Source organism: Musa acuminata, chromosome BXJ3-9, assembly GCF_036884655.1.
Source record: "Musa acuminata AAA Group cultivar baxijiao chromosome BXJ3-9, Cavendish_Baxijiao_AAA, whole genome shotgun sequence".
NCBI lineage: Eukaryota > Viridiplantae > Streptophyta > Magnoliopsida > Zingiberales > Musaceae > Musa > Musa acuminata.
The window spans coordinates 7,068,591-7,343,241 of record NC_088357.1 but is presented as its reverse complement, the minus strand read 5'-3'; the positions used below and the strand labels follow the sequence as shown (position 1 = coordinate 7,343,241).

At 39.3% G+C, this 274,651-nt stretch overlaps 39 protein-coding genes, 1 long non-coding RNA gene and 1 other non-coding gene across 56 annotated transcripts; 18 read left to right on the top strand and 23 right to left on the bottom strand.

Annotated features, from left to right (window-relative positions):
* Positions 1-943: 943 nt before the first annotated feature.
* Positions 944-1,748, bottom strand: LOC135648333 (dirigent protein 11-like). Its single transcript, XM_065165935.1, has one exon. It carries the CDS (start codon positions 1,695-1,697, stop codon positions 1,146-1,148), a length of 552 nt encoding a protein of 183 aa, XP_065022007.1. The 5' UTR covers positions 1,698-1,748; the 3' UTR covers positions 944-1,145.
* Positions 1,749-3,808: 2,060 nt separating this feature from the next.
* On the bottom strand, positions 3,809-4,525 carry LOC135649174 (pterocarpan synthase 1-like). Its single transcript, XM_065167326.1, has one exon. The coding sequence runs from the start codon at positions 4,475-4,477 to the stop codon at positions 3,941-3,943; it is 537 nt and encodes a 178-aa protein (XP_065023398.1). The 5' UTR covers positions 4,478-4,525; the 3' UTR covers positions 3,809-3,940.
* An 844-nt stretch (positions 4,526-5,369) lies between these two features.
* LOC135649286 (pterocarpan synthase 1-like) lies at positions 5,370-6,091 on the top strand. Its single transcript, XM_065167498.1, has one exon. It carries the CDS (start codon positions 5,427-5,429, stop codon positions 5,949-5,951), a length of 525 nt encoding a protein of 174 aa, XP_065023570.1. The 5' UTR covers positions 5,370-5,426; the 3' UTR covers positions 5,952-6,091.
* A 982-nt stretch (positions 6,092-7,073) lies between these two features.
* LOC103997617 (protein CHROMATIN REMODELING 4) lies at positions 7,074-20,955 on the top strand. Of its 3 annotated transcripts, none has more exons than XM_009418897.3 (10): positions 7,074-7,716; positions 8,578-8,824; positions 9,490-9,591; positions 9,686-10,396; positions 11,696-14,497; positions 15,556-15,713; positions 16,216-16,330; positions 17,785-17,852; positions 17,928-18,612; positions 18,733-20,955. In XM_009418897.3, exons 2-10 carry the CDS (start codon positions 8,624-8,626, stop codon positions 20,710-20,712), a joined length of 6,822 nt encoding a protein of 2,273 aa, XP_009417172.2. In that variant the 5' UTR covers positions 7,074-7,716; positions 8,578-8,623; the 3' UTR covers positions 20,713-20,955. The 3 variants fall into 3 exon arrangements, with proteins under 3 accessions (XP_009417172.2, XP_009417173.2, XP_065022566.1); XM_009418898.3 differs by having other exon boundaries at positions 8,541-8,824; XM_065166494.1 differs by lacking the exon at positions 7,074-7,716 and having other exon boundaries at positions 8,710-8,824; positions 9,475-9,591.
* A 1,574-nt stretch (positions 20,956-22,529) lies between these two features.
* Positions 22,530-26,617, top strand: LOC135585910 (pentatricopeptide repeat-containing protein At2g13600-like; the record flags this gene model as incomplete). The annotated part of the gene is made up of 3 exons (XM_065169082.1): positions 22,530-24,492; positions 25,040-25,173; positions 25,906-26,617. A coding segment is annotated over one exon (1,815 nt), but the record flags the coding sequence as incomplete, so codon positions are not given.
* A 140-nt stretch (positions 26,618-26,757) lies between these two features.
* Positions 26,758-26,829, bottom strand: TRNAD-GUC (transfer RNA aspartic acid (anticodon GUC)). Its single transcript has one exon. It is a non-coding gene; the product is annotated as a tRNA-Asp (tRNA).
* A 995-nt stretch (positions 26,830-27,824) lies between these two features.
* Positions 27,825-29,335, top strand: LOC135648784 (transcription factor MYB3-like). Its single transcript, XM_065166732.1, has 3 exons — positions 27,825-28,151; positions 28,223-28,352; positions 28,439-29,335. Exons 1-3 carry the CDS (start codon positions 28,022-28,024, stop codon positions 29,160-29,162), a joined length of 984 nt encoding a protein of 327 aa, XP_065022804.1. The 5' UTR covers positions 27,825-28,021; the 3' UTR covers positions 29,163-29,335.
* A 1,633-nt stretch (positions 29,336-30,968) lies between these two features.
* LOC135648894 (probable xyloglucan endotransglucosylase/hydrolase protein 23) lies at positions 30,969-32,153 on the bottom strand. 2 transcript variants are annotated; one of them, XM_065166901.1, is made up of 3 exons: positions 31,854-32,153; positions 31,639-31,772; positions 30,969-31,473 (listed from the first exon to the last, which is right to left on the bottom strand). In XM_065166901.1, the coding sequence occupies exons 1-3, from the start codon at positions 32,115-32,117 to the stop codon at positions 31,086-31,088; spliced, it is 786 nt and encodes a 261-aa protein (XP_065022973.1). In that variant the 5' UTR covers positions 32,118-32,153; the 3' UTR covers positions 30,969-31,085. The 2 variants fall into 2 exon arrangements, with proteins under 2 accessions (XP_065022973.1, XP_065022971.1); XM_065166899.1 differs by having other exon boundaries at positions 31,579-31,772; positions 31,854-32,152.
* A 656-nt stretch (positions 32,154-32,809) lies between these two features.
* On the top strand, positions 32,810-36,505 carry LOC135649793 (AP-1 complex subunit sigma-2-like). Its single transcript, XM_065168607.1, has 7 exons — positions 32,810-32,964; positions 33,994-34,080; positions 34,775-34,866; positions 34,974-35,082; positions 35,169-35,204; positions 35,297-35,383; positions 36,237-36,505. Exons 1-7 carry the CDS (start codon positions 32,962-32,964, stop codon positions 36,303-36,305), a joined length of 483 nt encoding a protein of 160 aa, XP_065024679.1. The 5' UTR covers positions 32,810-32,961; the 3' UTR covers positions 36,306-36,505.
* An 803-nt stretch (positions 36,506-37,308) lies between these two features.
* On the top strand, positions 37,309-39,513 carry LOC103997612 (uncharacterized). Of its 2 annotated transcripts, XM_009418892.3 has the most exons (3): positions 37,309-38,039; positions 39,126-39,197; positions 39,299-39,513. In XM_009418892.3, the coding sequence occupies exons 1-3, from the start codon at positions 37,377-37,379 to the stop codon at positions 39,299-39,301; spliced, it is 738 nt and encodes a 245-aa protein (XP_009417167.2). In that variant the 5' UTR covers positions 37,309-37,376; the 3' UTR covers positions 39,302-39,513. The 2 variants fall into 2 exon arrangements, with proteins under 2 accessions (XP_009417167.2, XP_009417166.2); XM_009418891.3 differs by having other exon boundaries at positions 39,126-39,513.
* A 143-nt stretch (positions 39,514-39,656) lies between these two features.
* On the top strand, positions 39,657-43,239 carry LOC103997611 (sugar transport protein 8-like). Its single transcript, XM_009418890.3, has 4 exons — positions 39,657-41,335; positions 41,491-41,810; positions 41,890-42,516; positions 42,607-43,239. The coding sequence occupies exons 1-4, from the start codon at positions 41,200-41,202 to the stop codon at positions 43,051-43,053; spliced, it is 1,530 nt and encodes a 509-aa protein (XP_009417165.2). The 5' UTR covers positions 39,657-41,199; the 3' UTR covers positions 43,054-43,239.
* Positions 43,240-45,392: 2,153 nt separating this feature from the next.
* LOC135648652 (mavicyanin-like) lies at positions 45,393-47,095 on the bottom strand. The gene is made up of 2 exons (XM_065166529.1): positions 46,810-47,095; positions 45,393-46,037 (listed from the first exon to the last, which is right to left on the bottom strand). Exons 1-2 carry the CDS (start codon positions 46,985-46,987, stop codon positions 45,625-45,627), a joined length of 591 nt encoding a protein of 196 aa, XP_065022601.1. The 5' UTR covers positions 46,988-47,095; the 3' UTR covers positions 45,393-45,624.
* A 4,339-nt stretch (positions 47,096-51,434) lies between these two features.
* Positions 51,435-54,180, bottom strand: LOC135648774 (amine oxidase [copper-containing] alpha 2, peroxisomal-like). The gene is made up of 5 exons (XM_065166710.1): positions 53,421-54,180; positions 52,782-53,166; positions 52,588-52,701; positions 51,867-52,408; positions 51,435-51,772 (listed from the first exon to the last, which is right to left on the bottom strand). The coding sequence occupies exons 1-5, from the start codon at positions 53,834-53,836 to the stop codon at positions 51,568-51,570; spliced, it is 1,662 nt and encodes a 553-aa protein (XP_065022782.1). The 5' UTR covers positions 53,837-54,180; the 3' UTR covers positions 51,435-51,567.
* A 291-nt stretch (positions 54,181-54,471) lies between these two features.
* LOC135649981 (vacuolar protein sorting-associated protein 35B-like) lies at positions 54,472-70,664 on the bottom strand. The gene is made up of 22 exons (XM_065168998.1): positions 70,341-70,664; positions 70,136-70,232; positions 69,916-70,042; positions 67,568-67,753; positions 66,338-66,425; positions 66,079-66,135; positions 65,898-65,987; positions 65,698-65,820; positions 63,856-63,930; positions 63,713-63,772; positions 61,668-61,784; positions 61,152-61,391; positions 61,010-61,075; positions 60,771-60,860; positions 60,058-60,147; positions 56,956-57,045; positions 56,647-56,715; positions 56,485-56,565; positions 56,236-56,343; positions 56,029-56,132; positions 55,083-55,196; positions 54,472-55,008 (listed from the first exon to the last, which is right to left on the bottom strand). The coding sequence occupies exons 1-22, from the start codon at positions 70,428-70,430 to the stop codon at positions 54,801-54,803; spliced, it is 2,370 nt and encodes a 789-aa protein (XP_065025070.1). The 5' UTR covers positions 70,431-70,664; the 3' UTR covers positions 54,472-54,800.
* A 9,047-nt stretch (positions 70,665-79,711) lies between these two features.
* LOC103997607 (probable serine/threonine-protein kinase WNK9) lies at positions 79,712-83,305 on the top strand. Its single transcript, XM_009418886.3, has 7 exons — positions 79,712-80,161; positions 80,283-80,320; positions 80,436-80,663; positions 80,789-81,009; positions 81,101-81,258; positions 81,363-81,798; positions 81,889-83,305. Exons 1-7 carry the CDS (start codon positions 80,087-80,089, stop codon positions 83,022-83,024), a joined length of 2,292 nt encoding a protein of 763 aa, XP_009417161.2. The 5' UTR covers positions 79,712-80,086; the 3' UTR covers positions 83,025-83,305.
* A 4,632-nt stretch (positions 83,306-87,937) lies between these two features.
* LOC135648420 (protein neprosin-like) lies at positions 87,938-91,206 on the top strand. The gene is made up of 7 exons (XM_065166108.1): positions 87,938-88,964; positions 89,362-89,448; positions 89,518-89,772; positions 89,889-90,053; positions 90,160-90,213; positions 90,328-90,474; positions 90,592-91,206. The coding sequence occupies exons 1-7, from the start codon at positions 88,797-88,799 to the stop codon at positions 90,967-90,969; spliced, it is 1,254 nt and encodes a 417-aa protein (XP_065022180.1). The 5' UTR covers positions 87,938-88,796; the 3' UTR covers positions 90,970-91,206.
* Positions 91,207-97,415: 6,209 nt separating this feature from the next.
* Positions 97,416-97,889, top strand: LOC135649545 (arabinogalactan protein 13-like). Its single transcript, XM_065168022.1, has one exon. The coding sequence runs from the start codon at positions 97,493-97,495 to the stop codon at positions 97,685-97,687; it is 195 nt and encodes a 64-aa protein (XP_065024094.1). The 5' UTR covers positions 97,416-97,492; the 3' UTR covers positions 97,688-97,889.
* Positions 97,890-99,007: 1,118 nt separating this feature from the next.
* LOC135582967 (5'-adenylylsulfate reductase-like 5) lies at positions 99,008-102,056 on the bottom strand. The gene is made up of 4 exons (XM_065168021.1): positions 101,743-102,056; positions 100,177-100,355; positions 99,945-100,069; positions 99,008-99,619 (listed from the first exon to the last, which is right to left on the bottom strand). Exons 1-4 carry the CDS (start codon positions 101,920-101,922, stop codon positions 99,201-99,203), a joined length of 903 nt encoding a protein of 300 aa, XP_065024093.1. The 5' UTR covers positions 101,923-102,056; the 3' UTR covers positions 99,008-99,200.
* Positions 102,057-113,004: 10,948 nt separating this feature from the next.
* On the top strand, positions 113,005-135,152 carry LOC103997605 (uncharacterized). 2 transcript variants are annotated; one of them, XM_065168016.1, is made up of 15 exons: positions 113,008-113,302; positions 115,643-115,777; positions 115,926-116,005; positions 116,155-116,238; positions 117,956-118,043; positions 118,173-118,330; positions 118,473-120,480; positions 121,752-122,062; positions 123,601-123,919; positions 124,061-124,216; positions 124,325-124,466; positions 126,825-126,901; positions 129,427-129,566; positions 131,454-131,562; positions 134,533-135,152. In XM_065168016.1, the coding sequence occupies exons 1-15, from the start codon at positions 113,135-113,137 to the stop codon at positions 134,722-134,724; spliced, it is 4,167 nt and encodes a 1,388-aa protein (XP_065024088.1). In that variant the 5' UTR covers positions 113,008-113,134; the 3' UTR covers positions 134,725-135,152. The 2 variants fall into 2 exon arrangements, with proteins under 2 accessions (XP_065024089.1, XP_065024088.1); XM_065168017.1 differs by lacking the exons at positions 124,325-124,466; positions 126,825-126,901; positions 129,427-129,566; positions 131,454-131,562; positions 134,533-135,152 and having other exon boundaries at positions 113,005-113,302; positions 123,601-123,911; positions 124,061-124,199.
* Positions 135,153-136,401: 1,249 nt separating this feature from the next.
* Positions 136,402-143,663, top strand: LOC135649544 (serine/threonine-protein phosphatase PP2A-2 catalytic subunit-like). 2 transcript variants are annotated; one of them, XM_065168018.1, is made up of 11 exons: positions 136,402-136,737; positions 137,747-137,803; positions 139,340-139,423; positions 139,571-139,642; positions 140,247-140,318; positions 140,582-140,622; positions 141,506-141,572; positions 142,309-142,500; positions 142,578-142,667; positions 142,773-142,880; positions 143,029-143,663. In XM_065168018.1, exons 1-11 carry the CDS (start codon positions 136,642-136,644, stop codon positions 143,092-143,094), a joined length of 945 nt encoding a protein of 314 aa, XP_065024090.1. In that variant the 5' UTR covers positions 136,402-136,641; the 3' UTR covers positions 143,095-143,663. The 2 variants fall into 2 exon arrangements, with proteins under 2 accessions (XP_065024090.1, XP_065024091.1); XM_065168019.1 differs by lacking the exon at positions 136,402-136,737 and adding an exon at positions 136,836-136,950.
* Positions 143,664-144,127: 464 nt separating this feature from the next.
* LOC108951257 (uncharacterized) lies at positions 144,128-148,390 on the bottom strand. Its single transcript, XR_010501303.1, has 3 exons — positions 148,243-148,390; positions 147,605-147,700; positions 144,128-144,450 (listed from the first exon to the last, which is right to left on the bottom strand). It is a non-coding gene; the product is annotated as an uncharacterized LOC108951257 (long non-coding RNA).
* A 460-nt stretch (positions 148,391-148,850) lies between these two features.
* Positions 148,851-150,974, bottom strand: LOC135648964 (uncharacterized). Of its 2 annotated transcripts, none has more exons than XM_065167006.1 (2): positions 150,473-150,974; positions 148,851-149,149 (listed from the first exon to the last, which is right to left on the bottom strand). In XM_065167006.1, exons 1-2 carry the CDS (start codon positions 150,947-150,949, stop codon positions 149,129-149,131), a joined length of 498 nt encoding a protein of 165 aa, XP_065023078.1. In that variant the 5' UTR covers positions 150,950-150,974; the 3' UTR covers positions 148,851-149,128. The 2 variants fall into 2 exon arrangements, with proteins under 2 accessions (XP_065023078.1, XP_065023079.1); XM_065167007.1 differs by lacking the exon at positions 148,851-149,149 and adding an exon at positions 149,199-149,353.
* A 1,189-nt stretch (positions 150,975-152,163) lies between these two features.
* On the bottom strand, positions 152,164-158,860 carry LOC103997600 (carbon catabolite repressor protein 4 homolog 1). Its single transcript, XM_065168364.1, has 13 exons — positions 158,740-158,860; positions 157,633-158,634; positions 155,966-156,653; positions 155,356-155,442; positions 155,187-155,270; positions 155,035-155,106; positions 154,869-154,955; positions 153,876-153,929; positions 153,686-153,777; positions 153,492-153,606; positions 153,227-153,377; positions 152,963-153,116; positions 152,164-152,351 (listed from the first exon to the last, which is right to left on the bottom strand). The coding sequence occupies exons 2-12, from the start codon at positions 157,788-157,790 to the stop codon at positions 152,971-152,973; spliced, it is 1,734 nt and encodes a 577-aa protein (XP_065024436.1). The 5' UTR covers positions 157,791-158,634; positions 158,740-158,860; the 3' UTR covers positions 152,164-152,351; positions 152,963-152,970.
* Positions 158,861-158,987: 127 nt separating this feature from the next.
* On the bottom strand, positions 158,988-162,194 carry LOC135649697 (vesicle-associated membrane protein 721-like). Its single transcript, XM_065168370.1, has 5 exons — positions 161,884-162,194; positions 159,916-160,057; positions 159,710-159,830; positions 159,536-159,598; positions 158,988-159,401 (listed from the first exon to the last, which is right to left on the bottom strand). The coding sequence occupies exons 1-5, from the start codon at positions 162,071-162,073 to the stop codon at positions 159,258-159,260; spliced, it is 660 nt and encodes a 219-aa protein (XP_065024442.1). The 5' UTR covers positions 162,074-162,194; the 3' UTR covers positions 158,988-159,257.
* A 702-nt stretch (positions 162,195-162,896) lies between these two features.
* Positions 162,897-167,253, top strand: LOC135582947 (transcription factor BHLH089-like). Of its 3 annotated transcripts, XM_065168365.1 has the most exons (7): positions 162,897-163,256; positions 164,488-164,688; positions 164,997-165,062; positions 165,196-165,264; positions 165,346-165,417; positions 166,046-166,147; positions 167,104-167,253. In XM_065168365.1, exons 1-7 carry the CDS (start codon positions 163,020-163,022, stop codon positions 167,251-167,253), a joined length of 897 nt encoding a protein of 298 aa, XP_065024437.1. In that variant the 5' UTR covers positions 162,897-163,019. The 3 variants fall into 3 exon arrangements, with proteins under 3 accessions (XP_065024437.1, XP_065024438.1, XP_065024439.1); XM_065168366.1 differs by lacking the exon at positions 164,997-165,062; XM_065168367.1 differs by lacking the exon at positions 167,104-167,253 and having other exon boundaries at positions 166,046-166,521.
* A 352-nt stretch (positions 167,254-167,605) lies between these two features.
* On the top strand, positions 167,606-169,393 carry LOC135649698 (1,4-dihydroxy-2-naphthoyl-CoA thioesterase 1-like). Its single transcript, XM_065168371.1, has 3 exons — positions 167,606-167,742; positions 167,817-168,008; positions 169,043-169,393. Exons 1-3 carry the CDS (start codon positions 167,614-167,616, stop codon positions 169,193-169,195), a joined length of 474 nt encoding a protein of 157 aa, XP_065024443.1. The 5' UTR covers positions 167,606-167,613; the 3' UTR covers positions 169,196-169,393.
* Positions 169,394-169,531: 138 nt separating this feature from the next.
* Positions 169,532-174,470, top strand: LOC103997596 (uncharacterized). Its single transcript, XM_009418870.3, has 3 exons — positions 169,532-170,678; positions 171,533-171,821; positions 174,125-174,470. The coding sequence occupies exons 1-3, from the start codon at positions 170,136-170,138 to the stop codon at positions 174,145-174,147; spliced, it is 855 nt and encodes a 284-aa protein (XP_009417145.2). The 5' UTR covers positions 169,532-170,135; the 3' UTR covers positions 174,148-174,470.
* Positions 174,471-175,473: 1,003 nt separating this feature from the next.
* On the bottom strand, positions 175,474-181,438 carry LOC103997594 (uncharacterized). The gene is made up of 10 exons (XM_009418869.3): positions 181,243-181,438; positions 180,703-180,832; positions 179,523-179,661; positions 179,228-179,440; positions 178,999-179,143; positions 176,596-176,746; positions 176,421-176,530; positions 176,239-176,336; positions 176,043-176,112; positions 175,474-175,845 (listed from the first exon to the last, which is right to left on the bottom strand). Exons 1-10 carry the CDS (start codon positions 181,333-181,335, stop codon positions 175,759-175,761), a joined length of 1,236 nt encoding a protein of 411 aa, XP_009417144.1. The 5' UTR covers positions 181,336-181,438; the 3' UTR covers positions 175,474-175,758.
* Positions 181,439-182,278: 840 nt separating this feature from the next.
* Positions 182,279-188,621, bottom strand: LOC135649490 (plasma membrane ATPase 1-like). Its single transcript, XM_065167886.1, has 21 exons — positions 188,289-188,621; positions 188,095-188,214; positions 187,879-187,977; positions 187,655-187,792; positions 187,394-187,528; positions 187,123-187,302; positions 186,803-187,009; positions 186,368-186,487; positions 186,132-186,251; positions 185,905-186,027; positions 185,705-185,809; positions 185,445-185,589; positions 184,933-185,097; positions 184,611-184,849; positions 184,468-184,500; positions 184,008-184,089; positions 183,683-183,843; positions 183,343-183,528; positions 183,068-183,250; positions 182,801-182,976; positions 182,279-182,593 (listed from the first exon to the last, which is right to left on the bottom strand). Exons 1-21 carry the CDS (start codon positions 188,340-188,342, stop codon positions 182,497-182,499), a joined length of 2,868 nt encoding a protein of 955 aa, XP_065023958.1. The 5' UTR covers positions 188,343-188,621; the 3' UTR covers positions 182,279-182,496.
* A 4,128-nt stretch (positions 188,622-192,749) lies between these two features.
* LOC103997591 (thioredoxin H2-1) lies at positions 192,750-194,222 on the top strand. The gene is made up of 3 exons (XM_009418861.3): positions 192,750-193,612; positions 193,695-193,817; positions 193,902-194,222. The coding sequence occupies exons 1-3, from the start codon at positions 193,508-193,510 to the stop codon at positions 194,046-194,048; spliced, it is 375 nt and encodes a 124-aa protein (XP_009417136.1). The 5' UTR covers positions 192,750-193,507; the 3' UTR covers positions 194,049-194,222.
* Positions 194,223-195,649: 1,427 nt separating this feature from the next.
* Positions 195,650-203,594, bottom strand: LOC135586712 (protein FLOURY ENDOSPERM 6, chloroplastic-like). Of its 4 annotated transcripts, none has more exons than XR_010501453.1 (9): positions 202,919-203,594; positions 202,660-202,811; positions 199,952-200,023; positions 199,619-199,851; positions 198,261-198,406; positions 198,026-198,173; positions 196,710-196,778; positions 196,071-196,210; positions 195,650-195,789 (listed from the first exon to the last, which is right to left on the bottom strand). XR_010501453.1 is itself a non-coding variant. In XM_065169167.1 (8 exons), exons 1-8 carry the CDS (start codon positions 203,455-203,457, stop codon positions 196,532-196,534), a joined length of 1,455 nt encoding a protein of 484 aa, XP_065025239.1. In that variant the 5' UTR covers positions 203,458-203,594; the 3' UTR covers positions 196,288-196,531. The 4 variants fall into 4 exon arrangements, 2 of the variants coding, with proteins under 2 accessions (XP_065025239.1, XP_065025240.1); XR_010501454.1 differs by having other exon boundaries at positions 196,071-196,198; XM_065169167.1 differs by lacking the exons at positions 195,650-195,789; positions 196,071-196,210 and adding an exon at positions 196,288-196,627.
* Positions 203,595-204,240: 646 nt separating this feature from the next.
* On the bottom strand, positions 204,241-220,472 carry LOC135650064 (calcineurin-binding protein 1-like). Of its 2 annotated transcripts, XM_065169165.1 has the most exons (20): positions 220,310-220,472; positions 220,143-220,217; positions 217,645-217,764; positions 217,526-217,566; positions 215,858-216,069; positions 213,620-215,706; positions 210,864-211,079; positions 210,613-210,760; positions 210,114-210,514; positions 209,773-210,005; positions 209,421-209,631; positions 209,139-209,294; positions 208,876-209,033; positions 208,602-208,794; positions 206,422-206,816; positions 206,120-206,300; positions 205,743-205,975; positions 205,013-205,661; positions 204,861-204,933; positions 204,241-204,766 (listed from the first exon to the last, which is right to left on the bottom strand). In XM_065169165.1, exons 1-20 carry the CDS (start codon positions 220,310-220,312, stop codon positions 204,546-204,548), a joined length of 6,006 nt encoding a protein of 2,001 aa, XP_065025237.1. In that variant the 5' UTR covers positions 220,313-220,472; the 3' UTR covers positions 204,241-204,545. The 2 variants fall into 2 exon arrangements, with proteins under 2 accessions (XP_065025237.1, XP_065025238.1); XM_065169166.1 differs by lacking the exons at positions 204,241-204,766; positions 204,861-204,933; positions 205,013-205,661 and having other exon boundaries at positions 205,844-205,975; positions 206,068-206,300; positions 220,310-220,456.
* A 2,075-nt stretch (positions 220,473-222,547) lies between these two features.
* Positions 222,548-225,146, top strand: LOC135649325 (uncharacterized). Of its 2 annotated transcripts, none has more exons than XM_065167577.1 (4): positions 222,548-222,820; positions 222,885-223,270; positions 223,354-223,767; positions 224,802-225,146. In XM_065167577.1, the coding sequence occupies exons 1-3, from the start codon at positions 222,659-222,661 to the stop codon at positions 223,763-223,765; spliced, it is 960 nt and encodes a 319-aa protein (XP_065023649.1). In that variant the 5' UTR covers positions 222,548-222,658; the 3' UTR covers positions 223,766-223,767; positions 224,802-225,146. The 2 variants fall into 2 exon arrangements, with proteins under 2 accessions (XP_065023649.1, XP_065023650.1); XM_065167578.1 differs by lacking the exon at positions 224,802-225,146 and having other exon boundaries at positions 222,885-223,025; positions 223,119-223,270; positions 223,354-223,818.
* A 506-nt stretch (positions 225,147-225,652) lies between these two features.
* On the top strand, positions 225,653-228,411 carry LOC135648534 (uncharacterized). Its single transcript, XM_065166293.1, has 5 exons — positions 225,653-225,794; positions 227,359-227,418; positions 227,753-227,830; positions 227,904-228,070; positions 228,159-228,411. Exons 1-5 carry the CDS (start codon positions 225,773-225,775, stop codon positions 228,249-228,251), a joined length of 420 nt encoding a protein of 139 aa, XP_065022365.1. The 5' UTR covers positions 225,653-225,772; the 3' UTR covers positions 228,252-228,411.
* A 188-nt stretch (positions 228,412-228,599) lies between these two features.
* LOC135649516 (glucosamine inositolphosphorylceramide transferase 1-like) lies at positions 228,600-233,053 on the bottom strand. The gene is made up of 4 exons (XM_065167980.1): positions 232,705-233,053; positions 232,493-232,615; positions 230,599-230,766; positions 228,600-230,467 (listed from the first exon to the last, which is right to left on the bottom strand). Exons 1-4 carry the CDS (start codon positions 232,945-232,947, stop codon positions 228,782-228,784), a joined length of 2,220 nt encoding a protein of 739 aa, XP_065024052.1. The 5' UTR covers positions 232,948-233,053; the 3' UTR covers positions 228,600-228,781.
* Positions 233,054-233,941: 888 nt separating this feature from the next.
* LOC103997586 (uncharacterized) lies at positions 233,942-237,163 on the bottom strand. 2 transcript variants are annotated; one of them, XM_009418856.3, is made up of 4 exons: positions 236,996-237,163; positions 236,814-236,926; positions 236,660-236,724; positions 233,942-234,325 (listed from the first exon to the last, which is right to left on the bottom strand). In XM_009418856.3, exons 1-4 carry the CDS (start codon positions 237,073-237,075, stop codon positions 234,221-234,223), a joined length of 363 nt encoding a protein of 120 aa, XP_009417131.1. In that variant the 5' UTR covers positions 237,076-237,163; the 3' UTR covers positions 233,942-234,220. The 2 variants fall into 2 exon arrangements, with proteins under 2 accessions (XP_009417131.1, XP_009417130.1); XM_009418855.3 differs by having other exon boundaries at positions 236,814-236,922; positions 236,996-237,160.
* A 276-nt stretch (positions 237,164-237,439) lies between these two features.
* Positions 237,440-240,358, bottom strand: LOC135648865 (probable glycosyltransferase At5g03795). Its single transcript, XM_065166845.1, has 4 exons — positions 240,031-240,358; positions 239,060-239,280; positions 238,631-238,979; positions 237,440-238,297 (listed from the first exon to the last, which is right to left on the bottom strand). The coding sequence occupies exons 1-4, from the start codon at positions 240,349-240,351 to the stop codon at positions 237,629-237,631; spliced, it is 1,560 nt and encodes a 519-aa protein (XP_065022917.1). The 5' UTR covers positions 240,352-240,358; the 3' UTR covers positions 237,440-237,628.
* A 1,347-nt stretch (positions 240,359-241,705) lies between these two features.
* LOC135648930 (uncharacterized) lies at positions 241,706-248,025 on the bottom strand. Its single transcript, XM_065166955.1, has 10 exons — positions 247,632-248,025; positions 246,744-246,862; positions 246,435-246,628; positions 245,222-245,481; positions 245,034-245,140; positions 244,757-244,946; positions 244,392-244,675; positions 244,140-244,289; positions 242,086-242,271; positions 241,706-241,986 (listed from the first exon to the last, which is right to left on the bottom strand). Exons 1-10 carry the CDS (start codon positions 247,861-247,863, stop codon positions 241,789-241,791), a joined length of 1,920 nt encoding a protein of 639 aa, XP_065023027.1. The 5' UTR covers positions 247,864-248,025; the 3' UTR covers positions 241,706-241,788.
* A 1,181-nt stretch (positions 248,026-249,206) lies between these two features.
* On the bottom strand, positions 249,207-251,385 carry LOC135648678 (uncharacterized). The gene has a single exon (XM_065166567.1). The coding sequence runs from the start codon at positions 251,260-251,262 to the stop codon at positions 249,325-249,327; it is 1,938 nt and encodes a 645-aa protein (XP_065022639.1). The 5' UTR covers positions 251,263-251,385; the 3' UTR covers positions 249,207-249,324.
* A 3,308-nt stretch (positions 251,386-254,693) lies between these two features.
* On the bottom strand, positions 254,694-255,564 carry LOC108951237 (protein GOS9). Its single transcript, XM_018818162.2, has 3 exons — positions 255,423-255,564; positions 255,145-255,333; positions 254,694-255,077 (listed from the first exon to the last, which is right to left on the bottom strand). The coding sequence occupies exons 1-3, from the start codon at positions 255,423-255,425 to the stop codon at positions 254,844-254,846; spliced, it is 426 nt and encodes a 141-aa protein (XP_018673707.2). The 5' UTR covers positions 255,426-255,564; the 3' UTR covers positions 254,694-254,843.
* An 8,108-nt stretch (positions 255,565-263,672) lies between these two features.
* Positions 263,673-272,146, bottom strand: LOC135650021 (jacalin-related lectin 3-like). The gene is made up of 7 exons (XM_065169074.1): positions 272,032-272,146; positions 271,752-271,940; positions 271,454-271,684; positions 266,464-266,659; positions 264,396-264,430; positions 264,116-264,304; positions 263,673-264,048 (listed from the first exon to the last, which is right to left on the bottom strand). The coding sequence occupies exons 1-7, from the start codon at positions 272,032-272,034 to the stop codon at positions 263,815-263,817; spliced, it is 1,077 nt and encodes a 358-aa protein (XP_065025146.1). The 5' UTR covers positions 272,035-272,146; the 3' UTR covers positions 263,673-263,814.
* Between the last annotated feature and the right edge of the window lie 2,505 nt (positions 272,147-274,651).

Below are 274,651 nucleotides of genomic sequence, written 5' to 3'. Positions count from 1 at the left end.
TATACTAATTGAATGAACATAATTGCCAAGCTTGAGATCTGATACAAAGGCGGATCTGACGTTAATCTGCACTACTGCCCGCCTTGGGTTTCTATCTTCTGGATTGCATGGACAGGGTTTGGAGAATCAAAGGGTTAAAGATGATGTTGACGTGATGCTTGAAGAACACCTCATAAAGAAACGCCTACTCTTCACGTCGACATATACTCTTACCTTCATGTTGACTTATATATTAGGATAATAAGATCTGTATTTGAGTAGGTGAAGTTTGAACAAAGATAAGGTATATTAAGACTTGGGATTAGTTGAATAGTTTCCGAGCATACCTTAGTGGTCTTAGCTTCTTCATTTAATATTTTTACTTGCCATAGTTATTTATAGAATTAAAACCCTTTGTGTCGATCGAGGAAAATAATTTCATAATATCTTTAGTGGGAGTCACTAAGTAGCATGGAATGATATCAATATCTTGTGATGAAAGGTAAAAAAATACCTTAGAATTTTTTTTATATGCAACTTTTGTTTTCGTTTTCCAACAAAATTAGGTAACAATATTTTGAAAAAGTATGATTTTACATTATATTCTAAACTGTGATACTTATTTAAATGAAAAGGAATCTTTTCATTAATCCCAAAGTCACCTTTTCTTTTTTTCCAAACTAACTTTTATTGGCCTCAGCCGAAATTCCATGCAAAAGTCACATGAAATATTCTTTCTTTTGTTAAAGGCTACCAAAGTCATTGATTTGCTAAAGTTAAGTAACCCGATAATTTTGATGAAAGAGACCATTTCCAAAGACTAGAATGAACTCAAGTTCTTATCTCTCGATGAGTAAAAGAGATATATCATGATTCTATCGGTATTTTGTAGTAAACGAGATATCTAGGTGGTGTGTCGGGTGAATTATCGTAAGGTCTTGAACTCGAATCTTGCCTTCACCACTTATTACGATCAAAGACTTATTTCGTTATAATTGGAATAAATCCATGGAATATAGGAAGTCATACATCAACATACCATGGAATAAATCCAAAGCCAACATCCGATATGGCTAGTCACACATCACAAGACTTTATTTCCAATAGCAAGAAAGTAAGCAAGCAAGCAAAAGCTACGTTCATGCGACGGAAGCGATGCACGCAGCTCAGTAATGGATGATATAAGCATCGAGCTCCAAGATGAAGTAGCCTCCGCTGAAGCTGTAGGTGTTGCCCACCGTGTACCCCCGCGCCATCCGGAACTTGCCCGACCCTCCGACGATGGCCCGCTCGGTCGGCGATACGGTGGGGACAATCCGGCCCAGGATCGCCACCGTGCTCCCGTTGTACTCCCCCTCCGTGAACACGAAGTTGACGGCCGTCAGTATCTGCGTGCCCTCCAGGGAGGCCTGCGCCGCCAACCCCTGCGCCCTCCCGATGAGCTTGGAGCTCTCCTCGGGGCCGTCCCTCAGCACGTCGTCGATGACGATGAGCGCCCCGAAGGTGTCGAAGGTGGCGTTGGTGCCGGGAGGGACCGCGACGAGGACCGCGGTCGCCTCCGGGCTGGTGTATTTCTCGTGGAAGTAGAAGTGGAGGTGCGTCATCTTCTCTGGGGGTGGAGTGTATTCATGGCTCTCTGCGGTGGCAACAAAGGCAGAGAGGGAGAAGGGAAGAAGAAGGAGAAGAACAAGCACGCAGGGAGAGGAGGAGTAGGCCATGGAGAAGCTTGTGGTGCACTTAGCCAAGAAGCGGATGGAGGAATGGGGTGGAGAAGAGGCTGTGGCTTTATAGCGGAGTTTGAGAGGGATTTATTACGTTTCCTTAATTATCCACAACTTTAGAAAACCAAAAAGGGTGGGAATCACATTTTTTGGATTGGCAAAATTACAAATATATCCCTCCACAATTAATATGATTAAAAGTGTCCTCATTTTCGAAATTCCCTACTAATTTTTTTAATCTAATACACAATAAATTTATCCAATTATAATATTTTTACACGATGATAATCGGATAATAATGTAGCGTAAAATTTTTACGCTATTATGGAAAAATACTATGTTTACAATATTTTTACACTAAGTTGTAGTGTTTTCAAGAATATCAGAAAAATACTATAACATATGTTATGGTTTTTTTTCCTAGTATTATTAAAAATATTATAGCCCATTGTGAAAATATTATAATATTTTTACACGATGATAATCGGATAATACTAGTGCTTTCAACAATATAATGTAGCGTAAAATTATTACGCTATTATGTAAAAATACTATGTTTACGATTTTTTTTACACTAAGTTGCAGTGTTTTCAAGAATATCAGAAAAATACTATAACATATGTTATGGTTTTTTTTTCCTAGTATTATTAAAAATATTATAGCCCATTGTGAAAATATTATAAGAAAAGAAAGGAAAAAGGATAGGTGGGTGGAGGTTATTGTAGGCATTAGGTAAAGAAGGAGAAGCTTCAATAGTGTCTCTTAGAAAACAGTGTTACATATATAATTGAACTATTTCAAATGGATGCTTGTTGACGCCAACAACCGAATGTACTATGGTGGACAAGTCAAGAAAAGATTGACAGGTAAGAAAAGTACACTTAAATTGATATAACACCTTTTAAGATGTTGATTGATCAGACGGTGAGATTCATGTGGATGCTGCTGACAAGTCCAAATGGACGGTAAAGACTCTTCGACATCAACAAGTTACTTATTTTCCTCGATTTTTCTACAGTAAATGGCTCGCTCATTCAAATCCATGCAAGTAGTCAAACGATGATGCATTAGGAGGCGTGTACAGTGCATTCAACGATACAATGTGCTGCCGTCTTCAAAATCAATGGAAAATGATCTGTTGATTTGCATTCCTACCGGAACGCATGGAGGAGGATGAGACCAGACCGTGTGCGACGAAGACCTTTCGATGGTGATAACTGAGCTGAAGGTGGATGCCGCTGCGTGATGTCTTGAGTTGTATTCTCACTCAGTTGTCGTCGCATATGCGGCGTTCCTCCATTTCCATTAGAAGTATTGCTCGCGGGTGACCTTTTGCACTCGAAGGAAGTTAAAGAACAGCCGGTCGTGACTTTTTGCACCAATCTTCTGTTGGTGCATAAAAGAACACCTCGTTATGACAAAGACCGAAACAAATTAGATTCAGAAGCGTCGGATAGATGGTCTATGCAGTAGGATGGTGGACGATCGGGAACTCATCGAATCCTACGCCTTCCATTTCAATCCCAGCGAAGCGCCGACTCATTTCTCAACGAGATTCGAAACTCAACTCTCCGCTGTCGGCGATCGCTGATCGGCAACGCCTCCCCTCCGGCGGTACCTCTCTCTCTCTCTTCCCTCTCTCTGCCTCAAGCAGCCCTCGCCCCTCTTGGCTGCCTTTCCCGGCCACCGCCGCTACCCGCTCTCCGCCTCGGGCAGCCCGCGTCCCCGCCCATCTCCCTTCCCCAGCCGCCGCTTTGTGATAACGATTTTTATTTCTCGATCAGTTTGTCAATATATTTTGATCATAATTGACTTTCATATATATATATATATATATTATGATACCATTTTAATATTTTATACCTTTGATTTCTAGAACTCAGAGTCAAGACAAAGTGGCAGACACTGCCGGTTCAAAGTAAACGTATTGACCGCGAAAGAAAGCTTCAAGCAGCGTGGTGTTCACGGCAACATCTTCTTATTTTGCCGGTTGTGTTGATGTTGAAGACAGGTAAAAGGAATTGTAGTTGTGGAGTTACTATGTTACTGCTGGAAAGTACCGGCTGCTGAAGAAAACATGTTTTGGAAACAAGATTGCAGACTCTAAATTGTTTGAAGCAAACCCGAAGGTTTTCTTATTGCTTGCTCTATATATCCAAGGAGGGAAAACATGCATCATCCTCCGAACACATCCAAATAGCCAAAAGCGCTTATTTCCGCAAACATGAACGTGAAACAATTCAGTAATGAGTGACATAGGCATCGAACTCCATGAGGAAGTAGCCGTCCTTCGAACTGATGACTCGAGCCTCGGTGTACCCCCTGGCCATCCGGAACTTGCCCGACCCTCCGACGATGCTGCGCTCGACCGGCGGCTCACTCAGCTTGGCCCTGCCCAGGATCGCCAGCGTGCTCCCGTTGAACTCCCCCTCCGTGAACACGAAGTTGAAAGCCGTGAGCAGCGCCGAGCCCTCCTGGGAGGCCTGCGCCACCAGCCCCTGCGCCCTCCCGATGAGCTTCGAGCTCGGCTCCGGGCCTTCCCTCAGCATGTCGTCGATGACGACGAGCGCGCCGAAGGTGGTGAACGAGGAGTTGGTGCCCGGCGGGACTGCGACGACCATCGTGGTCACGTTTGCGCCGGCGTATATCTCGTGAAAGTAGAAATGCAGGTGGGTCATCTTCTCTTCCGGTGCAGTGTATTCATCGCTGGTTGCCGTGGCTATGATGCCAAGGAAGACGAGGGGGAGAAGAAGAAACAAGGAAAAGGAGTTGGCCATGGCGAGACTTCTGGCAGGCAATCAACAAGTGGATGGAGAATCGAGTTGATAGGGAGTGGCTTTATAAGCATATTCGAGAGGTGGCAAACAAGATGACGCAACTACGCAGCCTCCTTTGAAGACGAGTTTGACTGGGAAAGCCACCCCCAAATCGAGGGGGCAAATATGTGATTATGGAACCATCGTATGGATAGATATGTAAACCCACAACTTGGATTAGGATCCCATTTCAAATGGATCCTTATACACGCCATCTACCAACCAAAAAAAAAGACACCGGGAGTTGGTGGACAAAGAAAACAAATGTTGACTGGTCAACAAAATTGTTCTTAATTCTGACATCAGCAATATAAACTACATTTCAAGATGTTGATCGATCAACGAATGTGTATATATATATATAATTAGAACATGACAAGGTAACAAACAATGAAATAGATAGGAAGTTTGGTGGTGATGATCATTTTTCCACATTAACACATTTTCTATTCCTCGATTTTTCTTCGCTAGATAGATCGATCAGTCAACTCCATGTGATGAATACACGTATTCCTCAAGAACATATCATGTTAATCAACATCTTCCGCTTTCGTGATGTCTCCCATTTGCATGGAATAGTATTCCTGACGCGTAATACATGCATTGCTTAGATCATCGATCTAAACGTTGAACGTCAATTGATGTCCCATACGCCACCCTTATATTATTATTGCTTCATGTGTTCTGTAGCCTTCCGAAAGAAGAGTCTTAGTCTTCTCTTCTACTTGAAGCCACACGATCTTGGGGTAGGTGGCTAAGGAAGCACACCAGCTCTGGTTTTCCAAGTCAAAGGATCGAGGAGACGTAGTTGCTTCCTCTTCCTTGGCACCTCTCTTGGAACTCGCTTATAAGTCCACCACCTCTGGACTCGATCCTCCATCCACCTCTCGGTTGCCTTCCACGAGCTTCGATGGCCATGGCGTTCTCCTCTCTATCCGCTCTTCTTCTTCTTTTTCCTCTGGTTCTTTTTGCCTCTTTTGGCGCTGCAGACGAGGAGAAGATGACTCACCTGCACTTCTACCTGCACGAGATAAACTCCGGCGCAAACGCCACCGGGATGACGGTTGCAGTCCCCCCGGGCAAGGAGTTCTACTACGAGACCTTCGGCGCAATCAGCGTCATCGATGACATCCTGAGGGAAGGCCCCGAGCGGGACTCGAAGCTCATCGGGCGGGCGCAGGGGCTACTCGCGCAGGCCTCCCTGGAGAAACCGGCGCTGCTTTCGGCCGTCAACTTCGTGTTCACCGCGGGGAAGTACAACGGCAGCACCTTCTCCATCCTGGGCCGGGCGGTGCTCACCGAGCTGTTCGAGCGGGCCATCGTCGGGGGCGCGGGGATGTTCCGGATGGCGCGAGGGTACACCTTGGGCAAGGTCATCAGCGCCGAGGAGGGGTACCTGATCATGGAGTTGGACGCTTACGTCGTTCACCACTGAGCTACATTTATGCGTCTTCGTCGATGAATCCTTCTTGTAGTTCTCTTTCCTTTTATTTGTGCAAATAAGCCTTCGCTCATTGGCGACGGTGTGTGACTTCTCACACCAGACAATAATAATAGCTTTGGGTTTTGCTGCAAGTCAAGCAACTGTTCCTTCTTCGAAGTGCAAGACGTCATTTAAGTCAGCATCTCACAGACATCAGTGTGGTGCTTTTAGATGGACTGACAAGAACTCAATCATTTCACGTGATATAGGAATGAAACGTCTCAACTCAACCAAGTCAAATAATTTGTCGCATGTTGTAACAAAGATCGAGTTGTAACAAATAATTACTCTGCTGCTTCCTTGAGAGAGACGTGACGCTTCTGTGTCGACGCCGCAGATGGAGGCGGCGGCGGCGCGGCGTCTGGCGGCACAGCAGACTTGTGGTCTCGTCGGAGGCGTTGGGTTCCGCCAACCCGCCCATGGCTCCATGGATCCTACCAGCTGCCAATAAAAGCCTATAACGGTCAAATCTATTGGGCCATAGCCCATTACTTAATAAGCAATTTTCCGTATATATATATATATATATTTTTTATTATAAAATTAAGTTATATATATATATATATATATGTTAATGTACAGATTTTTTTTTTCAAATTAAATTAAGAAAATTCGAATAAATAAAAAATAAATCAAGTTGAATAAATAGAGATAAACTTAATCGCATATTGAAAACCGAAGAAAGAAACGAACATTGCAAATATTCACAGTCTCAAAACTTCAAAGCCAATAAAAGAAAGCCGGCATAGGATCCCAAACTTAAGTATTTTGACTACGTCGGCTATTAAATATTCTATTTTTGGGGCGTTTTGAGTTTGCTCGGATTTTATATACATATATAAAGTTGACAATACTCTAATTAGTTAAAGGTGTATTAAAAAGAGTATAATTTTGTCTTTACTTAAAGCCAATCGACACAATAGTATAATAGAAAACGACTATTTTAATATTTCGACTATGTAAAGAGACTAATAGTATAATAGAAAAGAATATAATATTACAACACAACATACGATATTTATATGCATTTAATGTTATACGATACAATATAATGCGTAATTGGGGGATAAAAAGTGAAAAATCGAAAGGAGGATGCACGCGAAGCCACCAACGGTCTCCGTCTCAGTCCGCCGAGACGGTGACTACCGCTGCGCTCCGCCGAGCGGCGTCCCGCCGGCCAACCCGCCGGAACCGATGGTGACGCGCCGCGATCGACGACGCCCTCCTCGCCCACCGCCCCCGCCTCTCGCGGAGGGGAACGGGGACCCCACGTGTCCGTGCACAGTTGGCCCTCGCTGGGCTGGTGGGCTCCCACACGGTCGCGGCACAAGCGTAGCCCACAGTGATAGAGAGAGGAGAGAGAGGGAGAGAGAGAGAGAGAGAGAGAGAGCGGAGAGGGCGCAAAATGATATTCCCCAATGTCCTCGATAGTTGGTGTGACCCTCTTTTTCCTCTTCCAGATTCCCGTACAACATATGGCGGAGCCTTTAGGTTTTCTCTATCTTCCTCTTTCGCCCTTTCCTTGGTAGCCACCACCGCCACCGTCGAAGAGGAGGAGGAGCGGGAGGGATAAGGCAATAGATCCGAATTGGTAGGGGAGCGCCTTTCGGCTAGCCTGGCAGCTGCAAATCGGTTTCGCTTGAGATACCTCCTTACTGCGGCAAATTTGTGGTGTGTGGTTAGGAAGTCGATCACATGCTTCTTTCTCTGACCACAGGTAGCTTTTCTGCTCTCATAATCTTTCATTTTGTGGGAGTATCTGTTCTTGATCATTTTTATCTGCCCTCAGTTGCGTAGTTTGTTCTTATGTATGTACGATTTTTGCGCTTTCAGGAAAGTTTCCCTTTTTTCCTTCTTTGTTCTTCCTTCTTTAGATCTCTTTCAGTTATAATTATTCTTCTTGTTTTGATTGGATTTCGTGGAACGCGTATCATCTTCTGCATTTCTTGATTTTTCTTTTCCCCAAGAGTTAGGATTTTTTCTCCTAAGATATATGTTTCCTGCATTGGGCATTGGTTGGAAGGAATATGAAGGCAAGAGATTGACGTGAACGAATGGTCATCCGAGAGAACCAAGAAAGACAAGGATTTTCTTGACCTAATTACTGTAGATTCATTCGGTTAACTTCCTATTTGATCTGAAGAAAGTCTTTGCATTGAAATAGTGATACTTTTGAATGTCTTGCAACTAGCAGTTCTAGGGCTCAAACATTCAGCTACTTCCATATGCTTATGTTTTATAGTTGGAAGATTGTGGAACTTATAATTGTTGATACAGAGTTTGTACCTTCTTCAAACCTTTTACTGATAAATTCTCTAGGGATAGCTCTTTGATGCTCCAGTGTGTCTGTTTCATGTTTAAATACATTAATCCTACGTTATGGCTCCTGTTGGTCAAGAAGAATGTAGATGTTATATTACTGCATATCTGGATACAAACTTGACTATGATTTCTTCTAGAGTTAATGTTGCTTCTTTTCTGTGTTCAATGCTTTCTTACCTTTATATGTTGCGCCATAACTTGGTCTTGATGCTGAGACAGTTGCCAAGCTAGTGCCCAATTAATTACCTGTTGTCAGGTGTCTTTGCATCGACTTTGATGCGTGCGGGAGATAGGCGCCAATAATGAGGGAAGAAAGCTCTTTGTGTGATGACATGATAGACAGGAATTGGGTATTGAAGCGCAAGAGAAAACGGATAACATCTGGAGTGAATCTTTTAAATGGGAAGGAGGGTACCTCCCTATCTTCAGAGTCCCTGCTGAAGAGTACTTCTGTTAAGAGGAAGCTGAAAGGTGACATTGACAAAATCAAAGGGCACGATGGCGTAAGATATTTCTTTTTGCTAAATATGTACTCTGGTCATCAGTTATTTATTCCTAATAGTCCTTTATTATTTGGATACCTTTAGCTTCTTCCTGAAACACTAGATCTCATCAGTCTGTTCTTAATAATTTATCAGGACATGTAAAGTAGGTGACACTTAATTGTCACAAAGAATGTTTACCCCGTGCATGCCATTCTAGGCTATTTGGAGAAGGTTTGTACAATGCAAGTTAGAGAATGATTCTCATGTATCAATGCAATATTTACAACTCGACTTAGAATATATTAGCCAGATGGATGCCATGAGTTTTTTGACAACTATCTTAGAATCAGATGATACTGCCATCTTACTGAAAGGAAGCTTATTTAATTGGGTATCACAAGCTTTTGACTACCATCTTGTAACCAGATGACACTTCCATCTTACTGAAAAGGAAACCTCATTTGAATGGTGTGTTACAAGCTTTTGAGTGCCATCTTATATTCCAAATGACTGCCATCTTACTGAATCATTGCCGAACAAGCAACACGCTAGAGAACTATTTTCAAAAATATCAGACTGCTGTTTCAGTAGGCACAAGTTCACATTATCATTTTCGATATGTTTTAAACTTTTCTAACGTGTTCATCTCTGGTACACTAATTCTTTAGCCTTTTTCCTTGTAGCATTACTTTGAGTGTGCTGTATGTGATCTTGGTGGCAATTTACTTTGTTGTGATAGTTGTCCTCAAACCTATCACCTTGAATGCCTCACTCCACCACTTAAGGTAATTCAGATTCTTCCTTGTGATGAAATTGTTTGATTATAGTTTGTTTGAAATACTCATATGCCATTCTTTTCTATTTTTTTCCTTCTTGTAGTGTACCCCACCTGGAAAGTGGCATTGCCCAAGCTGTTCTGATCACAAAGATAATGTGAAAACACCAAGTAATGCAGAGGCTTATTTAAGACGAGCAAGAACGAAGACCATGTTTGAGAAGTCTACAATCGTGCATAAACAAACTATCAATGACAAGGCATCACTTTCTGAGAGAAACTTTATTCCAGAAAATAATAAAGGAAAAACTACTTTCTCCCGTACAGCTCCAGTTCAGAAGAAGTCCGATTCCTCTACACATGATAAATTGGTATCCCTTGGTGGAATCTTGGCACCAGCTGAGAGTAAAATTAAGAAGAAGTCAGAATTTTCTTTTCATTGGAAAACAAGCTCCCGTAAGGAAGCACACTCTCTTGTTAAATCCTTGAAATCAGATCATAGCAAAAATTTTCCCGAAGAAAGTTCTGATAAGTACAAGAGGGATGTGCAAAGAAAGAAACTTATTGTTCCATTTGCTCTGCCCACTCAGAAAGCCAGGAAAAAGAAGCAAAAACTTAGCAGGAGAGATAAGAAGAAGAGATCTAGAACTGAAAAAGGAAAAGATGTTGCAACAGCTGTTAGTAATGAATTATCGACAGAAAATTGTTTTGAAACTAGTGGGTCACCTAAAAAATGTGAGTCATTTGATCAGTGGATTTCTGCATCTAAGAAAGAAGACAAAACACTGAAATACGACAGTGAAGAACAGTATGAGGTATGTTCCAAAGCATTCTTGAGAAGCTCGCTATCCAATTCTTCTTTTGGAAATGTTATTTACTTCACATGCAGGACTATATACTTTGCATTTGAAATTGATTAGCATCCCCTATATATCAGTTTACTGGGCATATATTGTGCTGCTGAGAATAACGATATGTTGATATATTCTGTAGGATATTCGTGATGATTCTAAAATTTTCTATCGCAACATGTTTCTGAAGGGGTCATGTCCTGATAGAACTTTCTAGTCAATCTCATACTGAGATACACACATTGTACTGTACTAGTAAACTATTCCTGTTGTAGTTCTTTATTTGTAACCACCTTTCCATTATTGTTAATGGTTGTGTGGGTTATGAAATGATACTTAAACTGAATCTCTGGTAACTTATCTGGCAATTTTCCCCCTACACTGATATTGCTGTTGGTATTAGGATATATTGCTCCGCATTTGAAGCGATCATGGGAAACTAGAAACAATAATCTTGGTCATCCAGCTACAGTCTCTCCTATCTCTCATTCATGTAGCACCACACACCTCCAGACACCCTTAAAAGATCTGGTATCCCACCTTTTGCTTTTATATAACTTATGTACTTAAGTTAATGTGATCAAATTATTAAACTAACATAACTGCCACTATCCTTAACTTCAAATATTTCTTAAGATTCTCCCAAAATTTAATGGAATTTGACTTAACTCAAAGATTTTGTATTAGTAGAAGCTGTAATTTTTAATATAAGGTAAGTTGATAATCAACACTTGAAGCCTCTTTAACCTTCCTATTCTCCTGTTATTACTTTGTCTCTCACCTCATCTGGCAACTAATAGGCAGTCCATGTATTAGGAGTATCATTACATTAGGTACTTAGTCCATGTAATTTCCTTTTTTCTACTTTATTCATTTCTAGTATGGTGTTTGTGCTAGGCAGTCCAGTATCATATCACACAATCAATGTTTTATTTAATATGCAGATGTCAACTGAGCAAGTGAGTCCCTTATCCAAAGAATTAGATGAACAAACCATGCAAGTACATAAGATAGCAAAATATAATGTGAATCCCTGGGAGGGAGTTCAACATTATTAAGCATCATTTTAGTTGTGATTATGCTCAGCAAGTAATGATTGCTAAAGTATGTCCTATATTCTTGTTGTACAATATCTTTTTGAAATGACTGACCATAATCTTGAAGTGAACTTCTTTTAATTTCTTATCAAGAAAACCCATTTTGTATTTTTTTTTAGAAAACCCATTTTGTATTGTTTTAATCCTGTACTCTTCTGTTTGATAGGTTGATCGCATTCTGGGATGTCGTGTCCAACCTAACACCACAATGTCTAGCCAAACAATTAGATCTGCTACTCATCAAGAATATGCTAACTCAGAGATTAATTCAGGGTGCTTGGCCATCGGACAGGCATCATATGGTATAATTGATCCTCAAAACAGTAGCAAGTTACTGGTACAGTGTCAAAATGGAAGCAAAGTTGAAACAAAGGATACAGAAAGTGCTCTTAAGGATGGATTTGATGGTGAAGCCAATTTGGTTTCTGAGGAAAAGAATGTATGTCATAAGGCTGCAGTATGTGAAGCTCATAATGGCCAATGTGAAACTAAAGGGTTTTCTGAAAATGCTGTTTCAGCAACAGAATGTTCGCAGGATGGATTCATCACAAAGAAAAGTTGTGCAGCTCTGGAGGATTCTCCAATGAATAAATCAGATACTGCCCAAAAAGTTAATATGGAAGATTTGGCAGATTTAGATCTAGCTAGTGCACAAATGCAGAGTGATTCACATATGCAGACAGGATCTTCTCAGTTAATTGTTTCCTGTGATTTAGATGGCAAAGAGGGGGTAATTCTTGAGAGACATCCAGAAAATAATGTTGAAAGTAGAACAACAGAGGAGATGATACAGGATTCAGAAACTAAGAACAATAATGTTGTCTATGAATTTCTTGTTAAATGGGTGGGGCGATCGAACATTCATAACAGTTGGGTTCCTGAATCACAATTGAAAATTTTGGCGAAAAGAAAGCTGGAGAATTATAAAGCTAAATATGGGACCACTGTCATCAATATTTGTGAGGAACAATGGAAGAAACCACTGCGTGTCATTGCTCTTCGGGCTTGTAAAGATGGCCTCAAAGAAGCTTTGGTTAAATGGTGTGGCCTTCCATACGACGAATGCACTTGGGAACGATTAGATGAATCTATTATCAATGAGTCAGCTCATCTGGTAGATGAACTGAAACGGATAGAATCCCAGACTTTTAATAAGGATGTTAAAGACGATATCCAGTGGATGAAAGGTGAATGCCAAGATGTTGTTCCTCTTCTGGACCAACCACAAGAGCTAAAGGGCGGGTTGCTTTTTCCACATCAGCTAGAAGCTTTAAACTGGCTACGCAAGTGCTGGCGTAAGTCTAAAAATGTGATCCTTGCTGATGAGATGGGGCTTGGAAAAACCATATCAGCATGTGCTTTCATCTCATCATTGTACAGTGAATTCAAGGCTAAGCTGCCTTGTTTGGTTTTGGTACCTCTTTCCACTATGCCTAACTGGATGGCTGAGTTTGCATTATGGACCCCACATTTGAATGTCGTGGAGTACCATGGTTGTGCAAAGGCAAGATCCATAATACGTCAGTATGAATGGCATGCTAGTGATCCTAGCAAATCAGATAAATCAACCAAGTTGTACAAGTTTAATGTTTTGTTGACTACTTATGAAATGGTGCTTGCTGATACCTCTCATCTACGTGGTGTTCCTTGGGAAGTTCTCATAGTTGATGAGGGACATCGTTTGAAGAACTCTAGTAGTAAACTTTTTGGTTTGCTTAATACATTTTCTTTCCAACACCGTGTTTTATTGACTGGAACCCCTTTGCAGAATAACATAGGCGAGATGTATAACTTACTCAACTTTTTGCAACCTGTTTCATTCCCCTCTTTATCGGCATTTGAAGAGAAATTTGATGATCTTACAACAGCAGAAAAAGTGGAAGAGTTGAAAAAGCTTGTTGCACCGCATATGCTTCGAAGGCTTAAAAAAGATGCTATGCAAAATATCCCTCCTAAGACTGAGCGGATGGTTCCTGTTGAATTGACATCCATACAGGCTGAATATTATCGTGCTATGCTGACAAAGAATTTTCAGATTTTGCGCAACATAGGAAAAGGTGGCACTCAGCAATCACTGCTAAATATAGTGATGCAACTCCGCAAGGTCTGCAATCATCCATATCTTATTCCAGGAACAGAACCTGATTCTGGTTCAGTGGAATTCCTGCATGAAATGCGCATAAAGGCATCTGCAAAGCTGACTTTGTTGCATTCTATGCTCAAAATTTTATACAAGGAAGGGCATCGAGTTCTTATATTTTCTCAGATGACTAAGCTGCTTGATATTCTCGAGGATTACCTAGCTATAGAGTTTGGGCCTAAAACATTCGAAAGGGTGGATGGGTCAGTATCAGTGGCAAACCGTCAAGCAGCTATTGCTCGTTTTAATCAAGACAAATCTCGATTTGTTTTCTTGTTGTCCACACGTTCTTGTGGCCTCGGGATCAATTTGGCCACTGCTGACACTGTAATTATATATGATTCAGATTTCAATCCGCATGCTGATATACAAGCTATGAATAGAGCACACAGAATAGGGCAATCAAAGAGACTTCTAGTTTACAGGCTAGTAGTACGTGCTAGTGTTGAAGAGCGCATTTTGCAACTTGCTAAAAAAAAGTTGATGCTAGATCAACTATTTGTGAACAAGTCAGGATCCCAGAAGGAAGTGGAGGACATTCTTCGATGGGGAACTGAAGAGCTTTTCAATGATTCTGAAGGTGTAAATGGACAAGATTTGAAAGAAGCTTCTACAAGCAAACTTGATGCTGTTCTTGATAGTGAGCATAAACATAGGAGGAGGGCTGGTGGTTTGGGGGATGTATACAAAGATAAATGTACTGAGGGTTGCACAAAGATCTTGTGGGATGAAAATGCAATTCAAAAACTTCTTGATCGATCTGATCTTCAATCAGTTCCCGAAAACACTGATGTGGATCTGGAAAATGATATGCTTGGTACAGTGAAGGTAACTTCTAAACTTTCTGTTACACTTCTATCTTCAAAATGATTTGTGCTGTACTTGTTTCTATTCATGACACTGTTTATGATTTACTTTGTCACTCCATTATTTCTTTATATTATATGTGCTGTTTGTTACTTGAATGACTGCCATTTCAAGTGCTAGTACAATATTTATCTTGAATGAAGGGGTATGTATCAGTTGGCACAAACATCAGCTAAAAAGTAGGAACCAATCAATTCTCCAATGGTTGTTGGGCATGGTATGGTACCACATAACGGAACCCAAGCGAACTGTACAGTACGATTGATATTGGAGGTGTGCCCAGATATAGAAATCAGTCTCATACTTTTTAGAGTTTCTCCTTAGGATCCATTTTGAAGTCAGTGTCACATCACTTCTTTTGGGTTAATAAAATTCTTATTATCAGACTTTGAAACTTTTGACGTGTGCTTGGTTTTGTGTATGTGTATTTTGCAAGATACCGATAGGTGCAGGTTATTGCTTAAATCTAAACATAGATAAATATCAACATTATATTCAAATGTATAGGTAATCTTGCAATACATACAAGGTCAAAATGACATTTTTGGCAATATCTACCAAATACATGGAACAACATGGCTGTGCATGATTATACTTGTATAGGTGATCTTGATCTAGGGAATATTTTCTGTTCTATAAATGTTATGCCTGAAGAATATCTATGGAGAATTATTACCACTGATTTAGGGATAGTATAGTTCTCTTTGCTTCTGTTTGATGTCAAACATCTGGGCTTTTGAGGAATTATTGTTGACATTGCAGTAACGTTGGAGATCGTTTTCAGATTAATGACCTTCTTGGTTTGGTACATGCCATTTATGATTTCACAGATACCTTGTCTTATATATAATCTGAAGACAAATCTCTTGTGGTATCCTAATCAGTAAAGCTATTTCCTGTTTTTTTATGCTTTTTGTGGTATGATAGAACTTTTCTTGAGAAACTGCTGTGTCCGTTCACTGCTGTTGTATTTTACTTCTTTTCCACTGATACAAGGCTTCCTATCACTTCTTTATCAGTCAGTGGATTGGAATGATGATACAAATGAAGAACCAGATGGGACAGATTTGCTCTCTGGTATAGCTGGTGATGGTTCCGAGCAAAAATCTGAAGCAAAAGAAGATAATGCAGCTGGTGGCACTGAGGAAAATGAATGGGATAGGCTTTTACGTGTAAGGTAGGTATGCTGAGATATATTGATCTGATGATTATTTTGAGAAAATTTTTAGCCTCCGTAGTGGCAGTTATCTTTTCTGCTCACATTTGCAGTTGTGAAATTGAATTTAGATATTCTTACTATTAATAGATAAATCATGTTTTGTATTTGGTACTAATTTACTCCTGTCATTTTTTAAGAGATGGACTTAAAAGCTAATATTTTGATTGTGGTGTTCTTTAAGGGCCATACTCTAGATCTTGTTTGGTGTTTTTTTTTTACTTTGACCATGTATTTCTTGGTCTTCCCTTCACTTTCCTAAGACCTCTTTGTTGACTTGCATTTTTTTTTTAATGGAAGGCCTTCAAAGACATGCTTAGTTATCCTTATCTGTAATATTTGTACTCAAATTTGTCATAAATGCTATTTATAAGTATTTTGTTAATTTTTAAACCTTATTCCATATGTTTGATGTGGTACTTAAATATGATAACTAAAGCTTGTATAATTTGGTGGTTTGCAGGTGGGAGAAATATCAGCTTGAGGAGGAAGCAGCTCTGGGTCGAGGAAAGCGTTTGAGAAAAGCAGTGTCTTACAAGGAAACATTTGCGTCAATACCAAGTGAAACTTTTAGTGAGGTAATTTGTTTCATTCAAAACAGTATAGATACATTTTGATAATTTGTGGTTGATGCTTGCATTTTATCTTTGTGATTTGAGCCACTTTGAAAAATAGTATTGGATCCAGTTGGATAACTTATTGTTGACTCTTTTTTTTTGTGTGTGATTAGATATCTTTTGTTATGGTAAGTCATATGTTTGTTCTTGTCAATCACAACCAATTTTGTTAATTTCCTGCGTTCAGACCTAGGCATAACAGAATTTGATTTACAAAATTTTGATTGTAGTTTTTTCTATTTGCTTATGTGCATTTTTATATAATATTCTTTGTTTTATCTTTTCTATTTATAGTTTTGGAAACAAGGTTTAAACTCCAGAGCAAATAAGATAAAATAAACAACATTTTCTTCTTTATCAGAGGGGCCAGTATCTTAATGAGGCTTTCTCAATATATTTCTGCTGTTCCTTTTTTTTAGTAAAATAGTTAGAGATGACTTTGTTGAGATCTTCCCGATATTCGGCATCAAGTCCCTAGTTTAGTCACTTATAACAGGATGATCAAACAAAGGAAAAATTTTCTAAATTTGTTGGTTACGTTTATGTTAACCTACAAGTGGCTTTATTATGGAGAGGTTTACACAGTATTACTTGATGAGGTCCATTACTAGTAATTACCAGTGCGGGCACTCAAGCTTGCAAGGCAGTGTCTGTTTGATACTGAGAGGAGTGGCCTTTGGTTCTTTGTGAGGCGTTGGCTCTCCAACTTTCAAACTGATATCAGGCTAGATGTGACCACACATCAGAGCTTGCCAGTTGGGGAGCCATGACCTCTTCAGTTCTCATGGTGGGCACCATCTAGTGAGATTCCTCACTAGTCATTGTTGGTGTGAGCGTTTGCGCACTCAAAATTTCTGCTCTAGGGTTGGTCCTGGACAGTTTACCCTTTTGGGTTGGACACCAGAATACACCTCTCGGAAAGGATTGGCCTTTGGCTTGTTATAAGGTGATGGCTCTTTGATTTTCCACAGTGTGGACTAACTGTGGTTTCATCATACTCAATTGATTTCATGCTATTGATTTTTATCTATTTGTTAATTTCAAGTGTCACTGTTGTGAAGCCTAAGATGTGGCACCCAAAACTTTACCATGAACAGTTTACCAATGAGTTAAAATATTTTTTCATGTAAGTATGATATTATTGTGATTGAAATGCCTAAAAGATGGAGTAGGTTCTGTGTATATTTGATACAGTTTACTCAATTGATCTCAAATGATAGAGCAGTGCTTTCTGCTCCATTTATGATTATTTTCAGTTACGTGCTTCCAGGTGCAAATTGTTTTCCTTCATAAGTTTTTGGTGCATCTTTGTTAATTTTTTTAATTGGCTAAGAGCATCATTTAACCACTCTCTTATGCTTTCTCTAAATGCTTATTAAAAAACTATCTTTCTTGCTCTTAATATCGGTTATCAGAGTGGTAATGAAGAGGAGGAGCCAGAGCATGAATATACGCCAGCAGGCCGTGCTTTAAAGGAAAAATTGTAAGTTTAAAGTTTAGTGTTTTTCTGTTTCTTGCCAGTTTAGTATGAAAATTTGCCTAACAATTTCTTAACCAGTGCTAGGCTCCGTGCTCGGCAAAAGGAACGTATTGCCCAGAGGCAGACTGCTGAACTTTCCAATATGATAGACAAAACCGAATTACCTAATGAGTCATTGGTTCAATCTGTCAATGAAATGGAAGGCTTAGCTAAAAAAAATCATGACAACAAAAATGACCAGGTTGTTGCCATCAACCTGGAGGATAATAGACCATCTCAACAATTAGATGGCAACAGAAGCGAGTCTTTTGCAAGGTTTGGGAAGTTCTCGAAGCATGGATATAAAAGATTCCACAGTGATCATCTGGATCTTTCTGTCAGACCTCCGGAAAATCTTTCTCCAGACATCTTTTTGCCTAGCCATCAGTTGCAAAGCGCAAACATTGCAAGTTCAATGCCTTCTAGCAGCCTTCTACCTGTTTTAGGACTATATGCTCCTAATGCTAATCAGGTAGGTTTGTCATCCAGAAACTTCCGTGCACCATTGAGACAACCAATATCAAGCAGTGAACAAAGACAAATAAATAGGGGAAATGTAGAATACCTGTTTCCGTCAGCTTCCAGTTCTCGACCTTCAAGTGACCAAAGTGTTGAAGTCAGAGAAAAATCTGCCAGCACATCTACATTACCTGAAGCATCAGGATACTCCTTGAATCACAAGCTGAAGAATATGATACCTGACAGCTACTTTCCATTTTGTACTGTATGTTTCTTTGTAATCTTTACAAGTTTGGTGTTTCTGTGGAATATAACTAATTTTCTTTTATTTTAGGATAGAAAACATAGAGTTGTGAGTATAACAAGATGGTTCTTTTATATGCAGCCTGCACCTACATCTGGAAGACCTCCCCTTGATGCACTTGAAAACTCAGGTTCATCCTTCGCCTCATTTCAAGAAAAACTGGGCCTTCCAAACTTAATTCTTGATGATAAGCTGGTGCCAAAGTTTCCATTACCATCAAAGAGTTTGATGAAGCAACATGTAGATCTCTTACCTAGCTTGTCATTGGGCATGGAATTCGTAAATGACACCTTTCAGGAATTCCCAGATATGCCTGTATTACCCAATTTCAAGCAACAGCCAAGCGATTCCCTGAAGCAAAAACAGCAGATGACAGAGCTACCCTCAATGCATGGTCTAGGTCATGTTCAAGGCACATATTCATCATTACCTGAAAACCATCAGATGGTTCTTGACAACATAATGATGCGAAGTCAGTCTGCAACAAATAAGTTGTTTAAGAAGAGATTAAAAGTAGATGCATGGTCCGAAGATGAACTTGATTCTCTTTGGATTGGTGTCCGTAGGCATGGAAGGGGTAATTGGGATGCGATGCTCAGGGATCCCATATTGAAATTCTCAAAGTACAGAACTGCTGAAGATTTGTCCTTAAGATGGAAAGAGGAGCAGCAAAAGATAATGGATGTGCCAGCTTTTTCAGCACCAAAATCTTCGAAGTCTCTATCATTTCCTGGAATATCAGATGGTATGATGACTCGGGCTCTGCTTGGTAGCAAATTTTCTGGCCTTGGTAGTGAACGGCCGAAATCCCTTTCTCATCTGACAGACATTCATTTGGGCTGTGGTGATTTTAAGTCTAGCTTTCCATGCATTGATCCATTTGGTCAAGTTAGTAGAATTGATGAGAATTTTCCACAAGTTGTAGCATGGCAGCATGAGAGACTTAGACCAAATTATACTGGAGACTTATCTGCTGGAGCATTTAATAGACTGGATAACGTCAGTTTGCCCTTCGATCATCCTTGTCAGGGTAACTTAGCTACGAGTCTAAGTGTGAATTTACAGAAGAATGAAGATGAATATCATGCTAAGAAGAATCATCCCGTGCCAGTTGTTCCTGACAAACAGCTGAATCTATTGCATAATTCCAGCTGTAATGTAAATCCCAAAGAATCCAACATGGGCATTCCCCTCATCCCCCAAAAGAAGCAGGTTTTTCCAAACTTTTCTTCCAATAATGATATTGCTCTTGGTAGCTCAAACACAGACAAGCTTCCTCATTGGCTTCGAGAAGCTGTCAATATCCCTTCATCCAGGCCATCAGAACGTGAGGTGCCCTTGATGTTGCCGCCAGCTGTTTCAGCAATTGCTCAATCTGTTCGTTTACTTTATGGAGAAGAGAAAACATTCCCACCATTTGCAATTCCAGGCCCTTTGCCTATCCAACCAAAAGATCCAAGGAAAAGTTTGAAGAGGAAAAAGAAGTTGAATAAGCTTCGGCAGCTGACCCCTGATATTGGGTGTGCTACAAAGAATTTTGATCATGGTGCTTCAAGCTCAATTCCCCCAGCTCCAGAAATAATGGAATTTGTACCTGATCCTGGAAAGTCTGACCTCAGTGAAAACCTCACTCAGAACCTAAACTTAAATTCACCATCCTCATCATTATTTGTTACACAAGGAAAAAGTTCAGTCTCAGCACTAGCACCATCTCCTGAAGTGCTGCCTTTGGTAACATCTTGTATGCCTTCTGGACCTTCTGAATTGTTGATAACAGATATGCCTGGCCCTAGCTGTCAAGTAGCAGAAATATCAGAGTCAAACGATCTTGTATTCAAACAAGATAAGGAGGTACTAAATGGAGATAAAAAAGACATTCATGGGAAACAGAAGATACATGAGAATTCACTCTTGGGTTGTTGGGATACAATGCTAAGTTCCGAGAAGATTGATCAAGTGGATGATGGAGACTTGAGTAAAACTCATTCTGATACTAGTAAATCTAACCAGGTCAAAGTTGAGGAAATGTCATCTGAAGAAACTATGTCGGATGATCATTAAAGTGGACATGAACAGTAAACATTCTGGTTTTCTTCTTGGCATCCCCTTTTTCCCTCATGCTTGTGGAACCAGACACAGTAACTTGCCATCCTTGTATATGTCTCAGCAAGATTGTTGTCCAATATAAAGCAATGAGACATCTTTCAAGTCGTTATACAAGTATTGCCAATCTCATTGTTTTTGCATATCTTTGGTTATGCTACAATTTACTCAAATATATGCTATAAAAGGGCTTGTTAACAATGTATTCTGTTCCTTTGTTGCATAGTGATTATATCTTTTTTTTCTCTGCTTCAAGTATATTCTATCGTGTTCTACAATTTTATCAACAATTTCTTCTATATGGCATATCATTGAGATTCAAGCAACTGAATTTTGAGATTAGAGGTGAAAATTTGTTATAACCTTCGACCAATTTGTCCTTCCACTTCTTTATAATCTTTGTTGTTGATATTTTTTCTTTCATGGTGCAGTGTTGCTCTTAATGGTGTTTCATGAGATTGGCTATTAAGTATTAACTACATCAGAAATCAGGATGATGTATGTTTAATAATTTTTTCCTGTATATATTTATGAGCTCCTTATTTTTGGTTATGTAAAATCTGTCAAATTATCAGGGTAGTTATGTTTTTAATTCTTTTGTTGACTTATTGTTTCATTATATGCTATTGTGCCCAATGCAGAGAGCAATCTACCGATGAAAGGTCTGGCCATACTTCCTCTTCAACTGTAGTTTGTTTATACTTTATACTTGGCCAACATTGGAAAGAATGCTTTCTTAATCTATGACTTTATTTCAGGTTGGATGGTAATTTGCTGGAAAAGGAATGATTTCGCAAACAAAGCATTGTGCTTCTCAACTTGTGTTGGATATATGGTGGGGGATTGCAGCACCTGAGTTCTGTGGAATTGCTGCTTAGGCATCTCAAATGATTCTGTGGCTTCTACCCATGTGGAATTGCAGCACCAGAATTCCAAGAAACCATGAAATACCTCTAGTTATCCAAACTTGTACCCACAAATGTGGCTTGTGTTATGTCATCTGGTAGTTGTTTGGCTCAGAGCAGTGGTCAGAGGCTCAACTGTTCCATAGGGTTTTCACCACTGATGATCCAACCAGGGATTTATACAGTAAATTGGTAAATCTGTTGCATAATATATAGTTTTCTAACCTTTCTAATTGCCTTTTTAGGTGTTGTGCAGGGGGACTCTGCTAGTTCTGATTGCACCACACAACATGGAGGAAACCTTCTAGATGAATGTTGAGTGCAGTCTTATTAACTAGAAGTGTTCAACTCTTACTGTTTTTTTATTGCAAAAAGTTGGTCATTGATGTAGATGATCCAATTGTTTAATGATTTTTTTTGATTGATTGCAAGAATCAGTGATCTAGATCCTACAAAAGCAGCTCAAAAAAGGCACCTGCATGATGCTACCATGCAATTCTTCTTGATCACCCAAGTTTATTATTTTCTTGAATTTTTATGTTATTACTATTCAAGCCTAAGTGTGAATTTGGGCATCATGTATGAATATTGTACACCACAACTCAAAAAGTCTTGAGTCAATTGTTTAGTCATGTGAGACTAATCCATCACATGTATATTTTTTGTGAATCTCTCTCCTTGATTCATGTATGATTTCAATTGCAAGTTTTTGTCGCACAAATGTGTTGACTAAGGAAAATTTTATTATATGTCATTTTCCCATTTTTTAATTTCATTTGATACGTTAATAATGTTCTTTAAAAAGTTTGATATATATATATATTAATAATATTCAATTGATATTTTAATTTCGTCACTTCTCCTCTTTGTTCGCCCCCACGGCGCAAATCGCCCGCCCCTCAGACTCTCCTCAACTCTTACCCCGACATCCGCGTGGGTCCATCGGTCTATGCCAGCGACGCCGTCCGCGGCCTCGCCTCCCGCCCATCCTTCGTTGCCGCGCTAGCGGCCATGTACTCGAGGCACGGCGCTGTCCGATGCGCCCATCGGCTGCTCGACCAAATGCCCGACCGAGACCCCGTCTCCTGGAACATGGCTATATCCGCCTGGTTCCGCGCCGGCAACTGCCGCGCGGCTCAGCAGCTCTTCGACCGTATGCCGTGGCCTAACGACGTCACCTGGTCCGCCATGATCGCCGGGTACTCCCAGAGCGGCCGCGCTCGCGATTCCTTGCTAATGTTCAGGAAAATGAGGAGAGAGGCGGCGTGCACTTTGACTAGTTGTAATGTTGTTGCCGGCGTTCTCTCTGCCTGCACGCAGTCTGGTGAACTTAGCTTCGGAGCGCAGGTCCATGGTTTTGCGGTGAAGATCAGCAGGTACACTGAAGCCGATGCCTTCGTCGGTGGAGCTTTGGTCGACATGTATGGCAGGTGCGGCTGCATTGGACTTGCTAGGCTTGCATTTGACTGCATGGCTGAGAGAACCGTGGTGGCTTGGTCTTCGCTTATCGCAAACTATGTGCGTAAAGGTGATGTTTTGGTGGCTATAGACGTCTTGAGGGAAATGATTCAGGGTGGCACGGAGCCGAACAATGTAACGTTAACCACCTTGATCTCTGCATGCTCCCACATACCGTTTCTCTCCTACGGACGGGAATTGCATGCTGCTGTTGTCAGAAGGAGCTCAAGGAAGCCAGACGTGTTTGTGTCAACTGCATTGATCGGCATGTATTCCAAGTGGGGATCCCTGTCCTGTGCTCAGAATGTGTTTCATATGGTTGGAAGTTATTTGGGTTTTTGGCCGACGGCAATATGGAACGCGTTGATCACAGGATATGTGGCAAATGGTAGTCTGGATGGTGCCTTGAAGACATTCCAGTACATGTGCCGGTCATCTAATGCAGGATCACAGTTGAACTCTGTGACCATGGCTATTGTTCTTCCTATCTGCAGTAGATTGGTGTTGATACTTCATGGGGAAGAACTCCATTGTTATGCCATAAAACATGGATTGGAAAAAGAGATTGTTGTAGGAAATGGGCTTTTGCACTTTTATAGCAAGTGCGGAAACATTGCTCTCGCAAGGAAACAGTTTGACATGATGACAGAGAAGAACACGATCTCCTGGACTACGCTGATCGATGGCTATGGAATGCAAGGTGATGGACGCAGTGCAATCAAAGTTTTTGAAAATATGGTGAGAGATGCAAATGTGAAGCCAGACAATATCACTTTTGTAGCACTTGTCTCTGCATGTAGTCATTCTGGTCTGGTGGAGGAAGGCCTTAGATACTTTGAAGTGATGACTCGAGAGTATGGAATCATACCTACAGAAGAAAATTATGGGTGCCTGGTAGATCTTGTAGCTCGATCTGGAAACATAGATGAAGCTAACAAATTTATCAAGAAACTTCCAGTAGAGCCTACTGAAAATATTTGGGGTGCCCTACTTGGTGCTTGCAGAATTCACCAGAATCTTGATGTGGCAGAACTTGCAATGCAGCATCTACGCCATCTTGAGCAACGGGGAAGTGGTTTTCAAGCACTGTTATCTAACCTATATGCTGAGATGGATAGAAGAGATGGTTCTGTCAAGCTGCAGCAGGAGATGGTAGAAATTGGCGTGCCAAAGAGGAAAGGTTATAGTTGGTTGGAGAGTAAGAAGGACTCAGCCGCAATATGTTGAATCAATCCAGTATCAATGGCATGGGGAAGGGAGAATGTTTTTGCAGTATGAGATACCAAATGATCCTATTGGCACTGGGACATAAAAACATAATCTTGAAAATGTTTGGTTCGGAACATGTTCCTCTGTGTTACTTCTTGCGCTATAGGTATCTAATCACACTCCTCTTTTTATTTGGTAGGTATCTGATTACACCCCTTTCATATCTTTTGGTGTTCTATTCATTTTACTTTATGAATCATTTCAACTGGATATCAATAAAAAATCCATTAAAACATAAAATGCATGGAACTTTTTCAGTTTATGTGGTTCAATATGTCATATCTCAAGTTATTATACTTTATTATATAAAACAGTAACCATCGCATTTGTCATACTCTTTCAATCTTTTGCCTTAGTACAAAATTGGGAACTCTGGATGGGCAACTAGATCCGGTTCACATGTCTGGATGGCACCAACATTTGCTTGCAATCTTGTATTCAGTTTTTGCTCAATATTTCATGAAACTGCTTGTTGAACTCCAACAGATTATGCTTTGCTGCATTGTTCACCGTCGAGAGTGGTACTATGAGGTCGTAAACTTTGCATACCAAAATCTTTATGTTAATTGCATGACTGAACAAAGTATATAGCGGACCACTAATGTACCTTCTATTACTTGATTGATATATCGTCTGATATCATCTTTGTGCAGGTCGGTTGCAGAAACACAATGCAACTGGGGAGCTGCAATCAAGGCTATCAGTGAAAGAGGAAAGGAAAAACTGACAGGCAAATGGGGCTGTTTATTTTGAAGAATTGACGAAGGCATTTAATTTAGAAACTGGAGTACGTCACTCTATTTCCTTTTCCCCTAGATCTAACTATCAGTTAGAACTTATGATACAATCTCCATTGTGTCATGACTTCCATAGTGTGCAGCACTCTGGAGAAGCATTAACATACATAAAACAGCATGACACCTCGCGAACAGAAACAACCTTCTTTTACATTTTGTAAATGTCATACATGGATAAATACAAACCAAGTTTATAGGTTCTTCACCTTGAAGAATTTCATTAGAGCTGCTCAGGTTTCAATGTGGCCTACACCCTCAAAAAGTGAACAAATGATAATATGAACTAAAACTTCACTTATTAGACATGACAATTAATGCAAACACATGAAACAGAGTTTTCAGTCATATACCATAGTCTAATGTGTGAAGCTAACTATATGCTTCTTATCTTTTGCAGACACCCGATTTCATCTCACCGGATCCAGTGTTGATCCATGCACTTCCTATTATATCCATAGAGATTTACTTTTTTTTTGGGTTTCAAGGGTGCATGTGAAATCCGTATCATATCCTATTCATAATTTGCTGTGTTCTATGACTGATTCGTTTAACATGTGTCCGATCTCTATCATTGGATTCAAATCTTAAGTAAATAGTATATATCTCAAGCATGGTGGATAAAAGTATGAAATCAACGTCCATCTTAAAATAGGGAACTAGAGAACAAACATTAACCAAGCTTCTTTTCATTTTTTGATAACATGCATGTTTCTCTAATCCAGCGCAGGAACATTCATGCATTTGAGATGATGGAGCCGATGTCGATCCCGACGTGAGCCACGGGCAGAGTTCATGCATTCCAATGGGTGCTGTGCCATCAGTGGTTGAATTAGGAGCAGGGTGTGGCTGAGATACTGTGGCAGCAGCCTGATGAATTGTGATAGATACCTTAAGGAAACATCGACAGGAATAAGGAAAGGCCATGACTTTGTGGCAACAAGAAATAAGCATTCATGGTGAAGAAGTCAGTGGCAGGCCATAATCCCACAATTCATCCCCTTAGGGTTCTATTTCTGGCTGACTGGAAAAGCAGATAGATGGAAGGACAGAGACTTTGCTAAGGGGCAGAGAGAGAGATTTTCTGTGTACAATCAAGACAGAGACATTGCTAAGAACTTCTATTACAGAATCCTCTGATTGATCAAAAGAGAAGCTACACACAAACACTGTTCTATTGAACAGTTTCTTAGAACTGGGGCAATTCAGACAAGAAGACATGGCTGAATTAGTTGTGCAATCATCAACTGGCCAAGGCTGTCCGATAAATATGCATTGGATTTACACCTCTTTCTTTAGATGTAGCTGTGCTGATCTATAAGCCTATTAAAAGGGATGGACAACAACAATGAGACTTCGGTACTGTGTCTGAGAGGATTTATTGTAGTCTTAGGTAAAAGACCAAAGGTTATACATTACAGTTGCTTTCCTTGTGCCTCTGATCTTCCATTCTATGGAATGAGATCTAATATAAACCTGACGTTGCATTTATGAGCAGGAACAACAAGGGACGCCGACAAGGTGTTCGACCTGTGGCTCAACTCAATTGCTGAAGAAGCAAAACACAAAAACCATCACGCCGTTGCCGGGGATCGAACCCGGGTCACCCGCGTGACAGGCGGGAATACTCACCACTATACTACAACGACTTGGTTGGGTCGTCTTGCACAACATCTCTATTTAACTAGAGTGAAGCGAGCTGAGAAGATATGAAGCGAGCAGACAACTGATGCAAGCAAGAAACGCCACCGTGTTTGGCTTGGAGGATATCGCCTGCTAGTTGTGTGGTACAAAGAACACAGCTATCTCATCAAGAAACGAAAGAGAAGTTCTTTAGATCCCCACTCAGCTGACTTCCCATGCGAGTCAATTTCTTGTGTCCTATCCCAGTTGAACAGTGAAGCAGTACTGAGCAGATAGAGAGAGAGATGAAATCCGACATACACTACAACGTTGACACCAAGAAACAGAGGAGCACAAGCAACGTTTGAGTGTAGAAAAGAGGGAAGATCAAACAGAGAAAAAAAAAACTTAAGAAAGGAAGAACAGATGGAGGAGATCCCACTCAAACGAACAACCATTGGCCACTGGCTTTTGGGAGGTCGACCTCGGTGCAAGAATTGCTGCAGGTGATGCATGTCACCTCGCTCGCCCACCTAATCATTGAATTGTTCCATAAGAAAGCACCAAATCTTCTTTCTCTAATTTCCTTTAAAGATTGCTTATTACTTTCCCTCATATCAGTATGCCTACGCATGCATGTGTGACGAGGGTATGTACTGTTTCTGCAAACAATACTCGAGTACTAAGGATTCTATTTTACTGATGAAAGCAATGCCATTTAGCAGTCATCGCCTATTCATAGCAAGACTATTCTTCGATTTCTATGGCGTGCTAACAATTTCTATCTACCTTGACTGATTCTTATTTGATCAGCGACGTAACTCCTGCTCTTCCTTCTCTCTGACCATGCCGACAGGTGCTTCCGGATTAGATTTATTGAGCCCTCGTTACTATGACTGGAGATTTCTTCTGCTTCTCGAACAATTTTCTCTGTATCCTCGTTGAATCGATATTATAATGTCATGTGTCAGGTCCGAGGGCAATGACAAAGAGAAGGACCTAAATGCGACACAAGAAAGCGTCAAGAGTGCTGGGCCCTCCCATGAGTGTCAGTCAAGCTACTTCTGGTTTTGGAGATGCTCCATGACCTTGTATCATCTGAAGCTTAGCACTGAAACATGGCGTGCAGGTTGTCACCTGAGTGGGTGATGCATGACGGGGATCAGACCTGTATAAATTGGTGAGGGAGTGTTGGACAAGGTTAGCAGAATCCTGGATATGGGTCACCACTGCTGCAGCAAGCAGAAGGTGAAGAGAGGCCTGTGGTCTCCTGAGGAAGATGAGAAGCTGGTCAAGTACATCACCTCCCATGGCCATAGCTGCTGGAGCACTGTCCCCAAAGAAGCAGGTCTCTCTCTCTCTCTCTCTCTCTCTCTTGCTCGGATCTATTTATCTGAAGTTTCTGGTTGGAGTTTTTAGGGTTACAAAGGTGTGGAAAGAGTTGCAGGCTAAGGTGGATCAACTACTTGAGGCCTGACCTAAAAAGGGGAACCTTCTCGGAAGAAGAAGAAAGAATCATCATAGATGTGCACAGGATCCTAGGCAACAGGTGCAGTGAACCCTAATCCCTTTGAACAAACTACACGCCTTAGGAGATCAAGCAGGTTAAAGTGTTCCTTCTCTCCCTCTGTTCAGGTGGGCTCAGATAGCAAAGCATCTCCCTGGGAGGACAGACAACGAGGTCAAGAACATCTGGAACTCATGCATAAAGAAGAAACTGATATCGCAAGGCTTGGATCCGACGACACATAACCTATTCCCCTCTTCTCGTCCTACCAACGGCAGCATCAACCCAGACGAGCTTCATCAGCTCCACTATACTCGATCGCCCACCACGCCCTTCACCATCAGCCCCCCCATTAGAAGCCATGACAGAATGAAGAGCCACATGGAACTGAATCCGCCCCTGGAAACACCACCACATGCTTCTGCCGTTCCCTTGCATGAGACAGCACCTGTGCCCAACTTCCAGTACCAAGACGACCATGTCTTGATGAGCTTCAAGGACCACGGCTCGCATGCTTCGCTCGACTTTATGAACGGCTCTTCTTCCTCCTCTTCCTTAGACCACACCAACATGTCCTCCTCTTCGTTCCATGAACCTGGTTTCATCGATGATTGCATGTGGGATGACAGCACCGTGGAACCACTGGAAGCGCTGCAGCAAGCTGAAGATCTAGTGCAGGCGCAACCCACGATGTGCAGAATGGGCGTCGATGAGGCGAGCGAGAAGGGGATGGTGATGGAGACCTCCTACGGCAGTGCCACGCTCGATCTTGAGATGATGGAGAGCGCATTGTTGCCTTGTGGAGAGTTTTGCAGCGGGAGCTCAATGGAGCACCTGCAATGGGATTGTTAGGTTTGATTCCTTCCTTTATGGTTCCCTTTTCCCTTGTGTTTTAGCTGCAAAGCAGCTTAGCTCAGGCACTGTGCACCGGAAGTACTGAGCAACTGTGAGAGAGATGATCTGAGAAGGTGCAGTGAAAACTTCTCTTGTTTTACCTGACATTGGTGTATATTAATTTGAGTCTGTCTCCTTCTAGTAGTAAATGTGCCAATGCCTCATATTTATGCTAATGATATATCTTAATGATAATAATCAAGAATTTACTCAAAGAAACAAAATAAAGTAAAGAAAGGACAAGAAAGTTAGGGAAATGAACTCAAGAGATTGAGTTATGCCAAGGAAGTATGTTTGAGACATCCAACTGGTTAGTACATTAATTTTATAAATAATAATAATAATAATAATAATAATAATAATAATAATAGGTTAGAGCATAAAACTATATGATAGTCATAGTAAAGTGAGCTACTAATCATACATTTGTATATCATCTAATCATCAAAAGAAAATGTTGACTACGATCCACAGATTAAGACAAGGCAAAAAAATGTTGTCCATTGGCTAGTTAATTCCACGATTTAATTCTTTTTTATATCGTGATTTAACGAAAATTTATTATAATAATAATAATAGTAATAATACTAATAATAATATTCATATTAATATTAATATTACTATCCTTGATAACATATTGGCGAGGGTTGTGCTACATTTAGATAGATTGACCACCGTCGAAATCTGTGGGTCCCGCGGCAGGGAACACGTGGAAGTGCTGATTTGCGAGAATGTTACCTCCGCCGATACGCAGGATCGGCGTACCGTCTTCGCTCCACCGCGTCAGAGACACGTTGGCGTGACCTCAGCTTTCCTTCTCCGATCTTCTCTCTCTCTCTCTAGCACGAATTCTTTTCTTCTCTCGCCTTCTCACGGATATCCATGGCGAAGAAGGCTGCTTCGGTGCAGGCTGCGGTGGAGGAGGTTCAGAAGAAGCGCACAAGGAGAGGATTCCCATAAAGAAGATCGAGGACCGCTACAGCCGCGACGTCACCTACAGCAAGCGTCGAAAGGGCCTCTACGGCAAGTCTGTACCACTCCCGGATCAGAGATCACTGTAATCGCCCCGTCCCCCGTTGGTCGCCCCTTCGCCTTCGGCCACCCCTCCGTCGACGTCGTTCTGTGCCACTTTCTCCCTGGCCAGCTGCAGCGGAAGCCCGATCTGGAGGAGCTGCAGCGCAGGGCGGAGGATTTGGAGAAGCTTCAGAGGCTTCCGGTTGCGAAAATTGACAACGACGCTTCGGAGTCTGGCGGTGGATCGGTGCCGGAGGGGCCGCAAAGCGAGGAGATGGTGGAGCTTCCGAGGCCCTTCAATGCCGAAGAAGTAGAGGACATAAGCGAAGCCTGGATGACAATGTTAAGGATCTCGGCCGCGTCACTGGTTCTCGGGACGACTTCCCTTCTCTGGATAGCATCCCTCCGCTGGATGACCTCTCTTGCGGTGGAGACTTTGAACACTTGGAAATCTTCTGCTGGGAATAGATGAGTCTTGGCAAGCGTCTCTGTAGCTTCCATTTGCTCTTCCGCTTGTCCTACAGCTGCAGATTAGCTGCGTCTCTGTTCCTGTGGATTCCATTAGGTGCTGAGTTCATATCCTCTGTTTTGCTGTAAGAGAATCACAGCATCGGTACTGCAATTTCTTCTTCTCAAACTGCATCTATAAGCTGTTCCTCACATGTCATGTTCATCTTCACCACATCTCCCTACCTTACACAGACAATTCCATGCTGATTACTTGAACCAATGAACCCGAGCAGAGCAACGTAAGCCACTAATCAACATTTTATTCCATCTTTTACATACAAAACGGAACTAAATATCTAATAATCGATGCATTTACATGGGCGGCAGATTGCAAGCTACAAGTTGATCCAGCAGCCATCAGTCGAGGGGCTGCGAGCACTCGGGAGGGAAGCCCCCGGGGAAGCCCTTGGCGTCGCGGCAGTAGTCGTAGACCATGTAGTTGTCCCTCACCCACTTCAGCTTCCGGGCCCCGCCGGAGTCCAGGCCCTGGTCCCACCAGCCAGCCTTGGAAGCCGAGCATGACGGCCGGCCGCTGGCAGCCACGCAGGCGTCGGCGACGAAGCCCCGGTAGGACGCCACGAACGGCGCCTGGCTCCAGTCCGTCTTCACCAGCCCGCCCCTGGTGGCCCAGTCGTCGGCGTCCCATAGGCTGGCGTACACGCGCATGGCCTGGCTCTTCGGGTACGCCACCCCCGCGCCTTCGCTGTTCCTGAACACCCTAACGGGCGTCCCGTCCACGTAGAACCTGTGACAACATGCGGAGAGAAGCGTCAGGCACGCAGCAGCAAGCAACGTCGACGTACGCGTGCATGTACGTATCGAGCTTTGGTGATGGCGCGCGGCACTCAACACTATCCGCCGAGGATTCCACAGGACGGAGTAGGTGTGGAAAGCCAACGTGGGATCGAACCAGAGGTAGAACTGCTGCTCCCTGTCGCCTTTCCCCTGCGCGAACACGTTGGTGTGGAGGACGTACGGCTCGCCGCTGGTGTTCCCCAGGAACTCGAAGTCGATCTCGTCGTGCGCCGGGCCTTGCGACGACAACTGCAGAGAAGACAAGCAACCCAACGCAATCAGTTCCACCAAACAAGCAGCAAAGCCGACCCTGCTCGTGTGCTGCATTACGTAGTAGGTGGTGACGGTGCCGGCGGAGTTCCCAGGCACCAGCTTCATCTTCATGTCGAACCTCCCGAACAAGTAGGCTTGCTTGGACTGGAAGCCGGAGCCGGAGGCGCGGTCGAGGGTGAGCTGGAGGAGCTCGCCGTTGTCCAGCATCTTCCCCCTGCCGTCACCCCAGGTTATGTCGACGTCCGACAGGAAGTTGGCCGAGGCAGAGGCGACCACCATGGCGGCCATGAACGAGGCACGAATCAGGGACAGCTTCGCCATGTCTTGGAGAGCTAATTGGTTTGGAGCAAAGCAAAGGGAAGAAGGCTGTTATATATATATATGTGTGTGGAGCGTATGGGAAAGGGTGAGGCATGCAGCTGGATTCCAAGAAGATATGCACGGGCTGAGAGAAAGTAATTGCGTGGTTGACCTGCTTCTATCTTTTGGTGGCCGAGCTTCCATTATTGGTGATGTAGTTTGGATGATTGAGCTTGGAACACTTTGCACGCATATACGTGATAAGCACGAATGGTTCATAGGTTTAGGTAGGAGTCTGCAAAAACAACAGCGATAGGACTGTTCACATTTTGGAATCGGAGTGCGCATCGCAGATGCTGAATGATGAATGAACTGTTTCTTCTTCTTCTTCTTCTTCTTCTTTACTGTGGGGGATAATGTGATGTGCAGAGCCAGAGACCAAAGTCTAAACCAACGATTAAGATGCATGCGATGGAGGCCTTATCCGAGGTGGCAGGTACGACGTCAGGTGTCAAGATTGGACGCATGCGTGCATGAGAAGCTGACAGCTACTGCTGGGCTGTCAATCTTTTGTCCGTAATCCAAATCACTGTCACGTAACGACGCAGATATGTATGTTTAATATATATATATATATATATATACATGTAATTATGTCTGTATAAAATTTGATGTAACGGGAAGTCATGGTGGTGCATAAAGGACACAAAACGTTTCGGCCGCTACGAAGTCGTGTAATAGCAGCCGTTAAAAGCTCGACCCAACAAAAAAATTTCTTGCTGGAATCGAGATCTCATTCGAGGGTTCCGATCTCCTCGCAGGAAGAGCGCAAGGAAAGAGAGGGGAGCGCAATTCCAGATCAAAAATGGTTCGTTGCTTCTCGAATCCCTCCCAGCTCGTCAATTTTGCATTCATTTTCGGTTTCTCGTTATCCGATTTCTTCTTCTTTTGCTTTTTCCGGATGTCCCGTTCTCTAGCGACGATTTCTACCGGTCCCTTCTTCTCATTGTCGAATGGTTTGATTTCTAGGTCTTTTCCTTTCCCAGATCTCTCTTGGTTCCAATGGGTTTTCTTGAACAGTCTCGGAAACTGCGGATTTGAGATCCTTTTCCCAAACATTGCGTGTTATCTGAGCCTTGGCCCGCAATACACCTTTGTTCTGGTCGTTTGCAAGAATTGTATTTAGACGAAGCAGCATTTAAATTTGTTTTATGTCGAATAAAAGTATTTGTAATCATTGTGTTGTCCGTGATCATAAATTCGTAATTGGTTATAAGAATTAGGGCTTGAATGAATCTGAACCTCGTTTCCCAGTTTGATTCCGTATAGTTGTTGGAATTCTGGTGAAGGCACCGGCATTACAATCCTTGCTCACTGGTACCATAAATTGGAAATTTGGAAGTTCTTCTAGCACAAGACTTATTGAGGACATTCTTGCATATCCTTTTTCAACATGTTACATCGTAGATAATATAAGTATCTTGGTTGGTTTCTTGATTCAATTTGAACATGATTAATCTAATTAAGGTAAGTACTTTATGAATCTCATGCCTGATGTAATAGAGAACTTTAGATCAGTTTGATATTGCACATAATATAATAGATTCACTAGAGGCTTTCATTATAAAATGGTTTGCATGGATCATCTAGCATGGGGCCATAATTTTATTTTGGTGGGTAATATGCCCACCTAGATAACAAAAAGTAACCGAGTTCTCTGCATTTTGGATTCTTGGGTTTATGTAATATTTTATTTTTTTTCTAGTCAAGCATATTAGACTTAATCTGTTCCTTTGTTTATCTGATTCTTCCATGTGATATACGTCTTTTATCACATAATACTTTCTCAGAGACTTTTGTATCAGACAAGCACTTACAATTTATTTTATCTTTTCAGATCCATTTTGTAATTCTTATTAGTCGACAAGGGAAAGTTAGATTGACAAAATGGTATTCTCCATATCAGCAGAAGGAAAGATCCACGGTAATGTTATCTATGGAAAGCTTACTGTTTTCTTTCTTATGAAATATTGTTATTTATTGACCAGCACATCTTTGCTTTTACCTCTTTCGATATCTCGTTTCTTGTCTGCTTATGTGTTCAATATAGAAATGGATGACTTGAAGTGTCATATTTCTTGGGATTTAAATTTATTAGCTATATAAGATCATCTTGCACAAGGAAGATGTGAGATCACATGTCGAGACTTGTTATTCTTTTAAATATTTTCCGAAGTTGGTGAGCACTTAATTTTTGCTAGTTTGAACAGAGTATGCAAAAGTAATTCTATGATAAATCAGAGTTACTTCTCATGTTCTAGAGCCAGTGCAAAACCAATTTGGTAAAACTAACTAAGATAGCTCAACCTTCATATTTCTTACAGAATCAGCATATAACCATCCTTTTATCTTAAAATACATTGATCTTCATAGCTTATAGTGTTTAGTCATTAGTGTTGCTTTTTGCTGCTTATCACCTGCAATGTGGCCAATGATATTACCATGCAGTGATTTTTCACACTCTGAAAATCATAAATCTTGATGTTTGTGGATATTTTGGGACATACATCGTATTTGTTGCCAAATTTAATAGAAAAAGCTAAAAAGATGCCAGTGCTGGTTTATGCTATTTTTTGTATCATTGTGCATACTTAATACAGTTTTTTATTTCCTAAAAGGTCATCCGGGAGCTTAGTGGTCTCATTCTTTCACGAGGCCCAAAACTTTGCAATTTTGTTGAGTGGAAGGGTTACAAAGTTGTGTACAGAAGGTAGTCAGCTGGAATTATTTCTGACATGTCACCTTCAATGATGTTGGTTTTCTTTGACAATAGATAGATTTCTTATTCCTACGAGTCTTCCATATCTTTTTATGCAGATATGCCAGCCTATACTTCTGCATGTGCATTGATCCTGATGACAATGAATTGGAAATTCTTGAGATTATTCATCATTTTGTTGAGATATTAGACCGTTACTTTGGCAGTGTGAGTCACTATCATTTTGTTCTTTACTATTCTGTTATAATATTAGCACTTTTACATAGCTGTGGCTCATCCATTTCTCCCTCCAGGTTTGTGAGCTTGATTTGATCTTCAATTTCCACAAGGTAATGTTTTGTGTCTTTACAGACTCTGAACTCTATACTCACGTTTACTGAAAGATTTTCGCTGTCTTTAATCTGACCAAAGAAATTTGCAGGCATACTATATTCTGGATGAGATCTTGATAGCTGGTGAACTTCAGGAATCGAGCAAAAAAGCTGTTGCACGGCTTATAGCTGCACAGGTAACTGTATTTTAAATTCGGTTATTTTTGTCTTACCTATTTGTATTGGCTTCTGAGCAAATAACCTTACCCGCCATACATCTGCATTTTATTGTATCAGATATAAATCAACCAACATTTCACATGGTTGTGCAAGTATCAAAAGAAAAGCAAATAAAACAAACATAAAGCATATGGAGCATTAATCAATATGAAATTATCAATGCTTTATCTTGCAACTGCTATCTTCAATTGTCCTTGTTGCTTTGACTCTTTTGTGCACACTAAGAGGATAACCTTACAGTTAATGTTCTTAATTGTGCTGAACAAACAAAATACTTGGACCACATCATGAGCTACATGTGAGATCTCCAATTGCTGGCATGATGTTTTTCGCAGTTGAGATTACAGCAGAGATGTCATCTGTGGATCTGTTTTTATGTTCTTGGGTCTTTTTTGTTTGTTTGTTTTGTGAATACTCCTGATAGCGTCTGATGAAATGATATGTTCTGAATTTTGCTTCGTATGACATCAATTTCACGGAACAAGCTTTTCACTTGTGTTGTTCTATTGCATTTTGATATATTACTCCCAATAAGTTCTTGAATGTGAACATTGAATCCTTGTACAACATTTTTGGTACTTGGGTCAAGGTCACACTACCTGTCAGCATGGACACCAGAAGATCTATAGTCCTGAAATTTCTTTTGTCACTATCTCGAACAAGATGGTGGTGCTCGAAAGCCCTGATGAAGCCATTTGCAGAAAACTAGCACCAATTTGGCCAAAGTCACTAATACATAGATATTTTTTTCACTCCAACTGGCATCACTGAAATGATATTGTTCCTGAGCAATTCAAGTTATGTTTGCAGGACTCGCTGGTGGAAACTGCCAAGGAAGAAGCTGGTTCAATAAGCAATATGATTTCGCAAGCCATATGATTGCAGCTGCCATGTCAGAAATGTTGGGGGTGTGTCTACTGTTTTGATGCGTTTGTTTTAAGAACATGGAAGATATCAACATCCCTCAATTTATTTGAATATTCTATGTTGCTATATTGATAATTATTGCTGTCTTAGCTCAGTTGTAATGACACCATTTTTTGCAATTATATGTTATTCCCTTTCCAGTCTTTTTATAATATCCGGTAAGATGGGAATTATCTGAGATTAATGAACATTTCATTTAGAGAGGCGCATTTAGATAGAAAAACACATTTAAATATTGGGTGTTAATAGTCTGGGCTACAAACTGCACTACCATAGAAGGCATTTAAACATACTGTTCTATTTTATTTCGTTTATGTTTACTTATTTGTTTATTTTGTGATTTTCTTATGTTAAATATATAGATTTGATTGACTATAATACGCAAAAAGAATAATTCTATGATTTATGAAGCCACGTAAATGTTGAGCTCAATGCTTTCCCTTTTACGTTACGACGTAGAATTTTCGATGCTAATTAAAAGCATTGATGGTAATCGTACCCATTCAACCTATCGGTTCGAAGAGAGTTCTTCGAAGGTCCGATTGGGTCATTTCAATCCGACCCGTTAAAAAAGCTCAAGTTGAAGCGTCCATTTAGCTTCATTCTGGTGGGACCGTCTCAACCTCTATCAAGCAAACTTTCCAAGCATAAATATCCACTTGGCGCCGTGTCAACCTGTCCTGGCGTTTAACCTTTGAGAGCTCGACGCAGATAACGGACGAGAGAAAGAGGTGACGGGGGTCGGGACATGATGAAGCCTGAGGGTTGAGGCTGTGGACAAAGGCACAATGGCAATGACACTTGACGGGGCAAAGATTTCAAGAAATAAACTGAAGTAATAAATCAAAAGCGCCGCTTTCAGGCAAAAAAAAAAGAAATCGAAAATTTTGTTTTTTTTTGTTTGTTTGTTTGTTTGAGAATTTGTCCTATAAGAATACAACGGTTTCCGTAAAGAAAAATATAACAGAATACGAACAAATTTTAATTGGTTGGAGGAGGCGAGATCGAAGAAACTCCCACGAGATGGGCGTGGAAGAAACCGGAGGACCGGCGGCGCCGCTTCTCCCCCAGCCGACTCCTCCGCAGTCAGCGCCGCCATGCTACGGCGTACCGGTCGCCGCCGCGGCCTTCCAAGATCCCTACTTCCCTGATCCTCCAGCGTACGTCCTCCTCCCCGTTTACCCCCGCCGCCGGCGCCAGCGCTGCGGATGCTTCTCCTGCTGCGGTTCCCTCATCTCTTCTTCCTCCACCCTCCTCTCGGCTGCCTTCTTCCTCGTCCTCCTCTCCTCCGCCTTCTTTCTCTGGCCCTCCGACCCCGTGGTCACCGTCACCCGCTTCCACCTCGAAGACATCCGCGTCACCCCGCCGCCTCTCGCAGCCATCGGCATCTCCCTGAGGGTCGATCTCAGGGTCCGCAACCCGGACTTCTTCTCCCTCGACCACCGCTCCATCGTGGTCTCGATCGGGTACCGCGGGAGGCCACTTGGCTCCGTCACGGCCAACGGTGGCCACATTAAGGCGCGGGGGGTCTCGCACGTTCACGCCAAGCTCAAGATCGACGGGATCCGGGTGTGGAGTGATGCCATCTATCTGATCGAGGATCTTGCAAGGAGATCGTTGCCTTTGGACACGGTCACTGAGGTCGACGGCAGGATGCGTCTCTTCTTCGTGGACCTCCCCGTTCAGGTAAAATCTTCAGAGGCTTCTTCTTCATTCCCATCAACTACTTGTGATTGATGAATTTACTATGCCAATAAGATCCAATTAATCCGATTCTTGTTGTTGAATTAAAGGGAAAAAAGATTAACCCAATTAGAACTTTACTTATTGGTTGCTTGATCTAGTGATCTTGGTAAATAAAGAGTTGTCCTTGTTCTAATTACTTGGTTTAAGACAAACACACACAGGACAACAGAAGCAAAAATTTTGGAATACGGGTGTGTAGAGCATCTGCTTAGTATTTTTTATTCCAAAGGCTAGATTTTCTTGAAGAAAACTAATAAAGATGTGTTTCGATAGATCAAATTCTTACTAGTTTGAAAACCATTCTTCATGTTCTTTGATTTTTTGAGACTTATTAGACGGGAGAACATCTCATTGCCATGTCCCACTTAATAACATGAGTATGCTTTATCGACTCAACAAAATATGTACCATTTAATTTCTAATGTTTGGCATATCGACCTTATTGATTAGTGATAACTTTACTACTAGTTATCGGTATAACAACATCTTGATCAGTACGATTTTTCTCTCTTCCGATAAAGCAAACAACAACAACATACACTATTTGTATTTTTATTTTATTACCTTTGATTTATTGAAGGAGTGTACATAACATCTGTACTTATTGAAGCTATATTGTTGTACAAATGTGAAGAAAGTGAAGAAGAGAGTTAAAAAAGAGAAAGGCATGAGCGAATCCAAGTTCCTCCATATCTTTTGATTTAATTCACTACAGAGCATGTGCAAGTATGTACTTGACTACTTGTTCATGATGGGAGAAAAAAAATATTCATGCCAGAAGTTATCGATCTTTAGATGGAGAACTGTGGACATAAACTTTTCTCTTAAATGTGTTCTCAGTTAGTCTAATCATGTATGTGTACATGAAAAACAACCCCTGTTAATGCCCTGTAGCTGTGAATTACAATCTGTGAGAAATTTTTTCTCTTCTGTAGGAAGCAACAAAGATAACCTCTGTGTCTTCAGTATGTTCCTTTTCTCTCTAATCTATACATCAATTACCTGCTATTCTGTGCAAATCTGCAGGGAAAAATTTCTTGTTCGGTCTCTGTTAATCCAGAAACCCGGGAAGTCATTAATCAAGACTGCTACCCTGAGGTAAGTTATTTGACAAGTATCACCAAGTAACCTTATTGCTTTTAGGACTTCACCTACCATAGACTTCTGATGCCAAATGCCTCCATGCGATCCTTGTTCAGTGACTACTGGTATTTGCAGCAGAGGATTCAGGTGGATGGTTCACAAAGTATTTGTTTCCTATTTCTGCATGTGTTTTACATAGTATGCGAAGTCAAAACAAAACTTGTTTATAAGATATGAATTGTAGTCTAGAAAATTGTAATCCGTGAACTCGAAATCTGAACAATGTGTTTTAAGTGATGGCTTAGTTAACCTGCCTTGGTGCTGACTGTGATATTGCCGTGCTACTTTGAACAATATATATCTTGATTCCAGATAAACTGAGATAAAACCGATCCTAGCTCAGCCAAATAAGACCTGAGAGAACTGATCCTATATCTGCTCTTCTTTTCTGGTTGTGAATGAATCTTTACTATATCTGAAGCAATTTGCTGGAACTTACAGAAATATTATTTAAAGTTTCAGGACTTTTAGGATGAATTATAAGTAATGTTTTTTTCTTTAATCTTTTGCCTGTCGTCACTTAGAGTGCTCATGCCAATTGTGTAGTTTGTGTAGTTTTCCTCGTTGAGCCGAACATGAAATTGTGAAATAATGGTATTTATGTTTGTGCATTATTTCGTTGGCATTTACTTGCTTTGATGTTGCATTGATTGATTCTGTACTTCAGAGGATACCAGGCTATAAATCATCTAGTAGTCTGCTTCACTTTCATAATGAGGATGGCAGCAGCGCAGGCAGATCAAATTTAGGATGGGTTTGGATGGAAAAATAAAAAATTAAATTGGTTGGGATTAGCTAGTTTGGATGGAAACATTTAAAATTATAGCACAATAGAAATCGTAGATTTAAGCCTTTAGATGGAATGACATTGACAAAAAAAATTCTATCTTTAAGTTGATAAGAAAGATTTCTCATATCCGAGTTTTCTTCAAAAGGAAAAAAAAAAAATTGGCAAGAAGAAACTGTATAAATAGGTTATTTGATTGAAAGTTTGGAGATTGAAGCATTGAATCAATATCACGTGGTTGGGAAATTTAAATCAAATTAGCATTTAAAGTACCTGATGATTTTAATCTTCCTAAAATTAATGCAAGACAAAGATAAAAGATCGTATCAGAAGTAAAAGCAGCAAGTCTGATTCTTAATACTAGAAAGGAAGTAAAAAATAAGTGCAGGATAAAGCATGGTGGGGGTAGGAAAGATTATCTAATTATGGAAGCAAGAAAGTATAAAGGGAGACAATTAATGAACCTATTAGTAATCCACAAAAAATGTTTTTCGAACTTTTAATTAAAATATTACACAAATATTGTTTCTACTTATCTGTAATGCTTCTTTTTAACTTTCGAGGAAACTCTTTACATGTAATAATCTATCATAACAAATGTAAGACTTCGGTTGGGACATTAGAAGTTATTTTTAATCATATATATATATATATATATATATATATAAAATATGATTAAAATTATATGGCATGAAATCTCTCTTGCCACTATGAGAATTTTGAGGGGATATGAAGTGATCCATCATCATCATCATGTGCCTTTGTATTGGGATTTTTGCACGTATGTGAAGAATATATTGCCTTCGAAACCTCGATTCATCTTGATAGCTTATATCCTTAACACAAAAATAACGTCAAATGGGAAGCAAATATGGTGGGTGAGAATTCATAGACAGCAATATATCAACGGAAGTCAATGGAATTTAGATCGTTATACAATAAATCTTTCGTTGAAGAGCAATTAATGCCGTCCTTTACTTCTTACCAATTGCAGCTGCATTCATGCATGCAGTCTCATCCTTTCTCGACCATATCAAATCTGCATCCACATTTGTGCTTCCATATATTACCCGCCGGCTTATACACTATTATCCGTCCTCTCCCCTTTTCATCTCTTCGTCTTCTGTTGATCTTTCTTGGATAGACCGGTGACAAATCTGCAGTAGAGTAATGCCGTCTGTAGTTTTGGCGAGTTCGGATGGCGGCCCGAAGCAGTTCGAGGGGAAGATCACGTCCTACGTGGTCATCTGTGGGATTATTGCTGCCACCGGAGGATTGATGTTTGGATACGACATCGGCATCTCCGGTAATAGATCGTCGTCTTTGGTCTGTAAGATTAGGTGACAGCATATGAAGTCAGATGAGATTTGTTTGGTATTAGGATTTTGGGGTGTTCGTTCTCCTGAATTCCAGGAATTCAATTCGTTAATGGTCCGTGGGATTTGAATGTGTTGTTCTCAGGAGGAGTTACATCAATGGATGACTTCCTGGAGAAGTTCTTCCCTGATGTGTACGTGAAGAAACACCGGGCCAAGGAGAACAACTACTGCAAGTACGACAACCAAGGCCTGCAGCTCTTCACCTCGTCGCTCTACCTCGCCGCGCTGGTGTCGAGCTTCTTCGCCTCCAAGTCGTGCACCAAGTTCGGCCGGAGGCTCACGATGCAGGCGGCGTCCGTCTTCTTCTTGATCGGCGTCGTGCTCGATGCCGCCGCCCGAGACCTCGCCATGCTCATCATAGGGAGGATTCTCCTCGGCATGGGCGTCGGATTCGCCAACCAGGTAGCTCTGTTTCCACGTCCCGGGAATCCACTCATTGTCTCCGTCAGAATCTTAAGGAGATCCAACTGGTGTAATGCAGGCGGTTCCGTTGTTTCTGTCGGAGATCGCGCCGGTGCGAATCCGAGGCGCCCTCAACATCCTCTTCCAGCTCGATGTAACCATCGGAATCCTCGTCGCGAACATCGTCAACTACTTCGCCTCGAACCTCCACCCGTGGGGGTGGCGGCTGTCCCTTGGCCTCGCCGGCGTGCCGGCCACGATCCTGTGCTTGGGCTCCTTCCTCATCACCGAGACGCCGACGAGCCTCATCGAGCGCGAGAAGACGGATGCAGGCTTGGCCATGCTCAAGAAGATCCGAGGAACAGAGAACGTGGAGCTGGAGTACCAGGAGATCGCGCGGGCCTGTGAGACAGCGCGGCAGGTGAAGCGCCCGTTCCGGACGCTGATGAAGCGGCACAGCCGCCCGCAGCTGGTCATCGCCGTGCTGATGCAGGTGTTCCAGCAGTTCACGGGCATCAACGCCATCATGTTCTACTCGCCCGTCCTCTTCCAGACCATCGGGTTTAAGAACGACGCCTCGTTGCTGTCTGCCGTCATCACCGGCACCGTCAACACCCTCTCCACCGTCGTCTCCATCGTCCTGGTGGACCGAGTCGGCCGGAGGATGTTACTGCTCGAGGCCTGTGTTCAGATGCTTCTCTCACAGGTTCGGATCTCTCTCGCATCCCCTCTCTCTCTCCTCTTCATTCGAGTTCCTCTGTAGGCCGGCACTGCTTTGAACCTCTGAGAACTGCAGGCTCTCATCGGAATCCTCCTGCAAGTGAATCTGAAATCAAACAACACGCTCCATCAAGGAGTGGCAGTGCTGGTGGTGGTGCTGGTGTGCCTCTACGTGTCGAGCTTCGCATGGTCATGGGGGCCTCTCGGGTGGCTGATACCCAGCGAGATCTTCCCCTTGGAGACGAGGACGGCCGGCTTCGCCTTCGCCGTGAGCTCCAACATGCTCTTCACCTTCCTCATCGCGCAGGCCTTCCTCTCCATGCTGTGCCACATGCGGGCGGGCATCTTCTTCTTCTTCGCGGCATGGATCGTGGTCATGGGACTGTTCACCATCTTCCTGCTGCCCGAGACGAAGAACGTCCCCATCGACGAGATGGTCGAGATGGTGTGGAAGCAGCACTGGTACTGGAAAGGCTACATGGACAAGGAGGAAGCCAAGGAAGACAAGGTTGACATCATTTAGGGTTGCTTCCTCGTTGCAAACTTCACCTTCTTCCTCACGCACGCACGTAGGCGACATTTTCCATCGATGATCTCAGTGTGCCAACACACTCAAGATTGTTTCTTGATTTCTTCTTTCCAAAACAATGGTAGCTTTACAAGACAACATTGATTCTGTAGAATCGCAAGAACGATAAATTCAAGATGATGTCTTACGACCCAATCCAGTGATGCCTCAGAGCTCAAAACCTCATCTATCTAACTAAGATTCGATATTAGAACCACTATGGTAAGATCCAATCCAGTAATAACTTCACGTTTTTCTACTTTGTCTCTTGTCATCCTCAATATAAATTATGAATAATAGACATAAACAAAAAAAAAAAAAAAGGAAGAGGCGATGAATCTCTCGGTCACAACTTATTTCGATTTTCTTTCTCACATTACATTCTTGTTTTCTTGTATTTAATCCAAAATTTCTTTCAAAATCTTTTATCGTGTTGACTTAATTATAGAAAAGAATACTCAAATCTTGTGGATAGGTTAATTCTACATACAAGGAAAAATATTATCTGTCGTGATGTATTCCAAATTCAGAGATACTTTTCATCAGATTTCATCTAATAGGCAGAGGGTTCAATCGATGAAACCTTCGATCTCCATGATTGAAATCGTCAACATAGAATTGGAACTCTTGAACCAAAATCTACTGTAATTTATCACTTTTGGATAATTGTAATCATCTCTTAGATCTCAAGTTATGCCTGTTGGTAAACAGTTCATTTTGTCTTTAGAAAGAATGGATTAGGCCAAAATATCATAACAGGTGCAATTTTTTCTTTTTCTTTTTCTTTTCCTAATTTATAAGGTCTAACACATGAATATGACTCGGATACGAATCGTAATCGTGTCTTGACTCCGATTTAGAATCAACTATTTCAATCCTAAGATAATTTTGGTTTTGTCGAATTTGGAACCAAAATCGAACCGATGGTTTCGATTTTGTTTCCTAATCAATTCTATTTTCAAATCAAATTATATATTATATATTTTAATTTTTCTAAAATATTTCTCTAATTAATTATTTACTAAACTATTGAAAGAGACATAGTTTTTTTTAATAATTTTTTTTTAAATTTATTTGGAGCTAAACTAAATCGTCGGTTTGGTTTCGATTTTAGATTACATGAATCATAATCAAAATTTTATTTTAGTTCCGAATCATTGTTGACTTGGTTCAGACTTTAGTTTTAATATTAATAAAATATTAATCAAATAAAGAAACAGAATATTAGACTTCTAATTAAAAATAATAATTTATTATTTCAGGTCACCACCCTATTCAAGACTAGTTTAATTCCCTATTTTCTGCTACGACATACCTCCTCTTACACATTATGATTTGGCCTCTGATGAGCCATTCATTATCTTTCTATCACCTCCTTGATGTGTGTGATGCACATGGCTAGCTTTTAATTCCCACATCTTCCTTCTCATTCTTTCAAAGGTTCTTCTGCTCTCTTCACATTGGTAATGTGTCCCAAAGGTCAAACATGACTCCTCCAAGACAAAGTTGGTGGTAGACTTGGCTGTTCTAAATCCACCAAGTCAGTCCTCCTTTCATACCCACACCTTCCATCTCTCCATTCAAGGTTTGATGACAACTCTTTCGTCTTATAAATGCATGGGAATTGCACTTCATCATCATCATCTTCTTCTACTTCCCTTCAAACTTGGCACACTCACAGGACTGGGGATGACGTCTGCTGCATGCAACCGTGACGCTATCAGCTTAAACCAGGTGGAAGACGCGGCAGTGCTCTGTGCTCACGCGCGAGAATCCTCCCCCTTTTGACGCAGAAAAGAACACCACATGCCGTCCACCCACTTTCTGGAACCCAGTGGAGCTGGTCCTGACGCAATCGTACAGTGGCCATGGCGAAGACATTAAAGACGAAGAAGGGTGGTTGGGGTCAAAAGCATCTACTTCCTTGTCAAAGATCCATCACGAGTGATGCTCGGGAAGCAGCAGGACTGCCAAGTGTGCTCACTCGCTTTCATGTCAATGTCCTATGATGATTCCGGCATATCTCGGCAGTGGCATGTATTCCACCGGTGCTGTTGCTGGAGTTAATTAAGTAGGAGGTGGGCACTCGGTCACGAAGGTTAGATCGGGATGCCATCATACGCCACTTTCATGTCATGTCTCTCTGCGCCACCAGTGAAGGTTGGAGGAAGGACAATAATGGGTTGGCCTTTGTACTACATATATTATTGTGTTCTATGCAGAATGGAAAAGAAGACGAGCTCTGTTGGGATTCCACAAATGTCACTGAAACATCGAATGATTTGTAGAGCCAGTGATCACAACACACTGAATCTTTATAATGGCTCAACCAAAAGTTTAGACTCTAACATTACCATGTCACTGGCGACATGAGGAAACATGCAAACAACAAACAATCAAATGTGAAGTAAACATGGCAACGTTTCTCACATCGTTTGATACTAATCACCACAGCGCCAAAAATGAGCACATCAGTCCGACGACGACGAGCCAAGCTTATTACTTACCACTCACGACAAGCAACCACTACTGCCTAACAAGGCCACCGGCCACGGCAACGAAGGAGAAGACAGCAAGAACAAGGGCAAACGCCTGTGGCACGGGCTTCGTGCCAGCGCTGGGCCGCGGGGCAGCTGCCGGTGTAGGGATGCCTCCGGTACCGCTGCTGCTGCTGCTGCTGCCGCTGCTTGGGGAAGGGGCAGCAGCCGGGGAGGTGGAAGGGGCAGCAGAGGAGGACTTGGGGATGTAGATGTCCACCTTTTGGCCGATGGTGCAGTGGCCGGGGAAGCCGCAGAGGAAGTAGTGGTGGCCTTTGGTCTTGATGGTGATGGAGTCATTACCGGTGGCGTATGTGGCGATCGGAGATGAGGCGTTGCATGCATTGTACTCGGCCTTGGTCACCTCAAGCACGTTGTGGAAGCTATTGTTGTAGTCGAACACTGCTCGCACGCATGGGAAGGTTGCATCAGTGGCTAATGACTTACATGAAGAATGATCTCATGCGAAGGCCACCCGAGAAAGAACATTGAAACCGAATCAAAGGAAGCAATCGAAACAGCATGATGAAGAAGATGATGCAAAAGCAGTAGCTTCTCATTTAACATGCCATTTTATCAAGAGATAGGCAACAAATATATGCATTCTCTTGCAGTCCGATCTTAAACCTTGAATCTGCTGCATCCAATCATCTATAATCTGTAAACATTCCTAAATTGCATTTCGAACAAGACAAAGTTCCATATTCCTTCCTAAATCAGTAGCTCCGTTCTGTATTATTCATTACAATTACATAATAAATCAGACAAGGTTTCACTGAAACATCTCCAAAAGGCACCATATGTTGTTCAAGCTTCATCAAAGATAAAGAATTAGGGGGGGGCGGGGAAAAAATGACATCTTGAGAGAGAAAAATAAGAGACAAAGAAAAGGAGAACATAGTTGCAGATTCATACAGTTCTGGTTACACAGAGAAAGAAAGGAGAAAAAAAGTAAATCCAAAGCAGAGATCAATAAATCCACACAAAAGAAGAAGAAAATAAGAGACCGAGAACTCTGCAGGGCTACCGGACAATCAAGGCTAAACATAAACCACAGAAAAAAGGAACTAAAAAGCTTCCCCAAAAAATAAAGGTAAAAGGAAAACTCAAGAACAGAGGAAGAAGAACAATAACAGAAGACTGACTACATGGGAAGAAGAAGAAGAAGAGGTACCGATGGTGTCTCCCACATGGAAGGTCTTGGACGAGGCCCAGGCAGTGTAGTTGGGGCTCCCCATGATGGTCCACCCCGCGGAATCCCCCACCTTGTAAACTGCACCCTCCGCCGGCCCGGCACCGGCGACGAGAAGCAACGCCACCAACCCCGTTGCCATCGCCAACACCTTCTCCATGGCTGCACCAGACAGAGGAGTCGAGAGCAGGGCGCCGAAGGAGCAAACAGGGCACAGAGGACACTCCACCCTTTCGGCTGTTGGTCTACGTCGGTGGAACAGCAGCGGTGCGTTTTATGAAGCCTCCCACCCTCATGGCTTTATTATTATTATTATTATTATTATTATTCTAAAGCAAATCTATAAAAAAAGTATAATTACCATAAATTTACTTTAACAAGGTCATGAGAATCCAGAACCTTCCTCCGTTTTTTCCTTTTTCTATTTTTCATTTCAAAACATCGATTCTCGTGTGAAACTGAAATCACGCCTTCAATTATGGAATTTGATATGGAAAATCGAGTCAATACAAGTCAAACAAGTATATATATATATATATATATATATATATATATATATATATATATATATATATATATATATATATGGCTGTACAGCTTCGCGATGATTCCACACGTCGTTTCCCCAGACAGAGTTGGATGCGAAACGACAAGACGTATGTCGAATGGACAAGTTCATGTGGAGATAGAGAAACGATTAATCTTATATTACTGAGGATTTATGAGTTGGAAGACATATAATGATAGTTTAAATTAATCATTTATGAATTATTTGAAAGAGCAGCAAAATGATGCAATTAGAGGGCATTCGAGTGCGCTTCCCTTTTGGATTGCTAAGCACATTGCAAGATTCACGCTTGCCTGTGCTCGACGATCTTAATAATAGCAACAGCAGGTGATGAAAGCAATGACATCCTCCTCATCCGTGAAGCGTTGCATGAATATTGGCTTTATGGCTCCACGAAGTTGGCCGCTTAGCATGTCACCTAAATCCGATGTACGATTTCACACCCCCGTTGATGATTTGATGGTACATATAATCATTCTTTCTTAATACTAATTATTGGTATAAACAACTTTACGCTATGGTCTCGGAGCCAACGCGATTGGTTCAGGTCTGAATGAGCGAGGGTCTTGTACAGCGTCCCTCTGGGTTGCCGAGGCGGTCGGTCGTGCTGATCGGGTCGCGTCGAAGGTCGTCGGGCTTCTCCGAGGGATGGAGGTTCCTCGCTTGGGTGTTCGGGGGAAGGAGCTTCATCTTCGTCCCTGCACACAGGTCGGGTCCGGAGAGCTCGACCCGATCCCTCCGACGATCAAGTTAGTGAATAGTCGCAGGGGTTTTTTTTCTGTTGTCTCCCTCTTTCCCCCCTTCCCGTTTAGAACACGAGGGTATTTATAGGGGAGCTTACTGTTTCCTGATATACCCGCTTGTAGGGAGCAGGATCGTACTCCTGGTAACGTCTGACAGTGGTGTTGGCGTGGCGTGAGGGATCGAGCTTGAGCAGGATGTTAATGTGCCTCGGTCGGTGTTCCGATCCGTGTTGACCAGGTGTTGTCAGGCCAACAGAGGTGCGAGGTGTCATCTGGGGCAATTGACGTCGCCCGGGTCTTATCGCCATTATTACCCTCATCATATTCCCCCCCCGAAGGAAGCTATGCGTCGGTTGTTGTAAAAGGGGAGTCTGAGGCATGGCTTCAGCTTTAGAGACCATCATTGTTGGGCGGTTGCCGGTACGTTACCAGGGGTGTGGGAATCGAGGAGTTTAGTAACTAAGGAGGGTTGGGTGTGCAGCGGTGGCCCTGGGTAGTGTGCGGCCGAGGAGCACGACTCGGGTGGGCAGGCCACACAGAGGTAGTGGTCTCGGGCAACATGCGACAGAGGAGCACGGGGCAGGCCGCACAGAGATAGTGGTCTCGGGCAACATGCAGCCGAGGAGCACGACTCAGGCAGGCAGGCCACGTAGAGGTAATGGTCTCGGGTAACATTCGGTCGAGGAGCACGGCGTAGGAAGGCTGCGACCGAGGGGTATGGCTCAGAAGGGCAAGCCGCGCAGGCATGGTCTCGGGCAACATACGGCCGAGGAGCACGACTCAAGCGGGCAGGCCGCGCAGAGGTAGTGGTCTCGGGCAACATGTAGCCGAGGAGCACGACTCAGGTGGGCAGGCAGCGCAGAGATTGTGGTCTCAGGCAACATGCAACCGAGGAGCACGACTCAGGCGAGCAGGCTGCGTAGAGGTTGTGGTCTCAGGCGGCACGTAGCCGAGGAGCATGACTCAATCGGGCAGGCCAAGTAGAGGTTGTGGTCTCTGGCAGCACGCAGCCGAGGAGCATGACTCAATCGGGCAGGCCGAGAAGAGGTGGTCTCGGGCAACACGCGGCCGAGGAGCACGACTCATGCGGGTAGGCCGCGTAGAGGCGGACTCGGGCAGATTGTGGCCGAGGGACACGACTCGGGTGGGCAGGCCGCAGAGAGGCGGACTCGGGCAGACTGCGACCGAGGGACACTGCTTGAGCGGGCAGGCTGCGCTAAGGTGGACTCGGGCAGTTTGCAGCCGAGGGACACGGCTCGGGCGGGCAGGCCGCGCTGAGGTGGACTCGGGCAGTCTACAGCCGAGCAGTGTAGATACAAAAGGGGGTTAGGCCGGAGCTAACCACGAGCCGGGAGGCGGTCAGGTAGATACCGAGCCTTCGCTCATAAGAGACTGAGGCAAGGCCTAGATTCCTTTTATGAGGACTACATCGGATAGCCACCGCGGGTGCTTGACTTTTTCTATGGAGCCTGCTGCCAAAAGTCGCTCCTCCTCCTCACGGCCACGCAGGCCTTCGCCGCGATGTACCGATTAGCCCGCTGGAGCATATCTGGTACTATGGTGGGGGGTCGCTCCATGAGGGACCAGAAGAATCTGGAAGGTCGCAGGCCTGTCATAAATGCCTGCACTAACAAAGAGGGATGAGCATCTGGCAACTCTCGGATTTGTGTTGTAAAGCGATTTACAAAATCGGAGAGGGGCTCGTCCTCCCTTTGGTTGAGTCCGAGGAGTAGTGCAACGGTCAGCTTTGGCCGGGCGTAGGCTAGGAAGTTAAGCTCGAAGTCTTTGACGAGCTGATCAAAGGAGGCGATCGTCTTGGTCTTCATACCGCTGTACCATGTGCGGGCTGGCCCCCTCAGAGTCGTGGGAAACGCCCTGCACATCAAAGCGTCAGAGGTTTCGTACAGTGCCATTTGGGCACGGAAAACGGCTACGTGGTCCGTTGGGTCGATGGAGCCGTCATATGCGTCCAAAGAGGGGAACCGGAAGTTCGGGGGAACCGTCTGATCTTGTATCTTGGGCACGAACGGAGACCCTTGGTGTGCGTCCTCCCCGAGCTCTCCCTTTGACCTAAGAACCTCCTTCTCCACTTCATCGAGCCGCTGACTAACAAAGTGTAGCTAGGCTCGCAGGGAGTCTGTTGAATCCGAAGATAATGCCTCGGGTTCCAAGCGACCGCTTGGGTTTGCCATCACCCGATCCTTGAGTGGGGCCGATCGGACCCGAGGTGAAGTGGGAAGCTCCGGAAGTGGCGTGTGGGCCCGAACGGGCGGCTCCTATTGCCGCAGTGGTTGGATCGCAGGTGGATGCGCCGAATGAGAAACGAGTGGGATAATGGATTGCACCATACTTGTTAGAGTTCGAACTTGATGAACAAGGTCCTGAAAGGCCTTGGACGACACGAGCGACGAGTCAGCTAGGGCACCATCGGGTGGCGACAAGCCCGGGTCGTTGAATATTCACCAATAGCGCTCTAAGGTCGCGGCAGGGTGCTCTTCTCGAGGTTGGTCTTTCGGGGGGTGATCCCTTGTGGCCCCGATCAGGTGTGACCCTCCAATGACAGGTTCGTATGAGTCGATTTGCCGATCCCTCGACATTCGGCCTTCATTCTAGCGCCTAAATGTTGGTGTAAACAACTTTACGTCGTGGCCTCGGGGCCGACGCAGCTGGTTCGGGTCCGAATGAGCGAGGGTCTTGTGCGGCGTCCCTCTAGGTTGCCAAGGCGGTCGGTCGTGCTGATCGGGTCGCGTCGGAGCTCGCCAGGCTTCTCCAGGGGATGGAGGTTCCTCGCTTGGGTGTTCAGGGGAAGGAGCTCCGTCTTCGTCCCTGCACACAAGTCGGGTCGGGAGAGCTCGACTCGACCCCTCCGACGATCAAGTTATTGAATAGTCACAGAGGGTTTTTTCTGTTGTCTCCCTCTTTCCCCCCTTCCCATTTAGAACACGAGGGTATTTATAGGGGAGCTTACTGTTTCCTGATGTGCCCGCTTGCAGGGAATAGGATCGTACTCCTAGTAACGTCTGACAGCGATGTTGGCGTGGTGTGAGGGATCGAGCCTGAGTAGGATGTTAATGTACCTCGGTCGACGTTCCGATCCATGTTGTCCAGGTGCTGTCAGACCAACAGAGGTGCGAGGCGTCATCTGGGGTAGCTGACTTCGACCAGGTCTTATCGCTATTATTACCCTCATCACTAATAATCATTTGGACATCATCATGATACAGTTTCCAGATCCTAATTTGGTGGATCCGAAACTATGGCTACATCGGAATGTAGAACAAGTGAGAAGAAGTGACTGTTAAAACAAGCGTACAATTTGAGATCCACATGCCGGACTTCCATCTCAACGGAGAAGAAGAACTCCGGTTCAATTATATCAGATAAAATCTTAATTTTTGAGACAGCTCGTACGTGACACTCTTCATCCTTCTAGGGATTCCTGGAACAATTGGGCAGAAGCACCGGCCCATTAGGCCGAGTCTTGATCAATGGATTCCTCTCGAAGAAGTTGGCAGGACGAAGCTCGAAGCCACCGCTCAACAGTGGCATCAACGGGAAGTCTTCTTGACAGGGCACGTGATGGAAGCCCGCAGTGTACCACAGCACGATGTCTGTGTCTTCGATCCCTGCATTCCTGCATGCAGCACGCCATCGTATCAGCCATGGCTCCATCACGAGAACAAACGCAACTCGTATGTTCATGGCTTTCTGGCAACAGGGTCACGTACCTCCGACTCCATGCAGCCAAGTTGTCGTCTCCCCTGCTCTCGTCCGTGTAAAGCCCCGCCGCCCACTTCTCCGACTTGTTGTAAGCCGTCACCCACACCTGATTCTTGCTGTAGCTCGCCCGGATCTGAGGGTAGTCATCGTCGGAGAGCAGCGAGGCCGCCGTCGCGCCGTGGCTGATCACCCGGTACCCGACGAGGTTCCCCATCCTCGTCCTCTTGCTAGGGTTCACCACCAGCAGCTCGCCCGGCTCGTCGCCGAGCTCCACTCGGGCGTCGGCCTCTGTCTTGGCCGTCTCCTTCGCCACCGTCCAGTAGCTCCTCCTCCGCGAGCTGCCATCGGTCACCCTCACGGTCTTAAGCTTGGACCTGACGAAGGAGTTGGCGGGTCCATCGACGTCGAGGTCCAGGTGGAACGTGACGAAATGATCGTGGTAGACGCCGATGGTGTTTCTAGCCAGCAGCGTGCCGTGCTCGTCGCCGGCGATTTGGTCTGCGTGGGTGTAGCGCGTGCCTTTGACTTCCAGGATTCCTGTCAGTGACACCTGCATGCATCAACGTGAAGTCGAGACCAAGTCAGAGGTAGAAGAATCTATGATGTCGAAAAGTAGTCAACGCCACTAAGGCAGGCGTCCGGTGGCACAGTGGCATCCGGTCAACACACATTCACTGGCACATCTGATTAGCGTTGTATGATTCTATTCTCATCTCTTCTTTCTCATACCCCTATTTTGATGGAGCCGCTGGTCTTGAATTCCCAGTCTATCACGTAGTCGTAGTTGCCGACCGCGGACACCATTCGCACCACCAAGCTCACGTCCGGCCTCACCTCCGTTATCTGCCGCAACGCACACAGTAATACTCCATTCGTATGCAAGCATCGATCCTGAGATGGTTCTCGGACGTAGATGAGCTCACCACTTGGCCGGGAAACCCGAACTCGGTGTGCCGCCACGAAGCGTCGCCCGCGTAGCGCTCGAAGACGCAGAGGGCGTTCGGGATCCGGACCGGCGCCCCGTCTCGGCCGGCGAAGTGGGCGTCCATGAACGCGGCGTTGGCCGGGCAGTCGGCGTTGGGCTCCAGAGGGGCCGCCGAGAGCCCGAAGCCGTTCTCGCCAGCGTCGAAGAAGGTCTTGTAGTACCACTCCTCCGACGGATCCATGTACGGTATGAAGAGCTCGGACACGAAGCCCCTGTGGAGCACTCGCCGCGGCGTTCCCACCTCGGAGTCCTTCAAGGAAGCCACGGAGATGACTGTCCCGGCTCGGACGTCGAAGCCCAAGTGGAATTCCCAGTTTGCCCACCTGCAGATTCGTACCAACTTGGTAAGTCGCGCCATGATCTGCTCTTGATGTTGTCAGTGTGCATTAACGTACAGAAGTTATTGCGGAAGGTGTTCTTATGGCGATCTGCATCTTAACCTATTGGCGTATTGTTGATGCCGACATTGTTGATCGAGTCAATGCAAGTTTAATTACATGCAAAGCAGAGAGAGCAAACATGGAGGACAGAGAAGACAAAAAGGAAGGGAGAGCGGGTGAGCTCAGTGGATTCGGACCTGATCATGTGGCCATCTACTTCGAACCCCTTCCCTTCCGGCTGGACGAAGGTGCCGGGCTTCGTCTGCGGCCCGAACGGCGGCCTCTGCTTTACGGCTCGGTAGTCCGTCCCTGCCGACTCCGGCACCGGCACCACCACCCGGTCCTCGTACTCCACGATCGTCAGGGCGTCCAAGTCCACCACCACCGTCACCCCCTCCAATGGCCGCGCGTAGAAGTTGACCGTGTCCCCCGTGAGGTAGCACGCTATCTTCACCCGCCGCCTCCCCTGCTTCGCTTCCCCGAACCACCCCACCGACAAGGGCGTGCACAGCACGTCCTCCAGCGCCAGTCCCCTTTTCGCGACCGACGCCACGAACGGCGGGTAGCTGAAGGGCAGGGCGGAGGCCGCCTCTTCCTCCTCGAAGGTGAGCATGGGGTACCCGAATCCCTCGTAGACCTCGTCGGAGACGACGGAGCGACTGGCAATGTCCACGTATATCTCGTGGGTCTTCCCCTCGGACCGGGCGATCACGAACGCTCGCCGTGGCGGCAGTGCCTTCTCCTTGCTTCGGCGGTGGCCCAACGACCACTCAAGCAGGTCGGGCTTGTCGGGCTCGTCCAGGCCGACATAGTGGAAGGAAAGCGATTTGGACGAGCCAAAATGGGAGGTCTTGATAACGCTGCTGACAATGGAGATCTCGGAAGGGGTGAGGGGGTCGAGGGGATGGCGGTAGCTGCAGGCCAGCTCGAACGAGAGGAGGAGGAAGAAGAAGAAGGGAGACATGTGGTTGATACAGGGGAAGTGAGTGACGGTACAATGAAGGTGGGAATAAATGTGGACATAAAGGAAGGTGGGTTGTTTTGACTCGGGAGTTTGGGTGCTTGCAAAGACGACAACAAATCACAGCATTTGGGGATTCGAGAAATGACATCGAACATTTCGTGGAGCAAATATAGCTAATTCCATACGTGCAATCACAGCAAGAAAAAGGTCGGAAGAAATTCCATGAGCAAGTACATCTCTCGTCTCCCATCGAATCATTTCGGTAATCAAATTGGACAGTGGCATGCAAAAAATAATGAACACAGACGCCTTCTTCGATCATCCATTGTCTAAGGTATAGACATTACATTATTACATACGCCAATGTTGTCTAACCACAATTCCATCCAAAACTTCTAAGTGGACATTTAGGAAACTTCGTCGATCATCCAACACTGACAAATAATAGAAAATGAAAAGCATACACGAGTGAGGCCACCAAAGAATGCATGAGATTAAAACCTTACAAACTACGGCGCATATACAATGCTCTATTTACCACCTTGACAATTAAAATGAAAATTTGGGGTTACATAGCACTCCTGACTAGGCTGTCACAGAGAATGCACTGCCATCAAATTTTGATGGGATCATATTTTTCGCCCATAGCGCCACCTTTCTGCTTCTGGAACTGGATATAACGCAGAGTGCTGGCGAAGAACGCATCAGCTGATGGATCTGATGAGCCATCAGTTTGCATCTCAGTTTTGATGAGTTCAATCAAACCTTGAAGCACAGAACTTGTAACCTGGGGGTTCCCTTTCTCAAAGAAGTACAAGTACCTGCAAAGAAAATAATAAAATAAGCAAAGCAATCATTTAATTCTTAGATTAGATATTTGCTTTGACAATGCTACTTGTTCAGTATTTCGATGAACAGTACGACTGGTCCACTGCTGCCCCTTGTCACATTGGCCATTTGTTGGGCAGCATTCGCAATTCTCAAGGCTCGCTTTAAGCAAAGGAGGACCCTGGAACAAATCAGTGCAAGAGGATTAAAATATTATTTTTGTCCCTGGTTCCTAGTAATATTATTTTTGTAAGATGTATAGGCTCGTCAGTTTTGGAACTATTTTTCCTCATAAAGATAAGACCGATTAGTTAAGAATGAATAGGACATGCACAGACACATGAATATGAACTCATGCACACACAATATACTTGCGAAAACACTTGGATGCTTATGTAGGCCCTGTGGCCCATAGAGATAGATGAGTCATAATTGATTTCTCTATAATATTAGAAATATGGCTACAAGCGCAGAGAACAAAACAAAGGTGGTAACCATGGAAGAAAGAGGTTGGTTAGAAATAGGAGGAAATACGTGATAGAGGAAGAAGAAGATGACCATGACCAACTTGTTCTAAGTTCACTAAGAGAATAATAATTGCAAATCAACCCAAATATACTCAATTAAACATATCAAAAATATGGATGAAACTTGTTTGCAAATACCTAAAATTATTATTAAAAAAAAGGCAGATAGACTGATTTGATCCAAAATTATTCAATTGAAGTTCCTGAAAATCTCAAAGGCCCAGAAAACATTAAGGCTCAACCTACACCAACTAGAATCAATCTACTTGACCAAACTCATGGCTAAAACGTTCAAGACCAACACCGGTGGGAAATGCACAGCTATAGCTTTGGTAAAGGCATAATGCATTTAAGGTACTGGAACAAGTAGGAGGACCTACAGTTTGGCAACAGAGTAGACTGACTACCACATTGTGGAGTCCAATACCCCACAACAAACTGCTAGGAGTCAACAGAAATATATGGGTCAAAAGAAATAATATGTACCGTTCTCCATCTTTAATGCCATCTTGCTCATCAACCCAGAATAGATGTGAACATGCATAAACAGCTCTGCACTGATCAGGCTTCTTCAAAAGTTTGGCAGAATACTGCACAAGAGGGAAAACATTTGCCAGGTTAACAACTTCACTCCATAACAAGTCACACAAAGGTATGTAGCAGACAGACACTCGTGACGATGAGAAAGCTTACCCCTGTGGCCTTATGTGTTAGTGTGTCTCTGTTCTCAACCCCAAAGACATTCATCCGCTGAAGAGTTCCTATAATTAAGTGAATTGCAGTCACTTGTGCTTTGGAGTCCTGCTCAAACAAACATTATAATCAACGTAAGATTAACAAAAGATAAAGACCAATTACTTCGAAATATGCTCTCCCAAATATAACATAGTCCATTCAATTAAAAGACCTGCAAACACAAGGTCTTCTATATAGATAACTTACCGCAACCTCCTCTTCATATAAAATAAATGCTTGGGTGAAGAATTCATAAGCAACAGGTTCAAGATCACAATCATTGGCAGCCTGAGGTAAGAAAACCAGTTACCAAGGAAAACCTAATTTTTAATGGGGCAAAAACTTTCAGGACTGTAGAAGTTTACAAACCTCCGCGCACTGTAAGTATAATCTTAGAGCAAGCTCTGGTGAAGGGACAGATAACAATGCCTCAATAGTCTGAAACAGATTAAAGCAATGAGACTAAGGGAAACACAAAGGACACTTGGAAAACTGAAATAATCAACAAGGGACAAGATAACTTATGAAGCCGCAACTGATGCTTTTCCAGAAATCATAATCTCTCATGTGTAAATTTTTATACCAAATCAGAATATGCTTATTCTAGCTGGGCTAATAAAATAGTAGATAACTAGTTTTCAATTTATTCATAACGTGCAAACTCAGAGAAATAGTAACCTGATGTAAAATTTGAAAGATTTTCTTTGGTGTTGCAGAGATTTCTTCACCAATCACATCTCCATCTTGCCCTTGTAAATGTCTAACCAACTGCAGAACAACATGAATTCATTAAAGATTAACTGGTGTAGAGAAAATCATTTAAATGACAAATTTTACTTGGTAGAAAAAATCATTATAGTCATTGGGAGCTGGTTCTTCAAATAGGCAGTGGTGATAATGACAAGTGAAAGAATTTCGTCTGGGTGAGTTGCCTTTTAACTTAGAAGTACATTCACCAAGTTTTTTGTAAAAGGAAATTTCTTTTTTGCAACTTCAGGCCAGTTTAACTTAGCAAATACATAGTGGATGCAAACTCAAGAAAGAAACTAAGTGCACTTTATTCTACTGATACAAACAAACAACTTAGGGAATTTGAGATTATACATAGCACCTTTTGGGTAATCATGTAAACTTGGCATGATAATGCTCTGGCTAAAAACCCAAGCTACACAATACTAAGAAATGCAGAAACTGGTTATTTTAGTCCACAAATTAATTACTAGAAATCTACCAATCAACTATAGATTGGATAATCTGACCTATATAGTGACTTATGTAAGGAATCATCATGATTTTTTAAGACACAAGTCTTCCCTCAGAATGTTATATGCCTGTCAATCATCTGGAAGACACCAAAAAGCAGAGGTATGTATAAGGAGACAGTAGGGAGTGACTTTTATGGTTATACATTTACATTTATTATATGATTGCTCATGGCAAACCACACTGTAGATGCATATCACCGAGCCCTTATTAAGGATGCTTTTCCTGCCACTTTGATGCCAAAAGAAGGGTAAAAAATTTAGCCTAGATGAGCCTCCAGATTAAGTCCAATGCATCTATATGTCTGGTTATATTGGATTATTTTAATTCTTGACTCAAGTCTTGAGTTCAGACATAAAGAGCCAACTTGTTCGACTTGTCCAGACTGCATATTGGTTTTAAATTTAACTTATATAAAACTTTCACTTAGGTTGTTGACAGCCTGGATCCAAAGAAATTAACAGCCATAATCCTGAATCCAATTATCCTATAGGGCCTGAATAACTATTTATAAAAAGTGTGTTGTGATTAAAAATTTTTGTAGAGACCTGAATATTCACTTGAAATCTATGGTCAGATGGTTCCCCTCTAGTTCTTGTTTCCGACAAAAGCATGACTTGTTTAGCTAAATTTGTGAAAGATCTCTTGACATAGAGAAGAAGTCCTTCCTTTTCCTTCTTTCTTCTTTTCTCACTCTTGTACTTGTCAAATATTGCCATGAGGATTATGCCAATTCAAAATGTATCAAGATGTACCATGCCAAGACATGCTCCAGGTCCCAGAATATGGCTAGGCCAATTTTTGAACTGTGCCTTCCACTTCATAGAGATATCAGCATGCCCTATACAACTCAACGAGGATTTTTATCCTTTCTCCCAAGGTACATTATGAGAATTCAATCAACCTTATTTATAGGCTACTGTTAAATGTTAATTGTAAAAAGACTACATTATCTTCCCCAGTTCAAACTCAACTAGAACTTCCTAAAGATTTTATTTATCATCAAAAGACAAAGCCTATGACAATATAAAACTTATACTTCAAAGTCCCTATAAATCAAATATAAACTCAAACCAAGAACTTTCTCAATTGGGATGCATAAATTTGCTTCTGCAGAGCAAATTAAGTCCTGAAGGTCAAGGTGGAGTAACATTATCTAAAAGTTTTTTATCCTCTTGGATTGACTTTTTGGTGTGTTGATTTCTCTCTTTGTTGCAATCACTTGAATACATAAAATATTAGGATTGGAAGAATAAGACTGGAAGTAGGATGTGAAAATAGAATATTTCCCAAGGATTTTCAAAGTGCAGGAATACCAAATGATGCTATATAAAGGCATTGTAGGGCTAATCCTCACTCTAATTTGATATAGCATCCATAACCTGTATAAGATAACATACTAATGCAAAAGATGACTAAATCAATGAAATAAGACTCGAAAGTGAGGGGTACAAGACTGTGGATTGGAAAAAGACTATAAGTTGGAGCAAAGTATACAATACTGTACCGTATCAGTGTTTTAAGGTTGACTCGGTATGGTACGGTACCGGCGTACCGAGAAGTACACCAGAACTTACCGAACGATTTTAAATATTTCTTCCTCTTACTGTAGCACTGTAGTGCTGCTACAGTATAGCACTGTAGCACGGTCCGTCCGGTAGCGGGCGGTCCGCGTACCGGTATGCCATCAGACCGGTACGTACCACCCGTACTGGGCGGTACCATTCGAAATTGCATACCATGAGTTGGAGGAAACATCCATCATAGAAAGTAAATATTAAGGCCATAAACATAATAGAATTCATCGATGGTTCTTTGTGCCTATGAAGGTTTTATTTATATAGTAAAAACTAAACTACTATAAATATTAAATAAGACAATGGCTCTATCTTATCTTCTCCAAATTCAAACTAACTGAGACTGTCTAAGATAAACCTTTATCTTATCATCAAAAGATAAAGCCTATAATAAGATAAAACTTCTCCTAACAAACCCAACATTAAAAAGTACAAATACTTCAAAGTCCCAAAAACATCTTTACGAACTAGAATAAGCTAAAAATTTGAGATTTTGAAGCATCAATTGCGTACGCATTATGATTACGTCACAGTTCATTCTTCATAAACTAGTAACTTAAAAAAAAAAAGAGAAATGTGTTCATGCTTATCAATTTAAGATGTTTTTTCTTGTTGAACAATCTTAGGACATGAAATATGTCCATGTTAAAATGTTAATAATATGAAGAATTTACAGGTAAGTAAGCACTGTTTACCATTATCTTGGTTATCATTGTCTACTCTAACGATCATGCAAAGATTCTATCATGACAATACAACCATTAGTGCAGTACAGTGATGACCAGTTAGATTAAAGCAACAAATGCCCAATAACATCAAGCATACTCTATGAGAATATATACAAAGAAAAGAGTCAAATGATAAATGATGTTTTAAAATTATAAAAAAAAGATCTCTGCAACTTTAAAATTTACAGTGATAAAAGATTTTAAACACAAACCTTAAGGGCGGAAAAGACAAGGGGAGGTACAGTAAAAGGTAGTCGTTTGGGACCTCCAAGAATAATATGCTTCCTTACGGTACATATGATCTGAAAATCATTGTAGTTGTAATTAAACTAGCTGGTATAACTTGTATATGCAATCGACACGAAGGTGTGAACAATTCAACAAAATAAAGTTAAATGTCACATCTCTATTCATAAGATGCTTTGGCTAAGTCTCTAACTTCATAATAGAATAGCCTATTTTAAATTGCCATGAATCGTTTAATTGGTCACATTTTATAGATAAGATAATGAACCAGAGAATGATTGAGAAAGTACTATGAAGATAATGGATATACAACACAAGAGTAGGCAGTATCTTGATGCAATAGTTTTTTTCTTCCCTTCGAAAAATCTTTCAAAGGGTTTATATGAGAATCCACATTTGTAAGATATTGTTTTTTAGCTAAGATGAATATCTCTATCATCTAAATGAAAAGAAGTACCATATCATAATGACTCTGAAGAAATTTCATGCTTATAAGTGAAAATATGCACACTATATTTATCATATTTGAAACATTTTAAGTTCAAGATACTGATAAGGTATATAATATATTAGGATTTAGTTATCCCTTACTGACAAAGACAACCCTTTCTCAAAAACGACCAAACAGAAAGTTCTAATATATGTAACTCATAAAATGTGGAAGAAACACATTATCTACCTTCAACATCTCCTCAGGGTCATCGTTATGCAACATATGAATGAGACGAGCAACAGAATTTTGTTCCTCCTTGAAATCCTCTTCATCAATCTATATACAGAGAAAAGTGTACAAAATAGAAAATCAGTCTATTTTACAGGTTGCTCTGATGACATAGCTAGATACATTTAAAGTAAGGATAGTAAGTTTTTGACTGCATAAGAGATAGCTAACTGGAAAAGGGTGAAACCGATGCTTACCTCATCATCTTGAGTTTCATCCATATCTCTTATAAGCCCTTTTATCAATTCAAATAAAGCCTCAACCTAGAAGTATCAAAAAATCTTACAATTTGTCCAAAGACCATTTATAACTAGAACACAAATAAAAGGGAAGGCCTACTTTGTCAGCAGTTGATATGCAGGTGGTATTCTTCATGATGCTTTGGATAATAACTACAGCCATGACTTTATTAGTCCCATTATCCAGGTGGTCCATGACCCGGGGATAGTTAGGAAGCTTTAAGGCTGTACCAATATCATTATACTTTTCCAGAGGAGCACTTAAAAGTGCAACAATTTGCTTAGTTGCCCTGCTATCCTCGAGTTTAGCTCTTCCTGAAAGTTTCTTGACGCATGCTCCCTGTTGACAAATGCAAGTAAGAAATATGCTGCTATATTGTTCACAAACATTTCGATCCAAATAGCTTTCTAATTGGCCAAGTGTCAAATGAAATTTAATTCTAGCCGACTTCATACATGCAACATTTGATAGAGACTGATGTTCATTTTATTTCATAAATGCAAAAGGAACTCCCCAAAGTCATTATACATCAGACAAGAAAGGCATGGCTTGTGTCCTATTTATTATGATAAAACATGAACATCAGAAATTACAGCCAAAATGATTAGCTCATACCAGTACTTGATCCACATAGTCAAGCCGGTCAGGATGCACACGGAGAGTAAATGTGAGAAGGGACACATAGAGAGTGATTGCTCCAACAACAGGCATGTCAACCTGTGCTTCTATTACCTATAAATATAGAACAGCTGAGAATCTTGATATACATAATCAGAACACAGACTTGTTGCACATAATCACTAGTCTTATCAAACCAATGTGACACCAAAACCATCATCAATTAACCAGCAACTGTGACATACACTAACAAAAGATTAAAATGGCCTAGAAGTGTGATAATAGTCAACCACAGCAAAAGCAGCATATATTCTTTTTGGTCTGTGTAAAAGAATAAAATCAAGAATTGTCTTATAATAATTTATATTCCCATAAGTTAATTAGCTATGATACCAGTCTATAATCACAAAAATTCCAAGTATTATATTTTCACCCAAAAAAATTGTTTGTATCTGGTAGGAAATCTACATGAATATGAACTAGGCCAGGCATTGCCACTGCAACAAATATCACAGGAAAAAATTTGAGCTGGGATGGCTACAAAAGGCACATTATTGATAACGTAACTCTAGATCTCCAAATCACGATCATGCAATCATATATCACTTTGTAAAAAAAAATTTAAAAAAATCTTGACGATGGAACTAATACTGAACTACTTATTTAAATCAAGTGCCTAACAACTGCTTGTTTTCACACTTACGAATATTAATGTATAATTGAAGCAACTAGACGCATAAAGGATGAAATATGATAGCTGGGCATGAATTATCAGAATGAAATAAGAACAAAGAAGGTTTTCCTTCTGCTGAAAATAACAAGTATTTCATAATTCATAACACCTACACGTCTAATATTCTACTGCAAGCTACCTTCTTCAGTTACATGCCAAGAGCTTATAACAATGTAACAATTGCCGTATAGATCCATTGAAGGAAAAAGGGAACCAAGTAATACCATTTAGTAAGACAGCTTTTAAGTTACAAATGGTCATATTGCAAGTAATCAAGGTTGCACACAATGAAAATGCTATAAATGCCAATATTTGCAAACAAAAAATTTAGTGGTGCTACAATGAAGCCAGGATAGCAACTAAAGAAGCAAGCTATCAGATGCAGCCAAATGCATCCTCAAGTGACATTTCAGTAATCTGATCCATCATTAAGGCCTTAAAAATGTCAAGATAAGCAACAAAGACAATTACTAGATACCAATGTATTAAGAGTTCTTGAGGCAAGAAGCATCATGTAATTCCCTTTTTTCTGTCTTTTAGAGAACAAGAAGAAAGGCATGTGTCAAAAGTGAATTTTAAGGTTTCAAGGCTCAAAATTCAAAATTGACTCCTGGAATAGGCTATGTTATGCCAGCAAGAAAGAGAAAACATTATTTTGTTAACTTTTAATTTGACACCATACTCACTAGGTTCAAATACACAGTATGAGCAGCATTTTATCATCAACATTAATTCCATGTGACTTTCAAAATCCAATATAATAATGTTTTAATTGTTGTAGCTCTTTCAAACTTTGATTCACCTTCAAACTTCAATATCTTCTAAGTTCTAATCACGTTTCAGGATTGAAAGATCTTGATGAACCAAAGAAAACTGCCACCATCCTGTATCAGTGACTGAATGATAATTATTTCAGATGATCCACAACTAGGTAATACTAATTGGAAGCTCCAAATGCTTGATTCCATTGACATGACCCAGTGCCCCAGACTCCAAATATAACTATTGCCACCTGAGCTACTAAAATGTCATATGGCAAGATGCAACCAGGTGAAGTTTTTAGAATGTTGGAACAATAATATAATTCAGTACAACAAAGTCAACCGAGAAGTGAGATACCTGAAACCAAATAGGTTTCACATCTTACAACAATTTTGTAGACTCAGTCCAAATTGATATAGATACATACAGAAAAGCACAAGAACTTAAAAGGTGCCATGAATGATTGAATGCATTACATAACTATACTTAGGCAGCAAGATATTATCAGAATTCAGAAGAGATATACATGAGCTATATAAGAAACTACCTTTCCAATTGCATTGCTGAGTTTGGAAAAAGCTTCTACTTGCAAGAATTCTGGTAATACCTGCAGCACTATCTATGAGTAAGATTCATTGTTTTGTGTGTGCACGTGTGAAATGCAACCATGAACCATGTCACGAAACTCACTTCTATACTGGAAGCAGCATAATTTGATAGTCTGTCCATGAGTTGAGATAGAACTGTTTTAATATCAACAGTTGGCTGAATAAAGAATGAGAAAGAAATTTAATCAGTCTCCATTATCAAATCAAATATTAGTAGGAGCTAATCTGCCAAGAAAAAACAATAATATAATAATATGTCCATAAGAAACAGTACACAGAATTGGAGACAGGATCTAGCGATCTCTTATAATAATACAGAGGAGTTATCACTTTGAGGAAATATAGAAAATGATACCTAGGTCAACTTGCAGCATAAACTATTCTAGACAAAACAAATAAGCTTAAATTATTAATCTATACCGAACCCTAGACTACAATGCATCTCCTGAACTGTTTGCATCTTCTAACCAGTACTTCTCTAATTAGTTCTGTAATTCAAGTAACAGGAGTATCTTCCAAGACCAAAATTTAAGGAAAAAAGATCGTTTAATGCTATAAAATAAACACCAAAGGGAGTGCTCAAGAGGCTTACGGTTCTTACATTCATAGGCTACTAGCTTCATAACCAAATACTATACTCCTAAATCAACTCAATTTAGGCTTAATTCTCAAACGAATAGGATATAGTGTATAACTGAATACTTATAATATACTGTCACAGTATCGGAGTGCTACAGTACCATGGCACGACAGTACTTACTTTTTCCCTGATATCGTAAAGTTATTTGGATTGGACTTTGTTATAGGGGCTGATGTTGTCCGAAATCTATTAGGACCAGATTGGTCTTCCTTCCCTTCTGTCCTAAAATAATTAGGGCTCCAATAACAGGCAGCTGCGGTCCTAACTTGATTAGAACTGGATGAGACTTCCTTCAGTGCCATCCTAACATGATTAGGACCAAATAAGTGCAGATAAGCATGATAATGGTACAGGAGCTGAGTGTAGACAGCTCAGATGAGTCTGCTGGACTGACAGGTCTGATCTTTGTATTTTAATAGGAACATATGCAAATAAAGCATGAGAAAGGATAATGATGTGGTTTAATTTAGGAGGTTGTCCATCATGTTCAGGTGTCATCTACAAGACAAAAAAAAAGGAAGAGTATGTGGAAGGAGATTGAGGTCAACAGAACCAAGCAGGTAACCTTACAAGTAGAATATCAACGAAGACCTTTGCCAAAGCATCCATACTTCTTTATGGCAATTGCGCCTTGACATAATGACTGTCAAAGTTCCTCCAAATTAAGAATGAAAATAAAAAAAAGGAGGCAAGCCTAACACAAAGGTTCTTGCTAATAATGGATGGTCTGGGAGGGTCAATATACAGTCTTACCCCTACAAACAAAGAGGAAACCATACTGCAGCATCATGATTCACCTTCAAAGTTCCTCCAGGTCAATCGATACAAAAAGAGAAGGGGAAAGAAAGCTACAAAGAAGATCTTTCTGTTGCCAACTCACATACAGTACACAGGAAAGAAATATGACTGACCTAAAAAAGATGGCAGTTCATGAGGCTCTTCCAATGCAAAATCTGAGGAGAGTCAATGTATATAGTCTTACCAGTGCAAACAGAGTTTAATTCAGTGAAATATGAACTTAACCACTGGATTGTCTTAAAAGATTTTTCCTTGGTATTTTTCAACCAAAAACAGATTAACATTTATAACAAGTCAAGATTAAGAGTAGAGAAAATCCTACAGCTAAGAGAAAATTTGCTCACTTAGATGCACATACTAGCTTATACCAAATCAAAAAGTTATGTTAGGTATAAAGAGTAATCAATATCAATAATATAAGAAATAAAACTAAAAAAATACCTCAAATTGAAAATAACTAAGACTTGCAACCATTACTTTACCTACCTGAAGCTGGGGAAATGCACCTAACAATGTTTCAAGAGTTTGCAAGTGATATTCATCTGGAAACACTTGGATAATACAATCCATCAAATAGTGTTGTGCTAGCTCATCTTTACAATTGACAACCTGTTAGCCAATTCATTTTAAGAAAATTTAAAATGTGCAAGCTAAAGTATTATTTAAAACTTATTAACAAGATTGACCTGTTCCAGCACTCTGGGAAGAACAGTTTCTTTGTATATATCAAGATCAACACCCTCAATCTGGCTGAGAACATGAAGGTTTTTGCCAACCTATGAGAAAGAAAAAGAGTAAATGCAAAGGAAAAGATGGATTTTCTACTATCTTGCTAGAACAAAAATCAACTTAAGGTACTGATCTTACAAGATCACGAAGTTGGCTCCTTTCCTTTTCTCGTTTATCCTTTTCCCTGGTTGGCCCCTGCAGACCAGAAAGTCAAATTCTTGCTCTTAACTCAGGATCGCCTAAGAGTAAAAATTAACAATCACTAAAACACTTGCTTGACATAATTGCTATCATGGTACAGCGAAATGCCAAGTTTGTGACATGCATATGTTCATGCATCATACATGCACAAATAGACAACAGCAACTGATATATATGACAATCACTTAAAACCAACCTGATGATGCATTCGAACCCAGAGTTTATTCATCTCTGTAAAGTTTTGAATAACAAATTCAATAGCATGATTAACTGTGTCAGCATCCCTGAGAAAAGGCAATATAAATCAAAACAAATATGAGTAATAACATGACCAGTAGCAAACCACCAAATTATAACTTTCATTTTCGAAGTGTGGCTCTAAATCATATGAAAGAGCTAGAGGAACAAGACAGGCAGAAGAGATAATTTAGATGAAATTCAGTTCATGCAAGAAAGTTTGTTACCGAAAATAATTCTATGGTTCAAGAAATTTCATCATAAAAGTATCCTACAATGAAATTCATATTGGAAATAAAGCCAAGAGGAATTGAAGATCAGAACTCTACCACCAAGGATTTAAGTGCCAGTCCGATACAAGTTTTCGTAATATATCAGACCACTACAATATCAGTATACTTGACAGCATACCAACCTATACTACCTGGGGTATTTTAAAAAACAATAAAAAATAGAAACAAACTATATATATTGGTACTGGTTTATACTTTTTGATACTAATACCTAGTCGGGCCAACAAATACCCATCAGTATGTACTACTGCAATCGGTATTCAGAACCTTGAGTACCACTCTAAAGTCTAAACGAAGAGACCTCTATGGTGGAATCTAAGAAGCAAAAGTGAACAGATGCAAATCAACTCAAAGGATTTGAATGTCAAAATCATATCAGTTATATATTATCTTAGTCTTATTTTTGGTATTTTTATTTCTATATTAAAGAGAGTGAATTACATTAGGAAAATGTTTTTAAGTCATAGATGCATATATCATATCTAGGGAAGTGGTAATCTACTATGAATAAGAAGTTTGATTAAGGAACCTATTGATGTTCCTCTCTTCTAGGAGGCTCTTTATCTGAAATGAGATATAGTCAGCCTATATCTTGTTCAGAAATTATAAATAAGATAGGGTGAATTTTTGTGGAAAAAAAAAACAATTTTCTTCATGGACTTATTCATTTCTTACACCCTTTGCTATGTTTCATCTCGCTTCTAATCTACCCCTTCCTTTCCATGGTGTCTACTCATTGCTAGGTACTGCCCACAGCTCACTTACAGAGATAATTATCAGATATCATTTAACCAAGCAAAACAAATTTCAAAATAATTTTGACACAGAAGAGACAAATAAAGAATCAAGTAAAACAAATGATAGGTTGCTTAGGTCATTCACTGAAATATTCTTACCCTTCATACTCAGACCCAATATCAGGCAACTTATCCCTGCTAATTTGACAAAGATAACTTCTCAAGAAAAGCCCACGTACAGGATGCTGAATACCACGGCACATTTCTACAAGGTCCTTAAGAACATCCTTTGCAGGAGCCTCCTTTGACTTGATGTAAACAGATCCTACTGTGCATAGGAGATACCTGGTCAATTGACAACCTGAACTTCAATCATGTGGACGAGACAAATATACAGAATACATCACATCAATAATAACCAGCCAAACCATTGCAGATAAACAGAAAAATTGAACTTCAGCAATAACATAGTGAAAGAAAGAAATGAATCAGGGTAAGCAAATGAAGAAGAGCATAGAGAAGATATATATGAGAAAACAGTAATAGATCTTGAAATGGATCTCTATGAACAAAAGACCACTGTAGCCAGAGATCTGCTTGTGATTTGATCACCTTTAACTTCTTAAAAAATAAGAAAGCTTCATTACAAAAACATCAGAAATGAATCAGGGTCAGCAAATGAAGAAGAGCATATTGAAGAAATATATGAGAAAACAGTAATAGATCTTGAAATGGATCTCTATGAACAAAAGACCACTGTAGCCAGAGAACTAATTGTGATTTGATCACTTTAACTTCTTAAAGATTAAGAATGATTCATTACAAAAGAAATTCCACTTGTGTGTTAACCATAATGTTAACAAGAACAGGAAAAGAAAGAGATAAATGAGCTTACAAGTGATCCAACAATCATTCATCTAGTATTTTTTGGTATGGTTTCTGAAAAGTGTTGAAACTGAATATAACCCTGCAAAAATCATTGTTTGGTGAAAAAAATTTCCAAAGAAAATAACTTAAAAGGCAGCCAATGCTAGTTAACTCTGAGTTTAGAGGTAGATCAGTAGAACTTATTAGTTCTCACGTGGTTCATTTATATAGAAGAGACCCTCTAAAGCCTTATCTGCTGCTTCCATAACAAATTATCTTTTTTTTCCGGCTTTTCATATTTTAAACCTGTTGATCCATTTTGGGAACCAAAAAATCAATCACCATCTTATCTAGATCTCGGTTCAAGTACTGGTAAATCCTAGGAAACCAAACACTGATGTCCATTTGCTAAAGAGATAACAACTACCAGGAGTTTAATCTATCATCCTATTAGTCACCTTGCTTTTACTCATTAAAATTGGCAAATTTGATCCAAGAAGAGTTCAGCATTCTTGTTCTCCATCAGAATAATCATCAAAAGACATGATAACCCCTAAATGTGATCCTACATCCCTAGGTAGTCCTGGTTTATACTCATGAACCCCCCTTCATAGCCTACCGATTTGATTTGTTCTTATGGAGTTGTGCTTCAGAAACATCATAGTTTTTTTGGTCCATACCATATTCTTGTAATGATTGCTTAATTCAAGTTTCATATCTGACTCTTCTTTAATTCATTAACAAACCATTTCTTTTATGTCAAGAAGTATCCAAGTTGAAGATCTAATCGAGTTTTCCCTCTATTTAGAACAGAGGCATATGAATAGTTGACAAGATTGGGGTTCTACTACTTACATGCAGCAACATCTTAGCTTTAGGTACTCCATCTACAAGTCCTGGATATAAGAAGCTGATGAAACATGAAGATCAAAGTGTGTTTATCTAGCCACTTAAGAGCTTTGTTCGGTCAAATAATGTATGACAATGCAACAGTTGAATTGTGAGCATGAGCAGAATGGCAAAAATTTCGATTATGACCTGCAGCAGGGAAGTGAAAAGTAGCAAAATCTCAGAATACGTTGGTGATATGAAAGAGCAGTGTATCCTCTCAATGACATATATAATCATGCAACTTGGGTATCCTATGGAAAGAAGTAAAAAATCATGCACCTGTCAGATGCGAGACTTTTTAAATCTATGATGGCTTACCAGATGTGAGACAATCTATGCTTTCAATGAGCACCGAAAGGTGATATAATTGTTAATAATCTCCGATTCCCTTGAGGCATGATGATTTAGGAGTCATTTGAAACCAATGAATTGGTTTACTTTTATTAGTCAAAAAATCAAGATCTTATGCTTGCTCATGAATACTACTTAATCAATCCAGTAAACAATAAATCAGTTTCAATTATCCAACCAAATACTCGCATTTTCTCATTGCATGATTTACCTGGTGCATTATAGCTCAAGTTCTTTGCAAATAATGAGCAATTAAGAAAGAAGTATTCCAACTCCAACTCAGCACAACTATTGTGAAGTAAAGGTAGCCAATAATTTTCGACAATTATGTCATTCAATTGATCAGCAAAACATAGACAACAAAAGCAATGAAACGGAGCAGGGTTCATAGACATTACAGCCTGGGCAAGATGTTGCCTGCGTGCTGAACGAGTTCATACAGCTCGATAACGGAGATGGTGCCGCGTGCCGTCTCCTCCCGGAAGAACATCTCCATCTTCCTCAGCTCATCAAAGGCCCTCATATCTTCCCAGTCCCCGGAAAAGAAACACATTAAGATCCAGCTTCTACACAAGCAGCATTCACTACAAGCAAGATCAAATAGATATCCCAACTCACAGAGCTCGTAGTATTTGTGCGGGGAGAGCAGAGAGGTCCGCAGCTCCGATAGCATCTGCACCGAGTACCTGAGCGCATCCTTCAAGTCATTGGAATCCTAACACAGGATAGAAGATCGGGGTCAGACGAGAAGCAGAATAACGTTGGGCGAATGGTGAAGGTTAGGTTTAGCAATTAAGGCATCGTAACGGGATTGGGTTCCAACCAAGGCGCGGTGCATGTAGAAGGCGTTGTGCTGGATGCCGGCGATGCCCTCCGCCAGCCACTTCTCCTCATCGTCGCCGTGCGGCAGCATCTCCACGCCCTACGATCGATCGATGGGGCTCCTTCCGGCGCCGCCGAGGCGATCTCTCCTCGATGTCGGTCTTCTTTCTCTACCTTGGATTTGATCCCCTTCTTCTTCTTGCAACTAATATTCTCCGCCGCTGCGATTTGGGTCGGGAATTTGACGACGGGACTCTGCTTGCATCGGTGTTCCCTGCGTTTGCAGGCTGGAAGACCGAGCTTTCCGCTTCCGCCCGGGTTCGGCTCGGTTCGGTTTTACATGAACCACTTAGTGAGAAATTTAAACCATTCTGAGGGTATGAGAGTCAAATTATATAGTTACGGTTTTAAATGAAAATTTGAAAAGCCAAAACGAGGATCTAATTGGTCGAGAAACCAACGAATAGGGGGTTTTTCGAAAAGTTGCATGTCTCAGTTGTCGCTTCAAGCACTTTCTGACCGAACCGGCTTAGGCCGTACTGGGGGTATGATGGTCATATAGTAGATATTTTGGGCTGTAATTGAAAATGTATAAAATATAAAGCCCTAATCGATGAAAATACCAACATGTTACGGGGCTTTTTGGAAAACGGCTACCTCTATTTACGATTTTGTTCGCCTTCCTTCGGCGGGCTCACACCATTCGCTGCTCCACCTCTCGGCGAGATGCGAGGAGAGCCCCGCCGTTGCTGCAGTTCTCCGTCAGTGGCGTCACGAACCTTCTGAGGCTCCTCTTTCCCAAGAAACAGACGTCAGCCACCGCCACCCGCTTCATCCCTTCTTCATCTTTGCTCTCGGTGGCGAGCTTCTGGCAGAGATGAACTAGCGCCTTCTTTGGCTCAGTAGCGTGGATGATGTCCTTCGAGTTCACAAGGCGGACTATGGTCGTGCTTGCTTCCTTACAGGTAATGAGAGTTAGGTTATTTCCCCTTTTAATGTTCTTGAAAATTCGGTTCTTATCATCGTAGTTCCCTTTTGCGTAAAATTGTTGTATAAGAACTGAGATGTATCGGTGGACATTCCATGTTCTTGACGAATATAGAGAGCATTGATGTTGCATGAACATGTGTGGAAGAATAGGGCAGCTATTTCAGATTTGCCAAAAAGTACTATTTTGTTTATCTCCATGGTTGCTATGCGTGGTGAATTGGGGATAGAAATCTTGACCTCTGATTGTGAACACTGTACATACAGGGATGCTGGAAATGTAAATCTAGCATGTCTTAAAATACAAATAATAGGAACCTTCCACCTTTTGCCTTTTGTCATTAGCATATTCTCAAATCTATCATGACCTGTCTCTAGCTATAATAGCATCTGCATTTTCTAATCATGCCTTCTGTCCTTTAATGCTCGAAATTTTTAGTCAAATTCTTATCTTCTCACATGACATGCCTAAATGTAAGAGTTCAACAATTAGTTCCAGCCTATGGAAGCCCCCTAGTTCCTGTTATATCTTGCTAAGCAAGCCACCTGTGTGGTGTTGTATTATATGGACTTTTCTTTACTTGGATATCCCTTTCAGGAACTCATCTGTGAATTGCTTCGACAAATATGTTGTATCTTTTTTGTGCATAGATTGGTAAAACCTATATTCTATTGCATGTAGCACGAGCACTACAGTCTGGCTTGTTGAGCTCATGAACACAAATAATGTCGTATTTAGATGGTAGAGAATTGACCTCAGACATGTATGTTGATGATTGATTATTTGAAGACCCTATAATCAAGCTTCGTGGCACATAATTTGTTTAGCAGTTTTTATCAATATGTATTTTCTGTTTTCATTTTAATTCTGCAATACATAACACTTTCATACAATGTCAGGTTATTAGTCCTATGCATAATAAATTTATTATTTCATGTAAAAAATTGCAACCGTAGGTTTAGAATGAAAATTTTATTGGATGATTGTTGTAGACATGACTTTGACTGAAATGCTAATCTCCAACATTTAAGAACTTTGTGATCTCTTCCTACAGAAAAGAATAAACATGTACTAAATATGTCATGTTCAAAAAATTATATCATAAAAATGTTTAGGAAAGTTTGGATCTACCAAAGAACTAGTTTCATAAAAAGAAATTCACTCTGTAGTTATACAGAAGAGCTCTAAATCCAAGCTTCTTTATAGACAATTGAAGAAAACGGGGATAATTTTGAAGAAAAAAAAGAGAAAAATCAAGAGAAGAAGGAAGAGTGCTACTGGTGGAAGAATGGAGGCTAAAGAGGGGATGAAAGAAGACAAACAAGTGGGACAATGGTACAGGGGTGTAGGATAATGCCTACCACACCTTGTGATACCAATCAAAAACAGGCTGTATCCATTGTGTGAACCGATACTGGGTTATATGCCTGGTATCTGTTCTGGTTCCAATTGGATCACTGTATGCCAGTTGATATCGACTAGTATGGCTGGGTTTCAAATCCTTACTTCAACTAATAGACTACTGATCAATTTGCATAATATTAGCCTTCTTCACCTGCTACATTCATTGGATCAAATTGAGTTTGACTTCAAGTTTTAGCTACTGTGTCAGGTCATCAAATTGACTTGCTAGCTTGCTTGTTTAGGATTGTCTTAAACTGAAAAAAGATCATGGATTCTACACCCTTCACCATGAACTTATCCTTCATTCGCTGTGGTCATCTCTATATTGAGACTGTACATTTTGTTATCACCATTATATTAGATAAAGAAAGCCAGAATTACATATTGCTTTGAAGCTACAGTCATAAGGTTAATTTGAGCCGGATCTCTCATTAGACTGTGGAGAATATACATTATTTGATGTGATAAGCCAAAAGCTTTTTTGTGAATCCAGAACTGATCCAATAGGGAGTTGGTTGATCTCAACTTCTGCAAGTGACACTAGATTATGTTTCATATTGGGACAAAGGAAAGATCTCTAATAACTTTATACTCAAAGGCTCCCAAGTGTGGTGCATATACCTGAATGCTTGCCAAAAAGTATTTTATAACCATTTTCCCTTGTAGAGACAAAAGCCCATGGATTTTTGTTATTGCAAAAGCTGTCATTTACATACAGAAAAATATGTTATATTGATTTTCAAAGGGGAATCAACTCTTCATGGTTGTCGTAGAATTGTTGGCAATTTTGTTTCTAGAGTAACATTTTAAGTATTATTATTTTGTGTAATCATTGATGATTTTTTTCTCCTTAACATAAATTAAATTATCATAAATAATGTGTTGCTTTATTTAAATTATTAACTTCCTTGTTCATGTAGTATATAATGAAATGATTAAATTGATTTCCTTAACCACGTGGACAAGTTAGGAATTTTGTTAGTCAATTAAATTATTAGTTAATTTATTTCCTAATGAGTGATGTGATTTTTAGAAAGTAAATAGTTTAAATTCTATTTTTTATGAACTATAAGAAATAAATATTATAATTTTATCTTTGTGTGTGAATGTAAAATAAAAATAAATTTAAAATTAAATTAAATTATTATTTATCTTTTGGAGAGAGCTAATATTCTCCAGGGGGCTCCCCCTCTCTCATTCCTCATTGAGCCCGGCAATGATAGAATTCTCGAAGAAGAGGATCCCTTAGGAGAGATAGGTTCCTCTATTTTTTTTCTTATCAGATTTTATTTATATTTTAAAATACTTGATAGTAGAATTGCTATAATTTATGTGATGTATGATAATGTTTTAATTTTAAAATTTTATAATTAATAAATAATGATCATTAAATTATGATGTTAGAATGATTCATTAATTCAATAATAATTCTAATTCATTTAATTAGACTTATTTATGTGAAGGAATTATGTATAAATTTTTATGATTTAATTAGTTTTAAATTTGAAATCATAATCTAAATTAGTTAATTCATGAAAAAGAATGGATTTAAGGTTAATTTTTATTTTATAATATTTTAAAGTCTTTTTAAAAATATTAAAATATAATTTAGTAAGAGGGGTCAAATTAGGGTTTGACCTTAGTTAACCTGGTTGACCAGACCAACCCATGTGGTCAAATACGACCTAGCACATGTGATCAAGTATAATCCAGCCCATATGGTCATACATAACTCATCCCATGTGATCAGGTATAGTCTAACTCGTGTGGTTAGGCATGACCCAACTCATGTAGCCAGGCATAACACAGCCCATATAGCCAGGTACGATGCAACCCATGTGACGAAGCACGACCTAACTCATGTGGCCAAGCACGATTTAGCTCATGTGGCCAGGCGTGGCCTAACCTGCAAACTCAACTCATGTGGCCAAGCACGATTAGGCAACGATCTAACCTGCAAACCAAGCGTGGCCTAATTCGATGGTAAGGCTAAGCCCAACTCGTGAGTGAGACTCAGCTCAACTCGCAAAGCTAGGCTCGCCCAGATATGCAATTGTCATTAGACACATTGCCATCCCTTTATTCAGCCCATTGCACCTCAACCAAACTTGTTAGGTGGAACAGGCATCTGCAACACACGTGCTCCGTCCAAGGCTCAGGTGAGTCGGTTCGATTTGGGTTAGCACTATGCGATATAGTCTAATTTCCTTTCCCTTTATTGGTTTGAGTTTGTTAGTTGACTAAATCAGACATGTTTGATTGGTTTAAGCCGGTTCAGGGCAATTCCAAACAAACTTGACTAATTCAGCCTACTGGACGTAAATCAATCAAATCTAATTAGATCAGTCTAGGATGATTTCACATCATATCTATAATGATTTGATGTTAGTCTCATTAGGTCCTAATTGAATTAAGCTTGGTTTAAGTCAATTGGATTATTCCAATTAGGATTCTGCTTGATTGAGAACTATTGAGATATTGATGCTCATGTCATTATAATTAAATGAACTTAAAAGTTTTATTTGAATATATCTTTTAGAAATGATTATTGGTTTTCTCCTTTTTTTCGATTAAATTGATAATATTGATGCGATTGTTATCATGTTGTATATATGGGTATACTGAGTACTCCATGTTGGAAGTGCAATATGTGAAAGGAGCCGCGGGTCCATCAAAGTGCGGAGCCACCAATAGACATAGTTTAGTAGGCTATACATTAAGTGTCGTCTATTATAATATTTTATCATACTTTTTTTTGGATGCATGCATAAATGAATTTAAATGAATGATCATGGTTAATTGTGTATCATTGCCGAGGGCATGCAGGGTGATTCCCTTCAGGGATTAGCAGGTAATTAGACGTAATGGTTAGGCGGTTCTTCTATTCGCTGTTCGGAGAAACGTGTCCTCACTTGGGCGGGTGAGGGATATCTCTTCATCCACTATTGGGAGTGCGATATGGATTCTCTCCATTCGTTGGGAGGAATTCATCCCGTAAAATATGTCTCTCCATTCGCTCTTAGGATAGTACACCATCAAGTATGATATACGTGTTTGTTATCTAACTGTTATGTATGTCATTGAGATGTGTATTATATGATTGATGCATGACTTTGTTTATAGCATAAGAATCATCATTGTTTTTATGATATACAAGTTTTATAATGGATTGATATATTATCATTTTATATTAAATTATTAATGTTTGTACATATTTCAAGAATATTGAAGATTATTTGTATAATTTTTTTTTTATGTTTCTACCGGTATATTGGTTGCTATTTTGTTTTTATCTTATTTTTATTTTCAAAGTAATTTATTACTTTGTAATATATGTAAGACTTGGGTAGAGGAGACTTTTTAGTAACTTATGACCATAAAAAAGATATAATTTTTTTAATAAAAAATTATTTAGCAGGATAGATTTTGGATTCAAAGATAAGAAAAAAAAGAGTCTTGTATAACAATAGTTTATTTTTTTTATAAATATGGGATGTTACATTTTGTGTGCAAACAAGAACTAGTTTATTATGTTCTTTATTCTTTATTATGATCCTGATGATTAAGAGTGACCATGACAATTCAATGTGAAAGTCCGAATTGCAAGTTGTAAGAGCCCTACTAACACTTGAAGTGATTGATTTGTTTTCTTTTTTTCATCAGGATGATGATCAATGCCTTTTTTGGCATCAGCTACTTCCTAGTTTCAAATGCCGGCTAGCAAGATATTGAGATGCATGTGGCTGATCAAGAATCTCAAAGCCTCCACACCGAGTTGGAAAGGTAGCTTGGTTGCTCACTGAAGTTTTGATAATTCCTGAAGATTTGGTTTTTGATACAGCTACTGTTTTGTAATGTTTTCCATATGTGCTGAATCAGACAGGCAATTATATCTTGTTACCGAACAAACTTCTCAGAAAACAGAAGCTTTTGTATCAGTGTTGATTTCTTGAATTGTTGAGATGCCTATGGCCACAAAGATCCATGAACCCCTTTCGTGCATTGGTTAGGAAGACGACGTTTATTATCAGTACTTGGATTAACTTGTTAGAGTCATTGATTATTTATTATATTTCACCTCACAGATTAATAGTAATTTGTGAGAGGAGATACTAGGAACAAAACGGCAAGAGAACATGGTCTGAGAGAGTAATAGATATAATAATATATATTTTTTTTATCTTTATAATAAAAAAATAAATTAGTCAATATCTGTTTTTGATTTTTCCGGTATCAAATTCAAGTTTTATTATTATGCTTTATTATGATATATATATATATGTATAAATTGGAAATAAATAAATGGAGGAGGGATGAGGTTGAGCCGTACGGGGTGGTCCTTTTAGGGAGCAAGGACAAGTGAGCCAACTGGAACTGTGGTCGGTGGAACATGGCGTGGTCGGACCCATAGATGATGATGTCGCCCATGGGATCGGACCAATCTATCCTTCAAATCCAAATCAGCTCAGGCGTTGCCATGTGGGGAGCGGGCAAGAGAACGTGGGCGCACGGGCGCGGCCGTACTGCATCTCCCACGCCGCGTCCTAAACGACAACCCTCTCTTTGCTCCGCCGCGGCGTGCAGCCAACCACTCCCATGTGCTCTCTCTCTCTCTCTCTCGCTCAATCTCCATGCGTACTTCAAGCAATGGAATCGAAGGAGAAACTAAGCTCGGATCTTGATGTTTTCCTTACTGGCTCCTCTTGCTCTCGCAGCCTCTCTCTCTCTCTCTCTCTCTCTCTTCGATGTGTACTTCTGCAAGCAATAGAACCGAGGAAGAAACTAAGCTCGGATCTTGATGTCTTCCTTGCTGGCTGCTCTCACCCTTGGAAGCTATCGGCATCGTACTTTCTCTCTCTACACGCGCGATGACCGGCTACCAGACTGGATCACCCAGCCAGCCAGCCATCCAGCTATCGTGAACACCGCGGCGGAGATCGACTATAAATAAGATCCTGTCTCACCCATTGATTTAATGAAACAATATTTATCATAAAACTAAAGATGATTATTAAAGATTTTATATTCAAATTTGCTAGCCAACTTTAATCTCGTATCTAAGCTTATCACACGTCCTCGAATTGGACTGAAGCGGTTTGGCAAGCAGCTTTGATTAAGTATATCCGATTTCTTCGATATTTAAATTAATAAATAAATAAAATTAATTTAAAAAAATAAAAAAATTTATTGAGTCTTCAACTAGTCGGAGAAGATACCAATTGGACTCTCAATTTAGGGGATTCATAAAGATAATTTCCTAATTTATTCTTTTTTATTTGAGTTTAACAAATATAATTATATATACATATATATACATATATATATATATATACATATATATATATATACATATATATATATACATATATATATATATATATTACGACCATAGAAACTTTGATCATTGATCATTGAATAACCAAGAAAACTGTTTTCATTAGATTTTGTATCAAACTTTCGTAAGACATCTTTTTCATTCAAGATAAAATATTTACAATCGAAAACTTTAAAGTACGAAACATTTAGTTTTTTTATCATTCCATAATTCATAAAGAGTTTTGGAAAGTAATTGTCTTATTAGAATCCTATTCATGACATAGCATGTTATATTAATGGTTTCGGCTCAAAAATATTTGGGTAGATTATGTTCTTTTAATTAGTAGTTACTTGTTTGTTTTCGTTGTTACTTGCTTGTACGAGGAAAATATATCATCATTTTTTTTTCTGATCATTATTTATTTATTTACTTCAAAGAGAATGAAACATAGGGGAGTATATAGATTTTCTGATAATCAAACATGCTAGTATTCATGTAAATAAAATTAAGTATATCGTAGTAGGTATGACGTCATATGACGTCAAATACATGAGATTTATTGGATCAGTTGGTGGACTAATTGGAACCCTAAATTTGAAGTGGTTCTTTTGGCATTTACCACAATAGTTAGCCACTTTGTATGACTAGAAAACTATGCATCACATGCAGCTGTCTAAGAGATTAATGCAGACAAACAAAAAAAGCTATTTGGTCATTGAATACTTCATGCATGTCATTCTTGTGATTGGAAGAGACTTCACTCTTTCAACTTATCTGTGATATATTTCCAAACTTTGAGATCAATGCATGAATAATATCTTCTGAAGAAAAGCAAACACATCAATTCAATTCTAAGGACAACAACACATTATCACATTTTGGAGGTTGCACATTATTAAAAGAGAAAAACAAATTAACAACATACCAAACAAAAGAAGAAAATGAGTATAATTTTATTCCTCTTTATCCCTTTAGTTGTAAAAAGCATGAGAAATCTAAGTTGGCAAAGATATTATTATTATTATTATTATAACCCACTAATCAACTTATATATATAACATTTATTTGAATATCCAAAACTTAAATTACTATATTGATGCTAAGTTTAATGCTAAGATGACTCATATTCTCATACAAATTATCTTATAATATCTCAGAAACCCTCTATTAAAGTTCACAAATTTGGTGGGTGGGAATTTGAACTGCTAGAAGCTGTTTTGATGCATGAACCAAAATTACTACCTACCCCCTCACCCTTCTAGATTCTCATTATTTCACAATAAATAAATACAAACACCATAAGATTGTTCCAAATATAAAAAACCTATATTTAAGACTCAACAAGAAAGAAAAGATGATTCATTATCCTTTATTTTGAAATATGCTAAAGTTCATCCAAAACAATTTAAGCTCTCAAAGAAATTATTTTATGAAATCTACAAGTCTATAATAAAATTTATAATTAGTTGGAGCTTATTTCTGAAAATGAGACAAAACTTAAGACCTGTGGCTTTCTCCCAAGAAATCTTCTAAAATTGACATGGATAAATAATATATGTAATTTAAAATTTATGTGAATGAAATAACTAATAAGAGAGAATGATGGGATACAATAAAGGACCCTTCATTTGTCCTTCTCTGTCCTTTGGATGGCATCTCTCTCTCTCTCTCTCTCTCTCTCTCTGTATGGAGAAAAAATATGGACTATGTTGTGGTTTGAGTTGCAAAAATCTTCTTCTTGTTTGGTGAATCTCCCTCAGCCAATCTCCCAAACACACCACCCCCTTTCTCCCTACCTCATTTAAGCTTTCTCTATATCTACAAGTTAGATTCCCTGCTCCCATTTCCTCCCCCCACCCATCATCCTTCACCTACTCTGCCTGCAACTCCCACATCTCCTCCTCCATCCTCCACCCAGCTGTCAGAGATCAGAGTTCTGCAACTGGTGCCTGGGTGCAGCTCTCTCTCCTTCTGTTTCCCCTTACATGGTCCTTCCAGGAAGGAATCAGCAAACACAGGCTGTAGGAGGACAAACAGAATGATGGATGGTAAAGTCCAACACCCAGATTACCCTGACTTTGTTGAGGTTGATCCCACCGGAAGATATGGCAGGGTACTTGCACAAGACCAATCCTTCAATTTTTCCTCATCTTCCTCTTTGGTTTTTTGGCTAATGCTTTTGTGGAGTTCCTATGTTGGGCTGTGTGTTCATCTCTTTGTTTGGTTCTCTGCAGTACAATGACATCCTTGGCAAGGGGGCATCGAAGACAGTGTATGGTCACTTTCACCTGTTACTCATCTGCTCACATAATTAGATTTTGAAGCAGCACTCTGCTTCTCCTTGATTCATGGGCCTTTTTTTCTCATCAAAGAATTTTTCTTGCCAGTTATAGGGCTTTCGATGAGTATGAAGGGATTGAGGTTGCCTGGAACCAGGTGAAGCTGTATGATTTCCTGCAGAGCCCTGAGAACCTGGAGAGGCTGTACTGTGAGATCCACCTTCTCAAGACCTTGAAGCACAAGAACATTATGAAGTTCTATACCTCCTGGGTTGACACCTCTGAGGGTAACATCAATTTTGTCACTGAGCTGTTCACCTCTGGCACTCTCAGGCAGTAAGTGGATATGCTTCTTCTTCTTCTTCCTCCCTTTCATTTTATTGAGATGGTGGATCTAATGAATCATGCATTTTTTGTGGACTAGAAATTTTATGCTAAATCATCATATAATGTGTGGATAGGTATAGGCAAAAGCATAGAAGGGTCAATATCAGGGCAGTGAAGCACTGGTGTAGGCAGATTCTTAGCGGCCTTCTCTACCTCCACAGCCATGACCCCCCTATCATCCACAGGGACCTCAAGTGCGACAACATCTTCATTAACGGGAATCAAGGCGAGGTCAAGATCGGTGATCTTGGCCTCGCTGCCATACTCCGGAAATCACATGCTATCCATTGTGTAGGTATGATCACCATAGGCGCCGATGATAAACTATAAGGATTTTCTATGATGTGTATCGATTTCATATGATTTTTATTTTTTATATCTCACAGGCACACCGGAATTTATGGCTCCGGAGGTTTACGAGGAGGAATACAATGAATTAGTAGACATATACTCATTTGGGATGTGTGTCTTGGAGATGGTCACTTTTGAATACCCGTACAGTGAATGCACCCACCCCGTGGCAATATACAAGAAAGTCATCTCTGTAAGGAACCTCAACTTTCGGAACTAGTTCTAGCACTTGTTATGCACTTTAGCTTCTCGTTATGATAATAATCTCAGTGAGGATAGCATTTATGTTGTCACTAGGGGACGAAACCCGAAGCATTGTATAGAGTGAGGGATCCTGAGGTTAGGCAATTTGTTGAAAAATGCCTTGCCACAGCATCCAAGAGGCTTTCTGCAAGGGAGCTGCTTGATGATCCCTTTTTACGAGTTGATGATCTTGGTTCGACTTATGATGATGGACACATTAGCACTATGGGTCATATTCTGAGGCAACCTTCCCTTGAACTTATTCAAAGTAACGGGTCCTTGTTTACCAATGAGTTCTCGAATAGTTTCCATAACGAAACAGAATTGATGAATGGTTGGGACTATGATGCCGCCAATGTGCAAGTGCACAGAAATGAACTATTCAATAGCTACAAAGATGAGCAACCTTCTAATGTGGACATTACTATTAAGGGTAAGAGAAGGGAAGACGGGAACATCTATTTGAGGCTAAGGATTTCAGACAAAGATGGTAATACCGATTTAAGAAATTGCTTTGTCATATTGATTCTTTCATGCGGTAAATAGGAAACTAACAACTTGCTTTCCTTTCATTTTGCAGACTGTGTACGAAATATATATTTTCTCTTTGACGTTGAAGCTGATACTGCATTGAGTGTCGCCACAGAGATGGTAACAGAATTAGATATAATTGATTATGATGTGACAAGAATAGCAGATATGATCGATGAAGAGGTGGCTTCTTTGGTACCAGAGTGGCAGCCAGGTCCAGGAATAGAAGAATTTTCAGGATTTCCTACAACTACCTTCTGCCAGAATTGTGCCCCCAATGTTTCATCATGTGTTTCACTTCTAGACTATCACTCGTTGAAAAATCCATGCCACGCTAACATGAAATCAGTTGACTGCTGCCACTTTGACTGTGCTGAAATGCATGGCCGATTTGAGGAGATAACATACCAAGTTGAGGAAACTGAGCTTTGTGTGACTGAGGGAGCACCTATGCTATCGACAAGCCAATCAGATGGACCTGATGTTGGCTCTCTAGCATCAAGGTCTAATCACTCTGACGAAGAGTGTGAACAATTGGACCCGACAGTGAAGGATGAAAAGGTTATATACATGGATGACTACAAAAGAAGAGACTCGAGTCAATCTTCGGATCAATTATACTCAGGATCTCACCAGCAACAGTGTGCTGATTTACCAGAATTTAGTCACCAGTTTACAAAATCCAGTAAACTCGATCATTGTGAAAATGAGATCAGACAGGACCAGAGATGGCTCAAGGCAAGGTACCAAATGGAGCCACAAGAACAAAGCCATCAACAGTTAGGAGGATCGGAAAGAGAATTGCATCCATCCCTAGAGTCTGGCAATGGGGAAAGAAGCAAACAGAATGGATTTTCAGGTTCCTCACTTCTTAAACCTTTACATTTTCCAGATGAAAATTTGACGATGAAGTCCTTCCATTTGGGGAAACATAATTCATTCCATATCCCTCGAAGTGACACAGACAAGGCCACCATGATTAATATGGTTCCTGCTGATGTAACTTCAGGGTTTCGCTCGAGAAAATGCACCAATTTGGAATCACCAAGGGATAGAAATTGTGAGGTGAACTCCACAGGCTGCACTGAGCTTTTTTTCGCAGCAAAGAACTTTTATGCTGGAGCCGTCATGCCAAGTGCTCTCACCAGAACTAAGTCGCTCCCTGTTGATGCCGTGGATGCTTAGTATGTATCATTATTTTTTACATCCACACTGACAGATTGTATATTACTTAAGCTGAACTTTCAGCTGTTCGCCTGCAACTATTGTGCAGGATTGGTGAGCTGAAGTGAAATGTCCTGTTGTTGTGTATCCTTTCATGAGTCCATGTAACTTTATTTATGCGAGAGGACAATCAAAGATTGTAATCTTTAGGAAGGCATACTGCAATATACTAACTTATGTAACATCATAAGATTTGCCCAGGGGCATGAGAAACATTCAACTGAGTTTATTGATTCTGTTCACTTTCATGGTTCTACCACAGCTATGCGGAGCTCAATGTTGACTCTTTTGCTGTTCTGTTCTACTCCAAATAGCTTAACTGTCCCTAATCTTCAAACATATTATATCTCCGGCTATTGTTTAAGTCCATAATGCTTGCTGAAAGCTGATCACAGAACCATCTGAATCATCAAAGAAATCAGCCAATTACTGAAACTAGGATTTGAATGAATTCCCAGTACTTCCAGTGAAATCCATCCACTATTCTCTGTGGACTGCCAACATTGAATTGAACAATTCATTGACCTTCTACAGGAGATCGAAGCTGGCCTTCATTGACTGGCACAGGTCAGCCAATGAATGGCCGATCAAGAGGTAGAAACTATTCAGATTTGCATCAGCCCCCTGTCATCCTTGCTGTCTCTCTCAGTATGTCCCAGTTATCATCACATGCTATCTCCTTTCCAACTCATGCAAGTTCCAGTTTAGCCAAGCAGCTCCTCATCTACAGCTGTTTAGGAACGAAGCTGTCGAAGGAAGTCTTAAACAATGTGATGCTGCACAGAGATAAGGAAATTGATGGAAAGCGATAGTTAAAAAGGTTCACAGTTGAATGAGATGAAAGTGACAAGAAGTTTCAGAAGTGGGCTTTGTGATATGGTGATAAGCATCAATTGATGCTGGGGTGGATAGCAGAGAAGAAAGGTAGGCTTCATGGAATCTCTGTCATAAATAGAGAGAGGAGGGAACAAAGAGCACTTCCTCTTGCCTGCTTGCATGCAATCATAACATGTGTTCCATGAAGGCTGCTGCATCAAAAGCCAATCCATCTTGTTTGCTGATCACATGTCTTGATGTGCATGCTCATATACTATATTATCATCAAACACTATCTTATAGTCGTTCTGATCTCACCACCTCTTTAGAATCTATCTCATGAAAGTGCCAGCATTAGCTGAGTAAAGTCTTCAGCTTTTGTTAGTAGTACAGAACCGTACAAAGGGCATCTGCTTTCAATTAATGGAGCTCAAATCTTCACAGGCTTGTAGGGCTAATAGGTTTCAATCAAAGATGTTAATGACGATATGCTCGATTATGTACCGCTGGAAACGTATAACTCGATGATATCAATCGAATAGATTACTGAAACTGGTATCGGACTGATGCTTCAACTAAACAAGCTACATTAGATTAATCTTCTTCAGTTGCATCTCCTGCAGCAACAACAGATCTCTCATTAGAAAATTAGGAGTGCAAGCCTCTTGCAATTTACCTGGTGATGATTCAGTGTTGCACTCAAGATATGCTGAGATGTGCATAGCTTATATGCATTGTCCAAGTTCAGACAGGCATGTCAATATCTTTTGTCAGTTTTGATAGAAAAATCAACATGAATTAGGTCATGTAAGTTTATGCACAGAGCTGATGGAAGGTTTAGGTCACATACATCACAGCAACTATGTTTTCTCTGTAGAGGAAGGAAAGATGAGATCATGAGCTTAAGAGTGGAAAGTTCAGCAATGAAAAAGCTACTCTCACTATGTGGTTTGGTTAGGTAGGGTGGTGTTAGCTTGTGCTTTTCTTCCTTCCAATTTATGGCTTGGCCAAGTGTTAGGCAATCTAGAAACGCACTGTTCATGTGTTCCCATCAAACTCTGGAAGAAAGAGACCGAACAGTGAGGTTGTCTGATCTAAGAAGAGAAGGCCTTAACTGTGATAGTGAGTTTGCCTAATTGCTTTGGCATTAACTAACCACAGTAGTTGCACATTGAAGTGCTGTAGGAACTATTCTAACATAGAAACCACAGAGTGTTTGCAGGTTCACAGCTCATAGGAAGAAGATGAAGATTCTGCATCCTTTCTTAGCCTTTAGGTCTAAAATTATAATCAAGATTAGTTAGAGCAAGAAGAATGCAGAAAATTTAGCAAGCTCAATCCTAATTCTGGTCCATATCATTTGTCAAAAGGTGGCTGTTCATTGGATAATGACATCAATAATTTGGTCAAAGTTAAGCAGCAGGATTCAACATCAGTTTGAAGACTCCTCCACACACCAAACTTTACAAGATGAGGAAGGAAACACTTCAATTGGCATCGGTCACGCAAGCTTTCTTCTCCAACTTTATTTTTCTCAAAAGCTTCTTTTAACTCTGGATGCATGGATCATGTGCGCAATTGATGCAGCATAAACTAATCCTTCTGCAGGATTTGGTCACAGAATTTTCTTGATGCTCAGTGTCCAATCATCTACCTGAATTATGCTAACCAAAGATCATATATTACCATGTGATAAGTTTCTGAATGTAATGCCAGAACAGAATCCAAATCAAATATTTTCAAAAAGAAAAAGATAATATGCTTAAGCATTCATATCATCTAGTTGAATGCAGATACCTTTGCAGAGTTTGGATAGTTGACACTTCAAGATACCGGGCAAAATGAATTCACAGTTTGCGACCACTTATTCGTTCGAGTGTCCATGACAGTGACACAGTTTGCAACTCAGCAGATCATTCTTCAGCAGGTGGAGGAAGGGAAAAACCTGATACTTCCAGGCCATATATTCACTTGCACTGATGAATTCAATATTCAACAGAAGGTCTAAGAAAATTGCAACCTAATGAATCACTGTTCCAAATGAGTCAGAAGTTTATGAGCATCATATATATGTGCAGAAGATTTAGTTGTTTGCAAATTCCTTAGAAGTAGACCTGTGATGCTCTAAAAGTGTTTCTGCAGCTCGAGGTTCTATGCTGCAAACAGAGCCTATGTAAGATTGGCTCAAACTTAGCATGTCCAACCCAACTCAATCATTGTGCTGGGTAGGGTTGCATCTTGAGGAACTTGGGCTGTCAATAAGATCTCTTTCTCATTGCCTCAAGGACTAGCAAATCTATTGCATAATATAATATGCCATATCATATAGTTTACCTCTTTTTTGTGTTTATAGTGCATGATGAAGGAAGTATTGTGAAGATAACATTCTTTTATTTCATCAGGATCCAGCTGAGAGTTGGCAAGCATAGTGTTGAGTCAATCATTCAGTGATGAGTAAGTGGATGCAGCTGGCTATTCCATCTAGCTAGTGTTGGTGCACTCCAGCCATTAGAATCTGGAGACACAACACAAGAACCATCAGTCTGATCTGGGAAGCTTGCAAGTTATATTCTTGTTGCAGTCATGCATGTTTTGCTACTTGGTTCATCATGCCACCAACACCTTGTGTGATATACACCTTGATTCATGTAGGTCTAATCCACATATCTAGGATGTGTTTTAGCTGCAGTTACCTCATCACCATCAATTTAATCCTGAAGGTGATGCTGCAAAGAAAGAAGGTATGCCAACAAGTATACATCTCCATATTTACATTCATGATTGCTGCAGCATAGATTTTATCATCTTAGTTCTCTATCTGTATGAGTTCCACATGCATCTTAATTTCCATATTCTGAGTTAAACCCTGCATTGCTAACAACTCACCTTGCTTTAACTGTAGGCAAAACCTAATAGAAGCTCATCCTAATCCACAATTGGTACAAAATCAAATGAATCAATATGAAGTCCATAAAGCTCATAAAACAATGTAAAACAAGCATGAAAACCCTAATATAATAAAAAAATCCAATGAAATTATGTGAATCCCATATATAACATTGAAGTTAAAAAAAAAAACAAGTTTAGAAGTACCATGAATTAGGACAGCATATAATCAAACCACTAATCCAAATCCCTCTATTATGATGAGGATACTATTCAGAGTGCTAAATGTAGCTCTGTTCAGATAATATAATAATGTGGCTAGGGATACTTGGTTCAGCAATATCATGGTTGACACTCACAAGGTTCCCACACTAGTAGTGCTGATGAATTCATCAATGACAAAAGTCTAATATGGTAGATAGAATGCACTATTAGAAGTAAAGGGGAAACAGAAAATGAATGGATGAAATGTGATAAGATCCTCCTACTCATCTCCTTGCAAAAAGGAGCTTTCCTAGCTTTCATACTACCATCCATGACAGAAAAAAGGGATGGAGCAATAAAGTATAGGTGGGGACTTGTGAGTGCCAGGTTTGATATGCTAAAAGAATCACCTTTTCCTTTCAATTATTTGTACCAAGTGAATCATATCTTGAAACAAATTGAAATGAGGAACAAAAGCGTTGGAAGAGATCAAAGATGAGAATCTTTTTAGTGGCTCCATTGAAAGTAATAATGGTGGAGAGTGGCCCAACCTATGTTGCATGAAGCAGACACAACATTACCCTCCACAGTCCAAAGCAGTAGAGGTAACGACGACTACACCAACAATGCCACAATATAACCCACTCAACCTCTAAGCTTTCAACCATTTGCATGTGTTAATATTATCAGAACCAACTCTATCAACAGAGGAGTGAAACCCAAAGTTACCTACAAGCTTGCAGCAATTATTTCCTTGTGCTCTGTTTTAGCCAAGAACAGCAGTCATGAGAAGGTTCCCTGTGTGGGAGATTACATTCCATGACATCACAGCTTTGGCTCAAGTACAACATGTTGTCATTAATCTGCGTTGCAGCTCATGTTTTGAAGGCAATCATGTAGAAGGTAACATGGACATCAATAATGGAGAAGCTCTTCCAGCATCCCATGGTCAAAGCGCACACGGCCATGGAAGTCTGCCGAGGAGCCATGTGTGAGAATTTATAGCGCAGGACACCACCAGCTTTGTCTGGTATCAATCACTGTGTGTGACTTGGCTTGACGATGAACATGTGCTGTTCAACTGCATCGTTCAGAGAACACGTTTGTGACACGGAGAATGAGAGCATGGAGACATGATGTGGAGTAAAAGAATATGATCTGCTGCACGCACAAACATCTCATCGATCGAACGCCTTCTCCGCCTTTCTTCTTCCTTTAATTCTGGTGGCAGCGGGCATCAGAATTCGTGCGCGTCAGATCCCGCACAACCATGCAGTTCGGAAACAAGAGAACCGCCCATCACTGCAGCAGCGTCCACCTTGACCGGACGCGTGTTGCACTGACGGCAGGCATGGGGTCGATGTTGGGATACGAATACGAGGTGGCGTCGCAGTGAGACGGAGGAGAGGGGAAGCAGCCGTCGTTGGGAGAAGTAAAAAAGAGTTTGAAGGAAGGGGAAAAGGCGAGCGCACAGAGAGAGAGAGAGAGAGCGGAACTCCAGTTACATCGCCCCCACCACTGGGAAGAAGAAGAAGAAGACGACAGTGAACAATATATTAGCGCATTCGACACTTGAGAGAGAGAGAGAGAGAGAGAGAGACGCATGCGCCTCTTTTCTGGTCGTCAGCGCTGCTTCACTCGACTCCACTTCACTTACGGAGAGAGAAGGAATACAATTAGACACATAAGTCATCAGGAAGCAGAGGAGAGAGATGGAAGACAGACAATGGTAGAAAAGGAAGGAGTAGAAATGGCGGTGAGACTTTGAAAACAGTCAAATTAAGAGATCAGAGAGAGAGAGAGAGAAAGAGAGAGAGAGAGAGAGAGATGGCGGCGGACGTTAGCTCGAGGCGGTGGGTGGTGTGGCTGCTGCTGACCATGGCGCTCTGCTTATCGTGTGCCGAGGCCGGGAGAGGACAGGTGCCGGTGAAGCGGAGGCTGGAGGTGCAGCGCCACCTCAGGAGGCTCAACAAGCGGGCCGTCAGGAGCATCAAGGTCGCTCCTTTCTCCCTTCTTTCATGCGTTTCCTTCCTTTCCTTCCACATTAAGTTGCTTGAAGAACAATAATGCCCGAGAAGCTCGGTCTTGGCTGCTCATCCAAGGAATTCTTTGTTTTTTTCTTGATTTTAATGGCAAATCCAACACCTTGGGAGAAATGCAGCATCAATTTCACTTCAAGAGTCCAGTTCTGTAACTAAATTTTCTTCAGATGCATTGTAAATCTCAGCTCTTTTAGGTTTTCTTGTCATTCTTGTCTGGTATGGCTTCTTCTTCCTCCTCTTCTTACAATGTCTTCATTCCCTCTTTAGTTGGCCACTGAACACTAGAATGGTTCATATTATGGTTATCACTGTTGTCAGGAAAACTAAAATTGATCGGAAATCATATGCAGAGCCCAGATGGAGATCTCATAGACTGTGTGCACATCTCTCACCAGCCAGCCTTTGATCACCCTTCCCTCAAGAACCACACAATCCAGGTCTCTCTCTCTCTCTCTCTCCCCAATTTAGCCTCTCTCAGCTCATACTTATGAATTCAAGTTCATCAGATGAGGCCAGCTTTTCACCCAGAAGGCCTGCAGTTTGGTGAGAACAAGGTTGCCTCACAGAAGAGAACTCCTCCCCTGTCTCAGCTGTGGCATCAGCATGGGAGATGCCCTAAGAACACCATCCCCATCAGGAGGACAAGGAGGAAGGATGTGCTGAAGGCCAGCTCCATCAGGAAGTATGGGACGAAGAAGCACAAGAGCATCCCAAATCCACTGTCTGTTGACCCTGACCTTCTCAGTGAGAGTGGCCATCAGGTACGGTGGGTGAAGAAGAGGGAGAAACACTGGTTCTGCTACTACTACCACCACTGCTGCTTCCTAGCTTTCACAACCCCTTTCTCATCTGCTCTCTTTTGGGTCTTTGTGAGTAGCATGCAATTGGTTATGTAGAGGGGGATACATACTATGGAGCCAAGGCCACCATTAATGTGTGGGAACCCAAGATTCAGCAGGCAAATGAATTCAGTCTCTCTCAGCTCTGGATCCTGGGGGGATCCTTTGGGGAGGACCTCAACAGCATTGAAGCTGGTTGGCAGGTGTTCTTCTGTCGTACTTCCATTAAACATGCAGTAAATTTTGATTCTGTGCAACTCAAAAAACACATCCTCAGGCACTAATTTCTCTTGGTATGCTAAAAATCAGGTGAGTCCAGATCTGTATGGGGATAATAACACAAGATTGTTCACTTACTGGACTGTAAGTTGCCACTGTTCTTACTACCTCCTCATCCTACCTCGTAAGATTGTGCTTCTTATTACTGCTTTTGCAGTTAGATAGCTGCTAATATATATTTCCTCTGTCAAACTTTAGAGTGATTCTTATCAAGCAACTGGCTGCTACAACTTGCTCTGCTCTGGGTTCATTCAGATCAGCAGTGAGATTGCAATGGGTGCCACAATCTACCCCATTTCTAGATATGGTGGTTCCCAATATGATATCAGTATACTTGTTTGGAAGGTGAAGACAAAACTCATGCAATTGATGCAGAAAGCAGCAGAGAATTGCTGCAGCCTTTTGTGCCTTTAGGTTCACTAGTCCTTTTAGTAATGGCAAGGGTTTTTATGATTTGAGCAGGATCCAAGGGAAGGGCATTGGTGGATGCAGTTTGGGAATGACTATGTGCTAGGTTACTGGCCTTCTTTCCTCTTCTCCTACCTGGCAGACAGTGCCTCCATGATAGAGTGGGGAGGAGAGGTCGTGAACTCGGAACCAGATGGTGAGCACACTTCCACTGCCATGGGCAGTGGCCACTTCCCTGGAGAAGGATTTGGCAAGGCCAGCTACTTCAGGAACATCCAGATAGTAGATGACTCCAACAAGCTGAGGACACCCACAGGGGTTGGCACCTTCACTGAGCAATCCAGCTGCTATGATGTGCAGATTGGCAATGGTGGTCAGTGGGGGCACTACTTCTACTATGGAGGTCCTGGTAGGAACTCCAATTGTCCATAGGAACTCCTCTCTGTTTTCCTCCTTCCTTAACTCATAGAAGGTTGTTGTGCAAATGCTTGATGCTTCTCTTGATCAGTGTTTTAGCTCCCTATGTTTCTTGTCCTTCTTTCCATGGAAGTGTGGAGAGAGAGAGAGAGAGAGAGGTGAGGTTTCTTGAGAGGAACAAGCTTATGGGCTTGTGGTAGTCTTCTTCTTGTCATCTGTTTCTTTTGTTGGATTTGTAATTTTCTCCTCTGAGTCCCTTGTTCAGTTCTAAGATGATAGTGAATGGACCTGTGTGTGCATTGATTGGTTAGAGGAGGACCTCAAGCACATTGGAATTTTGCTATTGGCAGCATGGAGATTGGGACCCCAATGCAAACAATTGTGAGATGGTATGGTGGTGGATAGTTGTAAAGGAAGACACCATCGAATAAAGATATTTGGAGCTTTAGAGAGATGCTGTGCATGTGAAGAAGCTGACACAGCTTCAAACTGCAACACCACCTTTACTGCAGTCAATTGGAGTCACTCTAATGGCTTCCTTCATCTCCTTTGCTCCCCCACCACCAAACTCTTTTATCTTTTTGTTCCATAGCTAGCTTTGATGGAGAAAACTTGATTCAAACTTTGAACTAAAGTGAGAACAAAGAATTAATAACTCTCAAATCCAAAAGATTCTGTGGAAATGGAGAAGATGGTGGATCAGAAATCAATCATGGTGTGACCCAAGTGTGATAGAAAAAGTTGGCAGAGGATTCCTGTGTTCTTCATCAGCCATCAGCACTTGAATGATTGCATTGAAGAAGCTCTCCACAGAAGCTTGTCAGTAAAAGTGGCATGCGAAATGAATCCAATAAGTTCATGTTATTGCATGAATTGACAATATCTACTGACCTCTCATGTTTGCAGAGGTTCCATTGCTGTGAACTGTTGCCTTTTGGATCCTATGTTCTTTGTATACAGGAGAATAAGATGAATCAGAGCCAAGTAATTGATCAGAACAAAGACCTAAAAACATAAACATTGATCTTGATGTGTGAGCTTAAGAAACACAAACAGACAGTATATGCTCAAAGTGCATGCTTAATGATGGTGCCAATCATGCATCTCAAATTAGACAAGAAAAGCCAAGAATTTAGTATACAAGCAGCAACTAATCTACATGTATCCACATTCTTGATCTTTTAGAGAATTTATATTCTTGACCCAATTCAACTTCAAAGAACAAAAAGCTTCTACTAATGCCAAAGTAGTATTGCTACTACAACATGCTTGCAATGGATTCTGGCATAGTAATTGGCCTAAAACAAATCCAGACTACTGTAACTCAGAAACAAAATGAATGTAGAACTCTGTGTCTGAATCTGCAGCTTGGCTTGAGTTCCATGAATCTGCTCCAAACTGCTGAGTATTGGACAAAGGGAAGATGAGACAACTGCACCTGACTGTGTTATGATGCTGAAAAGATGGAGGAAACAACACATGGAAGTATTTATAAAACCTTTTTGAAAGCCTTCCACAAAGCAAAGTAAACTATGCTTTAAGACTCTACTGTTGCCACACAATGCAATGATTAGCCCAAAAAGATAACACAATACAATGATTAGCCTCAAAAGATACTTTAGGAAAAAAAAATAAAAGGTAAAAGAGAAACAACTTCATTAAAACTTAATGCTGATGCCTTTGTCCTGTCTTCACCAATTGTCAAATCTTCAAAAAGACTAATCTAGTTATTATTTGACCGGATGAGATAATTAATCTATTATCTTATTGAAACTGAATTAGTAACCTAAAATATTTGAGTAATACATTTATCAAATTTTAAATTAAGGTACTATAAATCGATAAATTAGTCCTTATTAGCATCCATGCATGTCTCTTTGGCATACTTCTGTGGAATAATTTTATCTGAAAAATCTTGCAAGTAACAGAACACATTGTATAGTTTCTCTCTTTCTTTCTCTCTCTTCAATTTATATGTTTATAAGTAATGACTGTTGCTGATGGTTCTGTGTTGACCTCCATATGTTTTGACCATACATAAGTAAAAATGATGGGGTATTATTTAAGTAACACTCGATATGGGCACTTAAGTATTCTAATAATAACCCACATGAATACTAAGGTCAAAAGTGAGTGCTCGACCAATCCCTCTAACGCCCGATTTAGTCCGGAGGTGAGGTGAGGTGAGATGCAAGTGGTAAAAGAGTGATTGACTTTAATTCTTGTGTAGAGATAGATTTTTATATCGAATAAAAAATGGGCATAATATTCTAAGAAATATTCTCTAAGGGGATAGCCGCTATAGTCCCTTTCGGAGTCTTATCTTTGTAAACAATAAAAAGAGAGGAGACAATACATAATTTTTGACTTACGTCAACGTAAGCAAACCAAAAAGGCAAGTCTTATGTCTTCTATGCCAAATTAATTATCACATGTAGGTCATGTGTCAGATGATAATTGGTTAACAATATTTCCTCTATCATTTGTTTGTTCGATGGTACACTTCAAGAACTCTCCTTGAGAGGTTCAGAAATGCAGCCATGGACCATCTCAACATATGTGTCACGTAAAAACGAAAGGATATTCAATATATGATTGGCTTACATGTCTCAGACTATCTAGGGAGGTCAAATCAAGTTTGACGAATCAAGGTGCTCTTCGAGGATGTCAAGTTAGGCTTGGTCGACCTATACACATCAAGCTCTTCGAGGGGGTCTGGTCACTTGGCCAAACTACGCACCTCGGGTTCTCCGATAAGGTCAGGTCGAGCTTAGCCGACCTACGCACATCAGGCCTCCTTGGGCTTTCTGAGGAGGTTGAGTTGGGCTTGGCTAACCTATGCACCTTAGGCTCACCTTGAGCTCTCTAAGGAGATCGGGTTGGGCATGGCCAACCTATACACCTCGAGACCTTAAGCATTTCGAGGAGGTCGGATCGAGCTTGGTTGACCTACACATGTTGGGCCCACCTCAGGTTCTCCGAGGAGGTCAATTCGAACTTGGCTAACCTACACATTTTAGTCTTACCTAAGGCTCTTTGAGGATGTTGGGTCAAGCTTGGTTGACTTACACATCTCGAACCCACCTCGAGCTCTCCGTGGAGGTCAGGTTGGACTTGGTTAACTTACGCACATCGGGTTCACCTTGGCTCTCTGAGGATGTTAGGTTGGACTTGACCAACCTATGTACCTCGAGTTCTCCGAGAAGGTCAAGTCGGTCTTAATTGACTTACGCACCTCAGGAGTTTGGCAAGGTGGAGATATCTCAAGATATGCCTTGTGCCATTAAGTGACACTCACCCTTGTGGGATGCATTAGTGTTGTTGATATGCTCACCCTTAAGGATTCCTTGTGTATGTGTGTGTTTTTTTTTATGCTCCCCCGGTAGGGTTACATCGGTGTTATTGAGATACTCATCCCCGAGGAAGATGCATCGAGCATATTTGGATGCTCACTCCCATAGGGATGCATTGGTGTTATTGAGATGCTCATTTTTAAGGAGGACACATCGAACATCTTTAGATGTTCACCCCCGTAGGGGCATGTCTGTGCTATTAAGATGCTCACCCCCCAAGAGAGTGCATCTGATATATTTGAACACTCATGCCTATATGGGGAACATTAGTGTCGTTGAGATGCTCACTCCTGAAGCATACTTTATTGAAATCGATATAATCAATACATATCTATTATGTTTTATTAATTTTTTTAACGAATACAATGTTGGTGAACCGCTTCCATTAGATATAATCAATGCACCTAACCATTTATCTACCTCATCGTTGATAGCTTGTTGGTGTTTAGAAGTAAACTTCTAAGGCCTCTACTTTACTTGGCTTTCCTTGGGTGAGATATTTAGGCGATGGCTACTCGTACTTTGGCCTCTGGCATAACTCATCATGCTTACTCAAGACTATCGCCTCAACAATGATGCATTGGTTGGCTCTTTGGAGTGTCTTAGATACTATCATCGATGATCTCTTTATCAGCGACCATAAGAGTTGAGAGAGCCTAAAGGTCTATATGAGAAGCAACGGATAAGTGTCGGCTATGCCTCGGATTTTATTTATGAATTGGACGATGAAATCTGAGAGCGTATGTTTCTTCCCTTACGGAAGTCCCAAGAGTGTTGTTGAATGTCGAGGGCATACATTCTCAATGAAATATTACATGAACTCTTTTGTTAATTAGCCAAATGAGCTAATCGAGAATGGCTTCAAGCGGGCATATAACTCTCGTGCTCGGCCTCACAATGTGATAGGGAAGGTGCGATACATCAAAGCGTCAGTCATGCCACATAAGGACATTTGAGTATAGAAGGTTGTGATGTACTTGGTTAAGTCAGCATAACAATCAAATGCCTCCAAGGTTGGGAGTCGAAAGTTAGCAGGGATATGCTCTTCTTGGATCTTCTGAATGAATGGTAGCTAACCTGAATTGAGGTCTGTTAAGTCTTCTCCCTTGGATAGTTGAAACTCCTGAAGCATATCCTCCAAGCACTAGTCCATCTGTTGCAATTACACATGAAGGGTGCTCTTTGTATAGTCTGCAGACTACACCTAATACTCGAGCAAGGCAAACCAAGAATGGTGAGGTTCACTAAACTCTATAGTCGGAGATTATAGTGCTCCCCTATCTGGGGCTCAACAGGCCTCGAGAATTCTTTGGGGGTTAATGCCATGTTAGGTCAGGAATCTCAATGAGTATCGATATTCTTGCATACTACGATGGGGCTAGAGGCACTACTGATTGGACCAACTAAGGCAAGAGTAAGGCAATGATCTATATCATTCCCATCAATATTTACACTTATTGAGTGAGATTTAGAATGACCTTGATGAGGATGAGCATGTAGTTCGAGGTCATAATTGGAGGAGAGGCTTAGATTGTTGAACAAACACTAGTCGCCATAATAGTCTACACTAAGGTGAAAATATTATGATTCATAAATGTTGGCTATTACCCTCATGAGTAAAGGTATTGTGAGTCAGGATAGAGCCTCTTCATTCGAACACTCGTTGAGTAGGTCGACGGATTAATGTTCTTGTGATATGACCTCCTTCTAGTGTCAAAATATTAGAAAAAATATTATTAATATTTACGTCAGTCTAATATGATTCAACTACACATGCATAGGAACGATGATGTATTACTGATGTGACACTAGAGGTCTTACATAAGCCGGTATAGGTGCACTTAGGTGCTCCGACGATGATATGCATGAAGACCAAAGTTAAAAGGTTTCCTAAGTTGATCCCTTCGACGCCCAAGTTAATCCTAAGGTTTCGTAAGAGATATACTTTTTATACCCAGTAAATATAAAGTAAAATATTTGAAAGAATATTTCTTGATTGGATAGCCCTAATAATCTTTTTAGCACTTTTGTCCAGTAAAAAGGAGAGGAGGCGATGCGAGATCGCTTGCTTTGGACTTATGTCCACTCAAGCACACCAAGGGGTAAGTCTTATCTCTCCTTTGTTAATTTAACTATCGTGATAATTAATCGATAATATTCCTTCCATCATATACAAACAGTAAAAAGTGAAATCCCATGATGATCATCATATAGATGGGAGTAGCATACATCTGTTGGTAATGAGTTCTTTCTTGCACTAATCCACACTATTGAAGTCTCAACCATTATAGATACATAATGGTCTTTTTGCGTGTGTAATCCTCACTGTGGCTGCATCCATGTGGAAATATAAGAACAAACCCCTTCTATCAGCCTTGAAAGTGTTCTTAGGACAAGATTACTAATTGTAATGGCACCAAAGAAGAAAATGATTTGAGGTGACTTTTTTTTTGGTCAATTTTGAAGCAATCAAAAAGAAATATTTCATTTCACTCCACTTCTTTCTTACTATTAGAACCATCTTCTATTTCCAAATAACAGGCTAGAATATTCTAAAGAACCCTCAGGATCCATGGAGAAGATGAAGCAGTTCGCATGGCTGAGATTGTTGTTGCTTTTATAGGGGTATAAATAAAGTGCAGTAGATGACAGGCAAGAGAGAGAGAGAGAGAGAGAGAGAGAGAGAGAGAGAGAATATAAAAGAAAGAAAAATAAATTAGGAAATAGCAATTTGAGCAAAGGTGATTATGATCATGCATCCCAATATAAATGCAGACATGCATCAACTCACATTGACTGTCTTCTTTCAGACTCCGATGGCAATCAGTGAGGAAGAAAGAGAAACAACAATTGGTAGTAAGTTATGACAGAGTGTGGACAGCTACAGCATGGGCCATGCAGATGCCATTCCAGCTAGATTTTGGCACCAACCTGCAGACAACCCATCTTCCTCGATCAAAGGACAAAAGCCCTACCCACTATCCTTGTCGGGAGACTTGAGCTGACCAAACACATGGTAAAGGAAGAAGACACAAGTGAATCCAGCCTGTTTCTGTCCAAGTCCAAGCTTCCCATTCTCCTTACAAAACCCCCCTTCTCCTCCTCCTCCTCCTCCTCTCCCTCTCAGTTGCATCCTCTACGCATCTCCTCCTCCTCTTCCTCCTTTGTTTGTCGTGCTACTAGCAATGGAGGCATCTCTCAGGCTCAAGCTGTTCGCCATGGCCATGATGGCCGTGCTGATGGCCTCTTCCATGGTGCAGCAGTCCGCCGCGGCCGAGGCGCCCGCCCCCAGCCCCACCTCAAGCGCCCCCGCCCCGTCGACCGCCGCCGCGGCCCTAGCCTCGGTGGCTGCCCTCGCCTTTGGCTATCTCTTCTGTTGAGCTACGTGCTCACCTTCTTTGCTGTAATCTATTTGTTGATTCTTCCCTTTCGATTTGATCGTCGTTGTTGTTGTTGTGTGTGCGCGCATTGGTGGAAGGGGGAGAGCGCGGTGTTCGTATGACCGACCGTATGTGAGTGGTGGACGGCGTTGTATCATTTTCATGCTGCTTATCATAACGTGATCCATTCTTTCTATTGCAATTGCAGGAAACATAAAAGAACTCTTCTTTGTATGCTTATCACAAATATGATTTTAACATCTGAAAAGTTGGCACATGAATGACCATTGTTGCCAATCTAAACAAACTTTATAAGCTTCATGGAGATGCAAATAGAAGTTCTATATGAACAGCAGCAGCAGCAGCAGCCCTTGAACACATTGTATCTCTGTGCGCTCGACGGTGCGCATTCACTGCAACGAGAAAAAGTCCAAATTGTGGGAGCTGGAAAGTGTCCGCCTGTCTATGGCTTTGTCACATGGACTCTCAATTATGACATGATCCCACCAATGCTGCAGCTCGTGAGCATCTTTCTTGCTCCAATTATTGCATCCATATTCTAAGACAAATATTGGTGCAGTCGATGACCCCAATGACTCCATAACCAATACTACGAAATGGTGGCATTCATTGGTGCAGTCAAGAAATGGAGTCCAAGATGATTCCTAGACTGAAAAATATGGCCAGCTATGGATTCTGCAGTCTCTTATCTTTTTGGTTGGGGGCAGCTTTATACTGTGCTTCTACGAGAAAAAGATACGTAATTGAGATTAAAAAAATATTGAAGTAAAGGTAAGAAATTACTAGAAAAAATAAAAAAAAATTTATTTTGGTGAAGGCTAAAACGGAAGATGATTGTTTAAGATGATATAAACATATATAAAGAAATAGATTGTAATTAGGCAAGATTAATCAATTGGAATTAGTGGTGCGGAAAAAGATAAAAGAAAAAAAACATTCAACAAAAGTAATAAAAAAAATATGTAGTTTGTTTTTTTTGTACAAAGCTAATTGCAATTGTTGGTTTAGAGTGTGTTCTTGTGCTGTTTCCTGACAATGACTCAGGGTAGGCAGGAAAATGATACTGCTGCCTTCTCTCCAAATAGATTTATTTTCAACAAACCCTAATTTCTCTCCGAAGAGACACTGCTCAAGATATCCCTCGAGTTGAAACTGATTTGCAGCATACTCTTCAAAGATGTCTCAAGAAGTCATGGAAGATGAGAAAGATCAGCTGAACCAAAAGCTAAGTTGACTATGGGAGATCGTATGGTTGAATAGAACTATTCATACATGAAAAAGAGTTTACACATGGAAAGATAAAGATGAACACCCATGGACTTTGCATTATGCTAAAAATGCAGCCACAGTATCCAATATACAAAATGATTTAGTACTCAAAATCTACACGTGATTTGCTTTCCATGTGCCTACAGCAAGAACAAAAAGAGAAATAACTAGTGTTGCTCCATGAAAGGTATGGTGGGTGTACATTGATCGATATAAGAGAAAACTACGAGTCCTTAAGGGCTAATCTTGAGGAAGATGACTCGTTCAGTCTCGTAAGGGAAGATGCCCAAACCCGGGCATTATTTGCCCCTTTTTGAAAGTTCCTTGTCTTGTTGGAGAGTTGAATATTGCTCCACATCCTTTTTATGTCAACTACCTGCAGTACTTTCTCCAATAGCAGGCTTGATTCATGAAGGATCCTTAAGTTCACAGGCCAGACATGTGAGACCCAGAAAGATTTGAAGCGAAGGTAGATCAAAGGAAAGAAGCACATAATTATCTTCAGACAGATGAAAAGTATGGCAAATGTTAAGTAAGATTCCTTGGTTATCAACTCCCATATGGACTCAACCTGAACTATGACGGTCCTCGCATTTCCTGAACTGGACTGATGAATTTCCAGATATGTTATTGGATCCAAACCTGTACAAGAAAAGCTGAAGATAAAGCGTGCTACAGCTACATAATGAAGACACTAGGAAACAGTTACATGTATAATTAACATTTCATATTTCTTTGTCCACCTTTCAGATCCGGCACACGATCTAATATATGGTCTAGGTAAGTACTATGTTGCGGGAGGCAAGACTCAAAACCTAAACCCAATAAAAGGAGAAGTTTAAGTTGTTATCAGAAGGATTGGCTCTCTCATAGGCATCAGAGGTTTCAGCAGAAACAGGATGATGGACATTGATGTCCACTACTCAAACAATGAGAATAGTTCTAGAATGTAGACAAAGCAATGTACCTGTACTTCTCTTGTAGAAATGGACCAGGGAAGTAAAATCCTTTGAGCCACGATACCGAAACCTTGTTGTCCCATTAAACAGCATTATAGCTGGAAAACTGTGAATGCCATTTCTCGAGAGGACACTGTCTCGCAAGTGAAAAAAGTTAATAAAGAAAATAGCAAGGTCTGTAAAGGATGGATAAATATCTTTATGAAACACAAATGAACCTGCATACTTGATACTGCATACCTTGGCATGACTGACGATTCTTCAACTAATAAATGTTTTATTTGAGGAAACATGTAACTAAGAGCATCAAAGATAGGCTGAATGTCGGATGAAAATTGGCACCATGATGCGTAGAAGAGGACAGAGTAATAAGCACTTTGATCATTAGAAAGCTCTCTTTCAAGCATCTCTCCACTCACCTTCAAAATATGAATAGAACAAAATCAGATTTACCGGCACCCCGTAATTTACAACCACATGCAAGTCATTGTTACTGGAGATTAGATGCAGTTATACCTAGGTGAAATTTTCATAAAAAATACATTTATCTGACAAATTAACAATGATAGCCAGCAACAAGACATTAGATCCCATCTAACTATGGCTGACTACATGGATTTGTTCTACGCCATTAAGCCCTAGTAAATATTTTTTTATTGTTTCTAATTAAGTTTTCTTAAGTCTATTTTTACCTCTCCTTGCACCACTAATCCTGATTGACTTTTCTTATTTAACCAATGCATCTATATTCGATAATCTTATTTGAACATGTATGCAGCACCTTACTTGGTTTTTCCTTGTTTACACTCAATTGAATCTATTTTCTAGTAATCCCATGTGTCCATCTAAAGTTCTCAACATCCTCATCTCAATCTCAATGATATTTATCTACCAAAATTCTGATATATGAAGTATACCTGGTCTAACAATTATCTAATATAGCAATTTTCTAAATGGTATACAATGATGAGATGATACTAAAAATATTCTCTCATCTTATTTGAACATGTATTTGTCAAATAGAGATTAAAAAGAAACAAAAATTAATTAAGCATATACATTAAAAAATGGAAAGAACAATAGAGTACAATAGAATATTGTGAGCAACACCTCTTCTTTTGGAAAATGTTTTATTAAATTCTTTCAGCTGCTATTACTGGCCTGCTTATCATATCAAGAAACAAGCCACTTTGTAGCTCAAATTCGCACTTTACAATCCTTGTTATTCCCTTCCTCAGTCTCTACTTCTTGAATGTATTACAATTATGCACCAGTTCTTATTTTCTCAAAATAAGGAGATAAGACTACAGAAACCTTCTCAAACAAACCAAAGAAATGGCCTTCAAGGTTCAGTAACTAAACATAATTTAGAGCATCACATATCATAATTCTTTGGCTATTCTATGGTTCATGTACAGTAAATTTCTTTAAAATGCAAAATAAAAAGATACGACAACGAGAAAATGAACAACCATAAGATTAAAAAGCAAGAGATACCACAAGGACATCCACCAAACTAAAGCAAAAAACAATAACCACCAATCACCGAATTTCCACACCATCACACACGGGAAGCCAAAAAAAGTCAATACTTCAAATCAGATAAACGATTACGAGGGGATCGATTTTCACAGATAATCCAAAACCCAACGAATCTCTTAACCCGACCCAGGCCCCCAAACGAACAGCAACGTACGACAAAAAAGCTCCCACCTTTAGATAATGATGAGGATGAGGATCATGATCATAACAACCAGAGAGAAAAGCGGATGAGGAACTAGGCGATTGTATGGCAAAGAATCGTACCTCCTGAGGCGAAGACAGCTCAATCCAACGAGAGCACTGACATCCGAGGTCGTCGAGGAAGGCGATGCCCGAGCGAGGGCAGAGAGGCGGCACGACGGCCGCCAGGGATCGGGGGAAGGTGAGGGAAGCGACGGCGATGAGGAGGTGGAGCTCGAGGAGGCGTAGAGAGGATCCGGCCATGGAAATCGAGAGCGCGAATGGGCAGCGGAAGACGAAGAAGGGGGGAAATTGCCACCTCTTCGCTGTCGGCTTCCCCTTTTTCCGTCCTTTTATTTATTTGCCCTTCTTTCTATTTGGATTGCATACGGATTTCCGCTCCCCTTTGTTAAATATACATGTTATATCGGATTCGGATCAGATCCAACTGAATCCGATAAGCTTCTTGGTCTAAAAATAAGGATCATTCTACCCTTTTTAGTTAAGCCCTAATCCATAAGATTACATCAAAGCCAAGTCAATTCAACCACCATTTACCTTTGCTTAGAAAGTAAATTAGCAATTGGAACTAATTTTGACAACTTGTCCAACCCAAATGATACCAATATACCAAACAATTAATTGATTTGCAATTCTTGAAGTAATTAAACAACAATGAAAAATAATATCATGCAGTATCCAATTAATTATATGCACCCTTATTGATTTCTACTCAGATTTTTTTGATCCCAAGATCTTACCATATCTTTACCGGCTAAGATTCTTGCTCAGATTAATAAATGTCAGACGATATCTACTGATCTGATTGGTTTTTAACTCTAAAACATTACAAATTCAAGTAAACACAGGAATACAAAATTGATAGTGTTTACTAAAGAAATCTAGTATTTACTTGCAGCTCTGTTTCACCCATGCAGGCAGCTTACTGATCAACTGCAACAGGTACATTGTGCACATATTGGAGGTCAGTTATGTAGAAATGCAATCCATCTCACTTAAGATGGACTACTAATCATCAAATGCAAATAGAAACATCAACTTTTCGATATATTAAACTTTTCCATAATGACACAATGACCAGATTGTGTCATTAGTGTTGCAAGGAGCTTTCATTGATAGTCATATTAAACTTTGCAAGATTGGATTATAAAATTTATCGATAAAGTATATTTTGAGACCGGTATAACGTGCTAAAATGCATTGAAATTTACTTACCAGTACAAGAAAGAAGACAGCATCCATATATTCTCGTTTCAAACAAAGGGCTGCTTTGGAGATGTTGATTGTTCTGTGCTTGTGCTGGCATGAACTTGCAATATGGCCAGAGAATGGGTCATTTGCCATCAGACTTCTGCTGCATTGCTACAGCAGAAAAGTTGAGCCACCTCAACCTACTGATTGCACTTTCAGCTGCTTCATCTTATCCTTCTTTTCCTCTTTGTGATTGACAGACACTGATTTTTTTTCATGGTTTTTTAGAGATTGACATAGCACAAGTGCTTACTTTCACTAAAGTAGCAATTGTTCACTTCCTTTCTTCAAACAATATAGAGTATCATCCTAGCTGGTACCTTTAGCCTCCGAATACAAGACACGGTATAAGCTTCTCGGTCTGCCATTTGCTAAACTTGACCACCATGTTAGAAAATAAATAGATAAACAAGTTGTAGAAGAAGTTGATTGTTATTAACATATCCCCTTACTTTTCCTTTATACAGGTTAGAAGGTTAGAAGGGAGAATTTTCCTCAACAGGTTAGAGGATTTCCCTCAAGCAGAGTAGAGAGATTTCCTCAAACAGTTAGGGAAATCTCATCTACTTATCATGCCCCCGCAAGATGGTGCTCCGATCAAGGAGGCCAATCTTGGACTGATGTAATACAAAAAGTTTACGAGCTAGAGGCTTCGTAAATGAGTCGGCCAATTGATCAACCGTATGAACATGAGAAACACGAAGTTGACGGCGGACAACTTGATCGCGGACAAAGTGGAAGTCGATAGTAATATGTTTCATGCGGGAGTGGAATACTGGATTAGCTCACAGATAGGTAGCTCCAATGTTATCACAATATATTGTAGGGGTGGAATCGATGTTGAGTTCTTGGAGTAGATTTGTGATCCAATTGAGTTCTGCAATGGTAGCGGTAATGACACGGTATTCAGCTTCAGTTGTAGACCGGGCGACTGTCTTTTGCTTCTTAAAACTCCAACTGATTGGATGAGCACCAAGGAAGATAATATATCATGATGTGGATGTTCTATCATCAAGGTTACATGCCCAATCAGCATCGGCAAAGGCATGAAGACGAAGTGGAGAGTGTTTACGAAAAAAGAGTCCATGATTTAGGGTCCCTTTAAGATATCGTAGAAGTCTCTTGATCGCAGACCAGTGTAGAGTAGATGGTTGCTGCATAAACTGTGATAATTTGTTGACAGCAAATGAGATGTCTGGACGCGTGAGAGCTAAATATTATAAAGAGCCAACAACTTGGCGGTATTGAGTGGGTTCCGTAGTAGGACTTCCATATGATAATTTGAGAGAACCACTAGTAGAGATGGGGGTTGTAACTGCATTTGCATCCTGCATGTTTGTCTTTAATAACAAATCTTGAATGTACTTGTGTTGTGATAAAAGGAGACCGGAAGATGTGAAGGTAGCTTCGACGCCCAGAAAGTAGCTCAAGGGTCCGAGATCCTTAAGTGAGAATCGAGCTGCTAGCTGTTTGATGAACGCTTGGATGCTGATGGGATTGTTGCATGTGACAATAATATCATCCACATATACCAGAATATACATTGTGTTTCCATGATGATGTCGCAGAAACAACGAAGTGTCAGATTTGGAGTTAAGAAAGCCGACAGAAGTCAAAAATGAGCTAAGTTCAGTGTACCAAGCTCTCGGAGCCTAACGAAGTCCATAAATGGCTTTCCGAAGTTTGCAAACATGCTGTGGATACTAAGGATGAGTAAAACCGGGGGGTTATTGCATAAAAACATCTTCGGATAGAGATCCCTGTAGAAAGGCATTATTAACATCCAATTGTCGTAATTGCCAGCCTTTAGTGGTAGCCAGACTCAAGATAAGCCGGATTGTAGTGGGTTTAACAACAGGACTAAACGTCTCAGTGAAATCAACCACAGGTCGTTGATGAAACCCTTTGGCTACCAAGCGTGCCTTATATCGGGCAACAGAGTCATTTGGGTTCCGCTTAATTCTAAAGACCCACTTACACCCGATGATGCTTTGTGAAGGATGGAAAGGAATGAGATCCCACGTTGAATTATGGAGGAGGGCATTATATTCCTCACTCATGGCAGTACGCCAATGCGGAGATTTTTGGGCTTGAGTGAAGGTGGTGGGTTCAATGTTGGGGGATGAGGAATTCATGATAGCTTGTAGGTTAAGTATCTGACGAGGTTTAAAAATACCATGCTTAGAGCGAGTGGTCATAGGATGATTAGAGACGACAGGATTGAGAGGTGATGTTGGGTGAGGATCGGTGGCACAAGCCGGGTCAAGTGGAGACACGTCAGGGGCACTTGGGCAAGAAGGAGGTAAAGAGGATGGTTGTGTTTCCGAACATATTGCCCCATCAATTGGGGAAGAGTGGAGTGGAGTAGGAACAGAGGAAACGGGCAAGTGTTGAACTGGAGTGATATAGTGCAGATCAGGAGGGGAGGAAGTAGACGAAGTCATGGGAGGCTCGTCCGATTGATTCGAAGGTATACTCCAGTGAGATAGTGAAGTGGTCTATATGGCAGGATATGGAAGGGTTTGGAAAGGAAAGTTAGACTCAACAAAGACAACGTGACGTGATATGAAGATTTTTTGAGTGTGGAGATTATAGCAGCGGAAAGCATTATGTTCAAGTGAGTAACTAATAAAGACACAAGGAGTAGATCGGGATGTTAACTTATGAGAGGCATAGGGACATAACCAAGGATAACATAAATAACCGAACACTCGGAGTTTACGAATGTTAGAGGGTTTGTGAAATAGTATGTCAAAGGGGGACTGGTATTGTAGAACTAGTGTAGGCATTCGATTAATTAGGTAGACAGCAATTTGAAAGGCTGTTGTCCAAAAAGTTGAAGGCATGGAAGCCTGATGTAGAAGTGTGAGTCTAGTTTCTACTATATACCGATGTTTGCGTTCGGCAGAACCAACTAGTTGAGGAGTATGTGGGGGAGACTTGAGGTGTTGAATGCCACAAGCTGAGAGATGGGATGCCAGGGCTTGATATTCACCACCACCATCAGAGTAGACTGTTTTAATGGTAGACTAAAAATAGTTTTCGACCAACTTCTGGAAAGTGGAAAAAATACGAGAAACGTCAGATTTATGGGAAAGAGGATATATCCATGTGTACTTAGAGAAGTGATGTACAAAAATAACATAAAATCGGAACTTATCAAAAGATAAGATTGGAGCAGGACCCCAAACATCAGTATATATAATTTCAAAAGGTTTAGAGGAGGAAATGGAAGATGAGCCAAAAGGCTGCCGATGACTCTTATTACTAAGACAAGCATCACATTGCATCATAGAATTAGTGGACTTAAAAAGAGGAAGAGAGTGACGAGATAATAATTTCTGCTGAATAAAGGACGAGGGATGACCAAGCCGACGATGCCACACATCAATTGGAGCCGCAACAGAAGAATGAACAGTGGGCTGGGTTATTCGAGAGGCTGACGGTCATTCGTAAATATTGTCTTTATTCGGGCCTTGGACCAATGATGCCCCCGTGCTCAAGTCCTTAACAAGAAATGAATCAGGAAAGAATTCAATGGAAGTATTGTTATGTTTACAAAATTGAGAAACATAAATGAGGTTGCGTTTAATATGAGGGGCGCATAAAACATCATCGAGGGTAAATGTATTAGAGTCAGAATTAAGCGTTATGGAACCAGTATGAGTTATAGGAAGTCCTTTACCATCACCAATGATGATATCTTCATCGCCGCCATAAGGATTGTGAAGATCAGTTGTGATGTGATGAGAGGCACCAAAGTCGACAATCCAGTTGGACTGGCTAGGTGTCGGAGAAGTTAGGAGATTTGCCTGAGGCCAGTGTGACGGAGCAGGGAGGCGGGGATGAGACCGACAAACTTTAGCGGAGTGGCCGACTTTGTCACACAGTTGGCAAACGATCCATCTTTGATGGAGATAAGCCCTGTAGAAGAACAAGAAGTGGGAGTCCCTACAGGAACTGAAACATCAGAAGAAGTGAACGAAGACATTTTTTTTTCCTTCGTTTTTTTTTTTTTTTTAGAAGAGATGCAGCGAACCTTGTGTGATACTCAGGTCACACAAGGTGGAGAATGAGGGAAGGGGCTGCTGCTATAGATTGCTATAGTAGATTGGGCAATCTACAACAGTGCCCAAAGCTGTCGGCAGTTGTTGTGGATTGCTGCTTGTTGCAGCAGATTGTAGAGGCTGCAGCTCATCGGAAAATGGCCGCGAAAACTGCAGCGGTACTCAAGACTGTGGTTCGCTACTATGGATTGTTGCTTGCTGCAGCAGATTGTAGAGGCTGCAGTTCACCGGAAAATGGCTGCGAAAATTGCAGCAGTACTCAAGACTGCGGTTCGCCGGGAAATGGCCACGAAAATCTACAACGTTACTCAAGGAAACTGCAGTGAGAGAAATCTGCAGCAATTAGATGTATAGAGGAAAGCGGTAGCGAAAGCTGCTGCGGTAGAGGAAGGAAGATGTAGCAGTTGCGGCTGCTGCTGGCTGGGAAGCGGCTGCGATAGCGAAGGGGAAAGACGCGGCAACCAGCAGTTGTGACTGCTGCTGGCCGGGAAGCGAGGAAGACACCGCTGTTCGCCGTTCACCGCTATTGAGGAGGCAGTGAGAGAATGTTTTCCTCCTTGCGTGACGGCGACGGAGAGTGTCTACTGAAGGCAGCAAATAGGAGAGGGAGCAAGGCTGGCGAAGAAAAGCAAGACCGACGATGAAGGAAGAGAAGAAGTGGATGAGCAGAGCCAAGACGGTGCTCGTTAGCACTGGCTCTGAATCCGTGTCTTGTGCTTCTTCAATGACTCCGCTTGAGGCAGGTGTTACTGTGGCCGCTTGGCTAACACACAGCGATACTGTTGTCGCCGAGGAGGAACTGCTCTGATACCATGTTAGAAAATAAATAGATAAACAAGTTGTAGAAGTAACATATCGCCCTTCCTTTTATACAGGTTAGAAGGGAGAATTTTCCTAGAGATTTCCTCAAACAGTTAGGGAAATCTCATCTACTTATCAGACATATTCTATGGATGTATTAATGCCCTGCAAAAAAAAAAAGGAGATCAAAGTGAAATGCCAGGTTATCTGTCCAACTTCTGAGTTGATCGTTTATAAACTAAATCATTATGTAAAGACGGCAAGGACAACTATATGAATTAGCCATGTCAAAGAACAAAAAAGATTCAGCAAATGGTAAATGAATGGAAAAGCAGATACAACAGGGAGAGGGGACAGGAAAGATCAACATCCACAGCTCAAAAGATGATTGATGCAGCTGTTAAAAATTGATAATTTTCAGATATCAAAAGTTGGAAGTCAGAGATATATATCTCATAGGTGTAAGAGATAGGTATGAAACTGATTAAAAAATCTGACTTAAGAAATTTGCACAATCAAGCAACTGTAAGAGGATGTCAAAAGATCAAATAAACAAGAACTTCAAATTCATAGATATTTCAATGACACTTTAAAATTCTTTATACTATAAGGCAAATAAATAAAAAATATATCATGATTCAAAAGTCTATAATATAAATGAGAAATAGTTCTGAGAAGGATGCAACATGAGCTGAGCCACTGAAAGAGCAGCACGATTTAAAACAAATGAATGCTGCTCATTGAAATGGAGTGGCGGAAGATCACGGAGTTCCAGGTGATGGTGTCTGTGTGAGGCATTTCTTCGAATAGTCTGCGGGCTTCGCTTACGCGGCCGAGGCAGCACATATCCTGCATGCTGGTCGTGTAGTGAGAAGCACAAGGTGTTCACGGATCGAAGAAGAGAACGGGGCAAGGAAGAAGGATTATGGAATTCACTCCACCACCCGAAGACGACCATCATATAGATAGATATATGGAGCGGCTCCACGGAAGAGAAGCACAAGGTGTTCGACGAGGAAGACGGAGTGGGGCGAAAGGATGGCGGGAAGTTTTGGCAGTGGTCGGTTGGTTTGACCAGGAGAGACAAGTCAAAGAGGATTAAATTAACCGGATTATAAATAATTCAAGTGATTTACTAAGCATAGTAATTTGGCCTTTCTCTAGTCATGGACCCTTTGGCGGGTCCATTTAAAGCAGCCGATCACCAAGCAGGTACGTGAGGAGGGTGAGTGTCTCGAGTGTCCGTTTATTAGGCTAATTCATCCGCTTCCTGCAGACTCGCGTAGGGCTCTACCTCCTGTGCCCTAGATTGCCGCTGCTTCGCCGGGGCGATCGCTGGCGTGACATCGACGGCTCAACCTCCTTTTTCCTCCCCTCATCTTCTTCATCATCCCTCTTCTCGATCCCTAACGTTTTTTTTTACTGATTCATTCAGTCTCTTGTTCTATGAAATCTCGGTGGTTTGCGTGCATCTGATAACCTAATTGCGTATTTAAATCCTTTATTTCTTTGTTTAATATTGGCTCAGCAACTTCGTTTCTGTATAAATTTCGAGTCTTGAGCGATTCAGATGGTTCGTATCGGCTGTATGTCGATATCGGGCGCCTTTTCGCTAAGAAATTTCTCATCTTGAAAATTTTTTTATGTAGGGAGACAACTATGAGGTAACACTGTCAGAATTCCCTTGGGTTGCTTCTTAATTCGTTGACTCCGATATTGGTTGAAAATTTCATCATAATGTGATAGGTTGAGATAATTGCCTATAGTCTGTTCAGCATTGGTCATCATTTAACGACATTATACGTCGAGAGGGTATTGACTACCAGGAACTTGGTATTCATTGTCTTTTAAGCATGGTTCCTCTCCAAAAGTGGTATGTAAGCTTGTGATTCTAAGAGGGGAGATCGAGTCACTCGTGAGCTCTGTTTATATTGATCATGACTCTTTTTATGTGCTCGCTAATTATCCTTATGGTAACTACTAGAGCATCATCATGGTTTGGGTTGAGGCATTCAGACTTTTCTTCTTTGAAAGTTATTTGCTAGTCACTTTTAGTTCGGGGATGCTTGCCAATAATGGCTCGGACATATTCTTTATGACTCGAGGTGCTGTCTCATTTGGAGGTCAGGTTGCTGACAATGACGTTTATTTGCCTTTTGATCGACCCCTAAGGTTGGAGTGACAGTTCTCGACATTTATGAATGATCCACTCGATGTGCCCTTGTCGTATGAGTGTTAGGATCGGAGCGGCACTAAGAGGGGGGGGTGAATTAGTGCAGGGGTGAAGTGCGATAAACTTTTCACGATTTAAACACTTTTCGGAAACTTCGTACGATAAAAGCAACGTTTCCGTTTAAAAACGTTTCGATTGTGTTTTAACTTGAAAAGATAAGTAAGACGGAGACAAAACAGTATAGCATTAAAGTGCAAATGGTTTGCAGTAATATAAATGAAAATAAGTAAATGCAAACCAGAGATTACGCCGATTTTACAGTGGTTCGGTCAAATGACCTACATCCACTTGCGAAGCCCCTCTTCGATGAGGCTCCCACCTTCCACTAGCAAATCTCTTGAAAGGGAAGGGTAAATACCCCTCTTACAACTTTTACAAGCGGTTCACTCTCTTACAGATTTTCAGCAAGAAAGAAGGAGGTGAACACTAGCAAATTAAAAACAAGACTAGCAAAGACTCTTCTAAGACTTTTCTCTCAATCACTTGCTGCTCAAAAAGTTGTATTCTCAACTGAGACTTGAGGGGTATTTATAGGCCTCAAGAGGATTCAAATTTGGGCTCCAAAATTTTGAATTCACTTATGTTCCCGATGCTGGCGGTGCCACCGCCTAAGCCAATTCAGCTTACTGGTTGGGCTCCAAACTTGGCCCAAACCAGTACGAACTCGGGCCCAATTGGCCCATACTTGGGTTATAAGATTAACACCTAATCCTAACCCTAATTAACGTGCTAACTATGAATTTAAAGATATTTTCTAAGCTATTACAAAGTCCGTAAGTCAAGACTTTTTCCGACGAGCTTCCGGCGAACTTCCGACGGTTTTCCAATAAACTCTCGGAAACCATTCTGCGGACTCCCGGCAAGCTCCTAGACTTCACGATTTGATCTTGACGAGTTCCAACGAGCTTCTTCGGTAAGCTCCGATCTTTCTCGGCGAGCTCCGCGAACATCCAATGAACCTTCCGGCGAGCTTCCGAAAAACCCTTCGGCAAGCTCCCTACTCATTCTCGGCTAGTTCCAGCAGCATTCCGGACGAACCTTCGGACTTCCGTCGAACTCTTGAACTCGCAATGAATCCTTCGTGCTTGACTCCGACACTTTGTTTTGCTTTATGTCTTCATCGTTATCGTAGTTAATCCTGCACACACAAGCTAAAACTCTACTCCGATCTAGACAATTATTACAACGCGAATTGACATTCTATTGCCTGGCACGTCATTGGTTGGCGCTTCGTCCGATTCTTCGGTGCATCGTCCTCTCTTGCAGCTTGTTGCCCAATCGGCGGTTGACCTCTGCAACGCCGATATCCTTGGCGCAATTCCGCTCTTGGCCCGATGCCCGACGTCCGAAGCCTTCTGCCATCCAATATCCTAACGTGATCTCCTCCGGTGCAACATCAATTCCTCCTGCGTTAACTGTCTAATCCTGATCGAGTAGACCTGCATCACTCAAAATGCAGTTAAACATAAACATAATTATCAATTAGTTTCATCATCAAAATACGAGATTCAACAATGAGTTCTTTGATTTATTCCTTTAGGTCATGATAATCTTTCGTATTGTGGTTGTAATCACGATGGAAATAGTAATACTTGATTTTGTTCTTTTTTCAAGTGGGGTTCTCATCGATCAAACATTTTTCTATATTAAATTTAATGGTGTTAGTTTTGACATTGGTCAAGACAAATTGAATTGTTTGTCTCTCTTTTATCATGGTGGTATTGGGCCAATAGTGGATTGTAATCGTTCTCATTTTAAATTTTTGTGAGATTCTCCTTGCTTACTCAACAACCATGACCTTAGCATGCAATGATGTACCGATTGACCATTTGAAGTACTTCAAATACCATCAGGAGGGATCTTTCTACTAATGACTAAAGGTTTTGAGTTGTGTTTGATTGCTTGAAAAAAATAACCAAAGACATTATATATATATATATATATATATATATATATATATATATATATATATATATAATTTAATCCTTAATCAATTAGAATTAGAAATTATAATAAATAAATAAATAAATAAAAATAACAATCCTTAATTTGTTATATCAAATGATTCATAATATAATTAGAAAAGGTTTAATTTTTTTTACCATAATTAAAAAATAAATAAAAAAATTTAAAATTTAAAAATTTATAAATTAAGAATACCTAAAATTAAGGAATCCTTTTAGAATTGGAAGGCAGTAGGTGTGCTTGAAACACATTTTCTGCCTTTTTCTTTTGAATGTTAAATTGTATGATATCTTACTGTAGTGTAGGGATAAATTTGAAACAGATGACACCATTGAGAAAGAATAGTATCAAGTTTTACGATATCTGATAACACTAACAAGTTATTAAATTCCAAGACTCACCAAATTTCAAGTCATTTCATAAGAAATATTCTATTTTCACATAATTTTCTCATCCTTTTCTTCCAAGCTACATGTTGATATATTATTTTTGTTAATATAGATAGATAGGCATAACACCTAAATTTGCGAGTTATTATCCTTCCTAAATGCATATCGGTGGGATCCAAAATGGGAGACTGGTTTTATTGGGTTGAACTTTTGGATCCAAATCCGAAAACGTAAGAGTTATGGAATACTTGATTGACATATAAGGAAGGATGCTACCGGATCGGATTTGGATTCGAGATAGGCATCCAAATCCAACATTTTGAGATGAATCCAAAATGAGGATTATAAGGCCCACACTAACATCCCTATTGATGCTTGACTCGATGATGTATTCCACATACGATCAATGCTGACTTTGGTCTTTAGGAAATAATTATATATCATATCATTGGATATAATTATCAAGCTTCGGATTCGGATCTACTAATCTTTCGGGTTTAGAGTTCGGATCGGGTCATTGGGTTATGGTGATCCGCGCGTGTCGTAACTTCAGGCCGACTTACCATACGACTACCGGAGGTGCGACTTAAGGAGCGACCACGTTCACGACTATTTCTTCCCCCTCAGCGACTCAACTCCCCCAATCTTTGTCGACCACCGAACAAGCCCTAGATTCTCCTCGGCCTGATCATTTTCCCGATCAATTCCCGGCCATTAGGACGTGAGAGAGAGAGATCGAGGTGGTCGGCATGGGAGAGGATGAATCGGCCGCGCGCGGGGGCCACTTCGGTTCGGCGGCCAGGGGTAGCCGCGGCGTCCACTACCTCGCTAAGTGCGTCCTTCGCGGAAGCGCCATCCTCCACGCCGTCCAGGGACACATACGCTCGCCGTATTCCTCGGACATCGTGTTCGGGAAGGTACTCGCTTTGTGATTGTTATCGTGTTCACAGATTTGCTGTTCCATGCCTCCTTTGTTTCCTTGGAATTGTTTTATTTTTAATCTTTTATTTGTTTTCAATACTTGGTAAAGATCCTTATGAAAAAAGTAATCTTGTTGGTTCCAAACCAAAAGGTGTGCGTGATTCCTGTTACACTCTAGGCCTGCATGTCTTACCTCCCTACTGTCCAAAGATTTTAGTAGTAAACTTTACAATTACACTGATGGATGAAGTTTTTGTACATTTTTCCAATCTTGTTTGCCACATTCATGCAGACACATCCAAACCAACGTAATTAGTGAATTTAATTTCATTTCAAAGCAATTACTTCTGTTTTTGGCCCGCTATAACTTTACGATTTAATCTGAATTGTGAATATTGCCTTCTTATTCCAATCTCTACTAGTAGCTCCTAGACCACAACCTTCCTTTTGAAAAGCAGCCTCATCACTATTGGTTTTTGGTGTGGTCTAACGTTGGTGGTTGCCTTTGTGCTGATCAGCCTGACTTGGTTCGAGTCCCATCCACGTGAGAAACTTTGATCTCGCCCAATGTCTTGGTCTCCTGAACTGGTGTCAATCGTGAGACGTCCTTCCTGCATGAAGATTGATGTTGGGAATGGGCTTCGCCTTCACCTTTTAATGAATGTCAGAAAGAGAGTCTGACGTCGTTAACCCTGTCTGCTGTCACCTTAGCTGCTTCTTCCTTGGCTTCTTGCGGGTTATGGAAAATATTATGCATGACAGAATATTCATCATCTATTTTCTGTTCTGCTGACATGGTGGGGTAGTCAGTTGAGGTCTTATGTCGTTTTTCTGGACATGTGGCTGTAGCATGTTGAACTTCGGATCAAAACGAATATTCCCCATATCAGTTTTCAACCAGACCTCATTCTGTTTTGACCAATTCGATTTCCCTCCTTGCATCTTCAGAAATTTAAGTTGCATTCTGCCTTTAAATTATTAATCATCATAATCTTCCTTTGGCTGCCAGCCTTTATCATAAAGGGCAAGTTTATAATAAAGGATCCTTGAACCTTGACTTGGAGTCGACTTAACCAACTCAAATAATGACTCAATTATGCACAAGTTCCAAGTTCCAACTAAGTGCACTAATAAAAAGGCCTTAACATGTAATCTGAATAATATTTTCAAGGCAAGTGATGCTTGAGTAGTTCATTATTTAATTTGACTCGGACATGGCATGACCTTATACTCAAATAACCACTGGCTTCTTTTTGGGTCATCTGTTGGTTCTATCTGAAGTAAACTTTGTTCATGTTTTTTAGAGTAACCGGTAGCCTCTAGTAGCAGCAACATGCAAGTAAAGTATTTTTTCTAAAGGAAGTTAGGTATTTAAAAGTAGAAGAGACATTTTTTATTTGTGAAATTGAGATGGATTTGGAACCTGTTAAACTGAACTAGATAAATAATAAGTTTTGAATCTATTTTTTTTCAAAAAGAAATTATAATATATTACTATAAGTTCTGAATCTCGATATGGCCTGCTTATTGTTATTTTTCTTTAATGGCAATAACAGAATTATGTAAGGCATTTAATTTCAGACGACTATGGAGTTGAATGCAATGTATATAAATTATTTATTTAAACTCTTGATGCAATCTGCTTATGACCCAGATCATTCTTTACATAGATTGCATTAGATCTTTGGCAGTTGTAAAAAACTGGATAGAACTTAAATGTTAGATTATGGAGGAAATTCATGCTAAAAAAATATGGTCGTCAGCTTTTGGTCATCTATGAACTCTCAAGAGTTTATATTTTGGCAGCCTGTTAGATATAAATCTAAGCTAAAGTTCTTTTCGAGTATCCAAAATAACTGAAAGTCAATTTCTTGAATCTTATGTCTTATCAATAGTCAATTTCTTGAATCTTATTTGTTCACAATATTTTTTTGTTACTTGTCAATTTTCTGGGTTTGCTACAGTATTTGAGAACTAATGTCAAGGTTCAGTAGCTCATTTTTTAATGATGAAAATTATCATAAAGAATTGCTACCAATGAATGTGGATTTACTGCATCAGCTACAGTATTTGAGGACTAATGTCAAGGTTCATTAGCTTTTTATTTTTCTCTTCCAGTAAGTCAGTCTTTTGACAGTGGAAGTTATCCTAAAGCATTTCTAAGAATACCATGAATGTGAGAGTGTATTGGAATGTCATAACGGACATGAAGATAGTGTATTTAAGTTGCATACTCAAAATGATCACTGGCATTGGTGGGTTTTGATCTGATTAGTGGTTCTGTTTTAAGAACCTCTCATTTTATGGATGTGTTAAATGTCATTCACTGTTCTCAGGAAACATCACTGGAGTTGGCATCTATCAATGAAGATGGCATTGTACAATCAATATTTGAACAAAGCCTTTTTGGTGCAATAAAGGACCTTGCCATCCTACCATGGAACAACAGATTCCAAGAACATGCACATCAGGTTTTTCTTCTTCCCTATTCTCCTTAATTCTTGCATATCATTGATTGCTTCATGACACTGCAGCTTCACTGAACGAATTTATTTTGTTTCGATCAGTCCTAGGAACAAAGATGCATTTGTGTTTTACAGTTATACTTATGCTTTGCAGGCACAGGGAAAAGACTTGTTAGTTGTTCTTTCCGATTCAGGAAAACTTTCATTTCTTACCTTTTGTTCTACCATGCACAGGTTGGTATAGTGCTATGTCCTTTTGAGGTGGTCGCTCATGCAATTTTATTGCTAGATATATCTTTACTCTTATATATGGTCTTCGTAGTTTGTTCCATGACTTTTGTTTATCAATTTTTATTTACTCAATTCACTTTGATTTTATTTAGGTTCTTTGCTGTGACACATATTGAATTATCCAAACCAGGGAATGTGGTACATCAATTAGGAAGAATGTTGGCTGTTGATCCTAGGTAAGTACTTTGTTCTCATTTGACATATTGTTCTTTGACATGCATATTGTCATGGACTTAGCTGGTTTTACTTAAGTTGTGCGGTAATCCTTGTGTGTTTATCCGCATGGGGTTAGTTTTCCCGAAATCTCTTATGGTCCCTTAAGGAGCCACAAAAGAGAAGACGGGCTAGAGGAAACGTTTAACTCGGGATTTCACAAGCAAATATTTCAGCAAACACTTATTAGCAATACAAATTATAAATATAGACTATGTGAGTTTTGAACAGTCGCATGACAAAAGATCCAAAGTGGTTGTCACGATAAAAAATCCTCACAAGTGCTCACATAACACTGTTGTAGAACGATGTGACTGTTTAGAGTTTACGAAGTCTATGCTTGTAATTTGCATTGTCTAATACGTGTTTGTTGAAATGTCTGCTTGTGGGATCCCGAGTTAAATGTTTCCTCTAACCCGTCTTCTCTTTTGCAGGTCTTTAAGGGACCATAAGAGGTTTTAGGGACCTGACCCTTTGCGGACGGACACGCAAGGGTGCTGAATGACTTATGCAAAATTAATTAAATTTGTGACATTACGAACCCTACATTATAGCTTCTTATTGTTGTTGTTCTTGTATTGCCGTGGAAAAAATTCTCGACATAGAGTTGGGCCATGTAATAGCGGTATATAAATGGATTGGGCTTGATTGAACTTAAATATATCTATGGTGTATTACTGTATGCTGTACTAGGTACAATTAATAAGTTACAGCGTCTCACTATACTTGGTCAAGGTTGCTAAGCTGAATATGAATTCATCATTTTTGTGCCAAGAATTTCAATACAAATAAAACATGTATATGACAATATCTGAATATGAATTCATCATTTTTGTGCCAAGAATTTTAATGCAAATAAAACATGTGTACAACAATAACAACAACAAAACCATAAGTCCCAACTATTTGGGGGAATAAGACATGCATATAGTAACAAAATAAATGTAAACCCAACTGCCTGTTTAACCTACTAATGGTAAGCAGTCCTGATGACCTTCCTCGTTTCTTCCTCCATGGAATGTGGATGGTGGACAATAGTCCATCGTGGGTGGAGAAGTTTGTTGAATGATGGTTGCTCATCCATGGGAGTTTTTTTCACGAGAGAAGGCGTTATTGATTATAGTTAACACTATAAAGAGGGGGACTAAAAAATCCCATGATCCAAAGAGACCGGAGCCAGAAATCAAGGCCCTGGATTTCTTTTTGAACTTTTAAATCATGAGCTAGCTTTGTCCACCGTTATCTGAGAAGGAGAGAAAAAAGACTAGTTTAAACCTTTTTTAGGGTTTCAACTGATATATTCATTAACCATGATGGAACTGGGTTAGGGACTGCTGCCTGTCTGGTGGTTTGCCCTGTACATAGTCCACGTTTTAAATGATCAGTTTTACTTCTGTTTATTTCAATGGTGGAATTTGACTTTACCTGTTTTGGTAATCAGCAAAAGATTTAGTTATATGCAACAAAGTTGTTGTACACTACAATAGTACAAGGAATACATTTCTCATGAATTAGCAATATTTTAGTCTCAATGTGGATTTGTTATGTAGCCATCAGCAACTAATAATGAATCTACCAGTGATATGGATGAATTACTAAATCTCCTTTCGTGTAGCTAGATCGATCACCATTATCATTTAACTGAATGACTCAGTTTGTTTTTTTTTTTTTGTTTTACAGAGGCTGTTTTGTTGCTGTTAGTGCATATGAAGATCGATTTGCACTATTTGATGTGTCTATGATTTCTGATAGCAACATTGGTTATGAGGTCAGTTACTGCAAATTGATGAAAAATATTTTGTGAAGTAGACTGTAGACCAGTTTTTGTAGTCTTGTCCATCTAATATGGTATATACTTATTTCAGATTTTGAAGATCTTCCCATGTCATAATTTCAGAAAATTTCCTATCCATCGGAAAACAAAACAGAAGGAAGCAGTGGTCAGGATACATTGGGTACCAGCATCCGTGGTACAATTTGGAGCATGTGCTTCATTTCAGATGGTACTTATCAGATAGAAGGATATCATTCCATTTTGGCAATTGTAATGCACAGGTGTGATTCTGTTCTAATATGAATTCTTAGATGCAGCTTTTGATTAATAATATGTGATAAAACATTTCTTTATTGCCTTTTCATTCTCAGTGCAATGATTTTGCTTACAACTGACTGCAGAAGGTATTAATATTTACTGCAGGAAAGGCTCGTTCATAAATGAGTTGCTGTTATTTGGGTATAATCGCCATGCACATGCTATACAAGTTATATCCTGGTATTCTGAAACAGGGCCTTTAGCAATTAATATATCTGCCATTCCTCATTTTCCTGGCTTTGCAATTCTTTTTAGAATAGGAGAAATGCTTTTAATGGATCTCAGAGACCCACAGAATATCTGTTGTCTTCACAAGATAAATTTGAACATACCAAGTTTGGTTGAAGATCGAAGCTTTGTTGAAGAGTCATGTAGGGCATTAGATGATGACGAAGGCATGTTCAATGTAGCTGCTTGTGCTTTGTTGGAATTACGAGATTCTGGTCCAGATATGTTTAAGGTTGATGATCCTATGAGCATTGATAGTGGAGGCGGGAAAGGATCTTCAAGTTCCAAGCTTGTATGCTCATGGACTTGGAGACCTGGTAATTCCATGGATCCTAAGTTAATATTTTGTTTGGACACTGGGGAACTATACATGGTTGAGATTTATTCTCACACTGAAGGAATAAACATTAATTTGTCGGAGTGTCTCTACAGGGGTTCGCCATGCAAAGCACTCTTATGGGTCAAGTGTGGATTAATTGCAGGCTTAGTGGAGATGGGAGATGGATTTGTCCTTAAGTTGGAACACGCTAAATTATTTTACAAAAGTTCTATTCAAAACATTGCTCCAATTTTGGATGTGTCTATTGCTGATTACCATGATGAGAAACAAGACCAAATGTTTGCTTGCTGTGGAATGAATCCGGAGGGTTCACTACGAATTATTCGAAGTGGTATAAGTGTAGAAAGGCTTTTAAGGACTGCCCCAATTTATCAAGGAGTAACTGGTACATGGACTCTGAGGATGAAACAAAGTGATCCTTATCACTCCTTTCTTGTGTTATCTTTTGTTGAAGAAACTAGGATTTTGTCCGTTGGTTTAAGCTTTAACGATGTAACTGATGCAGTTGGGTTTCAGTCTGATGTCTGCACTTTGGCCTGTGGTTTGTTTGCTGATGGGGTGCTTGTGCAGATTCACAGGAGTGGTATAAGGCTCTGTTTACCTACCACGTCTGCTCATCCAGGGGGTGTCCCTCTTTCTCTACCAATATGTGCTTCTTGGTCTCCTGGTAGTAGGACAATTAGTGTTGGTGCAGTTGGTCAAAATTTGGTAATTATAGCTACTTCTAATCCTTGCTTTTTATCTATTATTGGTGTGAGATCACTCTCAACTTATAATTTTGAAGTATATGAAATTCAACATGTGAGACTGCAGTATGAGGTTTCATGCATTTCTATACCATTGAAAAATACCAATAACAAACATATAGCTTCAGAAGCTAGACTAGCTAATAAGGATCATGAAGTTAGTCACTTTGATAATTTTGATATTAATATGGCTTTTGTCATTGGCACTCATAAACCATCAGTTGAAGTTCTCTCATTTGCAAATGAAGAAGCTTTTAGAGTGCTTGCTACAGGAACTATTGCAGTAAATAATGCTCTTGGTAGCCCTATCAGTGGATGTATTCCCGAAGATGTTAGGCTTGTATCAGTTGATCACCCTTATGTTCTTGCGGGCCTGAGAAATGGAATGCTACTTCGTTTTGAGTGGCCTGCAATACCTGAATTCCTCCAGTCAGATCCGAGCAGGCAAAGTTGTTTCCCTAGGTCTTGTTTTAGTGACTATGAAAGTTCCTCATCAATTGTGGCAAATTTGAATTCTTACAATAGTGTAACAGAACAGGCTAAAAACTGTATTCCCATATTCCTGCAATTGATTGCCATTCGACGCATTGGGATTACTCCTGCTGTTTTGGTACCCTTGAAAGATTCACTTGATGCTGACATAATTGTTCTTAGTGATAGGCCATGGGTATTACATGCAGCAAGACACAGCCTTGCATACACATCCATTTCATTCCAACCTGCGACTCATGTCACTCCCGTCTGTTCTGTCGACTGCCCTAAGGGAGTTCTGTTTGTTGCAGAAAACAGCCTACATCTGGTAAGCGCCCTGTATTCAAGCTTAACTTATACTTTAGGCTTTCCATTTTCATGTTCCTAGAGCAATTACTTATGCTTTCATGCAATTATGCACTAGATCCACTCATTTTGCAAAACAAGCTTTCAAGTTTGTGCCAATAACATGGCATATATATAGTGTGGTTCACATAGATCCTGTTGTTTCCATATGCAATATTTATTAGTGCTATGAAAGTCATTTTTCTTGTGTGAAGTTAACATGTAAAATATAAGCTAGTATCATTAAGTTGCCTTTATTGTTTAAAGTTTATTCATAATCGCTATAGTTAAGCACTAATAAATGTGAACCTTCATGTACCCTTTAGATTAAAAAGAAATTTTCATATGACAATTGTAAGACCAATCATGCTTTATAGTTCGGAATGTTGGATGGTTGGCAACAAAAAGTTAAATTGCTAGATGAGAATGTTGACATCGATGTTTGGGGTCACAAGAAAAGGTAGAAAAATAATTTTTTTGCAATTATGAACAATCAAATTTAACTTTGTTGGAAGATAACGAAATATCATTTAAGACCGAATGGGTTTGTCCAAAGGAAACCTATAGATTCTCGACATCATTGATTGATAGATGATACTGCCTGCTACTGTTTGGGCTTTATTATCAGATTTCTCCAATGCTGGAATCTGGCTTATTTAAAAATATTTAGACATACTGTGTTTTACCTGATTCTGATGCTTAACTGCCTTGTTGCTGCTGTACATTGACACGGATTGGTCATAGCGGACAGTTCTCCTAAGTGGGTTGCTGGATTGCCTAATATTACTTCTTATTCTACCTGGTGAACTGATTATTTGTGCATATTGTATGTTTTGTTTGTATTCATATGTATTATGGAGGAGAATTTGTTTTTGATATAGTTTTGTAACTGCCAAGATTATTGTGACCCAGCTATTGTTTTTTCTTGCCAGGATTTGTGTTTCTTTTTCAGTTAAGTTTTAATTCGTAAAAGACCATCATTGCAACAGAATGATAAAAAAAAAATTAATATAGGAAGTCCTTGGAAGCTAGCAGTTGATTTATGCCTAATTTTTTATGCCTCAGATTTATTTTATTTTTTTATTTATGCGAAAACAGTAAATCTTGTATATTATTTACAAGCTGTTTTTCATTGTGGTATAAATAGGCTTACCTTACAAATGATTTCCTGGTCAGAACCTGCAATTTTTGGTTAATTTTTTTTTCTTGTTGGCGGTGTGATTATGTTTTTGTGCTCATTTCTTTGTTGTGTAGGTTGAGATGGTACATTGCAAGAGACTTAATGTACAGAAGTTCTCTATTGATGGCACTCCGAGGAAAGTTTTATATCATAGTGAAAGTAAAACATTGCTGGTGTTGAGAACTGGATTAGGTGGTGGATCATGTTCATCAGACGTATGCCGAGTAGATCCTTTTAGTGGAACATTGCTTTCAAAGTTTCAATGTGAACCTGGGGAAACAGCAAAATGTATGCAAATAGTGAAGGTAGGAAAGGAGCAAGTCCTGGTTGTTGGAACCAGTCAGTCTGTTGGCAGGATTATAATGCCCAGTGGTGAAGCTGAGAGGTTTGCATATGAAACAATTTCTTTCTGTTTGCGTTATCCTTCTGTGTTCAAAGATGCTTGTCAATCGGTTCCATATCTCCAGAGTATGCATGTTTTTCTACCCTTGAAAGTACTCGGGCAATTCTTTTTGCTGGATTGTTTGCATGCATGCCTGTGCCTTCTATGCTTGCTTTGATCCCATGAGAATTACTAGTTCTTGCTTGGAGATGGATAAATTGATGATAACAATCAAAATGAGATATTGCCTGTTTTCTTCTGTACTCCGGCCCTGCTTGCAGTCTTTCTGCTTCATAGCATCATTGGTCATATGCTTCCGAGAATGTGTCTCTGTATCCAGTTTTTGTCATGGTCATCGTTTCCAATTTAGTGATATGTTCTGAGTCCTGATGTTGCAGATCATTCTAATGGATGTCTGCAATTTATGGTATTTTGCAAGGTGTTTAAAATGCATGACTGTGGTATGCTTGGGTGCTAGGACTGAAGCCAGGCAATGCCAAGCGTCAGCAAACATACCTTGGCATTATGATTTGCTCTTGCTAGTCGTCAACGCCCATGTCATGCATGGCATCCATGCATTCAGTTATAGGAAATGGTATACCCTATTTTTTCTTATATAGGGAGAGACTGCTGAAAGTTGGGTGCCTGGATATGGGTAAAAAACGGACCTGCTGATATGTGCTATCTGATGTTTCCTGCTTCTTTCATTGAGGTGTAAGGTGCAGGAAACTGCTGCAGAATGGCTGGTCAGTCAGACATGATTTCCATCAAGTCTGAACTCAGCAGCAGGTTTTGGGTGCTGCTGAAATGGTAGGAAAATGGATCCTGTTATGTGATGCATTTAGAGAACACACACTGCTACATGCTTTCCAGCAGTTAGGGAGGCAGAAGAGAAAAGGAGAAAGAGAGAAGAGCGAGATTGCCAGAAAACACAGATAGAGAAGGGCCTCTTGAATATTGTAGTTCTTTTATTCCCATATATATATATATATATATATATATATATATATTAAATACATTGACTTCTTGAAACCTCTATTTGTAACATAAGCTTCCTAGTATGTTTCTAATTAGGAACCATAACAAGAGAAAGAGCCACTAGATACTAATTAAATGCCCAAACTTAAAATTATCTAATGGTTCTGGATAATTTTTATTATTACGAAAGACAATTACAAAACATGCCTATAAAGATAGGTAAAGATAGAAAAAGTCGACTTGATTAACATAAAGTGAATCCTAAAGATGGTCTATTCTCAATATGATAAATTCTTTTGCGTGCAAACTCTACTTCATGTTGGATATATTCTCAGAAATTAGGTTTATGATGCTTACTTTATCTGATTTACTATTAATTCTTTTAAAAGAGTACCTTTATCTTTTTTACAATAAATCTTTTATTCATCATTTTAGTATGGCATAATGCTGTACTTCAGCATCACCTTTGAGCATTATATTTTTCACTTATGATTAGCTTTCCTTTTAAACAAATTCAAAAATTTGATCTTATAACATGTTTTTTTTTTCCTTGGAATAAACAGTACAAAGGGACGCTTGATTGTGCTGAGCTTGGACTCCGCACAAAATTATTCAGAGGGAAGTCCATTGATTTACTGCTCTAATATGGATGTATCCTCCCAAGCTGGTTCCCCGTTCGGGGAAATTGTTGGGTATTCTGCTGAACAGTTGTCTAGCAGTAGTCATTGCAGCAGCCAAGGTGATCCTTGCAGTGATGGAATTCATCTTGACGAAATTGGGGCAGGGCAATTGCGATTAGTTTCTCAAGCCACATCATCTGGTGCTGTACTGGCAGTCTGTCCCTATCTAGATCAATATGTCTTGGCTTCTGCTGGTAATACTGTGAGTTATCATTCTTCAAAACTGTCTTTATTGGCTTTAAAACTGTTTTGTCATCTGGCATCTCCACTGATCTCCCACTCTCTCTCCTTTGTTTCTTTTTTTCCCAAAAATGTGGAAAAGCTGATAATCTTTCTTTAACAGCTTAATGTTTTTGGCTTTGCAAACGAGAATCCTCAACGTCTGAGAAAGTTTGCCGTAGGCAGAACACGCTTTACCATTACTTGTTTGAGGACACATCTCACTAGAATAGCTGTTGGTGATTGTCGTGATGGCATCCTTTTTTATTCTTATCATGAGGTATGCCTTGTCATCTGAGCTAAGATATGTTTTATGTGGTCCTTTAGATACACTTACAATGTTCATTCCTTTTAAATCTATCATTGTTATATATTTTTCTACTTTCAGGATGTTAGAAAATTGGAGCTTTTGTATTCTGATCCTGTTCAGAGGTTGGTTGCTGATTGTGCTCTGATGGATTGTGATACCGCTGTTGTGTCAGATCGTAGAGGCAACATTTCTGTACTGTCATGTCCCAGTTCTTTGGAAGGTATGTTATGCTCTTGTGATGATGTTGGCCAAGCACTTGTATAGTGGTTTCTCGTTTAGTATCTATAATTTTGGTTATTATGTTCTCAAAAGCAGTATAACATCTGCAAATGTGTATCAAAGAGTAGCAGTATGCCTTCCTGCTTGTGGTCAGTGCTATAGTGATTTATTTCATGCTTCGTCTGGCAATTACTGTTCTTGAAGTAATGTAGAAATCATGACATAATTGCACAAAATATTTAGATGTCAATTTTATTTCTTAAATTGTTAACATCTATATGTTTGTAACAAGTGCTTATCTGCATAATCACGTGATATTTGAGGCTGTCTTCATGTGTCCATATATCTGATAAAAATGCATTTATCTGTTATATATGTGTGTCTCCAAGACTAATATGAATCAGATTGGCCATATTGATGCACGATTATGTGTTCAAATTTTGTTTATTTCTTTTTGAAACCTGTACCGTGAGATATTACAGTTCTGACCTCCCTCAGGTGTCTTTGGTTGCACAGAAAAGTTCCCATAAAACTATTTTTCCTTCGGAAATGTCTTTTTCGAGTGTTTATATGGTAGAGATTCCAAAAAATGTTGAAACCTGTTTTCCAGTTATCCAGGAAAGTTAACCTTTTCTTTTCAAAGGAAGATCTGCCCACCTGCTCCATATGTCTTTTCAAGATATCTTTCCAGAAAATAGTTTTTTTTTTTCATTTCAAGCACAGAATAAGGACATATAAAGAGGTTTTCATTTCCTTTCCTAAATCCGAACAATTTATCTGTATTTTCCATGGATTTTTTGTTGTAATCAAATAGATTTTTATTGAAAATCAATGTACTGCTTCCTGTGTTTCCAAAATAATTATATTTGAACCCTTGTTTCAAGCATGCAGAGGTTACTTTGGGAAATCAAGGGATGATATTTTATTTTCAAAAATGGAATGTTCCATCTGTAATCAAGATTTTGTTGCTTTTCTTAAACAGCTCCATTTGTATTTCTATTTTAGAAAAACCAGAATTTTAGAGACCATTTATCTATCATGAGCATAGAGAAAAATTTGCCAGTGTTGAAACAAATGCTTCGAGACTGTATATGTTGAAGTGTATAATCTTCTGCATGATAGTAAGTCTACTTCTTTGTTGGTAACACACTAATATTAATTAGTAATAACGTAACTCCAAATTTGAAATATTTGATAAAGTATCTTGTATCATTTGTATGTCAGAAAGTGGATTGGTTGTGTACTATAGTCTTGGGATTTGACTTTTGTTTAGGTAGATGCTGGCTGGCTATTCGACTGGTATTATAGATTGACATAACCAGGATGTCGTCCTATACTGCCTAGTACCAGTGGGAAAGAACAAGAAAAAAGGACACATACCTAGAGGAAAGAAGAAATACTTTAGAGATCTCATTGGACATAGGGGCCAGGGATAAGGCTACACAAAATGTATTCAAACCTTGCTTTTGTCAATCTTGGCACACTGAATGATTATGATCCAATGCATGAGCCTTTGTTTGCAACCTATTACAACTTAAATACTGTCATCAGTTGTTATAATCAATCATGAAAATGCATTTTGCATCTTCTGCATAGGCATGAAGTTCTTGAAGTGCAGTACATAGGCTTTTTTTTCTCTTATTCTTCAGTAGAATTAAGGTTAATCGTAGATTGTGATTTGTAATGATGACTGTTAAAAACTGCATCATTAACATAATTAGTATGACTATCTGTAGACTTATACTTTGATTTTTAACTTGTGATGTGATGAACTGCTGCTACAAGTGTTGTTGATATATAATCTTGTACTCATTAATTTGTATTTTCCCCATAAATTTACATACGTGGGTCTCATCATTTTCATTTGGAATTTTATGGTCAATATGGTGCAACCAATCTATCTTTTTTTCCATTAATTAGCAGACTTATGGTGTATCAAAAATGCTTATGATGGTACACTGTGCATCTTTAGTAGATAGGTGATTAAGATTGCATGGTAGAGAGCCTGTGGCATTTAGGAGATTCTTTACATAGATCTTCTATGTCTGTTCTTCTATTGGGTACTGAACATGCATGCCTATCATTCTAAGCAGCATTATATATTAACTCTTCAGTCGCTCTCAAGATGTTCGACTTTAATCTTGTCAAGTTCTAATGGATATCATGATGTTGTGAAATCTTGATCTTTAGAATAGATTCTTATTGTTGTCGTTTGGAAGCTGCTGTGTGATTTTGATGGCATGTACATTGTTTTAGGTCATCCATGTAGTGTTTGCTACTTGGTTACATACTCAAATCATTTTTGCTTCCTTGCTCCATTGCAATGAATACAAGTTAATGATTGCCATGTATCTTGCAGTCAGTGAATACCCAGAGAAGAACTTGGTGCTAAATTGTTCATTTTACATGGGAGAAACTGTTATGAGCATCCAGAAGGTGATTTCTTGCCTAGCAAATTTTATGATTTGTAAATGAGAATTTGCTCTTAAGCAGATAATATATGAACATTGTCAGTGTTTAAACTTTTACTAAAGGTTTTTAACCAAGGAGTATTAAGAAGTTTGAAAACATTTACCAAGACCATAGATGAGCAATTATGAACTATTACTTTTTTAATTTCAGTGGACAAGCTGAACTAGATGAGTACTGTAGTTGCTTTGGATTTAAAAGAGTGGTCATATAGGTGAAGCATGACATGCTGATTTTTGTTAATACCTTTTGTCCCATAGCAATTCTTGGGTTTTGAAGTAGCGAGCGATCTGCTGGCTACAGCGAGGGAAAAAGAAGCATCGAGGGATACGAGGGAGAATGCGCTCAAAGAAGAGGGAGAATCGGGAGAAACTTGACGCTTCCCGATCCAACGGCGCCCTCCCTCGACGATCCCGATCCAGGAGATAACAGAGAGGCGGCGGCTCGGCTTCTTCTTCGCTGAAGGCCGGAGACGTCTGTGGTCTTTGCTGTGTTCTTCGTCGAAGGCTGGAGATATCTATGGCGTTTGACGTCTTCGCCGAACACCGCAGATGAGGAGAAGACCATATTCTTCTCCTCGTTTAACGTGACGAGGAGAAGAAAAGGAGACATCATCGTCGAGGCAGCGTACGCCTCTTTATATATATATATATATATATATATATATATATGTACATATACACGCATCGAGCGGTACACCTTGGTATACTGCTCGGTATGCTTATATCGTATCATATCAAGCAAAGCTTGATATGTCAGTACGATACGAAATTACGAACTTTGATATATATATATATATAGAGAGAGAGAGAGAGAGAGAGAGAGAGAGAGAGACTTGGACTTGGACTTGGGTCTTGAAATCATTCCCTTGGATTTCAGTTGCTAAACTTAATGTAATGATAAAACCATAGATCTACATTTTGCCTGGACTAATTTGTGCTGGGAGGTATTCACCGGTCCAATAGCTTATGGGCCTAGTACATACTGGTTCAAGAGTTTATTGAGACTCTGACTACCCTATTTCGGACGGTCTGGTTCTTTTATTAAAATGATTGTTTTATTTTTTTCATGTTTTTTAAATCCTAAACGCTCTGTGGTCACCTAGGAATCACGACCCTTGTCTAGGATACACCTATTCTCCTCTCCCTTCTCCTTATTTTTTGCTCCTCGTCCCTTTCCCGTTCCCGCCAAAGAATAGTACCTTGGTATGTTCCGGCGCAGCATGTGTTCATACACCACAACAGGCCTGTATAAGTTTGGCCATGGATTGGCCACTGCAATTGAAAACCTTACATCAAACTAAGTTAAATGTTGGGAGTACCTGAATTCTGTTTAAGTCGGGTACAGATTTGATTCTCATTCCTTTCCCAAGAGGTGTTCATCTTTGTTCAGCTTATTTAATCTTCATGGTCGATTTGCTTTTTCACTTTTATGACCTCTTTTAGTATATTGAAATAGTGCTAGCACTTGTTATTTAATCCTCAAAGATCTTCATACACTCTATCAGTACGCAGCATTGAATAATTTAAATATAACATTAGAAGTTTATTGATATGGGCGGTTCGAAGAGCTTATTGCTTTGGTCAATTATGTAGTGAACAAAAGTTGTCCACTTTGGTTCTGAAATTGTAGGCAAAATTTCTATTCAATCGTAATCAGAAGCTGTCCACTTTACTTATTTTTCTGTTATTGCTAGTCTTTTTCCCATACTGAAGAATAAATTGTTACCATAACAAAAACAAGATCTATGTCCGAAAACTTTGTCTTCTGCTGCACTGATGATTTCCTGCCATTGAGTTCCCTGAGCTAAAAGCCCCTAAATCCCTTGTTACTGTTCTTACTCTTCTTAAGTCTTCCTCTTCTGCTGCTTGTAACATTTATCTGAATTGATTTGTCTTACCTATCCAATGCGAGTAATTTCTAGTATATATTTCAGTAACCAAACTTCTTGATATAGAATGATGTTTATTTTGACTGTGTAGATTAGCTGGTGCCTTTTAGGTTAAAAACATTTTGTCTCCTCTCATTCTTGTGTGCCCTTGTGATATGTGGGTTGTCTCCAATCAGTGTATCTCCATGGTGGCCTGCATCTTTGTTCTTGTGAACTAATTTGCAACAGGCCGAACAGAACATGCTTATTGCCTAATAAGCTTCTGGTTGTGGAGTCTACCAATCAGATTCTTTCTTGTCCCATGATTTTTGTGTCATGGAGGTATATAATGGTGAAGATACTCTGAACCTCTCGAAAACCATACCCATCTTTTTTAGATATTTCTGGCATGTTGTCATCGTATGATGTTGGACGATATAGAAGGCAGAAAGCATCAAACTTTTCATGCTTAGTACTTCTTTTTCTGTCATCTTTCATTTCCATAATTTGATGGGACTGAATAGATACCTTCTCTTGTTTTATTATGTTGTAATTGTTAGTGTGGAAGAATCCCGTATTTTACATTTTTAGTGAATAATTTTAATCAGTTGTGTGCTTACAGGCTTCAATTTCATGTAAACTTCCGGTAGATAATGTTCTCAATGGTTCTGATGGTGTGGAAAGAGTTCTAGAATCTTCCTACAACAGTGTTGTTGCAAGCACATTGCTAGGAAGTGTCTTCGTCCTCATTCCTATTACAAGGTGAGATTATTAGCTGTATGGCTGGGTTGACCTCATTATGCATTTACGGTTGTTGGTCTACTTTAGGAACATTATTGGTAAAAAGCATCTTATGCATATTTGTCTTTGGTTATTGCTTTTAAGACCAAATACATAAATCAAATGATTAAAGAGATGGCTAATGTGTAATTATCAATTAAAACTTGTTTCTTTGCATACACCAACTAGACACAGCTAGCTGTTGCATGTACAGGTTGAAAAATTTGATATTCATATGCTGCAGTTGATTCCCTCACATGTTTGCCATCTGGATGTTACTCAAGAGACACTGTATTTGATGTAATATGATTCTTTTGACTATTATTTTAGGAAATAACACAGTTATAAATTACTGGGATACTGGTCAGCAGACCAATATTCTAACTAGAGAATATTTTGTATTTTTGAAGGAAGGAATTGTTTTTGTGTATTGCAGTGTGATCTTAGATCCATTACTAGATTTTCAATCTTGTATTATGTTGATTTTCGTAAGCACTTGGGATCAAAGTCTTTATTGACTGATTGGTTTGGATGGCAATAAGGATATGAGTGGGCATTTTAATTGGTATTTGGGGTTTTAGAGTTTAGGTTTCTTTTATGCAGTTTGTAATCCTTGAAGTTGCAATGAGGCCAACTTCATCTCCGCGTGGGCTTTCACAAATAGGTCATCTATGAGGAAATAGAGTGTGCTAAAATTTGGATCCCAAGAAGCTATAAACCTTGTCTCATGTTGCCAAGAAATTAGATCTTTGACTGGTTCAGTACCTGTATGGGTCAACATGCCAGTATGGGTTGGTACTTTGCGGTACTAACCTGGACCCCAGAGAGAGAGAGAGAGAGAGAGAGAGAGAGAGAGAGAGGGAGGAGAGGGAGGAGGAGGAGGAGGAGGAGGAGGGGGCAATGTGGACGAGGAGGTGGCAGCTGCAAGGCGGACATGGATGAGGCGGCTACTTGGATGAGGTGGTGGCAGTGTCAACACAGATTAGGAGGTAGCTGTGGAGGGAAAAAGGAGTGGTGGTTGAGGAGAGTAAAGGAGAAAAAGAGGCTGTCAGGAGTTGTCATCAGATAACAAAAACTAAAAAGACCCTGATACCAGGACAACTCAGTATTAGTCAGCTTATTGTTTGGTGAGCCCGGGAAGCTTATGGGATCCTAGAAACAGGACGTTGAATATTATTCCTTGCTGAAGGCTATATTGTCACATGAATGAGCAAGACACAAATGTCTACTTGTTTGGAATGTGATTGTTCAATATTGATTTCGTATATTGTCAATATATATGGAAGGTTTTACATTTTCCCATTGTGTGATGGATTTTTGGAGAAAACTAAATACAACTTTCAGTTCTGGATGGAAAATTCATTATTCACAAACAAAATTCACACCCACATACTTGGGACATAAGCAATTGATATAATTCTTGGAGGTGGTAATTATATATACTTTATGGATGATATATATGCTGTAAGCATTGAAACATGTTCAGAGTACGTTAACATGATATGCCAATGGAACATATTCTTGCATGAACTTCCTTGATATTTAACCAATTGAAATGCAAAGAAAATAATTTATTTTTATTTGACTCTTGACAATTTTGCTGCACTATAACAATTTTTCACATAATCAGCAATTTTTGTCTTGACAGCTATTTTTTTGGAATTATTTTTTCCTTAAAGAGTTTATTGGATTTTTCTGGTAGCTTCTGTTGAAACCCTGGGCAACATCCATATGTCCCTGGCATAAGCTGCCAGCTGTGTTTCATTTCAGGAAATGCCTTGTGTGGATGATAATATGCCGTTGAAGATCTTAGGTTCTACTAAAAAACTGTTGCACTTTTTTTACATGATAGTATTTTATATCCTGCAGCGAAGAACATGCATTGCTAGAATCTGTGCAAGCTAGACTTGCAGTTCATTGGCTGACTTGTCCAGTACTAGGAAATGAGCACAAGGAATATCGTGGGCGTGGACTGCCGGTATGTCAAGTCATTGTTTTCTTGCTTTTTACTAAGAGGTCTGTTTCAAATTTTGTTTGAAGTGTGACATTGTGGAATCTGATTCTTTGTATTTTATATATCCTGTGGATATCACACATCGCATTAGATGAGTTTGTACTTCTTTCTTCCAAGTGCAGAAGAAAACACTTATCTTTATTAACTTGTTACTTCTGTGACCTGGTATTTGAAGTTCTGGACATAGGATAGATATACCTTCCTTTGTTTTTTTTCCACACTATATTAAGGAAGTGTTCTATGATTAATACATTTATAAAATGTGAAAGCTGTAGGGAATAAGGGTTTTTTATTTTTATAATTTGGAGGTGTAGGGAAAATTTCTCTTTCTTCCTCTGTTGTTCTCTCTATGGAATTTTTTAATGATTACATGTCATGGGGGCTACTCTTGACTTTCTAAGAAACTCAAAATTTTATTTTCCTTCTATTTTGTTTATAGATAAGAGATATAGAATTGTCAAATTTATTGTATTTTCCATGACTGGAAAATCAGACATATCTATATGACTTATATAGGAAAATTTAACTTATGGAGCCTTTATTCAAGAACCTTCTATAATTCCCTGAGAACGTACGATGGGAATTTGTGGAACTGCTATGCATTATATCTTTTCTCTGGAAATAAATCTAATCAGTGTGCATTTTTAAGGAATTATAAACTAAATAATGGATTAATCATTGATGTATGAGCATGATTTCTGTATGTCCAGTTTCTTACTGACATCAGGTCATGCCAGTAATATTGATGATTGCATGGTAGGCCAAATTCGCCAAGCACGATCATATCAGTCTAGCACATGTATGGACATGCATTAAGGCGATTTGTATGCATGGTAGAGTCTGCCACCTGATCATGCCCAGTACTGCAGTGCAAGACCATTGCAGGTGTTGAATGTGCTATTCTTCAAATCATGCAAACTACTCACCTTTAGGTTGCTACAACCTCGTGCTAGATTGAGTGGAAAGAAATACGGAGACGGTTATCCTGGCCTCTGTTGGTTTAGCATACTTTGAACATTCAGTTCATTTTTTTGTCTTCTATGATATGATGCTTTCATGTGTAATATGATATAAACTGGAAAATGTTTTAATGCCGAAGCAGGTTAATTATATTATAACAAAAGTAACAAGCATGTTTTCAAGATTTTCACTTTTAAAAAACAGTTTTTTATGGTTTCTATAGTTAAACACACTTTCTGCAAATTTCCATTGAGGAATTAATCAGAAATGGAAATGATAAATGAATTAAAGAAAAATAATTCAACTCAAAGAGTGATCATTTGGATCAAGTTGTTCTTTCGTGGCACTAGATCATACTCGTATTTTGCTGATGTTATACATGCCAATCTGTCGAGGGGTCAACTTTGTCTAGCTAATCTGCATGGCACTTATTTGTGTCACAGTTGCATGCGAAACGTCAGCATGAGTGAACGTGCGCTAGGGCAAAATACCTGTGTTGCTGGCACTTGTGTGCCAATTATTGGACGAAAGTGTGACACAGGTACTGTCTGAGAGGGAAATCCTTCCATGTGTCACTTGGGAGGGGTTTCTAGGTGTTATGATGAGTAATGTTTTGATTTGATGTCATTCATGCTCCACATCAAATTTCAGCCCATGATATGAGACAAATCCCATCATGGTTTGGTAAAACGCCAGTAGCAACACTACATTTGCTACAAATCCCATCAAGTATAAAATATTACATTTGCTAAACCCAAGGGTCCTTGACACTCACCCCCACTTGATTTTGATGTTATTGAAGCCCTCTTGGATGCAATCTTCCTAATGCCGCAATGCACCTTTACGCTCCCAGTTTCCCTCGAATTTTGTGGAAGCCTTTGCCACTTCACCAATTACTTCATTGTTATTGCTCCATTGGAGAGGTTGTGAACTCGATCTACTAAATTGTCTCAACTTGCCACTCAACAAACTCAGCACTTGTAGTTGCACTCTGTAGGAGACATTTCTTGCGCTTTTGATGATGGCAAAGGGATCTTCATATATGTGCTCAAGGCCTCTATGGATTTGACTCCAAAGAAACTTGCAGAAGTCATTAAAATTACTTTGTTGCTCAAACAGCTGCTTAATCACATAAAGTCTATTGCTTTGTTACCAAGTTCTATCATATATTGTGTTTCATGAGGGGTACTGTATTATTCCTTCATAGTGTACATGCTTTGCCATTTCTGATTAGTGGATTGATTATAAGTTTAAAATAAGCAATATTTTGACTATCTTGATGCAATAGACAGTAATTTGTACACTTACTCTTATACAGTTGACTAGTCACCAAAAGCAGAACTGATGCCTCAAATGTGTCGAAAGCATTAGAACATAGCGTGCAACTCTCTTGTGAAGTACCTATGCTTTGTTTCTAGGGCTCTATGAAGTGTTTATACTTTATATAACTTACCTGAATGCATTCTGAAGTGGACTCCCTTTAGGAGCAACTATAAATAAAATAGAAATGATCTTCGCTTGATAGTAGCCACCACAAGTAAGATTATTTAGTAGTGTCTTTATATCCAGTCTCAAAAACACATTAGTGCAGCTATTGAAACACCAAATGGCCGTGGTGACAAAGAGTGACCATATATTGCAGATGCTGCTGCAAAGTTTCCATTTAAGATATTCCTTCAACCTGGATTTCAAAGGTTCAAGTTGGAGACCTCCCCTAAATTCCACATTAGTGGGAGGCTCGTTCATTGGGCCACCCTTGTGTTACAGCTACAGTTGGTTATGAAGCTTCTGTACTTTGGCGACCCATTGTTCTTTTCAGCACTAGCTTGAAAGTTTTGGCTGGATGTTCATTCATTGTTTTTTCTTTTTAAAATTTTCTTGTATGTTTTATTATCATTAATGACCTTAGAATTCCATCTTTTTACTATGATGTGCATAAGTCATGTATAAGAGTTTTTATGTGCTGTATTGCAGGCAGGAGTGCCTACCATACTTGATGGGGACATGCTTATGCAGTTCTTGGAGCTAACAAGTTTGCAGCAAGAATCTGTGCTTGCTTCACCTGGATCAAGTACGCATGCATCAGCTTCAGACTTGCACCAATCACCTCTGTCTGTCAACATGGTTGTTCAGCTTCTTGAACGTATTCATTATGCCCTTAACTAAGTTTATCATCATCTGTCCACGTCCCTCTATGTGCACCGAGGTTGTTTCATAGAGCTAGACAAGAAAGGCTTGTGATGTCCACAAATAAATGAGCCACCTTGTAAAGGTCAGAAAAGTATCGGGGAGCTTGTATTGTTGTTGGCCTCAAGAGCATGCCAAGTTACTCGGCAGAAGTTGCGAAAGGAGTCATAAGAAGCCCTGATCAGTTGAACAGCTCTGTCCCTTTGAACTGGAGGTTCTGTTCTTATAGTGGAAGATAGGAATTTTGGAGTGATGATTCAATTGTTTCTTTTCTTAGGTTAGAATTCTCTGTACAATAAATCTTCTTATTTTTTTCAAAAACACAATTTGACTGTTACCAAGTGCATAGTTTACCAAAGTGCCACAATTATATTTTTCTGATAAACTTATCTGTTTTGGATACTCAATTGTCAGGCTTATGAACAAGATTTATTTTACATTGTTGGATCATATTCCTATCAGATGCATGTTTTGGTAAGCCATATCATTTTCTTACCAACTTGAGCTAGAGTTGGCTATTTGGTACTGATCTTATGTGATTGCAGTGATCGAGGTAGGGTTGTAAAGCTACAATAATGCTAGGATGAAATGAAATCGTACTGTGGTCACATGTCCTTCTATGATAACTTTCTAGGGTATCATAAATTATGGTTATTATATATATAATATATAGGTAGGGGAGAGATAAGAGAGAGAGAAGAGATGCCATGTTCATCATGCACTTCCTCGAATGACTGTCACCCAATGAGCGGTGGATCCCATGCATCGCAGGTTCACCAATCTCAATGTACATAAAAGTAGCAAAAAGATTGGATTTGTTCATGGGCTTATTGTGTAATGCTCCGTTTAGTCCTCCTACATCTGAACTAAGCTACTAATTTGATGGAGTTGTTGTTACCTATTCTAGTAGATTCTCAATATCTTTTGAATCAGACAACAATGCAATGCCCATCACCAAGGCAATATATTATTGCACTAGTCTTTCTCTCACTTTAGATGCAGAGAAATATATTAACAAGTGCAAAAATGAGTTCCTCAGAGATAGAAAACAATAAAGAGGTTCTGATGTACTTTTTGCTCTCAATCCAGTAATTGTTTGCTCTTTAAGTCCAAATCCTTATTTTCTTGGAGTTTGAACTTTTTTATTTTGACTGAATTATGGTATTTCCCTTTTTCATTATTTGTTTCTGATGCAAACCCTAACTTCCAAGGGAAAGTATGTATCTATGTTGGTAATCAATGTAGGCAATAAAGCAAGAAGCCAATTAAATATAGAAAATATTTGAAATTGAGCATTTAAAGGTCTCTCTGCATTATGTTAACCAGTAATTTATTTTAACATTACTTTTATTGTGAAAAATCCAATCAGGAAAATAGTTAAAAGTAGACTGCTAAATGGCAGAAAAATAATAATAATAATAAAAGGATGAAATTGTCATGAGAGATCTATTTATAAAGTTTAGATCTTCTTCCAAGTGATTGGCCGCTATACAGTGGGTCCCAGGTAACTACCAACCAACGGATGCTTGCCACGTCATGATTCAAGCTCAAGGCTGTGTGGAATCGGACAGCTAATCTTACGGTGAAGGGAGTGAGGTCTCTTCCGAATCGTGGCGTCAAATGACGCCAATAAAGAGGCCTAGCAAGGCTTCACCGAGGGTTTCCTTTCCCTTTTTCTCTCTTGGTTCCCTCTCTCCCTCGTCCTCTTTCCCCTCTCTCTCTCACCTCTTCGCCATTTCTCGCCGTCGAACGCGGGGTTTCTTCTTCTTGGGGGAGGGGAGGGACGGGGAGAGGGGCTCGTTTGCTTGGGATCGAGGCGCGGGCGAAATCTTGGATTAAGGTTTCGATCTTGGGTCGTGGCGGCGTTTCCAAGGCTGGGGAGGTGCTGAGGCCAAGATGAGCGTCAATACCGTGCCGGCTTCCGCCTCCCATGGCAACCTGGACGAGCAGATCTCGCAGCTCATGCAGTGCAAGCCGCTCCCCGAGCAAGAGGTCCTCTCTCTCTCTCCGTTTACCCTTTGATTTCTGTCTTTTTCGGTCAGGATCAAGGTTTTTGGAATTTCTTGTCGATTTCTGAGTCTTTGTGGCAGATCGGTGGGGGATTGAGTGTTTCTTGGTCGATAGGCGGGATTTCGTTGAGCGATCTGAGAGTTCCTTCGATGGGTTCTGTAGTTGGACTCGGAATGAAATCTTTGAGGATCTAAGGTATCTTTGATTGAGATTCGTGGGTGTTGGTTGTGGATCTACTCGAAGATTTCTTTTCTTTACTTTTTGCAGTTCATAGAAGTATATGTGTTGCATATGTTACATCTGACTCGCTAGAAGTAATGTGCTGATGGCGGATATGGAGATAATTTGAGGCTCTCTATCACATGGAAGTCTTAATGGTGACCTTTCTAGGTTGGTTGTCTTATATTTGTTCTAATGATTTTTATATGAATGGTGTATGGAGTTACTCGATGAATCAGGTAAGTAGGTAGGTAGGTAGGTAGGTTGGTTGGTTGTCTTACGAATCTAGAGTGAATTCTTGTGTTCACTTAGCCATAGATGAATTGAACTAATCTAATAAGGTAAATGCAACTTCACCGTTGGTTTCTCAGCATACCTATAGAAACCTAAATTATTGGCATGTAGATACTAAATAGTTTAGCTGACATAATATGACATCTGAAGTATGTTTCGAATTGATTTGATGCCCATTTACTCTTTTGTACCTTCTTTTCTGAAGCCTTTTGAATGTATGGATGTACCATATGAGTTTCAATGCTTCACTCGCAACATGTTTTATGAATCGATTTTTTTCATCGAGAATTTACAAAATTATTGAACCTTGTAGAAGCATTGGTATATCTATGAAGTTCTTGCTGGATGCTCTTGGTCATGGCTTGGCATTTCTTGTAGTAATCATCATTTTGATTTTATCAATTGTTTGCTGATCACTATTCAACATTTAATTGTTGGTAATTTATTTTCTTCCTGTTGATTTTATTTAATTGTGCAGGTTAGGATGCTGTGTGAGAAGGCAAAAGAGGTATTGATGGAAGAAAGCAACGTTCAGGTAGGTATTCTTGCTCTTAGGATGTTCTATTAATTAAGTGAAGGCCATGGCAAAGCATAAAGACTGCTTTAAATGAGGCATGATGGAGAAATAATCACATTTCGCACATGGGTAGTAATCTACCCTGACTAGACATCATGGTAGCAAGAGCCGCATACACTGCTTTTGTATTTTTCTCAGAATTTTGGTTATTTTATGCACTACTAGCAATTTTCCCTTTTCTTTGTTATCTTTATGAGATATTAACTTATGAATTTTGTACCAACAAAAAAGCATCAATAAGAACATGAAAATAAGATATTGACACTTTATACTGGCTATAACAATCAGTTAAAGACAAGAAATTCTAGTCATAAGCCAATTTTTAGTTTGCCATCAGTCCAATATTGTTTTGGTATTCAAACACGTGCAAAGGCTTGGTGTTGCTGGGAGAAGGTTGTTGGAATGGATATGTGGGCTCAGATAAAATTAGAAATGTTTCAGTTGACAGAAAAAATGAGTTAAAACCATTTACGGTCTAATGGACGGTGAAAAGAGGCCATATATGCACTAATGACATGATGCATGTGGTGCACAAGCACTAGTGGGCCAAAGAGAATGAATTAGTAAAAGTGACTTGATGACTCTATTGGAGTCACTCTACTCTGATTGGTGATTTAGGGTTTTACGTAGGAAAGAGATATATGTATACAGCTCTAATTAGCATGAATTTTGACCTGAGAATTGAAAAAATGGCTCCAGACTAGGGACCAGCCAGTTTGAATGAAAAAAACTGTGAACTGGGAATCAGAGACCAATCCAATTCTATTAAAAGTAACCTGGACCCACAAAGTCTGCTGGTTCTTTAATGGATGATCAGTTTTTTAATATATTTAAAATTCAGTGATACCCTTATCATTTAAGTGAAGTTAAATCATAGTAAGGGAATTTGAATAATATCAGTATCATTAATAAAAGAAACACTCTTTTTATCTTCCCATTGCTTCTCTCCCACTTGATTAACTCTGCTTCTCTCTCACAGCCACCATCTTTCCTGATGCCTAATAAGGAGTAGATGAGGAATTGGAGAAAATAGGAGAAAAGAAAGAGCAGTTAGATGGGGAGAGAAGTAGAGAAGAAGAGCAGGGAGGTAAAGGAAAAGAAGAGAAGAAGGAGAAGGGGAATGGTAAGAAGTGGAGAGGAGGGGAAAAGAGGAGGAAGAGAAGCAAATAAGGAAAATGAGAAGAAGATATAGGAGCAAAGGAAGGAAGAAGAAAGTAGGAAGGAAAAGAAAAAAATTATTAAAACGTAAAAATATCATTGTTTATTCTAGTAATCTGCGACCCTTCCAATTGACCTGCTGCTCTTACTAGTTAGCCAAAGCCTAGCAAGGTCACTGACCAGTTCATTTCTAATAACTATGCTATATAGTTGAGACCTAAATTGTTGTTGTTTCCATTGATTGTTCTGTTTAAACGAGAATCTTCATCTTCTCTGAGAACTGTTATTAGCAACTTGTTTATCTGTTATAGAATTTAACCTTTCTATGGATCACAGCCTGTGAAGAGCCCTGTGACAATCTGCGGTGACATTCATGGGCAATTTCATGATCTTGCGGAACTATTTCGAATTGGTGGAAAGGTATCCTTCTTCATCTTTCACATGGTTTCTTGTTTTGATGCAAGTTTAGGAAATAGTGACCTAAACTCGATCAAATATTTCTGATGATTATTTATGTCCTAAATCAGTATATCTTATGTATTTGGTGATTATTTTTCTGCTATTCAGTGTCCAGATACAAATTACTTGTTTATGGGTGATTATGTTGACCGTGGGTACTATTCTGTTGAGACTGTTACGGTAAGTGAAGTACCTCATTCTCATTTTATGCTGTTTTGTTTGATATATGCTATTTTATGTTATAAGTTACATAATTTTCATGATATCTATTTTGTCAACCTGCACTAACTGCACAATCCTAGTTTGCTACTTATGATTGAGACAGTAGCCTACAACATGGTAACGCTTTATATGTTACTTCTTTTGTCCAAGTGATATATCTAGTTCTCAGCTGTTCCCTACAGTACAGAAGTTACACATTTTTGTGTTTGCTGCAAGCTTGTTTTATTTGTGTTTGTGTACCTGGAATCCTATTTAACCCATAACGCCTAAATCTTATGGATTAAAACCACATGCTAAAGCCCTGTTCACGGAGACTTTATCATAGATTAAGAGGTCCGATCAGCTCAGCCCTTAACTCGAGTTCTAAAATTAATAACTGAATCCAAAAGGAACCAAGCTACGACTATCATGAATTCTATTTTATTAGGAAATTGCAAGTTGATGGCTGTTGTATATGAGAGTGAGAGCTTCCTGTGCTTGTTGAGTTTCAAGGGGATTTTCTTTGAATCACTTTACTGAGCCTTGACATAGTATTGATCTACTAATTATTTTATATGATCAGCTTTTGGTGGCTCTCAAGGTGCGTTATCCTCAGCGGATCACCATTCTCAGAGGAAACCATGAGAGTCGTCAGGTATATGGTTTAACTTCTGGTTGTTTCTTTTCATTTATAGGTTTTGTTTATTTTGTTGTGATTTATTTTTGCATAAAATGATCTCGTATGACTGACAGTGGATATCATTTGTACATATTTCTTGTCTTTAATAAGTATTACCATAGTAGTACTCTTTTACTCCATGTTCTATTGGTTGTCCTGCTGATGGTTGCATATTTAGTAACCTTGTTTCATTTATTTGCAGAGTATGCAAGTTTATAACTTTATTTCATATGGTGCAGATTACTCAAGTTTATGGATTTTATGATGAATGCCTGAGAAAGTAAGTTTTCTGATGTTATCTTTGGAATTGGAATTACATATCTTTTGAATACACCAACTTGCCGTAGTCTGAAATATCAGGGCTTATTTTGTTTTTTCCTCTTCCTCTTGTACATTCACATTGGCATAGACTGTACTACATGGTGATATTGACATAAATAAAGTTATTGTTACCTATGAAGAGAAAAGTTATTTGTAATAGTTGTCATTTTTCATATGCTGCAAGAATTCTTTTTATGCTTGAGGTTGAATTGGATTGTTGTTAATCATTTTGTCAGCATGCCTTCAGAATAACTATTTATCCATGCATATGAATTTGTGCTTTGAAAATGATTATTGTTTTACTGCATCAAGACTTATGGTTACTGAACAAGCAAGATCAGGTTGGTAGGATGCATATATTTGTCATGTACATGTGTTTTTTTTTTCCTTTTTAATTTTCTAATGGTGCTATTGAGATATATCCAATTCACTATTGAACAGGGATTAGTTGATCTGTGTATGTATTTTTTGAGGTATCGGCAATATTGTCAGATTATGATGTATGGCATCTAAATCCCTATTACTGATATATGTCCCATAACTTTATTTTGAGGATGATTAAGGTTGAAAGTGCACACATACCGGAAAGAGGGAAAATCCTCACATTTTTTTCAGCTAGTGGATATTTTGAGGATAAGATATAAGTAAGCTTGACGTATAAAGAATCAACATGATGAATATTTCATCATATGAGAGTTTAGTAATAGTGTGGTTATATTTGGGTTTGCAGTCATGAATGTGCTTGAAAAGTGAGACATGCCATGTTAACCTTCTTGTTCTACATTTGAAGTCAAGCAATTCTGATCAACACTCATAAAGTTTGTTTATATTATTTTCTACAGATATGGTAATGCAAATGTATGGAAGATCTTCACTGACCTTTTTGATTATTTCCCATTGACGGCATTGGTTTGTATTCTCACTCACATTATAATTCTTTGTTTATGATGTGAATGTTGAAGTTTCTAATTTCAGATAAAGTAGCATTTGTACTCTAGTGCATTTTGTTATTTTGGTAGTTGCATGGCTTCTAATGTATGTTGTTCATCAGTTTGTGACGGATGCCTCTCTCTCTCTCTGTGTGTGGACGAAATGGTTACTTTTATTAGAATGATATGGAGGAAGTTTCTTTTTGTGGGGCGAGGAGATATTTTTGGGGTATAGTTAATTGGTTGGGTTGTCCTTAAGTTTAAGGGATTAGTTATTTGTCTATGTTGATGGTCAGGATCACAGGGGGTGGTTAGCTTCATAAAAGCAGCTTGTTCAAGTTGCTTTAACTTTGAAGATTTTTTTCATCAACATATTGTCCACAATAATTTTACAATGTTGTCAATGTGAGCCTTAACCTTTCTAAGCTGCTATCATATTTCCATGCAAGAAGTCTACACACGAGAACTTGTTCAGAATTCTTTATGCGAAACTTCACTAAATATGAATAGTCGGTACATCAAAATGAGGATTGGTTTGAGTTTTTCCAAAAAAAAATGTTTTTAATGTTTTTTACAATTTTAAAATGTAGAATATTTTTGATATCGTAGTCCTTATGTTTGATGGTTTCTCTTATGGATGGTTGATCTTTGTACGAGTCATTTTGCTCTGGAGACATGGTGGCACTATTGTGGTTCTGAGAATCTTGTCATACCAGGTTGAGTCAGAAATTTTCTGCCTGCACGGTGGATTATCTCCATCTATTGAGACTCTTGATAGCATCAGGAGCTTTGATCGGGTTCAAGAAGTTCCTCATGAGGGTCCTATGTGTGACCTTTTGTGGTCTGATCCTGATGATAGATGTGGTTGGGGCATTTCTCCCCGTGGTGCTGGATATACTTTTGGCCAAGTATGTCACTTCTTTTTTTTCTTATTCGTGTCCTTGTGTTGTATCAGTCTTCACTAAACCATTTTGGATGTTTACAGGATATATCTGAGCAATTCAACCATACCAATAACCTTAGGTTGATAGCCAGAGCTCACCAATTGGTTATGGATGGATATAACTGGGGACATGTATTTTTCTGAACTATGATGAGTATATATATATATATATATATCCATTTGTGCATTTCTGTTTTGGGAATCCAAAATGTTAATGATAATGATTCTGTTTGACAGGAACAAAAGGTGGTAACCATATTTAGTGCACCAAATTATTGTTATCGTTGTGGCAACATGGCTTCCATCATGGAAGTCGATGAATGCAAAGGGCAGACATTTATCCAGGTCGGTGTTTTCATGTATTTTCTCTCTCAACAACAAATTATTAACAGTGATGTTTGTAGTTTGTAGTCGATGAGGGATTGTTTCTGTGAGTCATTTAGAGTTGGTTGGTTGTCCATTTTATTATTTTGATATGGTCTTTTTGTTGCAGTTTGAACCAGCGCCGAGGAGAGGAGAGCCCGATGTGACTCGGAGAACACCTGACTACTTTCTTTAAGCAGATATCGGCGGGATACTGTTGATGTCTGACAGCAAGTGCTGCTTGCTGTGTGAGGTTATGATTGCAAATATATTCTCAAGATCTCATAATTAGCATTCTTATATTCTCAAGATCTAATGGCAAATATGTTGTATAATGTGGCCGTAAGTTTTGCCCTTTATTGACGTGTAACTGAGATCCAACATGGCTGGTGGCAACACGGTTACGATGCAGCTGCGGCAGCCGCATGTATCATGTTGAAGGCATTATGTTCTCCCCAATTTATATATTTTTTTTTTCTATTATTGATTTTTAATTCTACTTGTGCCATTTGGTCTTGCTGGAGAGAGGGGAGAGGGTGGACTTGATTGGGCTGCCTGTGTTCGGCCAAACTAGTAGGCCAAACTAGTAGCTTTCCACCTTGCATTTGTTGTAGGCAAGTGATACTGATATGTTGTAACTTAAAGAGATAGAACCATACATCATCCTTGGTTGGTGTGGGCTATGATTTTGTTGCATGTTGGAAAAGAATTCGTTTCTAGCTATTAAGAAATGCTTGCTTATAATAGTTGACGTGGTTTTCCTTCTTTGATGGTACTTGACAGCTGCGTTTATAAGTTAGGATGTGTTATTGCTATTTGACTTTTGATTACTGCAACCAGGATTCTTTTTGTATGCTCAATTCTTTTGTTACCTACAGAATTCAAAGCACGCAAAGTCGGATGCAAATTTTAGTTGCCAATGCCTAAGACACATGCCATCTTACGGAACAATAATTTACGTGGCTCGTACCTGTCCGTAATTGAATTGGGAAGCCAAAAAAAAAACGAACTTTTGCCCAAGGGGGAAATTTAAAAAAGACCAGACCGCGTTGCGTGTAAACGTTCGCGCACCATCAAAAGGTTGCTGGCTACTCTACACCCTCGGCTGGTTTTAATTTTTTAATCTTGTGTCAGTCACCCAACAGAGTTTGCTGCATGAGAGAACAGCTACTGATTACCAAACTACCATGGAAAATAATCCTATGCCTATAATTTAATTACATTATAAGTGGCAAAAACCTTGCTAGCAAAATTTCCAAAATAGTAATAATTTTAAATTCGATCAACAAGTTTAATTAATTACAAATATAAAAATGAGATAAAAGAAGAAGATAAGCAAATGTGTATAAGATGAATCGATAGGAGCAATTAGATCTGACACCATTGTCATGCCGAGTAATTCCTTCAGAAATGCACACAACAGGATCTTTTAACTCAGCCTCCATAATTGCAGCAGAGTACGGTGGGGGAACATAAATAGCTCACACCAGCTTTGGTCTCAGCCATTAAGCAACAGTATTGAAGACCGGAAGACCAAAGTGTTCAGTTCCACCTAAAACAAAGAGAACCAATTTTCAAAATGATTTAACAAGCCATGATGATACTATCAATTGAGAACCTTAGAGCTTGATTAGCAAGGTTTACAAGATTAATCTCGAGATCAGTCATCGGATTTTTAAGACTGAGATCAGTTAGAATAGGTGAGTATGGGTTGGATTAACCCCAAAAGGCTAAACATTGACTGAGAGGTACATTGGAAATCTGGAGCTCCATCAAACTCCCAACTGGGATCAGCAAGAAACATATTACAAACCACAAATACTATTTATTTAGTCCAACAATTTCTCCAATGGCTTCGCCAAAACATAAAGCTTCCATTTAAGGGTTCACCGAGTTACTACATGTCTACTAAGTTAGAAAAGTGAAACAAGTTACCTATAATAACTAAATAATGTACTGTATGTATAACTGGTGGTCATTTCTTACACCTTTGATGAACGCAAAACAAAATACTCCAAATGACATTTAATCTTATGGCAACTAATATTGCAAACCAAATTCTGTGAAACTTTAGGAATAAAATTTACTGAGAAGCAAGGTAAACCAAAATAATGGACATACAAACATCTATGTTAATCAGATAAAGAAGAACATTAAAGAAAGTCACATTTGAATATAAGTGAACCAATATGAAAGCAACTTTGTCCTCAATTCATGTGACCCCTGTGTAAGACTTTGATCCTCCCAGAACTCTGTGTTTGGATAAGTTCTCTCAAAGAACAATTCTAAAAGTGCACGAGATAGAGTCCTACAATTTCCGAGCCATAAGTTAACTCACAATAATAAAGTTTGTCTACTCTTTTAAGATCAGACATTCTCTTCCTCAAATACATTAATCTTCAGAAACGTTAACAGCTAACCCTCGCTCGCACAAGAGCTTTCAGTTGTATTACCTGTTCATGACTATCACCTAATTTATAGAAAACAAGATGATTTTTCTCATATGATTTTTGATGTAAAATAATGAGATGTGATGAAAATAAACAATAAGCGGTGAATCGGTAACAATCATATTGAACTTGTTTACTTATTACAATATTTGTTAGGCTAACAAGCCATGTTGCCTTGGGCTACTATACCTATCGATGTTGGGATGATTTAGATGAGACATTATTATTATTCTTATTATTATTATTATTATCATTGTAATTCTCATATAATATTTGGTGGTGATGAAGAACACTATGAAAAGGAACAAAAAAGTAAATATTCATACCTGTGGAAAAGGAAATTACAAACTCAATGTAGATTTAAATAAGGAAATCTTTAGAAGAAATAGGACCTCAACATTTCATTTCTTTTAACTTTTTTTAGATCAGGAAAAGGCTTAGATTGCAATGTTTAATAGCAGTAGTAAAAGAAACAATGCTAGTGGTTTGAGCAATGGTCGGAGAAACACATACACGCAAGATAGGGGGTTTTCTTCCTCCTTCAAAGATCGTGGTTCGCTTCAGGGGTTTCAGCCATAATCCCAAAGGCCACCATAAAAACCCGTCTTTCTCACCTAAAATATTGGTCTAATGGTGGTGTACCATCAGATTAGAGTTCAAAATCTCATCCGACTTATTTAAAGGTTCTGGGATCAAAACCCATCTTTCTTACTTAACTTTTGTCAAAAAAAAAAGGTGCCCTAAAATAAGGCACAACTGGTGGTGGAACCATGAATAGACCTAAGCATCAAAGGATTAGAAGAAGGTTTATATGCAACATATAGAAAAGAGTGAATATCTTGCAAGGCAGGGTAGAAAATACAATAGTGCGAATCGCATATTGGGTGAAAGCAACAACATGGCAAATAGATTTCTTATGAAATCTATTTGAGAAACCATAAAAATTTTCTTTCCTATGCTTAAAATTGGAGAAACCATAAAAATGGCTTTCCTGGATGCGTAGAAGGATGGAGGCCAAATGTAATAGTCTTCGGAATTGAACTTTTAGAAGAGCATCCTACTGAGAAAATAAGGCAATGCTCAAACTCACTATACCATAGGATTAGTGAAATAAACATGAAATGAGCACTGGAAAGCTTCCTGAAAGAATTCCATATTGTTATGTGCAGTACTGATTGACCACCTATGATTTCATGAGATCAGATGGCATTAATGCAAAATAACATTATGGAGAAAAAAAATGCATAAATAGGCATCTTGTATGGGCATACATGAAAAGAAAAACCAACGAACTTAATAAATAATTACAATGGGCCAGAAAAACAAGATTAGAGTAAAAAATTACATGCCACAGCATAAGATTTATCATCGTTACATCACTATCATACTACTTATCCACCACCATTTTCAAAGCAGTATAATCAAATTTCGACCTATGAAAGCTGGCGGACTCCAATCACCAGTCCAATAGCACAATCCCGAACGAAAGAGATGATCAAACCTAGAAAATCCTATCCCTTCTAATAGTCTAGCATAGGTTTTCAAGGTACCAAATAAAAGCAAGTGATAGTCAACCGCATGTTGTCATCTAAACAGCACCATAGAGTTACTCCCACTAAACTTGACCGCGGTTTCGGTTCTGCCAAATTTGAAATCAGAATCACCGGTTCCAGCTCCAATTTCATCCACCAGTTTCGATTGACAAAACAATTAAATTTCTGTGCCAAAATTCAAACCCAAGTTATTAGGTTTTAAATTTAAAGCACTAACCAGTACAAAAACAATTTGTGTTCTAACCCTTTTTGCATATTTAGCCAGTTTGGAACCCTTACGGTTCCAATTCCAGTTCAAATTTCTAGAAACCAGAACCAAACCATATGGTACAATCGTCTTGAACTTGTTTACTTATAATATTTGTTAGGCTAACAAGCCATGTTGCCTTTGGCTACTATACCTATCGATGTTGGGATGATTTAGATGAGACATTATTATTATTATTATTATCATTGTAATTCTCGTATGATATTTGGTGGTGCTGAAGAACACTATGAAAAGGAACAAAAAAGTAAATATTCATACCTGTGGAAAAGGAAATTACAAACTCAATGTAGATTTAAATAAGGAAATCTTTAGAAGAAATATGACCTCAACATTTCATTTCTTTTAATTTTTTTTAGATCAGGAAAAGGCTTAGATTGCAATGTTTAATAGCAGTAGTAAAAGAAACAATGCTACAGTGGTCGGAGAAACACATACACGCAAGAGGGGGGGTTTCCTTCCTCCTTCAAAGATCGTGGTTCGCTTCAGGGGTTTCAGCCATAATCCCAAAGGCCACCATAAAAACGCCATGATCTACAGAAAGAATTACAAGCCAATTCAAGAAACCTAGATCCCAGCAGGAAGATCAATTAAAATCCCACAAGAAACGAGAGGAATCGGGAATCAGCAGCAGATCTTGTACGACACAACGACATCCAAACCAAGAAAAGTCGAGAAAGGACATCAAGAACACAACAAAGATCCACAGTGATCATCAAGAACTCGTACACGCAGGATAGGGGGTTTCCTTCCTCCTTCATAGATCCTGGTTCGCTTTCAGGGGTTTCAGCCATAATCCCGAAGGCCACCATAAAAATGCCCTGATCTACAGCAAGAATTACGAGCCATTCAAGAAACCTAGATCCCAGCAGGAAGATCAATTAAAATCCCACAAGAAACGAGAGGAATCGGGAATCAGCAGCAGATCTTGTGCGACACGACGACATCCAAACCAAGAAAAGTCGAGAGAGGACATAAAGAACACAACAAAGATCCACAGTGACCATCAAGAACGCAAGAAAGAACCACACCAAGCCCTTTCGGAAAGGACAGGTGGGTTTGTGCGGCGGGCTCACCATCTCGGCACCGTACTTGACGGCCTGATCGGTGTGGAAGGTGCCGTCCCGGCCGACGATGCTCTGGCAGATGAGGAGAGAGGGGAAGAAGGGGCGGCGAAGAGCTTGGAGCTCCCACGCTTCGGCGGCACATCGCGAGAGAGAGAGAGAGAGAAGAGAGGGAAAGAGAGATTTCAAGATTTTATATTGTTTTCTTTTATTTATTTATTTTCTTGTGTGAGAAAACAAAATTTGAAAAAGAAATTAAACACCAAATAAATAACAATGTCCGAACTGTTTGGGGCCCATTGCTTGAATATTCTTCCCATTAAATTATACACAGATTAAATCATTAAAATTTTCTCCCTAATTTTTCAGTTTTTTTTGGGGGTAAAATTTAACATTTTGAAAAGGAATAGAAAGTAAATATTCACATATATGAAATTGAAATACTACTTTCAATGTAAATTTAAGCAAAGAAAAATACAGCCTCATCATTTCATTTCCATCAATCATTTTTAGACCACAAAAATGCTCAGCATGTAGTTCTTATTGGAATTTTATTTCTGGTATTCAGATCTAAGTCAAACAATCATATATAGATTGAACACCAGCACTATATTTTGAGCTTAGACTCTTAACTTTTCTCAATCATATCTCTGTCTCACCCAAATATTATTATCTCTTCCAACATTTCACAGTCTCATGCATCCAACATGATTCCAGTCCATATTACACATAAAAGGAAACTACAGGAAAAAGAAAAGAGAATCAAAGCATTTGCAGTCTGTCTTGTTGATACCAGCTTGCTTTCAGCATTCCAGATATAATGGAATTGTGGTGTTCTGCCCTTTTTGATGTTTCACATACTGGAGAGTCTGGCCTTCAGATATCTCATAACCTGGCGCTAGTAAATCTGCTTGTGATGCTGAAATCAACATTGTCAAAAGAAAATGTAGATATAGAACAGGTAAATCTAACGGCGAAAAGGCTTATATTTTGCTATTTAGAGCAGTAATTCCAGAAACAGATACAACATAGACCACATTATGATTCAAACTTATTCCTCAAGTACATATTTCGCTTGAGTTCGTCGAAAGGCCGAACACTGAGGAGGATCTCGCACTTACACCTGGAAAACAAAAATATTTGATCGGTACCAGCAGAAGAAGATTAAGTTAGTCTCGGCTATTTGAATAAATAGGCCTTCTGCCAGTATGAACTAGTGGCCCCAAGATATTTGGAACATTGAAAATTGAGATTGCATTAGAGAATAAGATACTGAGATCGATATGTGAAATATGAATCCAAGATCTAAGTTTGGTTTTCTATTTCAAAAGAAGATTTATGTGCTGTCATAGCCATTCAGATTTAGAGTTTCCCCAAAATGAAGATTGCAAGTCATTAATATGCATGTTCACCTCAATATATCAATTCAATGTTTGGTAGAAACTCAAGCTGACAACACAACTTTCACAACAGAAGAGCAAGGTTGAAAAATGTCAATTTTAGGGCCATAAAGATGAGATGGTAAGGGAGGCCAAGGAAGACTAGAATGATGTCCTACAAAACTCAGTGGAACCAAGAAGATGCACAAACATAAAAATGGCTTTCCTGGATGCATAGAAGGATGGAGGCCAAAGGTAATAATAGTCTTGGGAATTGAACTTTTAGAAGAGCATGCTACTGAGAAAATGAGGCAATGCTCAGACTCACTGTACCATAGGATTAGTGAAAGAATTCCATACTGTTATGTGCAGTACTGATTGACCACCTATGATTTCATGAGATCAGTCAGCATTAATGCAAAATAACATTATGGAGAAAAAAATGCATAAATAGGCATCTTGTAGGAGCATACATGAAAAGAAAAACCAATGAACTCAATAAATCATTACAATGGGCCAGAAAAAGAAGATTAGAGTAAATTTGAGAAGTTTTGGTATTATAAGGTCAAATTGTGCAGAAGGGTGTCAATTTAATGACACTTAAGCTGGACTTTAGAGACTCTATTTGCACAAGGAGCACTCTAAGTGAAGAAAACCATGAAATGGGTCTCCTTTTTAAAGGAAATTGCCCTATTCTGAGGGTACATAGGCAAAAGAACAATTGATAAAGGAGAAGGAAAAGAGATCCAACCTCTTGCCTTGCTCAGTGCCGTCAATTTGCTACTAATTTCTAGGTTTTACTCCTAAATTAAAGCAAAAGTGATTCAAAGAAGAGGAGAAATCAACAGGCAAAGGGATCTGACCTCCGAAACCGGGAGCGGGAGCAACTCCTCCGGTGAGAACACGCCACGAGGGGAGGCATTGACCCTGCAATGCGGGACGCTCTCGAACAGCGTCGCAGGACGCAACTCCGAGAGGAAGCCCACAATAAACTCGATGGTGCCATCGGCGGGGCGGGCCACGATATCGGAGATGGAAAGCCAGACGAAGGACTTCTTAATCTGGATCCCGGAAAGGTCGGAGATGATGCCGTAGCGGATCTGACCCCGGATGGTCTTCCCGTAGTGGACGAGGTCGGTGAACTTGACGTAGCACGGCGCCCTGAGCTCCACCACGAACTTGCCATTCTCGGCGAGCGAGAAACTCGACACCGAGTCTGGAAGGAGCCCCTTGGGGAGCCCAAAGGCCTGGAGCGCGTCGTGCGCGTCGTCAGCCGAGGCAGTGAGGACGGCCACGAGGAGTAGCGCAGCGGCGGAGAAAAGACGGAGGCGGCTCGCCATTGTTTGGTGGGTAACGGTTCCATGAGGAGAGCAGCTATATATAGATACATGCTACGTAGCTGTACTCGATAGTTTTCTGGCTGTAACTCGCTCTTCTTACCTGAGTAGATGTTGGACGAATTGACTACCTCGCAGGTGGGTCCCAATTTTCTCCCGTCTTCCTCTCCGCGATTTCTCTCCCATTGGTTTGAGTGGGGCCCAAGTCCCATTCCTTCAATCAGGATAGACGTCGAAGCGGCAACAGACGCAGCAAAGATGAGGACATGCCTACGCGGGATCCCCTATGGCGGTCGGAGCAAGAGGTGGCCATGACAATGCCGTGATCGGCCGACGCGTATGCTGTTGGATTCCGGAAGGCGCTTGGAGCGGATCCGTCCGGAGAGGCTCGTGTTTCACGTGAACTCAGGGATTCCCGGCGTTCCTCGTGTCGCGCATGTTCGTCGTCTCTTCCTCCGAGGCTCGTTGTATATTATATCTCTTTTATAATGGATTAATTAATACCCTAATCCAACTCAAGCAGATCGATATGGGTACCACGTGAACTCAGGGAATCCCGGCGTTCCTCGTGTCGCACATGTTCGTCGTCTCTTCCTCCGAGGCTTGTTGCATATTATTATATCTCTGCGCCAGGAAGCTCATTCTTTTGCACTGGATTAATTAATACCCTAAGCCAACTTAAGCAGATCGATATGGATAAATGTATCCAAAAAGAATCCATTAGTTATCATCCACATGTTGATTAGAAACAATAACAGTAGTTTACATGCGAGCTTTATCGTATCCAAGACTCCCAACTATACCAACATGTATTCTCAAACTTAACCAAGAGATTAACATATTCATATCGATCTGCATTGACAATAAATATAATTACGTGTACTTGTCAGATTGAAGAAGAATTTATCTAGGAATAATTTATATGACAATAGGAAAAAAAAAAAAAGGCAAGAACACAGTAACAACCAGGAAACTCAAATCCAGAAAAAGTATCTGTGAAAAGTTGCCATTTGTTGGGAAGCCCTCTCGATCTAAACCATTAGCAGTAGGCGAGTAGTTTTAACCATAGTAATCAGGATTAAAGACCTGATCGGGTGGGGGTATCAAAATACGAAAAAGGCTATGACTCAAATATCATTCCTATTTCTTACCACAACACACTGCGTTTTTCAAACATAAAAATAGCAATTAAATCTGAATGAAAGAAGAGATGTCCGAGAGGAAAAAAAACTCTCATTTATAGCTCACTTTACATCTTCAATATAGTTTTCTATATCAATGATAAATTAGTAAGAGTCTGGTCGCTATATCTTCAATTCTATCACCAATAATTCCCTCTATATTAATATGTACAATGTTTCAAAACCTGAATTGACTTGACTTTATAGCCTCCTCATCGCTTAACCTTCAAGAAAAATATACCATATTAGTTGCTTGCAATACTAATATGATAAAATTAAAAGGACAAACTCTTTTTGTAGCATTCCCAGTAACCAAATGTGGCCCATAAAGAAATTACTTATGTGGTAGTCATTTGCATAAATGACATTAATCATCATCTCATAGTGTCATACAAGTATGAATTATACAGGTTAAAATCAAGACAATTCATAGATCACTATAGCATTACTTTTTTAAGCAAGCAGCAGCTGTGAAATTAGCATGAATAAGAAAATATGGCACTGGAAAGCATAACAAATGACACAATAAAACATCATATCTAGCATAAGCAAATCTATAAATTTAGCTTTTCATTTACACAAAACAAACTTTGATATTTGTACAAAAATTTCATCAACCCATTGGTTCTCTCTGAACATCCCGAGGATTACCTCATCCCAATATCTAATATCCCATGCCACAACAATATCCAACAGGATATTATATAGTACAAGAAACTTTAATAATATTTGATAGCAGCATAAATGCAGAGGGTAGATAAACTAACTAAATGCCGGTACACAGCATATTTAGAAAAAAAAAATTGACCTCCTAGAAAACGGTATTCACACTTACCACTAGTTTCAACATCTAATTCTAGGCTTGCAGCGAAATTCAGCTAGAAGCGCTATATGATCAGATGACCACTCAGGGGAAGGTATTGCAGTGTGCTTCCGCAAATTTTCCTCATCCAAGAGCTCTAATACAGATTCCACAAATAGAGAATCCGCTGAAAACACAAGCAAGATGGCTTAGGACAATTTGGACATCATACTGTGACAAAGTTTTGAGCACCAACTATGAAAATAAAGCAAAAGATTTACTGGACAAGTTGCAAACCTGTGTAGAATATGTAGTCGACAGTCCCAACAAAATCCCTGGAGCAATTTGTGAACAAAGGTTCGAGTGTCAAGGCATCCATCCTCCTCCTTTGTTGCTCTAAACCAGGAGTGACTCCAGCCATTCTTGCAAATGATGAGTATGCGCTGACCTGTCGCATGTGCATACATGTTAACACCAAAAGAGCTTACAGATTATGTAAAAACATAAATTATAGTTTGTAGAGTAAATTGTTTGTAAAACTATAGATAATTATGATGATTACCAATGGAAGCTGGTGAGTTAAATTGTTTGTAGAGCGCAAAATCCCAAGGGGATCTACAGCCAAATCTGGATGCAACGTTCCAACTTTGCCATTTGCAAGAAGTGCGTGAGGAGCACTACATCCATAATACTTATTCAGATACTTGAATTTTACTTCATGCAAAAAGAGAAACTGATAAAAGAATATCCACAGACCTCCCTGGGACAGAGTTAAAATCTCCACAGACCAACATTGGAATATCTGCACTTACAGCAATTTTCTCCAATCCTTTTAAAAGAGTATGAACCTGAGAGCATCCCATTGACAAAAATCATAATGATAATTTAAAAGGAAAACAAATGCAGCAGTATGTGCTACAAAGGTAAAGCTGGATAGAATGAAAACCTGCCAAAGTTTAACATCCTTATGTTCATGATGAACATTTACATGCGTATTTGCCTGCATGGATGACCAAAAGCAAATGATTATACCTATAGAATTTTGCATGTGTGTCAAGAACATCAATAGTTAACTGGCAGTTCTGAAAGCAACTTGAAAAGAAATATGCAAACAAGTTTAGGCATCAACTTCAATCTATGGCACATAGTTCCTAGCACATTAAAAACATAAGAGTGCAAAAAAAAAAAAAAATACATTTTTTCCCAACGAGAATAAAGTCAACAGGAAGGAAGGCTCTAACCATAGCTACCATTTAAAATGATTCATTTGCTAAATAAAATTGTTATAGCAGGGTTACAGTGGCAAACCAAATGAAAAAAATAATCCAGTAAGAAAAACCCATCAAGTCACCAAAATAAAAATGTTCTTCCAAGCAAATGATTCCATAGAGAAAAATATTAGGACCACCATTGTGAGGATTCACAATTTCCACAAACAATGTCATTCCCTAAGAAAAATGCCATTATTGATGTTTGTTTTGGTAGGGAAAACACATACACATACAAACATGAACATTTGCAACTGCAGTCCAGATTTTTAGGAAAAGATGTCTTTTAGTTTTCTGAAAACAAACATAAGCCCACAAAATCCTTCATTTCATTATCTTTTAGTTTACTTCAACAATGCCAAAAAAGAAAATGGAACCTTTTCCTTTAATCCAACACCTGGTATTTGGCTTTTTGGAAAATCTTTTGCTGTGGAAATAATTTCACCATTTTCTTGCAAAAAAAGCAGACCCTTAAAGGAACTTTGATAAGTAATATGACAAAATGAAGCACAAAACCATGTCTTCCTTACAAGCTTAACAAGCTTATGCTTCATTAATACTGTAAATACATGACATTTTAGGCACACGATACAGCATATCCATATGCAAAATAGATAGCAATTACTTACACAGTATGCAAATTTAAAGGATGACAAGATAAGAAAACTGACCACACAAATTAGCTGTCTTTTTCCAGGATTACCAGAGACACGGCTCGTAAATTTTGCTTCTAAAACCACAATAAGGGCAATATTATCCTACATACATAAATAACCATAAGAATGAGGAAACACTTGCAATTAGAAAGGGTCCTGCAAACAAGAGCCAAATGATGACCTTTATCAGACGACTCAGAGCAACTTTCTTCTGACCAGCTGATGAAGACTGTGCAGCCTTGTTGAACTCAACCTGAGTACAGATATCAAGTTAATCCTACACTTTCAGATGACATCAATCAGCATACCAGTACTCATTGCAAGTGCAGCTACCTCATATTTTTTGACATGTGAAAACCTGTCCCTGCGGAAAAATGTAGCACAACCATCAAGAGTATTTGGATTGCCACTATAAACCTGAACAAACAATTTTGTTAGAATATAGAAGACAAAGCTCTATAACATGAAACAAATATTGAAGAAGTTCAATATGAAATAAGACCTCTGAAGTCTTTTTCTTGTATAGTGCTTGATACCCATGTTTATCAAGTTCTGGAGCAAAGAATTCCTCAAAATGGTCACTTTGAACCTGCATTATATGTAAGTTATTAATCTTTAGATTGTCGAAAAGTAGAATCAGTTGATATTTCAAAATTAAAAAACTAAAAATTTTCCACAGAAAATATATAAAAAAATTGGATTAAGAAGATAATAATGCACTACCAAACATATTCATATATGTTGCTGCAAACATGCAGGCAAGCAACAGCTACTCTCATTCATAGTTCATTAAAAAACACATTACGGGAAGCTCAGTGAAGAAAATGAAAATAACAAACAGAAAGAATTTTTCTTTAGTTAACAAAATTGATACATCATGTATACACTAATAAAAAAATGATTGGATAAAATTGCATACAATCAATTAATGTCTGCATAAAGATAAGTTGTTAGCAAAAGGATATTTTAACATAAAGAACCTAGAATCTCAAGCAAAGAGATAGTATAGAACGTAAAGAACAGAAACACTAAGAAAGGTTGAACCTTTTTTCTGAAGAGAATATTTAATAGGTCTCTTGAACTTAGGAAAAAACAAAATTTTAAAATTGTACCTCCTGAAGACAGACTATGTCAGCTTGGTAGCCAATAATTTCTCGCAACAAGTTTTGCCTGCGGTAAGGCCATGAAAGTGCCCAAGTTGGGCAGTAGCTATACACCTCATTTGTGGCATATGCATCAGAGAGAATGTTGTATGAAAGCACCGAGAAAGTCCCTGAAGCTATTCGACCATCTAGATTCAATTGCCCCGAGAGGGCTACATTCACTGGAATCATGTGACGTGGAGTAGGAGAGGGGGCTGGAATTACACGTGCTGTCAAAATGGCATTTACATTTCCAACATGTTTTCTTGTCTCCACATCTATTGCTACACATTCAAACTTAAGAACATGATTAATATCATCAGATGTTGGTGTATATGTCCTAGAAAACCCAACTTCAGACCAGGCTTCTCCAGTTTTTTCAGCAACAGCTGTAGGATACATAGAAATTGAACCATTATTACTATTAAAGCGTCCAAACAACTCTTCCTCTTCGGCTCCATTTTCTTTTGCCGTTTTCTTTGCTCGGTCATGCAATGAACGATGGTGCTGCCAAGCATCAGACAAACACCTAGGAGTACAATGGTAACTCTTGGTAATAGGTACTTTCTCCTTAAGACAGACCAGGCACTGCAGAGTTGCTTGCTCAGTCGGATGTACACTGCATATAGCAACTTTTTGATCACCTTGATTCCGGTACCTGCACATCAAAGTGTACATACAAGACAAATGGTTCAAATACAACAGCCAAAGGAGAGCATTAAATAATTACATTTTGCAATATAAAATTTCCAAGTTATGCATAACACCAATTGATGATAATGTCAAGAACCATATTTAAATTAAAACTTTGAACAACAAAGTAAGGGTTATTTTAAGTGATACTATTACTAAAGCAACACAATCTTTTAGGGGCCAAAATTGCATGGAACATGAGGGTTTTATGCCCAGCTCCATCCCCATAGGTCCACTGACATTTTAAAGTTATGCCTGGTCAGACTTGTACTTGGATAGCAATGGCAAACCAGCAGGTACCGACCAAAAAAGAATGATGTCCCTCTTCTTCCTAAAATTTTAAAACAAGTATAATAACAGAGTTGAGCCACTCTGATATGAACTGAGTTCAGTCTTTAAAATTTGGTTAGGGCTGGTTCACTGGACACTGCTCAGTGGTGGTTAGTCCATGTGCCGGTTTAAGGTCAAACTGATATATATTATATGCCACCTGTAATGCATATTTTTAAATGTTGCATCCACTCTGATTGTGAGGTCGTTCTCAAGAACAACCCACCTGAAACCTCTGTGAGGTCAATCATGCTTTGATATCAACATGTATTACATATTAGAGTTGCAGGAATGAAGATGTTTAGATAGATCCATAGAGTAACTAGAAAAAATAAAATTTATTTACATTTGTGAACAATTGGGTATGACTTCAATCAAAAATAAAACTTTTAAGTGATAAACAAAACTGCAATTGAGTGGCATTAACAACAGAACAATCCTTTCATACATAAAACCATGTGAAATGCTAAATATAAGAGAACATACAACAATAAAAAGATACGGACACGAAAGCCACTAGACACTTATGAGAAACAGTAATTTCTGAAGCAAATTGAAATGATGAACTGCAATCAGAAGATGAATCACAGGAAGCACACTGAACGAAAACATACCACTTGTACTTCATGCAGTAGCCAATCAGCGGAGCAGGCTCGGGTACCTCGTCGATCGAGACGGAACCATCCGGTCGGCGCAAAAGAACATACGGCGCAATCTCGCAGCCAACGATGGGGACCTCCGACGGGAGATGAACCCGTAACACGGTCAGCATACCTCTCTGACGTCAAATCCCTCCCACCCAAGCTCAAAAAACCCTAACACCACAGCTGACAAGCGGCGGCGATCGGCCATCAACCGACAGTGGGCTCCGCCAGCGTTGACCACAGGAAATCCAAACCTAGAGATGTGAGCACGGTCCCAATGAGCACAATCCAACAGGGAAAAGCCCCCCCGGCGTCCGATGAACCCTAGAAGTAAGAGGTTTCTGGCGGGTCGTTCTCGAAGAAGATTGCGCCTGCCGGTCGTTCCTCCGTAAGAAATCCTTGGAAGAGAAGAGAAATCGGGCGATTGGGGATGAGAATGAAGAAGGAAGGAGCGATCGGACGTTAGGGTTTTATGAAGGCAGAGATGATGAACGAGAGGTGGGGGGTTTTGGGAAGCCGCGACTCCGCGCCGCGATGCGAGGAACGATTGAGGTACTACGATTTGATCTCTCACAGAGGTTGTCATTGTGATATTTAAAGGGGATCGACTGGGCTGTATAATTACGGTGATAACGTGGATTAAAGATTTCTTGAGCATAAAAAAGATTTGAAGTAAACAATTCTTACAAATTAGATATTTAATCTATTGAAATATACCATGCAAAATAATTTTGTGTCTTCTTATCAGTTATATGCATGATTAAATTCGACTAACGAGTATCCTAACAAATGTTGATTGGATAGAATTTCTCAATATCGAAGTTGCCTTATGAGCTACTTTTGATTTATTTTTCATATTTACAATTATCTCAAATTTCGATTAATAGTATAAGCGAATCAAAAAGATGCAGATACCCAAAGGGGCTGATCGGGACGAGCCATCATGTGGGACCCAGATTAACCAACGTTCACCTTCAATCACAAGGCATACATGCATACAGTTAGTGTAGGTAAGCTACATGTTGATCACTAGGGCTGTAGGATACACATCATGTAACGTTCAAGAAGCTTACGTACATAAAAATTTGTAGCTGAAGTAGATGGCAGCATTTATTTGATGTCTACCAAGACAAAAGACTAAGTTGAATCTCTTGAAATCCAAATCGTAGAGGAGAAATCTACGGTGTGTCAAGCTTTGCCCTTATTCACAGTAAACAAAATTTCATGTATTATTTTGATGATATCCATTATGTAAAAGAAATAGCAACAATAAACCTACCACAAGTTAAAATGATGGTTGCACTCGAGTCCAAAACACCAAATCCTACCACAAGAAAATAATACTTGAAGAACAAGATAAGCCACGATGACAAAAAAGCAATTCTGTTCTTAGGCTACACGGCATGGCATACGACACACTGAGCTAATACCGTCTTGGTACCCAGCAGACAAGAAGACAAACAAAATACTCATTCTGCAAATGTAAATGCTGAAGCACAAGTCACCAAGGTTTATGAAACTAATAGGCTACACTAAGACACAGCACCAGTCTTACAGGGGAACGGGTGGTTGTGACGGTCACAGATCCATAGATGCTAGCATTTGAAGCCATGGCATATGGACAAAACTATGATAAGAATTAGCGCAATAATTATGCCCAAGACGATCAGCTTAACCTTCATATTCTGTAGCCACATTTTCCTCCTCATCTTTGTCCCTTGCTGTCTAAAATCCTGTGCCTGTGTTACCAAACAGCAGATATCCATCGTATTTAAGAATCTCATCAGAGAAAGTTGACAGATACTGTGTGCTAAGAAATTGATAGCACGGCTTTGACAAGAAACCAACATCATGATAAGTTTGGTTTGCATACCTGGGAGCGAAGGTTCTCTGTCTTGTCAACAAGCAACTCAATTTTCTCCCCACGGTCAAGAACCTAAAGAATCAAGAAAGACGATCAAAAGAAAAGCATCGATGATGCCACACCACTGTACAAAAGTAGCATGCCAAGCATGAACTTTACAAATAGATGGTAACGATTACACACCTTCTCAATGTTTTCCATCATAACTCCTTTGACTTCAGAAACCTGAGCCTTCACCTTGGCAAGCTTGCTGATCTCTTCGGAGTGATCTACACAGTACTGCATCTGCTCTTTAAGCTTGGACCTGGTATGTTTGTAAGAGATTCGTTATTAAACATGCTTAGACAATGAGAAGGATGAACACTTAAGTGGTCATCAGGAATTAGTACCCAAACTCGCGGCTGAGGCTATTGGCTGAGGCCGTTGCAGCTTTTCCTCCTCCATATCTTTTGTTGAAGTCCTCCTTCACCCTGTCCAGGAAGCCAATGGGAATTTGCCTGCCAACTGACTCAACAGCAACTACACAATATGCTGCAAGATTCACGACTTCACTTAAGATCCAGACTAAAACTTAAGATTCTCACTTAAATTCTAAAATATTACTTGTCGATAAGATAAATGCATATTCATTGCACGAGAATAAATATATAGTGGCTCTTGGACCGTCAAAGTTATTGAATCTCAAGAAGCTAAGGGACCTTCGCTAAGAAGCAAAATGGCATGACAACGAGTCTTCCAATCAAGTTAAAGGTACACATAATGGAAGTCCATGAGGAATTAGACCCAACAGTATCCCCTTGAATCATATTTACCAGGAAAAGAAAAATCAAAGTACATGTCCCAAAGATGAACACTGGGCAAACTATAGGATTTTACCCAGTTTGTGAACCTTCCCACAAAACTGTCCAATGTCCATGCTTCCATGTAGTAATACAAAAGACCATAGATGCACTTGGTGCTGCAAATAAAATTTACTTAGATATGATATTGATTCTCATACAACAAATTGGTCAATGTTTCCAAAACATCTAAAGCACTAGAAATATAGACCACCCACTTCACCATCCCAGTAGAACAAAACATGACATCTAATAAATATTAAACAACTGCTTATATCAGCCAAAATTGTGTTATTCTTGAAAGCCTAACCTAGATTTGACCACTCTATGACAGCGACCAACTTCCCAATGGTTCACTGATTGCACTGGAGATACATGACTAAAAGGTATTCCAGCAATATTTTCAAAATAAAAGACTGACTGAAATCATCAATGGCAACGTTTTAACTACATAAAATGTATGATTACTTACAAATGGTGGCCGGTGGTAGATGACAACATTTGAATCATCTAAGCTCAAGATAGACAAAGAACTCTCAAACAGATGTCAAAACCACAGGTAAGTTCTTAGTTACTGGTGAAGGCACGATGGAAGTCTGAACTGACTTGTAACTAAAGAAAGAAAAAAAGAGCAGGAATCTCCACCTGAAAGGTAGATGGAGACCATTCCTGGTAAATTTCCAATCAATACTCCAAACCTTGGCAAAGATGCAAACATCAATTACACCTTTATAATGGGCTTAAACAAGGTAAAAAAATACAGACAATCTACTAGTCATTATCAATAATACAGATTATCAAACAAAAAAGACATCAAACAACACCTTTTGGAAACAGATTTAACTAAACTTCCATACTTCAACCAATGCCATAGTCTAATAGAAACACATTTCTACATCCAATTAAGCATGTATAACACAAATGAAATGTGATGCCTTTATATTAGAGAGTGCATTCAATCGACCTTCACTAGATCGTCCAATTCACTATTTGGATCTTGCAGTTCTGAATCAATTTACTCTTAAGTGATACTTCTACTGCTATTCATCAATCTCAACAAGCAAAAAGGGACAAAATATTCCTAAAATTTTCCTTGCAGCTGAATATAATTTGCCGATCCAATGGCCACTATAAAAACATCCTAACCAACGCTAACAATAAGATATTTACAAGAAGAATCATCTCCTGCTCCATTCGCTATTCCCACTAGATAGGAATGTACCCAAATCAACCGAAACCGGTACTCACTTAAAGCCCATCCTTCAATAAGACGAACAATCAAAATATCAGAAGCGGCAACGAATCCCCTAATTGCTCCAGAAACATCACGATATTGAAGAAGTGAAATCCTAACCTCATGAAACCCTAGACAACCCCCAAATCAATCAGAACATGCACTCCCCATCCCAAACCCATCAATCGGCAGCCGACATCGTCCGGCACGCCAAAACCACGAGGACGATCGACCGAGTCAAGCAGAAACCCTCGACACTCAGGATCGAGATCCAAGACACTCACTATATCCGTCCTCGACAAGGTAGTTGAAGGTGTGCCCGTCACAGTTGTAGGTGAACTTATTGTTGCTAGCGGGGAGCTTCTGCAGGCACTGAGCGGCGATGCTGTTGAAGTTGCCCGAGAACTCGGTGTACTCCGCCAGGATCACCGTCCCCCGCGCGACGAAGCTGTAGATCAGCGACTGCTGCCCCATCTCCCGATCCCCGATCAAACCCCACCCCTTGATCGACTGAAGCGAGATGGAGACAAAGAGACGCCGATCTCGGCGACCACGGAGAGAGGAAAGAATCCAAAAAGTGCCTCCTATTCCCTCCTCCAGACTGGAAATGATAAGCGAAAGGTTTATTTATATCTAGTGAGTGTGTAGTAATATTATAATCTTTGAGGAGATAAATAAAAAGTTCTTATTTTCTTATTCTTCCTTTGCTTTTATTGTATTACAGTCCTTGTACTTTATTATAATCTAAAACTAGGCCACAGCACAATATTGTTGTACCCGACGTTAATAACAAGAACTAATTTTGAAAATGTTGTGGGGTCATATGGAAAGTTTGTAGAACTGAGAGCGCCATTTTGAGTTTTAGTGAGGGTGTAAATGGAAAGTTGAAAACGAGTTCTTTCACTAAAGTCCTCATTATTTTTTAATTTAATTAAAATATAATTTTTATGATAGTAAAATATCTATATATTACGTTAAAATGTGTGAAGTAGTAATCAGAATTAAGCTAAGCATAAATCATTCAAAAGTCATCACCGATCATTATGTCGATAAATTCCAGTCTAATCGAAATAAACTTAAGTCTCCTATCTCAATTTAGATTTCAGGTCCTTTTGTACAAATACGAGAAATAGAAGGACTGAGATAAAAACTTAACTCTTCTTATCTCTCATTCTTGGCTGAGCGACGCGTACTCCCTCTGTCAGGTACTTATTGTACGAATACACTAAAGAAAAGGACTGAGATGAAAAATTACCAGTATTTTGAGCTCCCCTTTTTACTTCACTGATAGCGAAGTGAAACCCCTCCCTGCCTTTCTTTAGCTCCCTTCCATTGACTGCAAATCCGATCCAACCTTTCCCCCTTCGATCGATCGCACGCTCTCGCGGCGTCGGCTCCAAGTTTAGTCGATATTCCCGCGATGGATCGGGCGTCGTTGTCGTCGCTGGGGCCAGAGATGTGTCCCTTCCCCATGGTCGGAGCGCCGCCGCCCCTGGGGCCCGTGATCCGGCGACTGGGCGGAGGCGCGCCGGCGGAGGAGTCAGCGGTGACGGATCAGAGCGGGAGGAACAGCAAGGGGAGGAGGAGGAAGAGGGATTCGGTTGCGTCGGACGATGAGTCCTCCAAGCTTGCCTCCACTAGCGGTGGCCAGGGCTTGGTACTTTTTCCACCATTTGTGTGATTTCTCGTGTAACTTGTTTGTTGGGGCTCCGATCTATCTCTCATTTGGTTCGATTGATGTTTGAATTGGTTGAAAGTTACGATCTTAGACCAATAGGAATAATGTCCTTCAAAAAATCTAGTTTTTAGTAACCTGCTGTGAATTTGATTGCCTGATCTTGGTTGCATAGTGATAGATGAGAAATACGTCTCTGCATGTATGTATTTACGATCATTCAAATATTGAACTCAAGTTCAAATTAGATTCTTGCTTATCGGTAACTTGCACTTGCTGTCCTTGTACGACAGATTAGCCACTAAGTTGCATGGTTCTTTAATTAGTTATCTCATTATTGTTCACCATTCTACATGTTTGAATTTTTTAATGTGTTATTTATGCACGAATCAGTATGATAAGAACAATATCCACTTGGATAAGCTTTAACTTTTTCCATGTTGTAGCCTCAGCTCTTGTCCTAAGTTTCTCAATTTTAGATGACTCTTTCTGTACATCTAGCTTTGATTGTTTGAGATTAGGTATATGACGTAACCTCGCAGTTGCTAGATTACTCCACAAAGTGTTAAATTTATTCAATTGCAGAAGTGAATTAGATGGAAAAGCTATTAGATTTGTGTTGACAACACGGCAGAAGAAACACAAATAATGGACAATTAGAGGAATCAAATGACTAGAAAAAGAAGTGGGCAAGCAAGGCCGTTCTAGAACAAAACACTCTTTTAACCTCAGTTATCATGGACATTTTAGAACAGAACACTCTTTTAATCTCAGTTGTCATGTAGATAAATCTCAGTAATCCCAGTGATCATCTGGACAGGCGGGCAGGTCCCCGTTTGACAGACTGATAGACACATTAAGATTACCCTAACAGGACTCTGTAGATGAAAGTAAACTGAAGAGATCTACAGAGAGATACAATTAGACTTACCAAATAGATTACTTAAATATTAACTAAACTTCGAATGGGACTCCCGTGGACAACCAGCTGAAATATTTAGACAACAGCTGGTCTATGATTCAACCACTATTATTAATCTTCCATGGAACTAAACCAAACAGTATACTTGACCACTATTTGCTGTAGGCGTCATTTCAAGAGCTTGCAAATAAATCTTTTAAACTGTTACCATCCAGCTCAAGACCTAGGGCATTGTACTTTTTCTTTCTTTTTTGGTTTTTCATTACTGTTTGAATCTTTTGTTCTTTGTAGATGGATAATGAAACTAAGTGTCTCAAGGCCATGCACACTAATGAGATTGGCAGTATTAAAACTGAGGTTGACGCATCTTCGGGCAACGGTAACAAGATAATTGATCAAAATCCTGGAACATCTGAGCCACCAAAGCATGATTACATCCATGTGAGGGCAAGAAGGGGTCAAGCAACAGACAGCCACAGCCTGGCTGAAAGAGTAAGTATGCTTCATGCTATGGCTATCTTATTGTGTTATGTTATAATCTCATCCTTGGAGTTTACATCAACACACCTCGAGGTTAATTTCTTTAAATGTTGACAGCTATGATGAGGACAGCACGGAGTTATTATCATGCTTGTTCTCACTAGAACATACATGACACATGAAATTAGACAAAACCAATTGCCCACATGTACCTGCTAGATTAGCACTGTTTAAATGTCAAGCACAGGATTCCAGGGTGTTATTTTGCCATAAAAATCACCATTCCAGCCATCATATAATTTAATTACATTTGTTGGTAGGCGAGGAGAGAAAAAATAAGTGAGCGAATGAAGATTCTCCAGGATTTGGTGCCAGGATGTAACAAGGTTTGCTGTTAAGATTTCCTTATATATTATTTTGCCAAAAAATATAGACTATGTGCTGCTTGATATCATACACTTGAGAAGAATTGCTTGGTTGGTGTTCTTTATTCTTAATACAGAACTATCACATAAGCAGGTAATTGGCAAAGCATCAATTCTGGATGAGATAATAAATTACATCCAAGCACTGCAGCACCAGGTTGAGGTATGCACATTCCACTGTTTGATACTGTCAATTGTCTAATTTTGTTATGAACCACTTAGGCCTTTAAATCTTATTTTGCAGTTTCTATCAATGAAGCTCGAAGCTGTCACTTCTCATGTTAATTCTGGCTTTGAATTCTTTCCTCATAAAGATGTAAGTTGAATAATGAAAAGGAAACAAAATTTAATAGCTTTTTTTGTAGTTTGTATGCATGATTGGTTTATGTTTTAGTTTGTGTGTATGGTTGATTATTTTTTGAAGTACCAGTAGATTACTGGTCTTCAGTGCTCATGGAAAAAACATTTCGGGACAGAGCTTCTGGTTAATTAACTGCATTTCGGGGCAATTGCTATATGCAATGATTGCATATGCAATTGCTAAACCTGGGTTAATTGTTCTGTGGAGGAATGCAGATTTCGTGGTTGGGTATTCCGTATCGTCAAACCATGTAGCATGGACATTGGTTTAGCTCATCACTGGTCATTTTGTCTCCATTTCCTATGGACCACCATCACAGGGGGCACATAATGTCATCATGTTTGGATCTAAGGATTTTTTGCACATCTGAAAATATATCCGATGACATGAAGCAATGTTTCAGTATGCTCTATGTTTGTCATTTGTGCAGTTTAGTTACCCTTCTTGTCTGAAATGCTGTGCCTGCCTTGCTTGTGGATGTGTCTGCCTTTTGTGTTACTCGGCATGTTAAATTTCACTGTTCTGCTCTAATCTCTTGCTTTGATTCACAAAATATAGCTAATACATGGCTTCTAAATTTCAGTTTGGTGCTCAGGCATACGATACTGCTTCTAGTTTACCATTCAGCTCACAGGCAGCAAGGGAATATGAGCAAGGTTCAGCAACAGAATGGCTTCATATGCAGGTTGGTGGTGCTTTAGAGAGAGTGACATAATTCCGGTACACCTCTTACATGGGCAATCAGTACATACAAGAATGAATCAAATCCATGGGTTTAGGTTATTCATCTCTCCTTCTGTTGATTTAAGCGAATTCCGAAATCCAACTGAAGGCATTATGCCAGTAAGGTGATGCATCAAAACAAAGTTTGAGTAGGTTCCATCGCGTAGAACTGGATGAGGTAATTTTACTTTTTGTTCATTCCCCTTTATGGGATTCTCCAGTGACTGTGTTATCATGTGAAATAGCTAGTGGATTGGTGACATCCCAAAGTAATTTTGTTTCCTGTTGCCAAGATTCTATGACAGTTAATAAGATGCCTGATCAATGCTTTCCATATCTCGTGTAGTCTCCTAGTTTTCTGGTGAAGTATCTTGATCTCTACTTCTTCCATTGTCATCCCATGTGAGCTAAATCAGTGTCGGATGCATGACAATGTTTCTATTTAGGTTATCATTTAAGATGGTTGGACTTAGAATACTTCAATTGCTAGTTGTGTTATGACCAGCAAATACATCTTGCAGCCAAGATTAAGTTTAATCTCTTTCTGAATCCTGACTCCTGTTACATTTATTGATGTTACTAACATAAGCATGGGAGCATTATTTTGATCTCATGAATTGACCAAGAGCCATACTGATGTTGCTCATGTCAGCATGATGCTTAATCAAGTAATAGGCACGGAAACCGAAAGTCAACTTGCTTAGAAATATTCACGTCCATTTGTTGACCGTAGTAGTTGACCTATGAAAACATGAGACCATGTTTTCTCCCACATTTGTACTTAAAGTGATCAAACAAACTACTCACTTGTTCTCGGTTTTAATCCTTTGTTATGCAATCATTCTGATCTTTGTAGATAAAATGATAATAATAACTTGCTCACTACTAATTCATCCTTGCTATGACCTCTCGCTTCAGATGGGCATCGTCGGGTCACCACCTCAGTTCCATCGTGTCCAGCTTCCGCTCCGTCACGTTGCCTCTGTCGCCCCTCTCTCTCGACTCTCCCAGCTTGTCTCCGTCCATACGACAGTGAACATTTTGGTGGGCACGACGGGTTGGAGATAAGGTGGGAGAGTTATGGGAGGGTGATGACAGAGACAGACGGGTTGAATTAAGACAGACGGCGTTCGACAATGCTCGCCCCAGAGAGATGACACACTGGTGAGAAGTACCAAAGAGTCTTCTTGGGTAGCCACCAGCAAATCGCTCAAAGCTAAATTCCGGCACGCAAACACCTATACCTATCTATTATTCTGAGCACTAGATACCAAAGTCAATCGGCGCCACCTACCACCAACTCCAACCACAATAATTGAATTGCTGTGACCACCTTCTTCACTATCCTGCAATACATCGGGAGGACTCGAATCCATTCCCCACCTTCTGCTCCCTTGGTCGGACGAAGAACAAGAAGACGAGGCGATTATGGCGAAGCCACCGACATCCAAGACGGCGGAGCTGGACACGACGCTATACGCCATCGGCTTCGAGATCGACGTCGTCTCCGCAGCTAGGGTCAACGGCCGGCTCACCGTCACCGAGAGCTGCTGCCAGGTGCGCGCGCCGCTGTCTCCGACTGCTGTTGTGCTTGATTTTGGATTTGTGATGGGGTTGGGAAGTGGTGGCAGCCGTTCAAGGTGCTCCACGGCGGCATATCGGCTCTGATAGCAGAGGCGCTGGCGAGCATCGGGGCGCACATCGCGTCCGGGTACCGGCGGGTGGCCGGGATCCAGCTCAGCATCAACCACCACCGCAGCGCCCGCGTCGGCGACCGCGTCTTCGCCGAGGCCACCCCGCTCCACGCCGGCAAAACGATTCAGGTCCTCCGCCTCCTCCCCCTCCCTCCTCCCTCTTCCCTCTTTCCCTCGTTGGAAAGGAAGACCCAACGACACCGTCATGGGACCCACATCAGTGTGCTAGCGGGAGCGTGACCCGCATGTCAATCACCACGCGGGTAGGTGTCGCGTAGACGAGCATACCGGGGACGGGTACGTGGAGGAAGCGAGCACGATTGCCTCTGCACCTGTCCCCAAACAGATGCTGAGAAATCGTGATCGTGGCTTCCACGTGGCGACATCTTAACGGCCGATAAAGGGTCGATTCATTCTTCCCATACCTTTGTGTGGTTAAAATGCCGTTGAGGAGTTGTGGCCTACCAATTTCGGGCGCCTGTTGCGGGGTCCATCTGTTACGCCAATCGCGAGGTCGGTTGGTAAGGCTAACCGTGAATCATAGGGAAAAATAATGATGGGTTCTTGTCGCTCCCGTATCCGTCCCAAACGATTAGCGTCTCCTATTTTTTGACCTTCGAGTATATATATACATATATACATGGATATGGTACACAAATCTTAGGAGCATCTCATATTTGAATAATGAAAATTAAGCATCAAAACCTTATGTGGCTTAAGATGTTGTAGTGTTTTCTTTAGGTATTGACTTGTATTCACATATATAACTGCAAATAATGTCTTATATATACACTAGATACTTAATAAACTATCCTGAAGGAAACACTTGCATATAAAACACACAAGTGCAGAGACAGTCCATTCTTAAATTGGTGCTAACTTAAGCCCTTGGAGATTTGGTATGGTAGCATTCCTGAGGTGAAGTTTCTGATTTTTTTAGGGTTATAGTTTTTCCATTGAAGGCTTCATTTATGTGTACTTCAGTTAGATAACATTAAAGACCTGATCTTGATTGTTGGCTATTATGATTAATCTGAATTTGTAGGATGCCATTTTTCAGTTTCTTTTTGAATATTCTTGAAAGTGTTTTTTATGTTACTGAAGTAAATTTCATGGCAATTTTGAAATGGGTGTGAACATACTTGTTTGATGTTTCGATTCAGGTGTGGGAGGTCCATCTATGGAAGATGGATCAGGCTGGCTCGGAAAAGGGGATCCTAACATCCTCATCAAGGATCACTCTTCTAGCAAACATGCCTGTGCCAGACAATGCAAAAGATGCAGGAGAACCCTTGAAGAAGTATGCCAGGCTATAAGCTCCAGCTGCATGTACAAGTTGTCACCAATGGATGCAAACCCTACTGCAACTGTAGTTTCAGTTTCAGTCTGCTATTCAGGTGTCCTCACTCCAGGCTACTTCATACATGCAACCACAAAAATGACATCTAAGATGTATTATGGACATTAATGATATCCCAATGCTAAATAAATGACCTTATTACTTGTTGTATTTATTGTTAATTGTCATGCAGTCTTTGATCTCACAGATCTGTCAGGTTCTTCCATTCATTCATTCAGATTTGCAGGAAGGCTACAGGCAAAGCAAACTGCCTGTCCGATTGTGTCCAATAATTGCAGAGCTTGCGGCCTCAATCTCGCGGAGTATTGATATGGGTTTTGATCCTATCCAACGCTATGTTTTCTTGGCACAGTCCGTCCTCCTATCCTAACCGTCCATTGGTAAGAGGCCCCTGTTGCGATCATGGTCGTTGAACGACCGTCGGTGGAATGCTTGGAGGTGATCCTAGTCGATCCCGATAAAGCTCCCGCAATTCCCGAAAAGTCAACGGCCAGCGTTCTATCCGAGAGAAGGCGAGTCAACGACCATTTCGCGCCGTCCCTAAAGGAGGTCGATGCGACGGGGTAAATTGGTGAACTCCGGCCCGACTTAGGTAGCTAATCTTACGCGCTTCATCCGTCTGCTGAGGATTTCCTGTTTGTTGTAAGAACACGGTATCGTCTTGTTTGTCCTCGTTCCCGGTGGGCCCGTTCACGTGTTGTGAGAGCAAAAATTCTGGGCTGTGTCCGGTGCGAGACAGCATGATGGCTAACCTTTTCGGCTTTGTACTCGTTCTCGCCAAGCAATAAATGAACGCGAGTTCGCGGCCTCCATCGATCTCCGTCGTCTGGAATTGAAATCGATGAATTGATCGGTTTCGATTTCAGAAGTTGGATACAAGGCATTCGGATTTGTTGATGGAGTTCTTCGCCCGGGCGAAGGCGGTGCGGCTGCGGAGCCACCACGACAAGTACCTGGTGGCGGACGAGGACGAGGAGCACGTGACGCAGGACCGAGACGGCACCTCCCGCGGCGTCCGGTGGACGGTGGAGCGCGTCGACAGCGTCCCCCACGTGCTCCGCCTCCGCAGCTGCTACGGCCGCTACCTCACCGCCTCCAACGAGCCCTTCCTCCTCGGCGTCACCGGCAAGAAGGTCTCACAGACCCTCCCCGCTCGCCTCGACTCCTCCCTCGAGTGGGAGCCCCTCCGTGAGGGATCCCAGGTCAAGCTCAAGACCCGCTACGGCAACTATCTCCGCGGCAACGGCGGCCTCCCCCCGTGGCGCAACTCCGTCACCCACGACGTCCCCCACCGCACCTCCACCCAGGATTGGATCCTATGGGACGTTGACGTCGTCGAGATCCTGCCCCAGCCTGCCCGCATACCCAACCAGCACGTCAGTGCATCTTCTGCCGTCTCCTCCTCGTCGGCCTCTTCCTCCAGATTGTCCAGTCTAGAGGTCGATTTGCTGCTTTGCTATTCTTTTAATTTGATGAATCTATGCAGATATTCGTCCTTTCTTATGGTGATTATGATGTCATCGAATTGTTTGCATTTGTGATCGACAAGATGTTATTAAATTGCTTCCTTCTTTATTTATTGGTCAAAAGTAGAGCATCCTTGCTTATTGTGATTGTGATGTTCTCAAAGTATTTGCATCTGTGATGGAAGTGAGATTTTTCACTTTGCATCTGGATTGAAAAGATTCGCTTTTATCTATTTATTGATTGATGCGGAACATGCTTTTCGTTGTGATTGTGATGTTCTCGTATTGTTCAGACTTCAGAGTAGTGATGAAAATGTGATTTTTAATTTACTTCCAAACTAAAAAAATTGGCCCTTTCTTTTTGTTCATTAATATAGAGCTTTCTTTTTGTTGTGGCCATGATGTTCTTGAATTGTTCAAATTAGTGTTCAAAATGATATCTCTATTTTCCTCCCAAATTTCCTGTGGTTCTCTTTCTCTAGATCTAAATTTACAGAATCCATTGTCAAAAGTCATGATGTCTAGTTCTTGAAAGTGTTACCGAATCTGCATGTCTTGCTATTTCTTAAATGTATTTATTGATCTAATATTTCCTAAATGTTAACTGCTCCAGGAATCATCCATTGTCTTGTTTTAGATCTCAAATTTACTATTTTAATGCAATGCCTGCTATTTAGATGTTAAACTAGCTTGTTTCTTTTTGTTGTTTTGATTATCCTAATTATTTTAGTGCTTCAAGAGTCAAGTGCCTGCACTAATCATACTGATAGATTAGTGCTTGCTTTTGAAACCCCAAGCATAAAACTTGAAATTCCTTCCTTCTGCAGTCATCAGATTCTTTTTCTGGTCCGCTGCACAAGGTGGAAGGTCGCAGTATCTACTTCACTGTCGCAGATGATAATGGAAATGTGGATGACAGTGTTGAGTGGCCTCATGTGACTTTCATTGGGACAAGCGTACCTGAAGTGACACAGAAGTTGAAAGAGGAAACAAAGCTTGATGACATAATTGTGTGCACCCGGAATCCATTGAACCAGCACCTGATTCCTCTTTATCTGCACTTACCACCAAACAACACGACAATGCGGCTTGTTGTGGTCGATGGCAATTCAAAAGGTGAGTTTGTCGAATTTTCGAGTTGTACTGCATTAAGCTGCACTTTTATGTTATGCATATTTTATTTAGTTTTCCTTGCTCAGTTAATCTGTGCTCACAGTGGATTTGCAAGCTTGTTAGATTGTTAATTGCTAATGCATCAGGCACACCTTTTATGCCCCAGGAATTGTTTTATATCCTACAAAAAGATTATTTAGGCTCTTCATGTGTCGCTGCAGTTTCTTTTGATATGATGAAGTTCATTTGATAGGGACCTTTTTCTTGCTTGATATTAATAACTAGAAATATTTTTTCCGATGTTAGAATTTCTGTATTTGTTTTCATGAGGACCAGAGTAAATTTTGTTCATCACCCATAAATGACACAGTTGTCAAATTTGTTGATTAACTTGTGTCTGGTTGTTGAAATATCATATCCGATTGATCAGTAGTTATGGATGGTAGATCATGCTTAGACATTATCCTTGCCTGATCGCACTTTTTGCAGCCTGTGGTGGATATAAGGCAGATATATGGGGAGCGATTGTATAATCTTAAATGTCGTACTTGGATTTGGACTGCTTCAAACCAGCCAGAAAAATAACTATCGTTCAAAGGATGAAAGAAATACACATTTGGTCTATTCCTTTCTTTTTTTGTTATTTGTTAAGGATGGGGTAATTAACTTCTCAATTTATTATTCCGAAGGAAGGTTCATAGGAAAAGAATACAAGGGTGATGAAGTCAAATCCTAACATCCACATGAAGATCTTTGATGAACTCCCACCAAGACTAAAGTGAAAAAGGAAAAACTCCCCAAATGAATGACAATGAGCTACAACTTCATATATGCAGTAATTCCCACTTAGGTTTCTTTAGCAGTTCTTCCTTGGGTTGAGCGGAACAACATGTCAGTTCAATCCTACCCCTTTAGGTATAAATGTTACAGGTTATCAGTGTCATACCCATGAAAAATGTTTTTCGAAACACCATTCTTCATCAACAGATGGTACTTGCTTGTGTTTCTATATTGGTGCTTTTGGATCATTATGTCCAACATTTATGATAGGTATGCTCCTGGCAGTAAATATGGATCTTTCTTTGGAAATCTGATGGTCAAATCATGCATGTTGATGGTCAATTTCCTTTCTGTGATTCAACATTTTTATGTAAGGACGCTCGATTGAATTTGCAAACTTAAGAGGACATTGTAATTCTAGTTTTTGAACAAAATGATGTTGGGGTTTGCAAAATGACAATGTTTTTTTCTTGTTACTTGTAGTATACATATGCAGTCGATCATGCTATTCTATTTCTCTAAGAATAAGACTCTCTTAATAAACAACAAATAGTATAAATTTTTTGTATACCAATTTTTCTATGAATTTGGTTTCTGCGTGCATGTACGTGGCTTTTGCCTCACCCGGCATCTGTGATAATTATCTTTCAGAGTTCAGTGATCCAATGCCCTTTCCAATTTTTCCATTAATCATTGTAATTCTACCTTTTTTAGCTTTTCTAAATATATGTGGTGTAACCATTTACTTGTATTGTTAAGCGAGTACAGATCTACAGTGAAATTTATGTACATAGCTTCACCGATCAGTTCCATACCTGAACATCTGGCAGACGTTGGCACCCTTTACATTAACCAAGATCCAGATTCTATGCCTGGTGGTGTCTATCGAAGTAATATCATTTTTAATTCAGGAGCCTATTATGACCTCTATGCCTCATGCTCTGTTTGAAATAATGTTAATTCTAGAATTACAAGCTCTTTTTGTCCTAAAAATACTGTAGCCATCACATAATGTTTTTTTTTACTGATAAGCACCGCATATCCCACTTGATAATCAAATTGAACCCACAAAGTCTTGAATGGCTTTTTTGCTTTACAAATTACGTATCAAGCAGTTTGGCTACAAGATCAAGTCTAGAGTACACTGAGATGCATACTTGTTGCTCGCTCATTTCTCACTTGAAGACTGTTCTTTTTTATTTCTCTATTAATTATCTCAGATCTTGTGCAAAAAAAGAACATGTTAATAAATCAGCTCAGTTCCTTCGGATACATAGAGTAACTAACATTTTCTGCATTTTCTGTTATTGCTGCACAGTGCATAGCCTTAATAACATACAGTTTTACGATTCTTAATGACTTCCATTGCTTATATACTCACAGTTTGGAATCTTGTAATCGCCTCATTGTTGTCCTCTGTTTGGTTTAGCTAAATACTGCTAAAATGCTATGATATTATCTTTTGTTGGCAATAGACTTACCGTTTATGGTGCCCTCTAATAATGATTTTGCTCTAACCTTTTCAGCTGCGAAAAAGTTCAGCATTTAAAGGATGAACTCGAGACATGTTGGTGATTGTATTCAACTCCAGGCACATAGTAAATACATTTCATTTTAATTTTTATTCTTGTTGAGCTGGTATGAATATTGGTAGCAGTCTTTGTTCCCTTGTGCTTGGAAAGTTGCTAAAGAGGACTTATAGAGGTTTGGCACATCCATTAACAATGCTCTTTTCAATTTAGCTGGAGGCGTAATGAATGTCGTTGCTGTTGATGTAATAATAATTATCTCAGGGCAGAGCGACTCTTTTGAATTGTATTTGATGAAGGTTTGGGAAGAAATCGATGACAACTCTCGAGGTTTGGTGTTTCATGGAAACGAGGAGTTGATCTTTCCTTCTTGTTTGGCACAGAATGCTACCACACTTGTCTTGTTATGAAGCTACCTTATGGTATTTGGACATAGCTACATGAATATTTTCCATTCTTGGAACTTTTCTTGAGGGCAATACTAATTGCCATCCATCATTATCTTTACTCTTACGTCTTTTTCAAAATTTCTAGCTTCTCTACTTTTCTATTTGCCGAAAAGATTCTTTTAAACATCATCATCTCTCTCTCTCTCTCTCTCTCTCTCTCTCTCTCTCTCAATATATATATATATATATATAAGATTTAAGTTTTCATGTTTTTTTTTGTGAACTATCTTTTTTTTTTCTCGTAAAACATATCTTATTTTTAAAAAAATAAGATTATCCTTGATCTCGTCATAATTGCCTTCATCGTATCACGATCGATATCACTTTTATTCCATTTTTGTTAGTGTGATCGTTATCACTTTCATTCCATTCCTTTTTTTTGTTAGGTTTTTCCTCTGATAAGGAACGAGGGATACATAAGAAAGAAAGGTTAAAGGTTTGACGATCGATGTGAAAGAAAAGAATAGACAACCATGATCTGATCAAAAATGACCATAATAAGGTGGAGACTAAGGGTAAAATGATAAAAATAACTCAAAAAGAATATTCAATGAGAATAAATTAAAAAAACTAAAAAAATAAAAAAAATTAAAAAATTAAAGATTACTATATATATTTATTTATATAAACCGCACGCTAGGGACAGGGATTGAGACCGCTCGTCGCCGCAGCCTACTCTAATATAATCCCGCCGTCTCCTTCCTGTTCCTCTTCTTCCTCCAATATGATTACTTTTCTCCTCTTCAACATGACTATATGAACATCATCATCATAGATATAAACATATGATGATCCAACTATGGATTTCCTTGCTTCAAAGTTCAAATGATTTCATCAAACCATATTATTTCTAGTAATATATCCAGTTCTACAAATAAAAAATTTATAGGATCCAGCTAACAACGAAGAGTCAATAAAGATTGATCAACTGGGAAATTTATCCACAACCGTCACAACGAAATGTTAAATGAGGCATGTATACGATTGCAGCAAAATGACAACCAAAATCGCATGTTCAATTTTAAAGATCACAGATTCTCAACAAATACGATTCCCGACGAGTACACAAACTGCTTGAGAAACATTTGGAAGGAATAAACTTTGGAAGAGAGCATGTACTCACTCTACCGAAACTAAATTTTCTCCAGTGCTAGGATACCGTCTATGTAGACTTCACAAAATTCAGCGAATAGCTAATCCTTGCATTCCTTGTAGTCCTTCAGATATCTTGTTAGCTTGAATTGTGCTAATCCCATTGGCAATATTACGCTGCAACAGCAGTGAGTGGCAGTAAGTAAATAAAAAATGTTTCCTAACTCTATTTGAAAGGAGAAAAACACAGCTCAAACAAAATCGCCACTGTAAAAGTGTGAACGGGCACCTAATGCCCTAAAAATAATACACTACTGTTCAATCATTTAAGATTATACTCGTATAAGGGTACAGAGAAAAGCAAAGAAACTCACCCTCCAAGCACCAAGCTTCAAACGGAGATTTTCCCATTGTGACAGCCCAAATACTCTCTCTGTATGTCGGCTGCATATTAGACAAAAGAAAGGAACCTGTTTCAGTGCTTTAAATTTTACAATATCAACAATTGCAACGTGACTTTATTCCACCATTTCCGAGAATGTCTTAAAATAAGTTTCATTAGATGTAAACCTGACAATCACAACTTGGTTCAATTGATCCATCTTGCAGTCTAATTGTTTCGATGTGATTGCTTTGACAACCCAGTATTCTACCTCGTCATCAGTGATCTGCAGTAAGTAATTGCAACCCCTCAGAACAGCAGTTATTAAGCACTGTGCAAGTATAACAGGTGAGACAAAAAGTTTGATTACCCGAAGTGTGTCCCTGATAAGAGAATATGGGATTTCCCCAGACTCATGGGAACTGAGATCCAGCAACGACATTAACCTCATTTTAGTTATGCAGTCTTCATGAACTAGCCCTGCAGAACAGAAACTGTGAGATAAAGACTCCACAATGCACCCTGACTAAACATGTTCAACATACCATAGCTTTTCAACAAAGTTGAATTCGCAGCATGGAAATCAAAGTAGGCATCGAGCCTTTGGGTGACAAAGATCTTCAAGAGCTGGTAGACCAATGCATACTTCCCATCTTTTTCTAGTTGTGCAACAGCAGGCATATCAAACAAATCACACTGCAAGAACATCACATATTGAGAATAAATTGCATCTACTAGCAAAACAAGATATATACATAAAAATTGGTTAACATCCTCTTTCAAAATGAACAAGGGATTAGGTACTTTTGGAATAACAGAAAATTTTCCCTGATATACTTTTCGGAGCAACAGTTGTGCAACATAAAAAAACATGCAAGATCAATTATTGACCTTAAAACTAACAATTTTATGTCACCGCAGCCAATTGATTTTATTGATCTCAATAACCTATTTAAGCTATTGCTGTTTCCAATAATCTTGAAGCAGTTGAAAATTTAATTTTCACTATAATCAGTAGGTAGGCATATAAACCACTTATCCTTAATTTTTTTTTTATTTAGCGGACAAAAAAGGGACAGTAAAACAGAATTTTCAAGATTTGCCAATATCTTGTCTATGCATAACCCATGTCCATTCATAAGTCAAGGTGAATGAATCTAAATGTGATCTAGGATGGCATTACATTAGAACGATAGCAATTCACAGTTTCTTTCCTATCTACATAACTAGGAAGTAACTAAGGTGAAGAACTTAAAATAAAAGCCTATCCAGATGCTTTCCCTTCCCTCAGAGACCTGGCTCTCAATAAGTTTAGGGACCTACTACAACACAGCATAGCATAAAAAAGGTACTATTTGAAAAAAGAATATTAGCAATGAATTGAAAGGTTTAGTATAAGAGACAAAGCAAATGTGAAGGGTCAAAGTCAATCAAATTAGGAGATGCCTTGATACAGGAACTTAAAAAACATTAATAGAAAGGGCAAAAAAGAGAAAACAACAGATATCGATTCTATCATACATTAACATGATGACTAGATGTGGAAGTCAGTTGAGTTTTTGCAAATGTCGTTTATAGCTGATATAGCTTGGATATGACAATACTTTAATGGCATAGGCATAAAAGTATTTGGGTCCCAAGTTGTGACCAAAACCATGTTGCATTTGGTTGCAGCTAACATGATATATATTAGCGTATGAGATCAAAACTGAAGTGTAACAGCAGTTGATATGAAGTGTGCATCAAAAGAAAAAATATATATATCTAGGGAATGGATTATTTGAGCAACTTGAATTGGTTGAAGAATCAATTTATTTTTCACTACACTTTGGGGTCGGGCGTCCAGCGAAAAAAGCCCAACTGATATTTCAACGTTGGCCTATAGTCTCAACCAATAATAGCATACTGATTGCAGACCAGCATGTAACATTCCTGCAGTATATGTCATACAAAGCACTATACTTAGGGTAACGACAATAGATTAGCAAAACCAGAATCAGGTGAGAAGATTATTGGCAGTAGATCAGCATAGAAGATGCCATAAATATCTTGATGGTGCTAAAGCAGACACCACGGGCAAGATAAATGGGTGACAAACCACAAGGTCTAGCTCCCATGCAAAGAAGCTTAGACGGAGAGTCTATTGTAGCTTGAGCATGTGATGTGAAGAATCTATATCAAGGTGGAGGCACAGGACAGAAAAGGCACAAGGAATATGGTTGTACTAACATGCACCTCATGTTATGATACTGGTTATGCACAAACACGTAGCCAACAAATTGCATACCACCTGACAGGAGTGAGAGTTCACAAATATGGCATTTGTGTTCTCAAGCCCACCTATCACAGCCACTCTTCAAAGTCAAAATTGTCCATTTAAAAATCGACTAAGATCAGGCCGATGTGAATCTTTACTGGGTCAGCTTGGTTTGGTTTTGGGTCAATTATGTTCTCCACAAGCAGGATCCCATTCCTATGTACTAACCATTATGACCTAAAGTGTGGAATTAAGTTAAAAAAATAATATATATATATATGTATTTTTTTTTTTTCTGTTAGCATCAGATATCAAAATGAAAAATGGAAATGTTTAAAATCATGGTAGGAACCCTATCGACAAAAGCCGAACTCTTGGTTAGCTGTGTTAAGACACTCATAAAAGAAGAACCCTAATAAGATCAAAATATGGTGATAATCAAAGGTGAATGAGGTCATTCACAGGCAGGTACAAGATTGATGATTAGGATCATGTTGGTGTCTTCTTGGCAGTTTTTGTGGGATTCTAGATCCTTATCCTTTAGCAAAAAATGTGTAAAGGTTGAAGAAATTATCGTTTTAAGGACGAATTCCTTTATTTTACCATTTCGTTGGTTTTAGTATCTCTTAAAAGACTTGAATATTCAAACCTTCATTTTGAATGCACTACTAAGACCACACTTCTGATGTACCTGAAATATATCAGGAGACTTGACAAATTCTATGATGGCTTGAACAGCTTCTTCTTTGGCTTCATTCATTGTGTAAGCATCCTCACCCGCACCAGAAAAAGTGGCTAAATACCTTGTCAAAAAGGCAAAAGAATCTTTTGCCATGCTGCATGTCATGAAAAATGGAGCATTATGAAAACTGAGGATCAAAGATATGGATGAGAAAAACAATTGGCATTTTATTCTGCACCTCTTGTTATCCTTCAAAATGTTTGAGATGCTACGAAAGAGTTCCCTCTGATCTATTTTTCCAATATTCCATTCTTGTAAGAAGCTGTCAATATTCTTAAATGAAGGAATGATGCTTTCAGCAACTTTCCCACTGGCTACCAAATCAAGCGCCTTTTTATAAACAAAGAACCTGCTATATGGGTTCTCTAGAAGGTTGTAGAGGTTGAATAGACTGCTTCAAACAAGTGGACAAGTAAGGGAGAGTGATACAACAACATAAAGCCCTAAATAAAACAAAGTGAAGAAAGCCTCACATCTTAAGTCGCAAAGCAGGTCTATCAGTTGGTTGTTGTACAACTTTTGAGGATATTAATTTCGCCATCTCCAATGCTTCATCAGGAGTATTTGCTCTTGTGACAAGGTTGCAAGTAACAGTAAAGATACACTCAAGATCTGCAACAAGAAAACAAGTGGAATGGTTTTATTCCTCACCATAAAATCAAAGGCAAAACCTGAATAGCTACCAAGATGATTGAAGAACTCTAGCACCAGTGCTTTGCCTATGCTACTGCATAAGCCAAGCATAATCTTTCTTTAAGAATTTGCCAAGGATGGTCTTAACACTAGTATATAGCAAGATACTGAAAAAAGCTTAAAAAATGTCCTGATAAAGCTTTTTACATATCAGAATAAAACAAATACCAGTGAAGAAGATAAGGAAGCAAGATTCTGCATGGAAAATTATGAATTCGTAATCAACACTATGTTATTTTCTTAGATATTTTAATCATTAGAGTTTCATTCTCAAGAATGTATCGAGTGTTTAAACAGTGAGGATGCGACAAGGAAGAAATAACAAATTTCAAAATTCAGAATTTAAAAGTTATTCTTCACAGTGAGTATGATATATGTGTGTGTATATATATACACACACACACACATATTCTCTCTCTCTCTCTCTCTCTCTCTCTATATATATATATATATATATCTCTCTCTCTCTCTATCTCTATATATATATATATATATATATATATATATATAGAGAGAGAGAGAGAGAGAGAGAGAGAAGGTGAAACTGTAAAACAATTAGTAGCAAACTCTAAATTAACAGTAAGTGTGATTTGCTGATAAGTCTAGGTCAGTTAAAATATGAACAATTTTAAAAGATCCATAAAATCTGTTTTCAGATAATTTGATAAAACAGAAGAGGCTTTTAAGTGATGCTTCAAGAGTTCCCTTACCATAATAAAGCAAAACTATCAGGTCCTAAGATGGAGCATTGCACTAACAAAGTAAATAAATAAATAATTACATGGAGAAAGAAAAGACTCAAGGTCAAGAGTCCAACATGTTTGGCAAAGAACTAATTGTTCACCATTTATTTGATTGTAATTTCATACTAAAACGTGATCAAAAGCCAAAGACATTGAACAGATCTGCCAGCCATCAAATCATTCTTACAATCATCAGCAAAGCAAGTTGCAATTGTACCTTTCTCTGACACTCGAGATGTTATCAAGTCGGCCGAAGTTAGGATTAAAGAAACCAAATCCAGCCACCTACTTCTAAACATGAATTCTTCTGCTTCCATACATAATTCACTCACCTGAGTTTCGGCAACCTATCAAGAACAATATGAAACAAACTATCAAATCAAAATTCCTGAACTAGCAAAATGGAACAAGAATCACAGAGCCTGTATACAACACATAAAAATCCACTTGGAACACTTCATAAAAAACGGAAAGTATATGAACTCCAGAAAAAAAAAACTCATTTTCAACAGAATTTGTTCAAGCACAAGGATTAACGTTGTTATCTTTACGTTATTCATCACAAATAAAGTACCTTTCTTTTTCAGAAACCAAAAACGAGATTGGAACGCGAACAATACGTGCAAGAATGATGCCATTCTGATCCATTACTTAAAGCAGAGATCCAACCGGTCACCAAATTAGATCCGGAAAGCATATCATAATTATCGAAAAACGAATGAGCAAAACCCCCCCAGTAGGTGTAAATCTTCTTTACCTCCGGCCCCGCATCGGCCCAGGAGAGCTCGGCAGTAAACCGGATCACGGCGAGCGCTGGATCCTCCTCCGAAGTGGCCACAACAGCCGACATATCGGAAAGCGGGCGACAAGGAGGAGGCGGAGAAGGGGGGCGGGTTCGGGGTCGACACAAGCACTGGGCTCGAAGAGCAAACGGCCGCAAAACCCTAATCAAACGTCCATCGAGCCGATAAAGAGGAGTGGATGAACCGACGGTGGACCGGATGCGGCGAACCAAACGTCACGATTGGGCCGGATTGGGCCGGAGTGGGATCACAAACGCATCGAGTTCCGTCCAATTAACTCCCATGGATGGGTCCCACGTAGCGACGGCTCTGATTCGGCAACCCAGCTTCAGTTTCAAAGATGTATTAATAATGTAATTAAAATTGAAGGTGTCAGCTAAAGACTTAATTTATCGTTATGTTTGGGGATCCAATATTACTTTCATCACTTATCTTTTGATTAAAAATAATTAAAATTAATTGATGTATTGCTTTATGGATACATATAATGAGGATCGTGAGATGATAATTCCGTAGTGATAAATAATTTATCATATCATTATAAGATTATTTTGTAAGGCACGTAAACTAAGGTTATGGATGTCGTCTCGCTTGGAGCCAATATGGAGATACACATTTTTGGACAGTTTTACTCCGCGCAACATTGTCGCTGTAAAATCATAAATGAAAGACATTGTGATACTTCGAATTGATTTATCAAATTAAATATTTTAAATTAATAATTCACACTTATCCAATTAACTTAAGCTAAACATTTTAGTAAGTTATCCGATCATAACACCAACGCTAGTGGGGAAGCTGATGAGAGGGATAAGATGTGGGCAACTGCACAGTGGAAGCCCCAACCACAACCTTCCGATGACGTGAGAGCATCGAGGTGGGTGCCAACGTGAAGCAGAAGAATACAGCATGGGGATCCATCGAAGGGTTTGCGTCGTGCATCGCTCCTCGAACGACACCAACAAGCAATCAGTGGTGAGAAGTAGAAGACACATGCAAAGACGATTCTGAAGACATTAGCTTTTACCTGATTCCTCATCTCCATTTCTTTTCTCATGCAAGAGAGAATGGAAATACGAGCAAACAAAACATGCATATAGATGGTATATATCTATCTATCTAACATAGAACATTATCGAGGTGTACAGTAACTTCGATGCGAGATGATGGACTGCGGCATTCCATGGAACGAGCAGGTTGTTGTTGGCTCAGACAGTGTAGGATTGCTGAATGGTGCCGATGTCCAAGCCCTTCAGCCTCACCACCGACTCCACATGCCCTTTCAGCGTGTTTAGTTCCCTGAGCCTGCGAGTCCAAATTCAAGTCTCAGGGAAAAGCTACAACGATGTCGAGTGGATTTGATTTACAAAATGGATTATTTATCCAAATGGAAGTATCTGCTTCCGATCATCATGCAAGGATCAAGGTTGTATGGGTACAGACTTCGAATGCGAAAGAATATGGGGGAACTATAATCAAGCAGTTTTTTATGATCGGGGTTATCGATTGTACCTTGCAATCTCAGCTCGCCGTTTGGCTTCCTCTGCGATCTGATTCAGTTCGGTTACAGTGGACCTCTCGCTGAACTTGGTATCAGGTGGCTGCAGTCCGTGCAATGTTCTCTGAGCATGAGCCCACCTGAGTTCCCTTTCTTCCTTCCCGAAATCCTTCTTTCTTGTAAAAGCTATCTGCAAGAATAAATGATCCCAACCTTTTCAGAGTCGAGCAGAAAATTTGAACTCAGACGTGTTGTGCCACTGAGTTTCTTGAGTGTGTTACCCTTTGCTCGATGACGAGCTCCCAAGCTTTCCCACTCAGAGCATAGCGTATAAAGAATTTGATGATATCGAGTGGGAAGTAGAATATGAGGTTGTAAAGCCAAATGACCCCAGCCCAGCGCCATCCGATGCCTTTAATGGCAGCAAAGCCCCAATCAGCATATACCGCAATCAGTGTGGCAATCTGCATGAGCACATGGCAGTCGACAGAGGTCATCATAGTAACTGTGAATCATCTCTCTAGCGTATCATGATTGAGGAGAATCAAAACATTACCAGCTGAGCAGCCAAGAAAGCCGTAACAAGCAACAAACCAGGCCGCTCAATGAAGGACCAACTGCGGGATCGTGTCACAAATATGAGTGCCTGACTGATGATGCTGACTTGCAGGTAGATGGCAGAAGCAAGCTTTTGGAAGTCATCCTGTGTTGTCTTCTCAAGGCTTTCGACCTTGAATACCCTCTGCAATTATCAACCAGCAGGAGCATTACACAAAAGATCATTAACACAAAGGAAGGAAAAAGCAGGACTTCTAGGAGATCTGGGAGTCAGGAGCCCAGAGATTATGTATCCTTAGTTCTTTGGAAAGCATGACTGATTAAACACAATAGCTCACCGGGAAGAAATCAGTGTCATATGCAGCCCAGAAGAAAATGACTGTCATCATTGCTAAGTAGCCACCAAGGATGATTCCCGTTGCAAAAATCTCAGCCAGCTTCCAGCTGTCAGGAAGAGGAGATGGTTTGACCCTGTCCTTTGAGATGGTCATTATGGTACCTGAACATGGTGACGAAGTCATAGTGATTTGGAGAACACTACAAGTATTTGAATGGTCAACCATTGCAACCGGTAGAACTATCCCAATTGTCTGAAGTAAATAAAGGAGTGATTTCACACTGCCTCTTAAGCAAAACAAATGAGGCACAAAAAGGGAGCATTACCATCGTTGAGAACCGCAATGATAAGGACCATGAAGGGTGGAAAGTCGAACTTCCATATGAGTGCAAGCAGCATAAATCCCAGCTGTCCAAATAAACATATGTATCATAAGAATGGTAATCCAACTACCTGGTAAATCTCGTACCATACAAAATGTAATTATCTGTATTATTGGAATGAAACAGAGATTTTCAAAGTCAATTCACATGATTGTCCATGAGTCATGTGCTTCAACTTATGCTGCATGGTTCAGTGCAACATGAGGAGCTGAGTAACAGCATAAAATCCATTCAAAGCCAAGAATGTTTTTGAGACGCCAAGAGAAATTGCCAAGTTCTATTTGAGACCATTAAAAAGTAGCAGAAAGACAACCCGGTTGGTAATTTTGATGCTTGAACAGGACACAACCTCATATAAATGCAATTGCAAGTTTTTTTCGTAGGGTCAACCAGGAAAACATACCACAATTCGGATAGTGATGGAGACTGCATATATCTGCAAAAGCATGCAACCACTTTAGTACAGCAGTTTAAGCAAAAACAGGAGATAGATTCAAAGAGTCGTTTAGAAAAATCTACTGGTTGCTTATCATAGGCACAACTTACTGTATAATTTTTCATCCTCTGAAAGATCGCACGACTGGTCAAGACAGCACTGATAATGACACTCAGGCCAGGCTCAGTAAGAACAATATCAGAAGCACTACGAGCTGCATCAGTTGCATCTGCAACTGCTATCCCAATATCAGCCTTCTTTAAAGCAGGAGCATCATTTACTCCATCACCAGTCATACCACAAATATGCTTCCTTGCTTGCAAACGCTTAACAATCTCATACTTGTGCTCTGAAAGACCAGGAAGAAGGTATTGACTTTTAAAAATAAGCTAATACTAAGTGACTCAAGAAAGTGTATACTGATGACAGTACCTGGAAATACACCAGCAAAGCCATCTGCCTTCTCAATTAATTCATCAACTGGCAAAGCAACAATTGACTCATCCTTGTTTTGCCCCAATAAAGCTGATGATGGATACATGTTTGTACCCATTCCCAACCGACGTCCTGTTTCTTTTCCTATTGCCAACTGATCACCTGAGTAAACATTATTGCCAATCCAATAAGTTTTAGGCACGCTGCTTGTAAAAGATCAGGATTCTCTCTATCCATCTAAAATATTTAAGCTAACCTAAGAAAACCATGATCAAAGAACAACGATGATTAGTCCATCGATGATGAACATAATCAACTCAGGAAAGCAAAACAGTGTTTGTTACACTTTAGGAGATTCATTTGTAGTGTTTTCATTATCTCAGAATATTTTATTTCTCAAGTAGATACTTTCTTTACAAATTCCAGTGATGACCTCACAAAGCAATTAATAGATTGCATGGAAGCAAATCAAGAATGATATACAATTATACACTGTCAGGGAAACAGACCTGTGATCATTTTGACATTCACGCCAAGGTTTAGTGCCCTTCGGATTGTCTCTGCACTATCATGCCTAGGGGGGTCAAAAAGCGGCATAAGACCAATGAAGGACCAAGGACCTCCTGGACTCTCTTTCCTTCCATCTGGAACTTCCTGGAAAACAATTGAAATGAATTACCATCAGAAATATGGTCAAAAATATAGAAAAGAAGCATCTCCAGTTTACAACTACGAAAAACAACTATGTATTTGACACTATCTAGTTCACCTGATATGCAACAGCAAGTGATCGAAGCCCACGGTCTGCAAATTTGTCAATCACAGCATGGACTCTACGCTCTATCTCTGACTTATTGTGTGCGAGATTTAGAATCTGTGAGAATTGCATTAAGCAAAATCCCATTATAATACAACCATTGAAGAGTGCAGTGATCACAAATGTCATTGAAAATGTATAGATAATAATACCTGTTCTGGCGCACCTTTGCTGACCCGATACATTTTCCCCTCACTATCAACATAAGTTAACGCAGTCCTCTTGTCAGTAGGATTAAACGGTAGGAAATGTACTTCTTGAATTCCAGCACGGGCCTTTTAACACAAACAAAAATTCAAGAGAAGTGAATTGAATGCCAATAAAAATATAGATCGGATATAAGCCCAAGCAGTTACAGAATGCAGAAGTTTCAACTGACCTCCCTTGGGTCCGCAAGCATTCCAACTATCGCAGTGTCTATGGCATCTTGATTTTCAGTTCTTGAGGCTCTAGCAGCCATTAGAATCACAGTATCCTGGCTAACATCTCTTGAGAAAACCTAGTAAACAGAATAAATCAGGTGCCACAAACGTTTAGGTGAGAATATACCAAAAAAGAGGGATTTAGTCAGTATTGGGTGGTATCACATAAGCTAAAAGTCCGTATTTGTCTGACCTCAATAAGGTTCTTGTCCACGGTCAACTTGTTCAAAGTCAGAGTTCCAGTTTTGTCACTACATAGCACATCCATTCCAGCCATTTCTTCTATTGCAGTCATCCTTTTTGTGATTGCTCCCTGCAAGAATTCCAATGTGTCATAACCAACAGAGTCAACAAGATGTTGATCAGCTTAAAAATAGAACCCGGTAGTTTATCTAGGCAATTCCATCAAGCCAATGAGATGTTTTCAGCACTGATTTCTTTCAAGATAAATTCAATATATACAGATGCCCTTCCATTTGTTTCTTGTTAACCTATGAATGAAAAGATTTGCTTGGAAGATCTTCATTCCAATGACAAATTTGGCTACATGAACAATCACTGTTACCGATCAAAAACATTGGCAGAACAAATTTGTTTGAACTCTCAAATAAGATTTACTCATGCACACCTGCTGAGATAAGCGGTGAGATCCAATTGCCATTGTGACTGACAAAACGGTAGGCATGGCTATTGGAATCCCTCCAATGAGAAGAACCAAAAGATTGTCGATTCCAGGTCGGTAAGCACGATGCTGGATTGGATACATGACAATAATCTCTACGAACATTCCCACCGCAATTGAACATATGCAGAAGTTCCCAATTGCAGTCAACACCTGAATGGCACGCAGATGGCCAGAGCTTGTGAAATGGTTATTTCGACGAAGTCATCAACTGAAATAACAGGAAACTATAACAACATCAAAAGAAGGATAATGAAGCAACTTACCTTCTGGAAGTGGCCAACTTGGTTTGTGGAATCCACAAGGTGGGCAGCCTTGCCAAAGAATGTATGCACGCCCGTGGCAATAACGACAGCCTCAATCTCACCCTGTTTGCATGTTGAACCAGAATATACACCATCCCCTGGGCCTTTTGTGACCGGCAAAGACTCTCCAGTAAGGGCACTCTGCTCATTAAGTTCGAAGAGCATGAATGGAAGAGCATAAAATGCTTTTGAGCTCAAAATTGTGGAGTACAAACGGCATCACGGCAAGAACCTGATCAATTTTCAAGGGGTCTCCACCGAGGAGTCGGGCATCAGCAGGGATGATATCCCCAAGCTTGATGCTGATGATGTCTCCTGGGACGAGGATTGCCGCTTCCTCCTCGCTCCACTTGCCACCTCTAAGCACCTGTGCGTTCAATACTAACAGGTAAAACCTCAAGTGCGAAAAAATGATGGTCTTTTCTATTCGAACTGCCTTATCCTGCAACAGACAAGACTAAAGGGAGAAACAGAACAACGCAAGATTCAAGACCTTGGCTTTAGGGGCGAGGCGAGCCATGAGGGCGGCTGCAGCGTTACCGGCGTTGTTCTCTTCGATGAAGCTGATGGTGGAGTTGATGACGAGCAGAGTGATGATGCCCACAAAGTCCTGCCAATCTGGGGGCTTCCCCTGTTCGACAGAATTCACACGAGCAGCATCAAGTAAAGACAGTAGGAGGAGAAGAAGATGAATTAACAAGACAGACAACAGCAGACCCCTCCGTTGGCGAGGGCGATGGCCATGATGGCGGCGGCCTCCATGACCCAGGAAAGCGGGTTCCACATGAATCCCAAGAACTTGAGGACCTTGCTCTCCTGCGGAAGTAGCACCAAGAAACCGGCTCAAAAACCCACCCCAAAAATCACCAACAACGCATGTTGGAGGCAACAGAGGGGAAAGGAAAGCGAGTGAGAGAGAGAGAGAGAGCCGACCTTCTTCTCCTCGAGCTTGTTGGGGCCGAAGATTTCGAGCCGCTGCTGCGCCTGCTCGGCCGTGAGGCCCTCCCGCCCGCACCGCAGGTTCTCGAACACCTCCTCCAAAGGTATGTTCTCCTGCTCACATCCACCACCATCATCACAAGCTCACAAGAACAATAAAAGCAAGAAGAGAGGGACCAAAGTGTAACCAAATCCACGGCCTCCTTGAGGACAGCCTCCATCTCCACCGACTTATCAGCCATCTCTCTTCCTCCCCCTTCCCCTCCTCTCTCTCTCTCTCTCTCTCTCTCTCTCTCTCTCTCTCTCTCTCTCTCTCTCTCTAGTTCTTCACACAGTTCCTGGGTTCCTGGTAGGTAGGACGGCAATCCGCTGGTGGTGGTCGGGAAGGTCTCAAAGAAGAGGGAGCAGCAGAGGATGATGAAAGGGAGGAACTGAAGGCAGAAATGAAGCGGAGGAGGAGGAGGAGGAGAAGGGGGGTGGTGGTGATAGGAGTGGTGGTGGGTTGCAGGGGAAGAGGAGAACCACCACCACCACCACCTTGGTGGGTTTTATTCCAATGGCATGCCATCCATGTGTATACCGTGACGTCATCACAATTACATGTGGAATTCTATGGATTTCACCTTCTCCTCTTCTTTTTTTTCCACTTTTTCCAATAATATTTTCTTTAATTGAACTAAATATTATATATATATATATATCTAAATTAATTTAATATATCTCAAAACACAAGTTATCATAAAATAATATTAAGTACTTTTTTAATTTTTGGATTTTTATTTACATGTTTCTACACAGTTATATATATATATATATATATATATATATATATATATATATATCACTCTTAAACCAATGCAAAATAGAAAAAAATATGGAATACTCGCGAAAAAAGTTTCAAAAATAAGAAACTCAAAGGTAAAAAATATAAAAATATTTTTTTTATTGTGATAAATGATACCAAAGTAAAAACAAAAATACATGCCATTGGTTTTGCACGATGGATAAGATTGTGGACCGCAGAGGATTCCTCGAGTGGCAAAGAAAGGAAGCCCAAAAGCTGGCAATAATAGAGGAGGGGAATGCATCAATCTGCCTTGCTAACATTTAGTGGCCATCGCTATAGGAACAAAGCAAAGTAGGAGAAACCCACAAATCGATTCCTTCTTCTTATCACAATATTTTCATCATTGAGCAAATTATCTCAACAAATAATATAATTATAAGATATAATGTACGTTGGATTCTTTCATGCATTCATGAGTTAGATTTTGATTATGATGAGCTATGGTTGGTACCTCATATCATCCTATCCTATCCTATGAGTCTTGGATTCAAATTATTATACACTATAAAGATCTTTTCCTATTTGTTGCTATAAGAGACGTTATGTCGAATAAAATTTCAAATCATCATTGAGTTCAATATCTTATGTGCGAATTTATTAGATAAAGCTTTGAACCTTCTTCGTCATTTGGTAAGTAGATTTAGTACATCGTCATAAGATTAATATTTTATATGTAAAAATTTATCGGTGAGATTTTAAACTCTCACAACCTTTAATAGGTAGATTAGTACGTCACCCATATTGAACTAATATTTTAAGTTAGATTTTATCAGATGAGATTTGAAATCATCGATAATTGATAAGTGAATCTAATACATCCCCCCATACTAATATTATATTATTATTATTATTATTATTATTATTATTATTATTATTATAATATATATATATATATATATATATATATATATATATATATATATATATATATATATATATATATATATAATCTCAAAAGTTTTGAATCTTTCACTTTCTTGAGTGAGTCTCACATATCATTATCATCATACTAATATTTATCAATCTTTGATAAGTGAGTCCAATTTGATAGTCTTCGTCTCAAATCTAATCGATTATTAGTTTGATCATTGAGCATATACAATATATAAAATTTTAATTCCTTTAATAGTATATATATATATATATATATATATATATATATATTATTTTTGTGGATGAGGGTGACAAATGAACTAATCGAAAGAAATTTGATGAGGATGAATATATTCATTTTAATTTGATGATGACATGACAGGTGAACTAATAGGATTACAACCCTTTGTCATGGGAGTGATAGGTGCGCCTCCTACTCAAAATAATTCACATCCTCTTAATGTTTCCTATACTTCATCCTTCGTTACCTCTCCTAAAAGTGGCTAAAACTTTCACTTTCAAACAAAAAGAAAATATGCTAAATTAGCGTATTAATTTTTTTTTTATAACAAGTCGATAAAATTTTTTCGTCCTATCGAGGACCGACACACAAATGCTAACCTAACGTAAACGATAAAGTTGATTATCTAAACCTACTACAATGTCAATGTCAATCAATCAAAATAGAAAATATTCTTTGAATTATTATTTAAAAAAATAATTTAAAAATATTTTCTTAATTACATGTTATAAATAGAAAATTATTCTCTGATGATAATTTAAAAATATTTTCCTCCTTCAATTATCACGATAATTTATTTAATTAAATTAAAAATAGGCGTTCACTATTCTTCGAGATTCGTATGGTAGGATGATTATCACGATGCATTGAGGTTCTAGATAAGATTAGATTGGATCGACTATAGATTTGGAGACTAACATTACATATCTTAAGGAAAGCAACTCAGGTCGACTACCTTCTTCCGGTTCAAAAATAGTACACAGCTAACAGAGAGTTACTTGTCCTACTTAGCACCATGAAAGAGAGATGATGCCAACATGTGAAGTTGACACACACACACACAGGAGGAGGAGGAGAAGCGTGTGAGAATTCTCTTTCAACCATTTGATATAAATTTGTGCACATTTTTCCACCATGCAGCTCTATAGGTTTGGACTTCTCTCACACTCTCCAGGTGTTAGAAATTGCAGCCAACTCGATTTGGATCACCCACCCCACCATTTTTATCCTCTGCTTGGTGAGCTGTCTCAGAAGGCAGCAGGAAGAAGACAGAAGAAGGATAGCTACCTTTTACATGGCAGAGGAGTTGGGTTACTTACTTGTCCATTGGAAAAGAAGCTTCTTCGATTGGTTAATTAATTGCTCTGTTTCCTGTCACATGGGAAAACTTTGGTGACAAGTAGAAGCTAGTAATCTTTTGCCTGCCACCTTTTGTTGTTTCAGATGCAAGAGCTTGTGAGATTTTTATTCTTTTGTTACATCTTTCATCCAAGTTGATGGATCAGATAGACAAGGAAGATGCAGGATTAAAAGAAGAATGGTTGAGAATTTTGGATCAGATGGTAGGACTTTTCATCCACTGAAGTTTGTGAGAACAGATCAGTTCAGTAGTTGTGTTGGGTGAGACATCATGTCAAATTGAACAATGGGCTCTTATTTCTCTTCCAAAATGAAGGATTAAGTTTAATTTTCTTATATGAAACTCTGAAGTTTTTGTATTCTTCTGAGTTGAAATATATCAAATCGGATTAGATGTGACTAAAGTATTTACGTTAAAAAAAAGAATAATTCACTGATAATATGTTCGATAGGATCCTCCTCCTTCGATGCTCAATTTCGAAATAGGTCGAAAATGAAGAAATTACTAGATGGAGATATTAAATGTGAAATTAAAGAGAAAAGAGTTTGTCCATAGATTTTTTTTTATTTCAATTATATGATGTTGTAATAATTCTTTCTGAATGCAAGGTTGTGAAATTAATAAGGGCAAGAACATAAATTGTTTTCTTTCTTATTATTTATCAGACAAGAATAGATAGAATTTTATATCTTTTTTTTCTGTTTAGATTATTACTGATGAAACAGTATAAAGGACAGATATCATGACTTTTCTTTGTGATCTCAGACAAAGACAGATGTGGAGAAAGTTCAAATGATTTAATTACTCAGACCATAACTGCATAGTTTAGACACATCAAGAAATGTTTATTGTCTTTTGGTTCAAAGTAGGAGTAAAACACAACATACCTCTGTAGATGTAAGCAGCATCTAACCCAACCATTCATGATTGTCATGGAAAGACTACTTTATTTTTTTTGACAGGCAACAAAATAAACAGAGGCATTCTGGATAATGGAGTGGTTGATTTGACGAGGAATAAAGCATTGAAGCACGTTCGAAGATGAAGTTGATGTTGTGTTCATTCACCAAATGGATGCCTCAGCAGTGCTGCTTTCTTTGCATCACCTTTATAGGTTAAAAGTTGGAGGTACTGTTTGTCTTGTGGAGAAAGTTTGGACTCAGCCAATTGACAACCTAATACCTGATGTTTGGATGAGAAGATTATTCTATTCCATCGGGAAGTCATTCTTATGGTGCATCAACTTTATCAACTTTGTTTTTGATGTGACCATTAAACTTAGTGTCATTTTTCTAAGTTAAGCGCGCTTACACGAGAGCGTGTAAGAGCAATATTAAGTGCGCTTACTCGAGAGCAATATTAGGACGGATCCATGACTTCATTTTTCAAAGGTAAACATGCTTTCTCGAGAGCAATATTAGGATAGAGGACAGTGCTTGAAGCTCCAACTTAAAAAACATGGGGGAGCATGAAATGTTTAGCCCAACACTAATCTGACAATTTGACACCCATCTTGTGAGATCAACATGTTCATGAGATCTGATGTATTTTACCTAACACAGGTGTATCTTTTTCATCCAAACAAACATATAAACAATGAGGTTGCCAATCCAAATTAGTCATCCGTACTACACATTATAACTGGAAGATTAAGCTGCAAACACTCTGAGGGAAGACATTGGTAACCAAGGCCTAGCTTGGTGGTGGTTTAATCCTCCTGGAAGCAATGCACAAGCATTCAAAAGAGGAAGAGGAAGAGAGTAGTTGCATGATGAACTGCCAATTTAATCCTTCATCACAACCAGAGAGTAGAGAGTACAACCACATAGTTTGGTGATCTTTCTCCAGAGGTCATGCTCAAGTCATTCTTCTCCTTTCAATCTGTTTGTGGCTTTTCCTGGTGTTGCCATTATGCCTAAGTGATAAGAATCCCCCATTTGTTTCTCCCTTCACACTCTTTATGTCATGGATTACAAGACCAGTTTGTGTTGCACTCTCATTGCGAGGAACGCAAGGTATTGATTCCTGTGCACAGTTCACACAGAAGAACATCTCCTCCAATATGTATGGAATCACTTCTGTTCATAGTCTACCAGAATCTAATTCTTCTGTTCAGGGTGGAAATTCCATCTGCTTTTTTCCTCGGTTCGTAGAGCTAAGAATCAGATACCAGCACCAAGTTCTGTTGCACTGAAACATATGGATTTCATCAGCTTCTCCACTGTATTTAAAGGACTTCGATCAGACAAAGATAGCTCAATTTGTTTGTTGTGGAAAGAACACTTCTCTGAAGCTAAGAGGAAGAATGGGTAATTTGTTCTCCAGGACAAGCAGCGGTCTGGTCATCACAATCCACAGCAAAGGAAAATGGAACCAGCACTGGCAGTCGCATTTGGCATCCAACAAGCTGGTACATACTAATACCCACCAATCCAAACCCCAACCTTTTGCAGTCTTCATCTTCTTGATGACTCCACTTGTTGCATTGCAAGATGGTGATTGACTTCTCGTCGTCCAATTGCGGGCCATGCCGTTTCATCAAGCCGGAGATCAATGCCATGGCGGCAAGGTACACTGAGATCGAGTTTGTCAAGATTGACGTCGACAAGCTCATGGTGAGTTCCACTCTATCTGCTTCACTACCATCAGTTTATGCCACTTCAAACTGAAGAGCTTACGGTTGGGGTGATCTACCGCAGGAGGTGGCGGAGAAGTGGGACGTGGAGGTGGTGCCGACTTTTGTGCTGGTAAAGAGAGGGAAGGAGGTTGGCAGAGTTGTCGGTGCCGACAAGAAGGAGCTCGAGGAGACGATCCAGCAGCAGCAGCAGCATCAGCAGCGGTACTGAAGAAGGAGAACCGATGCTTCATTTCTCCTGCAGATGAATGATGGGAGCTCTTCATTCCCTTCCTTTCCCTTCTTCCTTCTAGGCAAACTTGTTCTAGGGTTTATGCTCTTGTTCCATTCTCCTAGCTGCTGCTGTGTTGTATGAATCAATCAATGAATGAAGTTTTCATAGTAAGTCATGAATATGCAAGTTAATTGAAGTTATTGCACGGAAGATGAGGAATTCTGAAAGGCAAACATCATGCATGAATTTAATGTAAACAATTGTTTCACGTGAGATGAGGATCGACCATTCTTAAAAGTTCATATTGCACCCACATAGAAAAAGGGAGGAGGAAACATCTAACCTCAGCTCTCTCATCTCTGAGCTCTCCGACACTGATCAGTTCAGGTAAGATCCAACCCGCATCACCATTCTGTAAGTTCCAGCTTTGTTACACATAAGAAACTATGCCATCTTTCTGAACTAATAGCAGTATGTGTATATGTGTTCCAATCGTGCATTCAACCATTGCCAATTCATATCATCAGCTGAACAGTTCATTCTTACTGCAACCAAATTATGGTGTGCATGCTTAGCTTTTCAGAATTTTCCTCCATCAAGATTACCCTTTTCCTTCTCCTCCTGCTACCTATTGTTGTAACTAAATACATCGTTAAACATGATGCATGCATTTAATGTAAACAATTGTTTCACGTGAGATGAGGACCGAACATTCTTAAAAGTTCATATTGCACCCACATAGAAAAAGAGCGGAGGAAACATCTAACCTCAGCTGTCTCATCTCTGAGCTCTTCTACACTGATAAGTTTAGGTAAGATCCAACCTGCACCACCATTCTGTAAGTTCCAGCTTTGTGACACTCATAGGGATCTATGCCATGTTTCTCAACCAATAGCAGTATGTGTATGTGTTCTAATCGTGCATTGCAACCACTGCCAATTCATATGATCAGCTGAACAGTTCGTTATTACTGCAACCAAATTATGGTGTGGATGCATAGCTTTTCAGAATCTTCTTCCATCAAGATCATCCTTTTTCTTTTCCTCCTGCTACCTACTCTTGTAACTTAATCCACCAGGTTGCTCAAGTGTTTTCTCGTCTACAGGCTCGAGCCCACTGATGCTTTACAACTGTTTATGAGAAACTCTCTTCTAATCATTTTGTTTACTTCAACCTCCTGACTTGGTCTTCATGTTTACACAGGTTCAGAACTCTTGACATGGCTGCAACTGCAACTCAAAAAGAACAGAGTGAACCAGATGGATTTGCTGCAAATCCATGGCACCTCCGGGCCCTGCATCAAGCAGGTAAAATGCCCTGTGAGGACCCAGATCTGATCATGGTCCCATGGCTCGAAAGGTCCGTCCATTCCATCATCGTGATGGCAGTCGCTGCCTGGTGTGATCAGAGAGCGGCGGAGGATCTCTGTTTGCAGTTCACCAGCAAAATTACCACCAATGGCAGCATTATCTCACCATTCTCTTCTCCATGGTTGATCCCCACTCATCATTCTTGGTCTCTGGGCTTAGGTTGATCTGCAACTTTGGAGAAGAACAGGATATTTCTACGTGCATCTATCCATCAAGTTTTCCAAAGAAACAGCTGAACACAGATCAGGCGTTGCAATATGGAATGTGTTTGTGACTTCACAGGTCATGGAAATATAAACCAGGGGTAAAGTCTCTAGTGATGTGTTGCACTCCTAAAATCTTCTTCCCATTTAAGCTCTCAAATTTTGCTACATTAAGCATGCAACAGCAGACCAAAAAAAGAATGGCATTACAGCAATGCAACTTATTGATGAAATCTATGCAAAATGCACATAAGACCCTGCACGAGGTAAGGTTATCGCATTTGCCGAGTAAAAGATAAATTTATGAATTTACTCCCAGGAAAATTAGATTCATGGATGTCTACGTTTGATGAATGTACAAATCAACATGTGTATGCATACTTCTCAAAGAATATATTTATAATCCAAAGCTTCAAAAGGGCAAATATTAAGATGCAAATGCTTACAAGGTTTGGGATCTTCCAGTACTGAAGTCCCATCTAATTCAGCATTCAGCCATCAGTTCTGGACAGAAGCTCTAGGTTATTGCACCATCCCAACAAATGCCCAGTTCTTGGATAGTATGTCATCTGGACTGGAAGAGGTGCTTGGAAAGCGGTAAGGATCAGCCTGGTTAGTATCTAAAATTTACCCAACAATTCATACAAAAAGCACAGAGAAAAATGAGGCAAAATTTTGCTGAGAGCTATGCTCATCATTAGTTATCAGTCTTTAGAACAAAGGGCGATGAACTATCATGATCAGATCACCGTTCGTGCAAAAAGCACCACCTACAGAAAGAAGACATCACACAGGTTGTCTGTTTGCTATCGGAATATGAAGAACAAAGCTGAACTGGAACATTAGACTGAATCAGTCGCGTGTGTGGCTGCAACAATATATAGATCCCAACCAGGTATGCATATCATCAATCGACAATAAGGAGGTTATTCTCATGACCATTGTTGTGCACGATAGGGTGCAGTGGATCAGTTTTCCACACACCATCAACAATGAACTTGATCTGTTCCAAAACACAATAGTATTTTGTTGTCCTCTGGAATCATGTGAAAGAATCAGTGGTCAAGAGATGAACTGTCGCTTACCTCATACCGGCCAGGGTACAATTTTAGCTGTAAAGTGAAGATACAGGAACTTGATCTTTCCATCCTTCTCTGAAAATATCATATTGAAACATTATAAATAAGCCAGAATCCACAAATTTATGTGATGAAATGAATATAAGAAAACTAGAACATCTGAAGTTATAAAACATAATATATCACATGACAAAAAGTAGGAATATCAGATGATACTCAATTTGTCGAGCTTCGAGTTAACAGCCCCACGTGTCCATGGGGACCATCATGGACAAGTGGTGAACTCACAGTTGAAACAGTCAAATCAAATTATGTGGATGATTTTAAGCAGCTGGCCAGCAAGTGGCTAGTTCAAGAGTCAAGTATGCTGCAAGTGGTCAGCTTAAAAGCCAGGCAAGATGTTGCATGATTCAGTTGTGGGATTGATATAAGATTGGTAACACTTTCGGAGTTGCATGAGAGCTGATGGCTGCATGTAGATGACATGGCCAAAGTTGAGTCAGTACGTATGTGGTTCAGATAGTCTATGCTACAGAGCTATGATGTGATTGAGACAGCCTGTGGCAGGGTGGAGTGATGATCAAGATCTCACAAATTACTTGTGGTTTGATGCTCAAGTGAATAGTCTTTTCCTCGGATGATGTCTCACATGTGTCTTTGGCCCCTTTGCCAATGAGCAGGTTCCAGGTCTCCCTCCAATCAAAATTCAAGGACATCATCTGCTCTCACCAATTCTTTCATGCCAAGCAGGCAGCCTTGGAAGACAGAACTGGTCCTCTAAATTCTTATGCCAAGTAGCAACTGAGATATCAAGAGAAGCATGAGCATTCGTCTACCATCTCTCCTTAGTTTCTTAAAAAAATTACTTACAGCATTCTCATATTCTGAAAAATTACATGGCGGCATGAAAGATGCAACCATTATACTTTCAAGTGTTTCCCATTGTAGGATTCCTTTGATCATAATTATAAAGTTTATGCTAATCAAGCAGGCATATATCAAATTAGCAGACGGAACTGACCAATCAAAAACTACTATCGAGTGAGAGGTACCCAACTAATCAATGATAGCGAGCTTTCCAACTTTTTTTAGAGATTCTGGGACAAAATAAAATTTTATCTCCCGGACAGGTTACACTCAACAGCCAAAACTAAAAAAAAGCTCAAAAAGAACAAAATTAAAGCCCACATTCATTGATCATAGTTCTTATAATTATTTACATTCATAAACATATGAATTAAAACTAAATCCACATTTTACCATGTAACAATATACATCATCTATCACACAAACTGACTCTGAAAACCATAGAATAAACAAACCTGACCAGTCCACCCATCAAAAGACCCTGCAAGTAAAACCTCTGAAGCAGAATTAGGCCAGACTATATAGGCCATACGAAGAAGATGTAAAGCATTTTGAGCAGCATCAATTCTTTTCTGTCTCTCTTCCATTACTTTTCGTGCTTCCCTATGAGATAAACACCAAGATCACTAACAAATATAGTGAGGACAGAATTCAGGAAAGATTCAAGACAAAGCTATGAAAATTGCCTACATGATCTTAAAAGACAAGTTTCCTTCTAAAATTGCCAATTTTGCTCGAACTGACTGCAACTTATCTCGGGCATTCACTATCTCAGTCTCTTGGAATTCCCAAGCATCAGAAGGTCTATGTAGCTCATCTATCGAGTTTCCTTGGTGCTGAATAACCACAAATAATTGAGAATACTAGTTGAATTTTTAAATTTTCACTGTTATATAAGACTAAATGACAACTGAGTAAATAAACCAAATTAAATCCAATATGTGATACAGATATTTGCACATCATATGAGCAAATTGTTTTCTTCATGTTTTCAGAATCCAATGACATTCCACATAATATATACCGAGGACTACATAAATATCTACTACCTCGGTTGCAAATTAAGTCATGCAAACAAGATTCAATATAAAATTATCCTAGACATGAAATGAGGTCTTTAAGAAAGGACAAAGAAAAGACAAGCATACTATACGTTCATCACAAAAAAAGTTGAAGCACCAATAGTACACAAACCTCAATTGTATTCTTTCTTCAAAGGTTATTAATATATTGGTCCCTATATTTGGATTAATTACTGAACAATTCTCACTTTTTTATTTTATATAATCCAACACCACTACTTTTAAGTTTACACGAAACTAATCTCTCATTTTTCATCTAAAGATTAGCATATTATAGTATTTTTAATCATTTTTAACTCATTACAACGTATTCATGAAACTAATATCTCATTTTTCATCTAAGAAACAACAGTAAACAAATTGATAAGATTTTATACAAGAAAGGAATAATAAATTAACAAAAAAATGAAAAGAAGTGTATTCAATTATCATATGTTTCTTTAAACAAAGGGGTAATAATGTCATTTTGCATGTCTGGTTAGGGTGAGAAACTGAATTAAGTTATATTTTATCAAATAGCTGGCAAAGGTAAATGATGGAAATTGAAATGTGATATAAAAAAAGGCACTGTTAAATGTTAATAACTTTCATCCAAAGGTTAGAAAAAGAAACGTCACAAAAGATCAGTACAATAATAACCACATCAATACAAAAAATTAGATGCAGCAATTACGTTGACTACATAAACTTGGAATCACCATCTGATTACTGAGACAGCAGATTTTAACATCTTCAGAAAGATAACTAACCATAAGTCCAAGGGTTAAAGATTCAAGAAGCTAATATACTTAAGCAATTATGTTTTCTAGGAGTTTTCCACAATCTTTAAGATGAATGTAAAGATATTGCATCCCATATTGATAGGTAAAGAAACACTAAACAATGAGATATGAAGGAAAATGCACAGATTGTAAAGTCCACAAACAAATTATACATATTAACAAAAAGAAGAAAGACATGTCATACCTTATGTGAAACAACACCATTAGCTCTAGATCTAACTAACCAAAGTGCAGAGCTAAGATCTGCCTCCAAGTGCTGAAGATGTAAATGTCTCTGACTTTTGTCAGCAAATGACTCCTTCATCCCATTATGAGACATAAATGAGTTCTGAGTTTGTATATGCATAGTGCTCCATTCAACTTTTAAAGAGTCATCCTCTAACATCTTTCTGTCATCAGTGGGAACAGTTTCAGCAACTGCAAAGCACAAAGTTTGTGACATGAATTGACATAGAAATTTAAATTGCAAAGCACAATTTGTGAAAGTACTGTCGAACTCCGCTATAGAAAAACCTGCCCTTTGAATGCTCCAACTCCTCCACGTCTGGCACTGAACTTTTTGTGCCATTAACATCTTCCAATTTCCCACCTTGAGTATGTACACCATCAGAATCATGTAAAAAGAAATATTCAGATTCTGCTGAATCATATTGATGTTTCTCTCATTGCCAGAAACAGCCAACTTATGGGCAATTAATACTACATATGAATTAATGAAAGATCTAAATTTGTAAAGACTTGCATAAACATAATTTTCAAAAAGGGACAATTCATTAATAAAAGATGTGATCATCAGTTTGTGGACCAGCATCAGAAAAGGTATAATCCAAAGCTTCCATCAAACTCAGGCACAGCCAACCCAGCATATAAACAAGGCTAAAACCTTTGCTTGGTGTTGGGACCAATCTTGTTTCATTTTACACAATCTATCAATGTTGTCACAAGTCCAGGCAGTCTGCCTAGGTGCTTGAGATAAGTGCCGTATATGGATCATCCATGGACTGGGGGACAATCTATATCCTATTCAATATATCAACAGATTAGGTAATAACTGGATCATCTAAGAATAAGCATGAGCCACATCTGATTCTAATCAGATTGGTTCGCAGACTGGGTTGGAGTGAGGGATGGATAGCCAAGGCAGATCATGATCCAAATTAGTATGGATTATCTGGTTAGGATTTGAGGTTCTAAATCCAAAAAGATGTAATCTAACAAAAACTAGAAAAAAACCTAGTATCTAGTTTACAGTGTATTTTATGCATATGATTATCATATGTGGTGATGACTCATATCTCCAGTGGTGGCTGAAATGACTCGGAGGCTAAGGAAGGCTGATCATGAGTTGCCTGTGAGGGACTCTCCAATACTAAATTAGCACAAGGATAAAGAGGAGACAAGAAAAGAAAGGACAACAATCAGAGACATAATGTCGTGTTTGGTTCTGTGCCACTGCACAATATGACATACATTAAACTCATCAAAGATCCCCTATAATAAAAGTCAAAAATCAAAATTAAGAGGACAAAAAATGATATTTTGTATCACCATTGTCAAAACCCTAAATTATAGTCTAGGCACCTATTAATGATACAAGCCTCCATGGAAATGCTGAGTGCCCTGCAGATTACAAGAGGGTTGGCACTGCGGTCACCATCTGCTGGAGCAAAAGGTAATAGATTTCCCTGAGCTTTCATATCATTTTCTCTGATTCTTTATCCCTCTTCCAAAATCCAATACTAAGTTAATATGGACAATGGAAGAAAAACATACAAGCAAAATCCACTGAACACCATGTGATTAACTGAACTGATTAAAATCGATCCAGATTACCAGAATGGGGATGACTAAAGAAGATGATGTAAGGCTGCAAGTTTGGTTATAAATTTCAACAAGGTACAAGTTTCTAGAACCTTATATTTATCACTAATAACTTTGTGGGATATTGCTAATGAACTCTCAAATTAGTTAGATCTTCTTGCTCAAATAGAAAAATTATCATTGACTACTTTCTCAATTGCTCCTTTCCAAAATGAAATCACATGCTTAATATTTCACTAGCAACATAAATTGCCACATTAAAATTAAAGGGGGTTTGGCGGCAAAGCATAGCTATCATTGGAAAAGAGGAAAAAAAAAACATAGCAATTTATTTTCTTACATATATCTGATACCTATAATTCCTTTCATCAAAACTCATGCTTCTTCATCATAACTGTGGAGTGCAGCAAAGCAACAGAATGTTTTACACATATTATCTCTGTCTACTAGGTGGGCCTTCAGACTTCAACAGCTTCAAATTTGTTGAACTCAGAGTTCAAAGTTTTAGAGATAAAAAAAAAAAACTGAAAACCAACAAACACAATGTCATGCATCATCAATTTTTTCCCAAATAATTACGTGTGCAACTCCATTGTCTATGCTAATGTTGAAAAAGAGAATCATTCAAGAAAGTGTTCTCCTTAGATATCACCTAAAAACACCATAGATTTCCCTCGTGTGAGACTGGTGTCACTCATCTCTTTGTAACAAAATGTACTATCAGCCTATTCTCCATGCGATATCTCACATCCATTTAAATAATTATTCTCATCTCATGCATCATTGTTGACTTCTGATCTACTTCTAAGCAGATACCTTCTAGTTAAACTATCATGAATCTGTTAGTACTAAACTATCTCATCTATGCTAATATAACAGAAGCTACTTTGTTACAGACAATATGGATCCAACAGATGAATGTACCAAACCCCTACGCATCAGGCATGATTTTTATGAAGCACTAAGCATGGAGGGAAGTTCGTAAGGGACATAGGCTGTCAAGCATCTTACATTGAGGTTTAACATATCAGAAATGTTGCATACGGCAAAAACTTTGTCTTACTCCAAAAATCTTTCCTTAAGGTCGTGTTGTTAGAGATACAAAAGGTGCACCAAAGACAAGCTGAAACTTCCTGATGTGCATTAGATTAACAAAGTTGGTACATCCAAAACCATAACCGGCAATAGGTGATCCTAACCCAATCAAAGGCAAACTCACATGTTGCATATATTGTACTGCAGCTTTGGCCGTTAGGCAACAACTCATAAGACAATATAGATGATAAGAATTTATCAAGGAACAATCTAAATATCTTAGATGCCAGAAGAGAAGCAATAGCAGCTTCACTATGATAAGCAAGCTAATTGGTCTCTATCTTAAACCCCGACAAAAAGAAAACCAACCTGTATCTCCTGGATCATGCACAGCATTCCTCCATGAGTCTCGACCATTCACCACTTTCCCTCTTGAAGCCAGCGCAAGAGAGAAGCTCCTCTCTTTCTCCAGCCTGCTCAATATCCCCTCGACCCCACCATCCTCGAGATTCTCCATCTCCCTTAAAAGTATTCAAACAAACAATCAAAGAAACAAGTTAACCAGAGCAGCAATGAATAACGAGTTAATAAATCAACGAATCATTCAAGAAACGTAAGCTTCACTCACAATGATCTCCCGGAAAAAGATGGGGCAGCGGAACGATCCTCACAACCCAGAGCAGTTGCAGGATTAGTCCCCAAAGAACCGTTAAGAACCCTTTCTTGATAGACTTCACCATCTTCTTGAGCGACGTCACTCATTGATTGCGACCCATCGATTACTTCCTCGCCGCCATCATCAAGATCCCACCCAAAGGTGAGCCAGCCGCCCTGCGCAGCCACGGTCTCCGCCAAGTCGGCCCTCCCGGCGGCGACGAGCTCGTCCCTGGTCGGGAAGTCCATCGGCTTCGCGGACCTCCGCATGAACTCGTAAAGCTCGGCCTCCACGTCCATACTCCTTGGCGCCATCGCAAACGCATCCTCCTCCTCCCTCGCTTTCACGACGATCTCCTTCCTCCTCCCACTCCTCCATCCGCAGATTCTAGTCCTCGACGGGTGGAGCACCCCTAAAGAACCGATCTTGGCATGGAATGGAGCTACGAATCTCGGCGTGGGGAGGGAGGGGAGGAAAGAGGAAGGAGTTGCGACGGAAGGAGGAGAATACATATCCCCACATCACCCCAAGCCGCAAGCTTTGCGGTCAGCGGAGGAGGGATCTGTAGTGCCGCAAAAAGGTGCGCCTTTCTTGCTTGCCTCCTCAACAAGCGAAGCAAAACGGAATCAATTAAAGAGGCACAAGGAATGGTAGAAAGCAAAAAAAGGAGGGAAGGGGAAAGAAAGAATTAACGGAAGGAGAGGAAATGTTGAGAGCTGGAGAACAAGAATTCTCTCACGGACAAGATCTCGGCTTGGTTCTTCTCTCTGAAAGAAACGGGAGAAGAATGGAGAAGAAGAATGCTCCCATGGAAGGAGTGGGAAGGAAGAAGAAGAAGAAGAAGAAGAAGAATTCCAACTCCAACGGGGAGGGTATTTTATCATTTATCTCCCCCACAAGATTTATATTCAACAATATGCTCCTTATATTGAGTTCTTAATGGGTTTTACAAAGTTTAGTTACCACCTGACATCTATGCTCGTATTTATTTTCTACTTTCATCTTAAATTCGATTGATAGGTGTTTGCTACTTATCCCAAAACTTGATTTAAGTATCTATTGTTCGACTTTGATTCATATTGAATTCGATTAATAGGCATATGAGAGTTTCAGCATGACGGATCCGGATCAGGCCAACATAGGATCCGAATCCAAGATCGGTATCGCGGGCTCCTCCGTCATGGCCTACTTTTTCAAGGAAGCGAGTCCTACACTGATCACCAAAAGAAACAGATAAATAAACATATAGTTCCAAGAAATCATGTTATCATTTAATTTTAGCTAATAAGGTCGAATAGAGGATAATAACAAGTCCAAAGATACTGACTAATCATGAAGGAAATTTACAACCTCAGCCATTCAAGATTGTGGAAAGAGAGGGCATCATTTCTATAACTTGTACACTACAACTCCAAGGCTCTCTCCCGCTCTATGTAAAGGAAAGCTCCATCCTGGTTTAGATACAAGAAAGGGATGGTACACTTACATCGAACTCTGCCCTTCTTTCCTCGACTGATCTCTGTTTCCTGACAATAGGTCAATCCACTTGAGTCACGATATCGTTTGTATCACAATGCTGCTTTACAAGTTTGCCCGCTTTTCATCCCTCGGTGTTCTCAGTTGATTTGGACATGTTGCATCGTTGAAGCTGCGAAGATGGAGCCGCAGCAGCAGATTTCTGAACCTCGGTAGAAGAAACAGGGGTGGCGCTGCGCGTGGTCTCTTCTGCAGGCAGAGCAACAGAACCAGAAGAAACAGATGGATTATCCTCTCCTTCAGCATGCTCATGGCCTTCCATCTTTTCTCTACCAGCACTCGAGGCTGACAACCAATATTGTGTAGTTATATACAAAAAGGAAACCAACTAAGACATATCACGCATAAGACGAACAAGTGCGAGAATGATGTAACTAACCTGCATGAGTTACACTAGCAGGCATATTTACTTGCGACACCGTGGATGTCATGATTCCCTTCTTCATCCTTGACTGCATAAGATGGCATTTTAGAAAGTCAGGCACAGTCTATTCGATTCCTCACATCAATTATGCAACTTCAAGTATTTACCTTTGCCTCTTCACAGTACTTCACAACAGCTGAGATATTTGAGTAGCGGCCATGCACCAAGGTGTACGCCCATAAAAGCAGCTTTCTTGGGATACTCAAGTCAAGGATATCACTTATCTCCTTTCCTTGCTGTTGTAGCCCTTCTACAGCTGTTTGCGACAAACTTACTGTGTACAGGTTGATGCCCGATGGAAATGTTCCACAAGAACTCTCTCGATAGAAATTGTAGGTACATCTCATCAAGGCAACAGCAGCCTCCATGTTTTCTTCTGATGTTTGTCTAATCTGAATATTCTTGATTTTACATAAAGCTTCAAACCAATTCATGTCAAGGCCTTTAGATTGAAAAGGACCTTCCACTGGTGAAACCAAAAGCTCGTCTGGTTGTAGATCCACAAAAAGTAGTAGGCTATTCTCCACACAACTAAGCTGACCACTGGATTCTCCAGAATCAGGTAATGGAGTGATTAATGCCAACTTAATGGTAATAGAACGGCACCAAGCTAAAGACGCATGCTTGCAAATTTTTGCAAAGTTATTATTTGTTAGTTTTGGATTTTTAAATCGCTTTCGGATCTTTTCATTTATCCCTTCAAGTGCTTCCAGCCGTATATCACTCTCCAGCAAGTGAATGTACTGATGGATGTAGCTGCCATAAAAAGCCAAGCTTTGTAAAGAAGCAATGTAAGTGATGTTACTGTTATACAAACACCAAAATAGCTCGACTTACTTGTAGAGATTGCCTTCGGATAGGTCTGGGCTCTTCAACTCTGGTAGGCTGATGATATCAGTCCACAAATTCACATGGTCCATAAATATGTTGAACAATTTCTCCAACATTTGCTCGAGAGAAATGGAGTTATCGGTAGCATTGTGGATCTCAGCATTACAGATTGATGATATCAGAACCTGAATGTATTTTCCCAGAGCAATCGGAACAATGTCTCCCAAGCACAAAGCAAACTGAAGATAAAATGAAAGCTGTTGTTAATAAATAATAATAATGATCTGATGGTGCATGTTAATAAACATAGTGACATGCAGAAAACAGAAACCTGCAAAAGAAATATAAATTATTTCACATTGTAGGTATTAACTAACAAATACCCTCTTATCAGTTTTGAGATAAACATAAGCCCTATCAAGAGTCCACAAATCCCCTGTCTTCTCCAGAAGATTCAAGTAGAACAACATGTATTTCCGGACACAAGTAATAAACTTCCGAGAACTTTCTGACAGGCTAAGCTCCAGACTCCTTTTGTTTCCAGAAAGTCCAAGACTCTTTCTCCTGGAAAGAGAAAAGAGATCATAATCAAGCTAAAAAACATTTGCATAAACAAGCATCATCAATAGCATATATAAAACCAAACACAAAGACCAATAAACAGATTAACAACAAAAACAAGTACCTTCCCTTTCTTGCCATACCATCAATCTCCCACATGTTCATAGTAAATGAAGATCGAGATGACTTGAAACAAAAGGAAAGTTCTTCTTTTGCCCTCTCCAGGTCTCCAGCCTCCCCCTTTCTATATAGCCCTTTAGCAAGCATGTATCTTGCTTTATGGAAGTGTTTCAGCTCGCCTTCCACACAGATTCCAAGAGCTATGAGGCAATCATCATAAAGCATATGCCAGGCCTTATCTAATAACTTAGGATCAATAGTCTTCTTCTCCTTTGTATCATCTTGATCAATGACATCCTTCCCATCCAAATTCAACTGCATAAGGTCTTGGTTTGTCCAATCGAACATCTCTTGGATCTTCTCCCTAGTTGATTGACTAAAGGCATGTGTAGCAACAACCTGAAACCTCACAGCTTTAGTCATGTCAATTATGTTAGGTATCATGCATAAGAACCAATAGGCTGTCTTACAATATCAATATAGATATATAATAAAAAATGCTAGAACACTCAACTTAATTTACATGGTCAGACAAATGGTACAAGAAGGTGGATTGTGTAAAAAGTTATAAATCATTATATCGTATTTTCTCTACTCAGCTGCACACATTTGAATTTAAGTCTATGAACAATCAAGATTATACAAATAGGCCATTGTTTAGCTAAAAGTTTCTGCAAGTATGACATTTAGTATCCAAATAATGTGCTAGCTTATTAGTTATTTATATTGATATTATCCAATTACTTCTAGGAAACAGCTAGTTATTTTCCTCCCGGATGGTATGGACCAAGATGCAAATAACTGGAGCGTATACTATTGAACCTATCGACTCCCGAGTTCAGGCCATTTTAACCAAAGATGCCAAGGGCGTCAATTATTTTACAATCACAAGTTTGAAGAGCACTGGCCAGCATCTGGCATGGTAAGTCCATCAGCAAATGTTACAAAGAGGCAATGACAACAAAGGCATGCTCATGAAATCAAAATGGGGAAAATGAAGAGAAAAGAGACAAGATGGAGAACAGAATCCCACTCAGGATCCTGGTGTACAGCTACAACCAGGTGCTATCTTCAAATGTCCTACAGCAAATCCAAAGCAAGAAAAAGATCAACCATGTCTCCTGATTAATGAGAATGTGGAGCTTCAAGATGTCTCTTGTTGAATCTAAAGACAGCTTAAAAGGTGATACCTAAATGGATAAAATGGATAGGTAGCAAGTCACCACATATTTTTTAAGCTTGTGAACAGTGAGACACATCGATAATGAACTTAAATCTCAATGGATCTGTGACCTTTTTGTCTCTTAGGAGATGAACATTTGATCCTTGAATCTGAAGACATCATTATCCCCTCCTTGTCAAGAATTTTACAAGTATAGGTTATTATAGAAAGTTGGAACCCTGATTCCATTAGATTAGGCAAATGCTTCCACCTGCCAACTAATCATTTGGGTTTCTAACAAGTCCATCTTCTGCCTCAGTTTGCTTTGTCATCAACTTTCAGAGGATTGACATCATACCACAAAGAGCCAAAAAGTTCGAAAAATCTTCTATTGATCTTCACATGGAATATTATGATCTTTAGTGACCTCACATATGAAGCAGAAACTAAGGTGAAATATATGCACATGATTGCAATCCAGAAATGTCTGAATATAAATCTAAAAGACTAAGTTGTGAATGAAATTAAAAAAAAAAAAGAATTGTAGAATGACACAGAACTATACAGAAATAGAACAAGCTTGTGAATTGTATTCTACTGAAATCAGCAATCTACATATAAAGGTATACCACGACTATCCAGTGGTACATACTGGTCAAACAGGGAATCACCATGCTGAAATGTTCTAAAGAGCTGTCACAGCTGTCAATGTGGCCACAATGAGCTTTCCAATATGTAAATCCAGTATGTTACGATAAAGTAGCACAAGTATTTTTTAATATATGACATGAATGCCTTGAATAAGCTAGAAAGATCTTCCGTTATATTTGTAAAAGAAAAGAGATGCTAAGGACATTAGTATTCTTTGCCGCATGTTTTCCAGAAATATACTTATTCTAAAAACAAACTATCATCTCTCTGTCAAAACTAGAAGTATAGAAATTAGAAAAAAATTCATCTAGCAATTGACATTATTAAAAAAAGACAACAAACAAGCAATTTATAGAAGCTCTTAGTCAAACCTGAATAATATCTAAACTTTGTTTTCCTCGTGTATAAAGCAACTTCATGCGTGATGCATGCATTCTGTACACAGGATCAACAGCAGAAGGATTTAATGAAGCAGCTTTGCTAAAGTAATACAAAGCTTTAGCAGGTGATTGTCCCATCTTTTCACACAGTTTTCCAAGGTAAAAAGCGTGGAGCCATTCAGACCTAATTTGAGGACATACAACAATTGTGTCAGTTTACATTCAATATATGGTTGACGTATAACACCTACGCAAATAGTAGTACTTTAATGCAAAAGCCTTCTCGAAGTGTTTCATCGAATTTTGGCAAAATGTCATCCATGTTGAATCCTTTGTTGGTAAAATAGATCGCTGATCATAAAATGGTACAACATTCTGAAGGCTGTCATAGTAGACTAGAGCCAATAATTCATGTATTTGGCTCTGAAAGAGAATCCAAAAGAAAAGGAGAAGGCAATTAGTTGTTGGATCAAGTAAAATGTTAAGTACATGGATCAACTAAATAACACTAGCCTTGCAAAAAAATACCTGTTGAGATGAAGTACTGGCTAGAGCTAAACTCATTAATAAGCACCGTCTACTCCGTCTTCGACCAGCCTCAACTCTTTGATGCAGATTAGTGTTTTTTTTCCAATCTAATATATTTATATGTTTACTACCATCATTCAGCAACAAGTCCACCTCCTGTAGTGAAGACAAAACAGACATAGAACATGAAAATCGGAATTGATTGATGCAACAATCACGCCAAACAAATTGTATCTCTTTTAGAAAGCTTTAAGAGAACTTCACATTATATAATGCAACTACCTCATCATATATATTTGCAAGCTTCTGCCAGCTCTCAAACTGCAAGGGATTGTACAGTAGGTCATATTTAAATAGATTTGCACTTTGTTCCACAAATTCCTCCCCTTCTTTTTTAAGTACAAAGCCAGCATACTTGTCAATAGCACTTATCTCTTCAGCCTGGGCCATAAGATAGTACAAGTTGCCATAAACTTCTAAGTACTGCTCAGAGCTGAAATAATTAGTCAACATATAAAACAGATATTAGTTGTCAATAAAAGTAAATGCACCAAACTGAGTTAGAAAAAAAAAAGAAATGTACCAAAGTTGGCAAAACAACATAAGGCAAGGAAGTTCCACTTATCAAACAAACCTCACAACTGATGATTTTTTGTGTGTTTCAAGGCCTCTTGCATTAGACAGAATAGTTGTTACCAGCTCTTGACCTTCATTAGGTCCAGAAACTTCACGAAGTTTATCTTCCCATAGATCAGGACCATCGAGGAATTTGTCAATTGCATTCTCAGACAATATGTCATCAGGTGGTTGAGGGAAGTGTTTCCGGATAGCCCGAAGCACTCTTCTGAGCTTAACCAATCCAGCTCTCTATGATCAAAAGAAAAATGATGGTACCAGATCCAGCAAATTTACAATACTGATAAGCTATCTATGAATTGAATATGTGAGGAGAAAAGCAGGAAGAAAGAAACTCACTGACAGAGCCTTTGCATAAGGTAAAACATATCGAAATACATCCGCACACTGCTCTTTTGTTTGGTATTCTCCACGACTAGTATTTTTATGAATGGCTAGTTCCTCTTCACTAGAAGAATCTGGGTTTATCTTAAGCCCATATAAGCAGAAGAAGCTCTGATCCAAGGCATTATCAATACCCAACTCAATCTCCTCTAATTCTTCATCGGTAAGAGAACTAGCAGTCTCACCAACAGTGGTACTTTGCTTCTGTTCTGAAGAAGAATCCAATTTAGAGTTCTTTCCAGTATCCAGTGCATCCTCGTGTTTTTCATTTTCTTCATAAGTGACAACACAATCAGAAACCACATTTTCTACAGTGTGCTTGTGAGAAGATGTAATTTCCTCTTGTCCATTTGTACCTAAAAGTAAACAGAGCTCAAATCTCTCACAACTGAAAATTGTTTGTGGTGTCAGCATAATAAAACAACTCGATCATTTTTCATCTATCATAGCATACCACTCAATTGCTTTAGTTTTACATCTAGTGCTAAGAGATGCTTGATTGCAAATTTGAGAAATGTGCCTTCCTCCCCTTCACTGTCCCTACCAGCACAACAAAGCCCATACTCGGCAAGCAAATCATGGACTGCCACAATCAGGTCAACCTGTGATGTTATATACACACAAGATAATAAACAGTTCAACACAATGTCAGAATGAGGAAAAAAATCCACAAACTTGTTTCTGTGAAAGAATGGAAAATTTTACTTGAGTTTTGATAGAAACCGAAGGGTCAAGGTGTTGGAGTTTGCAAAAAGCAATGGCAGCATCTACCAGGCACCAGCTCTCCCATTGCTCTGTCTGACCTGAACTTGCTGAACCAGGAGACTTTTGGCTGACGATTGTTCTCATTATACTGCGCATAACCGTCACGAGCAAAGACTGAATATCTGCTACAGTGCAAATAAGAGATCCCAAGCTATCCTGCAAGTAGAGACAGCAGCATATGGTTGTTATATATGCCCTCATGAAAATAATCTCTGCAAGAATCATTTTAAGTTGCATTGATAAATCAGACATTCAAACAAAAATGGAGAAAGAATAGGTGGCATGAAGACAGACCAAAAGGGTAGCAATCAACAATCATGTAAAGGTAAAAGGAAATAATCTATTATACCCTGCAAAAGGACAGAAGCAACCTGATGGATGAATGCTAACTAGACAAACTAGCTTGATGCAATGCAACAAACTAGATATGATTTAATAAAATCTGAGAGATAGTAAAAGGAATTAAAACAATTTAGACAATGCACAAACATCCACAACTAAGTTATGGGTGTCAGAGATATTATATACTGATCTGATAGTAGAAAAACCATATTTGTATCCATCAGCAAATATGAATTCAGACACAGATATCAAATGATACCATAAGTTTTCCATGATGACACCAATAGCTGTTATTTGAAATTGTCCAAATCCAGCTGCCTGACAAAATAAAACTCCTTAATATTAAGGTTAGACATAATATCACTCTACAAGGGCCGATCAGAACCTTATACAAGCATATAAATGTTCTCCCTAATTATTAAAAGAGGAATATAGTAGCTAAATTTGTCATTAATAGATCTCAAAAACATCCATCTTGAGTTGAAAAGGTAATTACTCAATTCTCAGGCAAACACTAGACCAGGAAGGAATTTGAGCATATACACCTATATATTATAGAAACTATCAGGAAATATCTAAAACTGGGATCAACTAGGAAGCTTCAGTCAAAAACTATAAAATTGATTGACTGCATACATTATATTCCTATCCTCTAGTATTGTGAAACATCTCCTCATTGCACTTACACTTTGCCCATCCTAAACATATTTGCCCACATGCATATGGAAGCCCTTGTAGGCTATACATAGGTCGATGAGGGCAGGTCACATTCTATCGGCTATGTGAAATTTACAATGAATTAACTAGATCTTGTACCCAAATATGATCTAGGATTATTTAGACCCAAATCTCAAGCCTTGTGCCTCTAACAGGGAAAAAATTGATCTTTCTACCTGTCAAACAGCCTTTAAATTCTTACACGAAGTCTTCACTTGGCTTGGAACATAATACTAGCTTAAGAGAGTTAATATCAAGTTGATTGTAAAATCATATGAAGATGGCTCTAGAGAAGGATTGGATGATGATAATATCGATGTCTTTTATACCACTGAGGTTCATAAAGACGTGCAGGAAAGATGTAGGATCACATGCCTATTGGGACATAAATTCCACATTTCCACTTAATTAGTTAGTTTTGGGTGCCTAGAAAATTCTAATACTATGACTTCAGTCTCATTTTATTCTTTCTAGTTCATGGTTCCTCTCCTAAGATATTTTTATCCATCAATGAAAGAAGCAAGCAAACAAATCATGAACAGGTCATACGGCATTGACCATGCTATTGGTCTTCTAAAATACATATTATTAAGGAAAGGAGGCCTAAACTCAAAAGTTGGCATACTGCACCTAGAAACTTTGCATCTCCCAAAAGTGAATACCATTTACTGTTCCACCAACAATACCGAACCAGCAAGGATTGACATACCGCCTAAGTCGGTACGGTATGAGCAATACATATCGGTCCGATAGAGGACCAGCACGTGGACCACCCTGTACCAGGCTATATATGTAAAGGGGGGTCGTATCGGGTGATACGGCCTATGTACCAAGCGAAAAGGTCGAAATAACGGTCAGATTTCAACCGATATGGATCAACGACCCAGATTTATCTTGATCCAACAGTCAATTTGACTGTTGGACCGCCTTTTAGACACCATTTAAACCCTCTCCCCCTCCCCCTCTTTCACCCTCTCTCACTCTCACATCTTCTGAACTCTCTTTCACACTCAGTCGCTCTCTTTCTCACACATTCTCACTCTTTTCTCAATTAAAGCTGATATTTGGTGATTAGAGCTTCATTTGGGAGGATTAATGCATTCTAATTAAAAAGTATGTATTCTCTTACTACTGCTTGGTTAAATTTTCCTGGTTGCATTAAGCCAGTTGCAATGTTTATTATGAAAAAAATTCCTACTTGGTTAAATTTTCCTGGTTGCATTAAGCCAGTTGCAATGTTTATTATGAAAAAAAATCCTAATCAGTATTTCAATCAATCCGGGAAAAGAATCAAATATCCACACATGCAAACTTTTAAAAGATGACGAGATAAGTGGGCTTTAATTCCACGAGAGCTCAGAAGAGGTCATGGAACCTCAAACATGCAGAAGTAGTTCAGGACTTCTCAATTAATTAGAACATGCATCACAACAAATAACTAATGAAGATTGTAAACAGCAGCACAATAAAATACATATCAAATACTACATTAGTTTCAATTCCCATCATAAAACACTAAACAAACAAGGTCAAAAGTTAGCTCTTACAAACGAAAATAATAATAATATTATTATTATTATTTATAACAATAATATTATTATTATTTATAAATTATAATAATAATAATGAACACTTACAGTAGCACCAGCTTGATCAATAAAGTTCTTCACTAAAGTTGTACTTCGGGATATATCTTTAACTTCTTCAGAAACCAGACTTTTCCAATGTTTGCTCATTGGTTCTGCAAAGTCTATTTCAAAATCACAACTTGCTTTTAATGCTGAACTTTTACCCTTCAACGCCGCAGCAGAACCTTCCATACCAGCTGCAACAGATAACACTTGAAGCTTTCTCCGGTGACAGTTCAGATATACCTGAATATCCATTGGTTCTGCCTTTTGACATGCTGAAATAAGAAGATTTAATGCCGATAGCTCCACTGACATGATCTTTTCTTTTTCTTTCAATGGACCAAACACAGAATCAAGATACACATCCTTAGTAGAAAGAAGAAGAGGAGAGAGCATGTTCATGCACTCCAAGTACATTCCTTTCTCCATCATTTCATCTGAAACTTTCCCAAGTAGAGAGTCAAGCTTCAATAAGTTAATTTCATGAAGAATTCTATCAACAGTTATCAGTCTCACAAGCTTGCAGTGAGGTAGAAAGACAAAGTCAGAAGCCTCTTCTAATTTATTGTTATTTCTCAGAAGTGATAAACAAATGTAGAATTCATTGAAAGCTTTTGCCTTGCAGTCTTGGAAAAGAGACAACCGACCGCTTAACCAGAAGAAACGCACCCAAAAAGCATTATTATCTGTTAAAGTAGAACTATGCACAAATCTTTCCTGGGAGGCAGAATCACTACTTATTGTTGCTCTTACATTTTGAAAATTATTCAACAACAGCCCACCTTCTTTCTCAAGTTTGTCATCTAAAAGTAATGATGTTCTTTGAGCATCATTAATCTCCATTACAGTTTGTGTACTACTGAAATGATTATCTATACCAATTAAGTCATCATGAGAATCGAGAGTTACCAATTCAATGACTTTGCAAAGATGATATGATGCCTCAGAAAGATACTCTAACCGTTTTGATCTGTTAGCAAACCATGATCCCTGGTCATAGTATAACTCAGCAAGAAATAAGCAAGATAATGGGGAGCGATCCTGACCCCAATTTCTGGTCAATTTCTCTAATTCCATGAACTTGACAAAGCTGTCCTGAAAGGGAATATACTTGTGGGCCACCTCCTCCAGTAAAAGATGAGCTATATGATGAGCACCAAAATTCTTTGAGGTTTTAGATATAAATTGCAAAGTATCATTGTGCTCAAGGTTTGAATTATAGGTAAGAGAATCAGGGTACATGCTATCAGAAGTAAATGAACAATCTTGACCTACAGTTCTTAATCTTCTTAGGATAAAGGGACCCAGAAATTGACAGACAATGTTTGCCTGATCTTTGGCGCTGGATTCTGATTCTTCTTTACTTAATTTGCGACTTCTAAGCATTTCAAGACGTGTACTTCGCCTTTCCTGGTGATGTTCTCTGTCTGTACTGATATCTCTTTCTTTAATTGTAGTTGACTTCTCCATACCATAAGAACCCAACAATGTGCACCCATCAACAGGATGCAAACCATGTTCTTTACTTTTGGCAGGGTTCACAATAATGTCTGAAAATTCACTTAAGCGTATATCTATCTTTATACAAGTAAACCTATCCATGTTCTCATTTGTTTGGGTTCCCATGCTCCTATCATCAATTGTTGTTGCATCACCAGATAATTCCATTCCAAGCCTGTTAAATTGCTTGTCATTTCGTACATCCTCATGATCATGCAGAGTCTCTGGCTCAGAATCTTTAGTGGCTGGCTGAACAAATATGCCCAGAATTGCATCCAGAAGAGCCGACCATGTTGCTCCAGCCAACTGCAGTTGTATGGTCTGATTACGTCTTTTAGATATGCGATTGCTGCTATTTTCATCGTCTACTGATTTTCTTTTCTCAGAAAAATTAAGTCTAACATGCTTTGGTTCCAGCTTATCGATACCACGAGGTGCAAAAGGTACTGGCTCAGCATCCTCGATAGTCTTCTTAACATGCAAAGCACGAGAATGTGATGGCCAATGTCTAAGAATAAGATTTGCTACAGAAAGACATGCAACTTCATCACCAATTGCAATCAGTACCTCCAATAATTTCTCCATGCAATTCCCTTCACGCAAAGTAAAAAAAATTAAGAAAAATGATGTTAGTATACATAGTGACATCCTAATTTTAAAGTAAAATAGAAAATATGATAAAGACCAAAATAACATGGAACAAGAATAAATTTTGTATCTCTAAGGAGCATCATATAGCCTTACAATTATTGGGGCTGCACAGAAGTCCTTGCTCAAATGCCCACCTTGAAGTGCTCAATAAACCCATTTTGCATGATAATGTTCCCAGGTGATTCCAAACAACTGAGTCATTCTCATCAAGCTCCACGGCTTGGAGATAGCATTGAAGAGCATTCTCATAATATATGGGGCCTTGTTGAAGGAAGACAGATGCAAGATTCTTCAGTGACAAGAACCTGCAGTAAATGAAGTTGTCAACACAAAAAGTGACAGAATGAACAACCATCAACTTGAAGACTATTAACACTTTAAGCATAACACTATTAGGCAGTAATACTTGCAGGTGAAGAAAACATTGCCAAAAAAGGTACAGTTCCTGAATGAAGTTTTTAAAAAAATTCAAAATCAATATTCTATGGGGTCTTTGCCCACTGTTCCAAATCTCCGTAATTGTTCATGTACAAGTTGCCGATATAAACCTTTAAACATTGAGAACCCAATATGTTACCCACCTGTCAGTCTTCACCACCTAGCCACTGGAGGAGTGACTTTTGGGAAACAAAATAAAATGCACATCCTGAGCTTCTATGATAGGTGGAACCCACCCCTTCCTCTGCATCCATGATTTTCATCTCCCTCCTGCTTGTCCAATCTCTCTTCTTCTAACTCTCTCCACTGCCTACCCAAGCTCTCTCTCCCCCCCTAGCTATCTACCATTCCCATAAGTTCTCTCCTCCATTCTCTCTCCCTGAGCTTATAAACAGTCAAGAAAGCTTTTAAGTTTTAAGACCATTATTAGTACTTCCAAGAAGTGAAATATAAACAATAGTCAAGAATTGAATGTTTAAATACAAAGAGAGATTGAAGAGTTTCATAAATGCATTTATTTCCAATTTTCCTATATTATAAAACAATCAATATGCAATTTCTAAGTACCAAAGATTACAAAAGCAAGAGAGAGTTGCAAACACTGTAAAGGGAAATGAGAATTTTGACTTGGACATTATATATGTCATGATCCGACCTGACGAAATAATTAACTCATTAACATGACAGGCATGAACCATTGACCTAAAATGCTTAGACTTAGGCTAATGTAGTAGACCCATTCTAATCATATAAACAAGATCAATTGGCCTCCCGTATCAGACGTGGGATTAAATATGAGGTGTTGCAATTCTCCTCCACTTAGGTTCCACGTCTTTGTCAATGCTCAAACATAACCCATGATCAAGGTTTGGTATGGTGCATGTTTTGCCCAATCCAATAATTGCTCCATGTCTTGATGTGTCTATTACATGGGCCCAACCCCAATCTACATACAACACTTGTTCACTTGGGCCCTCACCATACTCCACCCTGATAACATTCATCATAACCCGACTGGATGGGATATCTCACCCCTTGTAGGCTTGAATCACTAATCCAAAATGCTTAAACTCGACTTAAGGATAATAGACCACACTCTAGCCCTATAAACCAACTCAATTGACCTCCCACCCTCGACATAGGACTAAACCTAGGATGTCAGGATAAATGTCTTGAATACAGAAAGTTCTGCTCAACTTTATATTACAAACTCTTGGTCCAACATGAATGGACAATGTCAGAAACAACTAGCACAAAGAATGATAGTAGCAAAAGTCGTTTACCAAGTTGAACAGAGTATGTATAAGTATTGCAGCTACAAACCTTAGCTGTAACATATGACGGTCACCAGGAACATTACCAACCTAACAAGAACAGATAAACTTTTAATTAGTTGAAGTATGAACAAAAGTGTTAAACATATCATTTCTAGCTGAAATTACCTGGGCACTCGATATGAGAGGATCCCTCAAAACAGATTCTAATAGCTCACGAGCTTTTCCGTAATCTTTAGCTTGCAATTTCAAGAGTCCTTCATGATATGTTTGGGAAAGATGGAACTCCTGAAAATGATGGCAAAAGAGTTCTTAGGAAATAAATTTTCATATTAGATGGTACAATCAATTAACTGAAGTGCATTGCTAGAGATCAGCAGTCCCACAGTACAAATAAATAAAAATGGACATGCATTTCACAAACACAAAGTGCATATATAGGAACTATATGGAAAGTTCATGCCACATTGTTGGGAGTTGGAACTTCTGACCTTCAGTTGCATGGACAGGGACATGAGTCATGTTCCAATGCATATCCAAGTCAAATTTTATATATGAGAAATAACAAACAACAAGAACACCTAAAGTGAGTTAAATTAAATCTATGAACAACATGCGAATAAAGGTTGGAGACTATTGAAGGAGAAATGAACTGTTTCTTCTCCATAGGAATGCGTAATTACCTCTATTATTTTGTGCTAATTAATTCATAATATTGATGTGTGTGTCACTCTCCTCAACTTCAGTGCTTTGATAAATTGCTGATTTATGTGCATGCCAAATATATATTTATCACATTTAGTCAATAATGGTTCTCCATTTTAAATAATGATATCAAGTATGTTCATGAATCAACAATAACAACAAAGTCATAAGTCCCAATTATTCGGGGTCCGCTACATGAATTTTTTATCGTCATTTGAATCTATAAAAAGTCATATGTTTAGTTAAATTAAAAGTATTTAAATCCTTATTTATAGTTTTTACTAAAATTTTTTTAGATCTTCTTCTATCTTTCCTTGTTTTAGTTAAGCATGTTCATGAATCTTAAAAATTAATAATCACTGGTTCTCCTGTACATGCATAAAAGCAAAATTATAAGAAAATCAGGATTTATGTTAGGGCCAGTCATTCTAAAAAAAAAGGGATCGGATTACAATGATCAGCCATGCTGGACAAAAAGGATTGGAGTATTGGTTTTTCAAAAAATTAAATTAAAATTAGTAAAAACCTAAAGATCTGCTGATAAATTTAAATAAAAAGCATTCTTAATCATAATGATAGAATTCACCCTAAGGAAGAGAACAAATTATTATTGGAGTCGTCTGAATCATAATAAATATTTACAATACAAATTCAAGACCCAGAATACAAAAGTTATCTGACACTTGCATGAAGGCGTAAATATTTCGAGTTGGCATGCAAGCCCTGCTACCAGATGACTAGGTTAAGTAGAAATATGTAAAACAGGCTAACAAATGATCAATCCAAACTTCCAAATGCACAAAACAAACTATTTCATATACTAGTGAGCTAACTAGTAAGTCAAGAGAGCTAGCGAATATGCAGATACACTGAGAGTTAAAACTCTATGCCACTAAGCTGTTATAAGTTGTACATGAGGCTGTTTTGCCAGAACAAGCTCTTGATGTAACACCAAGGTGTGATCAATCATCAACAAATTACTGCAGAGTGCAGACTAAATGGAACAACAACTAATGAGCAAAAGCATCAAATTATGGACCTCGGTGAACTTACAAGGCAATTGGCTCTAGTCCCAATTTGAAAGAGCAAACCTTATAAGGCCAGAGAAGGTTTTAAACTTGTGGAATTTTACCATGTTCTGAGCACTAGCAATTCTTATGCATTAGTGACTAGCCAAAGTTAAAGTACAGCTTCAGAGATGAGGCATCTGTCTGCTCCAATTTAGACCTAAAAAATTCTAGCAATTTGTATCTGAATGACAGCTCCTTATACCACTATATTACCTTAAAAAACTAAATTCGCTTGTTTTGCGACCTCAAAACTTAAAAAAGTAAATAAACCCTGCAAGGGCAATGCAAAGCTTGCAAAATAATAACACTAGTATCAACAAGCGTTCTATCTTAATTTTAGCACGTCAAACCAGATAAAGGGACCAAAGAAGATCGTAGAAATCAACAATTGATCAATCCATGTTTCGAAAAGAAACTGAAAAAGGAAAACCCAATTAAAGTTAACCATATCCTTAGCTATGCCAATTCTTATGAGGTCATACATCTATCTCCTCCAATTTATTCCAACAACATTCACACAAATTCCTTCTGAAAGACAGCTCTAAATGCCACTAATTACCATGAAAAAAAAAGGACATGTTTCGCAACCATAAAGACAAAATAGTACCAATTAAAACTACAATTTTAATACAAGAAGAAGCAGAAGTGGAAGTACCAAAATGCCTAAACCATCTCAAATCCCTAATCCCAGAGAAACCCTGCCAGGGCAATGCAAAGTGTGCAGAAAGGCAATACTAAGCAAAAACTAGGGTTCTCATTTTTGCTATCTTCACACGTCAAAACACCAAACTAAGACGCGAAAGAAGGTCCCTCACAATCAGACATCAATTTATCTTAACAAAAGAAAGAACAACAACAACAGGAACTAGAGAGAGCGGGACGGAGGCGTGCCTGGGCTTCTTTGGTTGGGGCGAGGGGCTCCCACTTGCCTCCGGATTCCGTGTCGTTGATGGCCGCGATGGAGAACTTTGAGATACCAAAAGAGAAAATTCCCATTAATTAGAATTGGGAACCGATGGAAGGGGGCATCCGGATCCATCGAGGGTTAGGAGGCTCACCATGGCTGCGACGACGGTCGCGTCGTGCTCCGCTCCCTCTGCGGCGGGCGACAAGACTTGTGAGCGCACAAGCGCCGGTGGTGGATTCGGAGAAAGAAGACGAAGAAAGAAGCGGGTTTTTTCCTGTTGAGTTATTACTTTGCGAGACCGAAGCGGCGTTAGAATACGGATTTCAAAGGATATTAAGAATATATATATATATATATATATATATATATATATATATATATATGTATATAAAGAGAGAGAGAGCATTTTTTTTTTCCTCGAAAAAGCGCCATATTTTAACCCCTTTTTTTTTCAGTAGAGAGTTCCTTTTCTTTAAGTCTCCAATTTTACTCCAAAAACGGTGAGGAATATTTTTTTTCCAGCGTTTTTAATTTGTTAATCTTTTTCTTGACATGGTTTTGTTGGGTTCAAGTTTTGTTTGATAAAACTTTAAAGGATGATTTCTTCTTAACAAGTTTCTTTTCTTTTTTTATTTTTCTTAAAAATTTTCTTAATTTTTTATTTGATATTTTTTCCTTTAATACTCTAAATATCTATCGTCGCCATCACCTTCTCCTCCAAATGAGTATTATCGATTATCGTATTCATCCCATTATGTTACATCGATTATCCTCCTCTCCTAATTCACATATTGTATTATATTTATGTTTATCGTCTTTGGTTTGTTATGCTACTTATATCGTGTCTCTCGTGATGATCTATTTGATGACATATTGATAAATATGTTAAGATAAAAGAAATAAAAAGATATTAATTATTTGACCTTTTCAAAATCTCCACCCCTTCCTTATTGAAGCACATCATAGGGTTATCTGAAGGACAATGGAGAGGATGAGAGTAAGGAAGACAACATCTTCTCGAACGATGAGAAAGAGAAAATGCCGATTAGAGAGAGAGAGACGGGAAGGGAGCTGAATTAGTTAGTGAGGGTAAAAAGGAGAGTGTGAGATGGGGGCATACAACCACTTGGATGAGTTGCACATCGATCTATCAACAAGAATGCACGTTTCATACCTTCAAAGCTAAGTTCTCTTGTGTTGAATCAAAGTAAACTCCACCATATAACCTTATAATTGCATTTACGATCATAGTAGCATAATGGGGCAAAAGCGGTGGTCAACAATCTCCACTTTAGGAGGAGACAACAACAAGAGGTATTTTGGATATTAAAAAATAAAAAATAAAAACTAGGGGATTAAATTAGATAAATTTAAATTTTTTTATTAAATAAGTATGAAATAAAGTTTAAATTATAACAAAAAACTAATTTATACAATAATTTAAAATAAATATCAACATAAAGTTTAGATATTTATACTTTAAATAATATTTTAGTACTAATAATTAGTACATATATACTTATATATTAATTTTTAAAGAATAAATACTTTGATTATTATTATTTTCAATATTTTTACAATTTATAACATAATTTACTTTTTCCCGTATTATTAATTTGGTTTTAGACTCATTGGACCGGTTCTTATAACTCTGAACCGGACCAAGAAACAACCGGTTGTAAAAAGATGGGAAGGAAAATAAAATAGATGTATTTTTGGGTTTTAAAAAGCAAAGAATCTCTGTGGTAAAAAAGAAAATAAAAAATAAAATTTTCTATGGAAAAAGTCAAAATTAACGTTATAAATATAAATATATATCATTAAAATAGAGAAAAACAGTCTATTGATATTTTTTACATATATATACCCCTCAAATTCAGGTATCCCATACATCTACATGTACATATATATATATATATATATATATATATATATATATATATATATATATATATATTAATATACCACTTAAATAAAGATATTAGTTCTACCTTGATATCTTTTATATGCATTAATATACCATATCTTGATTATCATTACAAAGTATTGCTATCAAATATCATTTTCACCACTTATTTTTCAAAATAATTAGAATAAAAAAATATTGTCTCAACATCAAATAATGAGATTCCAAAAAAGAACATGGACAAGGGGACAATTTTTTTGAAGGAAGGCTTTGGGAACACCTTTTTCCTTTTTTTTTTTTTTGGTGCAGAGAACACCTTTAATTTTATAATACAATTGTTGTTTATATAAAAAAATTACTTGTTCAAAAATATTAAATGGGCTAAAAAAAAGCTATTTTTTTACTTGCTTTGGGATCTCCTCCTCTACTAAGACAATTTTGTCCTCATCATTGTAATTAATGTGCTAATCACAATCACCGCCCAATGTCTTTGCACCGCCAATCCTCCGTGAGAGAACGCAGACGGGATATATAGGAGGAAGCCCCGATTCAACGCCACCTTTATCTCCTTGCTTCATCTTCACTCCTCTCCGGATGGCTGCTGCTACGGTGGCATTGTCAGCAGTAGCAACCTCCTTTTCTGCAAGCAGAAGAAAGGCTCGTCTCTCTTCGCTCCCCTCAAGGAGGCCTTCTCTCTTCTTCCTCTATGCCCCAGAGCCATCCCGCGCTTCAAAAATCCCACCTTTGGGCACAAAGGTCGGTTCTTTAGCCCCTGCCAGCCATGTGATCTGCCATTTCTAATGGTTTCTCGTGCTGACAGGGCTGTACCTTACGGTTGTTCGCCAGGGCTGTCTCCCCCGTTAGAAGCTTGTCGTCATGCCCTTCGACGGAATGCGCATGTGAACCGGAAGCGGAAGAAACCAGGCAGTCTGGCCTTGGTAGGCTCCTCCTGTGCGCCTCGGTCTGGAAAGCTTTCGTCTTTGCCTCTTGTGTTGCTTGTGGTGCTTGCCTCGCTGCCGATGGATCCATAAGAGCTTCTAGTTTGGGGTTGAAGGTTGCTACAGCGCTGAGAAGAATAGGCTGGCCTGATGAGGCCGTTGTGTTTTCCGTTGCGACCCTTCCTGTGCTGGAGCTCCGTGGCGCTATTCCGGTCGGCTACTGGATGCAGCTTGATCCTCTTAAGCTCACAGTCCTATCCATTCTTGGGTTCGTTGGTTCTCTTTGACCCAATTACTCATTTTGTGCAAATTGACGGAAATTTTGGTCTTGATGGATTTGTTCTTCTTCAGAAACATGGCTCCGGTGCCGTTCATCATCCTCTACCTGAAAAGGTTTGCGTCTTTCGTCTCACAAAGGAGTACGGTGGCAACCCGGTTTGTGAACCTTTTGTTTGAGAGGGCCAGAGAGAAGGCAGGGCCCGTGGAGGAGTTCCAATGGCTGGGTTTGATGCTGTTTGTGGCGGTGCCTTTTCCTGGTACAGGTGCTTGGACTGGAGCCATCATCGCGTCCATCCTTGACATGCCTTTCTGGTCAGCTTTCTCAGCTAATTTTGTCGGGGTTGTTCTGGCTGGGCTGCTGGTTCATTTGCTCGTGAATCTTGGCCTGAAATATGCAGTCTTGACTGGTTTGCTTATGTTCTTTGCATCAACTGTCATATGGAGTGTCCTGCGGTCATTTAAGAGTTCAATCAATTCAAACTGATGGTAATCGTGTACTTCCTTTCTTGATTTGATGAAGAAACTAATTCAGCTTCATTGTTTTCACTTTGTCATAGGAAGTAATTTATCTTCGAGATGCTTTTTTCCAACTGCTGAGAATTTTGGTTGAATCTGGTAGGTTCATTTGTCCTAATGAATTTGAACAGAGCTTGTCGGAACTCTTGTACATCACCAAACAAGTTTATTGTTATGTTCCTTTAAGTAGTCTCGACTCTCTGCTTTCTAATGTTGCCAACATGAGACTCACCAGCATCTTGGCTAGTATCCTTGTTTGCTATGGTTTACTGATATGATTCTGCTTTGAATTCAAAGGCAGCCCAGAACCTGGGAAGATTTGATTAAATGTAGCAGTACATCTTCATGCTTCCATCTTATTTTTTCTTTTCATTTTAATCATTTCAGCAACATTTTGACTCTATTTTTGCTACTTTACCATTTTGAATATATTTCTTTGCTTCAGGAAGGTCAAGTCAATTCATATAATGTTCGACTACCTGTAGAGTAACTTTGAAGAAAATACAGGGTGCAGTTGGTTCAAACATAGAAGAAACTTGATGCATATTGCTTTTTACTTTACAACTCAAAGAGTCATAACTTCGGATTAAAAAAATGTCCAAGTTAATGATACATAGGAAAAATCTGCTTGGCATTTTATTTTGGAGCTGAAAGATTAAATATTGCGAGGTAATGAAGTTAGTTTCTGGCCACAGGCCCTCTTTATTTTGTTTGTTTGTTTCCAAATATTTTTTCTTTTCTGTCATTCTTTTCCCTCGTATTTCTGTGTCTAATTTTCTCCGGAATTTGCTATCGACTCAATCAAACATGGTTAATTAACTAACATCAGTATGATTAGCCATTTTGGTCTTGCATCAAAAGAAAGTCATGCCAGTGTGACCTTCCCCAGTGGAGTAGCTGCTTTTTTATTTTTTTGGACTTTCACAAGAACGTGATGCCAGTGTTATGCTAATACTTATCGGTTTATCATATGTAATCTGGCACTCATCAGCTATGAATTGCAGCTTTGGTGGTGATCAAGTGATGTTCTATAGGCAAACAAGATGGCATTCAGATGAAGCAGCAGGAAATATGGCTCTTGGCTTTTGTTCTTGAAAGCCTGCTAAATTGGCTGCTGATCTTGTGACCATTATTTGGAAGAACTCCAATCTATGCCACCAATGAAGAGGAAGTCCAATCTATGCCTTTTATGCTTGATTTGAATTTGTCAAACTATGAGCTGGTAGATCTTCTTGAGCTCCCACAATCCTTTCAGTGTCTGGTTTTCAAGAAATATATTTTTGGCAAGAATATATTTTGTTTAATTTGAAGATTATCTGGAAGAACTTACACAGAACAAATTACCCCCATTGGGTATTCTGCATGATCAATGCAATTAAGTTGAAATCTTGTGCGAATTATTTTTCTTAAGGGAAATTAAATTAGATAAATAAACTGGTATCTCTTCCATGAAAATAATTAGATAAACCTCCCATGAACCTTTTCTTTAATTCATTATCATATTACATGAGATTATTTTTCTTTAGGGGAAAAAAGGTGCCAAGTAAAATATCAAGAACTTTTTTTCTCAATTTTTATCAGAGAAAACTGAAATAATTTGTTTAATAATCAAATTATAATGTAAAATGTTTTTTTCCTATAGTTGAATGTCCTTTTTATTCTTAATTCCTTAGAATTTAAATAATCTGATTCTTCGAATAATTTGATTCTTATTAGGAATTCATAATTGTGATCTCCATCAAGCTTGGAGTCCTCGAAACATAAGGATCCATCACTCACCGTCCGATCACAATCGAACGGCCTATGTATCTTACCCGAGACCTGATGCTACCGTAAATCCGCCGTTCATTCTAGAATATTCGACTCCGCCGCGCTCCCTCTCCTCTATATATACATACATACGAAGATCGCTCGCCTATCGATCCAAACCCGCACGTCGTTCTTCACCGCCGCTGCCTAACGCAGTCCAACGACGATGCCTCGCCGAAGCTATGGAGGTAGTGCCCCCTTGAATCTGATCGAGTGTATTTGATCGTCGGTGTGATTATTGTGATGATGTTCTTTGGTCGATCTCGTCATGGGTTGTGATCCAAGAAGGAACTTGATGTTTCTGATCTCTATGTTCCCTTTTGTTAAAAGTCTGCTCGCTTCGGTTGTGCCTCTTCTGATTCTGTTGGATCTCATGGTGGTGCGATGGTTTCGTTCGGAGTTGGGATTGTCCACGACCATCGTTGTTCTTGGAAAAATTAGATCTTGTATCCTCGAAAGGACATATTGCAGAGTTGCGTTCTCGCATCGGTGTTGAGTGAATCGTGACCTACCTCACACCATATGGTGTGAAGGATCATGTATAGCTTTCCACAGATCCTTCTTTATTTGTTCGAGTGTATTATAAGCTGTTAAACGCTCTTGTTTTTCCTACTCGCTCTGCTTCATACTGCTTCCGCATAGAAAATGTTGCTACTAGAAAGGTAAGATTTCGGAGAATCAAATACATGATTTGAACCTAAGGCCAAGAGAATTGATTACATATGTTGAATTTACTGGTAAGAACATGATAACTAGCCAATGTCATGGAAAGAAATGGAACTTACCACAAATTCTAACAAAGAGGAATCTTTGGCAGAATAAATATAGTGTTTTCCTGATTTAATTTGTTCGATAGATGTATGAATCCGCCTCAACTCTGTTTGAAGTTCTTCACACTAGAGCAGATTTCTATGTGAGTCAAGAGCCATTTTGCACTTGACATTTCTTTTGTTTATTGTTTAAGATCATGAGGTTAATGTTTAAAGATTTGGTGGATGTTAACAAGAATCTTGTATGTATAAATAGGAAACCAATTAGAACTTCTTGGTTTCTTTTGTCATGTAGGAACTTATCTTATTGGTACCATATAACAACCATGCTTATAGGCTGTTTTATATCTTAATAATAGCTTTTATTGCTCATGCGCTTAACTATTGGTTTTATTGGCTTCTTAATGTGCTTCTTTAAGGCCTTCTTTTAATTTTTATGTGCTATATGTTTGGAATTACAGCAACAACAACAACAACAAGCTCTGTATAACATTTTCTTTCAGTTGTTTGGATCATATTGTTTCCTCTAAGTTGTGCAGCTGTCTGGGATTTTGAACTGGAATCATATAATCATCTGTCAGATTTTTACCAGTATGAAATCCTTAAACTACTGCTCCATGTCCTCGCAATATCCAACTTGTGTGTAAAGAGACTATTTACAAATAAAGTGTACTGATTGCTGAAACTATTGTGTGTTGATGTTCTGTGAGTGATTAGAGTAGGCATTAGAGTGAACAAGTCGTCTGAGCGATGAATGGCCATCTCCATAAGCCAATTAGTTTCAAGCTTATATGGTTAAAAGTGTTGAATCTACCGGTAGCTCTGTGATGTTCTTATTAAAGTGGATCCTGTTGGAGGCCCAACCTCATATCATCAAACAATTATTTTTGCTTGTTAAGTTTAGAATCGTTGAAATGGCTTGTCAAATCTTTTAATGTTAGAGCTTATTGTCCAGTTTTGACTTCTTACTCCTCTATTATAGGACGCTCTGGTTCTCGTGCTGCACGTCGATCAGCTTCACCAAGAGATCCAATGCAGACAGGTACCTTAATTATTTCTTCCCTTTTGGATGAGCGCTTAGAATTTTGGATATTGGATATTATGCTTTCCATTTTGAGTTTTAGGATGTCATCTTAATATAGTCTTATCATGTTTCAACTCATCTAGAGCCAGTATATGCTGCTCATTTATGTTGTACACCTTTTGACCTCTGCATGCGATTGCAATCTACAATGAGAAACCTTGTCTGAACAGTGTTGACTTTATTTTTGAAGCTCTATTTCCGGCCTTTTAAAATTGGTCATCCTCTATGGAGCTTTTTGAGACATATTTAAGCATGTTGGACTATTTGTTGCTTGTCGCTACTTGTGCTACAGCTCGCTCTGCGCCCCCACCAGCTCCTGCTCAAGGAGGAGGATCGATGCTTGGAGGAATTGGTGCCACCATTGCAGATGGTTAGTATGACACTTGTGCTGCTTTGTAGACCTAATTAATGACTGCTTTCTATGTTTTGTTATCTATCTATAGGCATGGCATTTGGTGCTGGAAGTGCTATTGCACGCAGAGCTGTTGATGCTGTTCTCGGCTGTCCTACTGTTCAACATGAGAAGGCTGCCTCTCCAGCTGATTCAGTGAGTGGCCCTACTTCTAAGGGTTCTGATGCTTGCACTACTCACGTTAAAGCCTTCCAAGATGTAAGTGCATACGTTGGAGCAACACTATTGTATCTGCCAATCTGCAATGGTAAGACTGAATCCCTTGTTTGAATGTCTTGTGAAACAGTGCATCAACAACTATGAGAGTGATATTAGCAAATGCCAGTTCTACATGGACATGCTGAATGAGTGTCGCCGGGGTTCTGGAGCTGTTATGTAGATGATGGCTATTCTACTACTCTGATCCTATGTCAAGTAAGGTAGTTTTGTGACTTGGTTATGCTTGAAGCTACTGGTTGATAGATTACTTTATAGTACATTGGAATTGCAATTATACTCAGTTCAAGCTTAAATAGAGATCTGTGCTGATATTGGCATTATCGGGGACATGCAAGAAATAACTGATTAGCCGTTCTTTTTTTAGTTTATAGTTTAGGCAGTAGTTTTTTCTTTTTCTTCGTAAAAGGAATTAGAATTAGTCAGACATTGGACTAGAGAAGGTAAATGGCAATCATTGTCTAGTTTGTGTACCCAAACAACATAGTCAATGTGACCAGGAAACTTGATAGTCAAGACCAAACTTTACTCGAGCAATAATACATTAACTCTGAAACAAACAGACCCAGACATGTACATCTCTCACCACCCAAAAGCAAAATGGTACAGAAAATAAGATACAGATGTTAAAGTTCAGTGAAAAAAAGGACATAGCTAAAATTGCAATGAAAACTTACATCAAACTGCTGACTGCTATATATCCCAGCCATCTTTTCTGCTACCAAAGCTCCATTTATTGGCAGCCAAATCTCCATACAGCTCTGAGAACCTAGCAAGGCATTCACTCCTCACTTGATAGTGTTCCTGTTTGTTTCGACTAATGGCCACTCCTGAGAACTTTGATGTGTCTAAAGCCCACGAGGGCTTCACGTATTCGATCGTCTTCCTTGATGAACTTGCATTTGCATACAAGAAATTCATAAGCAAATCCTCGCAGTTGAAGAACTTATCCACAATGTCCCTCCCAATCTTTGTGTCATTGCTCCAATACCTTTCGAATGCTAATTTATGATCCATGAATGCAGCTCCTGCGAGTATCATGTTGTAACCTCCTTGTTTCCGAGCATACTTCTCATCCCTGTACCTTAGTGGTTTTCCTTCTGCAACACGCGGGTAGAATCCCACAATCCTACCAGGGTGATCCCTCCATATCTTGAATCCACGCTCTATGTTGTCACAGGTCATCATGATATCATCATCGAGTTCCAAAACTGCTCTTGTTTTTATGGATGGATCTACATTGAACCTGTTGTTTAAGGAGTTCCTCTTCTCCACTCGGATTCGAAGTGGTACTGCTGAGTCGAACCTGGTAACATTTGGTGGCTGGCCTTTGTTCCACACCACCAGGATCTCTTGTATTGATGTGCATCTTGAGTAATGTTTCACGTACATCTTCAAATTCCAGAGGCGGGCATCATATGTCATTGTCACAAGCGTGAACTGAGAGTAGTGCCCCTTCAATGAGTAAGCCTCCCCTGCACCATTGCCTCCATATACATAATGGGTGCCGATACATGTTAATGAAACCACTACCACAAATATAATAGCTAGGATTGACTGGCCTGTACAGGTGTTGGGTCTAATTCTTCCTCCCAATGGAGATGTCATATTGTTCAAATGGCTGCAAAGCCATCTAAACAAAGAACAATGTTGAAGATGATGTTCTTGTGACTGAAGGACATCATTTCGCTTCCTCGAAAAATGAAGACATTGGTTAAGAGGTAAATTGCACTTAATTGCACTTAGGAACACCCCTGATAATATAACCAGTACAATAGCAGCTCCAAATGCTGAGTAGCCTATCAAAAGCCTGCGAATGACATCACCCGAAGGAACTCGATCACCATCCATTACCGCAACCCATTGATCCGACGTGAGCCGTTGCACATCTAGGTGATGGTAACGAGCACCATTCCAAGCATTACTGCCTTTTTGAGGCTCATCCAAACCAAGTGGAACTTCGACTTCCTCGTATTCATCTTTGGCAAGAACCTTGATATTGAAAAGGCGTATACGCTGCCCATATGTACCACCGCAGTCTTGCCCTGGGCGATAGAGCTCACCTTTATAAGTGAATGGCCTTCCTGCATTTCTAGCACCTAAACTCTTATCCATGTTATGAACTGGATTCTGTTTGTGTGGCTTCCAAGGACCAAGCGGTGAGCTGCTGTACCAGATTTCAAGCTCTCCATTCTTTTTGGCACCCACAGAACTGAAATCTGACCCAAAAAGCCAAAAATAACCCTGATGATTTATAATGAATGAGTCTATAAGCGGCTTCTTAAGAATGACCTTTTCCAGTGTCCACCTTAAAGGAAAATTCACTGCCCGGTAAAGCCGGAGGTCCGCTTTCTCACTGCCTTCGGGCATCATATAGATCTGCGGAGTCCACATGAAAATGAGAAACTGGGGAAACTAAAATGTTAAATTATAAACCGGTTCCTGGCCCTCTTCTATCAAGGCATCGGAGAAGTAGCATTTTCACATCTAATAAGAAAGGATGCTCTTACCTGGTCCTGGTAGCTGAAAACATATGGGTAAGAAAGGTGCCATTCTTCGTCCAGCACAATACCCAGGTGGTGCCATGTTGCACCCTTGTCCTTGCTCCTAGCAACACCAATGTCTCCTTGCAATGTGACAGAGTTCTTCGTTTCAAAGAACAAATACAAAATATCTTCCTGAAAAACAATTATAAGTTAGAAAGATGCACTCTAATATCGCTGTGAATGGCAGTAGTGAACCTCATTGCCAGAGAAAATGTACTGATATTGCAAGCAGAACATGAATAAAAAGACAAACCATCCAAACGTTAATGTGGTAGATTTCAAGCAAATAATTACCTTATAAATGATCCATCTACTTCGTTATTTCAAGAAAATAAAGTATAAGCTATTGCTTAACTGTTTGTAGTATAATGCAATTTGGATACATAGAAATCCAACAGATGAAAACATTCTCAACTTGAGCTTCATCCATCTTATGAAATTTAAGAGACAACATTCAAGCAAATGGAATTCTATTTGCAGCAGTAATTATCTTCCAGAAGAACTTAGTCAACAGCAAGTTTAATTGGAGCTCTTTTCCAAAGACTAGCATATACAAAGCTGTCTTATGTATTGATCATCACCACTCTGGATTTCATCATTTCCATGGTTTCCTATCACCATCTTCATTTTGGCTTTAACATATCCTTCATCAAACATTCAAAAGGAAAGCTGTGTTTTCCCATTGCTTGGTGAATTCCTAACTTTATTCTTTTGTGCATCTTTTGGTTTTTTCGACCTAAGAAAAACCAGCATGCTACCAAAAATTAATTGATTCTTCACCTATTATGCTGAGCAACTCAACAGAATGTCAATTGATCTTGCAATGACACTCCTATCCCAATTTAACTATATGTTGGTCAACTAAGAGCATTTAAACTGAAATAGCTTTGCATGTCAGTCCCACCATATTCTGATTTAAGTTTGCTGTATAGTACATATACAGTAGTACCTAGGCTCAAAAACCATATAAAGAGTTTCTTGATGTGGCAATTCACGACAATAGATATGGATGCGCAACCATATTTTTGCCACTATTTCTAGGTATCTGATTCCATATAAATCACTCCTAAAGGAATAGTGGTCCCAAAATATCATATGCACTTTAGCTTTGGCCGCCAAATGGAAGGCAGTTTTAGTTCTTATAAACGTATAAATTAAGCTTGTCTTCCTGCCTCATGGTAGTGCCAATTGTATGCATCAGTCACTGACTTAATTGCCTTATGTTCATAGTGATTCTCCCTTCCATTTAATTTGTCACCAACCAGACCTCTTCATTTATCATTTCAATTTTCTTTGTGGGTCAATAAAATATTAGCTCTCGGTTGAAAAAAGTCTAATACTAGTACTAATGGCTTATTTTCATCAAATGTCAGACCTTTATAGTAAGGACATCCTCCTGTTCTAACTAGACAAAGTCTAATACCATCAGCTTATTTTCATCAAAAGTCATACCTTGGTTGAGTCATTCATCATTCTTATTCTCTCTCTTCCTTTTTCTGGGTTCAGAAAAGTAAAATTTTAGCTCAAAGAACTGATAAAATAAAAAGCTTGATTTCATTTTTTTTGCTTTTAGAAATACAACATTGTTTCTAAAACACAAATTTCCACGGTTTCATACTAAACAGTACTTCTCAATTAAAAAAAGAGGAATATGAGAAAACTGAGTAAAGGTTAGACACACAAAATCTCATGCAGTTGATCGCATAATTCTACTTTATTCCCTTCTTCTGAAGTGAAACAAAATTGACCTATTTATCAATTGATCACAACTAGAACCTCAAATAGCTAAGCATGGGCTCCGTTGAGCTCAGAGACCATAATTGTCGGAGTCCCCGATTCGAAGCTCTAATTCACTGACCTGGATATAGAGGAAGGGATCGGCCACAAAGTTGCTAGGGAAGCCAGCGTCCGTCGCCGAGGCACAAGTGACCACCGGATTCGCCACCGGCCATGCCGCTGTCTCGTTGTCCCACACATTCCACTGCTCCATTCAATCCCCGAGACATCGCCCGATCAAGAACAACGGATCAAACATAACAAACAAGAAGAAAGGAGAGGAGAAGGGTTTACGAATTCGATGGGCTTGAGGGAGAAGGGGGAATCTCCGTAGAAGAGGCCGACGGACCAGGATCCCTCGCCGTCGGGGCGGCATCCGGATGCAGAGGAGGGCGAGAGAGGCAGGGGTTTGGGGAAAGGGGAGACAGTGAGCCAGGCGAAAAGGGCGACGGTCGAGCCGAGGAGGAGGGCGGCAGAGGCAGCGAAGAGGAAGCCGGCCGAGCGGACGCACCGCCGCCATCGTCGCCCCGGGCTCATCTCTTCTTCTTCTGCTCTCGCCTTCGATCCTCCCTTCACCGTTATCGCAGTCTAGTTGGTGTTAGTTTTATATATATATAGTGGCGGGTTGTCGTGTCTGAAGTCGTGGGACGGGTTTTGTCTAACTATTCTCTGCCGGTGTCGTGACAAAGACGACGAAGCCGACTAGGAGTTTGGTTACGAGAAAGAAAACGACAGAAAGGCAAGGGCGGTAAAAGAAGTCCGCGGTCTCTGATGAGGCGGTAAAAGCAGTCCGCGGCGGCAAAGATTATTGTTCTGATGAGGCCAATAAAACTTAATTGTTATTTCATTTACTTAAAACTCTAGTAAATGTAATGCTCTTCACAAGATTCAATTATAATGATAAAAATATTAAAAATAATTTACAGATTATATGGCTGTGATGTGATTGATCTATCTATCTATCTATCCATATACATATATAGGAAATCACACGATAAGCGTCCCCATCACCGCGTAGAAGAAGCGTGGGCAGAATCATTCTACAATTTCATATTGATACGACGAATTATTGGTGAATCTAAATCCGGAGTTGGGACAGAATAATTTGTAGCAAAGGTGTTCACTCTTCTTTTGATGCTTCCTGTTCTTGTAAGGTCCACGTCACACTTTGGAATGAACGAGGTGTCGCTTCGGGATACCACTCTGACTGAACCCAACTCAACCGACTTAGGTGACGACTGAAAGCGTGATCTGGCGCTTTACGATTCGCACAGCATGATCCGACCGCTCTTTCTCCCGTGTCAAAGAAGCGTTCCCCACCACATCAGCATCCAAATATTTGCATGCTACAACAGCAAAAAAAGTCCAATTGCAAATCTCTGCGGGTTATAACTCCTGCCGGCATGTGGTAACATAACTCAAATGTTTCAAGTGTAAGAGAGAGAGAGAGAGAGAGAGAGAGAGAGAGAGAGAGAGAGAGAGCCCAGAATGTACCTTCATAGGGTTTCATGGAGAAACTGCTCAGCCGATCTAACACTTGAATATTTAGAGAGCACTCAAATTGATCCAATTTAATATTTAGAGAACACTTTGACAAAAAGACCTAATACTAAACCAGATAGACAAAAAGATCAAATATTTAGAAAACACTTTGACAAAATGTTTTTCACAAGGCATAGTTGAAGAACATGAAATCCTCTGAGATTCTTGGACATGCAGCAAATTGTCGCAGAACGACAGCTTTAAATGATCCGCAAACAATTTCGCTGTTCATTGCCGGACCATGATGTGCGTGCGAGGAAGAGTATTGTCACTGGGGTGATGGGAGGTAGAACAGCTTATGAGCTTCCATGACTTCCAGATGCCACATTGCTTCCCGATCAGGATGTTGCGAGAGATCCACCATCTTGTGAACCTGCATTAACAACAAAAGGATGAGATGAACCGTTTGGTAGCAGAAGGTTTCTTGATCTTTACTTAGCTGACATGGACATATAATGAACTGTATATATAGTATCTCTTATCACAAAAGAGATATAACCAATATTGAGCTTATTTGCTATCAACTCATACAGGCAAGATCAGGACCCTTCAACAGCCAATCACACTGTTAATAGTGCGCATGAGAAACTGACGCTGGAAAATACTTATGAGAAACTGATGTTGAAACTAGCTAGATTAAAAGAATAACAGATCTCGCATGGTCGAGTTTAAATGGTATATTTTTTTTCTTTTTACTTTCCATATACGGTGTTACATAACCATGCACAACACTAACAATGAGAACCAGCCTTGAACCCTCAACCACTTGACCGCATATATAATGTGCTAAACACCAGAATCTGTAAGGAGACTACATGTATCTGTTGATTAGTCACCATAACTGCCCCTTTTTGTGGAAGGCTAAAGCTGCAGGTATCCTAGTTTATGAATCTGTGTTTTTATTTATCCAGCCTCAAGATCACATAATTTGCCAGAATTATATATCCATACAGCTATACTTAGAACTACCATGTGCAGAAGTACTCTCTTCTTCAACCATCACCCAAAAAAGAATAATAGAGAAAAGAAATGATGTAGCATAAATTGCTTTTAAACCATTGCTGATTAATGGGAGAATTGATATATCTTACAGTCAAAAGAATATATAATTGGCATAAAATTCACAAGTTGACCAATGCTTTTAATGTGGCTTATGAAATTTTACCAGAAAGCAACTAGGCCTACAGCTTGTGAGTGCATAAAAATGCAATATTGGTCCCACAAACAATTGCTGGGGCATCTCTCAAATCATTATCGTATATTTGCTACTGTACTATACCTAAGAGAATAGGCAATATTGTTTAACCTCGATACTTAAAAACAATTGCTACACATGATATGATACCCGATTATAGAAAAGAAAGTTCTACCATGAACTGAGTGTTTTGCTTGCATGGCCTGGATTTCTTTTTAAAGCAATAACTGATGGGTGGTCAATTGCCTCACTTAATCCCAAAAACCTGAATGTTGATGCAATAACAAATTTCAAACCTGAGATACTTCATAATCTTAAAACTTCCTTAATGAATTATCACTTATCAAACATATATTGAAATATATGTACTTTAAAGTTTAAACCATGTTTTTTATTTTTTAGTTTGCATTTATAAAAGTTCACGGTATACAGTTACTTGGCTAAAGGTCCTCATAGTTTGTTTTCCAGAACTGGTTAATTTTATATGGTACGTTTTAGAGATTCTCAAAGAACTTTCAGTGATAATGATGTGAAAACTGTAAATTAACAACTAACTTTTTATTTTGAAGGCTTCGACAATTTCAATAAGCAATTCAATTACACTTCAGATGCATAGACTTCAAAGGGATTGCCTTAATTAAGGTCCTAAACTGGATTCTACCTTATTGGTCAGTGGGCACATTAGCTGGATGATAGCTTCACCTTTTAAGGAAAAGGTCTGCCATTATCAATGATGAAGATTACAATAATATAGAAGGTAACTGCAAAATATCAGATCTACACACTCTAAGGACTCTTCAGCCTCAGAAACACCTCTGCTAGCACGGTTTCTTTGGCAAACCCAAATGTTCTAGACAACCAAATTTTTTGAAATTGAAAGGATAGAATAATAGACATCCAACAAAAGCCGTTTGCCACAACATTGACTCTGATACAACAGACGAAGGATCAACATTAGAATCCTAAGTAAGAAAAATGGAACCTCATATAAATCGATGCAAACACTAAAAACTTGCACCTCAATGAACTCTTGCTTACTCTCGTATCAGATCAAGTTCAATTTTAGGAATGTTACATAGCATCAGCCCTAATCTTTGTTGCTTTTGCCAAAAAAAAAAAAAAAGAAATGGTTTATGCAAGGAAAAAACTGAAAGCTCTGGGGCCGAAAGTCTACCACATAATGTTTGTATTTTGATTGATCATAAGATATGGTGTAAGAACAGAAAAGAAAAAAAAACTTTTACTAATTAAAGAGAAGGAACATAATGCATCATTTACCCCGTCTCCCTAATGGAAAGATCTTGAGGAGTACAGTAAAGTGAAATGATCTAAATAATAGGTAAAGATTTTAATTTATATTGGCAACAAAGTAAATCAACTACATTAACGAAAAACCTAAAAGATAATGAAAACAAGACCTTTTTTTCCTCAATCCCCAATATACTTCATAAAACCCTATCCAAGATTCTCTGCCTGGGTAACCTAGTATGGAGTTCGAGCAAGAGAAGGTACCCTGATCGTAGAAAGGCCACCGGATTGAGCGGCGACGTACGGCCCGACGACCATCACGTACATCCCTGAAACGGCAAGAAATAGGGGAAATGGCTTAGACTGCAGCAAGAGTGGTAAGGATCAAAATAAGTGGCTTTTGTTGTCTTTGACCAACCAATCTTCCACTGCTGGGGCTGGGATTCGGCGGAGAGGAGGAGCTCGACGACGTCGGAGCCGTCATCGAGAAGGAAGCGCCCCTCATCGGTGCCCGACACCAAAACACCCTGCCTGCAACCGCCGCGTCATAGAAAGCGAACGAACGGGGAGGAAAGAAAGAGGTGAGGCTATTGTGCGGACCTGCAGCCAGGCGCGCTGGAAGAGGATGCCGAATAGGGTGGCGGCAGAGGAAGAGGCGGAGGCGGATGCGGCGCGAACATCCTTGAGTTCGCCGCAGAAGAGCTTCAACGCCGCGAGGCTGTAGTCCATGGCGAGACGGTGGATCCTCTTCGACACAGGCGACCGCTTCGATCAAAGTAAAGGAAGGTCATTTTTCTATCTAAGCCCCTGTAAGTATATTTATTTTCATCTCTTTCTTATATTCTGTAGAATTATATTACTATAGACCCTAATATTTTCAATAATACCAATAATACTGTCTTAAAGCATTAACTTCGATTTAGCTGAATTTTTCTAATCTGGTCCTCATGGAAACTTAGATTTTGAGAAGCATCCCAGCGAAATGTTACCGGGTCGGATCCGATAGACTCCATCTAAGATCCAAACATGGGACATCCAATAAGAACCCTCTCTCTCTCTCTCTCTCTCTCTCTATATATATATATAGAGAGAGAGAGCGAGAGAGAGAGAGAGAGACTTCTTTGCTCGAACACTGCAGAACACACAGATTTGCACAGCATGCAATTGAGACGCGTCTACAGAATCCACAGCCTAAAGCAGGGGTGAGCAAAAAGGAAGGGATTCCGACATGAATCACTCATAGCGAAGAAGACGGACGTTAAGCCGCCTCAGCCACACCGAGTGAAGGATCATGTGGAACACATCGAACCTCCTGGGAGGGCTGTTCACCTCGAAGTGCCTCCTCACCATCCTCACCCGCCTCTGCATCCTGATGTACTGCCTGGGCGATATCGCCGTCAGAATCCGCTTGAGGTCGGGGATGTCCTCCGGCGACACCTGCACCGAGAAGGCCTTCCAGTTGAGGACGTCGCTGAAGGGCAGCACGTAGCGGTGGCTGATGGTCACCGGCACGCAGCCGAGGTAGATGGCCTCCACCACCCTGGGGCTCGCCACCTCGTACCCGCTGGGGCAGAGACAGAAGCGGCTCCGCCGCATCATGGCGTAGTAGGAGACGCCCCTGGGGAGGTACTCGTGGACTTGCACGTCCGGGTCGCGGCCCTTCCACACCTGCAGCAGCAGCGGCCTGACGGGGCCGTGGTCGCCGCCCGCGAAAAAGGCGAGAACGGGGCGGCGCGACGCGGACGGCCCACCCATCATGTCGGCCATGACGTCCGTCTTGAGGTTGATCTCCGGGAGTGATACGTCCTTGCGAGGGTCGAAGCCCTCGGATGTGTTGGCGTTGCACAGCACGCGGATGGAGTCGCCGTAGAGATGAGAGTGAGCTTCGGAGGCATGAGGCCCCTGCACAACCAAAGCATACATATAACAGTATCAGATCAATATCTACAGCAGCACAAAGAATTATTCTCTACTGATTTATGCCTGCTTTTTGGTTCCATGTAAACCGCAGATGATGTTAAGCAAGCATTAGGAAGCAGTAGAAGAACAACTTGACACATGTATGCCTCTATATGTGCAGTAGATTCTCCTTTTCACGAGCATTACAGATATCGACACCACTACAACTCTCTGAAACTCCATGCTGCATGCCTAGCTTTGCTAAACGAGTTCAGCAACTTCAGACATGATCCTAAGAACAATAACAAACAGATGAGAGAGGAGTGTTTGTGTTACCCAATCATGGCAGGAAAGCATGAAATGGTCCGCACCAAGGCTCCTGTTCCAGTATGGGTATCTTTCAGCAATGACACTGATGTAGTCAGCAATGGTCCTCGTTATAGGGGATATGTCGAAGGATTTGGGCTTGTAGATCAACTTGACCATCTTCACAACACTGAATGGGAGGAAGAAGACATGAGCCAGATCAGGATCCCTAGTGCGAAACCAGGTGTCCATATCGATGCCATGGATGAACCTTCCCTCGGAAGAGTATATGCTCCTGCAGGGGCCATCGTGGAAGAGTGGTGGTTCACCTTCTTCATACACATAGACCTTGAACAGCTTCTCCATTTCCAAATAACTCCTGCACTTTGGAATTGTTTCCCCAAAACACTTTAAGCAACCAAACTAATGATCCAAGATTTCACGTCGTCGATTATGTACCTATGAAAAGCGTAAGCATCCCTATATGAGGGGCCTTGCGGAACGTAATCTTTGTCGAACAATGGCGATACGTTACTGTGGCTTCGAAATGCTTCCTTGATAGCAGCTCGAGCTCTCATCAGGCCAACTTCAAGTCTCTCCAATTTTGTGTCTCTTCTTCTCGCTCTTCGCGGCGATGGTATCGCCTCGACCGTGCCATTGTTTCGAACGAGTAGCGGTGCCTATCGCACAACAAAAATGGAATTAGATTTGGTCGATTAGTTCATAGCTAAACAAAGAGCGTGAAAACGGTAGTATCGATGTGTGCCCAAATGATCGATTGGATAGATCTCCACCGATTCCTCAACTCTGACATTTGGAGACTCGACTCTGTCCTCGAACTTGCAAAACCCTACAGTGACTTTTGCAAAGATTAAGTTCGAGATTGTTAGAAGAATTCTTGAGGGAAGAAGAACAAATCTGTTTGGGATATAAAAGTTGATCTGATCGAGGCGGGACGAACGGTTGAGATTAAAAGTTGTGAAATGATGGACGACGCTGATGGATCCTTTGCAGAATATGCAGTCCAAACTATGCCATTGTGAGAATAGTACAGTTGATAATAGTATTAGAAGAAAAAAGATACTGATTTCAGCAATGTTGTCGTGTTTCTTCGATACAAGGTGAGGTGGTGCATGCATTGAACTCCATGCATGTCAAGGTGGCACCACCTTAGATTGCCACCCTTCTTCTCCGTTCCTTTGTCCACCGGAACCTATTTCTTGACTCCCATCAATTATGAGATTAACTCAGAATTACTTGGAGTTAATTATATTTTGTTAACATCTGGTTTCCAACTATATACATGTCAAGAAGAAGGAAGAAGAGGATGATTAACTCAGAATCACATGGAGTTATCACACCTGGTTTCAAACTATGTATGTCGACAAGAAGGAAGAAGGGAGGAGGAGGAGGAGAGGAAGAGGACTTACAGATTCCGGCGCTGGGCTTGGTGCCGCCGCGGGAGGAGGAGACGCATGAGAATCATGACCAGAGTGATTGAACTGAGACTGTGCTACGACACCTCTATGATGCTCCAAAACCTCTTCTCCACTCATATCACCACCGTGAACAGGTGGAGGGGAAAGGGAATAGGAAGAGAACCAGAAGGCGGAGCTCTTGGACTCGACGGCAAACAGGACCAAGGAAACCAGAACCATAGGGACCAGTACGCCCAGCAGCACCAACCACCTTCTCCCATATCCATGGAAGCATGGAAGACGAGGAGGAGGAGGAGGAGAAGATGAATTCATGGCGATGGTGGTGCATGATCCACCGTGTGTAGGAAAAGGAGCATACAGTGTCGGTCATCTGTGCCATTAAGCGGGAAGCGACAGTGACAGGAAGGGCGTCATACGGGGGAACCGAGCCAAGTGGCGTGGGTTGGGTTGGGGTGAGCCGCGGCGAGTCGGACACGCGGCGAGCGAGTTCGGGACGAGTCCTGCGCCTTTTTGTCCCGTTCGAGTCCCACGTGATCTCCACGGATCCACAGTCATGCAGATTGACGTCCGCGTGATCTCCTCGTGTCCGCAGCCATGCAAGCGGTGACAATTTTATGGGTGTCTCCGATTCTTTTACTTTCGTCTTTTCTGGATACCTGACTTTTCGTTGGAGGCAGAGGTGGCCCCACCAGTGGGTCCAATTCGATTCTTTTGATGAAACCACAGTGCGATTGGTGGTGTGATTAATGAGAGACGCACCAAACTATCACATGCGCCTCGTTACGTTTCACCACAAAGACCAATAGCATTCATGACACGAACACATATAACCCTTCTGGCGGATAATGTTGTGCATGATGTGATCATTATGCAACATTTGTTCAAAATCTTTTTCTCACAACAAAACCTCACTGATCCAAAAACATATTAACTCTAATATAAGGAGGCTATTCAGCATTCGTACTTTAATATCCGCACATAAATCTTGGATGAGTGGTTGCTTGCTTGGAATTGGAAATGCCTGCAAGTAGTGGTCGCAGACAGAAGCAAAAGCACCGAGTTGCAAAGCAGAGTCACTGGACGTGTAAAATGCACAATGGTTGCTCGTAGTTTAGTTGAAAATAAGGTGAGATAATAATCATGCTAAAAAAAACACAAAAATCATGAACTAAGATTATTAAATATGGAAAATTGTTGGTCCGAAAGGTAACTCAGTAGCAAAAAAATAAGATGAGACAACAGGATGACAACCTAACATCAAGAAGCTGTAAGACAATTCTAGTAAATGCAACTTCAGAATATTAGCTGCTAATGATTAGCAGCTATGCATGGAAACTGCGGAGTGGCACCTCCACTGCAACATCAAACTAATCGAGTGCCACATCATTCGCACTAAAACGAAGTGCCACATCAAAGAATTTAGAGAGCAGATTCCAGGTAAACATAGATTTATCACCATCGAAAAGAAAAAAAGAATCCTAAGAATATTTCATCAACTAAGTCTAATCCTTTATTCAATGACATGGCCACATCTACAGGTTCTATTGCCAGTCATATGGAAGAGCAAAAACGATAAAAAAGAAAACCTCAGTGCTATAGATAAGTTGTGATAGAGACAACCTAGATAAACTAAACTACATTGGATGTCCTAGGAAACCAACAATGGAGCTAGCAAAATGGAAACTTGCTCTTGCATGCCGAGAATGATAGTCTAAGTAAAAGAATAGTATGTCAGAACTGGCACCCCCTTCAATTGACAGTGACATTGCTCGTCAAGTAGTTGGAGTGGATGTTCTCTTGACCACCTACTGTTGCATTGGAGAGTTTAAGGACTTGAACTGCTTCTTCAACTTTAGCAGCCAATGATTCTGGTGACTCCAACAGCAGCAATAGTTCAGAATTGTCCATCTCCAGTAGCATCCCAGTAATTTTAGCAGCAAGATCAAACTACAGAGAACGGATGATGAAGTCAATATCATTGCTGATGATAGATCTATCCATTCAAACGCAGCTGAAGACATAATTATCCATCAGAGAAAATGTCACCTTAAGTTTCTCCACCAAGGGGAAGAGACGTTCTCCAAGAATCTGCTTTTGTTGCTGCGGAGTTGCAGCGGCAAGCATGCTGCTGAGCATCTCCGTCCCTTGTGAGTTAGAACCAGATGAAGTTAACGATGCATTATTAATTTCATGCTGGTGTCCATTTGGTACATACTTGGCCTGCCCAGATCGCTGCCATGGCACATACCAATACGAGTTAGTAAATGAGGCAAAAAATACTTGATAATTTATTGGATGAAATAAGAAATGAAAAATATACAAGCATAAAGACGGATAAAACAAAAAAACACTATCATATGAAGCCATGCCACTTGTTATGCAGTAGTAGAAACAACGAAAAAAAAGGTTAAAAACAAGGATTTCAGAAACAAGAGTGAAACTCATCGTCTGCACATGTACCATGGTCGGTACCCCATCTAGTGATCGCAGCCCATCAATGCTGCCTTAAAATCTCAGAAGGAATGATAACTATAAAGTATAAACTGTCTTATAAACTTCTTGAGGGTAGCATATGAAGTAGCAATAAGGTCAATAATCTCTTATCTGAAATTCTAAAATCTTCATGACAGGGTGCAGTTCTTAGTCACCGTGCCAGCAATAACACTAGCGTGTCAGAGTGTGAATATTTTGATGATACAAAGACTTCAACTTAGATTTTACTTGCACCAAAAGCTCCTATGAATTTTCATCCAAGAATGTATCAATATCAAGTGATGGTTATAGAGGAAGCAAGACAGTGCTATTCATTCTAAACAATCTTCACCCATTGTCCTTTATCAACTACTATGTCATACAAGCTGCTCACAACAGGAAGCCACTAGTTTCTCCATCGAATTTCAGCATTTTTGAAGTTGGCCCATTGATTGGTTATACCTATACCAAATATCACTACCACACCTTCAAAACCTCCTCCATCAGCTGTTCTTTTCTGGGCATCCAGAAACTCAGTGGATCCCATATCAACTTATGAATACAATTTTCAGATCTAGATGTGGGCATCTACAAACTTCTACTCGCATGATTAGTTGGGATGTTTTTTGTCGCTTCTTTTGTTCCTTTCAACTATCTACTCTGGTTACTTACCCAAAAATAACCTAATATAATGAACAAAAATACAGACTTTAACCAATGATTATTACTTGACAATCAAATCTCAGATAGCACCTTGTTGAAGGTACTAAGATTGCTATAAAACTGTCTTTAAAACTATTCAATTTCGCAAATCATAAAAGATTTTCAATTACCAAAATATGATAGTATCGCCTTCTGAAGTGAAAACCAAATATTACAGTACTGCCTGGTACAATTTGTTATAGGTGGCACTTACCGGTCTTGACAGTCCAGTGGCATATGGACCAGGTAATCTGAATTGTTCGAGCCAGGTATAAGGTCTACCTCCTGATATGGGCTTCACCTGCCCAGTACATAGGTCGCACTGGGAAATGCTTTTTTATTTCTAGCTTTTTCTCAGGTATTTCCAAATTCGATATGTACCAGTATATATGTACACACGATATGCTGGTATGTCTTAGACCTACACCAGTCTTGATTTCAACAGTCGGATCATATCATATAAATTTCCTGTAGCTATGGGTCATTAAAATGATGAAAAACAAGATTGCGTTGTATGCATTACAACGCTTCAATTCGGGTGGAAGGAAAAAATCATAGTGGTGCATTTAAAAAAAGTACATCATGCACTGAAAACATATACACACAACTTATGAACTGAACCTTAATGCAGATGCCCAAATTAACTATTGGTAAAAAAATAAGTAACTGTTGCAGTCATTAGATTGATCTCTTCCATAAAAGGTAACAGTGCCAAGATATCTTAAAAACCATAATAACAATATACAGAATACAATTTTAACAATTAATATGATGCAATGAGGTCTCAGAAAGTCACAAATCACATATGACAATATAGTAATCCAAAACCAAAAATGAATTAACAAAAAGAAAAAGCAATAGAAAATTCCAACTATTGAAAAAATTAAGGACACAGTAAGATTAACTCTAATATAAGAGGACATTACCTGCTGACCTATCAAATCTTTTGCGGTGTTCACAGAATGGTTTGCTTGCTGAAGATGAGGCATGTATATATTGGTCTGTCCAGATTGAGGCAGCACATTTCCATTCATACGACCCCTGTTTTGTCTATGTTGCCTTGAAGTATTTGACATCTGAAATTATACCACAATCCGTAATCATAATAAAAAAGAACCTGACACTGACATATTTCAAGCATCAGATATGAAAAAACTAAAATATTGATCATGACTCACTGCAGGAAGTGGCATTGATTGGAAAATTGGTCTTGATGGAGCAACAAATCCATTTGGCCTCCATCCAGGTCTGATCCCAAAGGGTTGATACATAACACCCTGCCTTGGAGGAACTTGTGAGACAACCCCAGAAGAAGCATAGTAAAGAGGGCCATAACCAGTAGGCAAGACAGCAGCTGGAGATCCTGCCATGCGCTGAGCATACATCATCTGCAATTGAGCTTGTCTTTCCTCCTTCCTTTGAGCAATTGCAACATACAAAGGCTTTCCATAGAACATGCTTCCTGAATGAAACCAAGAAATGTTCCATCACTCTAGAAACACAAAGAGGGTAGAAACAAACCCACAGAAAAATATTGAATTACCACGCAGACTATTAACAGCTTTGGTAGCTTCCTCAGGAGTGCTATAGCATACAAAGCCAAACCCTTTGCTTCTTCCTTTCTCGTCAAGCATAACCTTTGCAGAAGTGATATTACCAAACTCACTAAAACGCTCCCGCAACGCATTATTGTCAACAGCATCATCAATGTTTTTAACATAGACATTCGAGGCCTGACAATAACATCAATTTCCCTTAATCCTATAAAAGATTTTGAGAAAGAGAAAAAAATAGTGTAAAGTAAGCACAACATATACTACCATGTATTTTCTAATTTGCTCATTCCGCTTTTCTTCGTATAAACGCCGCAAAACTTGCATTCTTTCTGCCTTCTTCTGGGCCCTTGCCACATACAAGGTATTGGTTCCTACTCAACACAGATCAAAGAAAGAATAGTAGGTCAGTGATCTGATATTTATATGTAACAATGGTAAGGCACCACACGCACCAAGTTGAACCCCATTCATTGCTTCCATTGCCCTTTTCGCACAATCAGAGCTTTCAAAGTTTACAAAGCCAAACCCCTTTGAGTTTCCATAATCATCCTTTGCAATGTAAACACTTAATATTTTACCAAACTCAGAAAACTTCAGCTTTATGAGTTCCTCTGTTATGTCCTGATCCAGGTTCTTCATGTATAAATTAGTAAAGTTAGCTTCAGGGCTGATTGATACACGTTCACTCTTTCTGATGAAATTGGCAACATATCTACAGAGCACAAAGACAATAATAAAGGAAGTGACTAGTAATGTGAACCATGAAAAGAAAATTCAAGCATCAACTTCTCATATGAAAAGATTCTCTCTAACACTAACCCAACCTCTACACGTGAAAAAGGAACCAAGTGCATCAATATTTCTCATATGAAACATATAGAACTTATCTCTAAAACCAAAACAACCGATTTCATGACAAAGTTTAAAGCATGAGACAAATACAAAGCAAAATATCATCTAATAAACTAATGAAACTCAGCCTATAAATGCTTATATCAGATCAAAGAAAGAAAATTTTTTGCACTAGATAACCGACAGAATATCCATGTAGCCAACTCCAAATAGTTAAGATTTTATAGCTTTCCTGTTTCTATAGTATCTAAATGTAAGTGTGTGACAAATTTTGACAAAATGAAAATATTAAAACATTTCAATGGAGATCCAAACTCTTTAATAAATTGGATCGCCTCATAAAGCCTTTGTCTCATGCTTATTATTCGATCTTTCTTTACGAACAACATAAAAGGAAAAAGGGGTTGTGTTAGGTAATTGACATCCATAGGATGAAAATACTAATGTTGCCTACCTCAAATTGCCAAAAAAATTTACAGCTTGCTGCCATTATCATGGTATCCAAACAAAAATATTTGCCAAATATTGATCTTATCAAAACATCTCAATGAAGATCCAACTCACTAATAAATTGGATCATTTCATAAATCCATTCTTCAATCTCGTATAAAAGTGAATCATACGCAACAAAGACTAGTGTGTGGGGAAACAAGCACAAAGGCCATCAATTTAAGTGTTGCTTAAGTGTAATATAAGATTCATTTGCTTTTGCAAACAACAAATTTGTGGAGACTGTGCATCTAGTGATAATAGTGAGAGATAGAGGAGCACATGCTTGCTCTAGTAAGATCTCAGTTGGAACATTTTTCTTACATTGTTTTTCCATCGAAAAAGGAGTCATGGAGATTTTCAATTGCAGAATTTGCTGATTCTTGGGAATCGAATTGAACGAACCCAAACCCCTTGCTCTTCCCACCCTCATCTGTAGCAACTTTACAAGATAAAATGGTTCCGAATTTTGAAAACATCTCATAGAGCTTCCCATTGTCAACAGAGTTGCTAAGGTTCTGGAAACGATGAGAAAAGCCCAAATCACATTCCAAAACACTAAAAAGGAAACAGGGTAATCATGAAAACATAAAGATTATTGTACAAGTCAAATCAGCTTTCTTTTAGCTCTACCTTCACAAACAGATTGCCAATCACAGTGTTTCTTGCCTCTCGATGTCGAACCGACCACATTACACGGATTGGTTTCCCGTTCAGCGGAGTATGGTTCAACTTCTCCAAAGCAACCATTGCTGCCCGAACAGACAACAAAATCAAATACAGTGAATATAGCAGTACCATCCCATTAGAGATGGATAAATTTTGGCACAACCTCTAAATGATGATCGAAAACAAACCCCACCACCACAGAAAGGTAATGTGATAGGAACAAAATAGGAGGCAATCAACATAAAGAAGAAGGAAACTGACAGGAAACATTGTAGAAGGCTCACATAGCATGCATAACCAATTAATTGAGCTCAAGAAATCAGGTGGTCACCAAGATTAGGGGCCCTATGAACTGGAATGGATATAAAAGGAAAGTGGCAGAAGAATAGCAAGAATAACCCGATAAATACAGTAAGAAATATCATCAGATACACTTGATATCTCGAACATGGTAAATTTTCCTTCAACTGACAGATAAAATAGAAGAAATTTTACAGATGCAAGACAAAAGTAACCATAGGTAATCACCCAATATATAACATGACAAGAAATAATTGTTCTAAACATGTGAATATTCCTGATTCATCTTGAAAGATGCTACATTACGGAAACTAACAAGAAACCCAACGAACAAGCCAACCCTAAATTCCAACACGAATCAAACAACGCAAAACGCATGAAAAGATTTGCATAGCCATACAGCCGATTCTTTTAAAATGAACCCTAAACCAAACAAAGCCGCCGGAAATTCGGATGAGAAATCCAAACGAGGAACGAAACAATCGTAAAAAACTGCCAAATAAAAGCAAACGCCGATCGGGAACAATAACTGAAGCGGAGGGGATGCGATACCATCGTGGGGCGAGATGTAGTTGACGTAGCCGTAGCCGAGGGAGCGGCCGGTGACGGAGTCCTTGCAGATCCTGACGGAGGCGAGTTCTCCGACGGCCGAAAACAGGCCGACGAGTTGTCCCTCCGCTACGTCGTCCGCGAGGTCCCCGACGTAGAGCGCCATCGGGCTCGGCTGCGCCGATGCCGACGCCACCGTCGCCGTAGCCGTAGCCGTCGTCTCAGCGACCGCCATAGGAGAACCGTCACTCTCTCTCGATAAATATAAATATATGTATATAGGAATCGGATTGATACGTAAGGTTAGGGATTTAAGAGGAGAGGAAGGCAACGACGGAGGCCGAGGCGGAGGAGAAGGAGAAGAGAGTTTGCATGGGGGTGGGAAAGTGGGTTCCCGTGGGTGGGGTGCGGAGGGGGGCCTCTCGCTCTCTCCCTCGGTTGCGTAGAAAAGATTTGGTGATGCGAGGGAGAGAGAGAGAGAGATGCGGGACCCACCACGTCACCTTCGCCTGGTCCTCGGTACACTCACCGCCAGATGTTACCCCATAACCCTCGCCCGCTGCCCCGGAAAGCCCGTTACGAGGCTCAACCGAGCACTCCCACAACATGTGGGGATTGCGTCCGTTAACCCTTTTAATTCGGATTAAATTAATTGCTATTAACTATTTTTTTTCTTCTATTAACAATATATAAATATATCTTCAAATTCATATATATATATATATATATATATATATATATATATATATATATATACATATATTAATTTGGTACTTTGGACCAAGAACTCATCTTCCATCAACCTAGTCCGGCCCAAATTGGGATATTGATGGGCCATATATTGCGGACGAAGATGTATTTAGAATCTTATATTGGATCTTACGGGTACTAAAATTGAATCTAATATGAGAAAATATTTTGATTACTTTATAAAAAGCTATATTTGATGAACTCTTTTACTGGTAAAAAGCTATAAGAACAACCATGGATGAATTCTTCTCTTTCTTTCTTTTCATCATAAATGTTACCACTTACAGCTCTTGAAGTGATTAGTGGTCTTCTCAGCAACAGAGTTCATCTTTAATCCGATGGAACCACTGCAAGACAGATCTACGTCAGACACCGATACTCTCCCTGCAGAACTTTCTGCATGCGGACACGTCCAAACTCAATCATCAGAAAGGACAGAGAAGAATGGAAATGGAGTAGCAGAGCCTCACACTCAATCCCAACTTTTAAGAGTGAGCTCTCCTGTTCGAATTTTTGGGTGTATAATTAAATATGTTAAATTATTATTTTGATTAATCAAGATTAAAATCATCTAATTAAAACAAATTTATTTAACTAAAAATATATAATTATTATAAAAATTAATTATGTGAATACTATTAATAATATTTCTAAATTCAGATGTAGGTCTATAAAATATGTTTGATACATATTTATTGTGTTAAATTACCAACATCTCCTCCTCCATCAAGTCTTGAGAATAGACCTGTGGAATCTTCTCCTCCGTCAAGTCTCACACATTAAGATAGCGTCAGACTCTCTGTAAGTCTTGAGAATAGAGGCAAAGGATGATGACTCCTGAGAACTGTTAGTCTCACTCAGTAAATAGATTCATGTCGCCCATTACATGAAGTTTGTGTACAGGCATTAAATCAGTAAGCATTAAGTCCTGTAGAAGATATATAGTTTACGTGAAATCTTTCTCAAGCTTTTGTTTACCATCACCATTAATTACCACGCCCATCTCCTCCTCCTCAGTAGTAGTAGTAGTAGTAGTAGCTTTCTTCTTCTCCTTCAGATCTTCTTCTGCATGTTTACCCTCTGACACAAAGGTTTCCATGGCCATGTCATCGTCAGCTACCGCCATCTGCTCCCTAAACTTGGCATATATGTCGCCCTTGTAGAAGTCCTTGGTCCTATAGACCAGTAGAAGGGATACAAGCGCTCCAAGCACCGTCACCGCCGTGATGATGATGAAGGAAAGCTTGAAGCACTCGACGCCGATGCAAGTCAAGTCGGTGCCGGGGGGTCGTCTCACCCCGTTGTTCTGCTTCAGTGCCTCCTTGTCATACAAATACCCCGCCACCCTCACGTTCAGTATGTAGGACCCGATGGGGCTGGCGGCGCCGCCGAAGTTGTAGAGGGTGGAGTAGTATTTTAGGCCGAAGATCTCTGATATGATCGCGAAGAGCAGCGGCCACTGAGCGCCGAAGCAGAATCCGATGACCACCGACGCGAAGTACAAGGAGTTCGTTAAACCGAAGGCGATGAGGAGGTGGCCGACACAGGATAACAGGAGGATCGCGGTGAGCATGAGCGGGCGAGGGAACTTGTACTTGGTCAGGAAGATCTCGGAGGCGAAGCCGGCCGTCACTCTGCCCGCGTAGTTCCAGATGCTGATGAGCGAAACGAATGTGCTGATGCTCCGTTTGGGGTAGCCCAGCGACTCGCCGATCTGGCCCATGTTGTCGATCGCCGTCAGCGTGCCGCCAACGCCGCAGATGGTTGCGAAGAAGAGGATGATCATGTCGATGCTCACCAGCGCTTGGAGGATGGAGTAGTCCTCGCCCCTGTCGGGCGGCCTGAACATGTCGGCCACGAATGCAACTACCGCGTTGTTACTTTTGGTGGTGGTGGTGGTGGTGGTGGTGGTGGCTGTGGTAGGAGGAGCATGTTTGGACTCTGTTATCGGCGGCGGAGGGGGTTGCGATGTCTTTTCGACGGCGATGACGAGCGGCTGTGGGTTTTGCAGTTCATGCTTCTTTTGCTTGAAGATTTTGAGCTCTTCGTTGATGACAACTGCAAGGGGGAGGAGGAGGAGGAGGACGACTACGGTGGCGCTGATGCTTGACTCAGTGTGAGTTATGGTGGCAGTCTTCTCGACGACGATCATGACCAAGAGGTAGACCGCGAGAGCGATGGAGATATAGAGGAACCAGTAGAAGGGCTTAGTCGTCTTGCCGTGCGGCACCACCTTCATTATCCGAATGGTGTACACGAACACGATGGAGACGGCGGCCGGCAGCCACGCGATGAGCAGGACGAGGGACTTGGAGTCGTCTTCGTAGATGGCCAAGTAAAGCTGGGTTATGATGGCGCCGCTGAGGCCGACGAAGCCCTTGAGGAGGCCGAGCACGATGCCGCGGCTCTCCGGGAAGTTCTTGACGCAGGTGACGAGGGCGCCGGTGTTGGCGAAGGTCTGCGAGTTGGCGCCGATGCAGATGTAGACGCACATCAGCGAGACGTGCGGCGGGGCGGTGCGGCCGGTGATGGCGAGGTAGATCATGAGGTAGCCAAAGAGGTTCATGGCAGCGCCCATGGAGAGCACCACCCAGGGCGGGGTCACCTCGTTGATGAGGCCGGAGAGGATGCCGACGTTGGCGCCGAGGTCCTTGAAGAAGGAGAGGGTGTTGAGGGTGGACTGGTCGTAGCCCAGCGACGACTTGATGTCCTTGGAGTAGATGCTGAAGATGTAGGTGGCACCGGCGGCGGCCATGATGAGGAAGGAAGAGAAGAACATGAACCACCGGCCGCGCACCACTTGCATGGCAAACCTGCATGGGTCCAGCTTGATGCCATCGGCCGAGGCCGCGACGCCGCTGCAGCTACCACTGGCAAAAACCATGCTTCACCTTCTGATGTCCCTCAACTTGCGTGTCGTGATGAGAGCTAAGAGAAGTAGTGTGGCTTATATAAAATAGAGGGTGTGAGCTGAAGCTGTTGAAGTCTAAAAGGTGTTCATTGACACAGTGGAGGAAGAAAGAGACTGATGATATAACTTTGGTGTGAACAGTATACCGCATGTAAAGGTGGCAAGAAGATAAACAACACGCTTGGTAGTGATGGATAGAGAAACCCGTGCTGGAAATCTGAAGTAGAATGGCTTGTGTTTGGAGCTCACTGCTGCTACTTGTCATCTCAAAATACATTCTATATATGTGTTGAAAAGAAGGTCCAAGTTTCCTTTAAACATCGGCAAAGGAACACCACATGAGTTTTCTTGTATCAATAAACTCCTCCTCTATGAAGCAATGTGGATGTCTCCCTCGAGAGAGAGAAGAGTTGACAGCCCTTATGAAGAGAATATTGCTTGAAGGATTAGTAATGTGATTAAGGTCATTATTTCTCTGATTTGGACACTTTTACTGGTCATTTTTTACTTGGAAAAGAACATTACTTGGACAATTAGAACAAATGCTTTTGGTCTGTTCTTCATTCCAATCTCATGTGCAAGCAACATATTATAATAGCATTTGGTGAAGTGAACAAGGTTTCTTTTGGTGCTGTGCTTGCCAAACAAAAAAGACAAGTGGTAGCTTTTAGTGGCATGCGACAAGCCTTTAATGGTCATAGTGTTGAGTACAAGAAGTGCCTGAGATGACAATGTGTAACAAAGAAAAGAAATGTGGTGGATGGCTTGTCATTTTGTATTCCATGGAACATTGTTTCAATCTAATTTCGAAGAACATTTTCTTGGATTTGAATGCTGCTGTCAAAAGCTCAACCAACAATGGGAAAGCAGCTGGTTGAAAATGCTGAAGTTGGATTGGATTCTTTGAAGATATACACAACATGTCATTTTCCTCTAGAAAAACTTTGAACCATGTAACGCAATTGGATTCTAAATCTGACCTGAGGAAGTTGAATGATCGAATCAGTGCCCATCAGTAGGCAGGTCAACCAGGATTGTCATGGAACCTGTCATGACAAGAACAGTGTTGAAATGGAGGACCTCTTGTGGGGCTCAGCATATAATGGAGGTGTTAAAGGTCCCAACGTTGGACCTTCTTAGCTCGAATCTTGGAAGGTAGCGACACTGTGATATTGCTTTGGAATAGTCAACTCTATGTATAGTTATTGAAGTCCAACTATAGATCGGGAAGACTAATAATGTGTCGTATTCTATGCTTCTAGAGAGCAAAACTATTGGTTGATGTTTTAATACACGTATCATTCAAATGTCGTGCATGATACGATGTCATAAGATCAATAACCTAGTCCTCTTATTATAAACACTAAGCTCGAGACCATGACCAAACCATAAGATATGGTAAAGCCAGTTAGCTGTCATTTGAATACAAGAATCATTTGTTGCTACTAGAAGATGAACGAGCTTAGGTTTATGTTTGTTATGGTCAAAGAGTTAACCACCACACGTAAACTTGGTCAGTTAAATAAGTCAAGTTGTGATTTGTAATTCGAACTAAAGATGGATATTTAGAGTCAATTCACCTTCACGAGATCGCGGCCCTTTATCTCGATCATCGTAGCACATGTGCCGTCTGTAAGAAATAATATTATTATATAAAAATATGATATCAGCATTAAAATCGAATATCATATATTTGAGATAATATGCATACTCTTTAAACACGATAATCAAAAGAGTACTTCGGATATCGCAAAGCAATGTGTTGTGATCTACATGCACCGTAAATCTATATAGAAAAGAAAGAAAGTATAATTTTGATTCATACGACTAACGAAAAATAAAAGAATATCTATAATCTTTCAAAACTATCATATATCAATGTATTCACTTTGAGTCCCTGTGAGGTCATTTCCTAGCAAAGGGTTTATGTTAAGTAATTAGGAGAATCTTTTCATTAAGATCATGAGTCTTACCATAATTGAATATTCTTTCTATTGATCGATAATCATCCAAAATTTAATCAGATCTATATTATATCTTATATTAAATAGGATAGTATAATCTAACATCACCTATTGCATAAGGGCATGATTATTTGATATCATCCTCACCTTCCTTCGACTAATCATTGATAATTTATTTAAGATTCTAAACTTAGGTTTTATGATATATGATTTCATGATATATTAAATTAGACTTTAAATATGATTCAACTATTTAGGATTTTATCAAACTATTATGTTGGTAGGGTTGTCATAGGATTGGAATCACTATGAACTAATGTAAGATGAGGTTGTGATGACCAAAGCAAAATTAGAATGATGTGTACGTCTTGGCAAGATTAATTTTTTTCCACATTGTTGACTAGTCGTAACATGCACCGCAATTTTCCTTTGTGGGCAGCATCACCACCTCACATTACTCCAAAGTTGAATGGGACACGTTCCACCACATTCCATGGTTGTGATATGTGCAAAGACTCTCATGAATTCATCGATAGCTCACACCCTCTCCTTTTCCTCTTCCCTCACGATTAGGGCATCCCAAAAGGAAGACGACCAATGCACACATAAAATCATGCATTTGGAATTTATATTTAATGTCACTTTCTCCAACTTTATTGATGATTAATTCTCTTGTTTTAATCTATTTAACATCAAATTTAAAAAGGAGGATGAGCACAAATTTGATGAACGACTGAGTTCCACAATATTTCCATTCTATAATAGAAATAATCTTCTTTTGGAAGGGACACTCCGAGGAGTGCTATTCAGGCTCGAAATCTTGCATCAGTCTTACTGACTCTCCAATTGACTCCAAAGACAATATTTTCTACTATATTTTTCATGACTTGGCATTTCCTGTTGTGATTCCTCCATTCTAGATGAAAGTGATAGCATGTCCATTTCCTCCTTTGATGCCAACCATAACTTGCTATCATGAAATCAATGATGAGTTATTGCATGTTGGACCCACCCCGAAACACAAAGTCCCAATATCTTTATGTTCATCTGCTGGTGCGACATTTGGATCGTAGCCCACAAACTGTACTTTGTGAAAAGATGCTGATTTGATAATGGGATCCTAAGAGTACTTTTGATGTAACGAAGAACTTACGGTGAAAGATCCAAACTCGAGATCTCATAAATAAATATTAGATAAATATTAGATAGATAATATAAAATATAAAATTTAATTTTAGATAAAAGATTTAAGGCTAGTCAATTACGCTAAAAAATCCTTATGCATGAGTGCTCATATCAAGTCAACCTCGGAACCAACCCAAAAACATTACCCTAAAAATATTACTCCAATCACCATCTACATCAAATTAATTTATTTTCGTTTATTTGTCTATGCGATCCAAAAGGCTGAAGTCTCAAACCAATCAGTGATGCAATTGCTTTGATAATAACGCACCATATCATTATTATTCCAAGCAACATCCAACAACAGCTGGGGATGGCAAACACTAATCCATTTATTGCAGACATTCTTCATCTCATCACTCAAAGTAGCACATAGCAACTCTTGTGATTTACTGCAGTGTCCAATTATGGCTCCAAGTAGACACCAATGGCGTCAAGAAACTTGCCGCCACGGCCGAAGAAGCCAGAGATCTTGCCTGCTGCTATAGGAAGGGAGAAGGGAGTCCCTCCCGTGTTGCCGAAAGGTCCGTAGGATTTCTTGTTGGTGCGGAAGCCAAGCTTCCCCACCACCACCACTCCATGGTAGTTAGCAAATTCTCCCGCCATTCCCACCAGATACTCGCCCTCCTGCAGAACAATCTGCATCCAAGTAGAAGCCATTAATCTGCAGTCAGCTATGAGCTTTGAGATTGGTAGTGATGCAAACCTCGTGGGGAGTACCACCGCTGCCACCGTAGTGTCGGGTCTCCGTCTTCCCGTAGTAGGTGAAGGTGACGTCCATGGCGTCGACTACGTCTCCGGAAAAAATCTTGACGCTGATGATACGATAAGCAGGTCCCATGTCGAAGGCCGACCCTCCGTTCCCTCCCCATGCTCCCACCTTGATCGCTCCGTTCTGCATCACCATCGACGTCAACACAACGCACAGAGGTAACCAAACTGTTCCACAGACAGAAAACTATGTGTGTATATAGAGCCTCTCACCATCGTGTTGTGTGCACCAAACGCCTCCCTTTCTTCTGCAGAAGATGATGTTGGGGAAGAGGGAGAGATGGAGGGAGGCTACTTATAGCGGATCGCCATGGCTCCGATCTCGGGGTGGAGTGGAGGTGTGCCGCCCGCCCCCTCGTCCATGGCTTCCTCGAGGAAAGCGTGTATCACGTGATGAGGGTCTCGTAGAGCATCTCGACGACGACGAAGACGTGACCGGCGACGATCACAGCTGGTGGTGTGGTCGATAATTAAAGAGGAGCGGATAAGGATATGGCGTTGGCGGTCGACACTTGGAAACGTGTATGGAGACATGAGAGTTTATATATGGTATATATACACACACACTCTATCATATCCATATATATTTATATACATCCAGCTGGCCAATACGCGGCTACGTTGGAGAGATATGACCCTTTTTTTTGGTTTGATGGTGCAGATCGTAGATCTGTAGGATATGTTTAAGTAATACAAAATTTTATTTTATTCTTCATAAATATATATTTATATATTTTCTTCTATGTTGGTGCTTACATGTTAAGTATAAATAGAGACTTTTGATTTTATTTGATTTTATCCAATAAATAGAGACTTTTGATTTTATTTGATTTTATTCATAAATAGGGATTAACTTGTAGGATCCTTTAAGAATTTATAAAAAAATAAATTAATAGAAACATTAAACTCAAGATTTCAATATCTCGATGCATAATACAAAGATGAATTTTACAAACTACAAATGATGCATAACAAGGAATCCAATATAATATATCACCTCCCAAAATCCCTATGCATAAGTGTCAATATGATATTATTATAGAAAAATTTAGGGGAGACATCATATACGTAGCGGAAGAAATAAAAATAAAAATATCAAATTTCCTAAAAGGTGCTTGTCGTTTTACGAAGCATGACATGTAAAAACCCGTAAAACCGAAAACTATGCGTATAAAGGAGATTTTGTTACCTAAGGAGATCGTATATCCCCGAATTCTTACATATATATGGAAGATGATGAAGGATGTCAACTATCCTCCTCTCTAATGGTAATCATTGTCAAAATCTCTACATCTACTGGTTGAGGAGAAGGGGAGAGAATAATATAAGGTGGCAACCAATAAGGCTTAGCCTATGGCCATTTAGTTCTCTCCTATTTATGGAGGCCATAAGTCAACTCAACTCTAATGGATCTTGTCATATTGGGTACTAAATCTCTATCCAACTACCCAAGCCTCTTAGATCGGTGGATATGCTAGTTATAGGTGCCCTACAAGCCAATCATATGAGTGATGACATGTGTGACATGACACATATTCTTTTTACTTATTATATTAGTTGATATTTTATCACTTTATATTGTTTGTTGCATGAGTATATTGTGACGTCCACGAATTTGTACAATAGGAATCAGATTGTGATGAGACTATGACAATAAGACTGATTTACCTTTAAACGCATACCCTAATAATCCCGGTCATAGGTTACTTGAGAGAGACATTGAGATAACCAGACAGACTAGTGTATTATATACCTGTTCATATAATGAAGATAACTAGTCTCATAGCTACTCGTGTGGGGATACTATGATACAGTACAAGTGCTCGTTAGAGAATGAGTTCACTGATTGATCCGCTCACAGAATGCTAGATGGTTGATAATGCTTTATTATTAAACAGTGATTTCGTCATCGCAATAGTGCATCTAGTCCTTAAAATTGAGACACCAAAGATATCTTGTATGAGTACTCCACTCTTTGATATCAGACTTATATGCCTAGAAGTTTCAGACCTTGTATAACCGGTTCTTGGGAGTGGTAGCCAACCTTACGAGGATTATTAAGTGTCGATAGAGGATCATCCACTCTTAGTGTCATAAGACAAATATCTCATGTGTTCTTATTTAAACAAATCATTGGCTAGTATCATTCGGATTGAGAGAGAAAGAGTTCTCCGAAAGAATCCGATTAGAGTGAGACTCGAGTAGAAACTGTACGAGCCTAATATTACCATGATCGATATACGATCTTTGGAACATTAGATAGATGAGGGACTATAAATATACACTAACTGAAGATAGATAGGTCCAAAAGATTGGATTCCCTTATATCATCTGAGGGCTACGACATAGTGGCCTAATAAATTCGTATTCGATGAGTCGAGTGACTCACGGTCAGCTCGATATTGAGCCTAAAGGGTTTTATACATATGGTAGGTGTTGTGACGAGTAGAGGTTAGGATATGAGATGTCTACAGGAGTCCCTATCTTATTGGATATTCATTAAGCCCCTGAATTATTGGATCCTATGGATGAGATCCAATTAGAGCCAATAAGAGATTATTTAGTAGTGACCCACTAATCTAAAAGGTTTGAGTAATTTGATGAAGATCTAATACTCAATATGATAAGATCCACAAGAGTTAAGTTGACAAGGGACCTATATAAATAGGAGGGAACCAAAGAGGGTCCTTTTGGCTGTCACCTCCTATTCTCCTCTCTCTCTCTCTCTCTCTCCTCCTCCTCATACTGTAGCCCATATTTGGGGCGTGTGTACAACAAGAAGAGGCAACCACTTCTTGATTATGTGTTGCACGTGAGGAAGAGATTTGGGTAACAATTTGATGAGTATCTTCATAACCCCTGTCATGTGGATCACCGTCAGAGAGGAGGATAGTTAACCTCCTTCATCCTCTTCCACAGATCTGTAAATTTTTAGAAATATATAATCTCTCTAGGTAACACATCTTTCTTATATGTGTAATTTTCAGTTTCACGGGTTTTTTCACACAAATCTTTGCACGATAAAGAAATCTTATTTTTTGTGAGAAATTCTGGGATTTTATTTTCTATTCTTCCGTTGCGCATGTGATGTCACCCTATATTTCCAACAAGATCTCTATCCAATAATCTCTCATTGTCTCTTATTGGATCTCATCCATAGGATCCAATAATTCAGAAGCTTATTAGATATCCAATAAGATATAGGCTCCGATGGATATCTCAAATCTGAATCTCTACTCATTGCAACACTTATCATATGTGTGTGACCTTCTAGGCTTAATATCGAGTTAGCCGTGAGTCGTACCTATCAGAACTCCTTGTAGCTCAGTAAATTATTATCTCCATAATAATTCACTTGACTTATCGACTATAAATATACTATGCCACTACGCTGCAGTCCTCAAATGATACAGGGAAATACAATCCTTTGAACATATCTATCCTTAGTTATCGTGTATCTATAATCTCTCATCCATCCAATTTTCAGATATCATATACTGGGTATGATGCTATTAGCCTCATATGGTTTTTACTCGAGCCTCACTCTAGTCGAATTTTCTTGGAGAACTTTTTCTCTTTTAATCTGAATGACCTTGGTTAGGGATTTTCTTGAGCAAGAACACATGATATATTCCTCTCATGACACTTAGAATGGATGATCCTCTATCGACACTCAATAGCCCTCGTAATGTTAGCAACCACTCTCGATAATTGGATGCACTAGATCTGAAACTTTTAGGCCTATAAGTTTAGTATCAAAGAGTGTAGTACTCATACAGGACATCCTTAGTATCTTAAGTCTAATGACCAGATACATCACTTAGATGACGGAATCGCTATTTGATAATGAAGTATCATCAACCATCCAACTTTCTATAAGCGGATTAATTAGTGAACTCATTCTCTAATGATCACCTACGCACTGTAACTTAGTACCCCCACATGAATAGCTATGAGACTGATCGTCTCTATTATATGTATGAGTATATAGTACACTAGTCTATCTGGTTATCTCAATGTCACTCTCAAGTAACCTATAAATGGGATTATTTAATGTGTGTTTAAAGGCGAATCGGTCTCATTATCGTAATATCATCATGATTCGATTCTCATTGCATAGATCCATGAATATCACAATATATGCATGCAATAAGCAGTATAAAGTAAGAAAATATAATAATAATAATAAGTAAAAAGACTATATCATGTCACACGTGTCATCACTCACATGATTAACTTGCGGGGCACATATGACTAGTAATCTCCCACTTGACCTAGAGTCAATCACCTACGTGTCTGATCCCTATCAGACCCCTATAACGCTTAAAGATAATCTAAGACAACGATTTTGTTAGTATATATGTGATATTATCTTTGGATGAAACTTTTTTCACTACTACATCTCCTCCGGACCATAATCTCTCTAATAGGTCGGAAGATCAATATTCTTAACATCCCCTCCTCTGATATGCCTCACATATCTCTCAAGAGGATGTGGTATTCTACCGGGCCTACGTAAAGTCAAAACTTATGTGCTAGATAACTGAACAGACTCTGGTTATAGAATGATGCTTGAGCTAGGTTCTCCAACCTCGCTCAACTCTATCATACTCTCATTGTCTCCACCAAGAATGCATTCCTTCTAAAAAAATACTACTTTCTTGGCTATAAAGAACTTTTGGTCCTCGGGGTAATTGAAATAGTACTCACAAGTTTCTTTAGGGTATCCTACAAACTTACACTTCTCCATCTTTGATTCCAACTTGTTAGGGTTGTATCTTTTAACATGGACAGGGCAGCCCCAAATCTTAATAACCTTAAGATCGGGCTTCTTCTTTCCATATCTCATATGGTATAGACACTACCGACTTAGTTCGAACTCTATTCATAAGGTAAGCTGCAGACTCTATAGTGTATTCCCAAAATGAGACGAGTAGGTCAGCGAAACTCATTATGGACCACATCATGTCTAATAGTGTGTGATTCTTTCTTTCATATACACAATTAAACCGAGGTGTATAAGGAGGTGTCTATTGAGATCAAATCTCATGGTTTTTTAGGAACCAGGCGAACTCTATACTCAAGTACTCACCTCTTCGATTTGATCGAAAATTTTTGATACTCTTTATAATCTAGTTCTCTACTTCATTCTTATACTTATTAAATTTCTCGAAGATTTCGGACTTATACTTTATCAAGTATACATGTCCGTATCTAGAGAAATCGTCAATGAAAGTAATAAAGCAGGAGTAACCACTTATGACCTGAGTTGATATATGGCCACATGCATCACTATGTATGAGTTCCAACAACTTAGTGGCTCTCTCTCCGCATCCACTAAATGGAGAGTTGTCAACTTTCCATGAAGGTAAGGCTTGCAAGTTGCATATGACTCACAATCGAATGAATTTAGGTATCCATCATTTAATAACTTTTGAATCATTTCCTCTTGGATATAACATAGTCTACAATACCATAAGTATGCACTGTTCACCTTATTTTGTTTTCTCTTGGACAAACTTATATTTATGATATGTGTAGTATATAATATAAATAAACTATTATGCGATATCCCTCTAGTGATGATCTTATCCTCCTCAATAATTGAACAACTATTATTCTCAAAAACTACTTTATAACCATTCAAGGTCAAACATGAAATGAAAATAATATTTTTGATAATAGAGGGAACAAAATAGTAGTATCTAATACAATAATAGCTCCAACAGGCAGATGTATGGTGACCTCGCCTATAGCCACTACAATAACTTTTGCATCATTACCCATCTTGATGTTCATCTCGTCTCTCGCCAATATCTTAGGTCTTGCTAGAACCTGCAACAAATTGTAGATGTGATAACCACTACCGGTATCCAATACACTTGCACTATCATAAAAATCTGACAACTAGAGACTCATCATGAACATACCTAAAGCTTCTCTAAGCTTCTATTTTGCCTTTTGTACAAGATACTCCTTGCAGTTCCTCTTCTAGTGTGCGTCTTTGTCGCAGTGGAAGCACCGACCTTTGTCATTTATCAGGTCTTTCTTAGTAACCTTTGCTTTACTCAGTCTACCCTTACTCTTGCCATTCTTAAGGGACTTTTCTATCTTCTTTTTCTTTTTGGTCTCACCAACATAGAAAACATGCTTATCTTTCTTGATAATGCTCTCAGCCTCTCTCAACATATTAAAGAATTTAGGAAGAATCACCTCAAGCTAAGAAAACGAATCTAGTATGGACTAAAGTACAATATCCATACATATGTTATCCTCTAGGACCATTCCTAGATGTGTGAGTTTCTCTATCCACTCAACCATCTCAAGGATATAGTTCAAAATTGGTGTCCCCTCAATCATCCTAGTATAAAATATCTCATATCGTTGAGTCCGTCCATGTTCCTCAAACAATTAACATATATGCAGAAGAATGGATCTGACATCTATCTTTTCATGCTGTTTTTGTAACTCAAGAGTAATAGAGCATAGCATATAACACTAAGTAAGAGTGGAGTCATCTATGTACTTCACGTAACGAGCGATCTCATTCTTGCCTGCCCCTTCCTAGGGTATAGGCATCACTATATCAAAGACGTACGTGATTTTCTTTATCATGAGAACGATTCTCAAGTTTCGGAGTCAATCTATATAATTTGGACTAGTCAATAGAAAGTATACCACGCATGAGATTTGAAAGCGATATTTTTCTAATAAATAGATATAGCATAAATAAATAATATATGAATTTTATAGAAAGTAAATAATCAAGATATGAACTTTTATCTTAACGTGCTCCCACTATTGTTCTAATGAGTCATGAAATATCCTTAGCACGTGAAACGAAAGTCTCCGATAGACTTCTAATGGGGATTAGGATATAATCGATATTTTAGTGTAACATCAAGGGACTCGACTAATTACACTAAGGCTACAAGGAGTTGTCGATCACAACTCCTTGTGATTCTCATCCTGTTTAACTTCCGAACCACCATGGTCTCGAGTGACTCGACCAACTATAATGTCCAATTAAGTCATCACCATCGTTACAAGATAAGTCTAATTCGATGATATGCTCTCAAGGGACTCGACCAAGTATATTATGTCATCAAATCATCGGTGACCTCTCTATGTCGTAAGTAAGATCTCAAACCATGATATAGGTGAGTCTCGAGGGACTCGACCAACTCAACCTACGTCGTAAATCGATTTCTTCCTATAACGATGGAAGGTCACGTGAGTTAATCTAATTGTCTCACGTTTACTGACTTAATATATCACTTCATTGTATAAATTTAATGTCACTTCCACCAATTTTATTGATGATTAATTCATCTTTTTTTAATCTATCTAAGATCAAATTTAAACTATATTGATGAGCCCAAATTTGATGTACCACTGAGCTCCACAATATTTTCATTCTATAATAGAAATAATCTTCTAATTTTGTATGTTTCAAATCTTCTTTTGGAAGGGACACTCCGACGAGTGCTATTTAGACCCGAAATCTTGCATCAGTCTTACTGAATCTCCAATTGACTCCAAAGAAAATAATTTCTACTATATTTTTCATGACATGGCATTTCCTGTTGTGATTCCTCCATTCTAGATGAAAGTGATAGCATTTCCATTTCCTCCTTTGATGTGAACCATAACTTGCTATCGTGAAATCAATGATGAGTTATTGCATGTCGGACCCAAAAACACAAAGTCCCAATATCTTTATGTTCATCTGCTTGTACGACATTTGGATCTTTGCCCACAAACTGTACTTTGTGAAACGATGCTGATTTGATAGTGGGATCCTAATTTTCTAGTACTTTTGATGTAACAAAGAACTTGCAGTGAAAGATCAAAACTCTTTTTTTATGTAAAGATTAAATAATTCTTTAATCGAATGGGTTATCTTTTTAGAGTAAAAGGATCCCTTACCGTTTACTATCATACACATATTCTTATCTCATTTGTATTGAATCTCTCTTTTTTTTTTTTTCTAAGTTGATGGTTATACATATAATTAGAGACTCACGGATTTAGTTGATTTTACATAAATTGCATCACACCCTTGTGTGTTCATTCGAAAAATATTAGTCTTCCCATAATCTCAGTAGGTCCCCTAGTGACATACAAAAGAGAAAATAAATTAATAAAAATATTAAACTCGAGATCTCAAAAATAAATATTATGATAAACATTAGATAGATAACGTAAAATATAAAATTTAATTTTACGAATAATCACACGATAAACGATTTAAAGCTAGTCAATTACGCTAAAAAATCCTTATCCATGAGTGCTCATATAACATCACTATCGAGTCAACCTACGAACCAACCCGAAAACACTACCCTAAAAATTATTACTCCAATCACCATCTACATCAAATTAATTTATTTTCGTTTATTTGTCTATGCGATCCAAAAGGCTGAAGTCTCAAACCAATCAGTGATGTAATTGCTCTGATAATAACACACCATATCATTATTATTCCAAGCAACATCCAACAACAGCTGGGGATGGCAAACACCAATCCATTTATTGCAGACATCGTTCATCTCATCACTCAAAGTAGCACATAGCAACTCTTGTGATTTACTGCAGTGTCCAATTATGGCTCCAAGTAGACCCCAATGGCGTCAAGAAAATCGCCGCCACGGCCGAAGAAGCCCGAGATCTTGCCTGCTGCTATAGGAAGGGAGAAGGGAGTCCCTCCCGTGTTGCCGAAAGGTCCGTAGGATTTCTTGTTGGTGCGGAAGCCAAGCTTCCCCACCACCACCACTCCATGGTAGTTACCAAATTCTCCCGTCATTCCCACCAGATACTCGCCCTCCTGCAGAACAATCTGCATCCAAGTAGAAGCCATTAATCTACAGTCATCTATGAGCTTTGAGATTGGTAGTGATGCAAACCTCGTGGGGAGTACCACCGCGGCCACCGAAGTGTCGGGTCTCCGTCTTCCCGTAGTAGGTGAAGGTGACGTCCACGGCGTCGACCACGTCTCCGGAAAAAATCTTGACGCTGATGATACGATAAGCAGGTCCCATGTCGAAGGCCGACCCTCCGTTCCCTCCCCATGCTCCCACCTTGATCGCTCCGTTCTGCATCACCATCGACGTCAACACACAACGCACGGAGGTAACCAAACTGTTCCACAGACAGAAAACTATGTGTGTATAGAGAGCCTCTCACCATCGTGTTGTGTGCACCAAACTCCTCCCTTTCTTCTGCAGAAGATGATGTTGGGGAAGAGGGAGAGATGGAGGGAGGCTACTTATAGCGGATCGCCATGGCTCTGATCTCGGGGTGGAGTGGAGGTGTAACGCTCACCCCCTCGTCCGTGGCTTCCTCGAGGAAAGCGTGTATCACGTGATGAGGGTCGTGTAGAGCATCTCGACGACGAAGACGTGACTGGCGACGATCACGGATGGTGGTGTGGTCAATAATTAAAGAGGAGCGGATAAGGATATGGCGTGGCGGTCGACACATGGAAACGTGTTGGGGAGACATGAGAGTTCAATACTTCGGCTACGTTGGAGAGATATGCCCGTTTTTTTTTGGTTTGATGGTGCAGATCGTAGATCTGTAGGATATGATTAAGTAATACAAAATTTTATTTTATTCTTCATAAATATATATTTAAATATTTTATTTATTTTCTTCAATGTTGTTGCTTACATGTCAAGTATGAATAGAGATTCATGATTTATTTGATTTTATCTAAATCATATGTAGGATTCTTTAAGAATTTATAAAAAAAATAAATTAATAAAAGTATTAAACTCAGGATTCCATAAATTGATATCTCAACAAATACTCGACGGACAATGAATAATACAATAATGAATTTTGCAAGCTACAAATGATCGCAGAATCCAATGTAATATATCACCTTCGAAATTTACATAAATATCCATATCCATATGACACTATTACAGAGCCAAATGCTGAAGTAACCCAATACACTATCCAAAGGCACATCTAGAATATTGTCTTGTAGTGCTCAAGTTTTACACATAGAACTACAATTAGGTGATTATCCAAAGAGATATTTATGTTTTATAATATAAAATACTCGTATATTATTGACTTTTAAGATTGAAATCTATCCTTTCACAAATATTACATATAAAGTTGGAGATGCTAAGTTGAATTATATATAAGCAATGATATCTATTTTTAAGATTTTTTTATAGAAATAAAATGTATAGTCTTTTAACATAATAAACGTAAATGTATTAGTAACTTGAGGTTAAATTATGACAATAAGTATAGATATAATAATCAGAAGAGACTTTCTTATTATAATATACCTTAAATAATTCTCAAGACTTAAATAAGTTTGATTGTGTTTAAAATAAATGAAGTTGAGGACCAAACATGTGAAGGAAAATAAATCGATTTAGTTATGCATAGTTGGGATAGTAGATAATTAAGCAAAGATAAAAATGAGAGGAATATTAAACTAAAATATTAAAATAAATAAGTGAGATTAAAAGATAAAATTAGATTAATTTTTTTTTATTTTGTCAATTCATATTAGACTCATATTAAATTATATCAATCATAAACTTCTATTAAAAAAACTTAAAATAAGGTCTACTTACAGCTGTCAAATGTAATTTTGTTTTGTTTGGCAAATGACATATTTCAAACTTACCCATTTTTTATTATTTATATTATTGACAGCATAATTTAATAAAAAGATAACATCATATTTCAGATATGAATAGAATTAGAATTAGAATTATATTATTAGATGGCCCAATTTCTATCAACACCAATACCCAATCACTATCTACACCAACTTAATTTGATTTGGTCTATTTATGCCATGCAAAAGACTGAAGTCCCGAGCCAATTAGTAATGCAATTGCTTTAATAAAAGCACACCACATCATTCTTATTCCAAGAAACATACAATTCGACAACCGCTAAGGATGGCAATATCAATCCATCGTAGCAACTCTCGGAGTTTACTGCAGTCTCCAATTATGGCTCCAAGTAGACCCCCAGTGGCGTCAAGAAACATGCACCCACGGCCGAACAAGCCCGAGATCTTTCCTGCTGCTATCGGAAGGGCAAACGGAGTCCCTCCCATGTTGCCCAAAGGTCCGAAGGCTTTCTTGTTGATGATGAAACCAATCTTTCCTACGATCACCAGTCCATGGTACGTAGTAACCTCTCCCTCCATTCCCACCACATGCTCATCCTCCTCGAGAACAATCTGCATCCAAGTAGAAGCCGTCGTGGGAAGTACCTCGTGGGAAGTACCACCGGTGCTTACCGTAGTGTCGGGTCTTCATCTTCCCGTAGTAGGTGAAGGTGACGTCCATGCCGTCGACCACGTCTCCTGCACCGATCTTGGCGCTGATGATATGATAAGCAGGTCTCATTTCGAACGTCGACCCTCGGTTCCCTCTCCATGTCCCAATAGATATATAAATATGATAGAGCTATCAAAACTTACTCAAAAGAAATTTATTATAATTTTAAAAAACTTTATATATTTTATGACTTAACACATTAGATTTATATAATCCTCATGAATATATTATATTTATTATATTTAATATGAATCTCTCTTATTCAATAGACTCCTTTTAAAAATTAATAATCAATTTAATTTATTCATCTATATGTTGTTTTACCTCATGATACAATGATCTTTTTTATGATGTTTTGACAAGTTTAATTTCAATATTCTTCTTCTTTAAACTTGTATCATCTAATATATCAAGTTTTTATCGAAGTTATTAAAATATTTTAAATTTAAAAGATTTTAAATTTAAAAGAAGCTTCACTTTTCTATTTACGAAATGGTCACTTATAAAATAAAGTCTCGTGTTGATGATATGCTTCGATCTTTCATGATAGATTCGGTTCATGACTAAGATAATAGCTGACTTGGTGTCAACATATAATTGGCTTCTCCTATGACACATGAAGTTTTTGGAGTAGTATTCTTAATCTCATTCTACTTCACAACTTAATAGGCCAAGAATATGATTTTTTTTCTTTAGACCACATGAATGTAACTTTACTAAAATAAAATATAAATTCGATTGTATTCTTCTGATCATCGTAGTTTCCGACTCAATCATTATCAATATATCTAATGAGCTCCAACCTTTTAGAGGATGAATAGAATACGTCACAATCAATTATCCCTTTATTATATCGTAAAATATTTTTAGCGATCTTTAAATGAAATGTCTTAGGAGTTTTCATATATCTACTTATTAACTAACTCTAAATAATATATCGCGTCGAGTGCATATCAAATATCTTAAATATCTAACTAAACTTCTACTATTAGTTAGATTAATTGGTTTCCTTTCATATTTCTTAGTCAACTTGGTGCTATATTCTATAGGTGTATCAATAGGTTAACAATCTTCTATCGAAAACTTCTTTAATATCTCCTTTGTATAATTATTTTTTGAGATGAAAATTCTTTCATTGTCATATATAATTTCGATACCAAGAAAATAAGTCATTAGACCCAAATCGATCATCTCACTCCTTAATAGAGTATTTAAGATCTTTAATCATGGAGACACTATTATCTATAAAAATTAAATCATCTATATATAGATATACAAATAGGATATCACCATTAAAGTTCAATTTGAGAATCTTCATGTAGAAATTTTTAAAATTATTTTGAATAAAATAAATATCTATTCTGCTCATGGGGCTTATTTAAGCTCATAAGGAGACCTCTTTAATTTGTATATTTTATCTTCTTATTTATGAATAATAAAATAAAGAGATTGTTAAACATATACTTCTTCTTCCAGAAATCCATCAAAAAATATTGATTTGATATCCATTTATAAAATTTTTCATTTCATTTGAGCTACTAAGGAGATAAAAAATCTTATTGTCTTTAGTTAAATAATTGGTGCGAATACTTCTTTATAGTCGATCTAATATTATTGTTTGTATCTTTTTGTAACCAATTAAGCTTTATATTTCTCAACCTCCCCCTGTGCATTTCTTTTTGATTTAAAGATTCATTTAACACCGATTGCTTAGCGGTCTTTTGGAAGTGTAATAAACTCCTATGTAACATTTTTGCTAATAGCATAATTTTTTTATTTATAACTTTTCATTATTTTTCTTCTCTATAAGCTTCTTCGAAGGTTAATGTATCATATATTATAAAAAGATAAAAAAAAAAAACTCATCATTGTTAATATCAATCATTCGAATCATATTATATAGCTCCTGAATCGTTCAACCTTCTTATAATCAGACTTCTAGAATTATGTGACCCAGCTAATCTAGTTAATAATTCAAGCAAAGATTCTTTGGTGCTTGTTTGTATTATATTATTATCTTCTGAAGCTATAGCTTTCTTATGCTATTATTTAAATTTTCAATTTTAAATCTATTGTTCATCAAACTTAAAATCTTTTGATATCATAACTTTGTTTGTGACAATATTATAGAATTTGTAACAATTGAAATTCTCACCTTAATCTAACAAGATATAATTTTGACTTTTATCCTCATGTATTATTCTCTTCTCTTTAGACATCTCAGCAAATATAACACTTTCAAAAATTCTCAAATAATTGACTCTTAGTTTCTATAAGCTTTATACTTTCTTGTGTAATATTATTAATTCACCTTCTCGAAAACTTATTAAGTAAAGAAACTACACAAGCAATAATATCTCTTCAATATTATTTAGGAATTCTTCTTTTCTTTAACATATATCGGACCGTATTTAGTATAGTCTTATTTTTTTATTTTTGAAATATCATTTTCTTGAGGTGTGTATGGAATAGTGAAATAATATACTATTTTATTATTTTTATATAAAAAATAAATTTATTTGATATATATTTACCTCCATTATCTATTCTTAATCATTTAATCTTATCATCACTTTATCTTTCAACTAAATTCTTAAATTTATTTAGAACTTCTTTCTTTTCATTTAATATGTAAATCTAAATTTTGTCATTATGATCATTAGTCGAGATAAGAAAATATTAGCTTCTTTCAAGTGAGATTGGACTGATAGGGCCATAAACATCTCAGTGCACCTGATCCAACCGATGACATGATCTTTTTGTTCTTCTTAATTTGAAAGGTTTTATTTCTTCCTTGATCATGACACACACTTTACCTAACTTTGATGGACGATCCATTCTTATCAATCTTGTTACTATATTATACTTCTGTGAAAGTTTTAAAGTCTTAAAATTTAAGTGAATATGTCTAAGATATCATATGTAGAATAATCTTTAATATAAGTTTTAAAATAATATGATTGATAAAAAAAATATAAAAATATAGAGAAAACACCCTTTTTAAAAATCATTTTCACATGTAAAATTTATATTTTATTCTTATTCAATTCTTATTAGGAATTGAAAGAGTCATATCTTTCATCTAAATATTATAATCTTTTTAGAATAATTATCTCAAGCTCATAATATTAATTTTCATCTTAGGAACATCATAAACATCTAAAATATACAATTCTTTATTATTGTTAAGTTTAAGAAAATATTTACCTATGCCTCTTACTAGTCTTTGAGATAGATCAACAAATGCAATATTATCGGAATAACTTGTATCTAGTTCAAAAAATAGTTTTTAATACAACATATATGATTTAAAGCTCATGTAACTGATGTCATAAATCAAGTTTCTTTCAAATTATAATAAGTCATTAGTAAAACATGATTTTTATTCTTCTCTTTTTTTAATAAAATTAATTTGATCACCTTAATAACATGAAAAAAAAAGTAGTGTTTATACATTTCGTAAATATAATATTATATTTTATACCTTTTACAAACATAATATAAAGTGAATTCATTCGTAGCTCGCACCCTTTATTTTTCCTCTTTCCTCACCGCCAAAAGGAAGATGATCAATGCACACATAAGATCATACATTTAGACTTCAACGTTTCAGTTTCATTGTATAAATTTAATGTCACTTCCACCAACTTTATTGGTGATTAATTCTCTTTCTTTAATCTATCTAACATCAAATTTAAACTAGGACGACGAGCACAAATTTGATGAACAACTGAGTTCCACAATATTTCCATTCTATAATAGAAATAATCTTCTTTTGGAAGGGACACTCCGAGGAGTACTATTCAGACTCGAAATCTTGCATCAGTCTTAATGACTCTCCAATTGACTCCAAAAACATTATTTTCTACTATATTTTTCATGACTTGGCATTTCCTGTTGTGATTCCTCTTTTCTATATGAAAGTGATAGCATGTCCATTTCCTCCTTTGATGTGAACCATAACTTGCTATCATGAAATCAATGATGAGTTATTGCATGTTGGACCCACCCCGAAACACAGTCCCAATACATTTATGTTCATCTTGTTGTACGATATTTGGATCGTAGCCCACAAACTGTACTTTGTGAAACGATGCTGATTTGCTAGAGGTATCCTAATTTTCTAGTACTTTTGATGTAACGAAGAACTTGCAGTTAAAGATCAAAACTCTTTTTTTAATATAAAGATTAAATAATTATTTGATCAAATGGGTTATCTTTTTAGAGTCAATGATCTCTTACCGTTTACCATCGTACACATATTCTTATCTAATTTGTGTTGATGCATGAATCGATCTTTTTTTTTTTTTCTAAATTAATGATTATACATATAATTAGAGACTAATGAATTTAGTTGGTTTTTCATAAGTTATGTGCACCATTGTGTGTTCATCCGATTAGTCTCCCCGTAATCTCATGAGGTCCCCTAAGAACATACAAAAGAGAAAACGAATTAATGAAAATATTATATTCGAGATCTCATAAATAAATATTATGATAAACATTAGATAGGCAATGTAAAATAAAAAAAAATTAATTTTAAGAATAATCGCACGATAAAGGTTTAAGGCTAGTCAATTACGCTTAAAAAATCCGTACGCATGAGTGCTCGTATAACACCACTGTCAAGTCAATCTACTAACCAACCCAAAAACACTACCCTAAAATATATTACTCCAATCACCATCTACAACAAATTAATTTGCTTTCGTTTATTTGTCTGTGCGATCCTAAAGGCTGAAGTCTCAAACCAATCAGTGATGCAATTGCTCTGATAGTAACACACCATATCATTATTATTCCAAGCGACATCCAACAACAACTGGGGATGGCAAACACCGATCCATTTATTGCAGACATCGTTCATCTCATCACTCAAAGTAGCACATAGCAACTCTTGTGATTTACTGCAGTGTCCAATTATGGCTCCAAGTAGACCCCAATGGCGTCAAGAAACTTGCCGCCACGGCCGAAGAAGCCCGAGATCTTGCCTGCTGCTATAGGAAGGGAGAAGGGAGTCCCTCCCGTGTTGCCGAAAGGTCCGTAGGCTTTCTTGTTGGTGCTGAAGCCGAGCTTCCCCAACACCACCACTCCATGGTAGTTAGCAAATTCTCCCGTCATTCCCACCAGATACTCGCCCTCCTGCAGAACAATCTGCATCCAAGTAGAAGCCATTAATCTGCAGTCAGCTATGAGCTTTGAGATTGGTAGTGATGCAAACCTCGTGGGGAGTACCACCGCTGCCACCGAAGTGTCGGGTCTCCGTCTTCCCGTAGGAGGTGAAGGTGACGTCCACGGCGTCGACCACGTCTCCGGAAAAAATCTTGACGCTGATGATACGATGAGCAGGTCCCATGTCGAAGGCCGACCCTCCGTTCCCTCCCCATGCTCCCACCTTGATCGCTCCGTTCTGCATCACCATCGACGTCAACACACAACGCACGGAGGTAACCAAACTGTTCCACAGACAGAAAACTATGTGTGTATAGAGAGCCTCTCACCATCGTGTTGTGTGCACCAAACTCCTCCCTTTCTTCTGCAGAAGATGATGTTGGGGAAGAGGGAGAGATGGAGGGAGGCTACTTATAGCGGATCGCCATGGCTCTGATCTCGGGGTGGAGTGGAGGTGTAACGCTCACCCCCTCGTCCGTGGCTTCCTCGAGGAAAGCGTGTATCACGTGATGAGGGTCGCGTAGAGCATCTCGACGACGAAGGCGTGACCGGCGACGATCACGGATGGTGGTCGAGTCAATAATTAAAGAGGAGCGGATAAGGATATAGCGTGGCCGTCGACACATGCAAACGTGTTGGGAAACACGAGAGTTATATATGGTATATATATACACGCACACTATCATATGCATGCATATTTATATACATCGAGCTGGCCAATAAGGCGGCCAAGTTGGAGAGATATGCAGATCGCAGATCTGTAGGACATGCATATTTTTATTTTTTTGGTTTGATGGTGCATGCATATATTTTTTTTTTGGTTTGATGTTGCAGATCGCAGATCTGTAGGACATGATTAAGTGATACAAAATTTTATTTTGTTCTGAATAAATATATATTTATATATTTTATTTATTTTCTTTTATGTTAGCGTTTACATGCCAAAGTATAAATAAAGACTCACGGTTTTATTTGATTTTATCTTAGTAATATTTATAAAAGAAAAATAGATTAATAGAAACATTAAACTCAAGATCTCACAAATAGATATTTTAACAAATATTTGATGGACAATGCATAATACAAAATGGATTTTGTAAGCTATATATGATCACATAACAAAGCATCCAAGGTAATACATCATCTCCGAAAGTCCTGTGCATAAGTGTCCATATGACAACTACTCGAAGCTAAATGCTGAAGCAACCCAAGGCACTATCCAAAGGCACAACTACAATATTGTCTTGTAGTGCTCAAGTTTCTTACATAAAATGGATCCTTTCACAAATATTACTTATAAAGTTCTTCGAGATGCTAATTAAAGTATATATCAGCAATGATATCTATTTATTGATATACTTCGATCTTTTATAGTAGATTAGGTTCATGGCTAAGATAATAGCTGAATTATTATCAATATAAATCTTGATTGACCTCTCTTGTGACACTTGAAGTTCTTGGAGTAGTATTTTTAATCGTATTATATGATAAATATGTTGTTATATATTCTACTTCACAACTATAATAATAGGTTTTTTTTCTTACATGTGAATGTATTCATCAAAATAAAATACAAATCCGATTATATTCTTCTAATCATTGTAGTTTTCGACCCAATCACTATTGCTATATCTAATAAGCTCCAATCTTTTAGACGATGAATAGAATATGTCATAATCAATTGTCCTAAAATTTTTAGCGATATTTAAATGAGATGTCTTAGAAGCTTCCATATATCTACTTATTAACGAACTCCAAATAATATATTTGATTGAGTGCATGACAAATATCTTAAACATCTAACTAGACTTCTACTATTAGTTGGATTAATTAGTTTTCCTTCATCTTTCTTAGTTAACTTGGTGCTATATTCCACAGGTTCATCTTTCTTAGTTAATTAGTTTTCCTTCATCTTTCTTAGTTTTCCTTCATCTTTCTTAGTTAACAATCTTCTATCGAAAACTTCTTTAAGATCTCCTTTGCATAATTTTTTTATGAGATGAAAATTCTTTCATTTTCTTATATAACTTCAATACTAAGGAAATAAGTCATTAGGCCCAAATTGATCATCTCAAGCTTCTTCTTCATAAAGTGTTTAAGATCTTTAATCATGGAGATACTATTATTTGTAAAAAATAAATCATCTATATATAAATATACAAATAGGGTATCTCCATCAAAGTTAAATTTCGTAAAGAGAGCATGGTCATGTAGATATTTAAAAAATTATTTTAAATAAAATAAATATCTATTCATGAATTTCATACTCATAGGGCTTGTTTAAACTCATAAAGAGTCATATGTAACTTGTATATCTTGTCTTCTTATTCATGAATAATAAAATCATGAGGTTGTTGAACATATACTTTTTTTTTAAGAAATCCATTAAGAAATATTGATTTAACATCCATTTAAATTTTTTCATTTCATTTGAGTGCTAGGGAGATAAGTAATCTAATTGTCTCTAGTCGAGCAATTGGTATGGATACTTCTTCATAGTCATCCCATATTACTGTTTGTATCCCTTTGTAATTAATCGAGCTTTGTATTTCTCTACCTCTCAACCTCCTCTTATGCATTTCCTTTTATTTTGAAGATCCTTTTAACATTGATTGCTTTGTAATTTTTTAAAAGTGTAGTAAGCTCCTATGTATCATTTTTATTAATAGCAAGAATTTTTTCGTTTATAGCTTCTCATTATTTTTCCTTTCTACAAGCTTCTTTGAATGTTAATGGAGCATATCTTGGAAAAAGATAAAATAAATAAAGCTTATCATTATTAGTATCAATTCTTCGAGTCATATTATATAGCTCTTGAATCATTCTTGTCCTTCTTATAATCAGACTTTTTGAATTACGTGACCTAACCAATCTAGGTGATAATTCAAGCAAAGATTCTTTGATGCTTGTTTGTATTATATTATTATCTTTTGAAGTTATAGCTTTCTC

What these genes read in the sequence shown, in the direction of transcription:
- LOC103997586 (XM_009418855.3), bottom strand. Translation starts at nt 237,124, where the DNA reads ATGGACTACAGCCTCGCGGCGTTGAAGCTCTTCTGCGGCGAACTCAAG. An exon ending in TCCAGCGCGCCTGGCTGCAG is followed by an intron (nt 236,923 to 236,995) that starts GTCCGCACAATA and finishes GGTTGCAGGCAG; the next exon opens with GGTGTTTTGGTGTCGGGCAC. An exon ending in GTGGCCTTTCTACGATCAGG is followed by an intron (nt 234,326 to 236,659) that starts GTACCTTCTCTT and finishes TTGTTAATGCAG; the next exon opens with GTTCACAAGATGGTGGATCT.
- LOC135648865 (XM_065166845.1), bottom strand. Translation starts at nt 240,351, where the DNA reads ATGAATTCATCTTCTCCTCCTCCTCCTCCTCGTCTTCCATGCTTCCAT. An exon ending in CAAGCCCAGCGCCGGAATCT is followed by an intron (nt 239,281 to 240,030) that starts GTAAGTCCTCTT and finishes GTTGTGCGATAG; the next exon opens with GCACCGCTACTCGTTCGAAA. An exon ending in TGCTTTCCTGCCATGATTGG is followed by an intron (nt 238,298 to 238,630) that starts GTAACACAAACA and finishes TTGGTTGTGCAG; the next exon opens with GGGCCTCATGCCTCCGAAGC.
- LOC103997611 (XM_009418890.3), top strand. Translation starts at nt 41,200, where the DNA reads ATGCCGTCTGTAGTTTTGGCGAGTTCGGATGGCGGCCCGAAGCAGTTC. An exon ending in GCGTCGGATTCGCCAACCAG is followed by an intron (nt 41,811 to 41,889) that starts GTAGCTCTGTTT and finishes GGTGTAATGCAG; the next exon opens with GCGGTTCCGTTGTTTCTGTC. An exon ending in TTCAGATGCTTCTCTCACAG is followed by an intron (nt 42,517 to 42,606) that starts GTTCGGATCTCT and finishes TGAGAACTGCAG; the next exon opens with GCTCTCATCGGAATCCTCCT.
- LOC135649325 (XM_065167577.1), top strand. Translation starts at nt 222,659, where the DNA reads ATGGCTGCTGCTACGGTGGCATTGTCAGCAGTAGCAACCTCCTTTTCT. An exon ending in TCCCACCTTTGGGCACAAAG is followed by an intron (nt 222,821 to 222,884) that starts GTCGGTTCTTTA and finishes TCGTGCTGACAG; the next exon opens with GGCTGTACCTTACGGTTGTT. An exon ending in ACAGTCCTATCCATTCTTGG is followed by an intron (nt 223,271 to 223,353) that starts GTTCGTTGGTTC and finishes GTTCTTCTTCAG; the next exon opens with AAACATGGCTCCGGTGCCGT.
- LOC135648930 (XM_065166955.1), bottom strand. Translation starts at nt 247,863, where the DNA reads ATGGCGGTCGCTGAGACGACGGCTACGGCTACGGCGACGGTGGCGTCG. An exon ending in CTACATCTCGCCCCACGATG is followed by an intron (nt 246,863 to 247,631) that starts GTATCGCATCCC and finishes CTGTTCGGGCAG; the next exon opens with CAATGGTTGCTTTGGAGAAG. An exon ending in TTTTTCGATGGAAAAACAAT is followed by an intron (nt 245,482 to 246,434) that starts GTAAGAAAAATG and finishes TGTGCTCTGTAG; the next exon opens with ATATGTTGCCAATTTCATCA.
- LOC135649698 (XM_065168371.1), top strand. Translation starts at nt 167,614, where the DNA reads ATGGCGAAGCCACCGACATCCAAGACGGCGGAGCTGGACACGACGCTA. An exon ending in TCACCGAGAGCTGCTGCCAG is followed by an intron (nt 167,743 to 167,816) that starts GTGCGCGCGCCG and finishes AAGTGGTGGCAG; the next exon opens with CCGTTCAAGGTGCTCCACGG. An exon ending in ACGCCGGCAAAACGATTCAG is followed by an intron (nt 168,009 to 169,042) that starts GTCCTCCGCCTC and finishes GTTTCGATTCAG; the next exon opens with GTGTGGGAGGTCCATCTATG.
- LOC135582947 (XM_065168365.1), top strand. Translation starts at nt 163,020, where the DNA reads ATGGATCGGGCGTCGTTGTCGTCGCTGGGGCCAGAGATGTGTCCCTTC. An exon ending in TGGTGCCAGGATGTAACAAG is followed by an intron (nt 165,063 to 165,195) that starts GTTTGCTGTTAA and finishes TCACATAAGCAG; the next exon opens with GTAATTGGCAAAGCATCAAT. An exon ending in CAGAATGGCTTCATATGCAG is followed by an intron (nt 166,148 to 167,103) that starts GTTGGTGGTGCT and finishes CTCTCGCTTCAG; the next exon opens with ATGGGCATCGTCGGGTCACC.
- LOC103997612 (XM_009418891.3), top strand. Translation starts at nt 37,377, where the DNA reads ATGGGCGTGGAAGAAACCGGAGGACCGGCGGCGCCGCTTCTCCCCCAG. An exon ending in TCGTGGACCTCCCCGTTCAG is followed by an intron (nt 38,040 to 39,125) that starts GTAAAATCTTCA and finishes GCAAATCTGCAG; the next exon opens with GGAAAAATTTCTTGTTCGGT.
- LOC135649174 (XM_065167326.1), bottom strand. Translation starts at nt 4,477, where the DNA reads ATGGCCAACTCCTTTTCCTTGTTTCTTCTTCTCCCCCTCGTCTTCCTT.
- LOC135649697 (XM_065168370.1), bottom strand. Translation starts at nt 162,073, where the DNA reads ATGGGGCAGCAGTCGCTGATCTACAGCTTCGTCGCGCGGGGGACGGTG. An exon ending in CCTTGTCGAGGACGGATATA is followed by an intron (nt 160,058 to 161,883) that starts GTGAGTGTCTTG and finishes TGAATCTTGCAG; the next exon opens with CATATTGTGTAGTTGCTGTT. An exon ending in TGATGGAAAACATTGAGAAG is followed by an intron (nt 159,599 to 159,709) that starts GTGTGTAATCGT and finishes TTGATTCTTTAG; the next exon opens with GTTCTTGACCGTGGGGAGAA.
- LOC135649490 (XM_065167886.1), bottom strand. Translation starts at nt 188,342, where the DNA reads ATGGCTGATAAGTCGGTGGAGATGGAGGCTGTCCTCAAGGAGGCCGTG. An exon ending in TCGCCCTCGCCAACGGAGGG is followed by an intron (nt 187,793 to 187,878) that starts GTCTGCTGTTGT and finishes TCTGTCGAACAG; the next exon opens with GGGAAGCCCCCAGATTGGCA. An exon ending in TGGACAAGAACCTTATTGAG is followed by an intron (nt 186,252 to 186,367) that starts GTCAGACAAATA and finishes TCTGTTTACTAG; the next exon opens with GTTTTCTCAAGAGATGTTAG.
- LOC135649981 (XM_065168998.1), bottom strand. Translation starts at nt 70,430, where the DNA reads ATGCTGCCGCACGGCGACGATGAGGAGAAGTGGCTGGCGGAGGGCATC. An exon ending in TCAGCAATGCAATTGGAAAG is followed by an intron (nt 61,785 to 63,712) that starts GTAGTTTCTTAT and finishes CTATATTTATAG; the next exon opens with GTAATAGAAGCACAGGTTGA. An exon ending in ATGAAACTCAAGATGATGAG is followed by an intron (nt 60,861 to 61,009) that starts GTAAGCATCGGT and finishes CTCTGTATATAG; the next exon opens with ATTGATGAAGAGGATTTCAA.
- LOC135648652 (XM_065166529.1), bottom strand. Translation starts at nt 46,987, where the DNA reads ATGGAGAAGGTGTTGGCGATGGCAACGGGGTTGGTGGCGTTGCTTCTC. An exon ending in CCATGTGGGAGACACCATCG is followed by an intron (nt 46,038 to 46,809) that starts GTACCTCTTCTT and finishes GCGTGCGAGCAG; the next exon opens with TGTTCGACTACAACAATAGC.
- LOC135649286 (XM_065167498.1), top strand. Translation starts at nt 5,427, where the DNA reads ATGGCCATGGCGTTCTCCTCTCTATCCGCTCTTCTTCTTCTTTTTCCT.
- LOC135649793 (XM_065168607.1), top strand. An exon ending in AGCAGAAGGAAAGATCCACG is followed by an intron (nt 34,081 to 34,774) that starts GTAATGTTATCT and finishes ATTTCCTAAAAG; the next exon opens with GTCATCCGGGAGCTTAGTGG. An exon ending in TACAAAGTTGTGTACAGAAG is followed by an intron (nt 34,867 to 34,973) that starts GTAGTCAGCTGG and finishes CTTTTTATGCAG; the next exon opens with ATATGCCAGCCTATACTTCT.
- LOC108951237 (XM_018818162.2), bottom strand. An exon ending in GCGGTGGTACTCCCCACGAG is followed by an intron (nt 255,078 to 255,144) that starts GTTTGCATCACT and finishes ACTTGGATGCAG; the next exon opens with ATTGTTCTGCAGGAGGGCGA.
- LOC135649516 (XM_065167980.1), bottom strand. Translation starts at nt 232,947, where the DNA reads ATGAGCCCGGGGCGACGATGGCGGCGGTGCGTCCGCTCGGCCGGCTTC. An exon ending in ATCCCTTCCTCTATATCCAG is followed by an intron (nt 230,767 to 232,492) that starts GTCAGTGAATTA and finishes ATTGTTTTTCAG; the next exon opens with GAAGATATTTTGTATTTGTT. An exon ending in TTTTCAGCTACCAGGACCAG is followed by an intron (nt 230,468 to 230,598) that starts GTAAGAGCATCC and finishes TGGACTCCGCAG; the next exon opens with ATCTATATGATGCCCGAAGG.
- LOC103997607 (XM_009418886.3), top strand. Translation starts at nt 80,087, where the DNA reads ATGATGGATGGTAAAGTCCAACACCCAGATTACCCTGACTTTGTTGAG. An exon ending in ACATGCTATCCATTGTGTAG is followed by an intron (nt 81,010 to 81,100) that starts GTATGATCACCA and finishes TATATCTCACAG; the next exon opens with GCACACCGGAATTTATGGCT. An exon ending in TATACAAGAAAGTCATCTCT is followed by an intron (nt 81,259 to 81,362) that starts GTAAGGAACCTC and finishes TGTTGTCACTAG; the next exon opens with GGGACGAAACCCGAAGCATT.
- LOC135648964 (XM_065167006.1), bottom strand. Translation starts at nt 150,949, where the DNA reads ATGGCGAGCCGCCTCCGTCTTTTCTCCGCCGCTGCGCTACTCCTCGTG. An exon ending in TCCCGCTCCCGGTTTCGGAG is followed by an intron (nt 149,150 to 150,472) that starts GTCAGATCCCTT and finishes TGTTGATTTCAG; the next exon opens with CATCACAAGCAGATTTACTA.
- LOC135648894 (XM_065166899.1), bottom strand. Translation starts at nt 32,117, where the DNA reads ATGGCGAAGCTGTCCCTGATTCGTGCCTCGTTCATGGCCGCCATGGTG. An exon ending in GCACCGTCACCACCTACTAC is followed by an intron (nt 31,773 to 31,853) that starts GTAATGCAGCAC and finishes TCTTCTCTGCAG; the next exon opens with TTGTCGTCGCAAGGCCCGGC. An exon ending in TGGAATCCTCGGCGGATAGT is followed by an intron (nt 31,474 to 31,578) that starts GTTGAGTGCCGC and finishes ATGTTGTCACAG; the next exon opens with GTTCTACGTGGACGGGACGC.
- LOC135648784 (XM_065166732.1), top strand. Translation starts at nt 28,022, where the DNA reads ATGGGTCACCACTGCTGCAGCAAGCAGAAGGTGAAGAGAGGCCTGTGG. An exon ending in CACTGTCCCCAAAGAAGCAG is followed by an intron (nt 28,152 to 28,222) that starts GTCTCTCTCTCT and finishes TGGAGTTTTTAG; the next exon opens with GGTTACAAAGGTGTGGAAAG. An exon ending in CACAGGATCCTAGGCAACAG is followed by an intron (nt 28,353 to 28,438) that starts GTGCAGTGAACC and finishes CCCTCTGTTCAG; the next exon opens with GTGGGCTCAGATAGCAAAGC.
- LOC135586712 (XM_065169167.1), bottom strand. Translation starts at nt 203,457, where the DNA reads ATGTATTCTCCTCCTTCCGTCGCAACTCCTTCCTCTTTCCTCCCCTCC. An exon ending in TCTTTTTCCGGGAGATCATT is followed by an intron (nt 202,812 to 202,918) that starts GTGAGTGAAGCT and finishes AATACTTTTAAG; the next exon opens with GGAGATGGAGAATCTCGAGG. An exon ending in ATGGTGTTGTTTCACATAAG is followed by an intron (nt 198,407 to 199,618) that starts GTATGACATGTC and finishes GTGGTTATTCAG; the next exon opens with CACCAAGGAAACTCGATAGA.
- LOC103997591 (XM_009418861.3), top strand. Translation starts at nt 193,508, where the DNA reads ATGGGTAATTTGTTCTCCAGGACAAGCAGCGGTCTGGTCATCACAATC. An exon ending in ATTTGGCATCCAACAAGCTG is followed by an intron (nt 193,613 to 193,694) that starts GTACATACTAAT and finishes TTGCATTGCAAG; the next exon opens with ATGGTGATTGACTTCTCGTC. An exon ending in TTGACGTCGACAAGCTCATG is followed by an intron (nt 193,818 to 193,901) that starts GTGAGTTCCACT and finishes GATCTACCGCAG; the next exon opens with GAGGTGGCGGAGAAGTGGGA.
- LOC103997596 (XM_009418870.3), top strand. Translation starts at nt 170,136, where the DNA reads ATGGAGTTCTTCGCCCGGGCGAAGGCGGTGCGGCTGCGGAGCCACCAC. An exon ending in CCAGATTGTCCAGTCTAGAG is followed by an intron (nt 170,679 to 171,532) that starts GTCGATTTGCTG and finishes TTCCTTCTGCAG; the next exon opens with TCATCAGATTCTTTTTCTGG. An exon ending in GGTCGATGGCAATTCAAAAG is followed by an intron (nt 171,822 to 174,124) that starts GTGAGTTTGTCG and finishes TAACCTTTTCAG; the next exon opens with CTGCGAAAAAGTTCAGCATT.
- LOC135648420 (XM_065166108.1), top strand. Translation starts at nt 88,797, where the DNA reads ATGGCGGCGGACGTTAGCTCGAGGCGGTGGGTGGTGTGGCTGCTGCTG. An exon ending in GGGCCGTCAGGAGCATCAAG is followed by an intron (nt 88,965 to 89,361) that starts GTCGCTCCTTTC and finishes AATCATATGCAG; the next exon opens with AGCCCAGATGGAGATCTCAT. An exon ending in TCAAGAACCACACAATCCAG is followed by an intron (nt 89,449 to 89,517) that starts GTCTCTCTCTCT and finishes CAAGTTCATCAG; the next exon opens with ATGAGGCCAGCTTTTCACCC.
- LOC135648774 (XM_065166710.1), bottom strand. Translation starts at nt 53,836, where the DNA reads ATGCTCACCTTCGAGGAGGAAGAGGCGGCCTCCGCCCTGCCCTTCAGC. An exon ending in TCGGGTTTCCCGGCCAAGTG is followed by an intron (nt 52,702 to 52,781) that starts GTGAGCTCATCT and finishes GCGTTGCGGCAG; the next exon opens with ATAACGGAGGTGAGGCCGGA. An exon ending in GCGGCTCCATCAAAATAGGG is followed by an intron (nt 52,409 to 52,587) that starts GTATGAGAAAGA and finishes TGATGCATGCAG; the next exon opens with GTGTCACTGACAGGAATCCT.
- LOC135648333 (XM_065165935.1), bottom strand. Translation starts at nt 1,697, where the DNA reads ATGGCCTACTCCTCCTCTCCCTGCGTGCTTGTTCTTCTCCTTCTTCTT.
- LOC135648678 (XM_065166567.1), bottom strand. Translation starts at nt 251,262, where the DNA reads ATGGTTTTTGCCAGTGGTAGCTGCAGCGGCGTCGCGGCCTCGGCCGAT.
- LOC103997600 (XM_065168364.1), bottom strand. Translation starts at nt 157,790, where the DNA reads ATGCTGACCGTGTTACGGGTTCATCTCCCGTCGGAGGTCCCCATCGTT. An exon ending in CTCTGAGTCGTCTGATAAAG is followed by an intron (nt 154,956 to 155,034) that starts GTCATCATTTGG and finishes TTATGTATGTAG; the next exon opens with GATAATATTGCCCTTATTGT. An exon ending in AAAGACAGCTAATTTGTGTG is followed by an intron (nt 153,930 to 154,868) that starts GTCAGTTTTCTT and finishes TCATCCATGCAG; the next exon opens with GCAAATACGCATGTAAATGT.
- LOC135649544 (XM_065168018.1), top strand. Translation starts at nt 136,642, where the DNA reads ATGAGCGTCAATACCGTGCCGGCTTCCGCCTCCCATGGCAACCTGGAC. An exon ending in TGGAAGAAAGCAACGTTCAG is followed by an intron (nt 137,804 to 139,339) that starts GTAGGTATTCTT and finishes TATGGATCACAG; the next exon opens with CCTGTGAAGAGCCCTGTGAC. An exon ending in ATTCTGTTGAGACTGTTACG is followed by an intron (nt 139,643 to 140,246) that starts GTAAGTGAAGTA and finishes TTATATGATCAG; the next exon opens with CTTTTGGTGGCTCTCAAGGT.
- LOC135650064 (XM_065169165.1), bottom strand. An exon ending in CGGTTTCTATCAAAACTCAA is followed by an intron (nt 210,761 to 210,863) that starts GTAAAATTTTCC and finishes ATAACATCACAG; the next exon opens with GTTGACCTGATTGTGGCAGT. An exon ending in TGCTAGTGTAACTCATGCAG is followed by an intron (nt 204,767 to 204,860) that starts GTTAGTTACATC and finishes ATTGGTTGTCAG; the next exon opens with CCTCGAGTGCTGGTAGAGAA.
- LOC135650021 (XM_065169074.1), bottom strand. An exon ending in GCGGTGGTACTCCCCACGAG is followed by an intron (nt 271,685 to 271,751) that starts GTTTGCATCACT and finishes ACTTGGATGCAG; the next exon opens with ATTGTTCTGCAGGAGGGCGA. An exon ending in CCGGTGGTACTTCCCACGAG is followed by an intron (nt 264,431 to 266,463) that starts GTACTTCCCACG and finishes CATCTTCTGCAG; the next exon opens with AAGAAAGGGAGGAGTTTGGT.
- LOC103997594 (XM_009418869.3), bottom strand. Translation starts at nt 181,335, where the DNA reads ATGTCGGCTGTTGTGGCCACTTCGGAGGAGGATCCAGCGCTCGCCGTG. An exon ending in GGGCCGATGCGGGGCCGGAG is followed by an intron (nt 180,833 to 181,242) that starts GTAAAGAAGATT and finishes TGTTCTTGATAG; the next exon opens with GTTGCCGAAACTCAGGTGAG. An exon ending in AACCAAGTTGTGATTGTCAG is followed by an intron (nt 176,113 to 176,238) that starts GTTTACATCTAA and finishes TCTAATATGCAG; the next exon opens with CCGACATACAGAGAGAGTAT.
- LOC135648534 (XM_065166293.1), top strand. Translation starts at nt 225,773, where the DNA reads ATGCCTCGCCGAAGCTATGGAG. An exon ending in AAGAGATCCAATGCAGACAG is followed by an intron (nt 227,419 to 227,752) that starts GTACCTTAATTA and finishes CTTGTGCTACAG; the next exon opens with CTCGCTCTGCGCCCCCACCA. An exon ending in TGGTGCCACCATTGCAGATG is followed by an intron (nt 227,831 to 227,903) that starts GTTAGTATGACA and finishes ATCTATCTATAG; the next exon opens with GCATGGCATTTGGTGCTGGA.
- LOC103997605 (XM_065168016.1), top strand. Translation starts at nt 113,135, where the DNA reads ATGGGAGAGGATGAATCGGCCGCGCGCGGGGGCCACTTCGGTTCGGCG. An exon ending in ATGTCCCAGTTCTTTGGAAG is followed by an intron (nt 124,467 to 126,824) that starts GTATGTTATGCT and finishes TGTATCTTGCAG; the next exon opens with TCAGTGAATACCCAGAGAAG. An exon ending in CTGTTATGAGCATCCAGAAG is followed by an intron (nt 126,902 to 129,426) that starts GTGATTTCTTGC and finishes GTGTGCTTACAG; the next exon opens with GCTTCAATTTCATGTAAACT.
- LOC135649545 (XM_065168022.1), top strand. Translation starts at nt 97,493, where the DNA reads ATGGAGGCATCTCTCAGGCTCAAGCTGTTCGCCATGGCCATGATGGCC.
- LOC103997617 (XM_009418897.3), top strand. Translation starts at nt 8,624, where the DNA reads ATGAGGGAAGAAAGCTCTTTGTGTGATGACATGATAGACAGGAATTGG. An exon ending in ACAGTGAAGAACAGTATGAG is followed by an intron (nt 10,397 to 11,695) that starts GTATGTTCCAAA and finishes TCTGTTTGATAG; the next exon opens with GTTGATCGCATTCTGGGATG. An exon ending in CAAGTGAAACTTTTAGTGAG is followed by an intron (nt 16,331 to 17,784) that starts GTAATTTGTTTC and finishes ATCGGTTATCAG; the next exon opens with AGTGGTAATGAAGAGGAGGA.
- LOC135582967 (XM_065168021.1), bottom strand. Translation starts at nt 101,922, where the DNA reads ATGGCCGGATCCTCTCTACGCCTCCTCGAGCTCCACCTCCTCATCGCC. An exon ending in AGCTGTCTTCGCCTCAGGAG is followed by an intron (nt 100,356 to 101,742) that starts GTACGATTCTTT and finishes CATATTTTGAAG; the next exon opens with GTGAGTGGAGAGATGCTTGA. An exon ending in GAATCGTCAGTCATGCCAAG is followed by an intron (nt 100,070 to 100,176) that starts GTATGCAGTATC and finishes CTTGCGAGACAG; the next exon opens with TGTCCTCTCGAGAAATGGCA.